At 40.2% G+C, this 224,436-nt stretch overlaps 4 protein-coding genes, 1 long non-coding RNA gene and 1 other non-coding gene across 8 annotated transcripts; 3 read left to right on the forward strand and 3 right to left on the reverse strand.

Annotated features, from left to right (window-relative positions):
* The first annotated feature begins 71,695 nt into the window (after positions 1-71,695).
* Positions 71,696-136,987, forward strand: YES1 (YES proto-oncogene 1, Src family tyrosine kinase). Of its 2 annotated transcripts, none has more exons than XM_077900197.1 (12): positions 71,696-71,921; positions 110,932-111,204; positions 114,456-114,555; positions 117,899-117,997; positions 119,269-119,372; positions 119,458-119,607; positions 121,043-121,198; positions 121,358-121,537; positions 127,410-127,486; positions 128,777-128,930; positions 132,452-132,583; positions 133,471-136,987. In XM_077900197.1, exons 2-12 carry the CDS (start codon positions 110,940-110,942, stop codon positions 133,677-133,679), a joined length of 1,626 nt encoding a protein of 541 aa, XP_077756323.1. In that variant the 5' UTR covers positions 71,696-71,921; positions 110,932-110,939; the 3' UTR covers positions 133,680-136,987. The 2 variants fall into 2 exon arrangements, with proteins under 2 accessions (XP_077756323.1, XP_077756324.1); XM_077900198.1 differs by lacking the exon at positions 71,696-71,921 and adding an exon at positions 72,219-72,326.
* On the reverse strand, positions 83,338-83,441 carry LOC144316596 (U6 spliceosomal RNA). Its single transcript, XR_013382538.1, has one exon. It is a non-coding gene; the product is annotated as a U6 spliceosomal RNA (small nuclear RNA).
* Positions 136,988-142,243: 5,256 nt separating the features above from the next.
* Positions 142,244-172,353, forward strand: ENOSF1 (enolase superfamily member 1). The gene is made up of 16 exons (XM_077900199.1): positions 142,244-142,384; positions 147,305-147,413; positions 152,293-152,408; positions 154,127-154,213; positions 154,566-154,592; positions 156,471-156,543; positions 156,660-156,698; positions 157,073-157,155; positions 158,173-158,207; positions 161,339-161,426; positions 162,910-163,044; positions 166,236-166,277; positions 167,297-167,426; positions 167,663-167,762; positions 170,469-170,550; positions 171,113-172,353. Exons 1-16 carry the CDS (start codon positions 142,301-142,303, stop codon positions 171,212-171,214), a joined length of 1,332 nt encoding a protein of 443 aa, XP_077756325.1. The 5' UTR covers positions 142,244-142,300; the 3' UTR covers positions 171,215-172,353.
* On the reverse strand, positions 172,182-181,853 carry TYMS (thymidylate synthetase). The gene is made up of 7 exons (XM_077900200.1): positions 181,631-181,853; positions 179,672-179,745; positions 177,074-177,248; positions 175,523-175,624; positions 174,558-174,733; positions 173,911-173,982; positions 172,182-172,776 (listed from the first exon to the last, which is right to left on the reverse strand). Exons 1-7 carry the CDS (start codon positions 181,836-181,838, stop codon positions 172,639-172,641), a joined length of 945 nt encoding a protein of 314 aa, XP_077756326.1. The 5' UTR covers positions 181,839-181,853; the 3' UTR covers positions 172,182-172,638.
* A 4,856-nt stretch (positions 181,854-186,709) lies between these two features.
* Positions 186,710-212,590, reverse strand: CLUL1 (clusterin like 1). 2 transcript variants are annotated; one of them, XM_077900201.1, is made up of 8 exons: positions 211,522-212,589; positions 209,983-210,131; positions 204,641-204,808; positions 202,193-202,625; positions 197,294-197,431; positions 191,490-191,704; positions 188,250-188,434; positions 186,710-187,071 (listed from the first exon to the last, which is right to left on the reverse strand). In XM_077900201.1, exons 1-8 carry the CDS (start codon positions 211,625-211,627, stop codon positions 187,068-187,070), a joined length of 1,398 nt encoding a protein of 465 aa, XP_077756327.1. In that variant the 5' UTR covers positions 211,628-212,589; the 3' UTR covers positions 186,710-187,067. The 2 variants fall into 2 exon arrangements, with proteins under 2 accessions (XP_077756327.1, XP_077756329.1); XM_077900203.1 differs by lacking the exon at positions 186,710-187,071 and having other exon boundaries at positions 188,246-188,434; positions 211,522-212,590.
* On the forward strand, positions 194,194-205,199 carry LOC144315531 (uncharacterized). Its single transcript, XR_013381246.1, has 3 exons — positions 194,194-194,300; positions 197,304-197,437; positions 204,941-205,199. It is a non-coding gene; the product is annotated as an uncharacterized LOC144315531 (long non-coding RNA).
* Positions 212,591-224,436: the final 11,846 nt, after the last annotated feature.

Below are 224,436 nucleotides of genomic sequence, written 5' to 3' on the forward strand. Positions count from 1 at the left end.
TGATCCTGGAGACCTGGGATTGAGTCCCATGTCCGGCTCCCTGCATGAAGCCTACTTCTCCCCCGCCTGTGTCTCTGCCTCTGTGTGTGTGTGTGTGTGTGTGTGTGTGTGTGTGTGTCTCATGAATAAATAAATAAAATATTAAAAAGAAGAAGAAGAAGAAAATAGGGTGTTTGCAGATGTTGTCAAGTTAAGATGAGGTCATTAGGGTGGTCTGTAACTTAACAGAACTGATGTCTTTACAATATGGAGAGATTTGGATACAGACACACATATGCACAAAGAGAAGATTATGCAAAGAGACATAAGGAGAATGCCATGTGATGATTGGAGTGATCATCAAGCCAAGCAATGTCTGGGATTACCAGAAGCTGAAAGAGGCAAGGAAGGCTTCTTCTCCTAAAGGTTTCAGCAGGAAGATGGCCCTGCCAACACCCTAACTTAGACTTCTAATTTCTGGAACTGTGAGGCAATAAATTTCTGTTGTTCCAAGCCACTCAGTTTATGAGTACTTTGTGACCACAGCCCTAGGAACCTGATAACAGGAGATATGAATCCCCTTTCCAAAAAAAAAGCAGTAATTCCCAGAGGATGCTGGAAAATACTGAAAAGCCTTCTAATGAACTGCTGTAAAGAATGGAGGACCTGGTCCTGCCTCCATAAGCAGGTAAAACCTCTGCCTGTTTCATGCATGCATTCTCCATCTTTAAATTGGGATAGAATTCTGGTCTCCCCCACAGGATTACTGCACAGAATTAATATATTAAAGCATATTGGGAAGCACTTTGGGAAGAAAAGGAGTACATAAATATAACAGAACCAGGTTAAGTGACACCATAATAAATATGCTGAATGGAAATGGCTACAGGACCTAATAGATGAAGGCAATTGTTAATTCCATCTAATGCTTTATAAATGGTTTGCAATCTTATGATACTTCTTAGTGTGTTAAAACAAGTTACTATGCCACCTTAATCCACAGTGTACAGATAGGGTTATCTGTGTAGAACTGACTGTATGGTTTATATACAGTAGGGCAACAGAGTGTGATGGTCACTCCCTAAAGGTCCACACAAACCCCTCAGAAATAAGACTGTGCCAGAAAGGCAAATGTTTTGCTAAATAAATAAAATCCCTTTAGGAAAACTGCATGACTCAGAGTAATAGGCAGAGGGCAAAAAAATAAGGAGGCCATAGGACCTTTCAAACTGAGCACTAGAGGACTCTGAGACACATAGGTTCTCAATTTAGTGAAAGGCACTCCTCTATAAAGTCAGCTTCACTCTGAAGGCAGAATCATTCCTCTTTCTTCTCCAAATGCCTCTACTACAGGGATAAACATATTTTAGAGTAGGAAAGACTTTTGCCTGTTCTCTTCTACTGTAGCCTAATGTTGAATGAACTTTTACATTTTTTTAAAGGTTTTATTTATTTATTCATGAGAGACACACAAAGAGAGAGACAGGCAGAGACACAGGCAGAGGGAAAGGCAGGCTCCATGCAGGTAGCCTGATGTGGGACTCGATCCCAGGTCTCCAGGATCAGGCCCTGGGCTGAAGGCAGCACTAAACCGCTGAGCCACCCAGGCTGCCCAACTTTTACATTTAGAAGCAAGCCCATGGGACGCCTGGGTGCCTCAGCGGTTGAGCGTCTGCCTTTGACTCAGGGTGTGATCCCAGGTTCCTGAGATCGAGTCCCACCTCGGGCCCCTTGCATGAAGCCTGCTTCTCCTCCCTCTGCCTGTGTCTCCCTGCCTCTCTTTCTGTGTCTCTCATGAATAAATAGGTAAAATTTTTGAAGAAAAAAAAAAAGAAGAAGCAAGACCTCCCAAAATGTAATGCAAATATCCCAACTCTTGAGCTAAAGAAACTCAAAATTATATAAAACTCTAACTATGTAGTACCACATATAGCTGCACATAAAGTAAGAGGAGTTTCGAGGGCCACAGTTTAGCACTGTTATGTGCAGCCATTGTCAGTAGACCTCTACCGTATCTACTGAAGCCAAATCAAAATTTTAAAAATACCAAGCTGGGTACATGGGTGGTTCAGTTTGTTAAGCATCTGAATCTTAATCTCAGCTTAGGTCTTGGTCTCAGTGTCCTGAGTTCAAGCCCCTCATTTACCTCCACACTGAGCATGGAGCCTACTTAATTAAAAAAAAAAATCACCAAGTATTTGTCAACTAATGTCATATATGGAAAGCACTAGAGAAACTTAGACATGTAAACTCTCTACCATCAAGAAGTTTACAATCAAAGTAACTGGAATCAAAATGCATTTTTGTAAGTTGTCGAGTTCTTGGTATGGACCTAATGTATGTTGAAGGCTAAATTCCCAGTGTAACAGTGTTTGGGGGTGAAACCTTTAGAAGGTAATTAGGTCACGAAAGTGGAGCCCTCATGAATGGAATTAGTGCCCTTATAAGAAGAGACACAAGAGAGATCATCTCCCACTCTGCCATGTGAAGATACAGCAAGAAGGGAGCCATCTGCAAACCTGCCAAGAAGAAAACCTTCACCAGACACTGAATCTGCCAGTGCCTTGATCTTCAACTCCCCAGTTTTCTGAATTGTGAGAAATAAATGTCTGTTGTTTAAGCTACACAGTTTACAGTGTTCTGTCATAGAGCAGCCTGAACTAAGACAGCTCCTGAAATCAGATCCTCTCTACTTCTCCGCTACTGCTATCAGAATATATCTACAGATGTGCACAACTGCCACAAATATGATTTGTTTGAAATCTCCAATAAATATCTCAGTTGAAGAAGATGGGCTTAGCAGTAAGGCATTCCCACTCACGAGAATAACTGCTGGGCAGGCACGAAGTTTGCAAACCATTTTTAAAAATCATTATGCTTACCTGTTCTAACAAAAAATTAATTAAAAATTAAAAAGGAGGAAGAAAATTTTGAGAACTTTTGGTCTAATGCATTGGTTTATATCAGTTAGACATGAAAAGTGAGAGAGGAGTCTCTAAGGAGAGTTTAAACTCCATTTATTTTAAGTCATAATATGTGTAACCTCCACTCCAAACTCATTTGAATAAAAAGTTGTTTTTAGCCAATGGTTTTGAAGTTCTAGAAAATGAGCATGTCTGAATGGATGTGAAATGGTTACAGGAGTTTAGTCTATAGCACTCTGAGCCTGAAATTTTTAACCCATGGGATTCTAATTCAGGTCATATTCACCACAGCCAACCAAAGGGAGTGTCCCCATGTGGCCTGAACCAAAGCAGTTTTAGAGTGTTAGATTGTTCTCTTAAAATGTTAAAGTTGTCTGTTACTGTTCAAGAATGAGTTTTGCACTTTCAAGCTTCTGTTATTCTAATTAAATGGCATTGTGTAAAAAAAATTCGTATGTTTATAAAAAAAACTTAACCTACAAAACTTACACTCCCCTAAGACAGATTTTACCTAGACCATGTTCTCTTCCCATCCCACAATAAAGAGAACAAAACAGATGTATCTGTTACAAATATACAATACACATACATACATGCATACACACACTCCTTATTTACATTGCTCTCATAGCACATAGCAGATTCTGCACAATAGATGAACAACTAAATTAGAATAAATAGAAGAGACAGAAATTAAATGTCATCATTCTTACAACTTCATTTCTTTTAGATTTGCCCCCACGGTCTTGTAGGGCATGAGCACATATATTAAACAAAAATTTTATGACTTATGACTTGTACCTCTTTGTTTTCCATGGTTTTTTATGAAAGCCACATCATATTGATGTAAAAACATGCAAATGGTCAGATACAGAGAAATCTATATACCTTAAGGGTCACAAAAATTGTGCGTGTTGGCAACCCATCACGACAGAGATTCCAGCCTTCTGGAAATGTGCTGTCCCTTAATCTGGGTGATGGTTACATAGATCTATACTTCGGTAAAAATTATCAAGTTGTGAATTTAAGATTTGTGCACTTTAAAAGTGACATCCCAATAATCTGTTTATTTCTACCAGTTAGGTGTGCTCATATCCTGTTCAAAATTAGATAAAGCAACAATGTGTTGAGTTATAAAGTAATAATTTATAGATAAATAAATTAATGAGAACTAATACAATTATTGCATTTTAAAGTCATGAAAATCCTTGAAGCATGTATATAATTGTTAAATATACACTTCATGGCCAAGAATATGGATTATCCATAAAATCAAGGATAATTATTAGTTGGCAGTAGTTGAATCTGAAGGACTAACAGGATAAAAAAAATTGCCTCCTAAAACTTAACTCTTCAGTTACATAAACACAATGAACACAGGTAGACCAAGGCCATCCCTGTTGAATGCCAGACTCTTTCATCTTTAAGGTTACCTGGAACTGGCCCTAGGAACCTAAGACCCACAGAGAGTCATGCTGCAGCTGCTGAAAACTCATTACAGTTTCTCAGTCCTGTTCAAGGCCTTGATGGGGCTGCCCCAAGATATGCCACTTTGGCGTATTGATTATTTTGGATTAAGCTTATTAAAAAAAAAAACAGCTGGTGCAAGAAGGACACACTAACCTTTGTCCCCTTGAAAATGGGGGTACAGGGAATCTACCACACAGAAGGTACTCTGCCTGTACCAGGAGAAAGGGAAACATCACCTATCTCTGGTGTTAGGGACTTTAGTGTTGAGAAGGAAACGCACCTTGTAACTTCTTCACTAATTTACTACCAAGCCCAAATTTCTTTGCCTTGTCAATTCTTCAAAAATTTATTATTTCTTTGCCTAAAAAGTATAAAAACTATTTGCTTTGGTCACTTCTTTGAGTCTCATATGTCTATGAACTCCTGTTCATATGAAATTAAATGTGTTCTTCTATTCTGTTTTGTCTGCTGAATTATTAGATGAGCCAAAGAACCTAGAAAGGAGGAGGAAGAAAATTTCCTCCCCTACAACCTGAATACAGAATTCAGCAGCAGTTTGTTTTATATTTTTTGAATTTATTTATTTAGAATCAATTAACATATAGTGCATTATTAGTTTCAAAGGTAGAGTTGAGCAATTCATCAGTTGCATATAACACCCAGTGCTCATTACATCAAGTGTTCTCCTTAATGCCAATCACCCAATTACCCCATCCCTACACCCCTCACCCCTCCAGGTATCCACAGTTTGTTTCCTACAGTTAAGAGTCTCTGATGGTTTGTCTCCCTCTCTGATTTCATCTTATTTTATTTTCCCTTCCCTTTGTCTTACTTTATTTAACTGTTTTGTTTCTTAAATTCCATATATGTGAAATCATATATTTGTCTTTCTTTGACTGAATTATTTTGCTTAGCATAATACCTTCCAGTTCCATCCATGTGATTGCAAATGGCAAGATTTCATTCTTTTTGATGGCTGAATAATATATATATATACCACATTTTCTTTATCCATTCATCTGTCGATGGACATCTGGGCTCTTTTCATATTTTGGATAATGTTGACATTGAGCAGCTTCTTTTATGATTCAACCACTCGCATGATACTCCAAGCTTGGTTTTTGGAAATCTCAGCTCTGAAGCTACAGTAGATAGGATGGCTTTCAGGGCAGACACAAATTTTCAGGTCATTTATGCAGAGTTTGAGCTGGGAACTTGAAACCGCTAACTCATCTTTTTCTCTCTCTGCTTTCTCCAGTGCAATTAGGAGTAACCAGCCAATCTCATTATACTTGTTAGTTTGACAATGTTCTAAGGTTTCACATATTTGGTCACCCAGAATCTTACTTCTTATAACAATTTGATTAGAACTATCTGGTGGGAATAGTTCACATATCTTTATGGCTGCATCATGCCATGGACTATCAGTAGCCTCTTTGCCACTGGAAATAGAGTCATTCATGCCTTTTTTTTAAAGATTTTTTATTTATTCATGAGACACAGAGAGAGAGAGAGAGGCAGAGACACAGACAGAGAGAGAAGCAGGCCCCTGCAAGAGCCCGATGTGGGTCTCAATCCCAGACACTGGGATCACACCCTGAGCTGAAGGGAGACACTGAACCATTGAGCCACCCAGGCGTTCCTCATTCATGCCTTTAAATCCAATCATATCATGGAACTAATTTCATAAAACCCAAAACCAGGGAACCCTGGGTGGCGCAGCGGTTTAGCGCCTGCCTTTGGCCCAGGACGCGATCCTGGAGACCCGGGATCGAATCCCACGTCGGGCTCCCGGTGCATGGAGCCTGCTTCTCCCTCTGCCTATGTCTCTCTGCCTCTCTCTCTCTGTGTGACTATCATAAATAAATAAAAAATTAAAAAAAGAAACCCAAAACCAATTCAGAAAACTCATCCTTAAGATCCTATTCCTCTAAAACTACTCTGGGTACCAAATCTGTATCAGTCAAGAAAAACAAACAATTTTATACATGTATAAACTACACACACACACACACATAATAGAGACAGAGATTTCAAGGAATGGGGTTGGCAAGCCTACCATAGGGTAGGCTGAAAACCCTCAGGCAAGAGCTGATGCTGCAATCTTTTTTTAAGATTTATTTAGTTGTTTATTTTGAGAGAGAGTGCACACAAGTAGGGGAGGGGCAGAGGGCAATAGAAAGAGAAATTCAAGCAGATTTACTGCTGAGCACAGAGCCTGACTCAGGGATCGAACTCACAAACCTGAGACAGTGACCTGAGCCAAAATCAAGAGTCAGGAGCTAATGGAATGAACCACCCAGGGACCCCTGATGCTGCAGTCTTAAGGCAGAATTTCTTTTTCTTAAGAGAAACCTCAGTTTTGTTCTTAAAGCCTTTAACTGATTCAATGAGGCCTACCCACACTACTAAAGATAATCTCCTTTACTTAAAGTGAACTAATTGTAGATGTTAACGACATTTACAACATACCTTCACACCACTAAATGTTTTATTGAATAACTGGGTACCATAGCCTAGCCAAGTTGATACAAGTCAACCCAAATTGACTATCATAATCTGTAATAGTGAATTCTATTTTCATTATAATTAGCAAATTACACAATCCCTTTGGTCATCCGATCACAAGACAACATTGCAAATTTTGTCTAAACTATATTTTTTGCTTCCAATTCTCCCAAAATCATGAAGAAATTATCACTTTAATTTAATTTACATTATAATATTTATTTATGGTTAAACACTACTTAGAGTCAACAATTTCATATGTAACAGCTCTACCACCAGGAAAAAATCTCTTAGTGGTTTGCAGATAATGTTCTGAAGATATTTATTTATAGCCAAGAATTGCCAGAATAACAGCCAAATTAATAATTAAATACAAAGCTTTTATTGCAAAAGGAACAAAGCTAAAATAAATAGAAACTATCTGAAATTTTTCAACACACAAATTCATGGAGCTCTTATTTAACTGAACAGTTATTACAATAATAACTAACAACCTGACATCTTCCAAGTTCCCTGGAGCTCCTGGCCCCTAAATTGGAGAGAACTGACAGGGATACCCTAGCAATTCAAACTATGTGGGAGGATAAAAGTGAAATCAACGAAAAATTATGGGAAAACATAGAGGCAGGTGGAAAATACTCTGATTCCATAGAAGGGAATGCAAAACTGTATTTTATTTCCCTATAACTTAACTAAATTTCTGCCCTGAGCTTCCATACTGCCTAATAGCAGAAAATTAAATGAATAATTTCTAGGTAAACTCAGTCAAATGAATGGTTACTCGATGGTTTCAGGTTTTTAGTCAGTTAATTCAGGATTTTTTTCCCAGTATAATAGAGAAATACCCTGTTCCACTTTACCCAAGGGCTTAAGTGCCAGAGAACTTATGGAAGTACCTGTGCTTTAGCAGGTCAGGTATCTGATTTTTAATGGTTCTCTGTCTTCCATGGGTATCTGCAGAGATATAACTTATCTTGCTGGGTCTTCAGTGGTGAGCATCTATTCCAGCTGTGGTTTCTCATTCAAATGGTCCATGCAGCATCTGCCAACTACTTTCTTTCATCATGACTTGCCTTCATTCATGTCTAGAGATCACTTCTGATCCATCAGCCTTTTCTCAGCCAATCATGACCCTGTCTGGAGAGCATGGGAAACTTTCTAATGCTCTTCTGCATTCCTCTGGGTCCTCAGGTGACTCTGGAGGCAGCTTCAGGCACTCTCTGCACAGACTTTCCCTGCAGGTATTCGTCACTACCAAATCATACTTTGGGAGGTACTTCTCTATAAAGCTTAGATTTCTCCTCAGGCCTTATAAGGGAAGGGATGCACCCACACACTCTTAGCCTACCCAGAGTATAAGGTCATTATTTTTTTAATCTATTTTTTTAGATTTTACTTATTTATTCATGAAAGACATACAGAGAGGCAGAGGGAGAGGCAGGCTCCCAGTGGGGACCCTGATGCAAGACTTGATCCTGGTACCCCAGGATCATGCCCTGAGCTGAAGGCAGATGCTCAACTACTGAGCCACCCAGGCATCCCTAGTATAAGGTCATTATAAGTACATACTTACACATACACACACGTAGCCCAGGGAGAAGAGACAGGACACTGGGATTCTTTTCAACAGTAATTAATTCTATTCTTAGCTATTACTAGAAAATTTATTTTTCCCATTAGCTCATCCACTTGGATGTGGGAATGGTATATGCACAGACACATGCCTCAGTATTCAGAAACTTTCCTTGCTAACTACTCTTTCTCTAAGAGCAACTCTAAGGTATTTTTCATAAAGATTATTTTTATTTTGGCTGTATCACTCTTTGCCAAAAGTAACAAAGTTTTACCAATCTCATGAATTGAGAATTTTGGCAAAAAATGTGAAGGTGGAAAGAAACTTGGTTCTGGCTTTCATGCCACTGTAGTTAGAATATTCTAACTATTGTTCCATGTCGACTATGGTACATGCAGTAGTGAGGCTTCATTGGGTTTTATATCTAACAAGCTTATATTTGAATTCCAGGGCCATTATGTTCTCTATAATTGGTCTTAAACAAGTTAGTTAACCTATTTGAAACTCATTTTCCTCATTCCCCATAACTATTTCATGAGATTATTTTGAGAGTTAATGAGATGACAACTGATAATGTTAGTTTCGTAATCAAATTAGGCAAAATTTAAGTCTCAGTTGATACAATCTAACTGTAAACAGTTATATAAAAGCTAAGTTTCTTTGAAGATTAAATAGCGTAAGACATTCATGATAAAATAATCACCAATCCAAGATGATTATGATCATATTTTAATATCTAAGTATTCAGCACTGGTTGACCTTGTAAACCAATCACTCACCACTCGCTGTCCCTCCACACACAAACACATGTCCATTATATCTGCTCTGTAATTCTACTTCAAGTCCAGTGGAGCAAAATCTACCCAGAGTGATGAGTTTCTACCTAATAGCAGCCTTTAAACATTGTCTTGGCCATCCCCTGGAAAGGGAAAACTCTGGGTTCTATTGCATTAGGGATTATGCAAGAAGTTTTCTGTGGTTTAGAAGTTCCTTGATGTATAGATATTGTTTCTGTTTCTGCTCTTCTGACTTGATGCTTGCTCCTGAGTTTGTACTTGCTCTTCACTTCTAAGGCACGATTATCACTTGATCTATTCTCAAGCTAAATCCAGGACTCACCTCTACTATTTCAGTCTTGCTTCTAACCTTGCTGCCAGGATCCATTGTTGCCCACAATCTCTCTATCAGCAGAGATGACCTAAAACCAAGTCCCATGGAAGCTGTACTACTGAATTGAAAACCAAAATAACAAGTGGAATTTGAAAGGTTTAAAAAAAATCATCACCGAACTAGAAGAGAAAGATGATATGCACTAAATATGGTGGCCCTTGAGGAGCATGATAACTAATAACAGAAGACAGAGATAGGAGTTTTTTAAGAAATGAAGGATTTCACTAGAGTAGAAGCTCAAAACCTATTGTGTTGTACTGTTCTTTCTTCTTATAAAGAAGATGTGAATCACATCCAATATATTCAAAATTATCAATATGTGGGTTTCTAGATGAGAATGTGAGCCGGGACATGCCTTAGAAATCAGTCATCTAGGGCAGCCCCAGTGGCGCAGCAGTTTAGCGCCGCCTGCAGCCCAGGGTGTGATCCTGGGGACCCAGGATCCAGTGCTGCATCAGGCTTCCTGCATGGAGCCTGTTTCTCCCTCTGCCTGTGTCTCTGCCTCTCTGTCTCTCTCTCTGTCTCTCTAAATAAATAAATAAATAAATAAATAAATCTTAAAAAAAAAAAAAGAAATCAGTCATCTAGTCTGACCCCCTTCTGTCACCCTGAAAGATACTGACCTGAGAAGGTTAATGACTGGACCAAGTTCATACAGTTGCCTCATGGCAAAGGTGAGACTAAAACCAGTCTCCCTTTGTGTGTCTCATTGCCTCCTGAATCACACGCTGACTTGATCTGTTTGATCTGTTTGCCATTTCTAGGATTCTGACCAAGACTACCTTCCTCAGGGTGGATGAGGCAGTCACATAGTTATGTGTGTATTTTTCTCCAGCTCTCCTTTCACATAGCTATGTCTAAACCCTAAAATTAAAGCTTTATAAGTTAATTCCACCCTATAAAGCAGCATTCTGCCTTCTTTCAGAGCTACAACTAAACAGACCTACAGCTAAACAGAAACCCACTTTCTTAAAATTCTCCCAATCCCCAACCTCCAGCCTTTACCTCTCAATCCATCTCCACATCTTCAACTAGCTGACCTTGGCTGGTAGTGTTGTAAAGTATAAAGTATATTTTAATAGAGATATACTAAAGATCAAAAAAACCTCAAGACTCTAATAACTGGGTTAATGGTGGCATTGTGGAAATATAGCAGGAAAATTTTCCTGCCACAGCTCAACTCACACCATATGAGACTGAGGGAACACTCTTAGGGAGGAATAATGTTTGTTTGTTTTTGTTTGTTTGTTTTTAAAAATATTTTATTTATTTATTCATGAGAGGCACAGAGCCATAGGCAGAAGGAGAAGCAGGCTCCATGCAAGGATCCCCATATGGGACTCAATCCTGGGACTCCGGGATCACACCCTGAGCTGAAGACAGATGCTCAACCACTGAGCCACCCAGGCATCCCAGGAGAAATAATGTTTTAAACTTATCAGTAACATCTGAGGCAGAATAAATTTATCAGAGCTTCACAACGTGATAAATGAGTACTCTTGATGAGGAAAGGGACAGAGAGTGTTCTGGAGTTGGGAAGATGGTCTGCTTAGCATAATAGCATTGGAAATCAAAAAGAAGGGGGAAGATGCCTTGAGAAAAGACAGGATGCTTAAATGGCACTGAAGATGAACTTCACTTACATCATATATTTGACTAGACCTGGTTTAGCATTCATGGTAACCTCTAGAGAATCTGTTCTCCATGGTTCCTGACGTTCTTTATGCTTTGTATTTATCCATTACTTGAGCAAACCAAACAAATACTCCATGTTGGAACTTTCATGATGATTTGTAGCCCAATATTAAGGGTTCGGGAGTTGGGAAACATCTGTGATAATTTCCTTAACCCTACCTGTTCTGTGGAGAAAATATTACCTACCAATGAATTTAATACAGTTGCTCTTCAGTTCTTTATTTTCAGTCTCAAATAACTGAAGATTTGTTTTCCTATTTGAATGTCCAAGTACTCAAATCATATTTCTTCAAATTTTTTGTTTAAAGGGCAACATTTTCCGTTATAAGAGCTACCAACAAATATCAGGGAAATTGTAAGTAAATAGTAGCTCTATGGCAACTTTGTCATATTTAAGAACCAGATTTCTACTCTTCAAGTAGTGGATTTTTTTTTAAAGATTTTTATTTATTTATTTGAGAGAGAGTGCAAATGAGAGAGCACAAGCAGGGGGAGTGGCAGGCAGAGGGAGAGGGAGAAACAGATTTCCGACTGAGCTGGGAGCCTGATATGGGGCTCAAAGACAGCCGTATAACTGACTGAACCACCCAGGTGCCCCCACATAGTGTTTTTTAATAAGTGCCTCATCAATCTTTCTGATCCTTTCAAAATTACTGTAGAGACCTCTTTCTACTGTAGAGATCTTCAGATGTTCATTCAACATAATTTCATAGATGTATTACCAATCTTAGATACTGAATCTTTATTAAAATCCATACATAACAACAAAAAATGGCAAATTTTTAATAGTACTAGCCCCCTTCCAAAAAAAAAAAAACCGCTGGCTATAAGATATCAGAACCATGTAAATGGGTGAAAATTCATAAAAAATTATATTTAGCCCATATCTTTTTGATCTAGTCAAGACAACACTTTGAACAAGATAGATGATTGCCTACTCAGTGTGTAGTAAGTTCCAGTGTCTAATTGCCTTATCAGGCAAGGGATGTTTTTCTTACATCCACCTAAACTCCCTCTGCAATGCAATTAGGATGTTAACTACCCAACAACCTGAAGTTAGCAGACTTCACAGGTTGAGATCACAATCCTCCTGGAGAGCCTTTTCACTTCAGACACCAGCTACAAGGTCTAGAGTTCCCAGGCCAGCCAAACTTCTTTTTTTTTTTTTTTTTTTGTATTTGTTAGTTGTTTATTTAACAAGAGAAACTATTCCATAACCCAGTGTTTATGTTTCATAGTTCAGGAAAACAGGTCAATGACAAACTTCAATGGAACTCAATCCAAAGAAATTCCTTATATTCCAAATTCACTTTGCACTCGGAAAACTACCAGCCTTCTTCATCTCCTCCAAATCTTTCATGAAATCATAATTTCTGTAGAAATGTGCATATGCCTTCTTTCTTGGTTTGGCCAAAGCAAACTTCTAGAAAGCTGCAACCCCCACAGATACAGCGAAGGCTCCAACAATATGAAATCACAGACGCTTGGCCAGAGGGCCAAGGGCTTTGACGGAACCTCACATCTGAGGTTTCGTCAAAGCCCTTGAAGTAATGGTAGTTATTCTTCTCAAACCCAATGTCCTTCCTAACAGAAATGGACCAGCCATCCAAACTTCTGTCCATTGGCTAAAATTCAGAGGTTCCCACTACCCCCTCAGGTTTGATAATTTGATAGACTCACAGGACTCAGGAAAGCACTGTATTTATGATTATTGTTTTTTTGTAAAGGATGAAAATCAAGACCAGACAAAGGAAGAAACCTGCAGACTGAGGGTCTGGGAAGGTTCCAAACACAGAAATTCCATGACCTCGCCGTGCAGAATCAGAACACATTACCTCTTGTCACATCAATGCACTCACCATCTAAGTTCATTCAGCCTTGGTGTCTAGAGTCTTTATTGGGGTTTCCTTAATTAGACATGATTTATTGAATCACTGGACATGTGATTAAATTCAATCTCTAGCCCCTCTCCCCTCCCCAGAGGTTATGCTAATATCACTGGCTCAAACCCTTAAAAAAAAAAAAAAAACCTGCAACACTCTAATCACATAGTCTTTCCAGCATGGCCAGCCCCCACCCTGAAACTATCTAAAGGCCTACCATGAGCTATCTCATTAGCATAAACTCAGGTATCATCTGAGAGTCTGAGGGGCCCATCATGAAAAATAGACACTTCTGTCATGGGAGAAATTCCAGGGATCTCCATCCCAGGAACCTGGGCAAAGACCAAATTCTTTATGATGCAACACTTTTTACTGCAACTTAAGATAGATAAGCAGATAAATGAAGGCTCTTGCAATGTCTTATGAAACCCTTATTGACAGCTTTGTTCTATTCCCTGTAGGTTTCATTTTACCAGTGAAATTATTTCTAATTCATGGTCCCAGGGCAGATATTAGCCAGCCATAAGTTATCAAATTACCTCTTATTAAAATTTTAAGAAAAATGTCAAGCAAGTTTTCATTTTTCCATTATGTGATGTTTATTTCTCCTTTGAACTATTCAGAAAACTTTTCAATAACTTGAAGATAAGAATCTCCTTTTTGGTAATCATATTTCCTCACTTCCACTCAGAACAGAAGAGAATCAGATTTTCTACACTCTTAAATAGAAGCAAGTAGAAGCAACTCTCTGGTTATAGAGAAAAATCATAAGTTTTAATAATAAATACTAGGAAACTGCCTTTTGGTATTTATGATGAAAGCATTACCTCTACCATTCTAAGTTGACCTGATTTTACACTATATTATAGGTAAGAACCCAAACAATACAGTTGATTAAACAAAAAATAGTTCTCTCACTGAATATGTAGTAATATCAAAGACGCATAATTGGACCAGGTATGCTATGGCCAACTCAAAGAGAACACATAGCATTCATTTCTTTTACTATGACTTCTATCTTTAATATTAGGAGATGTTTCACTCAATGTTCATGGACCAGTATCTACAGATAGGCTCTAGGGACTCCTGAAGTGATATGTAAAATGATGTAGATATTTTATGCATAATTTTTATCAGATTCCCAAAATCTTAGGTCCAATGACCTAAGAATCAATTTTGTATGTGTTAGGGAGGAAAATTTTTCCTCTACCCTTCAAATTTCCTTTGGCTTATTTAAGAACCAGATTGATGTGAAACAAATTAAAAAGAGAAAATCAAATTTAATTACATATATATGGGGGCTCCATAAGAATATGAGGTCCATAGGCAATCAGGAAATTGAGATTTATATGCCATTCTGAGCTAAGGAAAGGGGGTAAGATTTTGAGACTTCAGTGGGAAGGAAGATGATAAAGAGTAGATGTTTGGTAAACAAATGTGTGCTGGGGGACACCTGCGTGGCTCAGTGGTTCAGTGAGCATCTGTCTTCAGCTCAGGATGTGATCCCAGGTCCTGGATGGAATCCCACATAGGGCTCCCTGCAGGGAGCCAACTTCTCGCTCTGCCTGTATCTCTGCCTTTCTCTCTCTCTCTCTCTCCTCTCTGTATCTCATGAATAAATAAATAAAATCTTTAAAAAAACAATGTGTGCCGGGCCATACAAAAACAATGGGATACAGAGAGGAATTTTGATAAATAGATTTCACTAAGTTCCTCTCTGTCTGCCACACCTAGTTCATATTATAAGGTACTCCTCTACGGTGACAACTCACATCCTGGAGCAAATCTTCTCTCTACATTCTTTTGTGCAGTTAAGCAAAAGGTCAAAGGTTCTTCCTAAGCCTTCTGTTTCTTAAAAATGATCAGCCTAAAATAATTCATGTGTCAATGAAACACATTTTAGTTGGCAAATTTTGCCTGCCTACATAAGAGAATCATTTTCTGGAAACAAACCAGCCCTCAAGCCATGCCCTAAGCCTCTACAACATAAAATTTTTATTATCATAACCCAAGGGCTTGCCATTGGTGTTTTCAACTCCTCCAGGCTCATTGAACATTCATTTTCTAAAAATTGACTTAAGCCTCCATCCCACATGATGTCTGCAACTCCTCAGTGTTTCTGAGAATTCTTGGTGGGAGTGCTCATGTTTCTCCTGGTCACCTCTCTGATTTTCTACTCTACTCACTTCTTATAGCAACATCTGTAACATGGAAAATAGCTCTATTTCCTTAATTCCCCAAAGTACCATTATAAGACAGAACTTTACTGAAGGTTTTGAAAACCTGAGAAGGATCATGAATAATTATGTTTCTAGTTTCTGTGTACTTGATGCTTTAATATCTGCCCTCCGTACATATGTTGGACATGTCTTTTTCTGGACAATCCAGTAATATGTTTGAGTCGCCTTCATTTAGCCTCCTGACTGTTTTATCAACCCTGCGTCCTAAAGAGGAGTCCTTCTCTTGGGGTCTCCTTTTCAAATACAAACCAACCAATCCAGAGTCCACATATCTGACCACCTCCTTAGTCTGGGCCACAATCCAATTCCCCTAATCACCCCAAACAACTCAGACAGCTCTTAGGCCCTGGAGTCTGCTGAAATTATTCGAACTAGCCAATCCCAAGCCTGCTTACTCTGCCTCTGCTGTACCTTTCTGAAAAAAAACACAATAAACTCTGGCCCACTTTCTCCCTCCTCCCTCTGCCTCATGGCAACCCTGGTGCTCCCTCATGTGGCCCCTCATGGCATGGCATGCCCTCTACTCTGGGTGATCTTTTGGCTTTACTATAAATTTTCTATTAATACACTAAATTCTGGAACAAATCACAACAGGGCACAAAACAGGAGTCAACTTACAATTAATTACTAGATATCACTTCCTCAGTCATCTCTACAGAGAATTTCTTAGCAGTGATATTGTCATGGGATTCCTCTCCCCACTGAGGCTATTATTCCCTGTGGTTTCTTCTCTTTTCATCCTTCAGTTCCTCACTCCCTCCTATTGAGATCGCAAAAGAATTCATGAATGTTCCTGTTATTTTCCTAGGCAGAACACTTTTTTTCATTCTTCACTCATCTAGGATTTCCATGACGAAAAAGATCTACTAAAGAAAAGATATAATTAATCCAAAAATAAAAATGTCTGCCTTTAAGATAAAGGCTGCTAGTCCCTATAATATGGATATGCAGTAAGAATTTAATCTTTGAAAGCAAAATTTTTTCCTGTTAAATGTGTATCTGATAAATTCTAAAGCAATCTATGTTTTAGTACCCAGAGAGGATCCTAAACACACTATCAATTTGAAATATTAATTAACAGTTTAAGATTTATTATATACACATTATTCGAGAATGCACCTTGTAACCAAAATTAATATACAAGAATTTTTGTGTACCATACATAAGAAGTAGAAAATAAAATGCAAACTATTTCATTAAAAATAACCCCAAACTGGCACAAAAACAGACACATAGGTCAATGGAACAGAATAGAGAATCCAGAAGTAGACCCTCAACTTTATGGTCAACTAATATTCGACAAAGCAGGAAAGACTATCCACTGGAAAAAAAGATAGTCTCTTCAATAAATGGTGCTGGGATAATTGGACATCCACATGCAGAAGAATGAAACTAGACCATTTTCTTACACCATACACAAAGATAAACTCAAAATGGATGAAAGATCTAAATGTGAGACAAGATTCCATCAAAATCCTAGAGGAGAACACAGGCAACACCCTTTTTGAACTTGGCCACAGCAACTTCTTGCAAGATACATCCATGAAGGCAAGAGAAACAAAAGCAAAAATGAAGTATTGGGACTTCATCAAGATAAAAAGCTTCTGCACAGCAAAAGAAACAGTCCACAAAACTAAAAGACAACCTACAGAATGGGAGAAGATATTTGCAAATGACGTATCAGATAAAGGGCTAGTTTCCAAGATCTATAAAGAACTTATTAAACTCAACACCAAAGAAACAAACAATCCAATCATGAAATGGGCAAAAGACATGAACAGAAATCTCACAGAGGAAGACATAGACATGGCCAACAAGCACATGAGAAAATGCTCCGCATCACTTGCCATCAGGGAAATACAAATCAAACGCACAATGAGATACCACCTCACACCAGTGAGAATGGGGAAAATAACAAGACAGGAAACAACAAATGTTGGAGAGGATGCGGAGAAAGGGGAACCGTTTTGCACTGTTGGTGGGAATGTGAACTGGTACAGTCACTCTGGAAAACTGTGTGGAGGTTCCTCAAAGAGTTAAAAATAGATCTGCTCTATGACCCAGCAATTGCACTGCTGGAGATTTACCCCAAAGATACAGATGAAGTGAAACACCGGGACACCTGCACCCCAATGTTTATAGCAGCAACGTCCACAATAGCCAAACTGTGGAAGGAGCCTTGGTGTCCATCGAAAGATGAATGGATAAAGAAGATGTGGTTTATGTATACAATGGAATATTACTCAGCCATTAGAAATGACAAATACCCACCATTTGCTTCGACGTGGATGGAACTGGAGGGTATTATGCTGAGTGAAATAAGTCAATCGAGAAGGACAAACATTATATGTTCTCATTCATTTGGGGAATATATAAATTAATGAAAGGGAATAAAGGGAAAGGAGATAAAATGAGTGAAAATATCAGTGAGGGTGACAAAACATGAGAGACACCTAACTCTGGGAAATGAACAAGGGGTAGTGAGAGGGGAGGTGGGCAGAGGTTGAGGTGGCTGGGTGATGGGCACTGAGGGGGGACACTTGGCTGGGTGAGCACTGGGTGTTACGCTATATGTTGGAAAATTGAACTCCAATAAAATTAATAATAATAATAATAAATTTTTAAAAATAAAAAATAAAAATAACCACAAAAATTGTAAAATACCTAAGAATAGTCTTAACAAAAAGTGCAGAGGAGCTATCCTAGTAAGCTCAAGACTCTACTGAGGGCATAATTATTTAAACTAAAATAATAGGAGAGGCAAGCTATAATATTTTAATGGAAAGTCTAAATATTACAATAGTATAAATTTTCCCAAAATTAGTGTATAAATTCAATATGATACAAAATAAAATTCCAAAAGCATTTGTGATTAGAGGTTTAAAAATATACCAAATTATTTTCAGATTTAACAGAAAAACAAACATCCAGGAACATCTAGAGAAAAAAATTTAGGATGAATAATAATGAAGAAAAATATACCTTGTGATATATTTAAGGGTATTATAAAACTACATTTCAAACAGATACTTATATACAAGTGTTCATAGAAGGATTATTCACAATAGCCTAAAGGAGAAAACAACCCAAATACACATTAGCAGATGATGGATTAAAAATATATATACACATAACAGAATATGATTCACTTGTAAAAGGAATGAAATTTTGAAACATGCTACAATATAGATGAACTGTGAAAACATTCTGCTAAGTGAAACAAGCCAGACACAGGAGGACAAATATTGTGATTCCACTTATATTAGGTACCTAGAATGGGCAAATTCATAGAGATGGAAAGTAGAATAAAGGTTCCCAGGGGTTGGAGAAGGGAACAAGGAATTATTGTTTACGGAATACAGAGCTTCTACTTGAAATGTTGGAAAAGTTTGGGAAATGGATAATGATATAGTTGCTCAACATTGTTAATGTAGTTAACACCACTGAATTGTACACTTAAAACGGTAAATTTTATGTTATGTACATTTTGCATAGCATAAAATAACAATGCAAGCTATACCTTCTTGAGCACAATTTCACAAAGCAAATCTTTTCTACAATTAAGAAAAATAGTTGACACAGCTATTATTAAAACTATGACAGAAAAATCACTAGGGGGCGGCTGGGTGGCTCAGTTAGTTAAGCATCTGCCTTTGGCTCAGGTCATGATCTCAGGGTCCTGGGATTTAGTCCCACCTGGAGTTCTCTGCTCAGCAGGGAGTCTGCTTCTCCCTCTCCCTCTGCCTGTTGCTCCCCCTGCTTGTGCACATGACATGCTCTCTCTCTGTCAAATAAATAAGTAAAATCTTTTTATTAAAAAGAAAAGAAAAATCACTAGAGGAAGCTGTGGAAAAGCAAGACCATGAGGCCCAGAGAAGTTACTCAGAGGGTGGCACCTTATCCGCCTGTTGTTATCCTAATAACTGGTCCAGCTTCTTCCCCAAACTAGCTCTCCAAGAGTTTTTTTTTTTTTCTCCAAGAGGTTATTATAAAAACTTCTAGGGGCAGCTGGGTCAGTCAATTAAGCATCTACCTTCAGCTCAGGTTATGATCTCAGGGTCATGGGTTTGAGCCCTGTGTGGGGTTCTGTGCTCAGCAGGGAGTGTGCTCGAGGATTCTCTCGCTCTCTCTCTCCTTCTACCCCTTCCCTTGCTCATGTGTGCTCTCTCTCTCTCTAATAAATAAGTAAAATATTTTTAAAAATAAAAACAAATTTAAAAAATTAAATTAAATAAGGTGAGTTCCATGGCTATCCCAGTAAATTCTTCATAACAACAAATTCTCTTACACTTTCTCTTCTTGGAGTTATAGTTGGAGTTCCATAACCTATCGGATATGTAACTAAACTCGATTGAATCTTCCATCTATAAAATAAGGGATTAGGTGATCTTTAAAGCCATGTCCACCCCTAAAATTCTCTAATTCAATATAAATACCTCAAAAATTGTCCCTGGGAGATGGACTCACAATACATTTTGGTTGCTACAATTGGATGTGGCACTTAGAAGGAGCCCAAGGTGTGGAAATAATACAAAAAAAAAAAGCATTAATAAAGGATAACTTCAAACATTCTATTTGTGGATGGAAAGGGGAATTAGTTGTCAGAATCTATCTATCTCAAACAAAGGGCCATCATTAAAATCAGATTACTCATCCACAATGAGTCGGGTTTTAGAAATGTAATATTTCACTTGCATCAAAACTGGCCTTGTAGGAAAAAAACATCTTTTTCCTCCTCCATTCAGATACAAGTATGACTTGTGTCATCCCATGCACCGTGGCATTTATTCATTGAACCATTGTCCTTCTCAAGAGATGGTTTTTCACCCCTACAAAAATAACTATGAGTCACCAGTTCTGGGAATATTTTCTCCCTGGTTTTGTTCACAGTATGAATGACAGATTTCAGTGTATTTATTTCTTGCATAAGCAAAAGTTGCCATTAACCTGAAACAGTCTATATTACAAATGCAAACTGTTGCTTCTTATTTTGGGGAACTGAAATTCTAATTAGGAGCTCATCATTTTCCTCAAGGAAGGATATGAATAACAGGGGCAGGGGGAAGTTTCACAGCAAATGGAAAGCCTACTTTTTGTCCAGATACAACTGCTTATGTGGCTTGACAACTAAAAGAAAAATATTCCCTTAGTATTTATTTCTGTAGCTTTTCTATACCATCTATAATCAGAATGATGAAAAAAATTTACATATGTTTCCAGGTTTCGTTAAAGGAAAAAAGCATTTAACACAGACACACAATGTTTTTTTCTGTTTCCCTTGTAAAGAACTGTTTTTTTTCTGTTAAACATCCCTGTAAAATTGAATCTGACTTGTAGTTTCTCCTTGTGAAGTTGCTACAGTAAGAGTAATTTTCATCTCTATTGCTATGTTCTCTCAGAGAAACTTGTATTTCTCCACTTAGATCACATACCCACACATTCTTGTAATTGCTTGTCCAATTATCTGAAGAGAAAAATGTAATCTCTTAAAGGCAGAGCACATTACTGGTTCTCTGAATATATGAATACATAACTGAAAAGAATAAGTTAATTCAAAAAGAGTATATACACAACTCTGTAAAATACATCATGTCCTTACAAGAAGATTATATAATTCTTTATTGTCACATTTATAATCCAAAAATTCAATATGAATTTAATTTTTTCAGCTTTATTGGGATTTTATTGACCTATAGCACACAGTGCACCCGGGTAGCTCAGTCAGTTAAGCATCTGCCTTCAGTTCAGGTCATGATCCCGGGCTCCTGGGATGGGTTGGATTCCCTGCTCAGAAGGGAGCCTGCTTCTCCCTCTCCCTCTGCCTTTCCCCCTGCTTGTGCTCTCTCTCTCTCTCTCTCTCAAATAAATAATAAAATATTTTTAAAAAATCATATACAGTACATGTAAGTTTAAGAGGAACACTGTAGTGATTTGATACATGTATACATTGCAAAATGTTACCACAATGAAGTTAGTTAATACCTCCATCACCTCACGATTACCTTTGCGTGTGTGGTGATAGTCCCTTAACAATTTTCAAGTATATAATACAATATTTTAAATTAGAGTCACCTTGCTACACATTAGATCCTCAGAACTTATTCATCTTCTAACGGAAATCTATACCCTTTAAGCACCATCTCGCCATTTTGTCCACCCCTTCAGCCCTAGCAACTACCATTCTACTCTATTTCTTTTAGTTTAGCTTTTCAAGATTCCATGTATGGATGAGAATATATGTACAGTATTTGTCTTTCTCTGATTTTCTGACGTGATTTTAAATGTAGCAAATAGAAGCCCAGTGGTTTCTAAAACATTTACAGTAAAGATGAAGCCTAAGATAATATTGTGATAAAGTTTCATCATTTCTTTAAGACTTCAAAGTTTTCATTCCGTGTCTTGGAATTCCAGGAATGAACATGACTTTTGAGAGTATTATACCATACTCTCAAACATTTATATGCCTTTCCAGTAAATTGGAATGAAACTAAATGGCCTTCAAGAGATTCTATACTTGGCAACTGCTTAAAATCAGATAATCACAGACTATTACAATTAGAAGGGACCTCGGTGGTGTCCAGTCCAAATGTCTCGTATTGCAGACAAGAACAGGCCCAGCTAGATCCCTGGGTGGCCAGCGGTTTGGCGCCTGCCTTTGGCCCAGGGCGCGGTCCTGGAGACCCGGGATCGAGTCCCACGTCGGGCTTCCGGTACATGGAGCCTGCTTCTCCCTCTGCCTATGTCTCTGCCTCTCTCTCTCTCTCTGTGTGACTATCATAAATAAAAATTTTAAAAAAAAATTAAAAAGAACAGGCCCAGCTAGTAGGTGCCTCATCCACCAACCTTCCAGCTCCTTTTTCAGGACTCAGGGCAGAGTTCCTGCTCCCTCATGAGGCCAACTCTGGCCAGCAGTTCTTTAGTTTTTCCATTCACCCATCAAAGTCCTCAGGCTCAGAGAAATTGTAATCATCCAATAGAAAGCATAAATTAATGTAAAAATTTGTTTTACATAATAATATCAACAAATGTTGAATGGTGCCTTTCTAATAAAAAAAAAAAAAAAAAAAAACAGGGACACCTAGGTGGTTCAGTGGTTGAGCATCTGCCTTCGGCTCAGGGTGTGATCCTGGAGTCCTGAGATCAAGTCCTGCATCAGGCTTCCCAGAGGGAGCCTGCTTCTCCCTCTATGTCTCTCTCTCTCTCTATGTCTCTCATGAATAAATAAATTAAATCTTTAAAGCAAATAATCGTGGTCTTTAAACAGACAAACGATAGTTTCTTGATTCAATAAAAGCTTACCAGAATATCCAGTTACTAAATATAAAACATATAAAGACCACCTATGCTTGAGCCAACCTCATTGGTCCTGGGCACAGATGTGAGAGATCAGAGTCATCTCCACACAAATATCCCCAGCCCTGAAATGCAGAGGGCAGCCGGCTTCAGCTCCTATGATGCAGCACCACCACCTAGTGGCCTATTTGAAGGACTCTTTCTCACTGCCCAAACTGTAACACTTGGCCTTTAGAGGTTAGCGATCTTTTTGGAAGACCATCTGGACCGAGATATAGTCCTGAAACTACTTCCACATTATTACAGGAAACCCTCTGATTCACAGAGTACAATTCACCTGGCAAAGAGGACCCATCCATTGTAAAGTCAGTTGAGAACAGAAACAACTTATACTGGTGAGCAAGAATCTCAGTCTTCATATCTTTCACTTTAAATATCTCAGTTATTTAACTGCAGTATTTTTCCCCATCTGCTGCCTAACCAAAAGGAGGCAAAACTGGAACTGACAGAAGCAATTTGAAGTGCACCATTTCACAGAATCCCTCAATACAATAGAAAAGAGAACACAAAAATGAAATAGAAACATGCTACATCTATATATTTATCAAAGTTAGTATCTTGAGCCAAGGAAGCTCTTGATTATCTCTGGGCATAGTCAGGAAGAAGAAAAAAATCAGATTTTTTTTTCTGGGTTTACTTGGCTGTTAATAGCACGCTGACCTCGAACTTGAGAGCACTTGTTCTTACTCTGTGTATTTACTTGGGCTCGTAGTCTTTTGATGTCAGGCAAAATAACATTTTAAAAAAGCAAATACCCTCTCCCTCAAGGACCACCAGATTGATGGTCCTTGAGGAATCAAGCTTGAAAGAGGCTTTGTTGGATGGTAGATCCTGCGTCCATAGCCAAACTTCTTTACTTTCCACTGGGTAGTACACACATTTCATTCCACATAAAAGAAGATTGCCATTCTCTTAAGGGGTGATTCCCTCCGAGAAAGACCACAAGCTAACTTGTAACAACCTCTTACTTAATTAATGTAAGAATGAATTTGGTCATTTCGGACCAAAAAATAATAGAACTACTTGAGTTAGTACCTGAAGGGGAGCTCATTAATAAGAAAGAAACCTGGGGAGTCTTGTCTGGGTTTGAAAAACAGAAACCGTGGGTACAAGCCACACTGCAGCAACGGGAGGGTCTCCCACTTTCCCTGTGTGTGTGACTCCTTCACACAACTACCCACAATTATGTGATTATGCCCAGATGTCTCATGTCCAAAGTCACCTTGGATTTTCAGAAACTGGAAGACTATAAAACCAGATCTGAATTCTACAAGAAGAGAAGGTCTGAGAAGGTCCCTTGCACCTCCTGAGCTAATTCTTTATTCCTACATCTCATGAGGGAACACAGTGTTCCCTGTGAGCTAGGTAGCCTTGTTCAGAGTGAGATTCCCCAAGCTGCTTGTCCTTATTCCACAAAAAAGTGGCAGTTCAGAAATACAAAGCGTTGGCTGAATTGTAAATGTCACTTAATAGTCAGCCACAGAAAGGTGAAAAGAAATCTGTAAATTGTCAGTGCAGAGGTTTCTAAGTGTGAACAACCAATTCTAGGACACATTTCTGCAGTTAAACGGAAGCAAAGAAAACTAAGTTAGAGGCAAGAAATGACTACCCAAAATATAAGAGCTAAAAAAAAAAAAGGAAGGGTTTGGTTTTTATCATTGCTGTCCCGCTCCTACATTAGCAGATAGCACCGACCAGTTGGAAATTAACTTGTATGAAAGCTACCTGTACTCAGGAAGCCAGTGCTTCTTTCATGGTCTCGAGTTGAGATATTTGCTGCAATTTCCTGCAAAAGAAAAGGAAGAGTGTTTAGTATCCCCAAACAAAAGGCAAAATGAAAGCTTCTCTCTGAATATTTCCCCAAACTAGTTAATGAAAAAAAGAACCACTTTAGAAGCAGAGGGACTCCTTTTGATTAAAGAAATCACCAGTTTCAGGATAAAAATGGGAAAACAGCATCCATGTTATTATTTCTTAAGTATGCCTTAATATGACCATCTTTGGGGCTAATCATTCTATTCTCAGTATCATTCTTTTTTTCAATAAGGATCATTTGTAAGAATATACATTTCACTTCCCGGTGGAACTTCTTATAGCTCTCTTTCATTCTGCCTTTTTAAAATGCTCTAGGAGGATTTTTATTTTCCCTTAGTTTTTCCCTAGTGCCATAATTAAAGGCCAGCTTTCTTTTTGTGGGGCAGCCTTTCTAGAAGAGTCTTGATGAAAGGTAAAAAGACAGTGCAGAGAAGGAAAACAACCATGTGCATGGCCTAAAGCACAATCTACTTTTTATTCAAGTGCTGTGGACCCCATGCTTTGCTGTCCTGTCTCGCCATCTGTGTGCTTGTTATCATGGGGATGGAAAAGCAAACCAGTGTCAAGCAGTGGAATCTTTAGATGTTAGAAGAATGGTCTGGGGTCTCTTTCATATAAAAAGCCAATGATCTTGGTTGCTAAGGATACCTTTTCACCACAAATATGTAGAGACCTTGACAAATGGTTAGGGATGCTGAATAGAATTTTACAATGAGGCTGCCTGTTTCTTATTGTTTTTCTTACACTTGAGTGTTGTTTTTAAAAATGGTATGACACTTTCAGATGGCAGAACAAGCCCAGATTGTTAAAAAAAATAATAATTCCAGGAACCTAAGATGCCAATCTTAATTTAAAAAAAATAAGAACAAAAAAACAAATTCTGCAGCCTAACCTGCAAAACTGGAATTACTACATCTAAGTGCTAGAATTTTCAGAATTTCTACACCATTAAAAGTGAGGTAAAAACTGGAACTGGATTAACCGGACTGATGGCCTGAAAAGCTGAAATTCACTAAATATCCGCTAACACTAGTTTCATTTCTGCTACCCATCATGGCCCAAGAGATAATTTCATACAAAAGGAAAAAGAAGGAAGGAGAGAGAAATTAATTGTGATGCTAATTCTCTTTGTCTAGAGAAGATGGACTTTATGTCTTGGACTACAAATTAAGAAATCAATCCCTGAAAAGCCTACAATGTCAAAACAAAAGAATAATAAGTTACAACTGGTCTAGAGTATGCTACTGCTCTGAGAACATCTATGTGAAACATAATTAGCATGTGAAAAACAAATGAGAAATCAAGTAATGCATGAATTTCATGTGTTAAATAGAAGATTCTTCAAGAAACACAGCATACAGCTGGTACAAAATAGAAAAAGCAAGTCAAGAGTTTCACAGGAGGGAGCTTTAGAAAACATATCATCTGATTCCCACCAGTTTTATTGAGATATAATTGGCATATACGCCACTATCTAAGTTTAAGTTGTACAGCATAATGTCTTGCGTATCTGATGAAATGATTGCTAGGGCACCTGGGTGGCTCAATCGGTTAAGCATACAACTCTCAGTTTCAGCTCAAGTCATGATCTCAGCGTCATGAGATAGAGCCCGCAGTCTCAGGCTCCACCTTTAGCAAGGAGTCTGCTTGAGGTTCTGTCCCTCTCCCTCGCCCCTCCCCCCACTCACACACGTGTGTGCTCTTTCTCTCTCTCTCAAATAAATAAATGAATGTTAAAAAAAATTATTGTCATAATAAATTCAGTTAACATTCATCATGTCATATAGATACAAAAAAAGAAAAAGAAAAAATATCTTGTAATGAAATCTTTGGATCTGCTCTCTTAACAACTTTCAAATATGCCATACAGTAATGTTAACTACACTCATCATACTGTATATTATATCCCTAGTACTTACTTATCTTACAACTGAAAGTTTGTACCTTTTTAAAAATTTTTTAAAAGATTTTATTTATTTATTCATGAGAAAGAGAGAGAGGCAGAGACACAGGCAGAGGGAGAAGCAGGCTCCATACAGGGAGCCTGATGTGGGACTTGATCCTGGGTCTCCAGGATCAGGCCCTGGGCTGACGGTGGTGCTAAACCGCTGAGCCACTGGGGCTGCCCAAGTTTGTACCTTTTGACCACATTGACCCTCCCCCTGCCATGCACCCATCCCAAAACCAAGAATGTGCCAATCCCCTCTTAAATAAATGGAAGCTAAGGTTCAGAAGATGGAGAGATTTCCTTACGCGGCCAGGTAAGGGAGAAGCATAGTGGTCCTGAACCTATCCTCTTTCTATTTCACATCAATATCAATCTCTCACATAGATCTCTCTCCCCAGTGGGCCACACACAGGTTTCCTTTGGGCCAAAAGGCATCCTCAAGAAAGTTGAGCCAACATTTAAAAATTAGAATGTCAAACAAAACAGAGCTCAGATTCTTGCTTCTTTTAAAAATGAGATGATCTAGGATGCTTGGGTGGCTCAGTGGTTGAGCATCTGCCTTCAGCTCAAGATGTGATCCTGATCCTGGGAGCAAGTCCCATATCACACTCCCAACATGGAGCCTGCTTCTCCCTCTGCCTGTGTCTCTGCCTCTTTCTATGTTTCTCTCACGAATAAATAAATAAAATAAAATATTTAAAAAATAAAAAATAAAAATGAGATGATCTGGGGTATCTGAGTGGCTCAGTAAGTTAAGTGTCTGATTTTGGTTTCTGCTCAGATCATCGTGATCTCAGGGTGGTGAGATTGAGCCCTGCATTGGTCTCTATGCTGTGTGGAGCCTGCTTAAGATTCTTTCTCTCCCTCTCCTTCTGCCCCTCCCTGGTCACTCTCTTCCAGAAAAAAAAAAAAAAAAGTTAAAAATAAAAAGATCTGAGAAGACATCCAACAAGTACATGAAAAGGTGCTCAACATCACTAATCATCACAGAAATGCGAATTAAAACCACGGTGAGATATCATCTCACATCTGTTGAATGGCTATTATCAAAAACACAAGGAACAAGTGTTGGCAAGGATATGAAGAAAAGGGAACACTCGTGCACTGTTGGTGGGAATGTAAGTAGGTATAGCCACTGTGGAAAACAATATGGAGGTTCCTCAAAAAATTAAAAATAGAATTACCATATGATCCAGTAATTCCACTTCTGGATATATATCCAAAGGAACAAAATCATTATCTCAAACAGATATCTGCACCTTCATTTTCATTGTAGTATTTTTTACAATAGTCAAGACATGGAAGAAACCTAAGTGTCCATCAACAGATGAAAGAACAAAGAAAATGAAATATTATTCAGCTGTAAACACAAGGAAATCCTGCTATTTGCAACAACATGGATGGATCTTGAAAGACTCCACTAAGTGAAATGAGTCAGAGAAAGACAAATACCATATAATCTCACTTATATGTGGAATCTTTAAAAAAAAAAAAAAAAAAGAACAGAGAGATATAGAGAACGGATTGGTGATTGTCAAAGGCAGGGGGTGAGGGATGGGCAAAATCGATGAAGGTAGTCAAAACGTACAAACTTCTATATATCTTATAAATAAGTTCTGAGAAAGTCACATACAGGGCAGCCCTGGTGGTGCAGTGGTTTAGCGCCGCCTACAGCCCAGGGCGTGATCCTGGTGACCCGGGATCAGGTCCCACGTCAGGCTCTCTGCATGGAGCCTGCTTCTCCCTCTGCCTGTATTTCTGCCTCTCTCTCTCTCTCTCTCTCTCTCTGCATCTCTATGAACAAATAAATAAAATATTAAAAAAAAAAAGAAAGTCACATACAGCATGGTGAGTATAGTTAATAATACTGCATTGCATATTTGAAAGTTGCTGAGAGAGTAAATATTAGAAGTTTTCATTACCAGAAAAAGACATTTTTAGTATGTGAAGTGATTGATACTAACTAAAGCTATCATGGTAATCATTTCTCAATATATACACATCAAATAATTTTTTAAAAACAAGATCTGTAACAGTGATCAGCAATCTGATAGAGCTATGACTACCAAGAACTAGAACAAGCCAACTAACTTTCCAAAATTTTCAACAGAGTCATTCCACCTAGAAGCATCCATATATGATTGATACGCTGATGGGAAACCTACTCAAATTATGTTTCATCCCCCCAGAAACGAATTCTGTATAATTTAGTTTTTAGATGGAAGTTTAGTAAACGACTTCATTTCCAACACATGCATACAGTAATATTATTATATGACAGTATCCATTGCTGATCATGTTTTCTTTCTTTTAAAGTTTATAGATGAATGTTATTTTGCATCACAAACTTCGCTGTGTGCAAGGTATGTTCCATACTTACAGATACTTAGTTGGCTTTAGACTCATAGATATATTTTTTAAATATTTTATTTATTTATTCATGAGAGACACACAGAAAAAGAAAGAAAGAGAGAGAGAGAGAGGGAGAGACAGAAACAGAGGGAGAAGCAGGCTCCATGCAGGGAGCCCGATGTGGGACCCGATCCCGGATCTCCAGGATCACGCTCTGGGCTGAAGGCAGGCGCTAAACCGCTGAGCCACCCAGGGATCCCCTAGGTTCATAGATATTAAAATGAAAGAACACAGTATTATTATTTCATACATACCATACATGTCATCAAAACTGGTTTCTACGTTCTTGATTGCACCAGTTCATATTCTTTCATGTTGAGAAATAATCTTTACAACCATTTTTTTCATTGTCACAGTTCACTTATAAGTTCTTGGAACCACTGAAAATAATTTAGTCCCGGGACGCCTGGGTGGCTCAGTGGTTGAGCGTCTGTCTTCGGCTCAGGGTATGATCCTGGGGTCCTGAGATCGAGTCCCATGTCAGGCTCCTTGCATGGAGCCTGCTTCTCTGTCTATGTCTCTGCTTCTCTGTGTGTGTGTGTGTGTCTCTCATGACTAAATAAATAAAATCTTTAAAAAAAAAAAAAAGAATTCAGTCCCTAAAATTTTCCTGAGATTTTTGTCTAAATTGCTACTTAAAGTCAAACACAAAATTTTAACAAGCCATTCTAATACAGGCAAACACGGGAAGCATGGCATTTGGTTCAATCTCTCTATATGAGGGATAATGCTGTAAGTTATGAAAATGAAGGTGTTCTCACTTAACCCAGGAAGATGGGTCTGTCTCATCCTTACTACCACCATATTACTCACAATATTAAACCTCACTTTGAAAAATTGCATTCATTAAATTAATAAGTGAGGAAATGAATCACCAAAAATGTTAATCTTTTACCTAATTTATAGTATTACAAATAAATTGAACACTCCCTTGTGCATCAGGTACATGAATCTCAAACTCAGAAATCAGCAAATCTTTCTTCTTTTTACTCAGTTTCATATTTGAAATAATAATCTTGGGGACTATATGGGTAAGTTTTGCCCAAAAATGCTAAGATTACTTTTCCCATTAAAAATTCTGTGAATAATGATTTCTCTTTTTCTTCAAAAGTCATCGTTAAAAATAACTGAATTAAATTTTTATAAAACAAATCAGAAATCTAATTTGCTAAAGACCCTAAAAAGAATGAAGGCATATTCAACTTTGAATGAGGAAACTTAATGAAAAGTTATTCATCTGTGTAATTAATAGAGCAACTAAATGTCAGACATAAGCATGTCATTGGCTCCAGCTATCGGCCCTCACCTGGAAAGAAGACATAGAGCTTGTTGGCTTTGTCTTGATCCTCCGTGACTTCTGGCAGGGGTACTGGGGGTGGCTTCCCAAACACTTTTACTCCAGCCCTTCATTCTGTTCAAGACTACCCTTTCCCAAAGGGCTCAGAGGGTGACAGATAAGAAATACCAACAAGAAATACCAACATGAGGGACGCTTGGTTGGCTCAGTTCATAGAGCATGCAAGTCTTGATCTTAGGGTTGCAAATTCGAGCCCCACACTGAGTGTAGAGCTTACTTAAAAAAAAAAAAGAAGTCCAATGTAAAATTCCTCAAGTTCTAAATACAAATGTGTTTATGGAATTGACCAAAACCTGTTGCCAGTTAACCAGTAAGTAGAAATGTTATGATAGGTAGAATTTTAAGATGACCCCAAGATTTCTGCCCCCGTTGTACACACTCTACAAACTCTTCCCTACTGAGTGTGTGACTTGTAACTGTGGTAGAATAGGGACTCTCATGATTATATTACATCACATGGCAGAAGAGATTTTGCAGATATAATAAAGATTTATTATAAGATTAATATCACTTTACTTTGAGTTAATCAAAAGGGAAATCATCCTGGGTGGGCCTGACCTAATCATATGAGCGCTTAAAATTTACTGGGCCCTTCCTGAAGGAAGAAATTTGGAGGATGAGAGAGATTCTCCTGCTGATCTCACAGGGGCAAACTGTCATGCTGGGGAGAGGACCACATGGCAGAGAAGGCAGGGAGTCTCTAGAATATGAGAAGGGTGCCCAGTTGGCAACAGCGAGGAAGTGCCCTAATCATAAGGAACGGAATTCTGCAACAACCAACGGGCTTAGAAGAAGACCCCAAACTTCAGGGAGATTGAAACCTTGGCCAAAGCCCTGATTTCATCTTTGTAAGAACACAGGATCTAGTAAAAACATGCTTGGAATCCCATGAGATAATAGAAAATATATATATTGATATCTGTCCCCAGTTCCTGGCACAGAGCTCCTAAAACTTTTGTGACTTTCTAAGTGATAACAGCACTAGAAACATCTTTTGTTCTGATATTTGGTCTTTGACTCCAGGAACAGAGCTCCTAAATCCCTTGGAATTTCTAGATGATAGAAGTGTCGCCTTTCTAATGAGGTGACTGTTTGGGGGTTCCTGGAAGAGAGCTGGTCACTAGAAGGACCAAACTAAGAGAAATAGCTTGGAATTTTCAGCTCCATGCCCATTCTCTAGAGAGGTGAGACGGGCTAGAAATGGAGTTAATGATTTATGTCTATGGAATGAAGCCGCCATAAAAATCCCAAAGTACAGGTTTCTGAGAGCTTACATGTTGGTAAACATGTGAAGGATGGGGGAGAGTGGTGTCCTCAGAAAGATGGAAACTTTGTACCCTTCCCACATATCTTGCTCTATGCATCTATGCTACCTGGGTTTTCATCTGTATCTTTTATCATATCCTTTTCTAATAAATTGGTAAGCATTAAGAAAACCATTTTCCTGAGTTTTGTGCACTGCTCTAGTAAGTGAATCAAACCCAAAAAGGGAGTCATGGGAACCTCAGATTTATAGCCTATAGGTCAAAAGCATGGGAGACCACTTAGACTTGTAATTAGCATCTGAAGTGAGGGTGCAGGGCAGTCTTGTAGGACTGAGCCCTTACCTGTGGGATCTCATGTCATCTTCAAGTAAATGGTATCAGATTTGAGTTAAATTGTAGGATAGCCAGATAATGTCACAGAGAATTACTTGATGGGAGAAAAGCCCCATGTATTTGGGAGGAGAGGTGCTGTGAGTGTGGTGTCGTGGGAGAGGAAAACAAACTCAACTCCCGACACACAGAAACTGTAAGAATAAGTTTGTGTTGTTTAAAGCTACTAAATTTGTGGTAATTTGTTGTGTAGCAATAGAAAAAAATACACTCATTCAATCCTTACAACAACCCTATGAGACATGTACTATTAATATCCCCACTTTCCAATAAGAAAAATGAGTCACAGAAAGATTAATAACTTGCCCAAAGGATTTAAATGCCAATAGTCTGGCATAAGAACTTATCCACACTCATGCACATCATTCATCATCCTGCTAAAAATCCCCAGATCTTTACTACTCAGACACCTGCAGTGGATGCCACAGGGCTCAAACACTACAAAACAAACTTCCAAAAAGGTATCATAAATAAAATCAAATGACACACTACAGACTGGCAGGAGAAGTCTGTTATCTATGTAAACTACCAATTATTCATATCTAGAATGTATTGAGAAACTTACTAATCAAAAACAACAACAAAAGACAAATAACCCAAGAGAAAAGTGAACAGAAGGTATAAACAGGCAATTGTCAGACAGGGAAAGTCAAATAGCCAGAACATATGAAAGGGTGCTCAATCTCACGAGCATTCATGTAAATTTCGAGAACCATAAAGCTCTAAATATTGGCAAGAATGTGAAGCAACAAGAACTTTCATGTCCTATTGGTAGGAGAATAATTTGTACAACTGCTTTGGAGAATGATTTAGGAACATCTCGTTAAATTGAAATCAAGGGAAGCCTGAGTGGTTTAGTGGGGCCCCAGAAGTGTAATCACACAATCATATATTTTTGCAGAATTTGCCACAAAAGATCCATTTATTTTTATTTTTGTTATGAATGTTCCAAATGTGTATAACCTCACAAAACCTGGATTCCCTCCTGATTATCTGATATTCCATATATACTATTCACTTGTTTGTTTATTATTATTTGTCTTTCCTTCACTAGAATGTAAGCTCTGATTAGGCAGGAATTTTAGCTGATTTATTCACTACTGAATGAATCCCCAGTACCTTATTCAATACCAAGTACATAGTAGATTCTAATAATTTTTGTTAAATAAATGAGTAAGCCCCAAATGAACCATGCCCTGTCCTGTTTCTATTTCTCTGCATCTGTTCTTTCCTCTGACTAGAATCCCTTCTGCTCTCTCTCAGTGGCTCCTCACTCAGGATCTAGCTTAAATTCCAAAAACTGCATGGGTACAAGTGCAGACATGAACTGAGGGAGAGACCTAAAACCATCCCAAATGCCTATTTTCTTTTCTAGATATACTTTATCCTATATGCCTATTTTAAGCTTTCAAACACACAGAAAATAAAAATACTGCAATAAATCATCATATAGCCACCATTTAAATACAGTTAACGTTTTGCCATATTGCTTCACCCATATATTTTTATTTAATTGTATCTTTACGTATTATTAGCATAAAACAATTTATTATGTCTCATGATGCATGGATGAGCTGGGTGTTTGTTCTGCTGGTTCCCCTTGCGCTCGCTCCTGTGGCTACAGTCACCTAGAAGTCGACTCCCTGGGAGATTCAAGATGGCCCCATTCCCAGGTGCAGTGGTTGGTGCTGGCCCTTGGCTGGACACCTCAGCTCTCTTCCATGACAGTCTTACAAAGTTTTCAGTAGGGAAAAGTGAAATCTGTAAGGTCTCTGGGGGTCTAGGATCATACAACATCACTTCTGCTACATTTTTTTTTCAGATTTATCTTTTTTATTTGTTTATTTTTTTATTGGAGTTCAATTTGCCAACATTTAGCATAACATCCAGGGCTCATTCCGCCAAGTGCCCCCATCAGTGCCCATCACCCAGTCACCCCACCTCCCACCCACCTCCCCTTCCATTACCCCTTGTTCATTTCCCAGAGTTAGGTGTCTCTCATGTTTTGTCACCCTCACTGATTTATCTCTTTATGAACGAGAGAGAGTGAGCATGCACGAGGGGGACTTGGGGGACAGAGGGAGAGTAAGAGAGAGAGGGGCAGAGTCCCCACTGAGTGCGGAGCCCAACACAGGGCTCAGTCTCACAACTTCAAGAGCACAACCTGAGCCAAAACCAAGAGTCAGATGCCCAACCGACTGAGTTACCCAGGTGCCCCTGCCATATATATATAGACACATATAGATATTGAGGTATAATTTCTGTACTATAAAATTCACTCATTTTAAGTATATGATTCAATGACTTTTTTAAATTTTTATTTATTATTTATGATAGTCACACACAGAGAGAGAGAGAGAGGCAGAGACACAGGCAGAGGGAGAAGCAGGCTCCATACACCGGGAGCCCGACGTGGGATTCAATCCCGGGTCTCCAGGATCACGCCCTGAGCCAAAGGCAGGTGCCAAACCGCTGCGCCACCCAGGGATCCCTCAATGACTTTTAGTACATGTCTGGAGTTGTGCAAACATCACTACAATGTAGGTTTCTTTTTTTTAAGATTGATTGATTGATTGATTGATTTTAGATTTATTTATTTTAGAGGTGGAGGGCAGGAGCAGAGGGAGAGGAAGAGAGAATCTCAAGCAGACTCAGCACAGAGCCAGACATGTGGCTCTAATCCATGACCCTGAGATCACAACCTGAGAGGAAAACCAAGAGTGAGAAGCTTAACCGACTTCACCACCGAGGCACCCCTGCCACAATCTAATTTTAGAACATTTTTTTTTACTCCCAAAAGATCCCTCATGACCATTGTAGTAAATCTCTGTTTCTACCCCCAGCCCTTGACAACCACTAATCTACTTACTGTCTCTATAGATTTGCCTTTTCTAGATATTCCATATCAATGAAATCATACAATATGCAGTCTTTTGCATCTGGCTTCTTTTATTCAGCATAATGGGGGGTTTTTTTGTATATTTTTTATTGGAGTTTGATTTGCCAACATATAGCATAACACCCACTGCTCATCCCGTCAGGTGCCCCCCTCAGTGCCCGTCACCCAGTCACCCACAGCATGTTTTTGATATTCATCTGTGTTATAACATGTGGCAATAGTTTGCTCCTTTTTATGGCTGAGTACTATTCCATTATACGCACAGATCACATTTTGTTTATTCATTTGCCAGTTGATGGACATCTGGATTGTTTCCAGTTTGGGGCCTTAACAAATAATGCTGTAATGAGCATTCATAAACAAGTCCTTGTGTGAATATATATTTTCTCTTGGATGGATACCTAGGTGAGGAATTGCTGGATCACATAGTAAATGTATACTTAACTTGTTAACTGTTTTCCAAAGTGGCTGTACTATTTTTACAAGCCCATCAATAATGAGTGTTTGTTTAGTTTCTGTACCTGCTCCCATCTCTTTTAATTTAGAACACACTCTATCTACCTCCTACCTATTTTCATGAAATTTAGTTTTTTAAGAGACCTGGGCAATTGTATTGTACAATCTCCCACACCACATTTGACTTTGTTTCTTTATGTATTGTTTAGCTTATTTTATTTAAGATTTTATTTATAGAGAGGCAGAGACATAGGCAGAGGGAGAGACAGGCTTCCTGTGGGAAGCCTGATGTGGGACTCGATCCTAGGACCCCGAGATCATGCCCTGAGCCAAAGGCAGACGCTCAGCCGCTGAACCACCCGGGGGTCCCAGCAACTGAAAAGAGTTAAGAAGTGTAGTTGAGTCTGCATTTGGCCATGAGTTTTCTGGCAATCAAAACAATAAAGCAAAGACATTTAGTACGAGGTCTCACATCCAATTAGAATAAGGCACATAAATTCTTCCATAAAGGTGAATTGGACTCCAGCAAGAATTTTTCACAGGGATTCTTATACAAACACATTGAATAATGTAGTGAATAATTATTTTAATAAGTATGAGAGCCTGGACATTTGTATACATTAACTGAAGAGCCAGGCTTCTGTATCTGAAAAGAAAGTCTTCCTCCATCAAACAGCAATTTTGTAGACAGACTCTAAACAGTGAAAAAAGGGTCACCTATCATTCCTGCCAGATTAATTAAAGTGCCCTTAGAAATTAGTAAAATGACAGACTCGACTAACAGTATTGTTTGATTACATTTTTTTATAAATAAATCCAACTATATTTATTTATTTTCTTTTTTTTTAATTTATTTTTTATTGGTGTTCAATTTACCAACATACAGAATAACCCCCAGTGCCCGTCACCCATTCACCCCCACCCCCCGCCCTCCTCCCCTTCTACCACCCCTAGTTCGTTTCCCAGAGTTAGCAGTCTTTACGTTCTGTCTCCCTTTCTGATATTTCCCACACATTTCTTCTCCCTTCCCGTATATTCCCTTTCACTATTATTTATATTCCCCAAATGAATGAGAACATATAATGTTTGTCCTTCTCTGATTGACTTACTTCACTCAGCTGTTTGATTATTCTTATAAAGATATTTCCAAGGGAACTATAATTACACACACACACACACAGCTAAGAACATTATTTTCTGATCATTTCCTATATTTTAGTCAAGAAATCTTAGAGACCTTGGAAAAGCAGATAAATATAATTTCCACAAATCTTTTTTCACATTCTTCCTTTCTCTCTTTCTCTATCCTTCTCTTTCTCTCACATCACAAGCAAACTTCTGGCAAGTGCTAAATTGTAATAAATTCATAGTGACAAATGACTAGAATGCCAGTCTTCTGTGTTGTTGAGTGGAGGAAAATACATATGTTTTAGATCCTAGACATGCAGATGGCATGGTTGAAAGTGTTGGGGAAATTTAGGAACCTGATTTATATTCCTTCCAGAGACAGAGCATCCTACTTTCCCAGAGAAGCTACTAGATCCACAATATTTTTTCTAAAAAAAAAAAACCAGCTTCAGATCTACTTACAAACTCAAAAAGAAATGCTTTGTGGATACATCTATATCATAAGATATGGAAGAAATTACTTTGTCTTTTAAAATGCTTTATATGTGGTCTTTAGAGTCCAGAGAATGTTTTAATTACAGCTCTAGTACCTGCACATTAAGTAGCCCTGAGCAAGTTACCAAGGTCTCCAAGCTTCTGCTTCCATGCCAGGGATAATGCCTATTTCTCAGAGTCGTTTTTGTTTGTCTGTTTTTAAAGATTTTATTTATTTATTGACACACACACACACACACACAGAGAGGTCACAAGCAGGGTGAGGGGCAGGCAGAGGGAGAGGGAGAAGCAGGCTTCTCGCTGAGCAGGGATCTTGACCTGAGCCTAAGGTAGATAGATGCTTACTGACTGAGCCACCTGGGCGCCCCTCAGAGCTGTTCTGAGAAAAGAAAATACTGCAAATAAAGTGCTCAGCACTGTGTAAATGCTTCATAGATGGCAGCTACTACTGCTGCTTAATGTGCTCTGGGTTCAATTCCCTCCCTCCAGCCTCCTCCACCAGCCCCCTCTCCCTCCAGACGCCCCGCCTCCAGATCCCTTCCCCCCTTTAGACCTCCCCACCCACCCACCCTCGCCCCGAAGCCTCCCTCCCGCTGTCCTGCCGACTGATTGAGCCTGCACCGTGCAAGGAACGCAGAAGGTAAAGACAGGACTGTCAATAGTTGAGCAAGCCCTCACAGGCATTCTGCCCAGGACTGGAGAAGAGCTCGGGCCTGAGGGTGGAGGGGAGCTTCCGACTGCTTCCCTTCCTTAATCCAGCTTGTTGCACCTGCGAATCCAAGGGCAGGTGGAAATACTGCTACACAGAGAATGGCCAGACCAAAGTGTATTCCCAGGGCCAGAGCAAATGACAAAACAGTGAGCAAGAGTCTGTGGCTTGCAGCTGGGTGGGCCCCCTTCCTTGGCGGACTCTGGACCTTTTGCCTGTGGCTTGGGCAGGAACCTCTTCAGCAGGAAGTGAAGAAGGAGGAGTGAGTTTACGGGCAGTAACACCCCCACCCCGCCCAGGACTGGTAAAATCTGCCTCACAATCAAACTAGCCACTCCTCTTCCCAAGGAACACTGGCCTCCCAGGAGCTTCCCTACCCAGGAGCTGGGTGGAATTCTAGGTATGGGAGAAGGGCCTTGTCCCTTTGACCTTGAAGGATCTCTCACTGTCTCAAAGCCCCAGGGTTTTCAGTACGGCTATATCCTAGTGGGTATGTCACAATGAGTTAGTAGCTGAATGTGTTAACTCTTGGAGGGGGGAGTAACTAGTATTGTTCTCCTCAAAGTCGAAGTCTGTTTTATAAGTACAAAAATTGTGACAAAGTTCTTCATTCCTCAAGGAGAATGCCAGTGGCCTTTGAGAACAGACAATATTTGGTTGTGCTGGGGTCCCATACTCTGCAGAACATTTAGCATCCTCAGTTGTACCTCCCATTCACTGTGACAACCAAAAGGGCACCTACGTGGCTCCAAACGTCCCTTGGAAGGTGCCCCACACCTGACTGAGAATCGCTAATCATCAGATGGTCTTGCTGACAATAGTTGATCAACAGTTTTCATTCCTTCTTTTAAGCCATTGGTTCCTGTGAAACAAGCCAAGTGCTTTCATGATATTTGTCTTTCTGCTTGTTATGGTCAGAAAGAATAAATTCCACTTACATAATAATTTTACGCATTTAAAGTAAAGCACTTCATACAGTGCTTAGTAAATTGTGAGCACTCAATGAATGGCTACAATTTTGTCAGCTTTACTTGATTATTAAATATTTGTAAAAAAGGAAAGTCAAAGCAGCAATATTTTATACCATTTTGAACTTAAATTTCACCGGAGAGGACTTATTTTTGTTTTCCAGTTCCTACATTAGCACTCTGGTCTCCCCAAATCCCAGTTTCCTTATCTCTAAAGTGAGGGTGATGGAATTGATAGTATGGGGTTTTTATGAGGCTTAAATGAGACTGTGTCTGTGAAGTATTGGTGAGTGATAGCAACTAAACAGAAGTTTTTCTTGGGTTATTTTAACAGACCAGGGGCAGGAAACAGGGAAGAGGCAATAAAAGAAACCTCAGCTTCTGAAATCTCTGTTATCTAATTCCAAACATCAATGTGCATGTTAATCACCTGGGAACCTTGTTAAAATGCAGAGTCTGGGCACCTGGGTGGCTCAGTGATTGAGCATCTGCCTTCAGCTCAGGGCATGATCCCAGGGTCCTAGGATGGAGTCCTGTGTCAGGCTCCTGCAGGAAGCCTGCTTCTCCCTCTGCCTATGTCTCTGCCTCTGTGTGTGTGTCTCTCATGAATAAATAAATAAAATCTTTTTTTAAAAAAATGCAGATTCTAACTTAGTAGGTAAGGGTGAGAAGAGGGGCCCTAAGATTCTGCATCTAATAAGCTCCCAGGAAGAAGTTTTATAGACAGACGTGGATTTGCATCTGACTCAACTAATAATTCTGTGTTATCTTTGAGATTCAGTTTCCGTATCTGTAAAATGGATATAGACACCTTATAATAATAACATAATCATATAATAATTTAATAAAATAATTATATGCACATTATAGAATCAGTATGCTATTTATATATAATACAGCTTATATAATGCAATAACCATATTGTAGGCATTTAGTATAAATTCTGCTTTCCTACTCAGAAGAAAACTTGTAGAGAGTTTTGAAAAGATTTATCAAACTAACAAAACATTTCAGTGATACAACTTTACCTTTCTATAAAGGAGGTTGTGGTACACTTACATGTTGTCTGTTCAAAATATTTGCTGTCCCTCACTGGGGGAAGATTGTATCTTCTCATCACAGTGATGTCTGACCCAGTCACCTGACTTAAGCCAAGGTGACAGGAATAGAAGTAAATTGCTCCATCTGCAAGCGGAAGCTTCAAGAGCCAACCTTAGAAGGTAAGGGTGAGAAGATGTCATTCTTTCCTTCTCTCACTGTCCCAGAAAGGAGCTGCTCCTTCAGCCTCGATCCTAGAGTGAAAATGTGGGATAATAAGAATTTGTGTGTGTGTGTGTGTGTGTGTGTGTGCGTGTGTGTTTTCCCCTAGGTTCCTGGCACAGAGCTTCTAAAACACTTGGAATTTCCTGAGTGACAGGAGTGTCTTTGTTACCTCACGACGTGGTGGGCACCCAGATTGCTTTCAGGATACAGAAAGATCCACCATGGGACCACTACAGGGTTGGAACTCTGGGTTAGCCTGACATCTGGGAAGCAGAGGGATCTCGAGACTGAGTTGAATCATATGAGACTCTGGACACTGAAGCCTAGTGGAGCTTCCTAGTGAAAGGGTGAACTCCTGGGAGTATGATTCACTCTGGCTCCCCAAGAAGAGGGTTTGGAGCTCTGCATCCCCTTCCAGACCTCACCCTATGGAGCACCATTTATAATATAACTGTAATGACAAGTATTGTACTTTCAGGGCACCTGGCTGGTTCAGTTGGAAGAGCATATGACTCTTGATCTCAGAGTTGTGAACTTGAGCCGCATGGTGGGTGTAGAGATTACTAAAAGAAATATAAAATAAAATAAGCATAGCATTTTCTTGAGTTCTGTGAGTCATTCCAACAAATTACCAAACTGGAGAGAGTTGTAGAAACCCCTAATCTATACCCAGTCAGTCAGAAGTGAGGGTGGCCTTAGGAACCCTGAAAGTGTCAAATAAGGAGAGTCTTATAGAGAACTGAGCCTTAATTTGTAGAGAACTAAGGGACGGCCCTATCTCCAGGTGGTACACATCAGACACATATGGCAGTGCACCCAGTTGAGGGCAAACTAGAAGTTGCTGAATCTCACCAACATATACCATAAGGGAGGAATAAAACTTCAATTTTGTGAGCCACTGAGATCTTGGAGTTGTTTATTTTGGAACACTATGTAATCTAATCTGACTGGTACAAATGTAGACAGTACTTGGATGCCATTCTGAAGGAATTACATCTCATTAACTAAATTGGTTAGTCTGGTGAGGGATGTAGCATACTACATAGAGAGTACAATGTGCTGTGGTGCCTCTTGGTTTTGGGGGCCCAGCACATTTTCCCCATTCCCCTTTGTCAGTTAACTGTGCCTGGCCCCATCCCTAGACCCAGGCATGGGCAAGTTCCACCAGCCTGGCTAATCTTCATGCCCGCACAGAGTGATGGGAAGGCATCACAGGGCGCAGATCAGGATCTTTCCCTGGGGTACCTAAGATGGGAGTGTCACTGAAGCTTATGGTGAGCCCCTTTCTCACTCTGTGGAGAGAGCCTGTCTGCAGACGGAAGCTGAGCAGGGGCAACAGAGATGGAAGACAGACTTCCACTAGGAGAGATCTTGTGGTACAGTGCCCCAGTTCCAGGCTCTAAGCCCTGGTTCCTGCAGCTCTGCCTTCCATTCCAGGAGCCAGCACAGAATCCTTCTCAGCTGCATAAGCCTTAAAATCATCCCCTGAAGGTGATTTGAGTTGGGTATCTGTCATCATAACTGAAAGAATCCAGATGAATAGAAACTCTAACTGAAACAATTCTGGCTATAAAAGAACTCTGATGGTGGACTTTTAAATTTTATTTTAACTGACTGGTATTTTTAACTTGATGAATTCTGAATTCTAGTTGAAAGGAACCCTGGAATCTACAAAAGACAGAGAGATAGCCAAAGAAATAGAAGGATTGCAAAGTGAACAGAAAGATTTGTATTTCTACAATTCCTCCTGGGTTGGCCTGGCATGACTTATAGTCATCTCAATATGCAGATAGTGTTAGCCCTGACAAGTAAGCCCTAATTGTCTACACTATGAGCTAAATTTTCCAGAATAATAAGTTGTTTTTAAAAGGACTAGAACTTGGGGATCCCTGGGTGGCTCAGCGGTTTAGTGCCTGCCTTTGGCCCAGGGCGCAATCCTGGAGTCCTGGGATCGAGTCGGAGCCTGCTTCTTCCTCTGCCTGTGTCTCTGCCGTTCTGTGTGTGTGTGTGTGTGTGTGTGTGTGTATCATGAATGAATAAATCTTTAAAAAAATAAAAAATAAAAAAATAAAAGGACTAGAACTTAACAAAATTGGTTTTAACCTTAAGTTCCACTTGAGTAATGATTTCATAAATTTAGGATTTATTTTAACACCATGACAGTTTTAAGTCAAGAGAAAATGAGCAGTTACCTATACTTCCACACATAGCATGAACGTGTATTTGGCTTCAGACAGACCTTAGTTGAGATCCCACTTTGTTGTGTACACTTGTCATGCCTGGGGCAAGTTTCTTGTTCCTCTGAGCTTTACTTTCTTTATAAAATAAAATGGGGAAATAAATAAATAAATAAAATAAAATGGGTAACTACACTGTACATATAAAATACTTAGTACGTATATTTAGTATGGCCTATATTTTATGCTTTATAACTGTTAGTTATTATTATTATTACATCAAGTCATCTAGGATGTTTCCAGACTATCTAAAATGTGTTACAGTATACAATGGAATCCTCTGTCAAAAACCCACTTGATGGAGTTTCTCATGGGATTGGAAAGAAGCCTACTGTTTCTTAACATTTTGTCATAGTTATCTTACCATGTGAGTTAAGGATGGTCAGATGCACTTTTGAAAAGCAACCATAGATAGGGGCAGAATATATTTTAAAAGGAACATAATCACTTTTAATTTATTTTTACTTTTTAATTGATCGCTAATTAATTTTTTAAAAGATTTTATTTTTAAGTAATCTCTACATTCAACATGAGGCTTGAACCCACAACCCACAGATCAAGAGTCCCACAGTCTACTGGCTGAGCCAGACAGGTACCCCGATCACTGATTAAATTTAATGTTTAATTTTCAGGTGCCTGAGTGGTTCAGTCAGGTAAGTGTTGGCTCAGGCCATGATCTCAGGGTCCTGGGATCCAGCCTGCGTTCAGCAAGGAGTCTGCTTCTCCTTCTCCCTCTGCCCCTAACCTCTGCTCGTGCTTGATCTCTCTCTCTCTCTCTCTCTCTCTCTCTCTCTCTCTCTATATATATATATATATATATATATATATATTTAAAATAAATAAATAAAATCTTTTTTAAAAATTAAATTTTCAGGGACACCTGGATGGCTCAGCAGCTGGGTGTCTGCCTTTGGCTCAGGGCATGATCCTGGAGTCCCAGGATCAAGTCCCACATCGGGCTTCCTGCATGGAGCCTGCTTCTCCCTCTGCCTATGTCTCTGCCTCTCTCTCTCTCTCTCTCTGTGTGTGTGTGTCTCTCATGAATAAATAAATAAAATAAAATCTTTTAAAAAGAATTAAATTTTCAAATATTTACCTCAACTAGGAATGGCTAGGAATAGGAATGGCTGACTATTAAAGTGCCAATTTTTTCCCAAAAAAACCTAGCCCTTTAAATCGAAATGAAAATATACAGTATTATTAGTTCATGATAATAAATTCACTTGTCCAGATGGTTTCCATTTGGTTCAGGCAAACATTCCCAGAAAAACGACCCCTGGAAAAGCAGTTTCTCCACACCAAGCTTCTTGTGGTTAGAGCATGAAGCACTCCAGTGCCACAATTTCCTAAAATTATTAAGCTTCTAATGAGGGCTTAGGAGGCTGTCACATTTGTTCTAGAGACACAAAAGTTCTAAATGCATAGCATATTAAAGCAAGCCTAAGCAGAAATACGGACTAAGAGAAATCATATGTTTTTGATGTTAACTAAGGACATCCTGGCCATCTCCACCACCACCACTACCACCACTTACTTTCCCACATAGTGAGTAAGGAAAAATCTAAAACGTTGGCCCTGGGATTTTGTTTGGCTTGATTTGGTGTTCTAAAATTGTTCCTTTGTAAATACATTTCCCTAAAGCCCAAGAGGGAGTTTAGAGGTTGGGGTCTTTGCCTTGCTTTCCTTCCTATCATGTTACAAAAAAAGGAAGTTAGTCATTAGGAAATGAATTTCCAGTCACCTTCAGGACTAGGAAAAACGAACAAGCGACAAACAAACTCATCACAGTTGCTTCGTCACTATTACTGCCAGGATCGGAGGTCTCCCCTGGACAGGTGCACAACACTTGTGAAAATGGAGAAGAAAAAGGACACAATAAGAAATCAGCCAGGAGCAGATGATGGATGGAATGGAATTCAGTAAAGACAAGAATTTAGTGGAATAGAAGAAGTCAAGGCAAGAGTTACTTTAAGGAACCAAGTGGTTACAAAGAGAGTGTCAGGGGTGCCTGGGTGGCTTAGCGGTTGAGCCTCTGCCTTTGGCTCAGGGTGTGATCCTGGAGTCCTGGGATCCGTCCCGGTCCCGCGTTGGGCTCCCTGCATGGAGCCTGCTTCTCCCTCTGCCTGTGTCTCTGCCTCTCTCTCTGTGTCTTTCATGAATAAATAAATAAATAAATAAATCTTTAAAATAAAATAAAAAAAATAAAGAGAGTGTCAAAGAACTTCCAGAATTGGTACAGAATTTGTGCTTGTGAGGGTATTCAAGTAAAAGTTAACAAGGAAGCATTCATGGGTAAATTTGTTTGCACTCCCATCACCTGAGGTGATGTTACCAGGCAGTTTTTTGATGAGGGATCTCATCAAAAGCGTTCCTAAGATAGGGCAAAAATGCAAGCGTTCATGACATCTCCAGCTGAGTACTGGAATACAGTCTATGCCTTCATACACGTTGAAATGTAGCAAGAAACAGCACTCCCTATGTTTTGTGGGCTCTGGACTTGTAATCAGATTTTGATTAGCAAAAGCTTTCTGGGGGTTTGTTGGTTGTGAGGTAGGTCAGAATGATAGCCATCTATCATACCAATTCACAAGGAAGGTGCATGCAATGAAGCTGTAGACATAGGCTGGAGGCAGAGCATGCCCAACCCAATGGGATACCGTAAAGAATTTTTAAACTTAATCTATGTGTCATGGAACCCCCTCGGAAGATTTTTAAATATTAAAGATTAGGTTATTTTCTAGTATAAACCTGTTCTGCAGCTATATTACTCCTTTCCATTCATTCAATGAATATTTTATGAAAGTCCAATATGTACAGGTCACTGTTCTAGGCACTAGAAATAAACTTGAACAAGACCAACAAAACAAAACAAAACAAAAGACCAACAAAACCATGTCTACTGCCAGCCTGGATGGTATCTTTGGACAATTTTTTTAAAGGTAGCTCTTCTGGAACATAAGTAGAGACAGACTAGATTTTAGCACACTCACTCACCTCAGCTAGGCACCCTCATAGAGTGCACAACCTGTGTAAATGTTCACGGTGGTCCTGGACAAGTCACTTGACTTCAGAGGGCTTCTGTCATAGTGAGAGCAAACAGACAATGACCGAGTAAACACAGATAGTTATAGAGGATGATATGATCAAGAAAAACTGAAGAAAGACTTCTATAGATAGGACAATCAGGAGGGTTTCTCGAAGGAGATAGTAATTAAGCTGAGACATCAAGTATAAGAAGGAGCCAACTGTGAATTAAGCCATGGTAAGAACATTGCAGTAAAAGAGAACAGCATAGACAACGGCCTTGAGGCAGAACTGGGTTAGCCATACCAGAAGAATAGTAAGTAGGTTGGTGTGGCTGGAGTACCACAGGCGAGTAGCAGAGCAGGAAGTAATGAGGTTGCAAGGGGTAAGGTCCCTGCCTATGGGACTCTGGGCTTTGACTGCGGCCAATAACATACTGTACATTCAAACTTTTGTTAAGAGGCTAAATCTCATACTAAGGGTTCTTTCCACGATTAAAAAACAAAGACTGAAAAATTAAAATTGAGGGGCCTGTGGGACACAGATTTTTTATTTACAGGGAGAGACAGTGCACATAGTGACTTCACATATATCAGTATAGAAACAGTCATTGAACCCCAGTGTGGGAATGATACTCCCTGAGGAAGGCAAGGGAACTGTGAACAGAGCCTTCAAGTAGGTCAAACTTTAAGAGGCCAGATGAAAAAGAAGGCTCTAACATCAGGGGGGAAGAGCTTAGCCCCGGAAGGCAGAGGACACTGGCTTTCTGTCTGTTACTCAGGGAGTTATTTAACTTTCTATGAGTCTTTTTTTTTTTTTAAGATTTTATTTATTTATTCATGAGAGACACAGAAAGAGAGGCAGAGATACAGGCAGAAGGAGAAGCAGGCTTCTGGCAGGGAGCCTGATGTGGGACTGGATCCCAGGACCCTGGGATCGTGACCTGAGCCAAAGGCAGATGCTCAACCACTGAGCCATCCAGACACCCTCTTTATGAGTCTTGTGATCTTCACATAAAATGGGGATTAAAAACCCTTGCCTTATAAGATTGTTTTGAATATTCAATGAGATAATGTATGCAAATTATTATAGGGCTCAATAAATGACAAGCATCTCTGTCTCTGTCTCTGTCTCTGTCTCTCTCTCTCTCTCTCACCCACACACACAGAGACACACACACACACAGAGCATAAGCCTGAAAAGGAAACTGAGGAGTTTCTAAAGAGGAGGAGCATCTGGGAGAGTGGTGTCACTTAAGGAGGTTGAGCTAAAAAATGAAGGTGTCAGAGGAGTTAAATGCCACAGAGAGGTCAAGAGGGAAAGTGTCCATGAAATGTGGATGTGGTAACTCTGGCAGGGTAGTTTCAATAGCTTGGTTGAGGAATTATCATGAGATGTGCAACTGGAGAGAGAGAACATGCTCTGCTCAGACCAGAAGAGGAGACTCAAGGCAGTCACCAAAGCGCAGAATAAGATCAAGTTTGATTCTTTGTCTAAAGGTGCAAATCACTTACATACACATGATGATATGCTCAGGAGAAGAAACTGGATCTACAGAAGACAATGATAGTTGATGTAGAGGGAGGAGGCAAGAGGTCCTAGGATCCAGAACACGAGTGGAGGGCACTCACTTTTGTTGTGAAATGAGAAGCAGATATGAATGAGTATGATGTTCTAGACTGTTGGAGATCGGAGTCGAGAGTTTAGATCTCTCACGGTGTGCTGGAAGTTATATCTGAGACTGAGAGGCAAGGATTTGAAGGGTAGGATTATAGGATTGACCGGTAGAATTATAGAATTAGGTGACTGGTTCGATATCAGCCTAAAATAAATTTTGGATACTATAATTTTTAATCCACAAATTTCTTCATAGAGGAAATAAAATAACCCTAAATATAAAAGAACACAAACCCTTCCAATATATTTTGGAGGGGAGAATTTTAGCTTTGCTGTTTTAAAAAAAAGTGAGTTTAAACCTAGCATACATGCAATCCAAAACTAGAGGCACGGATCTCATTCCTTGAGGGTTCAAGGATGAGCACAATGACAGAAAAATTTCCTCCAACTTCTGCTCTATTACCATTTTATTGTATTTGTTTCCTGACAACCTTCATGGCAGATACCCTTTCTGCCCATGGGTAGGAAATTCATAATCCAAGTCCATTCCCAGAAGCTTTTGTCCCAACAACCCTTCTGAATCAATACCTGGCTTTCCGATATTACTCATCAGTCATTTTAAAAATCCTTCAGAGACAAAAGAGGCTATTGTGGCTCATTGCAGAGTGACCCTGATTTGATCTCAGCTCAACAAGTGTGGTGACATAAACAGCAAACACACAGGGCAGTTTTGCAACTCTATGGGGAAACTTGTGAGACAGGCCTGAATTTGATGATGGAGTTATTTTCAAGGTCACTGTTTCGCTAAAGAAAAATTTAATCGAAGTAAGCAGATTCTGAGCAAGTTTTGGCTAACGTTATTGGCGTTCCCTCTCCAACAGACTGAGCATGCCATAAATTATTCACATGTGTTGATGAGTTATTCTGGTCGCTGTGATGAGATTCTGACCACTGTGCCGTGTCCAGCTCATCCTCAATTTATCCCAACAAGGGAGTACTCCCACCCTGGATAGGGCCCCCTGTTCCTGGAGAGATTTTTCTGTGTATAATAAAAGCCCACGGAGTAGGTAGCATGGTCCCTGGGTCTGGAGTCTGACCAAAGCCAGTGGACAGCACGATCCCTTTCTACCACCAGGTGGTGCCCACAACCTCCGCAGGCGCCGTGCGGCTGAATCCCAGCCCTTTCCAGCCGGAATCAGAGGTTGGAACAAGAAGGATCACCTAGTGCTGCCCTCTCATTTTGCAAATGACAAAACTGAGACCCAAAGAAGGTAAATGACCCAGGCCAAACCACACGACTACTTTAGCGAGGACATGATCAAGGTCCATGTCTCTGCGCTGTCAATCCCAAATTCATTCCACCAAAGGGCCCATGATTTTCAAATCAAAACAAACAAGCAAGCAAACAACAAAAACACTTTTTTTCCTAAGGAAATTTTACGAAGAAAAATTCTTTTTTAAAGATATTTTATTTGTTTCTTTGGCAGAGAGAAAGCAAGCACAGCAGAGGTAGAGGGAGAAGCAGGCTCCCTACTGAGCGGGGAACCCTGCCTGAGCTTGATCCCACGACCTTGGGATGATGACCTGAGCCCAAGGCAGACACTTAACAGACTAAGCCACTCAGGCACCCCAAAGAGCCCTTCACACCCTTCCGGCTTACTTGTCAAAACAAATGAAAATGGAGTTTCTCTGACTGAAAGAAGTGTTCCCTGAGATATCTTTGAAGAATTACCAGCCTCATTAGCCTGATGTAGACTAGTGGGGTTCTGACGACCCCCAGGGGTCCCTCAGGACCAGCCAAATGGTCCTTGGCTTTGTGCAGGATGGAAATCAAACACAAGCAGAGAGGAAGTGAGAGCAGTTTATTGAGGATGGAGAGAGAGCAGATACCCACAGAGAATCTGGGAGACTCCGACAGGAAAAGGACAGAGTCTCATCTTTGCTTGTGGCCCGGTGTGTGCATCCTCTCATGCATCCAGGAACTGGTGGAAACAAGGTCAAGGGCTCAGGTGTCCTCCATTACTCACTTATGCCCTAGAGCCAGGGGCTTGGCGCCAAGGTGCCTGGAGTCAGGGGTCTTGGAAAACGTACATAACAACCCCGCCAGTGGCTTCTAGATGTTATCTATCATGCTAGAACACTCCAAAGAAATCCTTAACTCCTTATCTCTTACAAGGAGGACATACATTATTTGTGTCTGAGGCATGCGAACCGCACGGGTGCAGGTCCTAGCAAGAACAGAAGCAGGAAAAGGAGCCGAAAAAAGTAGTCGTCTATGCGGTCCCTTGAGTTTCCTTATCTCCAGAGGAGTTTGAAGACGATTGATGGGGTGGAATGAACCTAGAAGTCCTAAAACGAGCTTCCCATGTAGAATTTCTCCCTCAAACCCTGACTTTGTCCCATGCCGCATCTCCACCTGCTTCCCAGGCACGAAGCCTCCTTGGGACCTCCGTAGGGTGCTGGCGCGGGAAGTCGTCCCTGAGGGGGGCACGGGGTGGAGCCCCTCCTGGCAGGGGGCGAACCCCACCTCCCTCGCCAATGCCCGCCTTCCTGCTTCCAGCGGCTGGATGGGGCCGAGGAAGTCCAACCAGAGCTGAGCAGCTCTTGCTGCAAATCAGTGGCCTCCAGCTCGGCCTGGGCCAGCCGCACTGCCCCGGTCGGTTTCCTTCCCATTCGCCCGACCTTCACTGCCCTGTCTGTTAATGAACCTTTGTCCTCACTGTGTGCCAGGCTCCCTCCTAAGAACATTCTCAACAGTTCTACCGGGCAGAAAATCGTTTTGAAAATGCGCCTTCTGCAGATGAGAAATCTGAGGCACAGAGATCACAGACCCAGGAAATGGCAGGGCCAGAACTTGAGTGTGTTCTTATCAGTGGTGTAGCCTCCACTTAGAAAACATACACTATGGGGGATCCCTGGGTGGCTCAGCGGTTTGGCGCCTGCCTTTGGCTCAGGGTGTGATCCTGGAGGCCCGGGATCGAGTCCTGCGTCGGGCTCCCGGGATGAAGCCTGCTTCTCCCTCCTCCTGTGTCTCTGCCCCTCTCTCTCTCTCTGTCTCTCTCTCTCTATCACAAATAAAAATAAATAAATCTTTTTTTTTTTTTAAAGAAAACATACACTATGGACACAAGTCCCTCCATGCCACCCCCCAACCTCCCATCTCTTCACTTACCTGAATCTCCACCTGTCCTTGAATCCATCCCTTTTTTTTTTTTAATTTTTATTTATTTATGATAGTCACAGAGAGAGAGAGAGAGAGAGACAGAGACAGAGACAGAGACATAGGCAGAGAGAGAAGCAGGCTCCATGCACCGGGAGCCCGACGTGGGATTCGATCCAGGGTCTCCAGGATCGCGCCCTGGGCCAAAGGCAGGCACTAAACCCCTGTGCCACCCAGGGTTCCCGATCCCTTTTTTTTTTTTTTTTTAAGATTTTATTTATTTGTTTATTTATTCATGAGAGACACAGAGAGGCAGAGACACAGGCAGAGGGAGAAGCAGGCTCCATGCAGGGAGCCTGACGTGGGACTCCATTCCGGGTCTCCAGGGTCACGCCCTGGGCTGAAGGCAGGTGCTAAACCACTGAGCCACCGAGGTGCCCCTAAATCCTTCTATTTCTACCCACAAGGTTGATCCCAATTTCTCTCGATGTCCCAGAAGACTTGCTCTTCCAATTGCTTTTCCCTTATCCCTCTACTTAAAATACTCCACATAAGCTTCTGATAAAACCTTGTTTGACAAACCCAGTGGCTGCTCCAGAGTCCTCTCTCCCTGCTAAACCTCCTGGGGAGGCACTTTTTCACTGTCACCATTCACCTCACCTGCAGCCTTGCCTTTTCGTTTACATGACACTGTCCTTTGGTCTTCAACGTCTACATGATATGTTCTCATTTTTTTTTTAAATGTAGATATTGAACTCCTACCTCAGACCACACAACTCAGAATCCCTGGCTCAGAGGTTCAGGTATTTGCAGTTTTTCAAAGCATCTCAGGTGACTTGGCTGAATAACCAGGTTAAGAAACACTGCTCCCAATAAGCCATTTCTCCACCTGAAACGTCCTTTCCTGCCTGACTAATTCCTACTCATGCCTCAGGCTCAGCTGGAGGGCTGGTGTTGGGCTAAGTGGAAACTGCATTCTTTCTCTCCCTTAGAAATGTCATTTGTTTTACAGCTGCAGCTCTTACCTACATATTATTCATTCCCAAATCCACCTCCAGCCTTGGCAGTGCTCCTGAGTTTTGATGCAAATTCACATTTGCAAATTCACATTCACACTTCTCATGGGCTATCTTCCGCAAGATACTGCTTTCCTCAGGCACCTCTAATCCTACATGTCCAAAACTCAAGTTGTCATTTTCCTCCTTTCTACCTTGCTTTTCCTCCTGTGTTTTCTATTTCAAAAACTAGCGTCAGTACGTACTGTGCATATCAAATACTTAAAACTGTACTCAGTAGCTAGTATTATTAATTGAGGGTTAATATTATTAGCAATAGAATTATGACAAAGACTTTAGAAACATGGTGAATTTTTAAAAAAATCAGTTTCTTAATTATCAAGAGAGAAAAGGAAAAGTTTAATGATGTAATGTGCTTATACTGGAGGCCAAGTATTATGTTTGATGATCCCCAGAGCACCATTAGTCACAGTGTGTAAAACTTCCTTTGAAAAGTGGAGATTTGGGGTGCCTGGCTGGCTCAGCTGGAAGACCATGTGACTCCTAATCTTGGGGTCGTGAGTTCGAGCTCCACATGGGGTGTAGAGATTACATAAATAAATAAAACTTAGAAAAATAAAAGTGGAGATTTATCAGAAGAACTAATGAAAGGCAGAAATTGCAGGATATGGGGCACCTGGGTGGCTCAGTTGGTTAAGTGTCTGCCTTCCACTTAGGTCATGATCCCAAGGTCTTGGGACTAAACCCCACGTTGAGCTCTCCGCTCAGCAGGGAGCCTGCTTCTCCCTTCCCCCCTCCTCATGCTTTCTCTCTCAAATAAATAAAATAAAATCTTTAAAAAAGAAATAGCAAGATATATCAAATATATAGAGTAAGAGGATGAACTAAGGGTTGAGCAATTTTATGTCTCTCTAATTGAGATGTGCTATAGATTATAGAAGACTCTCAAAATACGTATTGAGGATTTACTAACTAAACAAAATTAACGTGACATTGTCAAAATGAGTCGTTATGAATGGATAAACAAAATGTGGTATAAACATCCAATGGAGTATTATTCAGCCTTAAAAAGGAATGAAATTCTGACACATGCTATCAATGTGGATGAAGCTTGAAAACATACTAAGGGGATCTCTGGGTGGCGCAGCGGTTTGGCGCCTGCCTTTGGCCCAGGGCACTATCCTGGAAACCCGGGATCGAGTCCCACGTCGGGCTCCCGGTGCATGGAGCCTGCTTCTCCCTCTGCCTATGTCTCTGCCTCTCTCTCTCTCTCTCTGTGTGTGTGACTATCATAAATAAATAAAAATTTAAAAAAAGAAAACATACTAAGGTACTTAAAGTATGCAAAGTAGTCAAATTCATAGAAACAGAGTAGAATGGTGGTTTCCAGGGATAAAAGGGAGCAGGAAATGAGGGTTAGTGTTTAAAGGATACAGTTTTAGTTCAGGAAGATGAAAAATTTCCAGAGATAGATAGTGTGATGGTTGCACAACAATGTGACTGTACTTTGTGCTTCAGAACAGTACATTTTTAAATAGAGAGGTAAATTTTATACTATGGATATTTTACCATAAAAAAACAGCCATTAAGTTCTATACTTAATAATTATAAAATTTCCTTAAATACATTTTCCCTAGTAATAGGTAAAACTTGCAAATTTTCATTAATAAATGTAATTTACTCCAAGATGGAATATCAGTAGGGAGGGATAGCTGTGAGGGAACAGCTTTTAAATACATCCGAGTTAAAGTTGGAAAGAAATAATTAAAAACAAAATTATAACTTACATGGAAGGAATAGATGCAAGAGGAAGATGATCGTTCTTTCAAAGAATAAGGAAATAAGGGACATTTTATTTTATACAAAAGTCAATTAGAACAGAAATTGTAATATAAAAATCTATCCTTATACTTCTACCATTATATAAATGAAATATTTAATTTTGAGTGTCATATTGAAGGATGAAGAATTTTGAATGTTAAAATTGCTATCATTATTCTCTCTTTTTTAAAAGAATTTATTTACTTATTTGAGAGAGAAAGAGAGAGCCCAAGCTCGGTTGAGGGGTAGAGGGACAGGGAGAAACAGACTCCCTGCTGAGCAGGGAGCCTGATGTGGGGCTCAATCCCAGGACCCTGAGATCATGACCTGAGTCAAAGGCAGACACTTAACCCACTGAGCCACTCAGGGGCCCCTATTATTCTCTTTTTGATTGAATTCTCTCCACTGGAAAACTTCAAATCAAAAATATTTCCCTAAATCGGGGCGTGCCTAGGTGGCTCAGTGGTTGAGCGTCTGCCTTCTGCTCAAGGTGTGATCCTGGAACTCCGGGAGCTCTAATCCCATGTCGGGCTTCCTGCATGGAGCCTGCTTCTCCCTCTGCCTGTGTCTCTGCCTCTCTCTCTGTGTCTCTCATGAATAAATAAATAAAATCTTTAAAAAATATATTTCCCAAAATAATAAAGCTTAGACTATCCAGTGTGATCATTCCCAGCTGTTCTTCTAGAGACTGGCCCTAGAACATTAAGGTGCTTCTCCATGTCCTCCAAGCGCCCTTGCCCGTTGGGCTGGAGCAGGTTAGTTCTGGCCAGTGGAAAGTAGCAGCATAACAGTGTCACTTCCAGGTTGGGCAGTTAAAAGCCAGTGGGCCTCACCTTCTTCTGTCCTGGTGACATTAGCAGGTAAGAAAGTGACAGAAAGGATGAAGGATTCTGCATCCCCAAAGTACTGCATGCAGACAGGCCAGGCCAGCCTGCACAAGACCTTCTGTGAGAAAAGCCCCTGGGATTTGGGGGTTTGTTACCATAGCATAGCTACCTTGTATTTGAACGGCTAATACAGCAGGATGACTACACCCGATAAAGCCAGAATCATTATTAGCTTCCCTTCTCTTTGCAAGAGTTGGTTTTACCTGGGACCACTTTTAAAAATTCCAAAGCAGCCTGCATTAAATACTATGAAACACTAGAGGGCACAATTGAGTCGTGGAAATTTTGGGCCACTCTTGTAAATGAAGCAAGGTATAGGATCTTCTAAAAATTAAACAATCCAACAGAAAAATGAGTGGTGAAAATCATTAGCTTTTGAAACCGTTGTTTTCTTTGTAAATCCGTTATCTACATGTCACCATCTAAGATCATTTAATTAAAAGTGAATTTGCAACACTTTAATTTTAATACAAAACCAATAAATTCCCCCAACACGCAAAGCATATACATTTACAAACATGAATACTTGCCTCGGAAGACTACTGGGAGCATTCTCAGGGTAAGAGAAGAGTTTGTTTCCCATCTGTATTTATTTTTTCTTCAGATTGGCCTGTCCACCAGTGATGACCATTAGGCCACGGAATCCATACATTTCTAAGAGAAAGCCGAAGGTTCTAAGGCTCAGTTAGTTATTATAAGAGGCGACCAGATGTTCCAAACATCAAGTTGTGACAGGAAGCTCCCCACCCACTCTAAATGTCATGCTGAGTTCTGAGCACACTTCCCTTTCCCGTTTCCTTTTTCCCCTCTCTCTAATTTTTTTTCTTCAAAGTCTATTCAAAAGCTGCTGCCAAAACTGTCTTCCTCTATTGTTGTTCTGATGACATCACTCCCTTTCCAAACACCCCCTTGTCTTTAGTCTCATGGTCAAAGCTCGCCTTCACTTCCTCGACTGCCTCCATGCCTGCCTCTACTGCATTTCCCCCTTATTTTCAGCTTCTCTTCATCAGTGACCACACAGGATTGTCATTTCTGATGTCCCAGTGTTGAGGTATCTACTCTACTTCTTCTTCTTTTTTTTAATAAAGATTTTAGGTATTTATTCTTGAGAGACACACACAGAGAGGCAGAGACAGAGACAGAGGGAGAAGCAGGCTCCTCACAGGGAGCTCGATGTGGGACTTGATCCCAAGACCCCAGGATCACACCCTGAGCCAAAGGCAGACGCCTACCACTGAGAAACCCAGCCATCACTACTCAACTTTACTTCTAACAGGGACAGTCTTCCCGTTCCTCTATCCCAGACTTCCCCATTTCTCTTCCAAGCCAATTCCATTTATATGTATACATATAACAGATTACTCACCTTTGCCTGCCAGCCAGTGTTCTGGGCACCATAAGAAGGAGTATAAACATAGTAAAAGACATGAACATTACCCTCAAAACTACCAGGAAGCCATTCAAGTTGGGGCTTTGTGAATCCAACTGGAATTCACTCTCCTTTAGAGACAGAATTGCAGAAGAAAATTATGTAAGGTTGCCAAATAACTATACCATCAGAGTGGCAGATTTGGGGGTAATTCTAATTACTTTATCATCTTGTCAGGACTATAACTTCAGGGGTTGTGGCTGGCTCAGTCAATAGAGCCTGTGATTCCTGATATGGGGGTTGTGAGTTCAAGCCCCACGTTGGACATAGAGATTACTTTAAAACACACACACACACACACACACACACACAAAATGACCATAACTTCACTTTAAAAAATTTGAGTCTTAAATTGGTGTTAAGCATATTACACCAGATTACAAAAACTGTTCTTATTTCCACTGCATACCAAGCTCCTATTTTTAAAAAAGTTTTCTTTTAAAAAAAAAAAAAAAAAAAAAAAAAAAAAAAAGTTTTCTTTTTAAGATTTTATTTATTTATTCATAAGAGACACACACACACACACACAGAGGCAGAGACACAGGCAGAGGGAAAAGCAGTCTCCTCACAGGGAGCCCGATGTGGGACTGGATCCCAAATCCTGGGATCATGCCCTGAGCATGAAGGCAGACAGACGTTCCATCACTGAGCCACCCAGCCATCCCTGTGCTGATATTTTATACTTAGGAATTTGGAATTTAGTCTAATGAAGTTTGGTTATTAGAAAGCATACCAAGCTGAGGATCCCTGGGTGGCTCAGCGGTTTGGCGCCTGCCTTTGGCCCAGGGCACGATCCTGGAGTCTCAGGATCGAGTCCCACGTCGGGCTATGGCATGGACCCTGCTTCTCCCTCCTTCTGTGTCTCTGCTCCCCCCTTTCTGTGTCTATCATAAATAATAAATAAATAAATATATATAAATAAATCTTTAAAAAAAAGAAAAGAAAAGAAAAGAAAGCATGCCAAGTTAAATTTTCAAGCTCAGTCATTAATTTGGTGTGATAGTTTGCATCTTAATTTTTGGATCTCTCATTTCTCAGTTTCCTCACCTGTAAAACAGGGATGGTGACATCCACCTACCCACTCTTCGAGATTGTTATAAGAAACAAATGTGATCATATAGTCAAATAATTTGAAAACTGTAAAGTGTTATTCAGTGTAAAGTATTATTACATTTATGCCACTGAAATTTAAAGGTGTCATCATACAAATCATATATTTTATTGATTAAGTCAACTAAAAGTTCATGTTGTTTATGGAAACTGTTTTAGACATACAGGTTTCTAAGGCAACAGAATTAACAGATACAAAGTAAATGAAAATACCTGCCTTCTGCTCATACAACTTCTTCAAATGTTTCATTTCTAATCAAATTAGCATTTGTTAATAAGAAAATACTAGTTATTCTCAAAATGTGTACTTTTAGAGTTACAGAATCCAAGTACCCTAAATCATGTTTTTTTAGAGTTACAGAATCCAAGTACCCTAAATCATGTTTTTCAACATATTAACTATCCCTAAAATTTGTATCATGGACTTACTATGTGTTAGGCATGATACTAGAAATTAAAAACAGAAATATGTATATGGTACCTGCCAAGGAGAGTATTATTATTTTACTTGAGTGTTTAAAATTAAAAACAGGGATCCCTGGGTGGCTCAGCGGTTTAGTGCCTGCCTTTGGCCCAGGGCACGATCCTGGAGACCCTGGATCGAGTCCCACATCAGGCTCCTGATGAAGCCTGCTTCTCCCTCCTCCTGTGTCTCTGTGCCTCTCTCTCTCTCTCTCTCTCTCATAAATAAATAAATCTTTAAAAATAAAAAAATAAAAAATAATAAAATTAAATTAAAAACAATTTGGCATTTTAAAAGAATATTTATGTGATAGAATCAAAGGTGTAGTAGTGGTATGCCCCATTCATTAAGTTTTTATTAATATTTTTTTAAAAATTAGTAACCATCACTTATTCAGTGCCTACTATGAGCCATGCCCTGTACTAAGTGCTTTATGCACTTATTTTATTTCATCCTCAAAACAACAACTGTATGATGAAGGGAAAATTATTATTCCCAATGTAGATAAAGAAAGTGACAAAACAGAAGTAGCTTATCAAGGTCACACATCTATAGTAACTGGAATTTGACCCCAAGCAGAGGTGAGGTGTCCTTCACCACCATATTGTACTACTTCAGTAAAAGGAACTTTTTTTTTTTTTTTTTTTTTTTTTTTTTAGCAAAAGGAACTTAAATTTATAGAGACACCTGGGTGGTTCAGCAGTTAAGCATCTGCCTTTGGCTCAGGTCATGATCCTGGGGTCCTGGGATTGAGTCCCACATGGAGCTCCCCAGAAGGAGCCTGCTTCTCCCTCTGCCTATGTCTCTGCCTCTCTCTATGGGTCCTTCATGAATAAATAAATAAAATCTTTAAAAAAAATAATAAAGATAGAATTAAATTTCTAGAACATGGCATTTAATGGAATAGATTTGGGATATTCAACTGATAATGTTACTAGTGAATAGTGAAGCATTGTGATGGTTAATTTTACATGTCAACTTGCTGGACCATGTGATCCCAAGATATTTGGTTAAATATTATCCTGGGTGTGTCCGTGTGAGTGCTTCTAAATGAGATTAACATTTAAATTGGTAGAGTGAGTAAAGCAGATTGTCCTGCCTAGTGTGAGTGGGCCTCACCCAATCAGTTGAAGGCTTATCTAGAACAAAAGGACTGACCATCCCTCAAGTAAGAGAGAATTGCTCCTGCATGATTGACTTCGAACTGAGACTTTTCCCTGTCTTCAAACTGGAACTGAAACATCAGCTTGTCATGGTTCTCAGGCCTTGAGAATCATATTGAAACTATAGCATTGGCTCTTCCAGGTCTCCAGCTTACTGACTTATCCTGCAGATTTTGGAACTTGTCAACCTCCATAATTCCATGAGCCAATTCCTCATAATTTCTGTCTCTCTCTCTCTCTCTGTCTCAATACATATACATATATGCATGTGCACACACACATACACACATACATATCCTGTTAGTTCTATGTCTCAGTTTCTCTGGAGAACCTTGACTAATAAAAACTTAAGGCCCACCCAAGAAAATGTCCAAAAAGTCAAGAATGGAAAAATAATGATTCTGTAACATTTTACAGTTCATGTTTGAATAGGATAAAAACAAATGGTCTATTCCAGTACTAACTCTATAACTTTCTAGTTGTTTGACCTTGAATAATTCACTTAATCTACCTGAGACTCATTCATTCATTCATTCATTCATTCACCAAATACTTTCAGAAAGCCTTTTTTGTGCCAGGCACTGAGTACACTGTGTTAGGCACTAAAGATATCAGAGTAGATAAGATAAAGCCCCACCTTTAAAAAATTCAGTATGGGATCCCTGGGTGGCTCAGTGGTTTAACGCCTGCCTTTGGCCCAGGGCATGATCTTGGAGTCCCAGGATCAAGTCCCACATCAGGCTCCCTGCATGAGGCCTGCTTCTCCCTCTGCCTGTGTCTCTGCCTCTCTCTGACTCTCATGAATAAATAAATAAAATCTTTTAAAAAATAAAAAATGTTAAAAAAAATTAAAAATTCAGTAAACCGAGAGCTGGAGGCATTTGATAGAAAAATTCATGTCCAAAGTCAACAGTTGTAATGTTGAATCACCAGACTCCTTTATCTCATACTCTATCCCTCATGTAAACTCCCTACTTCTGTCATTGTTTGCACTCTATTTCCACACACATTTTGGGCTCTGAAACTCTGCCTACGTCGTCTTCTTCCATTTGAGGAATGTCTTTGTGAAACAGATCTCTCCATTATGTCCCACTGCCTTTTCAAAGTTCTTTCGACTACCTAACCAGATCTCCCTCTACTCTAATTTCCCAACGTTTTTATTTTTTATGCTCTTCATTAGCATGTATCAGATATGAGCTATTATTCATTGTCATGTATAATATTCCAGGTGTTAAACTTCTAAAAGCAGAATATTTTTATTTCTTTGTTTCATTCAGTACAGTGAACATTTCTTGAGAAACAATAATGATTTCTATTGATTAGCAAAGAGAAACTGGGGAATCACCTTCTTTCAATGTCCTGACTTTTCATAATCTATATAGTGAAGAAAATACTGATAATGGGAATTCTATGTAAAGTATTTTTTGTTACCAAGAGGGAAAAATTTAAGTAGGTTATATATATAATAATTGTTCATAATGTCATTATGACAATAAGGAAATTAATCAACTTCTGTTACTGAGATTAGATACTTTCTGTCCATGACAAATATCCAAAAGTATCCACTTATGTAAAGATTCTAATTTATATTCAGTAGTTAAATTCTAATGTTTGAAAAATGCCTAAGCCAGATACAATTTGCAGTTCAATTTATCGATATGTGATTAAGGAACTGAGCTAAGAAAACAGGCAGGACTTGGAGCACCTTTTAATTTGTGGAAGCAGTGGAGAAAAGTGATTATGAATCAGATTCAGATTATAATAATGACACTACCTGATATAACTGCACAAAGTTAGAAAAATTAGCCTTACTAAGTTTCATAATGAAAATTCATAAATTCAAATTTTATTCTATTTTTTTTTTTATTCTATTTTTATTTGGTATAAATTGAAAAGGATATGCATCACAGGAGAATATTTCTAACTCTCAGGACAGTTGAATAATATCCAAATTTGTTAGAAATGTTATGAGGGATTAAATGAGCTATGATGATGTGAAGTACTAGTAATTCACCTGGTACTTAGTGATTGTGAAATAAATGGTACCTGTTATTAAGAAGAGACAACATACCAAAATAGAGTCCCTTGTGCTAAGCCTACCTCAGCACACCAAGACTTGATACCCAACCTATTTGCAATTTCAACCACTCTTAAAAATGTCATTTTAAACTACTCAATATGGAATTTCCCGGTTAGCAGTAGTGAGGTAATCCATCCCACAGATCCTTTCCATCCTCCAAAGAAAGAAGAAGTAATCCACCCTTTCCTTGTCTCTGTCCCATCTGTTTATAAAATTCTCCCCATGGGGCACCTGACTGTATCATTTGGTAGAGCATGTGACTCTTGATCTCAGGGTTGTGAGTTCAAGCCACACATTGGAGGTAAAGATTACTTAAAAATAAACCTTTTTTAAAAATCTTAAAAAATAAAAATAAATAAAATTCCCCCATTTTGTTCAGCTCTTCAGAACTCCTCTTTGCTCAAAGGGCTACTGCTTGATTCAGGAATCATTGAATAAAACCTGTTTGATCTTTAAGTTTACCCTGTTGAATTTTTTTTAACATTGGTTTAGAAAGTAAATGGCCAGAAAGCTTATATGTGGCTGGCTGAAGAACTAAGTTCTTCATACCAGTTCTGCATTTTCCCTACAATGCTGAAATTTCTGTTAAATGTGTTCTTCCTCTACCTTGAAGAAGTTCATAATCTGATATTTCCAAAATAGGTTTTATAGGTTAGAAGTTTATCTCTGTTATGCTTTATACATATGCTTTTACTTTACATTATTTAGTGTTCTTTGTGGGGATCATTATCTCAAGCATTGCTCCAAGGGTGTGATTATAGAGGTTTTTATTAAAAGAAACTTAACCAGGGGTCTCCCTTCCTCTTTAGGTTCCATGATGAATTTGCAAAATTCTAACTAAATAGCTACATTATTCCTGGCCTATTAGGCATTAGCAGCAGGTTTTAAATTTAATAATTCACAGTGAAGCATTAAAAAGGAAATGTGAAAAATGTACATGTAATTGTAAATATAAAGGAAATATTCATGATTTGAGCTGAACCAAAGGTAAAAAAAGAATAATAGTCCCTGCACTTAGAGTAAATATTCTAAATAGCTGATTATAGTAAAATACAGATCCCAAGCAGATGGAAACCAAAGAATGAGAGTATTAATATTTATTTCAAATAATTGCAACAACAGAAAACATACTAAATGCATGTATACTATATACAGGGGGGAAGAGCAATACTTCAAAGGTGCATAGTGGGACAAACTATCAGGTGTGGCTCAGAGAATCTGGGGCTTAACTGAGAGGAATCTTTTAATACCAAATTATTATTTTTTTAATACCAAATTATCTTAATTAAGTTTCAGTTTAAAAGGAGGGGAGTGGGCAGCCCCTGTGGCGCAGCGGTTTAGCGCTGCCTGCAGCCCAGGGCGTGATCCTGGAGACCCTGGATCGAGTCCCACATCAGGCTCTCTGTATGATGCCTGTTTCTCCCTCTGCCTGTGTCTCTGCCTCTCTCTCTGTTTCTCTCCTGAATAAATAAATAAAATCTTTAAAAAAAAAAAAAAAGGAGTGAGTAACTTCACAGATGGTGGAGAAGACGAATTTAATGAGTTAGCATATAAATCAGGGCAAATACCTGGTAAATAAGGAACAAACACTCAACAAATGATAGTTTCCAATTTTTATTGCCAAGAGATAGGAAGCTCCTTGAGAAGTAGGGACCATGTTAAAATAATTTTTGTGTTTGCTGAATTAGTAGAAGAGTAAGTATGTATGTGGGCGACAGAACATAGCTATCATCAAAAAGGGAAAAAAAGAAGACAGAGAATCTAGCATTTGTTGTAATAGAATGACATAGTGGTTAAACATGTTGGCTCTAGAATTAAACTATTTGAGTTTAATTTCCAGCTCTATGTTTTTGTCTTAGTTAGGACCTTCTTTTCCCTTCATTTTCTTTGCATCTAAGATAGGAAGGGTTATAATAATTGCACTGCTTTATAGTTCACAGTGAGGATTTGTTAATACATAAAAGAGTTCAGAACAGCTACTCCTATACCATAAGTGTTCAAAGAATGTTGCCTGTACATTTTACAAGATCACATAGAAATTTTGCTACTGTCAAATCAAATAGTGTAAGTTGAAAGAATTTTATAGAAGGAGAGACATTACAAATCAGTTAACACAGAGATGCTTGGGTGGCTCAGTCGTTGAACATTTGCCTTTGGCTCAAAGCATGATCCAAGTCCAGGGATCGAGTCCCGCAAAGGGCTCCTTGTGAGGAGCCTACTTCTCCCTCTGCCTATGTCTTTCTGTATCTCCCATGAATAAATAAATAAAATCTTTAAAAAAAATCAGCTAACACTGATTTGGATCGCCAACTTTTAAATTGTAACACATAGTGAAAAAAAATCTTACATCATGACTCAGTATCTCAGTATGTACACATTTGTAAGGAAATGAGTTAGGCAAAATAATATTTATGTAGTTCACTTTCATATTTCTTTGTTTCATTTTCTAAAAGATGATGGTTGCCATCTACTAAATTAGTTTGCTACTTACTGAGGAATTACAACCCACAGTGTGAAAAAGTTGATCCAATAAGATGCCTTCACTTTACAATGGAGAAAACTGGAGTCTTAAGAAATTGGGAAACTTATTTAAGATTACATAGCTAGAAATCACAATTCACCACATTAATGGAATAAAGGATAAAAATTATATAATCCTCTCCATAGATATAGAAAAAAGCATTTAACAAAATTCAACCATTTCATGATAAAAGCTCTGAACAAATCAAGTATAGAAGGAACATACTTCAACATAATAAAGGCTCTATGTGACAAACCCACAGCTAACATCATACTCAAAGGTGAAAAGCTGAAAGCTTTTCCTCTCAAATCCGGAATAAGACAAAAGTGCCCACTCTCACAGCTCCTTTTCAACATAATACTGGAAGTCCTAGTCAGAACAATTAGTCAAGAAAAATAAACAAATGTAATTTCCAGTGGAAAGAATAGAATATGGGGACAACTGGCCATCCATTTGGAAAAAGAGAAAAGTTAGAGCACTATTTCCTATTCTACAACAATATCAAACATATTCAAATGCACTGAATATTTTAATGTAAAAGGAAATCACAAAAATAGTAGAAAATGTATAAATAATTTTAGGATAGAAATGAAATTTTGAGACTGCCAATTTAAAAGAAACCAAAATGAAGGATATTGATAAAAAATTATTTTTCAATTTCTCTGTATTAAAAGAAAATCCACAAATAAAGTTAAATGGCACATGAAAATGTGGGGGAAATATTGCCATTGTTTATGAAAATTATGAAATTATTTTAATTATGAAAATTAAAGAATTCAAAACATTAAAATATAAAGAACAGGGACACCTAGATGGCTCAGTGGTTGAGAGTCTGCCTTAGGCTCAGGGTGTGATCCCGGTGAATTCTCCATTGGGCTCCCAGTAGCGAGCCAGCTTCTCCTCCTGCCTATGTCTCTGCCTCTCTCTCTGTGTCTCTCATGAATTAAAAAAAAAACAAAATCTTAAAAAAAAATAAAGAACACTTACAGATTCATAAAGAAAGAACAATCACACCCAATTGCAAAGTTGATAAAGGACAATTCACAAAATTAGAAATATTAAAGGCCAATAAATGTGCACAAATTTTGTAGGCAAATTTTTCCTCAGATAGTCAGATGTCCCAGTGTCCTATTCCTTCCATTGGAAATTACATTATATTTATGTACTTTGTACCTTTGATCAAGTCTATATAGTATAATAGTATTATAGTATTAATGGTGATTGATATGCTAACTGACCTTGTTGTGATAATCTTTCCACAATAGACACATGTATCAAATCATCATGTTCTCTACTTTAAACTTATATAAAGTTATATGTCAATTATATCTCAATAAAGCTGAGGATGAAGATTACATAGCTACATAAGGGCATAAAATTCTGGGGCCAGAATTAGAGATATAATTTATATACCATAAAATTCAGCCTTAAGTGTACAATTCAGTGATTTTTAGTATATTCACATAGTTGTGCAATCGTTACCACTATCCAATTCCAGAATATTTTCATAACAACAAAAGAAACCCCACATCCAGTAGCAGTGGAACCAGAATTAATATTTACTCGCAGACCAAAGATCTTTCCACTGTCAAAGCTTTATATGAATTCCCAAACTGATTATCCTAAGGTAAATAAAGTTTAATAAGTGTTGACATGTCTAAATGACCAAATTTATCAAATACTTGCTAGGACTTTGCATAATTCTGTGGTATTAACCATTTCAAGATTTTATATAAATTTCTGTATACATACATAAATATATATTTTAGTATCTACCATATTCTTAAGGATATATGACAAACACTATGTATTCTAAACAGACTCAGGAAATGTTTTGGTTTTTGGAGGTATAGCTCATCATCTCAAAGGAAATGAGACTAGTGACTTTTAGAGAGAGTATGTGAGACTTGCAGCCTTTCACAAAAGGAGGAATTTTTTTTTCTCTTTCAAGGTTTTCAAATAAAATTCACTAGACAATAGGTCCTTAAGAGGTCTAAGGAGAATCAAAATATTTTCTTGAATAGGAATTCAAATAAATTTTAAAAGTGCCTCATTAATATAAACCAAAATTTTCACTTTGGTTTTTTAAAATATCCCATATCCCTTGGTCTCTAGCTTTGCTTCTAACATGTTGGAATTAATTTCACATAAAATGAACATGAGTGCCAATTTTTAATTTTATGCCAAAATCACCAGGCCTCTAAAAGAAAATTCTCTGTCACATTTGGATTATTTAAATAGTATTCTCTAAAGTGTGAGTCATTGTATATTTTTTTGGTTCTTCAGTGCAGGATTGTTGATTCTTTAGTAAACACAGTTTCAAGTATCATAAGGACATAGGCCCATGCAAATTAATGATTCAGAACTCAGGGCTAAAAAAAAAAAGAAAAAGATCTCAGGCCTTAAAAAATTTGAAATGGTTGTAGATTAGTCCACTATAAAGAAATTAAAATGATAATAATGACAATCAAGCAAAAAAATGATTTAAAAAATATGGTAGCTAGTTCTCATAAGCAAAATGAAAATAATTAATCAATTAGGTATAAACTGTAAAAACTGATTTTTCATCTCTAATGAAAATTTCCAAAAGAAAACCATGTATTTTTTGAAAACCATGTATTTTTCATTTTTTTATTAATTTTTTATTGGAGTTCAATTTGCCAACATGTAGCATGACACCCAGTGCTCATCCCGTCAAGTGCCCCCCTCAGTGCCCATCACCCGGTCAAAACCATGTATTTTAAATTAAATTTGGCAGGATATTAATTCCTTTTTCTCTGGAAAAAAAAATCCCAGTAAAAGCTCTGAACGTCTGTTAATATTTATATTCCTTGGCTTATATTCCTTGGATTTTAACACAAAGAAAATATCCTACCATTAATTTCTAGTTCTCCAAGTTAAGTCCTAAGACCCTTTAAATACAATATATACTAAAATATACAGAATTTATCAGGAGATATTGTTAGGGTGCTTTATGAATGGATGAAAAAGTTGATTTAAAAAGTATTAAGCAACCTCTCCTAGTGTTGGGTTATTAACTGTTTACTGACTTTAACCACTGAATTATGGTTACTAGGGAAGAACTTAATTACAGTTACCTAGCCTTGGGCAGATTAAATGTAAATCTTAATATTGACTTAACCCTAGATATTTTGTATTTGGCAAGGTAATTATGTTGTACATGTAGTCATTTCTTAGAGACATTTGGTTCTCTGTCTGAAGACCATAACTATGGGGGAGATGTCATTGGAAGATTGACAATAGATGCCAAATGCTAATCTCCAGAAAGTTATACTTAATACATGTTTTTTTTTTTTTTTTGAATTATTCTTTTTAGGCTTAGTCTCGTATATCTTTTTCAGTTTGCCCCTAAGCCTTTCTTAGGGATATAAGATGATAAAGAATTTCCTACAAATCTATAGAATTCCACATTTCTTATTTATAGATTCCCATTTATACAAGCAATTTACCAGCAATTTAACTATTCCAGAACTTGGAGAAATAAAGGCTGTTTTCAGGGCCGTTGAACTAACATTAAAAACTAATTTCCTTTTTGCAATCACAAAGACCTTCAGTAGAATAGGTTTTGGAAACTTTCCTCTTATTGTGTGCTGCTTAACCTCTCTGGCTCGGAGGAATCCAAACTGTAATCAGGGATAATACTATCAACCTCAGAGTGATTATGAGGATTCAGTGAATGATGTAGGTAAAGCACTTGGCATTGGTTAAGTACAGTGAGGGCTTAATAAAAGATGGCCATTGTTACTCTTGTTACCAGTCCAAGGATCTGTGTTGCCAATCTCATCAATTCATTCACATAACCTAAAACATTTCACCAAAGCAAATATCTTATTTGTTGCCTATGTATTCCCTTAGAAAGAAGAAAAACTAAGTAGCTATTTTAAGTGCCCAAAAGCCCTATTTATATACAAATCAAAAGGAGTGTAAATACACTTTACTAAAGGATTAAATGCATTATGGCTTACATCACATAGTAAGATCTGGTCAGATTTTAATTTGCTCAGATTTAATTTAATTTTCACAAATGTGAAAAATAATTCTACCACTGAAAATACAAAAAGATTTAGCTAAAAAAAAGATATGAAAGGTTTTCAAAAGCATAGATTTTCAACACATTAAAAAAAAAGCCAACCACAATGTTAGCTTGTAAAATATCTAACAATTAACAAATTTCCTAATACCAACACTTTGTGTTTCATAATCTGATGTCAGTTAACTTAAGAGATAAGAGCATGCCTGATTTATAGTTTCTTTTCCAAAACTTTGGTGTAGGTAAACATTCTAACTTCTTGCCTTCAAGCAAAGTTATGTTCTACTTTTCATAACCCACTTGTAAAGATTTCCAGGAAATAGCAATCTGGTAGCAATTTTACTCATTCTTAAACTCAATGTCAGAGACACTGACATAATTATGACCACACACCGGCTTAATGTAGGAGAAAAGTAAAGGCCAAATGCTTGGTAATGGCTACAGGAATTGCAAATATAGATCTTGGGAGGAAGTTACAAGCCTTACAGGGCAGAGATATCAAATGAGTTTCAACATCTAAAACCAATTTGCTTAAATTGTTGCATTGAGGATTTTGAGGATGGGAGTTAGAGTGCTCTGGGAGAAGGGTGTGTAGTATACTGTGATCTAAGAGCAATGCCTGCCCTGTGCAGGCAGGATATGCCAGCTCTATTCTAGGTTTGGGGTCTTACATGTGGCTCAAGGCAATTAGATCCAGCATTGGGGTCCTACAATATCTTATGCCTGCTTTTTTGCTATGCATCTACTTCATCCTCTCTCTAAAAAACCAGTTCCCCCATCCCATACCCACCTGTCTATGTGCATGAGACAGGAGATGCTTCCCTTACACCGTTTGAGTTTCCTGTGAGTGGTACAGATGAGTAACAGAGACTGAGTAGTGGTTTTCATTTGCAAAGAACAGAGGTCTATACTTAATCAGAGAAATAATTTTCTTTGGAAGTTGAGAAGGCACAAGAAGATTGGTGGAGCACGCTCAGGCAGGAGCCAAGGAGGGCGGGGCAGAGTCCAGGTCTTGCCATAGTGATGGTCTGCTTAGGATGCAGGCACCATCATCAGGGCTGGACACTTGCCTACAGCTACTAGACTCCCCTACCCCTAGACATCAGTCTTCTGCCACTGGATTCTCAATACCAGAGCCACCATGAATAATCAGAGTCACCTTTGTGTCACTCCCTCAAAATTCAAAATTCCAACCTGAAGCCTGGGAATAGTGGTATTCAGATCATAGGGCTACATTCCTGCTATCAGTAGAGGATTCATTCTCAGAGAAAAGGATCTTGAGTTCAACAGTACCCTCAAAAAGGTATCTACCTCATGCTATATTCTGCTAGGTGGAAGGCGTATGAGAAGATGCCATGCATCCTCCAGCTTAGAAACTGCTGACACAGGGATCCCTGGGTAGCTCAGCGGTTTAGCGCCTGCCTTCAGTCCAGGGTGTGATCCTGGAGTCCTGGGATCGAGTCCTGCATCGGGCTCCTTGTGTGGGGCCTGCTTCTCCCTCTGCCTGTGTCTTTGCCTCTCTCTCTCTATCCCCCTCTATCTCTCATGAATAAATAAATAAAATCTAAGAAAGAAAGAAAGAAAGAAAGAAAGAAAGAAAGAAAGAAAGAAAGAAAGAAAGAAAGAAAGAAAGAAACTGCTGACACAGACCTAAGTTGAGAGTGTGAAAGTTTAAAGTTATAGGTAAGGCTATCTAGGAACAGGCAGAGTGGGTATCAGGAGGAGCTGAAGCAGAAACTAGGGATTTTCCTAGGTATAACAGGTCTGGGACCAAACTGCGGGAGAACTAGAAAGAGCATAAGTTAGAGAAACCAACCAAGAGATGACCCCAAAGTAGATTCTAACCCAAAGATTACACTTCCAAAAAATAATCCTGGAGCTCGAGAGGCACATAGGGTGCAGGGTGGAATTCTATTTTAGACCAGGTAGCCACGTTTAGAAGCTGGAGAGAACAAAACAGAGCAGAAAGATGGGCTGGATTTGCTGAAGCTTATATATATAAGGTTGGCATTTGTAACATCTATTGATTGCAGGATGTATCCGTACACATCCAACGAATTGGTTCTCTTAGGCCTTGCCCAGTTGAGGGGAAGTAAAAAGTAGAATACACCAGCAGCAGTCCTGGAGGCAACAAAGAAAGGCATCAGGAGTGTTCAGAAATTGATGGGTTATATAGCACCTCTCCTTAAGCTTGGCACAACGAGCCTAATATTCAACGCTGAATACTTTCCATTTGCCTGATTTTCCAGATCTTTGTTAAGAGTGGTCCTTATATTCTTCCTGTTTGGGCCTACGAGCAGTTTTGACCAGGTGGAGGAGGCAGAGCTAACGTGCTGTAGGTAACTTCAGGCACTGAGTGGACATGAGAAGGTCCACAAGTCCAGTGGAAGGCATTTTGAGGGGGGTTGTAGTGGGATGGTAATTAGAGAGCAGAGACCAGTGCATGCGCCCATGTAGGACTGCAGGCTTTCTAGTTATCTGGAAAAGAAAATCAGCATCACAGCCTCAGTAATGGAAGCAGCAGCAGCAGGTAGATTTATCCTACAAACATTTCCTGGCAAAAATCACATGTTCTAGAGTGAGACTGAATATGCCCCAGCTAAGCTTTGAATCTTTTAAACTTTCAGTTACTCAAAGCTTTCAGGAAGCATTAACAAACTTGAATAAATGATGCCGTCACTTCTGTAGGGACTTAACATATTTCATTACTTTTGTTTCAAGCGTTCCCCTAGCTTCTTCACCCAGCAGACTCTCCCGGGGATTCCAAGACTTAGATCCCTTATCACTCCTTAACACATACATACCAGACCTCCATACTGTGTGGGAGGGACACGGGTACCCTTCATTTGTCTTCCTGGATGAACAGATTTTCACTTAAAAGCAATTTCTATCGTAACAAACTCAGCAAGACTTTAGGGATTCTCTTCCTCTCTTTTGTTGCTGTTGGTGGTGTTAGTGTGGGTTTTTGGTTGTTTTGTTGTTGGTGGTTTGCTTTGTCGTTTTAAATACCCTTGGAAATAAGTGAGCCATTGAGTCTAAAAATTGGAGTCTCCAGGTTATTTACAGAGTAAAACTTGATATTGTGAGATGAATATTCCAAAATATAAAACAAGGAGTGAGATAACAAACAAAAAGAATATGAGGGTGGGCGGCCGCGCGATGGCCCAGCGGTTTGGCGCCGCCTTCAGCCCAGGGCACGATACTGGGGACCTGGGATCGAGTCCCACATCCGGCTCCCTGCATGGAGCCTGCTTCTTAAATAAAAATAAAAACAAAATCTTTTTTTTTTAAATTTTTTTATTTATGATAGGCACACAGTGAGAGAGAGAGAGGCAGAGACACAGACAGAGGGAGAAGCAGGCTCCATGCACCGGGAGCCCGACGTGGGATTCGATCCCGGGTCTCCAGGATCGCGCCCTGGGCCAAAGGCAGGCGCTAAACCGCTGCGCCACCCAGGGATCCTTAAAAACAAAATCTTAAAAAAAAAAAGACAACCTCTATACAGAACATCTTCAAAGCCAACTCATCCCTTAAACTGGGGTAAATCAGTATGTTAGAGTTCACTGTTTTGAGGGTGTGAGTTTAGGACAACAAATGTTATCTGTATTTCATCTAGAAGACTAGAAAAGTAACAGCTCAAAAGCTTTTCTTTTCTTTTTTTTAATATTTATTTATTTATTTATTTATTTATTTATTTATTTATGATACAGAGAGAGAGAGAGAGAGAGAGAGAGAGAGGCAGAGACACAGGCAGAGGGAGAAGCAGGCTCCACACAGGGAGTCCGACGCGGGACTCGATCCCGGGTCCCTGGGATCACACCCCGGGCTGAAGGTGGCGCTAAACTGCTGGGCCACCCGGGCTGCCCATCTTATTTTCTATTAAAAACAAACAAACAAACAAAAAAAGCGGACTATAAACCTGCATGAAAATGTTTAATCCCCAATACAGTTAAGGGGAAATGAAATTCTAGTAGCTAAATCAAATTAAAGCACCATGCCACACTATGGGTACCTTTTTGGCAACGGGAACGCCTAGGCTCCCCTTTGCTTCATTTTAGTGAACTGAAGAAGAAGAAAAAAATCCAAACCTTTATATTCATTTCCTAAGTTCCTAGAATGCCAGAATTCTGACACATACGATTGTATTATTTATTTGTCAAAGAGGACTCCGAATCTCACTGAAAACCGCAAAGGAAACCAACAGACCCACACGAATGGTCCCGACAGCCCCACCAAGGAGGAAGTGCAGGGGTGGGGGGGGGAGTCAGGCTTCGGGTCGCACAGCGCGGCAGTGGCTTCGGCAGGAGAGCCTGCGGGCTCGGTCTGCTCCTTCCGGACCCTCTCCCTGTCCTCCAGCCTCCGGCCGCCGAGCACACGGGAAAGGTGCCCGGATTCCCCGAGCCGAGTTCTCGCCGGGGCTGCCGCACTTTCGGGGGCGCAGCCGTCCGGCAGGGTATGCACACCTGTCCCCCCGGGGGAGGCTGCCGGGGCATCAGCCGAGGCCACCGCTCCCCGGAGCTCGCCAGGAGAACCCGGCTCCGGTTCCCCTCCCGGCAAGGCTGGCTCGACCAACAGTCAACAGGAAGCTCCCGCGCTGGGACAGGATCCCCGGCTCGGAAGGAGGCCAGACGCGAGCGTCTCTGGACGGCGACCAGGCCGGCGAAGAGCGCCTAGTGACGCGCCCCCGGGCTCACGCGGCGGGGCTGAGGTCTCCCCACCAGCGACAAGGGCTGCGGAAGCCTCGTCCCAGAAGACACGCACTCAAGCCCGTCCTCCCCACGCACACAAAGCCCGAAGCCCTCGGCACGACGGCGCGGGGCAATGGGAACCCAGAAAGAGGGGGCGGGAGCCTCGCCCTCACTCCACCTCCCGGGGCCGGTAGTCCGCGGCCGCAGCGGCCGCGCTCCGCCTCCTCACGCCCCCTCAGCCCGCGCCGCCTCGGGAATCCGCCCCGGACCCCGCCGCCATGTTGGGTCCGGATAAGTGACCCGGACTCGCGGCCGACCGGGACGGCGTGCGGGGGGGGGAGGGGGACGGCCCGCGGCCCGCAGCCGCCGAGCGCGCCGGCGCCGGAAGGCGGGGGGCGCGGCGCGAGTTCCGGTGAGCGGGCCGGCCGCGCGCGCAGGTAGCCGCCCCCCCGCCCCCGCCCGCGCCCCCGCCCCCGCCCCGCCCCCGCCGCGGAGGGGCGGAGCCGGGAGTGAGGGCGGGCGCCGCGCGGAGTGGAGGTGGAGAGTGAGGCCGGAGGGTGGGGGAGCCCGGGAATTCCCTCCTCCTGAAGCGGCGAGCGCGGGGCGGCTGTGCCGTCGTCGCTGCGGCCGGGCGCTCGGGACGAGGAGGTGGAGGAGGGAGAGGGCCCCGCGGGCCTCGCCTCCGCCCACCGCCCCCTCCTCGCCGCCCCGGGCCGCGGTAGCGGCGACTCATGAGAGCGCGGCTGGAGGGCAGGTAAGGACCCGGCTGGGCCCCCCCGGGCGGAGGCGGCCGACCCCGGCCCGGGCAGCGCTAGGCCCCGGCGCCCGCCCGCGCGCCCCCGCGCCCGCGCCCCGAGGCGCCGGCGCTCCCCGCCCCGGCAGGCTCGGAGTCGGGAAGTTGGGGAGAAAGTTCTCCCCTCCCCCGTCCCGGCCGGCCCGGCGGGCGTGTCTCCTTCCCGGCGCTACCTGCTCGCCCCCCTGACTCGGTCTCCGCCCCGTCCCGTCGTTCCCGGGCCCGCCCAGGTCCGACCGCAGGTCCTGGGAGCGGTGCGCTACCTCCCGGCGGTGCCCGGGGGCGAGGTCGCTGGTGGCTCCCGCGGCCGCCGGCGGGGCCGGGAGCCGCAGCCCGGTTCTGTCCCGGAGCCGGAGGGTCCCCGTGGTAAGACGCCGGGTGGCAACTGTGCTGGGAGAGCGGACGTGGGCGTGTGTGGGGGCGAGGGGGGGAGCCTCTCGCTTTGCTTGGTTTGATTGAAAACCGCAACATGTTTAAAGTTTTCCTTTGTTTTGGGTTGGGGGTTGGGAAGGATGCCATTCAGCGTCCGCTCTTGCAGTGTTCTGCCGCTCCACCTCCCATTGGGTTCGCTTCTCTGTCCACATGGTGCAGGAAATTTTGGTTTAAAGTGTGTTTTCCTTCTTGGTAATCGCTTCCAGCTTTTGCTTCATTGGGCATGGGGTTAGCGTCGTTTTCGGAAGCCCTTTGGAAACCAAGTCCGGTGTAGGGATGGATGGCTTTGATTTTTGCCTTCTGATGAGTGGCAAATAAGTCCAGGGCAGGGACTGCTTTAATTTTTGTTTTGTGGTGGGTGGGACACAGCATAGTTCGGATTTGGTTGAATTACTTTCTGCGTGATTAGTTGAAACAGGCGTGGAATAACCTACGGTCTAGCAATCTATAAATCGTTAAGGAAACGAGACGTCTCTAGTGGAATCGCAACTTGATGTTCATGCCATTAGGTACGTGTGTTTCATGGTGTGCTTTCACATACATGATTTGACATGTACATGCATAAGATTGTGGTATACGTGTGTCCTCATAACTCTAGGATTGCGGTGCCAACGGTATCTCGATAATTCTGAGTATTTGTGAAACATCCTGGTAAATGTCTAAAGTTACGGACTAAGGAAGATACTACTAAATGGGTACATGTGACTGTGTACTTAAAGCATAGTACCTGGTGAATCTAATAACTAGGGCAGTGGCTCACGGTGGACAGAAAACATTTTGAATGGGCAGGTAACGAAGGAGTGTCATGTAGGAGAACGAGGATTTTGTGTGCGTCACACATATATATATATATATATTTCGTACATTCTGTAAGAAAGTTTTATTTCACTTCAGTCATACATCTGCTTTGTTTTACTGATATGTGAGACCACTGTCATCGTTGACATTTAAGAAAAGGAAGTCTAATTATTGTAAATTTTGGACATTACCCAAACCTCAGTGGCGATTTTGAATGCTGGTTGACCAATTCATAGGGTCTTAAGATTGAAAAATAAAACGAAACACTTGCCTTTGATTCGAATCTAAATACAAGACCATTCGTATCCATGTTTCCAGAATAAAAGAAAAAAAAGCTTTTAAAATATGTACTCTCGTATAACCACCATAACGTTATAATAGCTTTTAATTTTGCAGTATGTTTTTGCTGACTTCATAAACCACAAAATTGACTCCTTTCTAGTCTACTGAAAGCGAAATTATGACTTTGACCCGTCTTCCTGCGATAGGTGGAATTTGTCTTATGACTGAAGTATAATATTAATATATGGGTGGAGTTTTCTTTTTTTTTAATTCAGGAAAATCTCAAGCTAAAAAAAATCAATGTCCATGCAAATAGATCTCCTTCATGATATGTAATGTTGAAAGAATAAATGTTACAGGCTAATAGCAACAATGCAGTATTAAGTGAAATATTACCAACCTGTGGTATAAGGTTTATTTATACAAAGTCCAAATTTGCATCTTTTTAGGCAGTAAATTTGTTAACGTGAGTAATTTTTCTTTATAAACGTGTTTAACTCGATGTAGTGTTCAGTGTAGTTGTCATTTATCCTTTTAGCATTATATTAAAAAGAGGTACAAACTTAGTTACAAAATAGGTCAGAAGAATGTAAGGTACAGCATAGGGAATATAGTCAATATTATTGTAATAACTTTGTATGGTGACAGGTGGTAATTAGACTTAGGAGGGAATTGTTTCATAATATAGAAAATATCAAATCACTATGATGTACAGTTGAAGCTCGTAGGATGTTGTATGTCATTTGTACTTCAATTTTAAAAAGCACCTAATATCAAAAAGCACTACTAAGCTCTGGTATCTGGGAATACAAACTTGGGAAATAAAAGTATAATAAAAAAAAAAAAAAACCTGCAAGGAAGTGATTTCTGTACAAGTAAAGATACGGGAGGTGGGAGGAAGTTGTGATTGGGACCCAGATTCTGTAGTGGTTACAAAGTTTTAACCTGCTGGTGGTTCCAATGGTTTTTTTTTTTTTTTTTTTTTTTTTTTTTTTAAGAAGACTGTGTAATGTACTATATAAGGTGCTTGGGTAAAGAACTTAACATTTAGTGACTGCCTTTAGAACACTGGGCTGTCCTTTGCAAACAGGATTAGCCTTATTAAATCATAATCGTCATATTTTAGCTAGTGTTTATCGCTACTTTGACATATAAATAATACATTATGTTAATGTTTTGAGGGAAGACAAACCAGATATTACTAACTTTAAATCCTCTTTAGTTTAATTGTGAATGATAAATATTAAGTAGTCAAAATGTGTATTAAACTAATGGATACTATTTTGTCAGTAAAATACAGCTTATTTTTCATAAAATTATATAAGTGACAAAATTATGTAAATGCGACAAAATCGCATCAAGGTAATAAGTCTTTTAACCATTTTTGTTTTCTTTTTTTAAAAGATTTTATATATTTGAGAGAGAGCATGGGCACACTGGAGCACAAGCTGCGGGGAGGGGCAAAGGGAGAGGGAGAAGCAGACTCCCCACTGAGCAGGGAGTCAGGAGTGGGAGTCGGAGTGGAGGAGTGGAGTCGGAATCCAGTTGAGTTCCAGCTCCATCCCAGAACCTGATCATGACCTGAACCGAAGGCAGACACTTAACCAACTGAGCCACCCAAGCACTCCCCATTTTCTGTTTTCTCTAACAGTAATTCTTTGGATGAGTAATTTTGGCCTGAGTTTTGATATTCTTAAGGATGTCATGAAATTCTCAGCATAATAAGTTTTCGTTTACTTAAGCTTTGTGAAGATGTGCCATATGGCACCTAACAGAAGAGTATGTTTTGTTTCAAGAAAGCGAATTGACAGTATGGTGTTGGAGTTTCAAAAATTCTGGGAATCATTGTATTATGCTACTTGCTTTATGTAATGGATTGCTTGCTGTTTTAGATGTTGATTTTATTGCTTTGCGTTGTTGCAATGTAGAGTTAAAGAAGAGATCACATCTCTGCCAGATTCTTATAGGAACTTTCAGTCATGTTATAAAGGTGATGTTTGTGGCACTGGCTTTGTTATATGAATATTTACAGGAAGTTTTAGTTAAGATCTTCCATTGTTCAGACCTCTACATGGTTTAGGTCACCTTCAGTTCAGATTTAAACCGGTCTATTATACAAATCCAGAGTTCTTCCAGAGAAGTATAACTGCTTTTCTTTAAAGGTAATAATCTGTGCCTATTAAATTATCTTGGTAATCTTATTGAATGTAGTGTGTATGGCAGTTTGTGTGCGGCAGTTTGTAGGGTATGTATTATCGCTTTTCTTCCTCTCAGCTGCTCCAGTGCCACAATTAGGCTGAGTATTGCTCAGCTGCAGCTGCTGGGTGATTATGAACCATCCAGCTCCTGTCTAAACTCAGAGGCAGATTTAGCAAAAGGAGCTATAGTAACAGCACAGGGTGAAAGAGAAGAGCCGGTGCTGCTGCCAATATCATTTTAGCATGTTTCTGTGCCAAGGAATTGTTGGCTGCAGCAGCACTACTGTTGTCTTGGAACTAGCAGACTTGATGGCAACATATCCTGGTCTGGATTGAGTTTACCTGATGTTTCTCTTTAAAATCTTGAAGCTCACTACAGGAAAGAGAGAGAATCCTATAATTTCAAAGTACAGGATGTTACTGATGGCCTGAATTACCAGCCTCAGTGCCCAGGATAGGAGCACCCTTCAGTTTCCCTGGTTTGAGGGCATATATGGGGCTCCCTGAAGTTTATACCGTATACTCCATGCTGCTTTAAGCTGTATCACATAGAAGTGCTGCTGCAATTACTTTTTGTGGGGTGGCAGGAGAGCTTATATGCAGGTTCTTTGGACATCCTACTTTCTCCCAGGAAGTGGAAGACCCTCAAAGGGGAACTATTTCTAGAACTAGTGGCACACAGTATATCCCCCGTGTCTGCCTGAATTTTGCAAATAGGAGCCCTAGATTCTTTTTTGTTGTTGTTGTTGTTGTTCTGTATTCCTGAAGTATGAGAAGATGGACATCAACAAACGCAGATACATTATCAGCTGTATATGGCAAGCCCCAGACTGGAAGGTGCCATAGTCAAATTGTGCTGCTCCTGAAATGTTACTCATTTTATAAACATGCTAAACAAAGAGCAGCAGCATCTTGTCCTCTCTTTTACCATGACTGTCAGAAAATCTACAGAGACAATCCTTTTGCTGATTCCAGGCTTTGGAACTTCTTTTGGGGTTGGCTAATTTGGGATGGGTAATCGGGAGCATTGGGAGAATCCGTGCTTGAACCTGTATAGCCAGAAGGAAGGAAGAGGTACGGAAGACTGAACTTCTGAATATTAACAAGCACACATTGTCATTGTGTTGCATACTTAGTAAAACACTGGCATATTGGCTCTTATCTTTGTGCTCCTACAAAACTCCTCCAGTATGAAAGCACATTCTCCTTACATTATGATGATTTCTTTTTATGACTGTGATATACGTGGCAAGGAACTGTTTTATATGAATAGTTGAGAACAGTCTCTAGTAGAATAAATGCTTAATAAATTTTGAGTTCTATACAGAGATGTAGTTCTGTGTGTATTTATGACTTTATAAATACACATATTTTGAAGATCTATCTCGGGGCACCTGGGTGGCTCAGCGGTTGAGCATCTGCCTTGGGCTCAGGGCGTGATCCCTAGTCCAGGGATCAAGTCCTGCATCGGGCTCCCTGTGAGGAGCCTGCTTCTCCCTCTGTCTGTCTCTACCTCTCTCTCTGTGTCTCTCAAGAATAAAAAAACAAAAACAAACAAAAAAAAAACCCTCTCTACTAAACTTTTATAAAACTTAGTGCTTTTTCATAAGCTATTATTAAATTCTTTAGATTTTTACACTCAAAGTTTTGTTTTAGAAAATGATTTTATAAAACTGTACACACTTGCAAATGTGAATTTAAAGGTCATTTTGCTATTCCTAATAAACTGGAAACTGTAGTTGAAGTTAAACTAGTCTTTAAAGATTTATTTCAAAGAAATGTTTTTTACTGTTTTAATGAATATAGAAAGCCCAAGCTATCCACCACAAAAAAAAAAAAAAAAAAGGAAAGAAAGGAAAAGAAAACCTAGTTTTTTTTCTAAAATACATTTGTTATCCTATCGTGTTACTAATAGCAATCAATATTATAATCAAGGACAAAAAGAAAAAAGTCCTTATTTTCTTGATGTAATGCGTGTAAAAGAATGCAGAGTTTATAGGATATGTCTGCTGTTACTGTGGATGTGGGTAAAATCAGGAAGTACTGGAAGGAAAGGACTGACCACTGAAACTTAAAGATTGTCTGGTTGCAGCTTATGTTCTTAGTAGTGTGTAAACTCTAGATTTTCTTTTCTTTTTTTTTTTTTTAAAGATTTTATTTATTCATTCATGAGAGAGAGAGAGAGAGAGGCAGAGACACAGGGAGAGGGAGAAGCAGGCTCCATGCAGGGAGCCCGACGTGGACTCGATTCCAGGTCTCCAGGATCAGGCCCTGGACTGAAAGTGGCACTAAACCGCTGAGCCTCCTGGGTTGCCCATAAACTAGATTTTCTTAAACTAATTATGAAGGCTAGTAATGTCTCTAATTTTATTTATTTATTTATTTATTTATTTATTTATTTATTTATTTATTTATTAAGAGTTTATTTACTTATTCATGAGAGACACAGAGAGAGAGAGAAAGGCAGAGATACAGGCAGAGGGAGAAGCAGGCTCCAGGCAGGAAGCCCGATGTGGGACCCGATCCCAGGTCTCCAGGATCACGCCCTGGGCTGAAGGCAGGCGCTAAACCACTGAGCCACCCAGGGATCCCCTAATTTTTTTTTATAATGTAGCAGTTTGTTAGCATTAAGTAGAAATGGGAGTGAAGTGAAGTGGAGAAAGTTGGTAGCTTTTGCTGCATAATTTAATACTTATAATTGTTCTTTGGCAAGTTTATTTCTTACATTTGTTCTTATGCAATTAGTATTTTACAGATAAGGGCATTTTTGAAAGGAGCAGAGAAGGCAACAGGATATAAGGAAAGGACTACAAGGTAGAAGGCCATCTGGATTTTAATGCCACTAGGAACAATAAAAAGCTGTGTGGCCTTGGTTAGTTCAGTAAATTCCCTGCACCTCAGTTTCACCATTTGAAACAGGAGGTAGTTGGGCCAGATGGTTTTTAATATCCTTTCAGCCTTATATAAATATAAATGTGTGATTCTATTACAGTTTAATTTTTTTAAAGCAAATTCTTTTTTTTTTTAAGATTTATTTATTTATTTATTTATTTATTTATTTATTTATTTATTTATGATAGACATAGAGAGAGAGAGAGGCAGAGACACAGGAGGAGGGAGAAGCAGGCTCCATGCCGGGAGCCCGATGTGGGACTTGATCCCGGGATCCAGGATCGTGTCCTGGGCCAAAGGCAGGTGCTAAACTGCTGAGCCACCCAGGGATCCCCACAGTTGAAGTTTTTATATTGATAACATTTTAAGGAAACATTTCAGAATCTAGAATTTGGAATAAAATTAAATAATAGGTAAATAAGGGTTGTCGTAAAAGAACTGATCCATAGACTTGGCAGGGGACTTTTCTCTAGCAAAGGTAGTGTTATTTCATTAAGTGGATATTTATTATTATTATTATTATTATTTTAAAGATTTTATTTATTTATTCATGATAGAGAGAGAGAGGGAGGGAGGCAGAAACACAGGCAGAGGGAGAAGCAGGCTCCCTGACATGGGACTCAATCCAGGGACTCCAAGATCACGCCCTGGGCGCTTAAACCGTTGAGCCACCCAGGCTGCCCTAAGTGGATATTTATTAAACCAGTGGTGTAAAAAATACTGTGCTAGTTTTGATGTTACAAAAATGTTTGCAGCATGACTACATTGGGTGGGACTGGCTGAGATTATGAAACTGTTATAAATTTCATAGATTGGTAGATCTTTTTAGTGTGGTAATCCAGTACAACACTTCTCTGGTTTTTGATGGTATTAGTGTGTGATACCTCTGAAACTTTAATGAATCCTTTTGCACTAGATACGTGTAGCCTCAAGTAAACAGACTCAATTCTCTAGACAGGAAGACTTGATTTAATTTTCTAGACATTTCATTACAGATAGGTATGACATAAATGCAGGTTCACAATTCTTATATAGAAGTTTTACTGTAAGGTGCATTGGAAAATAAGGCCTTTAAAAAACATTTCAGATTTATTTTGCAGCAAAATTATAAAGATAAGGGCTTTATATTCATTGAGGTAGATGCGATGTCAGTTAACAAATAATTATTATTTGGATGATAGCTTTGCTGCATTATATCAGGAAAATAGCCACTATCATTAAAATATTAAAAATTTTTAATTGATAAAAAAGAGTAATTGTTCTGTAATTTTTTCTTTAACACATTTAGTTACTAGTTAGAACAAAATAAGCATAGACATTAGAAAATGGTTAGCTGTTTTAAGGTTTGCAAAAAAGATTTTTAAAAAAAGGAAAAGGAAAAAGCCACTAAAATTCTAAGTAGATGTGTTCTCAAAGTTTGTCAGTTGGGTCTTTGAAAATCAAAATCTTTTCCCAGAAGGTCTTTTCGGGGAGGTTAGCCTTTTTGGTTAGATTTCCAGGCAGACCATTCGAGTTTATAAGAATTTGACATTTAATAGTGTTTCATTGGTAAATGTGTTCTGATTGATTTTCAGGTTTTTGTTTTTTTTTTAAACCAGAGCTCTTAACATCTGAAATGTTTGGTCTACTAAATGTTCTGATTAACGGGAGGTGATCCCATTGCCTTGCCAGTTACCTTCTCACCTTCCCTGCTCTTCACCATTTAAAAATCATTGTTATGAGTTTCTTATTAGGATGCCAGGACCCTCCCAGTGAGGCCTTGCTGTTAAGCTGAATTTAAGAAGGGGGGGGGGGCGGGGAGATCTGCCTTAGTTCTCTCACCTGCTTGCTCTAGGCACTTTAAGCCTATCTCCTACTCTATACCTGTAGGACATGTGAAAAATGGGAAAGCTTCAAAAGATTGGAAATGAGAAATAGAAATGAAGAAAGTAGAAAAAGACTTGGGAAAATGAGGAATGAATCTAATGTGGAAGTTTGTCCCTTTTTCTTTTTTCTGTTTCCCACCCGTTTACTTGTCATAGGCATTAAGAAGGAAGAAAACCTGTTTTATAGCAGATGGTATGCTCCACTTGTAGTTCATATGTATTATCACGGTTAGGTATTTGAAATACCTTTTCAAAAAAAAAATTGTGAATGAGATAGTTATTTATTACATGTGAAGAAACTAAGGATCAGAAAATATATGTAGGGCAGCCCCGGTGGCTTAGAGGTTTAGTGCCGCCTTCAGCCCAGGACATGATCCTGGAGACCCGGGATTGAATCCCATGTCAGGCTCCCCACACGGAGCCTGCTTCTCCCCCTGCCTGTATCTCTGCACCCCCACCCCCTGTGTCTCTAATAAATAAATAAAATCTTAAAAAAAAAAAAAAAGAAAGTATATGTAGTTTGCTAAGGTCACATGACTAGTGATGACTAGTGGAACTGAATTTATCTGACAATAAGCCTGTTCCCTATAAGACAACTTCCTTAGGGATAAAGAGAATGATGGAAAGGAGGATTTCTTTTTCCTTCTTCCTTAAACTGTACATTTTTGTTGGGGCTGAGAATTTTCAACCACTTACAGTTTTCTTTTTAGTTGAAGTAGCTTTGTGATACATATTTCATAATGGCATCAAGGTCAGATATTATATGAACTGAAAAAGATGTATTATTACACTAAACTGTAGTAAATGCTTTCTTTTTGTAGATTTGGCTTTGTCATGAAAAATTGTTATACTAATTCCAAAGCATTCTTTATCTTTTAATAATAAGATGTTCAGGCCAGATTAACAAAGAGACAATGTTTGGATTATGTTGAGGTGAGTGAGTTACATGCATATATCTGGTTGCAGGTAGAGCTAAGAAAAATAGTCTTTTGGCAGGGCTACCTTCCAGTGACAACCTTCGAAGGGAAAAATGAATTCTCCGTGGAAGAGTAGTTGTTTTTGCCACAGAAGGGGAGAGAAAGTAACCTATCAGTTAAAAAAGTTAGACATCTATATGGAAATATGCTATTTGGTTGTAGAAACGGGTAGAATATTTGAAAGTTGTGGATGAAGATGATACCTTTTTTTGTTTTTAAAGTAAGCGCTGTGGTGAACACCCTCATGACTCCAAGATCAAGAGTTGCATGATTTACTGACTGAGCCAGCCAGCTAGGTGCTCCCTGAGATGGTATCTTCTTATTTAACATGTTAGTACAGAAGCAAACTAATTATGATGGAAAATGTCAAATATCCCAGCACCTTCTGGAAGTTTGCTTTTTTGCAAGCAGATCATGTAAAAATAAAATTTCATGTTTTAGGTGGTAAAAGAAGCTATAAAAGTATTTGCTGTTTTGAACTTAATTATGGCCAGTAGAAAAAAGTTATATGAAAATTATAGAAAGAACTCTTGGAGTAGAGACCATTTTGTCCTGGGTTTATATTAAAAGTAACAGGAAAAGTAGTTCTGGACTTCAAGAAGATGTATGCCCTGGGCTTTAGGAAATGTATGAAAACCAGTAAGAGTCTGTGATTTCAGATTCTGACACACGGTATACCACCTAAAAGGATGAAAAGTCTAAAAATGCCCCAAACTTTTTATATGAAGAGCTTGAGAAGCACTCTATGTGGGAGCGGGTCAGAAAAGAATTGTGGATTGTATCTGCATTTATGTAGTCAGTCCTTTTAGTGATTGAGAAATGATAGTAATTAGCAATATCGAAGAATTTGGTAGGAATAGTGGCAGGTTATGATGGAGCTAAAGCCCTACCCCCATCTCACCTCATTACTCCTCACTCCCTTAGCTTCTCCTGCTGGGATTTTTTCCTGCTGGGATTTTTTTTTTTTTTTTTTTTTTAAATAACCAGAACTTAAGTCAGAAGGAGGAACTCATGATAAAGGTCAAATAGAGAAGAAGGTCAAGAACCTCTTAGGATATTGTCAGAAGATGAATAGGATTTTTAGAATGATTGATACGTAGAAGAAAAAAAATGACAATGTAGATGATTCTTAGAGATAAATTCAAAGCTAGAAGGAAGCCACAGATGCACAACTTAGGGAAGGTGACATAATAGATAACAGGAAATGCCTAGCATGTCTTCTTTTTATCTCCTGACTTCTGTAACAAGAGGATGCCCTTTAAAGTAGAAAAGCTAGGAACACCTGGGTAGCTCAGTGGTTGAGCATCTGCCTTTGGCTCAGGGCGTGATCTTGGAGTCTCAGGATCAAGTCCCACATCAAGCTTCCTGCATGAAGCCTACTTCTGCCTCTGCCTGTGTTTCTGCCCCTCTCTCTGTGTCTCTCATGAATAAGTAAATAAAATCTTTAAAAAAAATTAGAAAAGAGAATAAGAAAGTAGATAATGGCTAAGGGGCATCTAGCTTCTAGGTCCAGAAGAATTCTGTGTGAGTGTCCTGAAAGACATTTCTGATATTCTGAGGCCTCCATAATAGAGAAATCACGGAGACAGGTAGATGTTTCAAAAAAAAAAAAAAACAAAAACAAAAAACACATTAAACAATACCTTAAATGAGGTTTGTTTACTTTCAGGTCTGTTTCTGGGCTTTCATTCTTTCCCAAATATTGTTTATTCTTGTGCCAATACCACATACATGAATGATGAGGACCATGAAAACAGCATCAAGAAGAGCAGTTAATGTTCATTGAGTATTGCCTGCATGCCAGTCACAGTGATAAATACTGGATATTTTAAGTAATTCACTTCTGACAAAACTCTGAGTTAAGTATTTTTCTTTTGAAAATCTGACTTAAGTATTCTGACATTTAGTAATTTTATTTAATGAAAGGATTTTAAAAAATACATAATCCTGCACAAATTTGTGTTTCATCATTGTCCACAGGCTGTGCTATTCTTTGCATCTTTCCAGTTTTAGTATATATGCTCCCAAAGTGAGCACTGAGTTTCTTTTTTTTAGAGACATTTATTTATTTGAGAGAAAGAGAGCATGCACACATGTGCAGAGGGAGAGAGAAAAAAATTTTTTAAAGATTTTATCTATTCATGAGAGACAGAGAGAGAGGCAGGCAGAGACATAGGCAGAGGGAGAAGCAGGCTTCATGCAGGGAGCCCGACGTGGGAGTTCATCCTGGGACTGTGGGATCAGGCCCTGAGCCAAAGGCAGATGCTCAACCGCTGAGCCATCCAGGCGTCCCAGAGAGAGAAAATCTTGAGCAGACTCCCTGCTGAGTATGGAACCAGTCATGAGACTCAAACTCAGGATCCTGAGATCACGACCTGAGTCAAAATCAAGTCAGGTGCATACTGACTGAGCCATCCAGGTGCCCTGAGTTAGTGTTCTTAATATCTGTATTTTTACAGATGAAGATATAAAGCTGTGAGAAGTTACTTTTTTTTTTTTTTTAAGTAAGCTCCTCATTCAGCATGGAGTTCAATGTGGTGCTTGAACTCACAAGCCTGAGATCAAGAGTTGAGGTGAAGGGCAGCCCCCGTGGCGCAGTAGTTTAGTGCCACCTGCAGCCTGGGGTGTGATCCTGGAGACCCGGGTCGAGTCCCACGTTGGGCTCTCTGCATGGGGCCTGCTTCTCCCTCTGCGTCTCCGCCTCCCTGCCCCCTCCCCCCCCCCCCCCCCCGTGTGTCTCTATGAATAAATAAATGAAATCTTTAAAAAAAAAGAGTTGAGGTGAAGAGTCCATAGCTTAACTAAGCAACCCCAGGCACCCAAGAAGTTACATTTACTCCTGTACAAGCTAGGCATTCCCACCCCCTCCACTTGAAAAACAGTTGTGAATATCACGTTTTATTATTACCCTTAAGTAATACCCTTTAGCCTTTATTTCCTAAATGCAGGGATGTTTTCTTAACTGCAATACAATGATTAAATTTAGAGATTTTAACAAAGCTATTTTATAATTATCCAATATACAGTTGTAGGTTGAATTGTGTTCTCCCAAAAATAGTTTTGTTTTGGGGATCCCTGGGTGGCTCAGCAGTTTAGTGCCTACCTTCGGCCCAGGGTGTGATTCTGAAGTCCCAGGATCGAGTCCCACATCAGGCTTCCTGCCTGGAGCCTGCTTCTCCCTCTGCCAGTGTCTCTGCCTCTCTCTCTCTCTTTGTGTCCCTCATGAATAAATAAATAAAATCTTAAAAAAGAAAACAAAACTTTTTTTTTTAAGATTAAGCTTATTCATGAGGGACACAAAGAAGCAGAGATACAGGCAGAGGGAGAAGTAGGCTCCAGGCAGGGAGCCTGATGTGGGACTCGATCTCGGACCTCGGGATCACACCTGCAGATGCTCAGCTACTGAGCCACCGAGGCGTCCCTGTCCTTATTCATTTTTTTAAAGAGATTTTATTTGAAAAAGAGAGACCACATGTGAGAGAGGGGAGGGGCAGAGGGAGAGAGAGAAGCAGACTCCCCACTGAGTGGGGGAGCCCATGGGACTCAATCCCAGGACCCCGAGATGATGACCTAAGCCGAAATCAACCTTAACCAACTTAAGGTTGATTATCCAACTGAGCCACCCAGGCACCCCTGTGCTTATTCATTTTGATGCTCAAATTTATTGTTTTTGGTCAGCAAGATCTTCAAGATGGCTGCATGTACTTTTGATATATTCCCATCATTTTCTGAGTACTACTTTATTTTTTTGGTGTGAGATGTCTCAGGCTCATCTTGTACTTACCTTGCTCTGACTGTTTACTCAAGAAGCATTGATTCCTTTTAGCAGGTATCTGTGGTTTTGAATGGTTTGTTTTTAAAGTGTATTTTTATAATTGGCTGTTTTTAGTATATAAAAGCTATTTATATATATATATTTTGTAATTGTATATAGAATTTTGTATAGAAATTTTGTAATTGCTGTAAGTATTTTGTAATTGGTTTATATAAATCTCTTGTTTATGGGGCACCTGGATAGCTTAGTTGGTTAAGCATCTGCCTTCGGCTTAGATCATGATCCTGGGATCAAGCTCCACATCCGGCTCCCTGCCCTGCAAGGGGCCTGCTTCTCCCTTTTCTCTGCTTACTACTCCCCTTGCTTGTGCTCTCTCTGTCAAATAAAATCTTAAAAAAAAAAAAATATGTTTTTGATGGTACTTCATTTAATTTTTCTAGTTTTTTTTCCATATAAATAATCATTATGCATAAATAATTATTCTGACCCAACTCATTTCTAATATCCATCTTATTTGGTATGTTATCTAATTGCATTGTTTAGTACTTTCAGAACAGGTCAAAGTATTATTATAAATTTAGTAAGACTGTTTCTAGGGTTTGCCATTAAGCCATGATGCCAGAGTTTTTTGAGCTTTAGCTCTAGATATATAATAGAAGGATTCTTATATATATATATTTTAAAGATTTTATTTATTCATTGAGAAGAGAGAGAGAGAGAGAGAGAGAGAGAGAGAGAAAGAAGGAGCAGGGGGAGGGGCAGAAGCAAGGAGCTTCAGGGATCGTGACCCGAGCTGAAGGCAGATGCTTAACTGACTGAGCTACCCATTCTAGGATTTTTCTATTTCAGTGTTATGTTATGTTTTATCTTACTAAGTAGGAGTGGATACTGACTTAATTTTTTAATTTATTTTGAAATAGATAACTTTTCTTATTTTTTAATACTATGAATTATGAATAGACATCCTAATACAAAACTGTCCTTATGGGGATCCTTGGGTGGCTCAGTGGTTTGGTGCCTGCCTTCAGCCTAGGGCGTGATCTTGGGGTCCCACGATCGAGTCCCACTTCAGGCTCTGTGCGTGGAGCCTGCTTCTCTCTCTGCCTGTGTCTCTGCCTCTCTCTCTCTCTCTGTGTCTCTCATGAATAAATAAATAAAATCTTAAAAAAAAAACCTATTCTTAGATTCTGAGAATAAACTACATATTTTTTTAGTAGAGAAGCATACAACAGTGGTTATGAGCACTGTCCAGTATAGTAGTGAAAGGGGGAAAAAAAACAAGCTGAAGGAGAACTCTGTTTCCCCTGTACAGTACCCACAGAATACTCTGGTTAACAGACATATGGGTTTTTTCCCATACCAGCTAATTTAACCAACACCAGCTGGGTGTTCTTTAGTTCAATTCTGACACTATTTACCTGGAGTTAGCATTAGATCCCACAGATTAAAAGCTCAGTTTTTCAAGACTGCTCCCTTACCCTCAATCTCAAGTGCCAGTTGCAAATAATGGATTCTCAGATTGCCCACAGCTTCTATCCAACAAGGTTATGAATTGGGAGTTCCGGCAACTCCCTCCTCAGGTTTGATAATTTGCTAGAATAGCTAACAGATCTCTGGAAAACAGTTGATTTACGAGATTAATGGTTTATTACAAAAGAATACAACTCAGGAACCACCAGGTGGAGGAGATGCATAAGGCAAAGCATGTGGGAAAGGGCATGAATTTCCAGGAAAGCCACCCTTCTAGCACCTCCCCATGTTCACCAACCTGGAAGGTCTTTGAGCCCTTTCAGTTAGGATTTTTATGGACTCTTCTTTACATAGAAATAGCTGGTTAAATTACTGACTGTTGGTTATTAGCTTAACCTCCAGCTTCTTTTCCCTTCCATGAAATGAGAGTGTACGGTGGGCTGAAAGTCCTAACCACCTAATCATGCATGGTTGGTCCTCTGGTGACCAGCCCCCTACCCTTAGGGGCTTTCCAGAAATCACCATATTAACATAAACTCAGATGTGGTTGAAAGAGACTTATTATGAGGATCAAAAGGTGTTCCTTTTACCACTTAGGAAATGCCAAGGGTTTTTAGGAGTTCTATGTCAGCTCCTTGGCTCTAGCATTCTTCTGGCACCTATTTTTCTGGGTTATGAGTGGTTGGGAAGCAGGTATTTTGATAACCCAGAATATCTGTTGAAACAGTACTACAACCAAGAAAATTGCATTCACTAAAAGACAAATGGCCTCTACTTATCTGTTAGGTTAAACCTTTATATCAAAAGGTTAGAAAAATTGAAGGACCAGTTAGATATGTTTTAAGATGAGAGAGTAGAAAAGCTACATTATTTTATTATTTGCGCTGCATTTTCAGGGCTGTCCTAGACTCTAAATCTGAAAAACAAAACATTGTTGACCAAAAACATCAGTGATCAAATATGGTGGGAGAGGAGAGAATGCTGCTGCTGGTCCTTGGTGGTTATAGAATACAAGGGATTTTCAGTGCAGTTACTTCTCGGGAAGACTAATTAGCTAGTGACTAAGTAGTACTTATATTTGCTAGCTATGCAAGAAAGGATTCCTGAGCATAGGAAGAGAGAGATCTACCTCACTGAGAACCTCTTCACTAGATCTTGCCCTTGTTCCCCCAATTTTTTGGCTCTATCAGTATTTGGCTATCAGCAAAAAGATACGGAAGCTTTTTCTTGAATGCTTTGGAAGAGATTAAAGAGCATAGGATTAATTTATTCATGTGTCAGAAAATTTAATTTACCCATGAAATACTGTTTTAATGTTTTTTGGAAAAGGTTTGAAGTATTTTCATACTTGTTGATTTCTTTAGGTTCTCTGTCTTTGAGCTAATTTTATTAATTTCTATATGTCTAGATAGTCATCCTTTTCATCTAGTTAAAATTTTATTAGCAGGGTGTTATACAAAGTTCCCTTTTGTAGTCTTCAAATCCTCAAAGGCTTTAGCACTCTTCTTAGACCTAATACTATGTTTTTTGTTTTGTTTTTTGATAAGATTAAATCTAGCAATGTATTTCACTGATTTTTATTTGTAAACCATATGTATTTGAATTTTTTATTATAATAGTGAAAGAACAGAAAAAAGAAAAGTTAATGAATTAGAAACAACAGGAAATTTCATTATGATTTACAAATACTCCTTTTTGGGTTTTTTTTTTCTGGCTTTTGTTTTTTAATTCCTTTTTGGTAGCAAATGTGTAAGGCTATGAATTTTGCTCTGAATATAGCCTTTACTGCAGCTCACTTATGAGGTAGAAAGTTGTTATTCTTTTTATTTTATAACTTAGTCTGTTTCTTCTTCTTCTTCTTCTTCTTCTTCTTCTTTTTTTATAATAGAGAGAGAGAGAGAGAGGCAGAGACATAGGCAGAGGGAGAAGCAGGCTCCATGCACCAGGACCCCAACGTGGGATTCGATCCTGGGTCTCCAGGATCACGCCCTGGGCCAAAGGCAGGCGCCAAACCGCTGCGCCACCCAGGGATCCCCTGTTTCTTCTTTGACACAAGTGTTGGATCATGAAAAAACTTTTATACTCATTTAGGAAAACTTGGGGACTTTTTTTTTTTTTAATGTTTACACCTAATGTGGAGCTGGAACTCATGACCCTAAGACCAAGAATTGCATGCTCTATCAACTGAACTAGTCAGGTGCCCCAAACAGAACATTCTTGTGTTATCATTTCCTTAAGTTTTATAGCATGTATTCTGTTGTCAATACGCAATAAATGATAAAAACATCAAAAAATTGTTCCAGTCAGAAGTAATGTATTCATGTATATATGGATGATTTAAATAGATTTAAGTATCTATTCTCCAAACCAGAAATACTATAAAATGTGGGCCATAATTATATGACAAATGTTGATATAATTATTAAGTTAAGCAAACTTTTTTACATACTTGCTCTGAGCAAGCAAATACTGCTAATATGTTAAGATTCTGGTAATAGCATAAAGTAGTTATTGGAGAGTAAAAAAAATTCTTAGTTGGAAACTTCCACTCTTCTGAGAAACTTTGAAAATCAAACATGTTTTATTTTTTATTTTTATTTATTTTTGTTAAGATTTTGTTTATTCATGAGAGACACACAAGAGAGAGGCAGAGACACAGACATAGACAGAGGGAGAAGCAGGCACTTTGCAGAGAGCCGGATGCAGGACTGGATCCCCAGACCCCGGGATCACAACCTGAGCCAAAGGCAGATGCTCAACTGCTGAGCCACCCAGGCGTCCCAAACATGTTTTTTTAATAAGACTTTAGAAAATGTTTTATATTCACATAGTTTTACATGTCTTTAAAAAATGCTATCAGGATCCAATAGTACAGAGGTAAGGAATAGTTCAGAAATATTGTACCAAGATTTTGGCTTTAATTCTTAAAGTTATGCTAAGGAACTCAAAATTGAGAATAAGTGATCATTCTTAGCTCAGGGTAAAAGGCTTATCATACAATATGAAGGTAGAAGGAATGAAAACATCAGGTTTTCTTTAATTGAGAACTTGATCTTTTAATGCAACAGCTTTATCAGACTAGAACATTCACACAATTTCCACAGTAATTTTTTACTTCACACTATTTCCACAGTAATTTTTTACTTCAGAAAGTAAAAGTAGGCAACTTCATATTCTTTGGAGATTCAAATTATAGATGGAATGAAGTTCTTCAGAACATATGTCAAGCAGATATATTTGTTTTTATGATACAGATACAGTCCATGGAGCTCAATTATTTAAAAATTTGATATGTATCAAATTATTTTTTTCCCCATAAAATTTAATTCATTCAAGTATCTATAATATTTCTTTTTTTAATCTATAATATTTCTACATGGAAATAATAGCTGTTGCTAAGTAATAAGCAGTGCAAAAACTAATATTATCAATTGCTTTTGCCACCTTGAATTGATAAGATGATGTCAGAGGTATCTGGAAATGGTCACTGTGCATTTTGCCTTTCTAATGTAGCTGCTGTTTTCTTGTCACCCATTTTATACTGACATTTGAGGTTAGAGCAGTTTTTGAAGTCATAGCATTGTCAAGTCTTAGAGCTTAAAGGGGATGCAGGTAATTATTAAATTAATCTGATATGTTAATTTACTGTGGGTTGAATTAATTTTTTAAATCCTAAGTACAGTATTTTTATCTATACTCCCTTCAGTTAAAGGAGCCAGATTCAAACATTAATCTTTTGGCTAATATTTATCTTTTGGGTTAAGTTGTAAACATTGATTAGGAAAAGATTTGTAATTCATTTCAACGAACTTCAAAAGAAAAAAATTACATCTGCTTCCGGCAAGGCACCGTGTTAATTAATTGAACTTTTTAGGAGATAAAAAAGAAACTCTACTCTTTTTATTAGCTAAATATGCTACTACAGACCTGTAAGGAATTTTGTATTGGAGGCTTAAAGTTCAATGGCATTTCAAGAAAAGAGAAACATTCAGGGAAAGCATGGCAGAGGTGGGATTTGAGTATGTTTTGAAGGATAAATAAAATGTACATTGCAGAGGAACTAGTAATATGAACAAAGACACAAAGAAGATGGCAAAGGCAAGATTCTTTTTTTATTTTTTTTTGGCAAGATTCTTTTTGGTTATGGTGTGCTTCTAGCACAGGAATATATGTGCGTCTAGCATAGGACTAAGGGGATCAGTCACAGACTTAAAAGTGGTGGCTTTCAAATTTCACTGTTGCTACTCATCACCTGGGATGTCTGTTGAAATGTAGACTCCTATATTCTACCTCTAGAAATTCAAATTCAGTAAACCAAGACTGAGAGCCAGGAATCCGTTTGTTAAATAAGTACCTGAGATTATTGTAGGGACACATTTGTACAACTTGAAGCTTTTAACGTGTTCTTTTTGACACTAGTAAAAAACTACTGGAGTTCTGGAGTCTTTCTGCCTCATTTGCTATGTGACCTTGGACAAGTAACTCCGTGTATCAGGTTCTGCATCTGTAAATATGAAGAGTAACAGTAATTATTTTTAGGATATTTTGAGACTTAAATGGGATAAGCCATTTTAAGTATTAAGTACAGTGGCTATAGTGTAGAAATTGCTCAGTAAAAGTCATCTGTTTTGTAGCTATTGTCATCTAAGAAAAATATTTTTTTTTTTTACTAGATTATAAGTCAGTTCATTAGTTTATTCTACCCTACATGCTTAATTAGACTACTTGGTATACTACCTTCTGTTTACTTCCGTCCTTTACCTGTTTATTCATCAAAACGCTTTGAAATGTAGTGAATACGTACATTATTAAATATACATATAAAATATGAATGTCGTACTTGTTCTTTTTTTTTTTAATTTTTATTTATTTATGATAGAGAGAGAGAGAGAGAGGCAGAGACACAGGCAGAGGGAGAAGCAGGCTCCATGCACCAGGAGCCCGATGTGGGACTCGATCCCAGGTCTCCAGGATTGCGCCCTGGGCCAAAGGCAGGCGCCAAACCGCTGCGCCACCCAGGGATCCCCTCGTACTTGTTCTCAATTTGCTCACATTGCTTTTTATTTTAGTATTTGGTAATGAAATACATGGTTAGCAAATTCAGTACTTTTCCTACTTGAGGCAAAGCAATAGAACAATTCATTTGAATGAATTTTAATTCACTTAAAAATGCAAAAGTGGTATGAATATTGTTGGGGGTTTCAAGTCATTTAAAGATATAATTTAACAATAGAATAGGTACCCTGGGTAAACCCCACAATGGGCTTCCTTTTCAGTGGGGAGTCTGCTTCTCCCTCTGCCCCTCACTTTGCCTGTGCTCTCGCTTGCTCTCTAATAAATAAAATCTTTAAAAAACTAAAAATAGAACAAATAAGATATACTTTTAAAAGTACAGCATCTTAGATTTTTCTTTTAAATATTTGTTATTGGAGTGAAATTTTTTTTAGAGGGAAATTTGACCGTACATATCACAACTTTATTTTTTTTTTTTTTTAAGATTTTATTTATTTGGGATCCCTGGGTGCCTCAGTGGTTTAGCACCTGCCTTCAGCCCAGGGCGTGATCCTGGAGTCCTGGGATCCCTGCATGGAGCCTGCTTCTCCCTCTGCCTGTGTCTATGCCTCTCTCTCTCTCTATGTGTGTGTCTCATGAATAAATAAATAAAAACTTAAAAAAAAAAAGATTTTATTTATTCATGAGAGACACACAGAGAGAGGCAGAGACACAGGCAGAGGGAGAAGCGGGACCAGACCCTGGGATCACGCCCTGAGCCAAAGGCAGATACTCAACCACTGAGCTACCCAGGTGCCTCTGTATCACAACTTTAGAAAAGCATCAACTTTTGACGCCTAGAAATCTTCCCTATTGAAGTGTTTATATACAGTCATGTCATTTTTTGCAATAGTTATGTTTTAGAAAGTCACTGTGAACACTGAATTAGTGAATACTGACTCCTTGCTCGTAGAGGAGTTTCAAGGTTAGGTTCCAGTGAGCCTCTGGTTACAACATTTTTGTCAACTGATCAATTTATCTTGTCCCATTTGTGCTTCTGTTCCATATGTGATATTTAATGTATACTGTTGATTCATTAATATTGAACTCACAGCACTATAACTGATGTCCAAGTGAAGCTTATATAATGTATTTTCTGTGAGGCACACCATAGCCTTCTTGGTTTACGGTACCCTAGACAGCACTTGGGAATTGACACCTGGGAGCCATTTTAAACAGTAACATCACCAATAAAACACAAAGTGACACTAGATAGACTGCTGAAAGGACACCTGTTTATGGTATGAGAGCCTCATTTGACATGAGCTGGGGACATGTGGATCTGTCAACTTAAATTTTCACAGCTCTGCGCATATGTGCAAATGACCACAAAAAACGACATGAGCGTTGATTTGGGGGTTTACTGATAAATCTTAATAGAGTAGGCTAACTCACAAATTATTCACTCAAATTAAGTATTCGTAGCAATTCAGCACCTTTCTCCAGGGAAGGAAAAAAAGAAAATCCCTCCATGTTTGGTGGTGTAACAAAGAAGGAAGTCACCCATGTACTCACCCAAAGTCTCCCATCTTTAAATCCCTGATAATTTTGGTAACTGCTCCTGAGACCAGTTTCCTGTCAAATTCTCATTAGGGTGTGTTTGAAGAACAGTTGGGTCCAGTGCCTTCCAAACAGGTTTATGCCAACCACAGACCTATTACCAGAATTCAGGCCTTTTACAATGCTTTGTCTCCTTCCAGACACTTAGAACAAGGCCAGCTTTACTCTTTTCTTTCTGCCCCCCCAAGGCTAGTGCTTCAGAGGCTTGATAAGGGAAGAGGAAGATGGTATCTCTTATTGGCTTATTTCCCTCTAAGACCTAGTTAGATGAGTGAGTTCATTCAGTTGACTCAACCACTTTGTTTTAATTTGAGAGCTAAATAAATTAAACCATTCTCCTAATTTAGAAAAATTATGTTCCTTAGTACCTAATTAACTAACATATGATACATTTTGAGCCAAAACATGCTCACTGTCTAAACCATATCATTATAATTTTGGTCGCCTATTTATTACAAATATAGGCACTGTGATAGGCAGAATTATGGCTTCCCAAAAAAATCCACATCTAATTCACAGGACCTGTGAATGTATTAGGTTACATAGCTAAGGGAAATTACAGTTGCTGATGGAATTAAGGTGGCTAAGTAACTGATTTTAAAGTACGGAGAATTAGCCTGTATAATCTAGGTGGGTCCAGTTTAGTAACAAGGGTTTTTAAGAGTGGAAGAGGAAAGCAGAAGAGTCAAAGAAACAGACAGAAGCTTAGCCATGCAGCATTGCTGGCTTTGAAGATGAAAAGACTATTCCATGAGCCAAGGAATGCAGGCAGCTCTCAGAAGTTGGAAAAGGCAAGAAAACTAATTCTTACAGATTCTCTAGGAAAGAATGCCACCCTGCTGACACCTTGATTTTAGCCTAGTGATACCAAGGTCAGGCTTCAGGCTTCTGAATGGTAAGATAATAAATTTGTGTTGTTTAAATCTACTAAGGTTTTTTTTTTTTTTTTTAAGATTTTATTTATTCATGAGAGACAGAGAGACAGAGAGACAGAGAGAGGCAGATCACAGGCAGAGGGAGAAGCAGGCTCCATGCAGGGAGCCCGACCTAGGACTCGATTCTAAGTCTCCAAGATCATGCCCTGGGCTGAAGGTGGCACTAAACCACTGAGCCACCCGGGCTCCCCAAGTGTTTTTCTTTTTTTTTTTTTTTAAGATTTTATTTATTCATGAGAAATAGAGGCAGAGACACAGGCAGAGGGAGAAGCAGGCTCTCTACAGGGAGACTGATGTGGAACTTGAACCCAGGACCCCGGGATTATGACCTGAGCCCAAGGCAGACAACCACTGAGCTACCCAGGCATCCCTAAATCTACCAAGTTTGTGACAGTTTGTTATGGTAGCAATAGAAATAGGTAATTTGTTTTGGCTGAAGTTGAAGCAGAAAACAGACCAAAAAAAAAAACAAAAACCAGACAAAATCTGAGTTCATTCTACCTCTGGCTCTGTCTCTATTACTAGCTTTGTGACATAGAACCAAGTTACTTAATCTCAGGTTTTAATTTCCTCATTTATAAAACAGGAGTAATGCACGTATGTTCAGTAGTTGCTGTCTGAATTAGTGCATCCAACATCCAACACCTTTTTTTTTTCGTGAGAGACAGAGACATAGAGGGAGAAGCAGGCTCCATGTAGGAAGCCCAATGTGGGACTTGATCCGGGACTCCAGGATCACGTCCTGAGCCAAAGGCAGACGCTCAACTGCTGAGCCACCCAGGCGTCCCAATCCAACACCTTTTTACTTTGTATCTGTTATCTAAATTTTGTCTTATTTATTTATTTATTTATTTATTTATTTATTTATTTATTTATTTATAAGAAGCTTACAGACTTGGAGGCAGAAATTTTATTTACCCCATCCTACTGAGGTCTCTTCCTTTTAAATTTTTTTTAAATTTTATTTATTTATGATAGAGAGAGAGAGAGGCAGAGGCAGAGACATAGGCAGAGGGAGAAGCAGGCTCCATGCACCGGGAGCCCGATGTGGGACTCGATCCCAGGTCTCCAGGATCGTGCCCTGGGCCAAAGGCAGGCGCCAAACCGCTGCACCACCCAGGGATCCCCTGCTTTCTTTAATGAAATTTGTTTATTATTAAAGGAAACAGCTAAAAAACCTTTTTTTTAAAGGTTTTATTTGTTCATGACAGACACAGAGAGCAAGTGAGAGAGAGCGAGAGAGAGAGAGAGAGAGAGAGAGGCAGAGACACAGGCAGAGGGAGAAGCAGACTCCATGTAGGGAGCCCAGTGTGGGACTTGACCCCGGGACTGCAGGATCACGGGCCGGAGGCAGGCGCTAAACCGCTGAACCTCCCAGGGATGCCACTAAAAAACTTTTTAATTGTATATTACAAATATTAATATCAGGTGAAAAATTAACCAGTAAGTGGTATGTGTAGAAACTTAGATAAATTTGTATAGAGGCAGAGAAGTAGATAAATTAACTCACTTCTTACGGTTTTATGCTGTTTTTTCCAATTCAACTAAGTTGAGCTCTCAGATTTAGTTTTATTATAACATTGGATTTATACTTATTATATAGAGAGATCTGTAAAAGGTTATATGATGATTTTTTCCCAGATGTTTTTTCTACTTTATTTTATTTTTTAAAAATATTTTATTTATTTACTCATGAGACACACACAGAGAGAGAGAGAGAGAGAGAGAGAGGCAGAGAGGCAGAGACACAGGCAGAGGGAGAAGCAGGCTCCATGCAGGGAGCCTGACGTGGGACTTGATCCCCAGTCCCCAGGATCAAACCCTGGGCTGAAGGCGGTGCTAAACTGCTGAGCCACCAGGGCTGCCCTGGTTTTTCTGCTTTATATAAAGTTTTCTGTTCAATTTGGAACAAGATATGAGGAAGGCATTTAGAGTGTGCTAATTCAAATTTTAAAAGATGTTTTTGAGATATTTTCCCATCTCTCTTTGGGTTTCTAGCTAAAGGTGTGCTGTATAATTTGAAACTTTCTTAGAATGTCCTTAAGTCTTTTTTTAATACATGTATATAAAAAAGTATATATTTGTAGTCTGTCTTGCATCATTAGCTGTTCAGATCACAAGTTCAGGGAGTTAAAGAGGATAATCCTTTTTACATGTGTGTTGATGTCACATTTTCCATTCATATAAAAATCAGAGAAGTTTAACTTAAAACTTGACGAATTACTAATATAGTCTTACCATGGCTAATTCACTTAAGTAAAATAATTCTTGTGAAACATTAGTAGCATTTACTTAATGGGTGAAGTAGTAAGACCCTAGTGTTTTAATTGCCTAGACTCCCTTATTTTCTAAGATCTTCCCCATCTGCCATGTTTCGATGGTGATGCCACTGGCTGGAGGGGTCCGGGCTAGAAGTCCTGTAGGAATTTATGGAGTTCATACTTAGAATCACTCTAAAATGAAGATCTGTAGCTCTGGAACTATTGGCAGCCATGTAAAGAGTCGAAAAAGCCATTTTGCCATTGGAGAGAAAAAGGACGCAGATGAACAGGGTAGCAGAGGTGAAAGGTGGAGAGAGACTGAGACAAACAGACAAAGGGGAAGGAGGAGAGAGATCAGTAAGTAGAAAGGGGAGGAGGAGATGGGGAAGACAGGTCTGGAAGTGGGACAGACAGAAGGACCAGGAAATACAAATAAATATGCTTTCTGTTATTTAAGTTCTTGGTTCTAGTCTTTCCCTATGACTGAATTCAGTGAGAAATTCCTGTATGCTTTGTAAAAATTTTCCTTTTTGCTGCAGCTACCATTAGTCAAATTCTGTCCTTGTGGGGCACCTGGGTGGCTCAGCGGTTGAGGGCTGCCTTTGGCTCAGGTTGTGATCCTGGAGTCCTGGAATTGAGTCCCACATCAGGCTCCCTGCAGGGAGCTGGCTTCTCCCTCTGCCTATGTCTCTGCCTCTTTGTGTGTCTCTCATGAATAAATAAAATCCTAAAAAAAAAAAAAAAAATTCTGTCCTTGTAGCTAGAAGAGTCTTAACCAATGCAGATACGTGGCTTTGTTCGAGTATGTGTTAGCTACTCTCCATATAATGTCAGTTAATTGTCACAACCTTGCAAGATACATATTATTAATCCTGAAAAAAAAAAGGAGCTTTGGGTTTCAGAGCAATTTAAGTAATTTGATAAAGGAGCACAGTAGCTAATAAATGACAGAACCAGGATTGAAATTTAGGTCTTACTCCAAAGCTAGTTCTTAACTCATTCACTCTAAAAATACTGGATGTTAGCTGTGGGGTAGATAGTAGGCCAAGCTACAATAGAGACCAAAAATTTGCTGTCCCAGAGTTTACAGTTCAGAGGAAGATAGAGACAAACAAGCAATGACAATTCAGGGTAGTAAATGGTTGGGGGAGGGAATAAAATATGCTGTAAGAGTACTTGAGAATTCAGGAAAGATTCCTTGAATCTTTAAGCTAACACCTGAAGGTTGGGTAGTCTTAAGTCAAGCATAAGAAAAGGTAGGTTTTTTGTTTTTGTTTTTTGTTTTTTGTTTTTTTTTGAAAAAGTAGGTTTTGCCAAGTATGTATGAAAAGAACATGGTGTGTTTAATGAGAAACATAGAATGCAGGAGATGAATGGAAAGAGATATTAGAAGAGGTTAAAAAAAATCATGCAGAGCCTTCTATTTCATGTTAAGGTGTTTTAGGAGCAAGAGGGAATTAGGGCCATTGAAGGCTCCTGTTAACCTTTATAACTGTCAGTTATTTTGACCAGGAAAATGGATTTATTCGGGTATAGCAGAGCATTGCAATTTGAGACACCATGGGCAAGTCGAGATCAAAAGAGAAGAGTATTACTTTGTAGAGAAAAGGAGAAAGTTGGAAGTTGAACAAAAGTCCTTTAGGGAAAATTGAGACTTCAGAATGGTGAGATTTCTCATTGGCTGAGTTGTGGTATTTTCTTATTGGCTGAGCTTGTTGCTGGCCAAGGAGAAATTCTTCTTTCCTCCTGTTGGAGAAGTAGGCTTCCTGTTGGAAGTGAGAGGTATGTCTTTTCCTATTGGGGCCCACAATGGGGGAAAAGCTGTAGGGCATGAGAACTCCCCCTTCTGGCCTCCCAACTCCATTTGAAATGAGGTTTCCTTTATTCATTTTCACATTCCTAATCAGATTTTCTTTATAGAAGACACATCTTCACACTACAACCAGAAAAGACGGAAAGAGGGCATCCTGGGTGGCTCAGCAGTTTAGCATTGCCTTCAGCCCAGGGTGTGATCCTGGAGACCCTGGATCGAGTCCCACTTCGGGCTCCCTGCATAAAGCCTGCTTCTCCCTCTGCCTGTGTCTCTGCCTCTCTCTTTGCATCTGTCTTGTCTCTCATGGATAAATAAAAAAATAAAATAAAATAAAATAAAGATGGAAAGACTGTAACACAAGAGGTATGGAGGTCAGTTAAGGAAGCTTTTGCATTAATACAAATGATTAGTAGCGAAGTGAAGTAGTAATTTAATTGGAGAAGTAGAAGAATTTTGGAGATTACAGGGTAGTGTGGTCAGCTCCTGGTGACTGATTAGATATATGGAGTATGAGTTAAGAATGACTCTCAGGAGTCTAAGGTAGTGTCTACTTACCATTCATTGAAACATGGGTAATAGAGAAAGAAGAGTGGGTGTTGATGGGAAAGATGACAGATCCCATTTTGGAGACAGTAAATTTGAGATTCTTGGAAGGTGTTAACAGTGGCTGCCCAGCTAAAAGCCAGTTAAAAGATACTCATAGTGAGTGGGTATTTTGGCAAAACTAGAACTAATTTTTCATCTTCACTATGTTTCTGGGAGAGAATGCCTGTAGGTATATATATAATAAGTTTTGATATTTTAGAAGATCTGAAACTACTTCTGTTAATTTAAAAAAGTAAAACCATGTTCTCTTGCAACAAATTGCTAGAAAGTCATTGCTTGCCTTTGCCCTTCTACTTTACAATTACTACTATTCTGTAGACTGTAGAGGAAAAAAGAGGCCTATTTTTTTTAATTTATTTTTTAAAGATACTGTTTATTTGGGATGGAGAGTGAGAGAAAGAGCAACAGCAGAGGGGAGGGGCAAAGGGAGAGGTGAAGCAGGCTTCTCACTGAGCAGGGAGCCCAATGTGGGACTCGATCTCAAGACCCTGGGATCATGACCTGAGCCAAAGGCAGACACTTAACCAGGTGCCCAGAAAGAAGCCTATTTAAAGGAAAAATTGGTATTTAACATAGCCATTTACCTAGTAGATATCCAGACAGTTATATTGGCATTGATTTTGACTGAAACAGGCTAAAATTGAACAACAAACATTTAAATACCTAGTGTACACCAAAACCATACTTTTTTATTTATTGATGACAGGATAGAATTTTCTTAGAGTTAAAAAAATTAAAAAACCTTTTAACATTTGGCAATTAAAATTTTGAAGCAGATATTTAATTTGTATCAAATTCTAGCAAAATAAACTACATATAATAATATATCATCTTGGGATGCCTGGGTGGCTCAGCAGGTTGAGCATCTGCCTTTGGCTTGGGGCATGATCCTGGCATTCCGGATCGAGTTCCACATCGGGCTCCCTGCATGGAGCCTGCTTCTCCCTCTGCCTGTGTGTGTGTGTCTCATGAATAAATAATTACAATCTTAAAATATATATATATCATTTTGCTTGTGAAAAGGGTATTAGGTAGGAAAATAAGCTAAAAAGTACAATATTTTAAAGGAACATGGGACGCCTGGGTGGCTCAGCGGTTAAGCGTCTGCCTTTGGCTCAGTGCATGATCCTGGGGTTCCAGGATCGAGTCCCACATCGGGCTCCCTGCATGGACCCTGCTTCTCCCTCTGCCTGTGTCTCTGCCTCTCTCTCTCTCTCCTGAATGAATGAATGAATGAATGAATAAAATCTTTAAAAAAAAGAAACATTTGTTGTGCTTGCTTTGGCAGCACATATACTCAAAATGTGTTTATAACTTCTGTACATCTAAAATTTCAAAATAAAGTTTTTTATAACTGGAAAAAAAGTGGTTTTAGATAATATAATATGAACAAATTACATTCTTGGATATCAGTTAAAACTTAAAAAAAAAAAAACTTTTTTGCTCCTATTACTAGAAATAGTAGCTTGAGTATGAGAGGCAAGGTCATACCTTCTGCTAATTCCTGAGAAAAGGCTAGTGGTTGAACAGAATACAAGACCAAAAAGGTATCAAAGATCAGAAAGATTCCTAGTCTCTGAGAACTATAACAGATTAAACTGATTACTTCTTGCCTTATTTCCCAGCTCATGTCCAGCTATGCTCCCCTTCACTTGATTGATGTAACTTACTTTGGTTTTTGAAGCACATCTGACTACTCCTTGCTTTTTACTTCTATTGCTGAAAGCTCCTTCTCCCCAAATTTTCTGTGTTAATTTCATGTGTACAGTTGTATATTCCATTTATATACCAATTAAACTTTTAAGTTTTAAGTCTATTAGCCAAAGCATACATTGAAACTCAAGGTATTATTACAGCAAAAGCATGATGGGAATAAAGTAAATATGCAATTTTGAGGAAAATTAAAGACTTTCAGGTCAATTTTATAACCTTTCTAAAAATGAGTGTGTATCCAGTTTCTCTTGCTCTTTAGTCTTAAGGAGATAAAACGGGAGGGGTATATACATTATTAAATAGTTGCATGATATGTTAAGTTTTAAAATTCTCAACTAAAGAATAATCCAAACAGTGCCTGAGGAGCATTTAATTGACTTAACGACTTGAAAATAGTATCTAATTATTTACTCTAATAGCAGGTATAAAGTCTTGGTAAAGACGTAGTAGATAAAGTGTGAAAATCAGAGGATAAAATTTTTAAGATAGGTATAAAATCGGCTTTTTTCAAAAGTTGACTGAATTTGTAGAGGGAATGATGCCTGATAAGTATTTACAAGTGTTCTACGAACAAACTGTTTTTAATGATTGCCTAAAGTGGCCAGAAGTAGCTAACTTTTACCTGGAGGCTTCATAACTCAGGTCTATTCCATGTTTAATATAATAGGTTTTTAAAAATCTTGGGACTTTACATTAATTCGTAAGTGATTTTTTTATTACAATTCCTAATATACATTTTAGATATTCTTTACATGTATCTTACATTAGGTCTTATGGCTGATCTGATGCCAGATTTCATTAAAGAAACCATAAGGAATCACAAGGAATTTAGAACGATTGGACTTACTTTTTCTTTGAGGTGAATTGTTGGTATATCTAAAATGAAAAAAAAAAAAAAAAAAGTAGAAAATTGCTATCAGTGTGCCCTGCAAGCTCAGTTTTCCATTGCTCACATTTTCTGTTCTGTTCTCCTTTGACTCTTGGAAAATTAAGTTCTTTGTTTGCTTTTATAAGACAAAGTGCACGCCCTTTAGTAGTCTGCTGTTTCCTCCTTTCCATCTATGTTTTCTATTCTTTCCTAGTCCTGCTTGCCCTTTGTGCTTTATGCTAAAGGGAAGAGATTTAAAAATGAAAGTCGAAGAAAAATCCTCCTTTATGTTTATGGTCTATAGAGCATTATGACCTGTGAAGAACTGATCATTTCAAATCTTATGATTAATTCTATAAATTTATTTCTTTGGGATTTCTTACAGATTTAAAACTTAGTTGTAAACTGGAGCTATTTGGGCAAAATGACAAACTAGGGCTCCCTCTTCCCCTGGATACAGCATATAATAATTGCTTAGCTTGCTAGAGGTAGTTTACAGATACAATGTAGATGTGTTTTTTTTTTTAACAGTTCAAAGGTATGTTAAGTTATCTGAGAAATATTAATCACTGTTAATAAGGCAACATGGTCATGGTGCAGAGGGGTGGGGTACTGTTTTCAGTTAGACTTGTATTGTAGGTGGGGCAGTGAAGCTGACTGCCAATAGTGTATCATGTTTGTAACATTTTCTAAAGGCTAATGTTTAGTAATTTAATCAAAGAACACACAAAGCTTTCCTAGAGGCTCTATATGGGTAGTGGAGAGAAGGTAACTCAGAAGACTTAGCCTCAACTCCTAGAGTAAGTCAATTTCCCCAGGCCTCAGGTTCCTTATATGATGTAGAGATTATCCTTATTCTTTTGCTGGTAACATACTAGGATTATTGTGGGATCAAATTAAGTAATAAAGTACTTTGGAAACAAAGCATCGTCAAAGTATAAAATTTTTTAAAAAGATTTTATTTATTTATTTATTCTTGAGAGACCTAGAGAGGCAGAGACATAGGCAGAGGGAGGAGAAGCAGGCTCCCTGCAAGGAGCCCAATGTGGGACTTGATCCGGGGACTCTGGGATCACACTCCGAGTCAAAGGCAGACACTCAACCGCTGAGCACCCAGGTGTCCCATATATAAAATATTTTTAAAATGAAATACCTCAACACACTGCACAGTGTGTTACCTGCTAATGATTGAGCCAGATGCATTAAAAAATATATCAAATTTGCTCCAGCTCTACCAGTCACACTGTAACAAAGCAGGTTCAATATAGGCAGTTCTGCTATATGACCACGTGCATATGTATAAAGTTGAAAAACATTTTTTTCTGACCTTTGGAATTGATGTTAGGAAATGGTTGGAAAACCTGCAAGTATTTATAGAATTTTTGCTATGGTTGGCCCTTTGGAGGGAAACAACTTGTTGGGTTGTTGGATAGAATTATTCAGGGCCACATTTCAATTCAGTAATTTATTCTTTCAACAAAAATGAAATTAATGTTCATATATCTAAAGTAGTTTGAGTTAATTAGAAGGAAATATAAGATACTTGCGAGACTCCTTGGTAGCTCAGTTGGTTAAGCGCTTAACTCTTGATTTTGGCTCTGGTTATTCTTGGAGTCGTGAGAGAAAGCTCCTTGTCAAGCTACACAGTCAGTATGGAGTCTATTTGAGGTTCTCTTCCTCTCTCTCCCTCTACCCCTCCTGCATTCACGGGCACTTTCAATAAATAAAGTCTTTTTTAAAGATTTTATTTTATTTATTCATGAGAGATAGAGAGAGGCAGAGACACAAGCAGAGAGAGAAGCAGGCTCCGTGCAGGTAGCCTGATGTGGGATTCGATCCCAGGATTCCAGGATCATGCTCTGGGCCAAAGGCAGGCGCTAAACCACTGTGCCACCCAGGGATCCCAATAAAGTCTTTTTAAAAAAAGAAAAAACCCTTGTGACATATGCTCTGTTCCCTGTTGCTATTTATTCTGGCCTCTTCTTTCTTCTTCTTCTTCTTCTTTTACATTGTACTTCAGCACTGAACTCTATGGTTTCAAAATCCACTTTGTTCTCTCTTGTCTGTGGGCTTTTGAACATCCTGCTATTTCCGCCTAAAACACAGTCTTTGATTTTTGTAGTTAACTTCTAATTGGCTTTTTTGTCTTCCCTAGCCCTAAGTCTGTATTTTGGAATTTGAACAGTGTTGGGGAAAGCAGGTTAGGAAAGTAAATTGGGGAAATTAATCTGGAATACCTCTATAAATATTTATAAAAGTCTTTATAAATCTTTACTTTTAAGATTATTAGGTAGTCAATATGTTAGAAACGCTTTTGGTAGAATTAGAGGCTGAGAATCACCATAAATTGCCAAAATGTGAAGCAGAATTGTAGAAATGGAGGTGATCTGAAGACAGACAAAATAAGCATTTATTGAAAAAATATTTATTGATGCTTATTATGTTCTTAGCTTTATTCTAAGGGAATAGAGGAGTGAAGGTGATAAAAATTCCACTCCTCTAATATTTAGAAAATACAAAGAATGCCTATAGATTATAAGAAAAAGGAAACCCTATAGAAAAGTGAACAAGTCTTGAACAGACCTCTCACAAAGGAGAATGGCCAAGTAAACATGCAAAGGCACTCATATCATTAGTAATTGTGAATGTAAAGTTAAAATCACAAGAGACCACCATACATCCACCAGACAGATTGAAAATGCTAAGTACTTGTGAAGATGTGAAAATGGTAACTCTCACACTCTGCTGTTGGGAGTATAAGCTGGTACAGCCACCCTGGAAAACTGTCCAGCAGTATATACCCTGTGACCCAGTAATCTATCTACTGCAAGGTATATGTCCAGTACAATGGTTGCTGTCAGTATGTTTCCTGATCTGAGTGATGAGTTACATTGGTATTCCGTTTCTGCTAATTCATTGGGGTGTACATTTGTATGTGTTATACTTAATACTTTCTTTCAATTTTCCCATTCTTATATTCTGGAGAGGGGAGCCGTCATTATCAAAATCATCACCATGATAGCAAACATTAATGAGTTATATATGCCAGGTACTGTTTTAGGTGCATTACAGATAACTCCTCAACAATTCCAGGAGGCTTACTTTTATTATCCTCATTTTATAGTTGAGGAAACTGAGACACAGAAAGGTTGAGTAGCTTGCCAAAGCTCACACAGCTAAGTGGTGGACAGTCATATGAGAAATAGTAAGGGGCCATTTTACTTCTCTGCTCCTGAAAACTTGCCTCTCCAGCAAAACTGTTGATATTTTTAGTTCCACACTTTTTCTTGCCCATTATCCAGGGAAAATTAGAAAGTAGTTCAGGTGTGTTGAGGAATCAAGGTAAAACTTTGCATATACATTTGACTCTTGAACAATTTAGGGGTTTGGAGTGCTGAGCCCCCACACAAATTCATGTATAACTTTTGAATCCCCTAAAACTTAACGACTGATAGTCTACAGTTAACCAGGAGCCTTAACAATAACATAAATAGTTAACACATGTTTTGTATGCTACATGTATTAAACACTGTATTTTTACAATAAAGAAAAAATGTTAATATCATAAGGAAGAGAAAATATTTATAGTACTGTAAAAAACCTGTGTATAAGTAGACCTGTGCAATCAAACCTGTGTGGTTGGAGTCAATTTGTATTAACCTGATTTTAGCACAAAAATTTATTTCAGTTTGAAAGGTTTTCACTCTACATTTTGCTAAAATGTGCATCTGGTATAGCTAAAAGCAAGAATTTATGCTAAACAGAATAGTCATGATGGTACCTTCTAGACTCACAGTCATTAAAGGAGAACCATGGAGTAAGCACCTGATGGCTAAACCATAATTGGTCAGCAAGTTAGGGCTTTTGCTTTTATTCGCCTTCATATCGTTGCAAACTTGGACAAATCAAGCAGTGGCTGTGGGAAATTGCGGGAACCTGGATAGACCACAAATGAATCAAAATTATAAGTAAGTAGAAGTTATGAGGTAGGGAACAGCTATCCCAGTAGAGCAAAAGAGCTGGTTAAAGCATCAGGAGCACTGAAATAGAGATGCTGAATCCAGGAAGTAATAAGCTCCTAGCAATAAAGCAATGATAACGTACTGCCAAGATACGCATTCAAACTGAAACACCAGCCTTTGGGGATTAATCTGTATGATCACATTGTTCTGTAGTTTCTGACTTATGAGATTTTTACCTTCTGCCCATTACCATTTTTATTTTTAGATTAAAACCCCTTCTTGAGTTCAGAACAGCTTTCCGAGCATTAAGTATAAATTTTATTTTATTTTTATTTTTTAAAGATTTTATTTATTCATAGAGACAGAGAGAGAGAGAGGCAGAGACACAGGCAGAGGAATAAGCAGGCATCAGAGAGCCTGTCGTGGCACTTGATCCAGGGTCTCCAGGATCACACCCTGGGCTGCAGGTGGCGCTAAACCGCTGTGCCACCGGGGCTGCCCCCTAAGTATAAATTTTAGACTTACTGTGTGGGCACATATGGAAATGATACTTTAAAAATTATTTTCTTTTCTTGAAATTAAAAGGAAAATCCCACAGAGTACTTTAAGCAATTATAGTAAAACACTTAAAATGTTCATTTGTTTGAAAGTGATCATTATTAAAGAATCTGTTATATAAACTGAAGTACAAATTTATTTGGAAATTAATACCCTTTGCACTTTAATGACATTAAAACCAGAGAATGAAATGTTTTTTCTAGGGATTAATTTTTAAGAACATTTTAAGTGGCCATGATGGATTTACCGTCCCAGCTCCCCCCCCCAAAAAAAAACCTAAAAACTGAAAATCTGGATGAAATATATAAAACCACTGTTTTCAGATGTTAAGACAACAGCAGTGCAGGACTGTGATCCCTGAAATGAGGGAAACAAACAAGTGAGTTGTATGATCACCTAATCACTCCAACTTCCTGCCTACAGGCATAGTCTGAATTACAGAGCAGCGAGAGGACTCTTGAGCAAAGGACAGTGGTCTCAACAAGTTGAGAAGACAGAGATCAGAATTCATGGAGGCCGAGGCAGCTGAAAGTTGCAGTGCAAAATTCCAAAAGGACACTGTGTAGAAAAATAATTCTAAAAGCTTCTATAGGAGTCTAATATTTTATTTTTCTCTGAATTCTGGAATGTATGTATGTAGAGTGAAACTAGTAAAGTTGACCAGGTTGATATGAGCTAATAGCCCTTTGAGGTCATGGGGCGGAGCGGGGGGGCGGGGGGCATTTGAATTTTTTCTAGCTAGAGGAAAAAATCTTTGTTGATCATTCAGAACTCATAATAGAAACCCCCAAAGATTGTGTAATTAATAAAGAAACATTACAAACAACTTTATGCTAATATAAATTTAATAATTTGGATAATTAGACAAATCTCAAATGCTTTAACTTACTGAAGTGTAACAAGAAAAATCGAGAATCGGTCATTTATGTCACCTAGCATAATACCTACTAGGTCCATCCATGTTGTTGCAGATGTCAAAATCTCATTCTTTTTTGTTGCTGAGTTATATTCCTGTGTGTGTGTGTGTGCGCGTGTGTGTGTGTGTATGTACATATCCTATCTTTATCCATTTATCTATTTAATTTTATTTTTTTGAAGATGTTATTTATTTGAGAGAGAGAACATGAGCAGTGGGGAGGGGTAGAGAGGGGGAGAGCAGACTCCCTGCGGAGCAGGACCCTGTCCCAGAACCCTGGGATCGTGACCTGAGCCAAAGGTAGATACTTAACTGATTGAACCACCCAGATGCCCCATTTATCTATTTAAAAAATTCTTTAAGTAGGCCTCACATCCAGCGTGGAGCCCAACATGGGGCTGAAGTTCATGACCTTGAGATCAAGACATGAGCTGAGATCAGGAGTTGGGTGCTTAACTGACTGAGCCATGTAGGCACCCCTATCCATTTATCTATTAATGGACACTTAGGTTGCTTCTGGATCTTGGCTATTGTAAATAATGGCATATAGCTTTCTAAATTAGTGTTTTTGTTTTCTTTGGGTAAATACCCATTAGTGTACATAGTAGATCACATAGTACTATTTTTAAGTTTTAGAGAAACTTCCATACTGTTTTCCACAGTGGCTACACCAATTTACGTTACACTAATGGCACAGGAGGGTTCCTTTCCTCTATATCTTCATCAACACTTCTTATTTCTTTTTTATATTAATCATTCTGACTGCGAGGAGGTGATTTCTCATTTTGGTTTTGATTTGCCTTTCCCTGATGACTGGTGATGTTGAGCATCTTTTCATGCGTCTTATGTCTTTTCACATGTGTGTCTTCTTTGGAAAAATGTTTGGTTCTTCTGCCCATTTGTCAACGACATTATTTGTTATTTTGCTGTTAGGTTGTATGAGTTCTTTATATATTTTGCATACTAACCCCTTATCAGGAATATAACTTGCACATATCTTTCATTCACTGAGTTACCTTTTTGTTTTGTTGATGGTTTCCTTTGCTGTGCAAAAGCTTTTTATTTTGATATAGTTTATGTTTGCTTTTGTTTCCCTTACCTGAGGGGATATATCCAAAAATATGTTGCTAAGGCTGATGTCAAAGAGATTACTGCTTATGTTTTTTATTTTTTTAAGATTTCATTTATTCATAGAGACACAGAGAGAAAGAGAGAGAGAGGCAGAGACACAGGCAGAGGGAGAAGCAGGTTCCATGCAGAGAGCCTGATGTGGGACTCGATCCAGGGTCTCCAGGATCATGCCCTGGGCTGCAGGCGGCGCTAAACCGCTGTGCCACCGGGGTTGCCCTTATGTTGTTTTTATATTAGGAATTTTATGGCTTCAGGTCTCACATTTAGGTTTTTTAATCCATTTTGAATTTATTGTTGTGTATAGTATAAGTGGCCCAGTTCCATTTTTTTGCATGTAGCTGTCCAGTTTTCCTAGCACCATTTATTGAAAAGACTGTCTTTTCTCCATTGTATATTCTTTCCTCCTTTGTCATAGATGAATTGACCATATAAGCATGGGATTTTATTTGGGCTCCCTGTTCTATTCATTCCATTGACCTATGGGTCTGGTTTTGTGCCAGTACCATACTGTTTTGATTACTATAACTCTGTAGTATACCTTGAAGTCTGTGAGTATGATATCCTCAGCATTGTTGTTCTTTCTCAAGTTTGCTTTGGCTATTCAGGTCTTTCGTAGTTCCATCCAACAAATATTAGAATTATTCTAATTCTGTGGAAAATGCTATTGGTATTTTGATTGGGATTTCATTGAATCCATAGATTGCTTTGGGTGTTATAGACATTTTACCAATATTAATTCTTACAATCCATGAACATGGTATACCTTGACATTTGTTTGCATTGTCTTCAGTTTTTTTCATTAATGTCTTATAACTTCCAGTATATCAGTCTTTCACCTCTGGTTAAATTTATTCTGAGGTGTTTTATTCTTTTTGGTACAATTACAAATGGGATTGTTTTCTTCATTCTCTTTCTGCTATTTAATTATTACTGTGTAGAAATGCAACAGATTTCTGTAACTTAGTTTTGTATCCTGCAGCTTAACCAAATTCATTTATTAGTTCTAATAGTTTTTTGTTGGAGCCCTTAGAGTTTCTATATATTGTATCATGTCATCTGCAAGTAGTGACATTTTCGCTTCTTCCTTACCAATTTGGATGCCCTTAATTCTTGTCCGATTACTGCAGTATAGCTACCTCTTAAATGTTTTATAGCCAGGGTTATAAATGTTCACTCCTTCTTTGAGAATTTAAGAGTCAGTCATCTTATCACTGACCTATTTCTTTTTGAATGCCACATAAGAAAGGAAAAGCTGTAAAACAAGAATGACCTTTAAAAGTAAGTAAATTAATGAAAGTTCCATTCAGTGCTCCCACAGGAAGTGAATATAATAATTCAGATTTTGCAATATTGGTAACCTTGGTAAGCCAGACAGTTTGTAAGAGATGAGTAACTCTTGATTTTTAAGAAATGTATTGCCAGTAATTTGAGGAAAAGGTGGGAATTAGGCCAGGAAGCAAAAAACAAGATACCAAATGGAATAAGAGGAGAGAGTCCCATTAAAAAAAAAAACCTCCCCAAAAGTACATTGGAGGTTTTAAGGATAATGAGGGGGAAGACTTGAATGGAAAATAGCATTTGTGATGATCTTCAGTGATTGGATAGAACATTAGCAGGTAGAGAAGTTTTTTTGTTTTTTTGTTTTTTTATTTTTTTGGTAGAGAAGTTTTAGATGTAAAATCCCTACACACTTGGGAAAGCATAGGGCATATGTATTGGGAAAACAGGAAAGTGTGTGTATATAGATAAGCATGAGGAAATAATAGGAGATAAAGTTGGAAAGATAGATTGGGATCAAATTTGGTAAGCATTGGGAGTATGACTGTAGATAAGGAAAAGTTACAGAGCTACCTGGTCCTATAAATGGTAACTGCTAGCTACAAATACATATTGAACACTTGAAGTATACTTAGTCCAAAATTGAGATATACTGTAAGTTTAAAATACATAATGGATTTCTGAGACTTAGTACAAAAAACTCATTAAATTTTTTTTATATTGATGACATGTTGAAATTATATTTTAGATGTACTAGATTAAATAAAATATATTGTTAAAATCCATTTTACCTATTCCTTTTTTTAAAAAATGTGGCTGCTAGAAGATTGAGAATTACATATGTGGCTCAGATTATATTTCTATCACAGAGGGCTGGTACAGATAGAAGGAGTACAACCAGTATTTGCTAGTGCTTACTTCATGCTACATATTGCCTAGAACTTGTAATAAGTTTAAGTTAATCCTCATAGAAAGTCTTATGAAGTAGGTGTTATTATTATTATTATTATTCTTTTTCAAGTAACTGGGGTACAGAGAGGTCGAGCAACATACCTGAAATCACTCCACTACTGAGTAGGAAGCCAGGATTCCCACTGGGCCTCTTGGCTTCAGATCCAGGGGCTTTCCCAGCACATTATTTAATGTTGTCATTGAACCATTTAAGATGCTTGAGCTGGAGAATGACATGGTTGGAATGATGCTTCAGCAGAATGGTAATAAAGATAAGTGAGGAGGGATCCCTGGGTGGCGCAGCGGTTTGGCGCCTGCCTTTGGCCCAGGGCGCGATCCTGGAGACCCGGGATCGAATCCCACGTCGGGCTCCCGGTGCATGGAGCCTGCTTCTCCCTCTGCCTGTGTCTCTGCCTCTCTCTCTCTCTCTCTCTCTCTCTCTCTCTCTCTGTGACTATCATAAATAAATAAATAAATAAAAAATATTAAAAAAAAAAAGATAAGTGAGGAGAAGGAACTTCATTTTTAGCTGTTTAGTCTTTTGTTTGCTTTATTTTATTAATGTTACTTTTGTTGCAGGAGAAAAATTCCTTGTTTAAAGTGAAGTTTTGAATTGTATTTTTTTGAAGTATACTTTATATTAACCACTTCTCAAAATATTTGCCTGTCACCTTATAGATTTGATAATGGGCTGCATTAAAAGTAAAGAAAACAAAAGTCCAACCATTAAATATAGAACTGAAAATACTGCAGAACCTGTAAGTACAAGTGTCAGCCATTATGGAACAGAACACACTGCAGTGGCACCATCATCTTCGACAAAGGGAGCATCTGTTAATTTTAGCAGTCTTTCCATGACGCCATTTGGAGGATCCTCAGGAGTGACACCTTTTGGAGGAGCATCTTCTTCATTCTCAGTGGTGCCAAGTTCATATCCTGCTGGTTTAACAGGTGAGATTTAAATGTACAATTCTGTTGTCAGTTTGAGAATGTGACCTTAGGCAGGCAGTACACAAAGTTTTGGCCTGATGTAAGAAAAATAACTTACTGGGGATTTATAGAAGTTTATATGAATTAAAGCTTCTAACCTAAAAATTAAAGCTATATGTTATACATGGATATTGTTCTGGAAAATTTGGGAATAATTTGGTTATTATCTACCGGTTATACCATTATTTCATTAATTCATTTTTCAAGTAATTATTAAGTGCCTACTATGTGGCAGGCACTGGGGATATAAAGATTAAAAACATACACCCCTCCCTCAAGAATGTTACGATTTTTCAGGTTTATAAAGTACTATCCAATATTAAAGTATTCTAGTAGTTACATAATATTAATTAAATGGCAATACTACGACGATAATACAGTTTTACTATCCGATATTGATTTAAAAAATGAAAGTCCTTGGGCAGCCCCGGTGGCTCAGCGGTTTAGCGCCACCTTCAGCTCGGGGTGTGATCCTGGAGACCTGGGATCGAGTCCCACATCAGGCTCCCTGCATGGAGCCTACTTCTCCCTCTGCCTGTGTCTCTGCCTCTCTCTCTCTCTGTGTGTCTCATGAATAAATAAATAAGCATCTTTAAAAAAAAAAAAAAAAAGTCCTAAGGCTTAGAGTTAAATGGTGGGGTTTTTTTTTTTTTTCAGAGTCACAGATAATAAGCAGGAGAGCCCAGATTTAATGTCCTGTGCCAGAAATCCCTTTCTTACATTATGATATCCTTTCTGAGAACAAGTGAGAAGTGACAATGGACAACCTTTCATGGAGTCAGAAAAGCATTTTAAAAAGTAGTCAAACTTTGAAAAGAAGAGGTCTTTTGTGGGGTTTCCAAATCAGGGTACTTTGTCCCTTGAGTAACAAAATATAATTGCCTTAAAAAAGGTAGGATGAGGGCAGCCCCGGTGGCACAGCGGTTTAGCACCGCCTGCAGCCAAGGGTGTGATCCTGGAGACCCGGGATCGAATCCCACATCAGGCTCCCTACATGGAGCCTGCTTCTCCCTCTGCCTGTGTCTCTGCCTCTCTCTCTCTGAATGAATAAATAAATAAATCTTTAAAAAAAAAAAAAAAAAGGTAAGGTGAGCTCTAGGATTCCTTGATACAGTAGAAGTTTCTTGATGTCATCAAGGACCCAAGTCCTTGATCTCTTTCCGGTAGCCCCTAGAGTAAATCAGCTTTAACCTTAGGCTTGGCAAAACAGCTACCAGCATCAAATTGAGCAACATGTATCCTTACTAACAACCAGAAGGGTCAAAAAAGGAATCTATTCTACAGGCTTGGACTATAAATTTGTCCTTTCAGTTGGCTTAACCTCCTGAACAATAAAAGTGCTAAAGAAATGCCATAAGTAAATTCTATGAGACTGTTCATTTGAGAAGTTATGGACATCAAAGGGTCAATTATAGTCTGAATTCTAACTGCCTAACTCTAAATACCTCAGTAAAAATAGCCATGATAGTGTTCTCAGTCATCGGCCAAGTTTTCAGGATTATATGTTTGGGAAAGACAGTAATCCAAAACAATTCAAGTAAATGTTGGTACTTAAAGATATACTTACTTACCTAAACAGTTTACTTATGTGAAAAGTCTATCCGTGGATATACATCTGTTAGCTCATATGGAGTGTCTGTGTGCCACCAATAGAGAATTGAAAGCAAGAGAAACAAGGTTTCTGTCTTTTGTTTATATTATAATGAAGGTTGGGCAATAATTAGTGAATAAACAACTAAACAGGATTATTAATGGTATAAGATGCTATGAAGAACTGACCAGAGTGATTGGTAAAAGCCCTTTAGATGATCAGGGAAAGTCATCTTGAGGAACAATCATTTGAGCTGAGGTTTGATTGATGAGAATGATATTTATATGTGCAGAACTGGGAAGAGAGCTTTTCTGGGAAGAGAGAACAACAAATGCAGAATTTAGGAGATACAGACAAACCTGGTGGTTATGAGGACACCAGAGGTAGAATTGTATATGAGACTGAAGAGTAAGGATTACTCAGGACCTTGTAAACTCTGGTAAGAAGTTTGGATTTTATTCAAGACCAAGAAGAAGCAATTGAAGAGTTTTAAATAAAGGATTTGCATAATTGAATTTCCTTTTTTAAAACTTCACTCTGGCAACTAGCCTTGTGGAGAATTGTAGGAAAGCAGGTAAACAAGTGGGTTAGGAGACTAGTCCTCCTCTCAACAGTCTCAGCAGACTCAGTGAGAGATAACAAGGATTTAGATTAGGGTGGCAGCAATGGAAGTGGAAAAGAAAGTAGATACAAAGTATTTTAGAGGTAGAACTACCTGTGCTAATAAAGGGACTTAACTCGAGTACCTGATTAGATAGTAGTACCATTTGCTTAGACATTCAAGTAGAAATGTCAAATAGGCGGTTAATACATGACTGGAACTCAGTGGAGAATGGTAAATAAATAATCCATTCTATTCTTCAGCTTGCAGGTAATAGTTTAGTGTTGTAATCTCTTAAGCAGCTCTGTACAATTCTGTGTATGACAGTTATTCTTGGAATTTATAATTCGTATCAGCCATATTATTAAATTTTTAAGAAAAACAAGCCATTTTAAGAGTTCATTGTAATAACTAATCTTACTAAATCCTAGTTATTGCTACTGAGGATCAGTCTTAAGGGTGGAAATGTTTACTCCTTGTTCATAAGAAATTGGGATGATCAGTGCCAGTAGTTTATAGTACTTGTTAATACTTTTTCTGCCAAAGAATTGATTTGAATCTCTACTGTATTTCCAAGTCACAGATATTGTTACTATGAATCAAAATTAAATTTGTTTCTGTAGGTATATAGAATCTTAGAATTTGTAGCATCCAGTAGTTTCATGGAAGGCCTTCTGTAGAGCATCTCATTAGCTTAAACTCTAGCTGCCCAAGTCTTCATTTAAAAATAGATTCTGGGGATCCCTGGGTGGCGCAGCGGTTTGGCGCCTGCCTTTAGCCCAGGGCGCGATCCTGGAGACCCGGGATCGAATCCCACGTCGGGCTCCCGGTGCATGGAGCCTGCTTCTCCCTCTGCCTGTGTCTCTGCCTCTCTCTCTCTCTTACTGTGTGCCTATCATAAAAAAAAAAAAAAAAAATAGATTCTGGAGACTAGGAAGAAAATTATGCTTAAGCTTTTTTGCTGACATTTTTCTTTTATTAATTAGGTAATTTACATTGGTCTTTTTTTTGCTCCAATAGGTGGTGTTACTATATTTGTGGCCTTATATGATTATGAAGCTAGAACTACAGAAGACCTTTCATTCAAGAAGGGTGAACGGTTTCAAATTATTAACAACACGTAAGTTGGGAATGTTTTGTGAGGGAAAAATACTGACAGAAACCTACTCTTCATGCTGAAGCCACTTAGCTGGTTGATTCATTGCTGAGAGTGGTGAGGCATAGGTCTCTGCCCACTGGTTTGGATGATGTATTTGGTTTCTTTAGACACATAGCATAATAACTACTTCTGTAGCCAGAAATTATGACTTCTACAAATTGTGCTGCAGTGTGTGGTTCTGCCATAAACAGTAGACATATAAGAGTGAATTTAGAGGGAATATATGCAAGTAAGTACATTACTTAAAAAAAAAAATCTTTATAAAGAGAATTCTTTGTTCCTATTCAAGCATAAGATGATTTAAGGATCTTATTTCTTTCTCTTAAAAAAAAAAAAAAAAAAAAAAAGGAAAAAGGCCAGGTAGGGAACCCCTGCAGTCCCAACCTGACCACATTAAGTTGCTTTTTCCTTAGGTGACTCAGACTTTTTGTGTAAGACTTTTAGTCTGGGATGACTTCTAGACTTTTAGTGGGCCACTAAATGGCTTTCGTTATTTAGTGGCCCACTAAAAAAATCAATGTTTGAATTGAAAACTCAGTGCTTGTTATGAAAAATAGATCTCATAATTTCATTAGGAGGCATAGCAACCACTTTGTAACTTCTCAAAATATATATTATGGTCTCTTTACTTCCTGTCATATTTCCTAACATTCTTGTTCCATTTGCTATCCATTATTCCAGAACATAAAATATGGTCATGTCTCTCTGCTTTAAAGTCGTTTTTCAGTAGCTACCATTTGCCTTGCTATCGAGATAAAAGAAAAGCAATAACAATGGCGGACATCAGTCACCAGTTGCTTTCCGTTCCTCATTAAACTGCCTAGCTGTACTAAATTGCTTGTAATTTCATGAATACATTGGGGTTTCTCACCTTCCCATGCCTTCACACATACAGTTTCTTTTTTCTGGAATGTGACTTCCTGTCTCTCCATTTTTTTTTTTCTTTTATCTGGCCAACCCCATTTATCCTTCAAAATGTATATTCCTATGTGATTTCTCAAGGAACCCTTTCTTGACATTCTTTCTCTCCCACCTGGCCCACACCTCATCTCCGACTGGATTAGGTATCTATCTTGCATGTTCTTGTAACACCCTGTGCAAATGTCAGTTGTAGCTACCATCACTACTTTGAATTATAGTTGATCATGTGCTTTTCATTCTTTCAGACCAGTGGCTCTCAATCCAGGGAAAAATTGCCCAGAAGACATTTGGCAATGTCTGGAGACATTTTTGGTTGTTACAGTTAGGGTGTCTCCACTGTTTTCTAGTCAATAAAGGTAGGGATATTGCTGAACATCCTTCAGTGCACAGGACAGCCCCCAATAACAAAGAATCATCCAGCTCCAAGAGTCAGTAGTGCTAAGGTTGAGAAATTCTGCTCTAGGCTGAGTTTCTTGAAGGTACAGACTTTTTACCTCTGTTCTAGCATACCCTCTCTTTATCACTTAAATGGTATTCAATAAATGCTTGAATGAGTCACGAATGGGTAGCACAAATGCAGAGTTTTCAGTTTGTATATCTGAAAGTGCTTAATACATACCAGGAACCTACAAACCAAGTGTGTGTTTGTCAATATTTAAATTGCCAAAGGATTTTTCATCGTTTTTCTGGAGAACAGATTCCCCTCAATCATTTATAAAATTTCAATTTAGATAAAATATTTTCAGTACTTTTCTCTGGCAAAGCATAATGTGCATTTTTTTATGGTGAAAAAATTTGTATTTAGTTTTATAGCCTGCTGGACTCAGTTTAGATGATCCCAATTTTGTTGGCAACATCATAGTCAGGAGCCAGTCGAACATATGCTTTCTTCTCTCCATCAGGCCTGATCAAGGTGTTGACCTTGGCCACATCAATGTCATAGAGCTTCTTCACAGCCTGTTTGATCTGGTGCTTATTGGCCTTGACATCCACAATGACACAAGTGTGTTGTTGTCTTCTATTTTCTTCATGGCTGACTCAGTAGTTAGGGGGAACTTGATGGCATAGTGATCAAGCTTGTTTCTCCTGGGGGCGCTCTTTCGAGGATATTTGGACTGCCTTCGGGGAGACGCAGGGTCTTGGGTCGTCAGAATGTAGGTGACATACGGATCTTCTTTTTTTTGTGACTGTGCACACCTTTCAGCACCGCTTTCTTAGCTTTCAAAGCCTTTGCTTTGGCTTCAGCTTTGGGAGGGGCAGGGGCTTCCTTTTTCACCTTCGGTGCCATCTTTGTGAAAGGGCCATAATGTGCATTTAATTTTTAGTGGCAGAACCCACATTTTGTATGTCTTCCTCATTAGAGACTGATAATTTTTGCTTTTTTTCACATTAATTTTGGAAAAGTCAAGGCTTAGATATTGCAAACTATATATAGTACTCCTGTTCTGAATTGATTTTAGTCTTATTTAAATATTTATGATAACATTTTTATAAACTTTATTGTAGGAATTAAATTTTTTATTATCTTTGCCTGTTGCAAATATTTTGTCTACAGGAGTTTTAGGACATCCTGATACTAAAATTACTAAAAAAGAACATTATGATTTTATGTATGATTAAAAGCATTTGACAATAAAGAATGAACTACTAATAACATGCTACAACATAGGTGAACTGTGAAAAAATTATGCTAAGTGAAAGAAACCAGTCCAAAAGACCATACCACATATTATATGATTCTATTTATATGAAATACCCACAATAGTCATATCCATAGGAACAGAAAGCAGATTTAGTGTTTGGCAATATGGGGGGAAGTGAATAGAGGAGTAGAGAGTGACTTTTAATGGGTACAGGGTTTCTTTGCCCAGGGGTGGGGGAGTGATGAAATGTTCTAAAATTGATTGTGGTAATGGTTGTTGCACAACTGTGTGAATAAAATCCATTAAATTATATATCTTAAAGGGGGAAACTTATGGTATGCAAATTATTTATCAGTAAAGCTTTTAAAAAAGAAAACATTCAGTTGAAACTGAGTAATTTAAAAGGTTTATCTCTGAAATTGTTTTGTTCAATATAGTTTATTGTTTTAGGTTGAAGGAGTTACGTAAAAAAGGATCTTATAACTAAAATTAAACTAACTTTTTACTTTTTTGTTTGGAGCTGAAATATGTATGCATTTATGCTTTTGCTTAGCCTTATTCCTTTAATTCATGTAACACATATTTAAACATTATTCTTTTGAGTTTAATTTTTTATCAAATAAGTGCATAAAAAATTGGAAGTTAAACCTCTTCTCTACATAGATACCAGGCAACACTGCAATAAATTGTGTTTTGAGCAGTCATCTACCTTGTGGTAATTGTTGTTTTATGTGTTACAGGGAAGGAGACTGGTGGGAAGCAAGATCAATTGCTACAGGAAAGAATGGCTATATCCCTAGCAATTATGTAGCCCCTGCAGATTCCATTCAGGCAGAAGAGTATGATACTACTTCATATTTTATTAATTATTTGATTTTTAAAAATGTTTTAATGCACATTCTACTTAGCCACAATTTTACACACACACAATTACATACCAGTCTTAATACAGCTAATACATCACATTAATAAGAGATGTTACTTGAAAATTAATAATTAATGCCATACTATTTGCTTACAGTAGGATCATAAATGAATCTGCATTAATAATACTATTATGCCTAGTCTGTATCCTTTATATTTTCACTTAAAAAATTATATTAACCCTTTTTATATTCTACAGATCTTTCACTTCAAAAATTTACCCCCAGTTGATAGTATTTTATAAGTTAATTTCTTGACTTAGGTGCTTGGTCTGTGGTTATGTAGGAGAGTATCCTTGTCTTCAGGAAGCACACTGAAGTATTTAGGGGTCATGATTCAGAATATTTGCAACTTACTCTCAATCAGCTCAGAAAAAAAATGCACACAGAAAGAAAGAATATGACAAAGTAAAATTATAACAGTTGAGAAATCTGGGTGGAGGGTATATGAAAGTTCTATGTGCTATTCTCACAACTTTTTAAAAATTTCATCTTCAGTGACATTTTTTTAGGTCAAATCAAGAATATCTGGGATTCACAAATACTTGTTTTCATATCACAATAGTTAACACAGTGCCTTGCACATAGTAGGTGCTCTATCAATATTTATTTGCTTTTACCATATGTAATTTGTCTCCATAACTCTGTTCTGCTTCACACTTGTTACTTCCTGTTTTATTCTGTGATTTTCTCCAAAGGAGATACTCCCTTTTATTCACAAAAGCTATATTAAATCAAAGCTGTGCTAATTTAGAGTTGCTAATAATTTGAATATAGTTCACTTGCACCTTATGAAAATAGATGATCACACTCTTACCAGAGGACCATGTCTGTTCTTCCTGCTACAGTCTTAATGTTTCCATCTATCAGTGATTGAGGGATTCTCTGTTATTGCCTTTCCTTCTCCATTTACCAGTCCTGTGACTTGCAGATGGAGTTGAATTAATACATGGAGTTTCTGTGTATTAACTACTGGTTGAGTAGCTAATACGTGGAAATACTAGGACAGTATATTCTGACAGTAGTATCTGTAATAATTCTATTTAATAAAGATACTTTGTTGTGTTTGCTGTGTTTTTAAGCTGTGTAGTTCTTTATTGTCATCCTCCTGCTCCCTTCTTACTAATCCTTATTTTTAATCTTTCTGATCCTTCCATATTTCTAACTCAGAGCACTATTTTTTCCAGATGGTATTTTGGCAAAATGGGGAGAAAAGATGCTGAAAGATTACTTCTGAATCCTGGGAATCAACGAGGTATTTTCTTAGTAAGAGAGAGTGAAACTACTAAAGGTAATTATAATGTAATGCAACTATAAAATTTTCTTGAACAGTATCTTGAGAAAGATACAGAAAAAGTATTTGTTTCCCCAACTAGGTGCTTATTCTCTCTCTATTCGTGATTGGGATGAGGTAAGAGGTGACAATGTGAAACACTACAAAATTAGGAAACTGGACAATGGTGGATACTATATCACAACCAGAGCACAATTTGATACACTGCAAAAGTTGGTAAAACACTACACAGGTATGTGAATATTTCACAGGTGAAAATTATTTCTTGATGTTCTGTTTTATGAGGATAGAATCTCTGTCTTCATGTCTCTTATGGTTTAGTTTGGTACTTTATACCAAGAGTGTGCTTGATAGATGTCTATTGTATTCTAGTTTTAAAATGAGGAACAGGTAGTATTATTACCTGAATTAGGCTCTTAAATGGGCTAAAATCTTACTACCATTATTTGAGTCCCTATATCTTACTGGCATAGTGTTTACATTGGAGTTTCATTTCATGGTAATTAAATGCCAAGATAGATTATGACAATAAATAAAAAACATAAAAGCAAATATTTTTTAAGGACGTTTGTTAAGTAGGTAAAACTGAATACTTAATGTAAAAAGCTCTATCAGACGTCCTTTTGGGTTACCTTCCTCTGCATGAGCTGGACCACATAAAACTTCTTAAAGTATAAATCTAATGAAATTTAATCTGAAGATGCATTTTTTTTTCCTGGAAAATTAACTTATAGCAACTGTAGACATTCTTCTAGTCTTTCAAGGACCTTTGAAAGGTACTCAGTATTATATTCTTTTGTCTCAAAATTTTGCATTGCCAGTTTGATATGTGAATGCATCTGAAAGTTTTAAAATTATTGATACAAGGGGAGGGGAAGTTTGCATGGCAGTCTCTTCTTCAGTGAAGCTAGCTACAGTCTGCCAAGGCAACCATCAGTCTTGACATTGATCACACATATTGCCAAGCAGTGATATCAGTTATAATTGCACTTTCTAGAATGTGGATTTGTGTGGTTACTTGGACACGTGACGGGATGTGTCTTATTTATAACAAGAAAGATTGTATAAGCAGGATTCACAAGTCAAGCCATTGTGAATTTGGGAGTCCCTGTTTTTGTGTCTCCCTTATTTGAAAATCAGTTTCTTAGATGAGATTTTTTCCTTAATTTTTGGTGTGCTGCTTATATTAGTGGTTAGTTATTAGAAATAGCAATTAATGGTAGCATTCTCTTTGGGAAGAAATAAAACACAGTGGTCAAAAATAGAACTTTGGGGGCAACCAGAACTATGGTTTGAATTCCTTTTCCATCCCTTACTTACTGGGTGACATTAAGAAAGTCACTTAAGTTTTTTGAGATTTATTTATATGAGATATTTTTAAGGTACTGAATTAGCACAATAGCTGAGACATAGTAAGTATTCAATAAATTATAACTTCAGAAATGTATTTAACAAAAAATGTTTCACCTCTATTTTTTTAATGTTTCACCTCTTGTATGTTTTGCTTCTTATACACATACAGTTACCTTTTTTCTTTTTTAGAGTAAAGCTGAGAAAACATTATGTTTTTTTCTTCAATTTAAACTTTCAAAAACAGTAATGTACTATAGAGTACCTAAATTTTTATAAGTAATTCATTTTACAGTATAGTTTATTCATTTATCTAGAACATGCTGATGGTTTATGCCATAAGTTAACAACCGTGTGTCCAACTGTGAAACCCCAGACTCAAGGTCTAGCAAAAGATGCTTGGGAAATCCCTCGAGAATCTTTGCGACTAGAGGTTAAATTAGGACAAGGATGTTTTGGTGAAGTATGGATGGGTAAGAAGCCTGAACTTTTGTTTCTTTGTCATTTCTTTACTATAGATTAAAACAGCATAACTTACGATAAGGTCTATTGAAGTATTTAAGGTGGTCATTAAGGTTCGACTTAAAATCTCTTAATATTTAGATTAAAATAGTAGTCTGTTGTTTCTCTAGGAACATGGAATGGAACCACAAAAGTAGCAATCAAAACACTAAAGCCAGGTACAATGATGCCAGAAGCTTTTCTTCAAGAGGCTCAGATAATGAAAAAATTAAGACACGATAAACTTGTTCCACTATATGCTGTTGTTTCTGAAGAGCCAATCTACATTGTCACTGAATTTATGTCAAAAGGTATGTGTATATTTCTTTTAGTGTATTCATGTTGACAAATTTTTTTTTTTTTTTAAGATTTTATTTATTCATGAGAGACACAGAGAGAGAGAGGCAGAGACACAGGCAGAGGGAGAAGCAGGCTCCATGCAGGGAGCCTGACGTGAGACTTGATCCCAGGTCTCCAGGATCAGGCCCTGGGCCAAAGATGGTGCTAAATTTAAACCAAATTAAAAAAAAAATAAGTCTGCATTTCTGTTTTTATGCCTACAAATTTTTATTGTGTAGTGTTCTCTAATTTAAGATTTTTATGTAGACATTGAAAAGAGAAAATCTGACATTTCATGTAATGGAATAGCAATTAGTTCCAGTTATTCCAGAGGATGGTACAAAGTTTAAAAGGAAAATTAGGGCAGCTCAATTTATGTTGAAAGTAAGTAGTTTTGGGCAGCCTGGGTGGCTCAGCGGTTTAGCGCCGCATTCAGCCCAGGGTGTGATCCTGGAGACCTGGGATCGAGTCCCACGTCGGGCTCTCTGCATGGAGCCTGCTTCTCCCTCTGTCTGTGTCTCTGCCTCTCTGTGTCTCTCATGAATAAATAAATAAAATCTTTAAATAAAAAAAAAGAAAGTAAGTAGTTTTTTATTCCATTTGACTAAAGAAAATGGAATAGCTAAGAAAATGGGAAAAGTATTTCTATAAATTAAAATAATGCAATTAGAAAGATATTTATATCTTTATTCCTAAAGCAAAGACATCAAGTAAAGGAAATTAATATTTATCTTATTTTAGTGTAATCATAGTCTCCATAGTTAGAGTTCGAGAAACTTTTTTGCACTATCATTGGTTAAAATTTCTCCATTATTCCAAACTCTAGACCCTAAGGTGGCATCTTTAGTAACAGAATTGGTTGTTAGAACCAAAATAAAGAGAAGGGACAGATGATGCTCTAGAAGAGGAACCTAAGCTCTAAGTATGTTGACAGTCCTGTTTTTGCCCTCTTGAATTTTATCTCTCCCCCCCCCCATCTTAATCACTCATAATTAAAGTTTCTGATTGTGTCATCCCCCTCCAGTAGTCCATTTTAGCCAACAATGTAGTTCCATCTAGTGGTGACAGGACCAACTGCAAGCTACATATTTACTGTAGGAAATCTACCCCCTTCCTCCCAAAGGAGTAGAAAAACCAAAAGTGAAGAATTGAGGTGGCCTGCCTAGTTGATAGCCAAAACATACATAAAGCCCCAAGGCACATGGCACTTTCAGGAAGGAATCTCTTCTGCAGACAACTGCCAAATAACCCCTTTCAGAGTGCATTGGATGAACTCTGTAGGGAGGGGAGAAAAGGGACAAGGAGGAAGTTTAAATCAAGGTATTGATAGCACAAGAATATATTGGAGGTAAAGCTAATGGTGCATTTAGTTTTGTATATTGATTTCAAGAATTATTTAAATGGGGGAACATGATAGACATCTCTGTTGTCAGATTGCTGGGTTAGGATTATTTCTAGATGGGAGATTTAGAATGCAAGATCACAAATGACCCTTCTGGTTTTAAAACTCCACAATTTCCCATCTTATTTCAGGTACACAATAGTTTACCCTCAACAATCCATTCAAACTCATTGCCTCATGTGCTCCCAAATAAACCCAATTTCCCGGCTAGACAAGTCTTCTTACTACTTCTGGTTTCCATGATTCTTTTCAAAACCTTCATCTGGAATTTGGTTTCCCTATCACTTAACCAGTCCATCAACCATACTTCCTTCAGATTGTACTTAAGTCAAGTGTTTGAAGCCCTACTATTAATATCCATATTGGTCGTGATCATTATATTCTTTGAAGTGTTTTTAATCAGACTATCCTATAAATTAACAACCAAAATGTATTGAATACCTCTAATTTATAGGAGACTCTGCTAGTCATTATGAGGTATCAAAGAAAGCCACCCAAATAATCTACGTTGAATTTGCGGAGAAAAGACTCAACCTTCTAATGAGTTAATTTTCAGTATAAGAGTAAATAATAGCTCACTCTGACTAAACAAATAAGCTACAGATCAAAGCATAATGAATTTCCAGGTGTTCACCACATTCAATAAGAATAGAAATGAGGAAGAGGTCACGTAGGCTGGAATAAGTTGAGAAAAATTAGTAGAAAAGTCAAGTCTTAAACTGACCTTTAAAGTTACAAATGCTATGAATGGGTAAAGAGAAAGGTATGGGTATTTCTGCAGAGCTAAGAGGATATGAGGAAATGAGAAACAGAACCATGGGAAGTGGAAAGTACAGAAGGCAACTAGTTGGAAATAGGCTAGAAAGGTATGTGGGGGGGGCAACCTGGGTGGCTCAGCGGTTCGGTGCCACCTTCAGCCCAGGGTGTGATCCTGGAGACCCAGGATGGAGTCCCCACATCGGGCTCCCTGTGTGGAGCCTGCTTCTCCCTCTGCCTGTGTCTCTCTCTCTCTCTGTCTCTCATGAATAAATAAATAAATTCTTAAAAAAAAAAAAAAAAGGTATGTGAGACAAATTTAAGGCTTTTGGGAATTCATTTCACTATTACTTATTGAGTACCTACCCTCTGCCAGGGTTATGAATGAGCTTCAAAGGGTCCATGAACTTCCCCTGAAGTTCTGTGTCAAGCTTTTACATACTTACATGTTTTCCTGCAAAGAGATTCTATAGTTTTTGTCAGAGTTTCAAAGTAACTCATGAACAAAAAAGGGTTAAAGACCACTGTTTAATGTTCGATGATAAATGGATATAAGCCACATTTGAGTGGGAATAGGATTTGTTGTCTTTGATTAAAGATCAGACAGAGATGATTCCAATTCCAATATTAGATTTCTGTATGTTGCAGTTTTGCACTATTTTAGCAATTATCTGTTGTTACACTGAATAATGTTCTACTTAATGTATAGATCATAGTACCTTATTTAGTTTCGTTATCCTGAAACAAAGAACTGTATCTTCTGTTTATTTCTATATACTCTGCGTTGTCATGTAGAAGTATTTATGTGGTGTCTGTTTATCTTACAGAAAAGGAAGTGAAGAAAAGAAATATCCCTTCCCCTGTTTAAGAACAATTTCTTTACCTGTGTTTTTGATCCTTCCTTAGGTCTAAAAAGAAAACCCTTCCTTGGTATCAACATCTGCTTTTCACCTACTGCTCTGTGTTGTTTCCCTTCATACCCAAGATTTTTTTAAGAAATACTCTTGTCTTCACTTCCTAACCAGCCATTTACTCTTTTTAAAAACTATTTAAATTTATTTAGTGTCAACACTTTTCATAGATTTTTTTTTTGTGGAATATTTCAGACATAGAATACCATAACAACCATGTCCCTGCCATCCAAATTTAACTAATGTTTACACTTTGCCGTATTTGCTTCTGATCTCTCTACTAAGTAAACAAAACATTACAGATCTAATTGCATCTTTGTTTTTACCCCTCCTTGAGCCCATTCTCATTTGAGCCCTCCCTTCAGGCTCTTTCAGGCCCATTTCCCTTCCAGAGGTAACCTTAATTTTGAAGCTGGTGCTTACTTTTCCATCTGTCTTCCTATTAACATACTTCTATTGATATATATTTACCTATTAACAGTATGTGTATGTTTTTAATTTAGGTAAATCTAGCTTTATTTTCATGCAACGTTATGTTCTTGAGATTTTTTCATATGGACAAGGAAGATATAATTTGTATATTTGTTAATTGTTGAATGAGATTCTGTATGAGTATACTATTGTTTATTCATTCCTTTCCCAGTGAGCATTTAGATTGCTTCTAGTTTGTCACTGTAACAGATAGTGCTGCAGTGAATGTCCTTGTGCTCCCCTCTTCTGGCCTATATACCAGAATCTGTAGTGCACTGGATAGCAACAACATTAGCATCACCTTGAAACTTCAAGATGCAAACTCTGGTGATAGGGCCCAGCAGTCTTCACTTACCCACCACCTTGTATTAATGGTCCATTCAGTGCCGTTGATTCCATTTATCACATCTCTCTGGAAAATATCTCCTCTCCATTCCCACTGTCATTGCTAGATTTTAGCATAATAGTCTCTCTTTCTTAGACTATTGCAGGAACTTTTAATTTTTTTTTTAAAGATTTTATTTATTCATGAGAGACAGAGTGGCAGACACACACAGGCAGAGGAGAAGCAGGCTCCCCATGGGGAGCCCGATGCGGGACTCGATCCTGGGATCATGCCCTGAGCCGAAGGCAGACGCTCAACCACTAAGCCACCCAGGTGTCCCTTGCAGGAACATTTAAACTTAATCCTTTTATGCAGTTTTGCCCCCATTTCATTTTCCATATTACTATTGGAATGATTGCTTTTTAAATATAAATCTGATCGTATTGCTTCTCAGCATAAAACTTCATATAAAAAGACTAAAGTTGGGACACCTGGTGGCTCAGCAGTTGAGCATCTGCCTTCGGCTCAAGGCGTAATCCTGGGATCTGGGGATCAAGTCCTGCATCAGGCTCCCTGTGAGGAGCCTGCTTCTCCCTTTGCCTGTTTCTCTCTCTCTCTCTCTCTCTCTCTGTGTGTGTCTCTCATGAATAAATAAATAAAATATTTTTTTTTAAGTTACAAAAATAAGACACAGAAATCCTCATACATACCTCAGCCAGATTTGCCAACAACTATGTATGTATCTCTTAATACATAAAAGGATTTTTACCTGAACTGAGGAGCACATTGTAAATAGTATGTTCCTTTTATCTCTAAATACTTCAGTGTTGGTCTTCTAATGACAAAATCATTGTCTTACCTAACCACCCTACAGTGATCAAATTGGGGGACTGTAACATGGATACAATTCCATTATCTGATATCAGTTCATATTTCACATTTATTAGTTGTCCTGGTGATGTCCTTAATTAACAGCACCCTTCCCCCTCCCCAATCCAGAATCCAGTCCATGGTCCTGGATTTCTTTTAGTTACCATTTTTCTTTGATGTCCTTTAATCTGGAGCAGTCCCTCTCTTAGCTTCTTTTTTTGGCTTTCATGACATTGTTATTTTTGACAAGATCTGTATAGTTTTAAAAATGTACCTTAGGGATGCCTGAGTGGCTCAGTGGTTGAGCATCTGCCATTGGCTCACGTCATTATCCTAGAGTCTTGGGAGTGAGTTCCACATCAGGCTCTCTGCAGGGAGTATGCCTCTTCTCCCTCTGCCTATGTCTCTGCCTCTCTGTGTATCTCTCATGAATAAATAAATAAAATCTTTTTAAAAATGTATCTTAATTTCGTTTATCTATTTTTTCTTGATAAACTTCATCCGCATGGTAAGCTTTTAACCAACAATACAAGAATAGCAGCTAGACTTTTCTAACCTTTCTGTTATCTGTTATGCATAGTACTTTGCAACTGTTATTCATAGTACTTTGCTGTTTCCTGGTATTTTCTGCTAAAATTGAGAGAAATTCATTTAGACTAACACTTCAATGTCAACTCAGCCACCTAGCTCAATTTTTAAGAACCCTAAAATATTCCCAGTTGTCTACATTCTTGATTCAGATTGATTTAAAAATATACAGAAATATATTTAAAATATATATATATATATACAGAAATATACAGGTATCTGCTTTTGGATCAAAATTGGGATTACTGATCTTGATCAACAAGGAAAGAATGTCTATAATCTAGTGAGATTATTGAGTTTTCCATTTGTTATCAGAAAAGTTCTTAAAATTTCAGTTCATGGACCTCTTCTAGAATATTAAAGATAATTATTCAGAAATTCCAAAGCTGCAATAAATATTGAAGAATGACAGTTTTAAGTTTTATATTGTAATGTGGTGACTTGTATGGAGTTGGCATGTTTATTTCAATCCTAATTTAAGATTTGCTTATGTTCCATGAACATTTTTCTCTCTCTCACAGGGAGTTTATTGGATTTCCTGAAGGAAGGAGATGGAAAGTATTTGAAGCTCCCACAACTGGTTGATATGGCTGCTCAGGTATTTGTGTATCTGTACATACATCAATTTGCTTTGAAAGTATACATAAAAATGTAAAATAATCTTAGTGGAAGACTGTTGTTTATATAGTGAAATCATGGAATTTTAGAGTTGGAAGGAACATTAGAGATAATCGAGTCTGATTTCCTTATGTTACAGATAATGTAGTATCTGAAGACCTGTGGTATCTAATTCATATAACTTACTAATATTAGAACGAAGTATGTAATTCCCAGTATAGTGCTGTCCTGTATAATATGGCCTTTCAGAAACCTATGAACTAACAAATATGAAATCTATATGTATTTATATATCAGCAGATAAATTTAAGATAATGAGGGATTGCTAAAGAAAATATTGGAAATCTAAAGTGTATGCTGAACTTTTTTATTTAATGTAGTCCAAAACAAGAATGAAGATGGCAATTATACTTAAAAATGGGATATTTTTAATCTCCTGAATTTTTTTAATTTATTTTTAAATTGTTATTATCATATACTAGCAATTTTATATATTAAAATTTTTTTTTTATTTAAGTATAGTCACCACAATGTTACATTAGTTTTAGGTATATGGCATAGTGATTAAATAAGTCTATATTGTGTTTATAAGTATAGCTACCATCTGTTTCCATATGATGCTATTACAATATCACTGACTACATTCCCTTTGCTGTGCCTTTTATTCCTCTAAATCTTTGTTTTTAAATATGAGTGAAAACTATTAAAAGTTTCTATTAAAAAATATGGTAGATGTTCAAGGGACCTTTGATTGGCTTTAGTCAACATATTGGTCCTAAGACCTCTTTCTTGGTGAGCATCCAGATGTCCATGGAATCTGACAGTTTAGAGAAACTTTACACCAAGAAACTGTCCATGTGAGGCTCTAGCATATGCCAGACCTAGTCCATGGTCCTGTGTTCAAGGGTTGTTGTTTTTTTTTCTTAAGGATTTTATTCATGGGAGACATAGAGTGAGAGGCAGAGACATAGGCAGAAGGAGAAGCAGGCTCCCTGCAGGAATCCTGATGCAGGACTCGATCCCAGGGTCCCAGGATCATGACCTGAGCCGGAGGCAGACGCTCAACCACTGAGTCATCCAGGTGTCCCTGTGTTCAGAGCTTTTAAACACAGTAGGGTTCAGCAAAGCCTTTTTGTAAAGGGCCATATGAATGTTTTAGGCTTTGTGGGCCATAGGTATTTCTTGTTTCTTCTGCTCTCCCTTTTCTGACACCCCCTCTTCCTCCTTCCCTTTGTATCATACATCTTTTTTTCTTTTTTTCCTTTTCAAGATTGCTGATGGTATGGCATATATTGAAAGAATGAATTATATTCACCGAGATCTTCGGGCTGCTAACATTCTTGTAGGAGAAAATCTTGTCTGCAAAATAGCAGATTTTGGTTTAGCAAGGTTAATTGAAGACAATGAATATACAGCAAGACAAGGTAAAATTACTTTTTAATAAATGCTTATAACTTGATGTTCAATGAATTTTCTTACCATCCTTTTGAATATTTAAGTTTTACACAATAAGAATATCTCTAGGTCTATTTAGAAGAGTCATAGAAACATTGATTTAATTCATAAAATTATATATAATATATGTTACCATGACTTTCTGATAGTTATTTCCCTCAAGGAGGAACTTGACTTGCTGTTTTTTGCATTATAAATTTAACGTGTAGTACATTCCTCTTTTTACTACTTTTGTCATGCCAACAAATAAACGTTTTTAAATTCCTTTTGTGACAAACTTCAGAACCATCTAGATTTTACTACACAAAGTATCAGAAAAGGTATTTTTAAAGTTAATAAATTGAGAAATAGCATACAATTTTATAAAGGCCTTGGAAACCATCTTTACATCAAATTTACAGTTATTCTTTATATTATATATAAAATTGTAATAAAGACGTTTGGAAGATTGACTCTGTACAGAGGGAAGGGAATTGTGAAAATTAATATAAGGTCATTCTTTTCTTTGTTGTCTGTTTCTCCAAACTTTCATTCAGTACATATTTCCTGAACATACATACAATATATGCCCTTGGAAAGAGTATGGGTTTTTGAATACCAGTTCCATTTCTTATTACCCCAGAAATTTCAACCAACTGAATTGGTTGAAACCAACTCATTTTTTTGACTGTTCTCTGTCTCCATACTTACAAAGACTAGATGGTAATATCTACTCTTCAAGATTGTTGTGGGGGAGACAGAACATAAAGACTCCTAACTCTGGGAAACGAACTGGGGGTGGTGGAAGGGGAGGAGGGTGGGGGGTGAGGGTGAATGGGTGATGGGCACTGGAGGGGGTGCTTGACGGGATGAGCACTGGGTGTTATTCTTCTGTATGTTGGCAAATTGAACACCAATAAAAAATAAATTTATTATTAAAAAAAAGATTGTTGTGGAACTTTAGTGAAATAAAGTATTGTGCCTGACATTACCTAACACAGTAGATGCTCAGTAAATATTAGAGCTTATATTTCAATAGGCAAGGTGTGTGTGTGTGTATTTATTTGTTTATTTAATAGGTGATGTGTGTGTGTGTGTGTGTGTGTATAACTATAAAGTTACTGTGTAATCGATGTTAAAAGAGTATATGAAAATTACTGTGGGAAAGAGGAAAGAACAGGAAGGACTTCAGAGATGTGAGTGATGGCTCGAGAGCAGGGCTTTGACAAAATAAACTTTTTTTTAAAGATTTATCTGAGAGAGAGCATGAGGCGAGGGACAAGGGAAGAGGGGGAGAGAGAATCCCAAGCAGACCCTCTGCTGAGTGCAGAGCCTGATACAGATCTTAATCTCAGGGCCCTGAGATCATGACTCAAGCCAAAATCAAGAGTCAGGTCTTAACTGACAGTCACCCGGGTAACCCTAAAAGAGAGTAACTTTGACAGGAAGAGATGGAGTAAGGTCCAAAAACAAATCACTACATAGGTTGTCGATCTTGCTTGAAAACCTTCAGTCACCCTCCACACCTACAAAGAAAGAGAACTTACCAAAACAAAAAAAGAGAGAGATGCCTTGGCATGCCACGTCTCCATGCTGGCTTACCTTTTTTTTTTTTTTTTTTTTTAAGATTTTCTTTATTTATTCATGAGAGACACAGAAAGAGAGGCAGAGACACAGGCAGAGGGAGAAGCAGGCTTCCTGCAGTGAGCCCGATGCGGGACTCCATCCCAGGACCCCAGGATCATGACCTGAGCCAAGGGCAGATGCTCAACCACTGAGCCACGCAGGTGCCCCAGTGCTGGCTTACCTTTAACATGTTTGTGCTAGGCATGAGGGCGTGGCCAATAGGAGAGTATGGTTTCTGCTATTGACGAACTCACTGACTAATGTCTAAGACTGAATTATAAACAAACTATTTCAATAGGATCCTAGTAAGCCCAACATAAAGATTAGTAAAGATTTATTTAGTAGACACACCAAAAATTTTTTTCTCAGCTATCAACTGTTACCACCTTTTCATAAAAGAAAGAGCATTTTAATACTATCCAAGTAGAAAGAACATAATCAGGATAAAGGACCTACCTATAAATTAAAAATTTTAGCTATGTGAATTGATATGTGACTGTGACTTTTTTTTTCAGTGACCACATTAGTTCACAGGCCACTGGGAACTATTGCCTTAAGCTGTGTTCTCAACCAGGGGTGACATTGTTCCCCCAGGGGACATTTGGCAGGGTCTTGAGACAGTTTTGGTTGTTATAGCTGAGAGACCGCTGCTGAAATCTAGTGGGTAGAAGCCAGGTATACTGCTAAACATCATATGGTGTACAAACCAGCCCCCACCAAACAAAGAATTATCCATCCCCAAATGCCAGTCGTGCCAGGTTAAGAAGCCCTGCCTTCCACACAAGGCTTTCTTTTCAGCCTCTGTACCTGTGTGCAATTCCTTCCAGTTAAAATATCTTCCTATTCTTCTGTGATCCTTAACTAAAAATTTTAACCATTCTTTAAAGTTTAAGTTAACTGCTACTTTTGATTTTATTTGTTTATTTTTGAGGGAGAGAGACAGGAGGAGGGACAGAGGGAGAGGCAGAGTGAGAATCTTAAGTAGGCCTCCTACTAGGAGTGGAGCCTGACTTGAGGCTCAATCTCACAACCCTGAGAATTGATCTGAGCTGAAATCAAGAGTCAGATGCTTAACTGACTGAACAGACTGAAGCTACCAGGTGCCCCTAGCTGCTGCTTTTTAAATGAAACTGTTTGTAACTGTAAGTGAAAATTGATCTGTTTTTCTGAACATCTAAAGAACGATTTCACAACATATATATAATAAGAATGTAAGGCATCTATAATGTTATTTTCACTCTAAATGTCTGAGCTTCACAAAGGCTGTGTTTTTATGTCTCTCATAATGATTGGCAAATGTCTGCTGTATAAAAAGCATACACTACGTATTTGAGTAAATATAGGCTTTTAAAGTTAGAATCCAACAGACTGCCCTCATCAACCAATAGTTTGCTATAGTTTGCTATAGCTACTAGGTGCTAGACTTCATTAAAAGTTATAGATCCTATAATCATGTTTTTAGTTGCTTATTAGAGTTTATACGTCTGTTTTTTCCTTTTTCTTAAAGAGGCTTCATGCCCAGCGTGGAGCCCAGTACAGGGCCTGAAATCATGATCCCGAGATCAAAATCTGAGCAGAGCAAGAGTTGGATGCTCAATCACCTGAGTCACCCAGGCACCCCTCTGTTCCTCTATTTTTTGAACATTTTCCTGTCCTCACAATATTTATTTGTTTTTTTTTTTATGTCTTTGATTTATCAGGGAGAAATAATTTATTTTAATACACATTTTAAAGAATTTTTCCCACGTATCTGGTACCTTTGAAGAATTTGTTGTTGATGACACATACAATTAAGATATTAATAGAAGATTAGCCCGTTTATGCCATATTTACAAAAATAGATTCCTAAAAGCAATTTACTTAAGCAAGATGGTCATTGTTTTAGGTGCAAAGTTTCCAATCAAATGGACAGCTCCTGAGGCTGCACTATATGGTCGATTTACGATCAAGTCTGATGTATGGTCATTTGGAATTCTACAGACAGAACTGGTAACAAAGGGCAGAGTACCATACCCAGGTAAGCTTGCATTTCATTTTAGCTCTTGGTTATCCAAAGAGCCTTAACTGGAGTTTATTAAGAGCAAAAAATGTAAGGGGGAGAAAGGCCTATATTTCTTCTCTCTTTCCTCCCTCTCTCTCATTATTTTGGCATTGGATGGACAGCAGCCTTTGAGAATCACAATCCTTGAATAGGGCAAACACAGGAGGTATGCCCCACATTAACCTCAGCTTTCTCAGTACCATTTCCAAAAGGACTTTTATCTCTACTATTCTCTCAGATAATAAGTATGTCTTAAATAATATTTTGAGTCATCTCCCCAGCACCTCCCACCCCCCAATAATTGGGGGGTATACTTAGCCTATCATAACACAGGGTGAGCTACTGATGGGGGCAGGATTATAAAGGAATACAAGAAAGGAATTGTGTATAATAACTTCAAGAAAGGCAAACAGGTGATAGTAGATAAGGAAACTGTTTCAGGGAAGTGCATCCATATAGTTACATAATTCATACATTAAGCAAAACAGGACCAGAACTTTCTTCTGAATTTGTTTGGAATTCTTTCAGACATTGTCTTGCCACTGTCCCTCACCCAAATTTGGTCCTTGTAAATGGTTAATATCAAAGTATCAGTACTTTAAAGTAGTACTCTAAATTCTCATTAACCAAATTGGGTTGGCTTTTTTGTAGGTGGAATGAAAAAAATAAACATGTTGAAAAACAGATTAGCATTTTCTAAGCTCTTGATATACTTGACATTTAAAATTTATTTTTTTGTTGAAAGAATCCTTTCTTTAAATAAACTTACTATACTTTGAATCAGTTAGTGGCTAGGGGATTTGTTCTGTTTTGCTAGTGGTGTTTGGGATCACTCTTCTTAATGTTTGAATCTTGTGTGTTAGGTATGGTAAACCGTGAAGTACTAGAACAGGTGGAACGAGGATACAGGATGCCTTGCCCTCAGGGCTGTCCAGAATCCCTACATGAATTGATGAATCTTTGTTGGAAGAAGGACCCTGATGAAAGACCAACATTTGAATATATTCAGTCCTTCTTGGAAGACTACTTCACTGCTACAGAGCCACAGTACCAGCCAGGAGAAAATTTATAATACAAGTAGCCTTTTATATGCACAAATCTGCCAAAATGCAAAGAACTTGTGTAGACTTCCTTACTTTACATACGGGAATCAAAAGAAGAAAGTCTTCTTCACTCTGCATGTTTTTAATGGTAAACTGGAATTCCAGACATGGTTGCACAAACCACTTTTTTTTTCCAAGTGTTAAACTCTAAAATACCAATGATGAATTTTCCAACTTTTTCAGGGTCCAAAGAAAGTATAGTTATGATATTGATGACAGTGTGAGTGATAGCATGACAGTGAAGAGCACCAAGGCTACTTCTTTATGAATCACTTCCTTTCTTTTATTCCCCAAACTCAGAGTTTATAAGAGAAAATTGTCTATCATTATTGACAAAACTTGGGAGATAAAAATACTTATACGATAATAAAACCTAAAGTTAACTTCATGGGACCAAACAAGTCCATTCCAGTTTTGAAAGATTCTTCCATTCATTGTTCTCACAAGTTTTTTCTAAGTTGAACAGTTAATATGCAATCTTATTAATATTTGCCTTCTTTTGCATGGAAATGCACCAGGTTTTTAGAAGCAAAAAGGAATATAAACAGCATCTAAAACTTGATTAAATGTTAGACTCCAGTAGTGACATTTGAAAGTATAATGCACTATGTTAATACACTCATGGAACTGGAAAGTAGAAGAAATTTTTCACTTTAATCATTTTCTGATTAGCTCAGTTTAGAATAATGAAGGTAACTAGGAAGTGAGTTAATCTTTTATAAGATTGCATTGATTTTTTTTTAAGGCAGTATATAATTGAAGTTGTGTACTGTCCAATCCAAGGGGAAATCATCTTATCTATAGATAGCATGAAAAAATAAGACCTGGCATTTAAACAGTCCTTTTTAAAAAATAGACTGGTACTGTGAGATATTTCTAGTATGTACTTATGGTGATGGGTGCCACAAATATAAAGTATCACTAGATCAGGGACTTGAATGCACTTTTGCTCTTCCTGAATATAGACTGACAAAGAGGAAAATATTTAAAAGAAATATGAGGAAAGAAAATGTGAAAATTCTACAGGTAGAGGAATGGAATGCTATGCTTAGTGTTAAGGAGTGACAAAATGGCTTTGCTGGCACTCAAAGCTCCTGTTTTGTGAGATTTTAAGAGTTACAGGTATGACTAAAACTAATCTTACTTAACATAAACACTAAATGAGTGTTACTGCCTCAAATAGCTAAGTTAGGGCTTCCCACTAATTCCAGTGATACAGCTTTTATGCAAAAGTTTTAGAACTCCAGTTTTCAAATCTGTGTTTAAATCTGCATTAACTTTTTAAATGTACTTAATGCTGATCATTTTTTCCCTTTTCAGAATTTAGTTGATTTGAGGAGGAATACTTTATTGAGAATAACAATAGTGGTGGGAAGGAGGGACAGGCTTTGCCCATTCAGAGCATAGAAGTAAAACTCCAAAAATTTTATGACTGACTCAAAAAGAAATTCCAAAATATGAATGTGAATGGCATCATTACTAGTTTAAGTGTAGCAAAGGTGAATCTGACAAAAGTTTGGTATTTATGTCTTAAAATATTTTTTATAGTCACACTTTTAAAGCAATGCGTCAGGTTCCCATATTTTAGAATTATGATTCCTTTTTTCCCCCATCAACATTTATTCAAGAAAAATGGTTGAATCTTATCAGTGAGCTTTATCATGTACTTGCCCTGTTCACAACCCCTAACCCTACTGTAGTTCCACTGTGATCTTGAAAACCAACAACCCCTAGAATTATAATTTTTTAACTACCATCACTTATCCATTTTCCTCATTAAGTTTAAAATTCTGTGGCATGGTAACTGTGTTGAAATTCAGGCAATTTTAAAATGTGACAAATGAGCTTCATGCAAGTTGGTAATTGTTCTGGTACTAAAAGTTGTGGAGATTTCTAATGTTTACGTAACCTGTTTAGTATTGAATCTCTCTTCCAAGAGGGTCTTCCAAAGAAGACTGCTGTCATCATTTTTAAATGTAAAAAAATGACATGCTGACATCTACAACCTGGGCCATCTGATTTTTAAAGGGCTTTATGTGAACTATGATACTATAATTTTTTAAGCATTTGAAAAGGATAGCAAAATTATGTACTAATTATGTTCAGAAAAATAAGTCAGGAAAAGTTGATGGTATTCATTAGGTTTTAACTAAATGGAGCAGTTCCTTATATCAATTGTATAGTAAGGAAATAAAACACTAACTTAATGTGTATTCAGTTAAAATGGTTATGTATTTTTAAATTGCCAAGAAAAATAAACAACTTTCTACATTTGAAGATTTTTTTTCCCCAGCAGCTTTTCGTCTTCAGTGTCTTAATGTGGAACTTAACCGTCACCAGAAAAGAAAGTTGGCAAAAACAACCTTTTAGCACAAACTCTTTTTTTAATGGATAATGGTAGCCTAAAACTTAATATTTTTATAAGGTATTATAATATTGTTTTGTGGATAATTGAAATAAAGATTCTCATTGAATGTACCCATTTATCTTTTCAGCCACTATTCATATTTTCTCATCAGTTTTTGTTTTTTAAATTGGTATTTATAGCATATTCTGAATTTGTTCTTCCATTAGGAAAAAAGTGTTCAGTTATAACTCTTGAGCAGAGTTAAATCAGTTCTTTTTTTTTTTTCAATTCTTTATTAGAATGAGTTCAGTAATGATCTGATTTTATGTGTTTAATAATCCATGTCAGGTGAGTGACATTTTTACAAGTTCTTTTTTTTTTTTTAATTATACCAGCAACTACAGTTAATGTATCAATCATACAGCAAAACCTAGGTTATTTGAGTGAAGCTATTCACAGTGAAGGATATAATATAAAAGACCACTTTTGGCCACAAGGGACTTAATTTTCTAAAAATGAAAAATATGTGAGCCTTACTTCTGTGTGTGTTTTACTCTTCTATTATAGGTATAATGAAAATAAAGTTATACTAAATTATGAATGGCCAATCTAAAGCATTTATTTTCAATAAGGTAATATTATTGTCTTTTACAATTATCTAAAATAATTAGCTTTGTTTTTCCCTAATGATTTCAGAATAGTACATTTAATGAACAAACACATCATTTAGTAGACGTATATTAAATGTTTTTATATGGTGTAGTATAGTTCCTCGGTTTAAGAATGTTTTTCTAGTTTGCTGTTTGCCTTTTAAGTTTGCATGTAATTTTTTCACATTTAAGTTGTACATTTGTATGTTGTAAAATCTCCTTTATTATTACTTAAAAAGTCTTTTGCATCCCAAGATTAAATATTCATCTTATCTATTAATATTTTATGCTTTTCTTTTTTATATGTCTCTTAAATTATCTGGGTATAAATGTGACTTTTAAGGGTCTAGCATGATTTTGTCCTGTATAGTTAATTTTTCCTGCACCATTTATTGGTTAATTCATTCCCATCCCATTACTTTGAGATCTTACTATGCACATATTTACACACATCTGTTTTCAATTAACTTGCCATTCTTCCCTCAACACTTGTAATTGTTAATCACTTGATAATGCATTTTAATAATTGAACAAGTTCTCTATGCTATTCCTTTTCTTCTTTTTTTAAATTGGTATTCTGGCAAATTCTTGATGAAGTTTAGAGTCTATTTTTCATATTCCCAAAAAATTCAAGTGACATTTTGGTTAGGATTAGGTTGTGCTTATAATTTGCTAAGAATTAACATCTTTCAAATCAGTCTTCCTAGCCTGTTTATGACATATTTTTGTATTGAAAAGACTCGATCCCGGACCCTGGGATCACACCATGAGCCAAAAGCAGATACTCAACTGCTGAGCCACCTAGGGGTTCCTGGAGCATTGTCTTTTTTTTTTGTAGTGTCTATTCTGCTTTCAATCCCATACAGTATTACAGTATTTTTTTTTTAAATCTCAGAAATACTAGCTTTCATTTTTTTTCTTTATATCTTTCATTCCTTTTTTCACTATGGTTACAATGTTCTCTACCATCCTGAAGGTTTTTAACTTGATATTGGGACTATTGGGTCTGTTTCTGTTGTACTTTCACCTGGATTGTCTGTTCCTACTTTTATATATTCCCAGTAATTTGACTGGGTACTAATCACTATAAATTACAGTTTTAGGTTGCTGAAATTTTTAAAATATTCTTTTAAATAATATTGAATTTTGATTTCATGCCATTTTCTACTCTGGCTGGTGGGGACAGGAATTATTTGAAGCCCTGTGCAACCTTAGGGATTGTTTTGTCTATTATTTACTTGGAATCATTGAATCCTTTCAAGCTAAGTCCTTTCATTAAAGCTCAGTCCAAAGCAGTCTTTAATCTTGGAAGATTTTTCCTCTGCCCTATTGAGGAATGTACCTAATGCTCCATGTATTACTACCAGATCTTTTTTTTTTTTATCAGGAACAGGTGCTATTCCTAATCCTGTGTAACCGCCAATAATTTTCTTCCCTGTTTTTCCTTGTGTCTCTTTCTCAAATTTTTCTCATTCATGTGCCTGTTAGTGTTCAGCCAAAGATTAGAAGGGGTTCTTCTGTTCTCTACCTCCACATTGGCCCTGGGCTAATAAAAATAAACACTAATTTTCGTCTTCAGCTCAGTAACACTGCAGCGCTCTTTTGGGGGCCTGCCTCCTCCCCTTTCCCCTTCACTGCCTTTGCACTATAGCCTGTAGACCGTGATTTGGTACAATTGTAGGGTGCATTGTTTCCCTAGTCTTGGAGATGATGAGTATGGTCTCCCTATGGTCCATTGCCTGAAGTCCTTTCTTCCAAATATTTGAGCTGGTTTTCTAGCCATCTAAGATGGTAGTATAAATCCTGTCCTTGTTATCTTATTTTCACTAGAAAGAGCATGGCTATTATAGTGGGTTTGTTGGTTTTTGTTTTTAGGGTCATTAAATTAGAGGGCAACATTTGGAATAGCAGGGTAGGCCTGTCCTGGTATAGTAAGCTGATAACAGTACTAACAGTTTTCCAAACAAAGTTCACAGTTTGCCCTGGGTGAGTCCTGGATGGAATCCAGGGGCTAGTGAAGAAAGCAAGCAAATCCTAAAGTAAACCCAGATTACCACAAGGAAAACAGAAAATGGATTAGTTTATTCTGATATTTACCTCTGGGATCCAGCCCTGAACATGACTCTGAAAGCTCAGAAGGAACACGAGCCACCTCACCTAGAAGAAAAACTACTTCTATACCTGTGCTGCCACATGCCCCCCTCTTCCACAATCACCAGAGACAGGTCTTCAAGTACTAGCTTCACAGAAAGGCAAAATGTGATTCTCAATAATAAATACTAACAGGCAGGGGATCCCTGGGTGGCTCAGCGGTTTGGCGCCTGCCTTTGGCCCAGGGCACGATCCTGGAGACCTGGGATCTAGTCCCACATCAGGCTCCCTGCATGGAGCCTGTTCCTCCCTCTGCCTGTGTCTGTGCCTCTCTGTCTCTCATAAATAAAATATTTTTTTAAAAAAATAAGTATTAACAGGCATATAAAAAATAGTGGGCATATGAACACTAATGTGAAGAATATTAGCACCATAAAAGAAATTAACCAAGAACTAACACTTGAGGAATCAAACTTAATGGAGGAAACAAATGAAAACTTTGTTTTGAGAAGCTATGGCATCCCATTTTTTTCAAAAAGGGTGAAGGTACACTGATCTCCTCATTTGTGGTTTTGGTTTTGCTTTCCCTGATTTCAGTCACCTGTGGTCAGCCTGCTGACCAGAAGCATTCTTCCCGGTGAATCCTCAGAAGGTCAATAGCCTAACATACTGCGAAAATGCCTAGTCATCCAAATCATTTCACACCATCATGTAGACATTTTCTCTCACAGCATCACAAGAAGGGTGAGTACAGTAAAGATACTTTGAGAGACCATGTTCACATAACTTTAATGTATTGATATAATTCTAGTATTAGTTATTAATCTCTTACTGTGCCTAATTTGTAAGTTAAACTTTATCATAGGTATGTATGTATAGAAAAAAACATAGTATATATAAGGTTTGGTGTGGTTTCAGTCATCCATTTGCAGGGGGGATCTTGGAATGTGTTCCCTGATGGTAAGAGGGGACAACTGTACTATGAGAAAGAAAATTTGGAACTTTAAAAGGGAAGAAAAATAATCCAACACCAAAGGACAAAAGTTGGGGTGAGTAAAAGAACACAGTTGGAGATCAAATCTGAGATGGAATATTAAGCTAAGGAATATATCCAGAATTCAGTACAAAAGAATAGAGTCCAAAAGTTGTTGTTGTTGTTTTTTTTAAGTATGGATAATAGATTCAGAAGTTCAGTATCAGGCCAATTAAATTCCAGATGAAGAAAAAAAGATTGGGGACACCTGGTTGGCTCAGTGGTTGAGTGTCTGCCTTTGGCTCAGGTCGTGATCCCCAGGTCCTGGAATCAAGATTGGGCTCCCTATAGGGAGCCTGCTTCTCCCTCTGCCTATGTCTCTGCCTCTTTCTGTCTGTGTGTGTCTCATGAATGAATAAATAAAATCTTTTTTAGAAAAGAGGAAGAACTATTAAAATAGAGAAAATTCTTCCAGAGAACTATATTGCTTCTGGTTGAAAGGGTCCCTCAGTTGCAGAACATAATTTTCAAATTAATCCTCAACATAAGTAGTGGTGTGTGTGTATGTGTAAGTATATATATATATGAAGATTTTATTATTTATTTATTCATGAGAGACAGAGAGAGTGGCAAATACACAGGCAGAGAGAAAAGCAGGCTCCTCGCAGGGAGCCGGTTGCTGGACTTGATCCCAGATCCCAGGATCACGTCCTTAGCTGAAGACAGATGCTCAACTGCTGAGCCACACAGGAGTCCCAAATAGTGATATTTTAAAGCCACAAAGAGAAAACCCAAACATTTCCTAGAGAGGGGAAAACCTTATTTTTTAAAGAATGGGACTCAGGGGCCCCTAGGAGGCTGTTGGTTAAGCATTGGACTCTGGATTTCAGCTCAGGTCATAATCTCAGGATTGTGAGATGGAGCTTCATGTCAGACTCCACACTGGGCATGGAGTGTGCTTAAGATTCTCTCCCTCTGTGTCCCTCCCACACCCCTGTCTTCTGGAGAAAAAAAAAATGGTACTTTAACACTAAAGTATTAGTTTGAACTAAGACTTTTTATATAGTAAAACCAACATTCAAATAGAAAAGAAAAAAGACATCTTTAGAATACAAAGTACTTAGAATTTATTAACCAAGCTATAGACCCATTTTGAAAAAAATTGAGCATATATTCCAGCCACACACACACAGGTGGGTAGAGCAGGACAGGGAAAAAGACTTAACATTTGGATTTCAGACTTCTGTGGGAAAATAAAAACTGGAGCTGACTGGCTACTTCTTTCAGACAGCAAAGGCCCTTAGCTGCAGTCATAGTGCCCTGTTGCTTCACTCCCTCCTATTTGCCGTGGGGGCCCACCCAGCCTCAGTAGGCATTTAAGTTGACCCAGATCTGCAGCCTTAAGCCAAAGGAATTCATCCAGCAGGGTTATATGCATCCTTGGGGAGCAGAGGTGATGTGAGCATCCCTGAAGATATGCCTGCCCTACCCACAGAGACACAAATTGATAGAATAACAGCTACAGCAGTGCTTCCCAAACATTTCATTTATTCTTCAAAGCATTCCCCACAAGATATAAAAGGGGGTGTGCTGCACCTGAAAGCAAAGGATCAGTGTGCCTCCTTAGCTTTTACCATGTTCCCTCTTAGAGTCCCAGTCCAGAGGACAGAGCCCAGGATTTGCAGCCAGAACACTCTACCATTTAACCTAACTAGCTGTGTGGCCTCACTTAAACCACCTAATTTCTGAGTCCCATTTCTTAACGAGTAAAATGGAAATGACCTTGCAGAGCTGGACGGTAGGAGGTAACGTATTTAAACGTACTAAATTGCAGGTAACTGCATCAGAAGGGGTGTAATACATGATGACTTGTTTCTTAATTTATCAGGTAGCAACCTGGGGCTGAGGTCACTTAAAGAAAGACATCTAAGATTTAAAAAAAAAAAAAAATTTATTCATGAGAGAGAGGCAGAGACACAGGCAGAGGGAGAAGTAGGCTCCCTGCAGGGAGCCCGAGGGGGTCTGGATCCCAGGGCCCCGGGATCACACCCTGAGCCAAAGGCAGACGCTCAACCACTGAGCCACCCGGGCGTCCCACACCTAAGATTTTATAGCGTCTCCCCGGGCTGCACCCCTATGACCGCTGCCTCAGCTCAAGCCTGGAGCTCGGGGCCCAACTGTGGCTCCAGGCGATCAAACTGTAGTCAGACCCCGCTCCTTCCTCTCGGGCGCCGCTCCCGGACGGTTACTTCCAGGAGTTTCCAGGCAGGGCGGAGCGGGGGCCCGCCGGGGCGCCGAGGCCGCGCGGAACGTCCCCCAGGTCTCCGTGCACCGCGGCCCCGAGCGAGTCCGCGCGGGGGCGGGGCGGGGCGGGGCGGGGCGGGGCGGGCCCGGGGCCCGGGGGGCGGGGCGGGAAGCCGACCGCCCCGCCCCTCGGTGCGCCCGCGCAGCCAATCAGCGCCCGCGGAGGCGGGCTCCGCCCTCCCGCCGCTCGCGGGGCCCCGCGGGCAGCCCCGGGCGCGCAGAGACATGGTGCGGGGCAGGATCTGCAGCTTGTCGGTGCGCGACGTGCGCTTCCCCACGTCGCTGGGCGGCCACGGCTCCGACGCCATGGTAAGCGCTGAGCCGCCCCGGGCGCCCTGGTCGGCGCGGGGAGCCCGGCGGGTCGCGCAGGTTCCCGGCTTTGGACTGCTGCTCTTGCAGCGGGGGAGGCCGAGAAGGGGGATCCAAGGAACCAGAAACTCTCCACCCTCCTGGGCTTGCGTTCTTTCTGTTCTTAGCTTTCTCCTTGTTGACGTTAACATTTCCTGTTGTTAAATTTACGAAATGCATTTTGCTGTAATTGGCAGGATGCGTAATACGCAGCAACAGCGAAATGCTCTTGTTGGACCCCCAGCCACGCGACCCCAGGGCACATCCCGACTGCTTCTGCACTGACTCCTTGGTGGGGTTCGTGGCGGTGGGCTGCCCCCTCCGCAACTCGCTGAGTGACCGACCTAGAGAAGACGCCAACCTCCCTGGGCATTTGGGCCCATCTGTGAAATGGAGTCACCCTGCCGTTGCGCACGGGAGGGGAGCTCTCATGAAATTGCCTGAAAACGTTGCTAGAAAGGATTTGTCACTGTAGAGAGGCACATGCCGGCCAGCCGTTGGAGATGCGGTCAAGGCACAGAGCCTTCTAAATACTGAAGGGTGTGCTTGCTTATCGACCGTGGAGGGACACCCCCCATCCCTACCACGGTCTAGTGCAGTGGCTCTCAAATCTAGGAAGGAGTTCTGTACTGGGTCTCCCCGAGGGCCGTCACCCACTGGATCCTCACTGCCCCTCTCAGTCCACCGGGGAGACAGAATTACATGGGTCTGTAATGAATGTATGAACAAATGCTGGGAAGTGAAAAGCATCCACGTTAGGATATGGTTACGGGTACCTGTGTGGAGAGAGGGGAATGAATACCAGAGGACTCTAATTCGCCTTCTCTTGGTTGGCTAAGTGGGTGGAGGACACAGATATCATTACATTACCTATACTCTTTGTGTACTTGAAATATATGTTTTTAAGATTTTATTTATTTATTTGAGAGAGAGGGATAGAGAGCACAAGCAGGGTGAATGGCAGAGGGAGAGGGAGGAGCAGGTTCCCCGCTGAGCAGGGAGCCTGATGCAGGGCTCCCTCCCAGGACCTTGGGATCAGGACCTGAGCAGAAGGCAGCCGCTCAAGGGACTGAGCCACCCAGGCGCCCCTTGAAATATTAAAAAAAAAAAAAAAAAAAAAAAAAAGTATCGTAAAAAATGCTGACTAAACAAAGCTATTACATTTGAAAGTATGTCCTTTATCCTAAGATTAAATTATTCGCGATTTTTAAAATCTTCGTGTTCCTTCTTGTATTATGTTAAATGACTTAGAAAAAACTCCCAGTTGGCAATCCTTTGTGGATCTCCAAATAAATGTTTGGGATTTCACCGGCTTGTAAAATTCAAACACCTGACCTAATGCAACCACTTTGCTCTTCTGACGTGTAGCAGCTATAGGTAAGCCACTTAATCTCTCTTCAGCTTTGGTTTTATCAGTAACATGGGCATAATCATATCTGCTTCAAGGATTAAATGGGATGCCTGTAAAGTGCCTGACACAGAGGAAGCCATCAAAAAATATTGGCCAAAAAAAAAAAATATATATATATATATTGGCCATAATTACTTATTACATATGAGGAAACGGAAGTCGAAGAGGCTCTGGTCTACATTTTTCTCTGCTTTGAATTTGTGAAGTGTTAAAGTAGCCTGGCTTTTAAGTAGGATAATTTAAGAAATGGAACTTGTTTCTGGTCCTTGAGTCATTTATGACCTCAGGATCAGGAGAGGTCATCTGATAACCTGTATCGCACTCTCATAAATACTTATATTTATATCTTCCAGAGATACGGGGGTTGTTGTGTGCCGATTCTCATGTGCTTTCTAAATAGAAGGTGCGACTTTGCAGTTCTTGGTCGTATTGCTTCCCAAGCCCTCCTGGCGTGCTGAACTCAGCAGTTCAGCTCTGTTCAGCACTTAGCAGCAGCGTGAGCCTTCCTGATCAGAAGCAGGATATTTTCATGAAAGAGTCCTGAAACTGTCCCTAAATCTGTAAAAGGATTCCAGCTGTGATTTTTTTTTTATCGGCCTTTTAGGAAATGGGAGTTCTCAGACCCTCATTGTACTTACACTTTGCTTGCTTGTCGAGGCACTCATCAAAGTTCCAGACAACTCCAGGGCTGTGGGCTCACAGCCCAGCTTACCTCCCCCCCAACCTCCCCCACCTCCCCCACCACTTGCCAGCTGTACTTTTCCTCTCCTTTCCTCATTGTCTGCGGAGCTCCTGGGAGTGGCTGTGCTCCGGGACCACTCTCCCTCCTCCGGCTCCCATTCCTGCACCCCCAGAAGTTAGAGGGGGTGCCCACTGCATCACCGAGAAGACTGGAGACAAAGGCACCATGGGCCCCATCTCCACTCATCGGTCTCCAAAACAGCCCTCTTTTCTTCCCCTTTATTCTGTGAGTCCTGTCAAATCTCTTCTGCTGTGTCCCACCCTCCTGACTGCCGAGCCCACCCTCACCCTGTCCCCATCCCTTCCATCTCCAGTGTTTTCTTCCTCCATCTCTTTTCCTGGTGATTCTGTGTCTATCCCATCTAGACAAGGATTCCCACTTTGGAATCACCTTTCCTTGACCCTAACCTCTCTTCTTCCTTCTGTGTCTGCTCCTTCCCCACCAAACTCTAAATTACTGGTTCATCCCTGTTGCCTCTGACCTTTACACTTACTTCCTCCTTCATCTGAAATCACCTTCTGTCTCCTTCTTTGTCTTGGGATTGACTTTGTTATTTCTACTCCCAGGGTCCTTTCTCCTAGTTTGGGTGTCACATTGTCGGCTGCCTCCTCTTTCTGCTCTCACTCTGCATCCTGGCTGATGCCGCTGCTTCCTATACTGGCCCCCTTCTTTCCTCGGTGAAGGCCTCAAGGGCCCTCCTGTCTCATTGTCCACTCCCTGTAAGACCCCCTCTGTGTGCACAGCGTCAGTGCCCACTTGTATGCCAGTGATTCCCAGATCTCATTTCTGGATCTTCCCTCTCAAGAACCCAGTGGCCAAACCAGGGTGTCACCAACCCTTAATACACTTCAGTCTTTCCCATTTCTGTCTCTTCACTGCCACGGTCACCTAAGTTATCCTTCCGTCCCAGGTCCTTCATGCCCTCTCCCACTGCTGGAAAGTTCCCCATCCTCAACCAACCGACCAGCTCACATTCTATTTTCATCATAAAGCCTCCTGCAACTTCAAGTGCATCCAGCACTCTGCCGGCCTCCCACAGTTTGTATCTCTCCGAGAGACTTACTGTGTTCTCATGTTATTAGAGTTTCTGTAACCATGGCTTCTACACTATAACTTTCTGAAGGGCAGATGTGTCTGTGTCACCTCAGCAAACTGTACAGTCTCTGATACACAGCTGGTGCTCAGCAACCCTTCACACGGAATGCCCTCCACAAGGCTTTGATGCCAGACAGAGGCCTCCTGTCTACCATGTGTGCCTCCCCTTCCCTGAACAGAGGGGTTTAAGTTCTGCCTCTTTAAACTCAGTTTCCTTATCTGTCAGATAGGGATAATAGTACCTACATTATAATATTGTTGTGAGGATTAAATTCAATGGAGTCACTTTTCAAATAGTGTGCCAGAACAACAAATATTGTGTAGTAATCAGAATAATAACAATAAAACCAGTAATTGGTTATCATCACCCTATGCAAAATTCATCAAAGTTGCATCCTCCATTCCTTACTGACGCATTCAGACCTTGTGCCTGGCCTTTGGCGCTCTCCATCACCTGCCCCACACTACCTACCTATCCAGTCTTGTCTTCATTCTCTTGCCACCTGGTTCCCCCCGGGGGCCTTTTCACTTCTGTCTCACAAGGCGCGGGAGTTTGATCCTGTTCTCCCTTGCCCCGTGCCTTCCCTTGTCCCTTTGCCCATCCAAGTGGCTTAGTCCCCTGCTTCCTCTTTGCTTCCTCTTTGCTCTTCTATGGTACTTGACTGACCACATAGCCACGCATGACCTTGCACTGTCATAGCAATTGTCCTCACTTGGTTCTTGCATGTTAGATTCTTCTCCCCACTCTGAGAAGTCTCTAGAGACAGATTGGTTTTCCACTTCTGCATCCCTCATATCAACAGGTAGTGTTGAGTTTCATAGTAGTCGCTCAATAAACACTTTGCAAAATACCATATGATAGTAGAAAGTGAAGGGGCACCTGGGTGGCTCAGTCAGTTAAGCGTCTGCCTTTTGGCTCAGGTGGTGAACCCAGAGCCAGAGTCCTGGGATGGAGCCCCACGTCCTACCCCACATCCTGCCTCTCAGCAGTGGGCTCCCTACTCAGCAGGGAGTCTGCTTCTCCCTCTGCCTCTGCCCCTCACCCTGCTCCTTTTCGCTCACTCTCTCAAATAAATAAAATCTGTTTTTTTAAAGGAAAGTTAAAAAAGAGAACAAAACCAAAAGTGTGCTACTTTGTCTTGAGGTTTTAATACTTTGTTTTCCCCCACTGACTTCCTCTGAACCAGTGCTATTATCCTTTCAGCCCTGCTACAGGCTGCAGCGGAGATAAGTCTAATTTTCAGTGAGGCTTTCTGAAGCCTTGGCTGCTTCCACTGGAGGCTGCTTGTGAATACAGCTCTGTGCAGAGACCTGGCAGAAGTAGCTTGGGCAAAAACTCCTGGATTAAAATCTTAGCTGATCATCAGAGGAGGCATAATTGCAAACTGAGAAGTCACTAAAAATGTACACATTGCCCTTGTTAAAAAAAAAAAAAAATGAATCCCTTAGGAAGACTTTCCCCTTTGTCCATTCAGAACTCCTCCATTTCCTTTGGGGTTACACCAAGGCTTCCTTCTGACTGGAGCTCTTCTTGTAGATCCCCTGTTGTGTTTTCTAATCGGATGTGATGTCCTGAGGTGCACCTTTGGATTTCTCACGTTTGCATGGTGGGGTGGGCACATTTTTCCTGCAGCACACAGACCCTGACTACTCGGCTGCCTACGTCGTCTTAGAGACCGATGCTGAAGATGGGCTCAAGGGGTATGGAATTACCTTCACTCTGGGAAAAGGCACAGAAGTTGGTGAGTTGAGCATCCTTGTAAGGTTCCAGAATGCTTAATTTTCACTTAGATTCCGTTGTGACCATACTTTTCTCTGTATTTACACTGCTCAGGGTGAGTAAGAACAATGTTTTGTGGTTATTTGTCTCACTGGAAGAAATGAAAAGGTGGCTGAACTCTGCCCGCATCCTTGCAGTGGTTAGACTGCAAGAGTATCTGGGAATCTGGGCCTGTTTCTCTGCCTGAGAGAGGCAGGCAGATGAGGGACATGACAGGAATAGATGGGCACATGTGTGGCAAGACTTATTGTGATGTGCACAGTGAGCTCTTCAAAGTACTTCACACCCAGCAGTTTCAGGTTCACTGCTCTTCTTGGCATAAGGGCCTCTGGCTGCCCAGTTTCAGAGCTGTCATCTGGGCAAAGCATGTTGTGCAGAAGGCACATTGAGCTGTGAGTGAAGCCCTCTTAGAGTTGGTGAGAGCTCAGTGGTGGTCTTGAAGCTCCTCATTTCTTAAAGATAAGGAACATGAGGCCCAGATAGCTGCTCAGCTAGCCACTGCCTGAAGTGCTTTCTTCCCATAATATTTAAACACAGATTATTTGTTTGATTTTTGTTTTGAAGTACATAGTCCATTCACAAGGTACAAAATCCAAGAAATACAAAAAGGTGACCTTTGCCAGATCAGTTTCAATGGATCATTAGGGTCTGAAGCCAAATGATGATAGTTGGAAGAAGGAAGGAAACAGATTACCTTTGGTAGTGATGCAGTACCTCTCCCATGGATATCTGCATTGTTGGCTCTCCCTTAGATGTAAAATATGAATCTTGCCCCACTGAAAGATTTTAATATTATCAAGGAGAGGAAAGGTGTGTGTATATATGTGTGTATAAGAACAAGGGAATGTTTCTTGAATTTTAAGTGGAGACCACCAGGATGGCCACGGTTCCATTCTTCACAGGGCTGGCTTTCAGTCGTGCTCTCAGCCAGTTCCATAGCAGACTTCTCCCAAGTGCTCCCATGTGTCAGGCACTGGAGAAATAATTTTAATAACAGAGACAGAAAGGAGACAGAGTCCCTCATATACAGAGAAGAAATGAATAAACTTCTCAGGGACACAGACATAAAAGAAACGATCATGCAGTGTGAGAAGGACAGTTTTTAAAAAGCTGGTACAAGTTACCCAGAGAGAGGGTTAGTTCCTTGTCCGGGAGGGTGTTGGGCAGCTTCAGAACGGAGGTGAGCCTTTGAGATTAGTCTTGAAGGGTAGCTAGGAATTTGCCCGGCAGCAGGCCGAGACTCAACAATGATTCCCTGTCCCCCTCTCCATTAAGTCAACCGTTTGCTGTTAATGTTTTCCCTAAGGCAGTGACCGCTGACCAGGATAGGTTTGTGTGTTAGCTTCTGCTGCAACTTTAATGGTCTCTGGTGTCAGCTGAGTGCCTTACGAAGCTGCCCTCTCCATATCGCAGACCATATTGGGCGGCCCCCAAAGGTCACGTAAACTCAGCAAGCTTACGAAATATGTTATGGGACTGGCCATCAGAACCACTCTGTTCATAGCCGAGACTTTGGACTTTGCTGACTCGGGCACACAGTGGAGGGACCCTGCATACCGGTCACTGAGACGGGAGACTGGGCTCCTCTCCCTGCTGGCTGAGCTCTGCGCTTTGGGGTCTTCGCTGACCTCTCCCTCCTCCGACCCCGTCCCCTCCCAGCTGTCCTGATGGACATCGTGGCCAGGAATTAGTGCATATCCAGCTCTCTGGGCCTTTAACACACGGCTCTTTTGCGGTGATGTCGTTGGCCTCCCCCTTTTGCAGACCACAAACTGATAGAACCCATTTTGACCTTGACCTTGCTACATATTTCAGGTGATTTACCACAGTCTCTCACCATCTGCATGTGTTACACGGCATTTGCACTCAAGTTGAAAAAAAATTCCCTTAGCTCATCACAGTTCTGTGCCTCCATCAAGCTTACTTACCTGTTTATTCTTTTATGATCGAAAAAAAGAAAAGTAAAAAAGACTGGTTTCCTCATTACTGTGAAGGCAGTTCTAGTATGTGTGAGTGAGAGGGAGGGAGGGTTACAGTTATTTTTTTAATGTATAGAATAAAACAATATAGTTTTTTAAGATTTTATTTATTTATTCATGAGAAACAGAGAGAGACAGAGAGAGACAGAGGGAGAAGTAGGCTCCATGCAGGGAGCCCAACGTGAGACTCGATCCTGGGTCTCCAGGATCAGACCCTGGGCTGAAGGCGGCGCTAGACTGCTGAGCCACCCAAGCTGCCCTGTTTTTTTGTTTTTTTTTTGTTTTTTTTGCCCTGTTCTTCTAAAACAGAGGGAAAAAAGATGAAGAAAGAAGAATTTCTAAAGAGATTTAAAAAAAAAAGCAGTTATAAGGGTTCACAGCAGCCCTTGGGCTCAGACCACCATGGTCATCCACAGGCTTTACTGACTCGTTCCTCCTGTGCCAGCGGGTCCCAAGGAGTTGGTCAGCAAGATACTGCCTTCAATGCCTAGTTTTTTCCAGATGAATTTCCCACCCATGGCAGCAAAGCACACCTGAAGTAGACTGTCCCGTCCATTGGATGACCACGACCAACCCAAATTTCTGTCGAATGCACCAAATTCTAGTTAACTTCTTGCAGTACCTTCCTTTTGAGCAAGTACCATCTGCATACTAGAGATGAATATATTAGTGCTGCATCTCTTAGAAGCTGTAAAAGAGGACATCATCCTCAATTTGTGTTAAATTCATTTGCATTTGTGGGGCCAACTGGAGGGGTGTTTCATCAGTGATTTCTAGCAGCCATCTCATCAATGAGATGGAGGTTTTATCTCGATAGTGGTGTAGCTCTCTGTGAGTGGCTGACAGACTCTTCAGAGGTCTTTAATCCAAGAGCACCAGCCATTTAGGCATGAGGAGGATTCTCTCCTCTCACAGTTCTAGGGAATGCATGTCTGAACTGGAATGATTCTATATCCCATTAACAAAAGCCCTAGAGGGGAATCCCTGGGTGGCTCAGTGGTTTGGCACCTGCCTTTGGCCCAGGGCATGATCCTGGAGTCCCGGGATCAAGTCCTCCTCTGGCTCCCAGCATGGAGCCTGCTTCTCCCTCTGCCTGTGTCTCTGCCTCTCTCTCTCTCTCTCTATGTCTATCATGAATAAATAAATAAATAAATCTTAAGAAAAAAGAAAGAAAAAGAAAAAAACAAAAGCCCTAGAGAACACAGAATAGTTGGTCCAGCCCTAATGCTACTTTTGAGATCAAGTGTGCAATCATCTGAGTGCTGTTCCACATAGAGGCAAGACATGTCCTGAGAGCGTGTTTCTAATAGTTCGAAAGTCTTTTCCCTAGGATCTAGCAGATAGTTAAAATTGCACCTCTACATCTGTACTATGAAATGATCTGAGTTATTATTACAGAAATGGCAACACCAAGCAACAAGTTTATTCAAAAAATTTATAACAGATTAAATGCTTTGGGGCTAAGTAGATGACTTGATTCGATTATTTTGGCCATTTATGCATAGACTAAGTGTTTTCTGGAATGACTAAATGGTAGAAGGCTGTTTGCCATTCAATTTGCTACTTATTCTTCATCTAAAATAACACAATAAATCCTTTTTAAGTAAAATACCAAAAAAAAAAAAATCAGATGTCATGCTGAACCAAATTAAATGTAACCTTCAAATTACTTCATAAAAACATTGTATATCATGTCAATAAGAAGAAATGTAATATTTAAGAAAAGTATTTTTATGTACTTACCATTTTACATGTATTATGCTTATTGTAAATTCATCTTTAATAGTGTGTTATAGGGCAGCCCGGGTGGCTCAGCGGTTTAGTGTCGCCTTCGGCCCAGGGCCTGACCCTGGACACCCAGGATGGAGTCCCAAGTCGAGCTTCCTGCATGGAGCCTGTTTCTCCCTCTGCCTGTGTCTGCCTCTCTCTCTCTGTGTCTCTCATGAATAAATAAATAAAATCTTTTAAAAAATAGCGTATTATATTATGAATTCAAGATATTTTCTATACTTGACAATAATTAGAAGGTACTTCCTTTTTTGGTGGTAAGTCAGAATCTTTTTTTTTTTTTTTTTAATTTTTATTTATTTATGATAGTCACAGAGAGAGAGAGGCAGAGACATAGGCAGAGGGAGAAGCAGGCTCCATGCACCAGGAGCCCGACGTGGGATTCGATCCCAGGTCTCCAGGATCGCGCCCTGGGCCAAAGGCAGGCGCTAAACCGCTGCGCCACCCAGGGATCCCCAAGGTAAGTCAGAATCTTTTTATTCCTTAGGAACAATGAACAAGCAAGGTTCGGTTTTGAAACTGACTGTACAGACACTTCACAAAGTGAACAAGAAAATAGATTGGGAATATGATTTAAACCTTAGTATCTATGGCTCTGTTTTTCACCTGGCAAACATACAAAATATGTTAACTCTACTCAGAAATGAAGCTCAGCACATGGATTAATAGCTCTTCTACATGTGATATTACTTATGACAAACACAGAAGATGTATTTGGGGCAGTTTTTATTTTTTTAATTTTTAGTTTTTAAAAGATTTTATTTATTTATTCATGAGAGACACACCCACAGAGAGAGAGAGAGAGAGAGGCAGAGACACAGGCAGAAGGAGAAGCAGGCTCCATACAAGGAGCCCGACGCAGGACTCAATCCCGGGACTCCAGGATCACACCCTGGGCTGAAGGTGGTGCTAAACCGCTAAACCACGGGGGTGCCCTGGGGCAGTTTCTAAAAACACGTACCTTTTGTGTTTAAAGTTTCTTTCATAAAATGCCCACATTAGTTTGTGGTGTTTTCATGTCTTAATTTGACTTCATACCAAAACATACACAAGAATCGAATCTTTATTTAATAGTTGTCTGTGCTGTGAATGCCCTCGCCCACCATGTGCTTAACAAGGACCTCAGCGACATTGTTGGCGACTTCAGAGGCTTCTACAGGCAGCTCACAAGTGATGGGCAGCTCAGATGGGTAAGGGGCCTATTTTATCAAATGCTTCTATAAGTAATGTTACTAAGATCTAAGATGTCCTTTGCACCAAATGTAAAAACAGAAACAGGCTTACAATTTTAAGGTAAAATATGGTATTGAGATAAATTAGGGCTTCATCCATTTAGACAGTGTTTTGAGCTAATTGATTCCTTTCTGTAAGACTTGAATCTGGACATATTTGGATCCTGAGAGCCTTACGGACCTCCTCTCCACTCTACTGCTTGAATGGAAGAAGTGTTCTAGACCCTCTAGAAGATAAAGTACTGATCGGGCATCCTTTCTAGAGGAGAGATAATGTGGATAGTCCTGGAGTTGGGGGAGGAAGTTATTAAATCCAGAAACATTAAGAATAAAGTTAAGAAGATGGAGACCAGGGCACTTTTACATGTATAGGTCTATATTTTGAGCCCTAAGTTTAAGGCATGAAAAAAGTGAGGCTCTAGAGGAAAGGATTGTATCACAGTAAGCTCAGTCCAATACCTGGGACCTTGCCCTTGTCCCCTGACATCAGCTCTGTCTTTTGCTACCTTTGCTCAGTCTCTTGTCCATGCATGGAGAAAGGCACAAGGGAAGACACTTGCCATATTGCCTTGGATTTTATTTTGAACTTTCTGCAAAGCAAGTTGAACTTGCTTATAAAGGCATTCCCTTGAAGAAGCTCCCACAGGCCAAATCTGGGACAATTCAAGAATCAACATAAATACGTTAGTAATGGCTTGTAACTCATTGAATAACATAAGAATCCATGAGTTCATTTAGGTCTTAAGCAACCAGGAAAAGCTTGTCCTTAGAATACAAACTTACTATAAAAGGAAGGATAATGTTAGACAATCACTGTATTGCAAATATTGTAGCCATAATTGATCAAGGCAAGAATCACCAGTGGATGCCCACATTTGGGGACAGTATTAATCTCCTTACATAGAAAGAGAAAATGGTAATCTCCAATAGAGCAGCCCAGTGGACACTGACTTATTTTAGTGCTGAAAGATAACAGCCCTAAAAAACAAAATATTATTGCCTACTGAGAATTTGTGCCAAAAAGTATGACCTGAATCCCAATCATGAAGGAACCCCAGATCAACCCAAATTGAGACACTGTTAAAAGTCAACCAGCCTGTGTGCTTTAAAAATGTCAACAGCATTTTTTAAAAAATAAAAATTGTTCCACATAAAAAGAGACTAAAGAGGACAACCGAACACAATATGTTAATAAAGTACATTATTGAGACATTTGGCAGAATTTGATTATGAACTGTCTTTTAAGCAACAGTATTCTATCATTGTTATCTTCCCCAGATTTGATCATTGTACTATTATGGTTATGTGAGAGGATGTTTTGGTTTTTAGGACCTACACCCAGAAGTATTTAGGGTCCAAAAGGCATGTATATCTGCAAATTAAATGGTTCAGTAAAATAAATTTTATTTTATATTATATATATTCTATTTATATATGTGTGTATGTATATGTATGTATATGTGTATATACATATGCACATATGGGGGGAATACACAAGAGCTTTTTGTGCTGTTCTTGCAACTTTTCTATAGGTTAGAAACTATTAAAAAAAAAAGCTTAACCTCTACATGAGGTTTTATTGATGCCTTCTAATTCTTGAAATGTGTCCCTGGCTGGGAGACCTAAATACCTCTTTAATTTCTAAGAAGTTCTGGTGTGTTTTGCTTCCTAACCAGATCGGTCCTGAGAAAGGTGTTGTGCATCTGGCTACCGCAGCCATTCTCAACGCTGTGTGGGACCTGTGGGCCAAGCAGGAGGGAAAGGTAACTCATCAAAGGAGCACTTGTGGGGCTCTGTGGAATAATCCAACACGTGGCAGAGGGATAAACACTTCCTCTGTGAGCAGCCGTCTGAAGACAAAGGACATACACAGCAGGCCTCCAAAAGAAATATAGAGAAGTGTTTGATTCTTTTTCTCCTTGGCAGTAGTTAGGAAACTATAGGAGTAGGTTATATATAAAGGGCTGAGAAAGAAATGGGTTAGGAGGCAGCATTGGAGACCCTGGCATGCAGGTGGGCCAGGGGCAGGTGTTTGAAATAGGAGGTTGTATTTACTTTCAGGAAAAAAATGAGTACTTTACACACATTTTAAAATTCTTTTTTTTTTTTTCCAAGCCTCTGTGGAAGTTGCTTGTTGACATGGTAAGTAAATTCTTTAACATTATAATGTTAAATAATTATAATAATGTTGTAAAGGAGATGGATTTCATGGATTACTTGCCTTTTGATAATCAGTAAATATATTCAGGATTGTCTTTAGATCACTGTCATGATAATCAAGCAAAAACCCAGTAAATTCTAATATTTGTTTTCTGATATTTGAAGTAACAGCTGACTGTGCTCACCACAGTGGTCCAAGGGAAGCAGAGTTTAGGTCCTGCCTCCTACTCTGTGGAGTTTTCACGCATAGTGCAAATTCCCTGAGCCTCTGTTTCCTGACTATGAAAAGGGGATAGTCATTACTTACTTCTCCGAGAACCTTAAAGAATTTGTTTGAAGACCGACTGATAAAATTGCTTCCTGAAAAGCAAGAGGTTATTATTAACATGTAATAATATAACATAATGTAATTGTTATATTAAGATATCATCTGGTCACTTTGAATTTAAAAGAAAGTGACAGATCAGACTGTTGTAGTCTCCACTGTCTGATTCCGGAAGGGAAGGAGCCAAATGCTAAAGATATGCACCTCAATGTTTCCTTTATTCTTGGCATGTTTCTGGCCTGGTGGAGCACCTGGCATCTGAAGAGGAAAAAAGTCTAGGCAAGTTCAGACCTAGGCAGACCTGGCTTTGAATCTGGGCTCCACCACTTGCTGGCGGGTTGACCTTGGGTATGTCACTTAACTTCTTTGAGCATCAGCTGCCTCAGGGTGATGTCTTGTGTGGTTGCTAAAATTCTGGTAGTCAACAGATGAAGACCCTGTTATTATCTGGCATCCTACTAAGGAAACACAAAAGGCCACCATGGTCTTGCAGACTGTAGGTAGACAAACATCGCTTCTTCTCTCGGAGCAAGTAAAAACAGGAGGATGTCACAACATCTGACGTGGATGCAGGTGGCATGGGGGCCCCATCCAAAGGGGAAGGACGTGAGTTATCTTTAGGCTCAAGGTCAGCCTTTCAGAGGTGTGTAAGAGGCAGCTTCCAAAACTGAATGATTTGCGGGCCTCTAGAGAGATGCCTGTGCCTTCATTCTTTTGGATCCTATTTCCTGTTTCAGTAGGGGCCAGTTGTCTTGAAAGAGTTAGAATCTCAGCACTGAAAAAGCTTTCACAATTTTTAATAGACCAGTGGAGTATTACTGGTGACAGTAAAACCTGAGTGGGAGTGAAGCGACCGGTTGCTTCCCAACCATTAGGTTGGGATGAGGAGAGGTCTCAGCCAGAGGCCAGCTGAGGACGTCAGCCCTGCCAGCCTGGCCAGACCGATGGACGAGGGGCAAGAAGAGGTGGGGTGAGAACAGCCAGCCGTTGATGGGCCGGGGCCAGGCCGTGTGCTGAGCTGCTCATGTTGAATCCATTCTGTTCCTGTCGGTGAATTGTCCCAATGTAACAGAGGAAATGGCCCACAGTCAGGCTGCTAATAAGCGGTGGGCACGGGGTTGACCCTGGAGGGCCTGGCTCTGAGACCAGCCAGCCTTCTTGCCTCTCCTGCTGAGCTGCTCCCGGATCATGGTCAGCCCCGGAGTGTGGAGCAGTGATGCACGGAGGGCCATGGGTGCCTGCCTCCTGCTGGGTCCATCCTCCAGCAGTCAGCTTAGTTAGGGTGACCAGAGCCTAGGTGTCAGGAGAGGGAAGGGACGGGGCAGCGGGGGTGGGGGGGTTACAGCACGAGGGCCTGAGGACGTCTTGGAAAGGTGGCACTGACCTTCTGAAGGGCTCTACACCAAGGAATGACAGAACCAAACAATTTAATGCAAATTGTGAAGGCCCTTTCCTAGAAAAGGTAAACCCATCCTTAAATCATAAGCTACTTGTGAATTGTTCTGGGCCTTTCCCCTCTGCCATCGCGCTGCCAGGACCCCAGGACGCTGTTATCCTGCATCGATTTCAGATACATCACAGATGTCCTGACCGAGGAGGAAGCCTATGGTGAGTCATACTCAAATGATGGAACTGAAAGTTATCTGGTACACGCCAATGTACAAACAACATAGTAGCACACTTTGTTTTCTAAAAAAGTGATGACACTTCTTATTTTTTTCCAGAAATACTACAGAAAGGTCAGGTTGGCAAAAAAGAGAGAGGTGGGTGGTGAGGAAATTTCCTTCATTGTTTCTGCTCTCATTGTCCTTTTGAGCGTCTATGTCCACTTGGGGTTCGTTCACACTGTCTTCCCCAATGCCCCGGGCCCAGCAGCCAGGTCTTCTGACAAAGGGTTGCATCTGGATGAAGAAGCTTCCCAGATGTGACAAAATAGGAAGACCTGGGCTAGTTTGACATCCTTGGTATTTGCATGGTCGTGAATGTGGCCAGAGGCTGGGCTTGGGGCTGGGTACCCTGGAAAGGTGGGATCAGAAGGAGGCTGGATTCTCTGGGGGCAGCAGCTTACCTAAAGGCAGTTGTGATTCTGAAGGTCCCTGGAAAGCACACAATGTTGACAAGCACTGTGTTCCCACAGAAGGGCAAATGCTGATGCACGGCTACCCTGCCTACACCACATCGTGTGCCTGGCTGGGGTACTCGGATGACACGCTGAAGCAGGTGGGCATTCAAACCTGGTTTTGGAGACAAAGATATTCCTGACTTTCTGAAATTTTCTTGTTAGCCTTTGTAAATCATTATGGATCCAAGGCCTTATTCCAAAAGTACTTATACTGGAGCAAAGTAAAGCCATTCACATTGCGGGTATGGGACTCTGTGACCTAGTAGGTCCCACCTCGGGTTCTGGAAGGTGACAGCCTGGGATTTGATTTCCAGGCAGAGGCAGCAGTGTAACATTGGGCAGTGTTCATTGAGCCATGCTGAGCCTCGGTCTCCTCACTGAAATGGGGAAATAATACGTATCTTGTGGGTGGTTTGGGGGATTCAGAATAATGCTGTGAGTTTTGTGATACTCGCAGCCCAGTGGCTGGCACACACACTGCGGTCAGCGTGTGATTGATTTATGACTCTTTCCCATCATGCTGTACTCACAGCTGAGAGAAAGACTGGTTTCTGTTTTTTTCTCTTACATCCAGTAAGTTCTATGGATGCTGCAGAATATCCTAGCTTTAAGGAAGGGGATATAAATGCTCCATTTCTCTTCTATTAAATTAAATTAAAGAAATTAATTTTAATTAAACAATTAAAGAAATTGTTCCCATAGAGATGAGGAAAGAATGTCATCCTACAAGTACAAAGAGTTATGCTCCGTTGGCTAAGCTATTTGGGTTCTTAATTCACCAATGCCTGGTTGCTCATCTGGTTCATGCTGCAGCCATAGTGTTCGTGAAACCAGATCAGAGACAAGTGGGGTACTCATTAGACCCAAGAGAGTTGGGGCACCCAGGTGGCTCAGTGGCTGAGTGTCTGCCTTTGGCTCAGGTCATGATCCCAGGGTCCTGGGATGGAGTCCCACATCGGGCTCCCTGCAGGGAGCCTCCTTCTCCCTCTGCCTATGTCTCTGCCTATCTCTGTGTCGCTCATGAATAAATAAATAAAATCATAAAAAAAAAAAAAAAAACAAGACCAAAGAGAGCTTTCTGGTGTGTGATGGTGGCTCTGCTCCTTTCCCCACAGCTCTGCACAGAGGCACTGAAGGCCGGCTGGACCAGGTAACTTGTTTGTGTGATGATGCATTTCACTCTCCCATCGACCACATGACAGGCTAGCAGTGGAGAGGAGCCAGGAACAAAAGGCAGCAAGGAGGCCAGGGATTCATCCAGGAACAGGCTGACACGTAGGGACACATGGCAGAGGTTTCAGCGTAGGCCAGTCTCTTTCTCCAAAGATGAGATGTGAATCCTATTTAGAATCCTAGAACATCAGATCTGAAACAGACCTTGAAGATTGTCACTTTCAAGCATCAGTCTAGCATAGAAATCCATTCTTTACTGTCAGTAATAAGCATTGGTTCAGCTTCCACTTGAAAATCTGCAGAGGCAGCAAGCCTAACTTGTAAGGTGCTTTTGCATCATCTGAGGGCTCCGTGCATTAGAAAGAGCACAGTGGGGCAGCCCGGGTGGCTCAGCGGTTTAGCGCCGCCTTCAGCCCAGGGCCTGGTCCTAGAGACCCCAGATTGAGTCCCACATCAGGCTACCTGCGTGGAGCCTGCTTCTCCCTCTGCCTGTGTCTCTGCCTCTTCCTCTGTGTCTCTCATGAATAAATAAATTAAAAAAAAATCTTTAAAAAAGAAAGAAAGAAAGAAAGAAAGAAAGAAAGAAAGAAAGAAAGAAAGAAAGAAAGAAAAGAAAAGAAAGAAAAGAAGAAAGAAAGAAAGAAAAAGAAAGAGCACAGTGTGTTAAAACCTTTCCCTTCCATAGAACTTCCAGTCACTGGTTCCAGTTTTCTGTGGAGTCTCCAGGTGCCTCCTCTTCTCCTCGAGTGGCTGTCCTCCCCATGCTGTTCTCTCTAGACCAACTGTTGGCTCTTCTCTCCTGTCTCTCTCCTGTGTGAATATGGACCCCTGGACATCCGAGGGTCTTCCTCTGGATAAATGGTGATTGTCATTGGCCCCCAAACCTACCACAGTGCAGGACACAGAGGGACCATCATCTCGTGATGTGGTGGTCCCCATGAGCCTCTTGGTGTCAAATCATTTTAAGTGCAGTATGAGTTGTATAAGGAGAAGCCTGTGTGGATGAGCCCATGGTGTGGCACCTGTCAGTGTAAAGTGGTAACATCTGCCTTTATTTCCAGAAGTAAACAAAATTAATCATTTTGGAGGGCTTTCAATATTTTCCCCTGAGTTTTTTTTCTTGGAGTCTTGTTTTTGAGTAAAGAGAAAAATCTTAACATAAATGTTGGATGGAATTGCAGCTCTAAATAGACAGTTCAGAGTGCTATAGTTTTATTTCATGGAAGAATAAATCCCTCTCAGTGGCATAAATTAAAAAAACAAAAAAGTCTATGTCCTGCCTGTGGTAGTTCACCGGGCTCTCTGCAGGACCCTCGGCCTGGCCTCCAACCTCCTGCTGCCGCTTCAAGTGTGGCCTGTGAAACAGGAGCATCAGCATTTCCTGGGAGCTGATCAGAAATGCACACCCTGCAGCCTCTTCTCAGACCTGCTGCTCAGGAATTTGCATTTTTAACAAGATCCCATGTTAAAGGGTGTTTTGTGTGGATGTTCAAGTTTGGGAGGCACTGAATTCTTGTTGACTTCTCCACTAAATAAAGAGCTGGGGAGCGAGAATTTGAAGAGGGCAACATGAAGCAGTGGAAAGAGGCTTGGGATGTGATGGATTTGGAATCAGCCTCTTGGCTTTTCCCTTCTTCCCCTGCAAGTAGTTGCTGTATGATCATGGGCAACGTGCTCAACCTCTGCAAACCTCGTTTTCTTTCTCCATAAAATGGGAATAACGCTAACTCATGATTCTCCTCAAAGTTGCGATATCTGGGATTTATAACAGGTGCTCAGTCAGAGTCTGTCCCTTCCTGCTCTCCATGTGCCCAGGAAAGGTGGGAACAGCTGTTGCCGGTGAGTCACAGAAGGCTGAGGAGTGAGGGTGGAGGCCTCCTGGCACAGAAGCCGGGCATCTGGAAACCGAAGCTCCCATGTGGGAGGGACGCGGCGTGTTTAGTGCGTTAGCGCTGAGTGGGGGGAGAGAAGCAGCAGATGCCAGAGTGTGTGCAATGAGCACGGTTTCTGGGGGCATCGAGAAAGCAATCCCTGAGTGAGGGACAGGAGGCTGGCCTCCCCTGCGGTGGAGCCACGCTCTCTCCTGACGACGGACCCGAGGCCTGAGGTCCTAGGGAGCAGAGGCCCGGCTCTGGAGAGTATTTGGGCATCAAAACAGATGAAGGGGGCTCCCTGTAAGTGGCCAGCTCTGATGAGGCACAGGAGGCCTCTGCGGGTCTCATTCTGGGACCAGGTCACGCGAGTGCCCAGCCTCCGGCCCTGGCCGCACCGAGGCCCACCTCTCGCTGGGTGGAGGAAGGAGGGAGCCCCGCCGGGAGCTGCGCGGGTGGAGGGAGGGGGTTCAGCGGACTCTTGACCTTCAGCAGGTGGTGGCGCCCGGGGCTCAGGGTCGGCGGCCGCCTTCAGCCCGGGGCGTGATCCTGGGGCCCGGACTCGGGGCCCACATCCGGCTCCCCGCGTGGGGCCTGCATCTCCCTCTGCCTGTGTCTCTGCCTCTCTCTGTGTCTCTCATGGATAAATAAATAAAATCTTAAAAAAAAGAGAAAAACAGACATTCAGGATGTGACGGGCCGGCTCCTCTGCCCGGCCTCCCTCTTCGCCTTAGCTCTGGACGTGGCTTCTTGTTCCTCACCGCTGGGCCGCCCGCAGCGAAAACTCAGTGTGGGTAGAGATCTGGCTGCTCTCCTGGTCCCTCGACTTCGGGTCAGCGGTGATTTAGCCTTGTTGCCCCCGTGCAGCAACAGGGTCATTTTCCAGTGGCTTGTCTGAGACCAGTGGGAGGAGGGCAAGAGGTTATTAGAAGACATGACCTTGGGCAGCCCGGGTGGCTCAGTGGTTTAGTGCTGCCTTTGGCCCAGGGTGTGATCCTGGGGTCCTGGGATCGAGTCCCATATCCAGCTCCCTGCATGGAGCCTGCTTCTCCCTGTCTGTGCCTCCCTCGCTCGCTCTCTCTGTCTCTCATAAATAAATAATAAAATCTTTAAAAAAAAAAAAAAAAAAGACATGACCTGTGAGTTACCAGCAGAGGCAGCCGCTTCTGCAGAGAACCCGCATGTCTTTGCCACATCAGGGGACAGACCCTACTACCAAACCACATTTATTTTCTAGGTTTAAGGTAAAAGTGGGTGCTGATCTCCAGGATGACGTCCGTAGGTGCCGCCTCATCCGGAACATGATTGGACCTGAAAAGACGTTGGTAAATGTCCTCCCCTCCCATGGAGAAAGAGCAGCTTCGTATGAAGCCTGTGTCCTGGGCCAGAATAGAGCTTATTTCAAGCAAGGAGTAAAGCACATTGGGAATTTTAAGCTGAATGTGAGAGGAAGCATATCTTTGTGGTCTTGCAGTGGGCCAGCTCTTTAAACAACAACAACAAAAAGCAACTGAGGGAGCTGATAGTTTTAAATTTTTCCGTTCTGCAGAACTCCTTAAGTAAGATCTGGGTTAGGGACTGTTCCTTCTTGCTAGCACGGATACACCTGAGCAAACAGGACCCCCCTTGGTGTCCTGGTATGTCATTATTTAATTTCCCTTAACAAATATGTCCTGCCTGGTTCATCACGTAGGCTGCTCTCGGGGAGCCAAGGTTGAAGAAATGCCAAACTTTTGCTGAGATAAATGTAAGGATCACACATTCCTGAGTACATATTTTTATAAGATGTTTCTTATTCCATGCAAAATATTTTTATGAAGTTACAATGAAATGTTTTTGTGAAGTTTTTGGAGGTGTATTTCATAAGTTAACAAAAATAAAAGTTAAGTCATTGAGTTAGGATCAGAACTGCTACTATTTATACACAAGTTACTGCAACTTTTGTCTTATGGGGCCATCGTTATCCAAATAATTTGTGATACAGATTGATTCTAGATATATTGTCCTCTGGTCCTCATAATGTCCCCAGAGGGACCTCACACCACCATGTCCATCTCCATATCTGTCTTCTGTAAGCATGATAATGTCAGGGATGAAGAGGCCCTTTCTTAGCGTCTACACACCCAGCACCTGGCTTCCAGGGAGCCGGGACCTAGGAGTTCAAAGGTCATTTACGTGACTTACTGTTCTTGACCAATTCCTTAACTGCTCTCCATGTCAATTTTCTTTTCTGTAAACTGAGTTAATATGAACTGCTTCATAGAGTTGTTGTAAACACTAAAGGGGGCAAAATCCATAAAATGGCCAGTTAAGTAGGTGCTTCATTAATAGTAGAGTTTGGGTTATTTATTATTGTGCCAAACTCATAGTTAGCAGTAGTCGATAAATGACCAGTGATCAAATTCAGAATTGGTGATGCATAATTCAGAATGTGATAAAATAGTTTCCAGAATAATGAATACTGCAAGACAAATGTAATTGGGCGCCACCTAAGTGAAGATTGGGCCAGAGCTCCAGGGCCATTGAGCACTTCTGGGTCTAGCCCAGGGCTCTTTAGGACATCACAGTAGCTCTGTGAGTGACTTGCACCTACTCCAAGAGCCACAGTTCCAGTCTTGGTGGCTGTTCTTTGGCCACCTTTGTGCTCGCTGCATGCTGGTCCTCCATGGAGGAAATGTCAGGCTCCCTCCAGAAGTCTTATCAGTAGTCAGTGGCACCAAGTGACGGCATTTCCTCGCTTAGAGCCATAGTCACAAGTCAGCACCAGGCAGACCGCACAGTGAAGGGTCTCTCTCGGTCTTCTTGCAGATGATGGATGCCAACCAGCGCTGGGATGTGCCCGAGGCAGTAAAGTGGATGTCAAAGCTGGCTGAGTTCAAGCCACTGTGGATTGAGGAGCCCACCTCCCCGGATGACATTCTGGGACATGCCACCATTTCCAAGGTAGAAAAACTGCTCTTGCCCCTGACACTACTGAGATAGATAGGTAGATAATTTTTGTTGTTGGTGGTTGGTTTTCTGAAGTGGCCATGACAGATCCTAAAATTCTTTTGCTTATTTCTTTTAACATTTCTATTTATTTTAGAGATAGTATATTGCTAAGAGTTGAAAGGCTGCCAGCAATCCAAAGATTAATAGACATGGCTCCATACTTTGTAACTATAGAAATCTGACTGATATTAAAATATTTTATTCACCCAGAATGAAAAGTGTAGCTTCCTCTGGTTGACCCAAAAGACGAGATTTGCTTAGCTAAGGCCAAGGTCAGGCTGCCCCAAGAGAAGGCTGCCTAGAGCCCTCACACCGGGGCACTTCCTGCACAGATCACAGATCCACCCAGGTTCCCTACCTGTCGGGTTTAGGGAGCCCCGGATACATCAGAATATCTGAGGAACATCCTTTCTCAGGAAGCGTCTCCCTTTAGCCAGGTATCTGGCGCTGATGTATATAAAGCCAGAATGCCAGGTAATAAATTTATAAAGAGAACTCCCAACTTCTGGGAGCACTAGATTTTTGTATCCTCTGACCAGAGCAAGATCCCTGAGGAGCCACATTAAACCAAAGGCTTTTGGATAAGCAAGAAATCAGGGCAGGTTGTTGATGTGAATATGCGACCGTGTTGTCCAAGGAGGCCCCAAGCATCCATCCACAGAGCGCGGATGTGCCTGCCCCTGGCACTGGGCGTGCTGAGTCTTAAGCCTCACCCCTCCCCGGGGAAGCACATACTCCTACGTAGCTTTGCTGGCCTTATAGTCCACTCCTGCCTGCCTGGGAGCAGACGATCCCCCTGAGCTGACTCTGCATTGCTATATTCTCCCCTACTCTGAAAATGATCACTCTGAGGACAGTCAGTTCCAAGTTCTGGGAGGGACACCTTGGTGTGCCCTGTGTGAAGCTGTGGGTCCTACTGGGGCCATCCTGCTCCATTCCTCTCAGTCCATGAACATAGGAGCTCCTGATGTCGGGCCCTGCGCAGAAGCCTGTGTTCGAGGGATGCCCTCCGTTCCTCCCACTTACAGCCTCCCTGCAAAGAAAGGAAGACACGTGAATCCTAGATAGGTGGCATTGCTGGCTGGGGCCCTGAGTCCTGAGAGAGTAGAAGGAAGGTTACTGAAGGGAGACACAGGTGTGGGCCAGGACGGTGGAGCGCCCTGGGGAGGTAAGGCAACAGCTGGTCCTGAGCAGAGTTGCACCAAGGTCGGGGTGACTGTTGGCTTAAACAGACCTGAAAGCTTCTGAGGAGTCATTCTGAAATGAGAATCTGGTGAGAGGCCATAGTTTGACGAAGACTTTCACCTTGGGGTTCTTCTGGGTCGCCATGCCCTAGTGCTGCCGCTTGCCCACACAGCAAGGACCTGCACCTGCCCTCCACCCCCACCTGACGAGTCTCCTTGGAAGCTTGTCCAGGCTTCAGCCCTCTGAGGTTTTGTGCCCGTGGAGACGGCCATCCACTCATTGCATGAAGTGGGCGGGGGAGGGGGAAGCTGCAGAGACAGCAGGCACAGGCGGGGCCGTGGGGATACCCAGCACAGCTGAGGTACACGTGGGGGGTTGTGGGAAGCACAGGTCCCTGGGTTTGACGATGAGTCCATCTGTGCAGAAGACGCAGCCCAACACTGTGAGCCACTGTACTGTTCTGAAGGAGAGGATGTGATTAAAGATTTGACTGGAAAAAACATGCTGGATGGATTCGATGGAGAACAGGGGAGTGTGGTACGGGCAGAAAGCAGAGCTAGGCTTTCCCAGTGATCTCGGAGAGTGGGCAGTGAGGGAGAGGGCAGCCCGACGATAGAAGGTTCAGGAAATATTTATTTTTTATTTCTTTTAAATATTTTATTCATTTATTCATGAGAGACACACACAGAGAGAGAGGCAGAGACACAGGCAGAGGGAGAAGCAGGCTCCATGCAGGGAGTCTGATGTGGGACTCGATCCCGGGTCTCCAGGATCACACTCTGGGCTGAAGGCGGCGCTAAACCGCTGGGCCACCCAGGGCTGCCCTCAGGAAATATTTAAAAGGAAGAAATAAAAGTTGATATCTATTTAGTGTCAGAAACATATGCTCTAAAATGGTAGAGTGAGTAAGGCAAATGGCTGGTATTCCCCACTCTGGTTTTTTGAGATAGAGAACTCACTTAAATTAGAGGTTTCTAAGAAGCATATACCAGGAAGCTAAAAGGTGCCCCAGGGACCATCCACTTTAACTCCTGACCTGGGGACAAGGAGGCCAAAGCTCTGGGTGATCCATGACTCACCTCCGTCCACACATAGAGGCAGGACAGGTAGCAGGGGCGGGGACACCTGGCTCCCAAATGAAAGGTTTTTCTAGAGGGAAGTTTTCCTATCTAGTGGTTCCGATGCTTCCCCTGGCGATGGTGTTGGCCTGGGTTCTATCCCCAGTTCTACACCTTTGTAGCTTTGTACCCTTTGTAGCTCTGCTTACTTGCCCTGCGTCTGTTTCTCACAGAAACAGAAATGGGGACGATGGTGACCCCTATCCCCATGGGCTGTGACCGGGAGTCATTCAGTCAGGGTTTCAAACCCCAGCAGACAGGCAGTAAGAGCTCAGATGGTGTTAGCTGTTGGTGCCATTGTTATTACTCCCTAAACATGGGGAGATAAGCTGGGCAGAAACCGAGGGTGCTTGAGGAAGGGGCCTGTGGCATCCCCAGTGGGGCCGGGAAGGGAAGAGCCCCAGCCTGGGTGGAGAGGGTGAGGTGGGAAAACAGAGAGAACTGTGCTGTGTCAGGTAGACTCCAGCATTCTCCAGGTGAGGATTTCACCTGTAGGAGTGAACTCAGCCGGACCTGTAAAGTGAATCTAAGGCCACTCACTGAGCTTGAAGGGAGATTGTTCTAGAAGGACCACCGAAGGGGGGCGGTGGGGAGAATCTGCAGAAGGACGACCAGGAAGGAGCTAATGGCAGCGCCTGGACAGGCCCTGGCCTTCTCACCGGCAGACACACCCAGCCCCTTGCCGACCTTCTGTCATTCCTTACACGCCCCACAGCCCCGCAGCAGGGACGTTTCCTTCTTCAGCTCTCAGTAGTTAAGCAACTGTAAATATTTTTAAACATTGAGAGCTTCAGTTCAAAGACTTAGGAAAATAACACCAGGTTGCCTTATATTTTATAGGCATTGGCCCCGTTAGGAATTGGTGTTGCCACAGGAGAACAGGTAAGTGCCATCTCCTTGGGGTCCGTGCACGTGGCCACCCACTGAGGACACCAGTGTACATTAAGCCCTGTCACCGGGGCTACTTTGGGTTGGGAAGTTTTCATCTCCAAACTTGGGATGTTTTACCGCACATCATTAGAGCCTGGAGTCAGATACAGTCAAAAGTTTATATTTTTTTGCTACGATTTATATGATGTAAGGCCATTAATCTTTGTCAAGGTATCTAATTAAAATTTACAAGGCAGCAATTTAAAGCTGCTTCTGCAGGGCGCCTGGGTGGTTGGGCTGGTTGAGTGTCTGACTTCGGCTCAGGTCATGATCTCAGGGTCCCTGGATCGAGCCCCACATTGGGCTTTGCGCTCAGCAGGGAGTCTGCTTGAAGATTCTCTCCCTCTGCCTCTCCCCCTGCATTCTCTCTCTCTCTCTCTCAAATAAATAATCTTTAATAAATAAAGTTGCTCCTGCAAGGGCATAAGATGCACTGAATGGTTTTAGGAAAGCCAGCTTCCAAATTGAATAAACATTACTGCGTTCACTCTTGGTGCTTATAAACGAAGCCCCAACGCCTGCCAAAACCTGCGGCAGTCCACCCACGAGCAGAGCAGTGTGAAGGAACAGATTCTCGGTTCTCCCAGCAAAAGGAGCAATGCTGTTTAGCCGTGGCTTTCTGGCATCCGAGCCACCTGCTCATCGCCGTCGCCGTATTTCTTCCTGATGCTCCGCTTCGCCTCCCACTTGCCAGCCGCTCTGACGGTTATTCCTTAATAGATGTCAGGCCAGCGTGACTTTGGTGTGACTCACACTCTGCCACTAGCAGATTGATGAAGCAGGGAGCAGTAAGGTCTGTACTGTCAGGGCTTGCTTCGTGCCAGGTGAGAACAAAGAATAGATAGACGCCCGGCTTCCTGAAGGCCCGTGCTGAGCACCTTGGTGCACTGCAGGTTGGTGCACTGCCAGGTTGCAGGCCCTGAAAGCCAAAGCTGACTCTTCTGTTGGTTTTATTTTACTTCTGTTTCCAGTGCCACAATAGAGTGATATTTAAGCAACTCCTACAAGCAAAAGCCCTGCAGTTTCTCCAGATTGACAGCTGCAGGCTGGGAAGTGTCAATGAAAACCTCTCAGTGTTGCTGATGGCCAAAAAATTTGAAAGTAAGGGCTGCTCACCAAACCAAAGCTCCACGTCCCTCCCGCCCCACGCCTGCTGGGGGGGGACCCTCTTTTCAGCCTAATCAGGGAAACTTTGATGATCTTGGTCCTGGAATTTCATCCCTGAATAATAAAGAATGATCTAATCACCTGCAGGCAATGAGAAAACCCTCAGGTTTCTTTTCATCCGCCCACCCCCACCCTGCTTGGCGTTAAGTACAAATCTGTCTTTCTTGTAGTTCCTGTTTGCCCCCATGCTGGTGGCGTTGGCCTGTGTGAGCTGGTTCAGCACCTGATTATATTTGACTTCATATCAGTTTCTGCAAGCCTTCAGAACAGGTAATGTGGAGTTAACTTCAGGAGTGTCCTGCAGTCCACCCAGACCTTCTGCATCTCTGCTCTCAAGACCCGAGGAGAGCTCTGTCCTTTGCCACGTCCTAGAACTCAGAGGCCGAGCTGGTTTTGCTTCCCCTTTCTCATATGGGGCAGTTACACTGGTGCCCCAGCAGTGAATAGAACTTTGAGGGGCGGGTTTTTGGGAGCCACCTTTGTCTTCTAAGTACATGGTGGGTGGGTGGGATGGAGGAACCCTTGGAAACTAGAACTCCTTTTTTTAAGTAGACTCCACACCCAGCATGGAGCCCAGTGCAGGGTTTGAACTCACGATCCTGAGATCAAGACCTGAGCTGACATCAAGAGTCAGCCTCTTAACCGACTGAGCCCCCAGAACTCTTTCCTTTTTAAAGCCTTGCTTTCATCATACATATATTCTCTGCTTCTGTTCAATGTCCTGGTGCCAGCGCTGGAGTCTTCTATAATCTGCCCACATCTAGTTCCACCTTGTTTCTCAGCGTGTCTCAGGTGAACTCTAAGACAGTCTTCCAGTTATCTGCACACATACGGCTTTATTTTTATCTTGTTATTTTAAGGATTGACTTATTTCAGAGACAGTGAGCGAGCAGGGGGAGGGGCAGAGGGGGAGAGATTGAGAGAGAGTGAGCTAGAGCCAGCTGGACGTGGGGCTTGGCCCCAGGACCCTGAGATCATGAGGTGAGCTGAAATCAAGAGCTGGCTGCTTAACCAACTCAGCCACCCGGACACCCCCACATGCAGCTTAATTATACATTTCTTTCCTCCTAGAATTAAATGTGGTATCACAGAAAGATCACTGGCCGTGATCTTTATATGGTGCAGGCACTAATACATGCATGGGAATAGTAAATACCAAGTATGGGACCATGGGAGAGAAGTGGGACCTGTGAGGGTTGGTAGGGGGCCTCGGTGATAAGGTAATGGTTTCTCTCTGAAGTTGGAGGCTGAGTACGTAGATGCTGCCTTTTATTTCGGAAATATTATGTATGATAAAAAGTGAACATTCCAGGGTTATTCTGCTGTTGCCCCTTCTCACTTCAGTCCTGAAGGTGGGACCAAGGGGAGGTTCAGTCCAACCTTGCAAGGTCCTGTAAGTCTTGAGGGCTGAGAAAGGGGCAAACCCAGAGCATGGTGTGCTGTGACCACCCTCAAGTGGGCGAGGGTGCCTCATGCCACTGCTCTGCTCGGGAATGCTACCGTGTGAGCGGAGCACCTCTGCTCTGTGCCTGGAGCACCCAGTCCCTGCACATTCTTTAGGGCCAGAATGTCCTCTCCCATGGGGTTGGCTCTTCTGTAGCCTGTCCTTTATAGATTATACATAACGCATATCCTAGTCAGTAACTTAGTATCTGTGTCCACTGAAACCACATGGCCCAGTCTTGCCAGTTCCTTTGTGAGTTACCAGCACCGGGCACGTTGGTGGCCTGTCCTCGCTGTTCATGAACCAATGACAAAGTGAGGTATCGGAGTTAGGTCACTTGCCCCAATTCACAAAACTAGAAGGTAGCTGACACCAAATTTGAACAGATTGGACTGATAGTAAAACCTGTGCTTTTTCTAAATCATGTGTGTAGCTGGATGGGATCTCACTTAGTGATTTTAATCTGTTCACCTAAGTTTTGGCTAAAGGCACCCAAAGAATCCCAGATATTGAGAGTCTAAATTGATGCCTTTGGGGTCACAAAACCTTTACAGATCTCCCTTGGCTTAAGATAGCTTAACATCCCAATAAACCCACCATAATATATTAAAATAGTAACATATTGATACCAACATCGATAAATACTAATCTATTGAGAAAATATTTTAAAATGTGTTTATTTTGGCTCAATCCCTGAGCCACCCAGGCATCCCTTAAAATGTGTTTAATGCACCTAACCTATTAAACATCATAGCTTGTCCTAGCCCACCTTAAACATACTCAGAACACCTGTTACTAGGGGATCCTTGGGTGGCTTGACGGTTTAGCGCCTGCCTTCAGCCCAGGGCGTCCTGGAGTCCTGGGATCGAGTCCCACATCGGGCTCCCTGCATGGAGCCTGTTTCTCCCTCTGCCTGTTTCTGCCTCTCTCTCATGAATAAATAAAATATTTAAAAAGAGGAAAAAGAACACCTGTATTAGCCTGTGTCTGGGAAGAATCATCTGACGTAAATAAAATGTTGAACAGCTCATGTAATTTGCTGGATACTGAGAGTGTGAGAACTGTGCTGCGGCTCAGACAGTCGCTCGAGTGCATCGGCTGCCGACCCTCACGCTGGTGGGTTGATGGGACTGCTGCCACAGCCCAGTATCAGAGGGAGGATCGGCTTGCCTATCACGACGAGCTGGGAAAAGATCCAAATTCCAAATTTGAAGTACGGTTCTACTGAATGCATATGGCTTTTGCTTCATCGTGAAGTCGAAACATCTTAAGTCAAAACATGGTAAGTCCGGCACGATCTGTAGGTTATAAGAGAACTTTTTGGTCCCCTACCCCCATGAGACTTCGTTGGACCCCTCACAGTGCTTTATTTTACAGAGGGGAAGAACCTGCAGAGGTTGAAAGATTTGCATAGAAACACATGCCTGATGAAGTCTGCCCTTTCTTTAGTGTTGCTCGTCCCTTTGCTTTAACAGTGCCACACGAATGATCTAAGAGGACATTATTGCCCTAACCCAAGTCCTTCCTCCTAGGATGTGTGAGTATGTCGATCACCTGCATGAACATTTCAGGTATCCTGTGATAATCAAGAAGGCATCCTACATGCCTCCTAAGGTGAGTTTGGCCAGGGGCCAGCCCCTGTATACTTGTTCTTGTAGGTTGGACACTAGAGTGCAAAGCTATCTCCCTAATTTTCAGTATCTAGAAATTACAGAATATCAGCAATATCAGAAATTACAGCAATATCAAATAACCAAGGCCTGAAGGTCAGGGTCGAGGGTGAAATTGCCTTGAAAAGGCTTCTCTAATGCCAGCCTTTCTCCCCAACACCAGCTGAGGCATTAAAATGTATACTTCTTGTGCAAGCCCCCCGCCCCCAAAAAAACCCAAACAACAAAAACAAAACTTGACACTATCTAGCATGTTACTCAACTGAAACACTTAACTGCAGATGTTATCTGGACCATTTATCTTCATCATGTCCAAGACATGATGTCATTTTCACTGACAGAGGTTGAATTGTCAAAGGAAGTATGATTAATTTAATACTGAGATGTAGCCAGTAAAGTGTATCCTTCTCCATTTCAAACAATCTGAAAACTTTCTACGAGCAGCAGAGATACATATAGTTTTGTTCCAGGTGGTTATTGACACGACTCAACTTTTTGTTTGATAGGATGCTGGTTATTCAACAGAAATGAAGGAGGAGTCTGTGAAGAAACACCAATATCCAGATGGTGAAGTCTGGAAGAAACTCCTTGCTGCTCAAGAGAATTAAATGTTCAGCCTAACACTCTTTTCTAAGTGAAAACTTAAAAAACTTTTTGGGTATGCTTTTGTAAAAACAAGGGAAAGGATCATCCTAGCAATCAAAACAAGTTCAGCTAAAAGTCCTTGTAACCTCAAAAATCAGCTCAGTTGTCATTCCTTGATTCTTTTAGCAAATAAACACATATTCTCCTAATTAATCCTTGAACAAATTTAGATTGAATTCAAAGTCTAGAAAGATGTTAACAAAATTTATATCAAGTGCTGGTACCTAGACATTAAACTGTACTTTGAAAATAAGCAGCAGCTTGCACAATTATTGGAACAATGCCTTATTCTAACACTTGTCAAAAATTAGCATAGTAAAAATAGTTCTGCAGCACCATGGGGTAGCTGGTGTGTAACAAAGGTAAAAGGATTTCACAGGATTAGACTGAGCAAGAGAAAGGCTAAACTACTCCAGGGCTAAGTGTGTTAGTAGAGGATTCATACCATACTGAAACCATGGCAGCGGGAATAGGCAGGAAAATGGCATTTCATCCATTATTTTCCCATTATCTTTAAATAAACCTTTATCCTAAATAATCATCATGTGCTAATGATAAATGCAGCCCGAATTAGATGAACCACAGAAAAAATATAGGGCAAAATACTTAGTTACCATTTAAAAAACATACTAAACCTTGGGACACCTGGGTGGCTCAGCAGTTGAGCGGCTACCGTCTCAGTGTCTCAGGATCGAGACCCACTTCGGGGCTCCCTGCTTCTCCCTCTGCCTTGGTCTCTGCATCTCTCATGAATAAATAAAAAAATACCTTTAAAAATTAAAAAAAAAATACTAAACTTCTGAGCAGTATCCAAATGAGAGTAGAGCATAGGTTTATTTAGGAGGGTTCAGTTAAATCTATTTAGGGCAGGAAGTGAGCAGAATAGCAATATAGAATAAAAAATTTAAAAAGATGAATGCAGAACACAAATGCAATACACACCTTTATTATAACAATATATAAAGCAAATAACTTTAAATGTTCATAGCCACAATTGTACATTAAGAATGCTGGTGTTCCTCAGCTTGCTCAAATTTGGGGTGAACAGCTGATGTGTAATTCTTGAAATTCGCAGACCTTCATAAAAACGGATTGAAATGCATGTACATATTTTAAGTGTATTTCAGTGTTCACTTTCCTGACTTTATTCCCAAACTCGGCACTTTCACACCTTGGTGAGTCAACCAAACTCAAAGCTTTTGGTTACTAAGAGAAGCCACAAGATTATGTTTGCCAGTGGCAACATCTTATAAGTTAATGAATAATAGCTGCTGGTCACGAGAGATTTTTGACCTAGTTCCTCCTCCTCCCTCTAGGGCAAACGGAGTGAAAGCCTGGGCATTCAGTCAACCCCTACAGACTGAATATCACCTCTTTTAAAAGCACTTTACACAGCCATTTCCATTTTAATAGTTGGGTGAGGATTGTACCCCTCGATCTGAAAGTCTTCAGCCTTGAAGTCATCAATTTTCTCAACTCTTCGAAGGATTCTGAGCTTCGGGAAAGGCCTTGGTTCTCGCTGCAGCTAAAAACAATAGGAGACCATTATTTTGCCATTATCCATACAACCTGCTTTAACTCTGTTCCTTGTGAAACAGGTACATAGTATTTTATCAACAAAATATTATTCCACTGGAGTGTAATAGTGCAGACACCTGCCCCTGCTTATGGAACACTTCTGGAATGTAACCAACTGATTTCTTTCCCACATGTAGAGAATGAAGGAGGTCTGGGTGGTAGCACACCAGCTGAGGAGCCTAGTGGCTCATCTTATAATTGACTGCTCTTGGTAAACGTATTAAGGATGGGACAACAGTCTTTACTTTCATATCTGTGACTCCTATTAGGCACTCAAGTATGGTTATTTGAGTCCCATAATCCCTATCTCAACTGTCCCTGGCAAAGAGGGTGAGGGAAGATGACATCTGTTGACAACAGAGAGGGATGCAAGCCAGGGTTCCTGGCGTGAACAGATGGCAGCAATGAGGATGTGGACATGGGTTCCAACCTCACATTACTCCGTCCAGCATCTCTGGAGCAGACAGCCAGAGAAGCAACTGGGTAAACCCTGAAGTAACCCTCTACACAAAAGCAGCCAAGCTCCACACAAAGGAGGAACTTTCAAAACCTGGATCTCATCTGGAAGGGGCTCAAAGGGTTCGGTTCAGTTTATTTTTTCTGGGGACTCATTAAGCATTAGACACATTTTAATTGCCACTTCAAATCATTTGTTGGCTGCTGTTAACTTGGGATTTGGACAAACTTTTGAAAGTTAATACCTGTGTATGGCATTTAACGTAATAAAGGGAAAACATCACCATTTAAATTCTCCAAGTAAAAATAAGTCGAGATGCTACCTTGGGAAGGTCCCACACCCATTGGTCTAAATACGGGCTCTTTCTCTCTCTCTCTCTCACAGTAGTCTCTTGTATCTCAGGGCACGGTCACATTAAGTGCCTGTGGTTGCTGAGATGTGTCTGCCTTGTCCCTGCCCACCTGCCCACCACAAACCCCTAAGCTGAAGCCCTGCAGCCAGAGCAGGGCATCTTATTTCTTCCCCAGCACAGAGCAGACAGTCTGTTACACAAGGGATGTTCTATAAGGGAGCCTTTTATCAAGAGAAGGTACCAAACTCCATAGTGACAAATAACAGTCTTACCTGTATTTTCAGCGGCTCAATGTGATTCAGGTAAATATGAGCATCTCCCAAAGTATGTATGAAGTCACCTGGCTAGATCCCACCAGAAAAAGCAAAATGGTAAATGTTTTAGTTTCAATTTAAGACAGATCATTTAAAAGCACATTATGGGGGCGCCTGGGTGGCTCAGCGGTTGAGCGTCTGCCTTTGGCTCAGGTCATGATCCTGGGGTCCTAGGATGGAATCCCGCATCAGGCTCCCTGCATGGAGCCTGCTTCTCCCTCTGCCTATGTCTCTGCCTCTTTCTGTGTCTCTCATGAATAAAGAAATAAAATCTTTTAATGTAAAAGAAAAAGCACATTATATAGACTTTGCAGACATTCCAAGGCTTTTCAGAAAATAATTTCACCAGTGTAGCTTTTGAGAAAAGCTGATATTCACAAAGTTGTCTTGTGTTATAAATAACCTATCTAAACCTGTTTGTTATACAAACGACAAAGACAGGATAGCTTCCTGGAAGCTTGCCAGGTGACCAACTAGATTTCTAACGTCACATTTTAAAACTAATCAGACACTGACTTCTCTGCAATCAGTCTTTCCACATTAAATAATCTAAGCGCTCAGTGCTTTCGGCTGGCAGCAGCCGTTCTTTCCTGAGAGCAGCCCACCTTCAGGCCTGTGATGTGTGCGATCATGTAGGTGAGCAGGGCGTAGCTGGCGATGTTGAAGGGCACGCCCAGCCCCATGTCTCCTGACCTCTGGTATAGCTGGCAGGACAGCTCACCGTTCACCACATAGAACTGGCAGAGGGCATGGCACGGAGGTAGGGCCATCAGAGGAAGATCTGAGGAACCAGCACAAAGGAAAATGAGGCATGCGTGGTTTTAAGGAATGCAGCTACCCACAAATTAAAACAGGAGAGAAACAGAAGGGAAGTCATACGGGGGAGATCATGAGAAATAGCCCCTGGGCCACTGCCCCATGACCCACACCTCCCTCTCTGTGTCAAGAGCACCCATTCCAATCCTGAGGATGGCATAATGCCTACAGTGACCCATCCATCAACAGAAGACTCCTGCAGATAATGTTTACAATTGAAGCAACAATCATCCAAGCTCAAATTATTTGTGCCACCTTCATGGCACCAAACTACAGTATGGGAGAAATGAATTCATTTCCAGGGGCCACAGGAAACTGGCACACCCTCCTCTATTCAAACCTAAAGCAAACCTTCCACTCTGGCCAATACTTATTACACCTTGGTAGAGTTTAATTTTACAATATAACTGTTAAAAGGATAAGAGCCAGATGGAGGAGATATGAAACTTCACCTGCCCCAGTTTAAACTGTATTTAAAATCCTAGGTATATTTTTATAGGTAATTTAAAGCCCCCCCCCCCCCCGAAGTAAAACAAGTATAAATACACACATTAAGATCATCTTCACCCAGCTCCATCATCTGAAGTTGAAAATGGGCCCAAGTGGGACTTGCCCAGGGTCACACCAGCCATGTGGCTGGGAGTGGATCCCAGGGTCCAGCCTCTCAGCAGTGGCCTCCATGCAAGGCAACATGGCTTCCCTTTGTGCTAATGGTACAGTTAGGACACAAGAGAATAACTGGAATGGTTTCAACCTTTTGGATTCCAACCACACAGAATAATTCTTCTGTCGTCAGGGTTGGTTTTGATTGTGTCAATCACTTTTTGCAGCTGGTCGACTCCTTGACCTGAATAATCTGTAGAATTGTCAAAAAAGAGAAGACACACCTATATGTCAATCACAGCATCTTGTGAGATGGCTTTAGAGGCCATCTATCACTGTCCTACCACAGCCCTTTGTAGCCATGCTACAGGATATTTAATGTACTCTACAAATTCCTCAGATCTTGTAGGGTAAGGCTGTTATCCTCTAGAGCCATAACAAAGTCTATTTTCTTTTCTGTGAAAGAGTCCCTTAAATATTTAATCTGTCATCGTGCCACCCCTCCCCCATTGCTAACTTTCTCTAATCCCAGCAATCAGTTTCTTCCAGGGGTTCCCACTGGACGATCTCTATGCCCAGCAACCATTCTTGTCACACTCTGCTGCCGCAGAAAGTACTGGATCTTACTGTGAACTCCTTTCTATGCTCCAGATCCTCTTCTCCCAACACTTCTACCTAAAATTACAATCTAGCAGCAAAACACCTGATTTATAAACATCAAGAAACCTCTATAACTCTCACACCACCTTGTACTTTTCTCCCATTTCTGGTCTCTGGACTTTAATTCCTCGCCTTCCTTCTGAAATGGAACTGGAAAGCTGCAACACCTGCGAAGTGCAGAGCTTCATGTGAAGCTTTATGTGAAGGTTAAACCTCCCCTTACTGGTGTCAGACTATGTTCTGTCCAGTAGTTCTTAACTTTGGGGGGTAGAAAGTCCTGTCACGATCACAGCTTCAGAAAAAGTAATAAAGATTAAGAAAAAGATGCACTGTGATAGTACAGTTCTGGCTTTTGGTTGTGGTGCTTACATAAATCTACAGATGCTAAAATTAGCAATGGTTACTATCCAACCAGCAAGCTAGTACTTCCTATGCATGTGTGTACACACACATAGACACACCCCCCCTGAGGAAGCTAAGCATTAGCTTTTGCAACCCCTGACCTATGGATAGGCAGGACAGAAAAGAACCAGAGCAAAGTGACTGAGGAAGGTAGACGTCCAGGAATAAGATGTTTCATCTTCTTCCAACCCAGGAGGGCAGGGAGCAGAGGGTGATCCAAAAACCGTTATCACACAGACACCAGCTAAAATGTGCTGGGTGGTACAGTCTTTTTTTTTTTTTGGGTGGCACAGTCTTAAAAAGGGAGATCAAGCCACCATAAGGCAATCCCGAGGCTTTATGTTCCCTAGATGAACTTCCCCTACCTTATCCTCCAGCATGGCATCCAACCATCCAACTATGTTGCTATCTGCTAATAAAACACAGTACAGAAAGTACCAAGCACCCCATAAATGCTAACAACCAAGAGTGTGATCTGACTTCTACCTGAATCCGAAACGGCCTCTCACGAGGTCAAAGTTATACATCAACTCCCCAGACACAGGCTTCTTACCACCCGCAACTTCACTCAAAATGACGGGGCAAACTCACGCTGTGATGGGTACTCAGGAAATCTGAGGCTTCGTTTTTGTTTTCTCACCTGAATCCTTATCTTTGTATTCTGCCCCAAAATGCCTCCACTGAAAGCCATAAATTGGACCTAAATCCCCTTCTTCTCGGTTGGCGAATCCCAGGCTGTCCAAAAAGTCTCGAGACCCATTGGCATCCCAGATTTTCACTCCCCTGGAAGACAGTTCCTTAGCGTTTGTGGATCCCTGGAAGACAGGAGAGCAGAGGAGATATCCAAGTGAACTGAGCCATAAGGAGTTGACACCTTAAGAGCCTCCACCAATTTACCCTCAGGCTTGTGCTAACATACCAGAGACAGGCAATGTGTCCTGAACAGCGTGTCCTATCTTTAAGGGCCAGTCAAGGCCCCAACTTTTTGAGGGCTGCTAGGACAGTCTCCCAGAATCACTTCCAGGACAGGTGATTCTTGGAAATACCCTTTCAATTCGTCTTTCTACTCCTCTCAACCAAACATTCTAGATCAAACACCTCCAAGTCCTTTCATTATTCCCACCTCACCTAACAGCTGTTTTTCAACCAAATGTGTTTTGTGTCTAAGCGTGATTCCCCCAAAATGCATTTAATGCCTCACCTACAATCTGCTCAATGTATCTTAGATCTGGTACATAGGATGTTTAATTGGCCTAATCAGCATCGGCTTTTCTTACAAATCTATCAGTCATATTATCTCACGTGTACCACTGTGAAGTTATGTTTACTCCAACCTGTATTTGCAGTTAAGGTGGGCTTTTGTTTTTCCCCAAGTATAAGCCTGTGTTTATTTCTTATATGTCATCTCCTTAGATTCGGTTGATATCATCCTAACCTGTGTCCTGATCATGCATCCAGGTCAAAGACAGAACTCACAGCAGCCTCTGGGTATGATGTGCTGTAATGGTGATAAGCAAGCAAGCAAGCACACACACTGTGCCTGCCCTCCATCATCCCTCTCCCCTGACCGCTCCCTGACCCCCTAGCCTCGCTACCCCACCCGTGGAAGAGCACAGCCTTATCCCCACACATCTTACTGTGAGGGTTAGAGAACACAAGCAAAGTGCTCAGTGCTCCACAGATCCGAACTTCGGCACAGGCCCCACGTTGCCATCTTGCCCACAGACGCCAGATGCAGTGTGGGGTCATCTTGACCCCAGTGTTTCATCCAGTTACCCAGGTAGCAACTCTACCAGAGGTGAGTCTGAGTAAAGAGTACTTAGAATCCTGAATTCAAGCTAAATTAAGATAAAATCAGTGAATGCATTTTATTTCTGAGCATCTCATTTCCACCCTTCTGAGTTTGTACTATTTTTTTCACCTCCAATAAGTAATTTTTCAATCTCTCTCATATTGCTCCTTCTTCCTTTTTATTTATTTATTTTTAAAGTAGGCTCCATGGCCAGTGTGGAGCCCAATGTAAGACTTGAATTCACAACCCTGAGATCAAGACCTGAGCTGAAATCATGAGTCGGATGCTTAACTGACTGAGCCATCTAAGTGCTCCCCTCCCATGTTGCTTCTAATGCCTCCCCTTTCATCCATTTAGACTGAGCTCTAGCTGGTTTACAAATGGCCTCTTCTGAGGTTTCTGATGACACACCTGAACTAGATGCTCACTGCCAGCTGAGGTAAGATAACACAGAAGAAAATACCTCAAGGACATGGAAGTAAGGAACACTAGATCCAAACCTAAATAAACCCTTTCTAAAATGCAGTAAGAAGTCTTGGGTCTGGTTTGGCCAAAGGCCATACAAGCCACAATGATGCTCTGCAGGAGGGATCCCAGCTTCTACACGGCCCACAACTGAGCCCATTTCCTCAGGCACCCTCTGACCAGCACTGGCCAGAACATCACTGATCTGGACCAGGAGACCGAGCGAGAGGAAGCTGTCCATCGTCACAGCACTCCAGCCTTTGCTTGAGGTACCTACGTGGCCCTTTGGAAGAAGAGTTTGTAACTCTAGATCCTTCTAGCTTATACAAATATGAGAACATAGCTGGGATCTATAATCAGTGATCAATCTATGTTGAATACCTACTATATGGTAGGCTGTGTTCTAGGCTCAGGGGATATAAACATGAAGAAGAAAAAACAAAATTTTCTGCCTTTATGAAGCTTCTAATACATTTTACTTGTTTATTTGTTGTCTACCTTCTCCCTTGTATGGGGAAAGGGAGAGGGTAGACATTATAGATCAGCTGATGATGTTTCTCCATGGAGAAAACAAAGAGTAGGGTGTGTGTGTGTGTGTGTGGGGGGGTAATCACAGTCTTAGATTGGGAGGTGAGGGAAGGCTCATTCAGTGGGGACTTGAAGGTAGGGGAGTGAGTCATGCTACATCTAGGGGAAGAAGGTTCTAGGGAGCAAGACTGGCAAGCATCAGAACCTAGGTGGGAATGTCCTGACATACTCAAAGATTAGCAAGGAGGCCAGATGGGTGGAGGACAGTGAGCGCCACTTTGCTGAAGCCAGAGCTAGGCCAAAGGCCCCAGGTGAGGGCCCCAGCTCTTAGTGAGTGAAATGGGAACCACTAAGGGCGACAGGTGAGGAGTGACATAGTTGGGCTTGTAGAAGGATTTCACTGGAGCTGGGTTGAGAACAGACTGCTGATTCCAATAGCAGCAGCTTCCTTACCTTGATAAACCACAGCAACTCCTCCAAAACACCCTTCCAAAATACACGTTTGGTTGTCAGCAGAGGAAATTCATCTGAAAAACAGTTTGCAAGATAATTTCAAGACAGGAAAAGAGAACATATCATCCAACTTTCTCTGTGGAGGAAGACTGTCCTGGGACCTAAGGCTGTTGAGCTGCCACAGGACCAACTAGAAAAGTGTGATTGCAATCACATGGGTGCCCCAGAATGGGGTAGGGCTCCCAGGCTACAGCGCAAGTCAGTGACACAATTCAGACTGAGACTGCCCTCCTCAATCCTTGACCACCACAGAATTCCACACGGTGAGATGGGGCGCTGGCCAGGCAGGCATGCCCATGTGGACAGGAAAACAGCTACCGTCCACTTCCCAGTTCCTGTGATTCCTTCGTGGAGGTGTTTAGACAACACACAAAATGTGCCCTAGGACAAAGGCTGAAGGCTCCCAGGGCTATTCCATGATTATCCTGCCAAGGAAAACTGGCTCAAGTCCAGGGAAGAGTAGATATCACACCAACCAAAGCCAAAGAGAACAGTTTTCATTATTTGCAAGGCAAATTAACCTCTACTATTTAAGTGTAAAATAGTAACTGCTTAAATACTTGGTATGCATGACCCTACTGAATCCTGAAAACCAGCTTCCTTGAGACATCCTTAAGATCTCCTCCATCTTCCAGACACCAGGGGGGAAGATACACATTTGCATCACGCAACAGAGATCAAAATGTAAAAGCTTTTCTCTAAATTCGGTACCTATTCAGTTCACCTCATCAGTTTTATGGCTGATATCTGTGTAACAGGTGCTTTTCAAGCACCTACTTTTATCAGTATTGCCTACTGAGCTGGATTTCCTCTATTTTAAGCACAAGAGGAAGCTGAAGACCGGAGAGGTAACCTGCCCACGGTCTAGGCGGATGGGCTGGAGGAAAAACGAGCTCTGTGGCTCCTCCCAGGCGGCTGTGTGGAGCTGCAGGAAGGTGGATCCCTGTCTAAGGCCGACCAGCCACTGCAGCCTGGGCAGCTTCTGGTCTGCAGGATGGGCCTGGGGTGGAGGGAATCAGCTTTACTAATAGTAAAGTCTGGGCAGCCCGGGTGGCTCGGCGGTTTAGCGCCGCCTTAGTCCCAGGGCCTTCGTCCCACTCCGGCGGCCGAGTCCCGGGATCAAGTCCCGCGTCGGGCCTCCTGCGTGGAGCCTGTGTCTCTGGTGCTCTATTTCTCTGTGCCTCTCATGAACAAATAAACAAATAAAATCTTTAAAAGATAATATTAGTAAAGTTTCCCCCCTCAACACCACCCCCGCACCTGTGTCAAGGGTACCTGTCCTGTGCCCCACCCCCACTCTGTGTCAACCCTCGAGAAGCTTCCAGGAGCCATCTGTATGCATGGAAAGGGCGAAGAAGAACTTCTCGGACTCTGGCGTTCCTGTTTCAGGGTTTAAGAGGAGAGCTGGTTCGCGAGGCCCAGACGGAAAAACTGACGGAACCGCAAGTTCCGGCCCAGCCCCTCTGGGTTCGCGCCCTCTTCCCGCGCGCCGCTGACCCGACCGTATTCGTTCGCTCCAGTTTTTAAATACTTTGCAAAACCGAGGGGCCAGGTCGGGGAGACAGGAGGAGGAGCAATAAAAAAAAGAAGGGGGCTCTGCAGCGAAGCCCGTGGCCCAGCCCAGGCAGGTCCCGTCCCGGTGTCTACTGGGAGGCAGACAACCCCAGACCGTGTCCGCTCGTGCGCCAGAGCGGTCCGCTGTGTCCACGCATGATCTGGGGCGCAGGCCTCGGAGCCAAAGGACCCGGTTTCACCTCCCACTGCTCGGCTCCCTGGCGCGAGCCTCGGGTTTGGCGTCCGCAAAGCGGGGCTACGGAGGTCCCGGGGTCCAGCCCGGCCCGGCCCGGCCCGGCCCGCCCCCGCCCCCGCCCCGAGGCCCGCCGCCGCGCGCGCGGTCACCTCTCAGGCTGTAGCGCGCCTGCATGCCGAACACCGACAGCGTGCCCGTGCCCGTGCGGTCGTGCTTCCGGGCCCCGCAGCTCAGGATGTGCTCCACCTGCCCCAGGTACTGCAGCTCCCCGTGGGGAGGCGGCTGCGGCCGGGCGCGCGGCTTCTGCGCGGCGGGCGGCGACGGCGGGCGCTGCAGCTCGGAGCCGGGGGCGGGCATGGCGCGGGCGGCGGCGGCAGAGCGGGCGGCAGAGCGGGCGGCGGGCGGGCGGCGGGCGGCGGGCTGCCGCGGGGCCGTGCCTTCCTGCGCGCCTCTTTTCCCGCCGCCGTGGCGGCGACTCCGCCCCTTCCGGCCTGGTGACGTCGGCCCCGCGCCGCCCCCCGCGACCCGGGCGGAGGCGGAGCCCCAGGTGGGCCGGGCGCGCGCTCCTGCTCCGAGCTCCCGCGCGGCGGCCGTTCGCGGGACTTGAAAGCTGCCGCCCGGAGCCTGGGTCTCGGTGCCTTGGCCGAAAAAGGCTGCGCTGGTTAGGGAGCGTCCGGGTCCGCCGCGCCTTTCAGCACTAAGCGGAAGCTGCGACGCCCCCACGTGCTCGGAGAATCTAAAAACAGGGGCACCTGGGTGGCTGGATGGTTGAGGGTCAGCCTCGCACTCAGGTGGTGATGCCGGGGTCCTGGGATCGAGTCCCGCACCGGGCTCCCTCTGCCTGTGTCTGCCTCTCTCTGTGTCTGAGTAAATAATTATTAATTAATTAACCTAAAAACAAAACTCTGTTCTTTGAGGTACGTTCCCTGCAACTAAGGGGGTCATGCTGCCAAGCAATGTGCATTTGTTTTCGCCATCTTCACCGAAGGCCAGTAGCTGGAGCAAGTGAAATGGGCAGCTTTTTTTTTTTTTTTTTTAAGATTTTTATTCATGAGAGACACAGAGAGAGGCAGAGACAGGCAGAGGGAGAAGCAGGCTCCATGCAGGGAGCCCGACGTGGGACTCGATCCCGGGTCTCCAGGATCAGGCCCTGGGCTGCAGGCGGCGCTAAGCCGACCCACCCGGGCTGCCCAATAGGCAGCTTTTTTATTGGATTGATGACACCCAGCCAGTTTCAAGTTTTTAATACTAAGATATGCACTTACTGTGAGATGTTTATAGCGGAAACACTGATCAGAGCTATTTGATAATGAGTTTAAAATGTGCTAGGGGTTCTTGGCTCCCTCAGTCAGTAGACCATGGGACTCTTGATGTAGGAGTTGCAGGTTCCAGCCCTATGTTGGGTGTAGAGATGACTTAAAGACAAAGTTAAGGGTAGGGGGTGGGGGGTGGCTGGGTGGCTCGGTTGGCTAAGCCTCTAACTCTTGGTCTCAGCTCAGGTCATGATCTCCCTGCCTGCATAGGCTCAGAGCTGAGTGTGGTGCCTGCTTGAGATTCTCTGTCTGCTCTCCCTCTGTCCAGTCCTCCCACACCCCCTTTTAAAATGTATATATAGGGCAGCCCAGGTGGCTCAGTGGTTTAGCACCCTCTCTGGCCCAGGGGTGTTCCTGGAGACCCAGGATGGAGTCAATCCTGCATCAGGCTCCCTGTGAGGAGCCTGCTTCTCCCTCTGCCTGTATCTCTGCCTCCCTCTCTCTCTGTGTCTCTCATGAATAAATAAATAAAATCTTTTTTTTAAGTATATATATATATATATATATATATAAATAAAATCTTTAAAAAAAAATAGGGGTGCATGAGTAGCTCAGTTGGTTAAGCATCAGCCTTTGGCTCAGTCCCAGGGTCCCAGGATGGAACCCCGTGTAAGGCTCCCTGCTCAGCAGGGAGTCTGCTTCTCTTTCTGCCCCTCCACCCACTTGTGCTTGCTCACTCTCTCTCTCTCATATAAATAAATAAAAATCTTTAAAAAATGTACTAATACATGTACATACAACAAGCAGTCTTTTGAATCAACAACTGTTTTTTTTTTAATTTTTTTTAAAATTTTTTATGATAGTCCCAGAGAGAGAGCGAGAGAGAGGCAGAGACATAGGCAGAGGGAGAAGCAGGCTCCATGCACCGGGAGCCTGACGTGGGATTCGATCCCGGATCTCCAGGATCGCGCCCTGGGCCAAAGGCAGGCGCCGAACCGCTGCGCCACCCAGGGATCCCTGAATCAACAACTGTTTATTAAACACACAGTAGATGTTCAATGTATTTCTTGTTACTGGGCCTAGGATTGTGAAAAATACGATGTTGGCTCTGAATGAAACATATCGAACACTATTTCTTGCTGTTCAATAAATTCAACATGTGTTTGTGTTTTCTGGTTATCTCAAGTGAATTTGTGCAAGATTCTTTCTGCTAAGATGCACCTTTCAACATCAAGGTTAAAATTTTTGTAACTGTAACACAAATTCTAGGAAGAAGTAAATATCTTTCATCTGCAGCTCTACTTAATCTCAGCGAGAACAATCTTGCACGCCTTTATGTGGCATATAGCCTATAAAAAATAAATCAATTCTCAAAGAAAATTTATAAAATACCTGGCCTTTTGGGTTAATTGAGGGAGAAAATACTATGAATAGACTCAGGGAGTGCTTCAGGGAACATTTCACAAGCCTCATAGTTGGAAAGTGCGTTCTTGCCGTCCTCACAAAGGCCACAGTAAAAATTGCATTGGGTTGCAGAATAGCAGATATTTTAAATCTATTTAATCCATCACAGTACTAGGCTGGTCTTTCATAGGCCAGCATTAAGTTCATTTCCCTCTCTTGCAGCATGGTTCCCATCCTAGCCCACCCCAGTGTATTAATAGTTTTAAAGAGTCCCCTGCCTCTGTTAGGAATGATGGCTCTCCTGTGTTGTGTTGTTCTGTTTGGACAGGGTGGGTAGCACCAGATGCAGTGGGCATTCTTTTGGGGGGCGGCATTCTTTTTGATGGGCATTTGGGAAGAGATGTGCTTGGTCAGAAAACCTGAACTCAGAAAACAGACTTTAGACAGGAACAGGGACTCATGTTGTCTGCTCCATCTTGAGGGTGCCCCTGGGTATAAGAAGCTAAAATGCTATGTGGAAGCACGGTTCTGGGTGGGCCAGAAAATGCAGAGTTCTTTGCTGGGCAGGACTGTCCTGCATATTGCAGGGCTTTGGCATGCCTGTGGAAAGCCAGCTACCTGCAGGTATTCCTTCAACCCAACCTCTACTGAGAAGTGTCTCCACACATCTCCAGCCATGGGGAGGATCCCAGGGCTGAAAATATCCCAGATTTTCCCGTTGTATGTTACCCTCGGTATTTAGTCTTCTTTTGTTATTTTGAGCTGAGTTTCATTGTTCCAGCCAAATACCAGTTGTACCACAAGGAGAATCCCAAGACATAAGAGTAGGTTCACCTGCCCATGTGGAGATGCCTCTTCTACTGTAGTACTTGGAGGGTATTGGTTTGATGATAATAGAGAGAGAATGGTTCCTTTCCCAGGGGCTGCTCCATAAGTGAATGATCCTCTCAGATGAGCATATCATTTATTCATTCATCCAAGAAGAATTTATATCCCAGTGCCTACCGCATGTCAACACAGAGCAAAATAGACAAGGTCTTCTCACAGAAACTGATGTTCTAGCAGAGACAAACAATGCATATGTGCCCAAACAAGACACCTGCAGATAGTGACAAGTGTTATGATGATTGCATAACTCGGTAAAGGGTTACTGAAGGTACAGAGGAACTACTTTAATTTTTTTTTGTTTTAATTTTGATTCCAGTATAGTTAACATACCGTGTTATATTAGTTTCAGGTTTACAATACAGTGCTTCAACAGTTCTATACATTATTCAGGGCTTAGCATGATAACTGTACAGAGGAACTATTTTAGGTCCACGAGGGAAAAAACATTCCAATCCCCAGTGCATTCATGCTAGCCTGTTTCCTAGCACTTGCATTTTTGAAAATAAAAAATAGGGATCCCTGGGTGGCCCAGCGGTTTAGTGCCTGCCTTCGGCCCAGGGTGTAATCCTGGAGACCTGGGATTGAGTCCAACATTGGGCTCCCTGCATGGAGCCTGCTTCTCCCTCTGTCTGTGTCTCTGCTTCTCTCTCTCTCTATGTGTCTCTCATGAATAAATAAATAAAATCTTTGGAAAAATTAAAAAAATAAAAAATAAGGCTAGTATGGATGCTAAATCCTATGTTATTCTAGGAAAGAATTGTATCAATGGATACATTAACTTATTAGGGGGAAAAGCTCTTCTTTCTCATTAACGGATGTATTTCTGTTAAAAATTGTATTTTATATGTTTAATGGTCATAGAAATGTATGATATATTTGTGATTTTGATCAATATGTATTCCTTTCCATAACTTGAAAGACTGACTATAAATATATTTCCAATGTAACCTTAAGTGACATAAACTGGCAAATGACTCTCCAATTATTATATTGCACTAAGGTTCAAATTATGAGGTTAAGTGTCACCCAAAGACATCTTGTATTTTCCATAAAATATGTATGGCCTTGCTCTAAGGAAACCCTGTTGTGCCAATTTTATTTTATTTGTATTTATTTATTTTTTTAAAGATTTTATTTATTTATTCATGAAAGACATGAGAGAGAGAGAGAGAGAGAGAGAGGCACAGACACAGGCAGAGGGAGAAGCAGGCTCCATGCAGGGAGCCCGACGCGGGACTCGATTCTGGGACCCGATCCGGGGTCTCCAGGATCACGCCCTGGGCTGAAGGCAGCGCTAAACTGCTGAGCCACCCAGGCTGCCCTGTTGTGCCAATTTTAAAAAACAATGCCTAGAGGAGGCAAATTCATAGGCACAGAAAGGATAATAGTGCTCAAAGGGACAGGGAGAAGAGATAAATGGGAAGTAGTGTTTAATGGGTATAGAGTTTAGTTTGGGGAAGATGTAATCAGCTCTAGAGATGGATGGGAGTGATAGCTGCACAATAATGTGAATTTACTTAATGCTACTGAAGTGTACACTTAAAAATGGTTAAAATAATACAGTTTGTTCTATATATTTTACCACAATAAAAAAAATAGATGCAGAAGTTACAGGTTTTTACTAAACAAAGGAGCGAATTATAGATTTTTTTTTTCAAAATGTCAATTATTGTAAATTCAAAAGCAAATTGAAAGAAGTGTCCTTTGTTAATTAGAAGGTGGCATATTTGTAGTAGAAATGATAGAAAACAGTCACGTTGGTAATTTTATATTTATTTAATATACAAAGAACTACTAACCTACCATAGAATTTAGTAATGTGTACATGTGATTTTCTTAAAAAGGAATTTTACTTTAACTCAATTCCAATAGCTATGAAACTGCCATTCAACATAAGAAAATTAACAGTAGTTCATAATATGTAACTGACATACTTTCCTGCTATTTCATTTATTACATTATCTTATACATTTGGGATTTTCAGATCTCAGAGGTACCCGAAGAGGTAATTCTACTTGGCAGGTATAGGATGCTTCAGGTCTTACCTTTAAAAAAAAAAAGCAGCAAAAACCAAAATATTAATAAATTCTTTATAGACAGTATTTTTTTCTTGTAAAAGTTCAGAATGGGTAATAGAGTAAATGTTCTTGGCTTTTGAAAAAAAAACTACCAAAATGATGGAAACCCATTTTTTTTTAGAAGAAAAAAATGATTTATTCCTTAGGACTAATTCCAGAAATAGAGTTGTTGAGTTGTTGTAACAAAAAGAAGTTTTATGGCTCTTGACATGCATAATCAAATAGTTTTTCAAAAAGCTATTTTCAGGGGCAGCCGGGGTGGCTCAGCGGTTTAGCGCCACCTTCGGCCCAGGGCGTGATCCTGGAGCCCCAGGATCAAGTCCCATGTCAGGCTCCCTGCATGGAGGCTGCTTCTCCCTCTGCCTGTGTCTCTCGTGAATAAATAAATAAAATCTTAAAAAAAAAAAAAAGCTATTTTCAGGGGCACCTGAGTAGCTCAGTGGTTGAGCATCTGCCTTTGGCTGAGGTCGTGATTCCGGGGTCCTGGGATGGAGTTCTGCATTAGACTCCCTAGGAGGAACCTGCTTCTCCCTCTGCCCATGTCTCTGCCTTCTCTGTCTCTCATGAATAAATAAATTATATTTTTAAAAAGCTATTTTCAAAAACGGCAAAAACAGTTTGTGTTCCTGCCAATAACATATAAGAATTCCCCTTTCATCACATTCCTATCATAATTTTTTATATTATTTTTAGATTTTATTGTTTATTCATGATAGACACTGAGAGAGGCAGAGGGAGAAGCAGGCTTCCTGAGGAGAGCCCAATGTGGGACTTGATCCCAGGACCCGGGGATCATGACTTGAGCCAAAGGTGGACTCTCAACCACTGAGCCACCCAGGCGTCCCTGTATTTTTTAAAATTTACATATTTGAGAGGCACACACTGCTATCTTGTCTTCATTTTTATGTCTTTGATTATTAATGAGGTTGAACATATTTTCAGGTATTTTATTTTTTTTAAGTTGGCTCCATCCCCAACAAGGGGCCTAAACTCATGACCCTGAAATCAAGAGTCAGATGCTCTTCCCATTGAGCCAGCCAGGCATCCCTATTTGCTAGGTATTTAAAACTGGTTTTGCTGTCTTTTCCTTTTATGAATCGACTATTCCTATCTACAAGGCATGTCTAACCAGTGACTCTGCTTACCAAGTTTTAAAATGTTTCTTAAAATGCTGCACAGCTTTCTCCAGCATGTAGCTAATGAAGTTAGAAGTCTCAGCACTTTCTTCAAGAGGGATCTTGAGTGTGAAGTTCGGGGAAGACAGAATGCTTAAGTCTATCATCGTTTCGTCTTGTTTGGAAAAATTCCCTTCATGTATGTTTGGAACCATCTAAGAAAAAGGATTACACAGTAAATGGTTACTAAACCCCAGTGCACATTCAGGATTAATTTAATAGCACATTAGTCAGGCTAGGCTAGGCTGTGCTGAGGTAACACAGTAGCCCCAACAACCCAATGGCTTCACACGGCAAACATTTCTTTCTCCCATATATTTCATGTCCATTTCAGGGACTCTGTCCAGCCTCCACCCCTCAGGACCCTGGTTGACAATGGCATGTCATCTCATGCCTGTAGCATGAGGAACACCTGGCTTTCTTTGTGCCCATGGCAGAGACAGAGAGTAGATAAGCACACACAGGCCCTTCATCTAAGTCTAGAAATAACCTTTGTCAGTTTGGTTCACGCGGCCAGAACTTGCCACATGGCATCACTTAACAGCAAGAGGAGCTAGAAAATATGAACGAACAGATGGAATGTTTGGTGAGCACAACTGACACTGTCACAAATATTAATGTGACACACCAAGTTTTATACTGAGTGTTCCTAGGAAATTTACAATTTATGGTTGCATGTGTGGTTTCTGTGAGAACCAACTGTCTGAAAGTCACGGCGGTTACTCTTCATGAATTCTCAAGTACATATACTTCGATTTCAATAACTTAAATGAAACTGTACTGACATGCAAGTTGATGTAACCTTAAGAGAACTATTTTGAAAATGTTTTCGAATAACCCCCTAATCCTAAAAAAAACTAAAACAAAACATTAAGAAGCCAAATAAAAACCGAGAACTTCTTAATTCCAGTTTGTAAAGGAATAGCTAACCTGATTTCCCCCCTTTTCCTTCCGGTGACTATAACCCACATGGAAACTGCATAAATCATTTTTGTCTAGTTTAATAAATAATGATAAAACTAACACCATGTAACTACAACCTGAGGGGCATCACTTTTTTCACCTGCTGGGATTTGTGCATTCCTCTTCGGAACTTGCTGTTCTATGGCTTTGCACTTTCTGTTACATGATAAAGTAAGAGCTGTTTTGAGAAAAATAACATTTACAGGTAGTTTGGCAAAGTGGTTAAGTCCAGCAATTCTGGAGAAGTTCTACTTGGTTTTGAATTACGGTTCTACTGCTTCCTAGCTGTGTGACCTCAGACAAGTTATTTAACTTCTGTGTGCCTCATCTGAAATATGTTCAAAAACAATACCGGTAGGATCATTGAGAGCATTAAAGGATCTGATGTATGGAAAAAAGTCTTAAAACATTGCCTGACACATAGTAAGTGCTCTTTAGTGACAATGATTATTAGAACCATGTATCCTTGAAAACCATAATCTTATTTTATATGGAGATTCTTAGGTAGAGCTGCCTTTGTTATCAATATAAAGGGTTTCAGGTAAGTCTGTTAGCATTACCCAGAGATACTGGAATAGAAGCCAACTGAAGCATAGAATGGAAGATGCTGCTGCTGCTGAAAGCAATGAACTCTTGGCTGTAACTTTTTAAAGATTGAAAGCACTGCTCAAACTTTTCTTCAAATTTTATTCTTCAGGACAAGACCTTTTCCTCATTGGCTGAAAGTCTGTATTTGTGAGAATGATCAATTATACTGAATTATTTTACTCTCCTTGGGTATGATCTATCTAATGAAGTAAATGAATCAGAATCAGCTGAGATGGGAGAGTGGTTGTCAGAACCCTTTGTGATGTTTTGCATCACTACTCAAAAACACACATCTTACATATATGTATTCACACGTATTTACACACACACACACACACAATGGAAATGGAAGTTCCATGATATATGCATACGATTTGTTAAACACAATGCAGTCTAATATTTTCTCTTCTAGTCTGCCCTATTCTGTTTTTGTTTGTTCAATGTGCTGGTTGTGACCCTCTAACCTGTCTTGAGCCACACAACCACAACTTTGCAGTCTGAAAGAGACAGAAATAGTAGGACACAGAATGTTTTAGGTCAGATTCCCTGGAAGCAGAGCCTGAGACTGATGCAAGTGATAGATTAAGGGTGGTTTCAGGTGAAATTTTTTGGGGGAATGAGGCAAGCAACAGACAAGAGGAAAAAGCTAATCTAGAATATGGCTTCAGGTGATCTCTGGCTTGCAGCTGCAGGAAGCTCTTAAGTGGCCCCTTGGGCAATCCTTTGAAGAAGGTTTAGGGGCCGGATGAGCAGTTAGCAGCAGCACCAGTGAAAGCTGGCGAAAGGATCCCTGGGTTAAGGCTCTGACTTTACATGCTGCATAAAATATTGCTTCTTCAGTTTTCTGCCCAGTGATTTTTGTATCCAGCTCTTTTTAGGAACCGGTCAGTAACTAACCTCATCAGGAGTCACTAGCCTGGTGTATTTGTATATTAATGGTATGCGTGTTGTGGGAGTGGGGGTTGGAGCAGTTGGTCAGAAGAGAAATTCAGTCACTGTTTTATTCTATGCCACAGGAGTTAATTGCCTGAATGTAGGAGACACGGTACAAGTGCAATTTAAGATGGCAATATGTTTTGATGTGAATATTAGTATACAAATATGTTTAATTCTCAATGTTGAAAAGCTATTGAGAGCTGTAATTTACAAAGTTCTTGCTCTGGATAAAGAATCTATACTAATTGCTTTACAGTCCTCTGTGTTAAGGTATCTTATTCTTATCTCCATTTTGCAAGTAGAAAAACTGAGACCTAGAAAGGTTCCAGAACATTCCCAAACTTGCTGCGCTGCTAAGTACCAGTGTCAGCATTTGAACTGTTGCTTCACCTGGAAGTCTTCTCACTTAAAAAGTACATTGTCAGATTTCTTCAAGATTACTGGAATCAGTTAAGTGCATCCCTGTAGCTCTAAGCAGAATTGGCCATGTCTGGATTAGAAAATATTTTGCATTTTAAATTGGTTTTCTGTATAGAGTTTCTTGTTTCTAAGGACATGCACTACATTATATCAAGTCAGCCTCAATACAATCATGATGGAAATATGAATATCCTCCCACAGCTTGTTTTCAAATGCAGAGTGCTTAAGAAGTGAATTAACAGAAAAAAAAAATCATAGTATGCACATGTAATCTCCATATCGGTTCTTGGGTCTCTCCCTTACCTTTGTGGAATCAAAGATGTTCTCAGCTCCTGGGGCCTGGTTTGCCAGGTCAGCCACCCAGCCAAATTCCTCTCTCATCTTCTCCATCAGATATGTGGTGTCCTCCAGGTGGTGCTGGGTCATCTGGAGAACCTGGGCATATTGCTGATGGGATATGTTGACCAATTCGAGGGCCTCATCTACTTTTGTGTGTAGTTCAGGTACATCGGGACAGTCTAGCAAAGAAGAAGACAACATGGTAAAGGAAAATGCCCCTGAAATTTGGGGTTGGGTGGTGTGGGTGTAAATCCCAGCCCTTAAACTTTCCATTTCCAGCTTTTGGACCTTGAGTGAATTTTCAATTAGGTAAAACAGGGGTAAATGAAATTACACGGTGAAGTGCCTGCTTCAGGTCAGGCACACCCTGGAGATTTAGCAAATGTTCCTTTTTCTTTTCCTCCTTTCTGTAGTGTTTCTGAAGGGTCATTAGGGCTACTCACTGACATTCTGACCGGGACACATGGGAGATTGTGCTTCTCCGCCACCTTGAAGTTGACTGTGGCAATCTTCAAGGTGATGTGTCTCACTTCTGGAGGAAGCCTATGGAACAGTTCAGGATTTATCCTGTGTCCTTTCCCCTGACGGCAGAACTGGGTTTGCTCCATAGCGTGGAGGCTGCATCACCCTGAGAGGTGCAGGAGGGCCACCAGGCAAGCTGCAGTTGACACAGCACAGAGAAATAGACCCCTGTGCTTACCAGGCACTATGATTCTGCAGCTCTGTGCTATGTTGCACAACAGCCATCTGAACTGAACCAGGATTATAGGAATTTACATAGCTGTGCTGATGAGCAGCGTGATCCTGTGGAAAGATTATCTGAAAGCTATGGAAGTGTCTGTGTGGTAGGGCATTTAGGATCGTAAGGATCACCACAGACTTTAAACCGTGTCTTTTACCGTTTATCAAAAAGCCTTGCCTTTAGGAAAATAGGGGCAGGAGAGGATCCACTAGCCAGAGCTGGGTGACTGCCTCATCTGAGGTCTTACCTTCAGTTTATTGGTTTCTTTTTGATGCTTAAGATTATAACACAGGATTCCCTGGAACCGCATACATTTTCAGAAATCGTTTTGGGATCTTCAGGAGAGGGAGACCCTGGTACTTAGAAGTAGACAAATTTGGGACGCCTGGGTGGCTCAGTCGCTTGAACATTCAACTCTTGGTTTTAGCTCAGGTCAGGATCTCATGGTTTGTGGGATCGAGCCCCACGTCAGGCTTCTTGATTGGTGAGGAGTCTGCTTCAAAGGTTCTCTACCGCTGTCCCTCCCCCTACTCACTTGCTGGCACCTGCTCTCTCTCTTAAAATGAATACATCTTTTAAAAAAGTAAACAAATCTGCAGTAACATACGTTGGAAAGTGATTCAAGATAACATTTTGAGGGGCGCTTTGGTGGCTCAGTCAGTTAAACGTCTCCTTCCGCTCAGATCATGATCCCAAGATCCTAGGATCGGGTCCCACATTGGGTTCCATGCTCAGCAGGGAACCTGCTTCTCTCTCTCCCTCTCTCTCTCTGCCTGCTGTTTTCCTGCTTGTGCTCTCAACCTCTCTCTGCCTGCCTCTTTCTCAAATAAATAAAATCTTTAGGATCTTAGGATTTAGTAGATCTTTAGGATTTTATTTATTTGAGAGAGAGAAAGATTGAATCGTGGGGCGGGGGGGGAGGGGCAGAAGCAGACTCCCCACTGAGCAGGGAGCCCACCACGGGGCTCAATCCCAGAACCCTGGGATCACGACCTGAACCAAAGGCGGATGCTTAAGGGACTGAGCCACCCAGGTGCCCCCAAACAAGCTTTAATTTACAAGCACATGTCAAGCCTGCAGTTTGGTCACATTTGCCACTATCTCATTTACTAAGGACAGACCCATGGCCAAGCCCAAATTCATGACTAGAAAAATAAAAAAAAATATATAAAATATACAATAAAATATCTCTTGATGGAAGAAACCGTAAATTATTGTGGTTATTTTGTTCTAATCTACTATATATATGTCCCCTTCTGCCTATGAGATTTCCCAGTTTATGCCTATTGTTTTTAAGTAATTATTCATATACCCATATCACTTTCAAAAGAGATCTAGTTTGGGCCGCCTGGGTGGCTCAGCGGTTTGGAGCCTGCCTTCAGCCCAGGGCGTGATCCTGGGGACCTGGGATTTGGTCCCACGTCGGGTTCCCTGCGACGAGCCTGCTTCTCCCTCTGCCTGTGTCTCTGCCTCTCTCTGTGTGTCTCTCATGAATAAATAAATAAATAAATAATCTTAAAAAAAGAGATCTAGTTTAATTAATAATTATATGGTCTCATATAACAAAATGGACAGGAGACAGAAGTTCCTTGGTAAAATCCCATATGCCTTCCCCTTATATTAAGAAATGAAATATGACCTAAACAGATGAAGCCCCCAGTGTGGCCCCTCCACATCAAAACCTCTCTCTGTCCTCTCATAAGGAAAACTACTATTTTAAATTTGGGAGTATATATCCATTGCCAGTAATTGATATGGGAAAAGAGGAAAAGAGTCACAGTAGATCTGTTTAAAATCAGGGCCAAAAATGTATGGTAACTAGTGGAAAAACAAAAAGATTTATGACGTCTTGGAAAATAGTTATCAAACGTAAAATTAAGATATAGAAGATCTTATATCTATAATTGTAACAATGTGCTTCATTTTAGAACGAAGAATGAATCAAATGTTGATTGAAGAGGCAAAGCAAAATGTAGAAGAATTAAGTATAAGAGCAAAACATGGAAGCAACTTAAATACACTTAAGGAGAATGGTAAGTTGTGATATGCCTACACAAATAGCAGTGAATTAATGAATTAGAACATGTAGTCAAATGGCTAAATCTCACAAGCTCGACTGTGACAAGCCAAGTTGCCAAAGAATACATAAGCAATAATATTTCTATTGTTAAGAAAAATTATCCAGAATTTGGAAATAAGGCAGAAGAATGACTACATTCTTTTCAAGGTTACAAGACTAAAGACTCTTTGATTCTCTAGGGAGATCATCTTTTGTTGGATTTACTGTTTACTGTTGCTCAGGGCCAGATTCTATGTACTTCTATGTACTTAAATGAACATCTTAAATTGAAAAGCTACAATTGTTTTTTGTCCAGTAGAGATATAAATTATTTTGGTCTAATAGAAAACATCACTGTAAAACTTAGTTTTATTGCTCATTAGAACAGTAACTAGTTTTATATTTAATTTTGCAATCTGACTTCAATGTTCTGACTATAAATACCTCAGTCTCTCCTGTATTCCTTTGTGTGTGTGTTTTTTTTTAAGATTTTATTTATTTATTCATGAGAGACACAGAGAGAGAGAGAGGCAGAGACACAGGCAGAGGTAGAAGCAGGCTCCATGCAGGGAGCCTGACACGGGACTCAATCCCGGGACTCCGGGATCATGCCCTGGGCCAAAGGCAGGTGCTCAACTGCTGAGCCATCCAGGTGTCCCTCCTGTACTCCTTTGAAACAGCTTTAACACTTTGCTGATTCCCTCATTAATAGGATAAATTAATCTTGACATGTGCTCATTTTATATTTGTATGAGTCATAGTTTTAAACTTAAAAATTATACTTTGACAATATAAAATTAAAAACATGTAAAACGTTGCTATGTATGCTGTGTGTGTGTGTTATATACATACATGTGACAATAGGATAAAGAAAAGCAAAAAAATAATAAACACTAATATCAGAATAGCAGTTTCCTTTTTGAGGGCATCAAGAGGATGTGCTCTGGAAGGGACACAAAGGGCTTCTTAATCCAGGTTGTAGGCATGTGGGGTTTTTTTCTTTTATCCTTTATACCATTATACAAAACACATTTTATAATCAGTTTTTAAGGTGTATGGGAGTGCAATAGAGCATTCTTTACTTGATGTTTTATCTATGCAGCAGCCAATTCACATTGCATGTATTCTGTGTTATCCGCTCTGCGTATCTGATGCATTGTCTGAGGTATATTGATTATCTGAGGCAATTGTACTATATTATCTGATTTCTTCCATATTTTTTCCAGTTTTATTGAGCAATAATTGCATATATCACTGTATAAGATTAAAGTATACAGTATGATTTGATTTACATATATTATAAAATAACTATTGGAATAGATTTAGTTAACGTCCATCATGTCATATACATAAAACAAAAAGGAAACAAAATTTCTCCTTGTGATGAGACCTCTCAAGATCTTCTTATCAACTTTCCTATAAATCACACAGCAGTATTAACTACAATCATGTTGTATATTGTTACCTGCCTTTCACCTATTTATCTTATAACTGAAAGCTTGTACCTCTTGACCACTTTCTTCCAATTCCCTCTCCACATCTTCTGTATGATTTTATGACAGGGAGAGATTATTCATCAAAGCTTTCAAATGGATGAAAGGAAGTAAATGATACACAGATGGGATGTTTGAGTGGGACTATTTTTGGAAGTGATTAGTGTATTTGTGCATATTTTTCTGTTATAAAAACTTCTAGGGACATGTGGGTGGCTCAGTCAGTCAAGTGTCTGCCTTCGGCTCAGGTTGTGATCTCAGGGTCCTGGGATCAAGTCTTGCTTCCCACTCCATGAGGAGCCTGCTTCTTCCTCTGTCTCTGCTTCCCTTTCTCCTTCTGTGTCTCATGAATAAATAAAATCTTAAAAAAAAAAAAAAACAACCCAAACAACTTCTGTTTCTGTGTGTAACCTTGTAACTATGACTTAAAAAGCAAAAACTTGAATAATGAAAATCATTAGTATGATAGATTTATTTATTTTTTAAAGATTTTATTTATTTTTTCCTGAGAGACACAGAGAGAAAGAGGTAGAGACACAGGCAGAGGCTCTCTGCAGGAGCCCTATGTGGGACTTGATCCCAGACCTGGATCACGCCCTGAGTCAAAGGCAGATGCTCAATAGCTGAGCCATCCAGGTGTCCCCATAGATACTTTAATCTGCAAAACACCTGTATACATAGATATATTATTCCCATTCTCCATGTGATGAAACAGAGGTGCAGAGTCACTTAATTAGCAATGCAAGAGAAATAAGGTCCAGTTTATATTCAACCTTCTTGGTTTTTAGCTTCTCCTTCCTTCAGGGCTTTACTGAGTTAAGAAGCAGAAGCATAGGAATCAAAATTATCGTTTGGCTTTTTAAGAAAATATGTGAGGGGGCAGCCCTGGCAGGTGGGAGGAGTGACTTTAGTTAGGGGTAGGGAGAAGAGATGAGGAGAGGGAGGGAGGACAGAGAAGGGCCAGAGGAGAGAAGGATTTCTCACCACTCTTGGTCAGGTCTGGTGGGGAAAGGCTATGTGGTTTCTGAGGAGGAGCCACTTTACATATTTAATTACTAATTAACTCACCAACTGGAAAGAGTTAATGCCACTTAAAGGAAAAAAAGCTCACTTGGCTAACAATTTGCTTATACAATAGGAAGACTGCTTCCATGGTGGGCTTTCTTTCTCCTTGCAGTGAGAAGGAAGGAGTACCCTAATTTGCTCCTACTTCTTTTTTGCACACGTGAGTGTTTCTTGGTCTTTAACCATAAAAAACTTCACAGGAACAATGAGGGAATTTTAAATTAGAGAAAAGGCAAGTTGACCTTTGGAATAATAAAAGTTTACATACCTACACTGAGCACCCCAGATGGGAATAAGCTGGCAAAAAAGTGCTCTAAGGAAAGTAAATGAACCCATGATGCTTGTAAAAGTGCAATTTTGACCTCTGACCAGAATGCTATTGAGACACTGGAAAATAATAATTATTTACCTTCCCACAGGTAATCCTGACATTTTTGGCATCTGGCATGAAACTGGAAACATTCTGACAAATTCTGGCCAAATTCTCCATACGGTCCTCTGTGCTGCACAGGCAATGTCTTTGAACTCAGGCTTCCATGGTTAGAATCTGCAGGTAACATAGTGTTTACACATTAATCTCATTAGAGTTCTGCATTTTAAAGGTGCGGACGTGATGTCATTTATTTTTCTTTTGAAAGTTCTTTCAAAATCTTTCTGTATTCAGCCATAGGCGGGCATATTGTTGCAGCCATTTGCTAGGACAATTTGATAACTATTAAACATTGCATATATTCTTTGATCCAACAATCACATTTTGGATCACATATATATATTATATATTAAATTATATATTATATTTAAATATATTTAAATATATATAAAGATTTTATTTATTTATTCATGAGAGACACAGAAAGAGAGAGAGGCAGAGACACAGGCAGAGGGAGAAGCAGGCCCCATGCAGGGAGCCCCATGTGGGACTCGGATGCCGGAACCCGCTATTGTTATTTCTGATGTCAGTGGATTAACCTGTAGATAATAGGGAACTTTTCTCTTTCAATTTCTATTTAAAACATTTTCTTATAATTGTTTTAATTTTTTAAAGCTATAATTGGGAAGTATATTGGAGTTTCAAAGTACTGGGAACGTCTGTTTCTAAGCTGTTCCTTTTGCATTACATATATATGATGTTATGAATGATGGGTCAAAGATTTAGGAAAATATCTAAAGTTGATCAACTTTTGAGAAAACTTTTTCCTTTTTCTGGAGGAATTAATAATTTATATGAAAATGATGATGTGAAAAAAAATCTAACATAAAATTGACCGTTCTCAACTGTTTCACATTAGGAAACATTTACTATTAATTTACAACCTGATGATTTTCTCTTATATTAAATCATCAACATTTTAAAATGAAACGTGTCATTTTGAGATGAATTGTGAAGTCTGTTAGTTAAAAACCTGAAGCATTGGCTAGATCATGTGGTGTGTAAGGCAACCATCTCTTTTTGTTGAATAGAAAGTCTTTTCCTCCCACCTGGCTTTCTGAACTGTCCCCTGTAGAATTGGTAGCGTCCCTTGTCACCCCCACAGAACCCCTGTGAGGAGTTCTGCTGTAGAGCTTGCCTCTGCTTTATGTACTGTTTGCTTTCTTGTCTTCTCTGTTAGATTCCCCTCACTGAGGGAAGGGATTTGCTCTTGTCACTTGAATCATGCCATTCTTTCGTAACTTCTTTTGTCATTTCACTTATAATATGGTGATATAATTGTCCAATAATCTGTTTTCCTTTTTCTGGACTGAGCTCCTAAAAGTCAGGGGCTGTGTGATATTCATTATCTTATTCCCAGCATCTACATTAATATCTGGTATATAGATAAGGGATGGCAAATTACAGATCAATATGACACCAATTCTTTCTCCTGTGCCATGGCATCATGGTAGTAACCCATCACAGAGCCTCCAGCCCTTCTAGGCAGCTCCTTCTGGTGCCATCCCTCCTATCAATCATCTACTCTCCTCCGTCTCCCCACTCCACTTAAAGGGGAAATTAAAGTCAGCAAATGTTCTCTAAAGTAGGATTAGAACTCATATCTCCCAGCATCTGGCACTGCATTAAGCTACTACACCACACAGTTTTATTGAACACAATCTTATCTATCCTATCCAGTCGTTTATAAGGCACGTGAGGCAGCTGCAAGAGCTATTTTATTGTTTTTCAACAGATTCAGGAACTGAGGTTTAGGAAGATCAAAGTAGGAAAGAAATTCTCCCATATGAAGTCTAAAATGAAACCACACTCAAATAAAAATATTAAAAAACAAAATATTTCAGACTTTTTTTTTTCTAAGTAGGCTCCACACCCTTTGTGGGGCTCAACATGGGACTTGAACTCACACCTCTGAGATCAAGACCTGAGCTGAGATCAAGAGTTGGGCACTTAAGCAATGAACTACCCAGACACCCTAATGTTTCAGATTTTTTAATGGTGCCTCTTTTCTTTTAATGATACTCATTATTCAATTTTAGGTGTTTTTCTAATTTTAGTTCTTAGCACAATCATGACAACTAAAGCCCATCCACGAATGTTGTCAGATACACAGCGCTCGCTTGGTCAGTGTTGGCCATTGTAGCTGACAAGAAGCTTGTATTAGTTTCTTGTTGCCATTGCAACAGATTACCACAAATTTTAATGGCTTGAAACAATGCAAATGATCTGGTTCTGGAAGTCAGAAGTCTGAAATGGGTCTCACTGGCCTAAAATCAAGGTCAGCAGGGATTTTTTTTTTCTTTTTCTTTTTCTGGGGGGCTCTAAGGGAGAATCCATTTCCTTGCCTTTCCAATTTCAACTATAGTCCTTGGCTCCTGACCCCCTTCCTCTACCCAGAAAGGGCGAGTACTTTTCATGTTACCATCTCCATAGATTCTGTTCTGCCTCCCTCTTCTACTTTTGAGATCCCTTGTGGCCACATGGATAATTCAGAATAATCTCCCCATATTAAGGTCAACTGACAAGCAACCTCAACGCCATCTACAATCTTACTTTCCCCTCCCTGTGTAACACAACAGAGTCACAGGTCCTGAGGATTAGGGTGTAGATGCTTTTGGGCAGCTATTATTCTGTCTACCCAGGGGCAAAGCTCAAAATATCTTCTCATTAGGCAGATTTTCCAGGAGGATTAGGTTTATTGCTCACCTACCACCTGTCCAGAAAAGTGATGGAACTCACTTGCAAATGCCCTGTAACCCCTGCCTGACTATTCTTGATAAATAAGCCACATGTGCTCATCTGAGAAGAAAATGTCTCACCTGTTGAGCTAGCTGTGCACTGTCTGCTTAGGGGAGGGACAGCAGAGGAAGGAGGGTATAAGAGTGTAACACACAAGGTGGAAGTTGTGCAGAGGGCCAGCTGGGGCTGGTGCTGGGGTGTGAGAATGGGGAGGGAGCTTGGGCAGAGGTTGTGGAAACCTACATTCTTAGTCGGTGGGGTGGGAGGGAGTTGCAGTGATTAGGAAGTTATTTAGATTTCAAAGTCAATGAATCACTATATACTCCTGTGCACATTTGAATGTAAAAACCCACGTGTGAGGTTGTATACAGTGTGAAAGACGGGGGGAGGGCACTATTTTGTTCCAATGAACACATTCTGAATATTATCCCCAAACACTTGACATCTATTTAAAAATTCAGGCAAAAATTATTTAATATCACCCCAGCATTGATATATTTCGTCTACTGCATTGATGCTTTTCCTGAAGATTGATGAATTTGGAACCTCAGAATAGAATACCAGAAAAAACACTTGACTTACAAGAAAAGTCCTCCAGACCCTGAAATAGAACCCAAAAATGATTCCAGGAATGATGGCCGTTCCCTGCTCATGGAACAATGGGACGGGAAGGATGTCAGCCGTTGTGTTTTGGCTTCAGCTTCTGGTACCGTGAGGTAGGCCCCTTCTACATAGAGACCAGTGATGCAATGTCATGGTAATTTTGAGAATTTGATTCAGATGTTGCCAATTATACTGCTGATATAATTGGAAAATATCTAGAAGGAGCCCATTTCTTTCTACATACAAAAAGCTGTGCATAAATAATATATACAACTTAGAGAATGTGGAGAGAAGGATAAGCCTATGAAACCATCACCACAATCTATGCCATAAACCTATCCATCACTTCCAAAAATGTTCTCCTGCCTTCTTATTTATCATTATTATCATTGTCATTATTAAGAATGTTTAACATAAGATCTACCCTCTTGGGAAATTTTTAAGTATACAGTATAGTATTTTTAACAATAGGCACTAGTCCAGCAAAGTCCAGCAAAGTTGGACTTCAAAGTTTTGGACTTATTCATCTTGAATAACAGAAGCGTATGTATCTCTGACCAACCTCTCCCCATTTACCCCTCTACTCAGCTCCCAGCAACCCCATTCTGCACTCTGCTTCCATGACTTGGACTAGTTTAGATTCCTCATATAAGTAGTACCATAGAGTCTTTGTCCTTCTGTGTGTGGATTTCTTTAGTAGAATGCCCTCCAGGCTCATCCATGTTGTTACAAACCGCAGGATTTCTAGGAGCCCACATCATTTTTCATGTCAGAGAGGAGTGTTCTTTCACATGGGCTTGTGGTCTGTAAGATTAAGTCTCAGGAAATGTAGATCCTACCTTAGCCCACGCAGCAACTCTCATTTCTGAGATGCTGTGTTCCAGCCACTCTACAGAAGGCCAAGGAAGGTATCTCCATTGTTTGCAACATGGAATATCTTGGGGCATGTTTGGTATTGGTAGAAGGGAATTCTTATCCTTTACAAACATTCTGATTTCTGTAGTTGAGTTTGTCTGTGAACATCTTCTGTGGTTTTGTGCATAAATGTTACAATTTTAGGGATTATGGCAGTGATGCGGTGGGGGGTGGGTGGGTGGGTTGGCTGTGGAGGACACTAAACGTGACCTGGTTAATACATGATACTCGGCTCCTACCCACACTGGGAGTTGAGGAGTCAAGACTGATTTTAAGGAAATCCTGTGGTGTTCAAGCAGAATAGAGCTGAGCATACCTACAAGAGTTTTAATAAAGGAGGCAACCAGTTTTTTCAACTTCTCACGCATTTTGTTTCTCAGCTTTGAAAATTTGCTTTAAACAGAGAGAACTGCCCCACAGGGCTCTTGACAGTGATGGAGGAGGGATGGTGTTTGGGTGACTTCAAAGTTTTCTCTAAGAGGCTCTGCAACTTTGATTATCCATAAGTTGTCACTCTTAGAAACATTGTACAATGACTTAGAAATGTCTACTATTTCTAAAGGTAAACAAAGCTTGACCTTAGTATTCACATCTAAGTAAAGATCATCTTTTAATACTTGCCATTGTCTTGTTTTGGTAAATCCTCTATTGCATTCAGCGTCTTGGTGATTGTTGTGCTGATACTGTGATAAATAGAGAGACTGAAGTTATAAAACAGCTGGAAGAAGCTGGGAATATCCCAACTTTGCACAGGATCTGCTTTTTTCCTTGGCTGTTTAGATAAAGCTGGAAGAAAGTTAGGCTGCATTAAGTCTGTATCTGACATGAAATATGATTGAAAAGTCTGGTCAAATTCTTGCTGCATCTGTTTGAAGACATTAAGACTTCTGTTAAAGAGAAATCTCACATCCACAGTCAGCTGGTTGAACACATTCTCTATTTGAGCTACTTGTGCATCCTCCTCAATGAACTTTTCACCGACAGGGAGATCTTTTTCATTATCCTCATCAAAAGGAAACAGGTATTGATATATATTCCTGAAAAACTGTTCGACCTGTAGGGTAGAGGATAAAAATGGAATAAGAAATTCATTTTCTTTCTGGACCATTTCTTTTTTTTAAAAAAAAAATCAATTTTATTATATTATTTTTAAATGGAAGGGTAATTGACATGGATAATTTCTTATTGTAAATTTTAAAGTCAACTTAACAGTGGTCGTTGTAAATCAAAAACAATTCTGGGCAAGCTAGGAAAAGGTGACTCATTTTAAGATAATTTATTAACATTTTTGTACCTTTAACTTTGATCTGAAATTCTTCCTTGTTTTTACATGCCTACCAAATACCTAAAAAGGCCATATTTTTAATATTGTTGACAAGCCACAGCCTGATGTACAGGCAGTAGTTGACATGCCATGGTCTAAAGGTATGGTACTGTGTAGGTTGCCCCAAAACTGTGAAGAAAGCTCTTGTCTTTCACCTCTGTCTTAGGGCTTAGGTTCTTTGTGTTGTGTTTTGTTTTGTTTTGTTTTGTTTGTTTGTTTGTTTTTGGTTTGTTTCATTCAGTGGAACATCGTTAGTGCCTTTATGGTCTCCTCTTTCTTGTCTCATAAATTAGTCCATGGAAAGGAAAAGGTAAACACATTCACATTGAATTATAGATGCCTGATAGAGTTAAATAGGTTACTTAGGGATGATTACATATTAGTAGTGATCAACACCGTCCTTGGCTATAGTCAAAGAAATGAAGCTGTGACTGCAGAATTTTACACTCCATGGGAGAGTATTTTTCAGCAATCATACCGTGCTGTACATCTATATGGTACCTAAGTTTGTGCAAGAACACAGCTGCCCTTCTATGGTAATGATGTGGCCACGTTGAATGTTATGGAGCATACCAACTATCAAACATCACAGATGTAGCATCCCAGTGCTATTCAAAGAATTCTCCAAGAATTCTTAGATTACTCGTGCCTTCCTCAAAAAGTAATCTGGGTAGTTTGTCTGCCCTTCTCTCTGCCAGCTTTTATTTACCAGAATCGATGCATAAAAACAAACTTTAAAGTCCCAAGAAATTTTTATAAAGTCACACAACTGGCAGAGACAGGAATGGTTTCCAAATCTCCTGACTTCTAGTCAGTGCTCATTCACTGGATTCTGGTATTTTGGAGAGTGACAGTGGCTATAAAAATAGAACAGATGCAATTAACAGTGGAGGCAAATTAACTTGGCAAGTGAATTGTCCTAGGGGTTGCTCCCTCTTTAATTGGGTATGGCACTGCCAAGCCAGGAACATACTCTAATTAGATCATGCTCTGATATGGAGAGGGAAATTTCACTGGATTTCATATTCAGCTCATGTCTTGAAGGGACGAGAAATTCAGGCCAATACAATAGGAGCCTTTTATGGGGCAGAGCTCATCCTATTCAGGTCACCACCCTCTGCGATTCCCTCTGCCCAGATGGTAGCCAAAGGGAACAAAAAAGAAAACATGCCAGTCCTATTAGACATGCACAGATATGGCTAAAGAGGACATGAATGTGTACACATGTGTGTGTTGCCGTAAGAGGGCAAACCTATCAAAGGAGAGATTCAGGAATCATAGAATTTCTCCAAATCTTTGGCCTCCAGGGAAAAAATTAAAGCAGGTTAAAATCAGAGACTATAATACTATTATTCAGAATGCAACTCAGCATTTATTAGATACCTACAATGCTTCATTGAAGACAGATAACTTATGGTTCCTGCCCTCAAAGAGCTTACAATCTAGTGGGAACATATTCATAAGTAACAAATAAGAGGCAGAAAGATTCAGAGTCTTTCTAAGAGAGATACATATAGTATCATTAAAGGGAGAGACAAACACCAAATGGCTGTTTTATCTTATAAATTGAATGCACAGAGGTGGTTCATACATAAGCAAGCATGAATGTAAGATTCTAGATTCCAAAAGGCCAATATCCGGTCAGGCATCTCTATTCTAAATAATGAAATAAATTAATTTTTAAAAATTAAGTTGGCCTAAGTACCTTAAGAATTCTGAAACCTTGAGCTCTGTTTTTCCCTTACCGTATTTTTCATAGAGGACCAACTAGGTTGGCAGGTTGTGTGAAATCTCATGCAGTTACTCTCCAGGCAGGACTTGCATTCATCCCAGGAATCTGTCAAAGACACCTGGCATAGACTTTCTTCTTCTTCCAGATGTTCCTGAACTTCATTCATGAGTTTCAGGGCTTCCTAATTAAAAAATAGACACAAACACTCTATTCTGTTGCTTAATTCTGTGTATAGAATCACCGTAGCTGATTTCACCCTTTAGAAAATATGCATATTCTGATGTACTCCTTCATTCTTTCTTCTGGCCCCTAGCTGCTGACAGATCTACTTGAATCAACCTTTCTGTTTAAGAAAACGGCACTGATCGATCCCTACTCAAAACTGCAGGGGATCCCTGGGTGGCTCAGTGGTTTGGCGCCTGCCTTCGGCCCAGGCTGTGATCCTGGAGTCCCAGGATTGAGTCCCACGTCGGGCTCCCTGAATGGAGCCTGCTTCTCCCTCTGCCTGTGTCTCTGCTTTTCTCTATATGTATCTCTCATGAATAAATAAATAAAATCTTAAAAAAAAAACCCTGCAAATCTTACCCATCTATTCATTTGTCCATTCAACAAATTTATTTATTTATTGGGTACTTGTTATGGGATGGACATTACACTAGATGTGGGTGAACCATGACATGGTCCCCACTCTGGAGGACAACAATAATTTACTTGTTTACTTGCCTTTCACATCTAGTTCTTGGAAGATGTGGAGAGTAGGCTTTAAGGCTTATAAAGCTTAGAAATTTATTTCCTTTATTTATGCTGCCTTTAATTTTTGTATGTGCTTAAACATTGCAAGGAAGTGCAATTCTTGTTTCGAATCATATCTGCCTAGCAAATTACACTCTAATTGCAGAAATGCTGTGTTGGCAGTGAGGTTGAAGATGGGGGCGGGGGTGGAGGGTGGGGGGGGAGGTTCTTCTCATCTGTATTCCAAGTACTCCCTCTCCTGGTGATTTGCTGTAATGTCCAGGTTCCACTCCGGGGTGATGATGAGACAGCTGGCCCTGAGAACCTCAACTCTACTCCAGGACCTTCCCTCAAGACCAGCACCCCTGCCTAAACCCCTGGCCTCCTTGCAAGTGTGGACTTTTAAAGACTGGCTCCCTCTAAGCTGGAGACCTAGTGCAGGGGAATGATGGTGTATAACAGATTCCTCCATAAAATAGTCTCAAGCTAACAGTGACTCCCTTAGGTGAAAAATCACATGAGGGAGCAAAATTTCTGTACTTAAAACTGATTTAGTGTGCATTTTTACCTAATGGAAGAGAAAAAGAAATCACCCTTCCCTGGCATATTAAGCCCAAAGAACCACTTGGCCACTGAGAATCTTTTGAGGATTTTCTTACCTCCTTGGTCATTGCAGAACGATTTTGGGTTCCTACATCTTCTCAAGAAAGTTACCCTACCACAGCAGGAAACAATACTTCCCACACTTCCTCAGTCAGTCCTCATTTTAAATATCCTGTTCATTGTGACCATAAACTGAAACCCCAATATTTCCAATTCCAAACTACACTAGCTGTGTACCTTTGGGCAAATTACTTAACATTTCTGAGCCTCAGTATCTTCCTTAGCAAATAGGAATAGCAATAGGCTTTACTACTTAAGGATTTGTATTGAGATAAGCAAGCAAGGCACCTAGTGTTTGATTATCTGATTTCTTTCCAATCACCTCCAAGAGCACAGCAAAAACCAATTACTAAATCACATGTTAGAAGCTTCGGTAATGAAATGTCATGGAGGAAGATCTCTGGTTTAGGAAAGCCCTGCCCATTCCTTCCGTTTCTCCTAAATGTCCCGCCCACTGATTATTCCTGTAGTTTACAGTTTATCAAAGTCCCATATAAACTTGGTGTGAGGGTCAAATCACTTTAAGCCACCCTGGAGTTTCCTACTTCTGATTCGTTTCAGAGACTCTCACTAAATATTACTAGGGAGGGGCTGCAGAGGAGTCCCTAATGACACTGGCTCACCTGAGGCCATAGGTGGTGCTCTGTAGTCGGGAGACAGGGGCACCAGTCTCATATTTGCTAAGTCATAATTTGTCCTCAGTTTAATTTTAGGGAGGCTCAGAGTTAAACAAGTTTTTCCTTTTTTTTTTTAAGTTTTTCCATTTTTAAATGGACTTTTTGAGTGTCCAGACCTTAAGAGTATGTCAGTGAATTTTTATATATTAAGAAGGTTTTTTTAAAAAGATTTTATTTATTTATTCATGAGACACACAGAGAGAGGCAGAGACATTGGCAGAGGGAGAAGCAGGCTCCCTCTGGAGAGCCCGATGTGGGACCCGCTCCCAGGACCCTGGGACCTGAGCTGAAGGCAGATGGATGCTCTACCACTGAGCCACCTGGGAGTCCCAATAAGAAAGTTTTTAAGAAAAAAAATTCTAACTAGTTCTTGGGATTCCTGGGGCCAGAACTGAAATCGGCATTTGCTTGCTTGACCCACCCCTAACTAGAGCATTCTTTTCATAGTTTTACACCCTTGGCTTGTAGGGGGGCTGGGGAAGGAGAGAAAAACAGTCATTAGGTCCCAGAGACACAGCACTGCCAGCCGACTTAGTCCCCAGTCATTCATTACAGTGCCGGGTTAGCTCGGTCACCAACATCATGAGCCTCAGTTTCCTTAGCTGTAAAGTGACATTAATGGTTTACACAGATGTTGGAAGGATTTTGTGTAATATTGGGTTTTATAAAGGGCCCGTAAATGATATCTAGCATCATTATTCCCAGGGGCCAGCTCACAAGCCTACCAGGGAGGAATCCAGCTGGGGGGAGGGCTTCCACATTTTCCTCAGAAGGAGCTATTTTTGGTTTCCTTAAATCTTTTGCTTGTCCTGCCCAAAGGGAGGAGGGCTTGCAGCTGTTAGGTGGTCTTTCCTTGCTAGGAACCCCATGTGACAAGGCTGGTAGGTGTGGACACAATATTAACCAGTTTGGTGACAGGCTCATGGATAGCTTTGGGGGGGTCAGCCTGTCACAGCCCTGCTCCAGAGCCTTGAGGGATGGCCAGAGGCCACTGTGCTCAGAAATAAAGAATTCCAGCAGCTGTCTGTGCTGTGGGGGCCCTCAATGTATACATATCTATAGGTATAGGTGTAGGAGGAAATATTAAAACTTCTATTTTTATGTTTTAATTTAAAAATTGGGGACGCCTGGGTGGCTCAGCGGTTGGGCATCTGCCTTTGGTTCCGGGTGTGATCCTGGGGTTCTGGGGTCGGGTCCCGCATCAGGCTTCCTGCATGGAGCCTGCTTCTCCCTCTGCCTGTGTCCCTGCCTCTCTGTCTCTCTGTGTCTTCATGAATAAATAAAATCTTAAAAAAAAAATTGATGGTGGGGGAGGAAAAGCGGGGAGTTGTTCAATGGGTATAGAGTTTCAGTTTTGCCAGATGGAAGGAATTCTGGAGTGGTTGCACAGCGTTGTGTGTGTGTCTTAGCAACTATTGAATTATAATACATAAAAATGGTTACGATTATATGTTATGTGTGATTTAGCACATTTACACCTTCCTAAAAATAGAATTTAAAAGTAATTTTCTCTCAATGTTAAAATCTAAAGTGTTTTCCAAATTATTTTTGCTCAGTTTTGATTTCTTCTTTGATTTAAGGGTAAAGCTGGAAAATAATTTTTAAAAAATAATTGAATTGTTTTGAATGTTATGTTCATTGTTAATGGTATTAAACTAGGAGCCATGTAATGTTCATAATTTAGAAACATATTAAACTTCATACTGTAACATATGAACACTTTTTTTTTTTTTTTTAAGATTTTATTTATTTATTCATGATAGTCACAGAGAGAGAGAGAGAGGCAGAGACACAGGCAGAGGGAGAAGCAGGCTCCATGCACCGGGAGCCCGATGTGGGACTCGATCCCGGGTCTCCAGGATCGCGCCCTGGGCCAAAGGCAGGCGCCAAACCGCTGCGCCACCCAGGGATCCCACATATGAACACTTTTTAACATCCTCTTATGGACATTTGGATGTGTAATCGACCCTTGAAAACATGGGTTTGAATGCATGAGTCCATTTACATGTGGATTTTTAAAATAAATACAGGGCAGTACTGTAAGTGTATTTTCTCTTCTTTATGATATTCTTAATATTTTTTCTTTATTGTGGGAATATAGTATATATTACATATAACATACAAAATATGTATTATTTGACTATATTATTGATAAGGCTTCTGTCAATAAGACTCATAGTAATTCCGTCTTGGGTGAGTCAAAAGTTATATGCAGATTTTTGACTGGAGGTCAGCATGCCTTACCCCTGCATTGTCGAGAGTCAACCTGTATTATACTTCCCATTGGTATGGTAGACAGTTTGAACTGCAGCTATCAAAGGCATTTGAATAAAGAAATTGATTAGGCTGATGTACTATTTTCTACACACTGGTGCTGTCTTGTGGTACTTATGTCAGACCACTGCATGTTGCCAACTGGTCAGGAGGACACTGGGAAAGTGGGGTACTCCACGATCCAGGAGCATGGTTCCCTCTCTCTTTATTCCCTTGGAGCTGATTGCTAGTTAAGAGGAAGCAGGTAAATGATCATTTTATTATCTAGTTTTTAACTAACACTCAGATTTAAAAATATGAATAATTTAGGGTCACGTGAACAAGAAGCAAAAGGCAGAGCTTATACTTCTTCATGATAAGCTCTTTCTTTATTGGTCACATGACAAAGTCCAACCATGATCTAATCAGATCTGGTAATTGGCTAAAAAATTTCAAAATACTATCCAGAAGATTATTTGAAATATGGACTTAATATCCACCCTGGCTAGTGCTGAATCTCACCCCAAATGTATTTTATGCCTTGAGATATTAATGGTAGCAATTCATGTGTCTAATTTATAAATAAATTAATGTGCCTAGATTTAGGAGAGAACGCTAATAATAATTTTAATAATAGGGATGGGAGATCAAAAACCTTAGAGACTACAGATCTAGCCAAAAACTGCTGGAACAGTTTTGAGTTAATATCTGAAGTCAGAAGGGACTAAGGATAAAGTCTTTTTAAGAAAGTAGCACTTTCCCAATAGAGACAAATCCTCCAAATTCCTGGATTTGGAGTTCTTTGCAAAGGTCTACTCTGCTAGGACTGTGTTCTTGGAAGAAATTTGAAATTTCCTTCAAACTTTTCTTCCACTAAGAGTTGCTATCCCCCCCCCCCACCAAAAAAAAAGAGTTGCTGTCCAGAAAATCCATTATTAGGGGAAAGAAGTAATTTATCAATTGCACTAAGAAATACAGTATTTATGACCTAGCTGTATTTAAGAACAGGTGTTATTCTCAATTACTGTACCTGCTTTTCTTCTTTGCATTTCTTCAGGGTTTTCATCAGATTGGTATGTTCCTCCTCTCTTCTTTCCATCATGATTTTCATCTGCTTCATACCAATCAAAGCTTTCTTCACCTCTTCATCTACATCTATGTCTCCAGCCTCAGAAAAACCTGAAAGATATGTTGCAGTTTTTTCCTTTGAGATTTGATCAGATTATAATGTATCAGAATTACAGTGAGTTCACCAATTTTTCATGTCTCCTAAATACTTTACTGTTCTTTTTCAGCATCAAACCCTGAAACCAGATCACAATGAATTGGCTGTTGGCTGCCACATGGACACAGCTGCCACATAGATAATACCTTCTATTCCTCGCTTCTGAGCTCCTAGACAAGTCAGAGTTCATTTAACCTCATTCTTGTCCCTTTCCTCAGGGCCTGTTTCCATTTATCCATTTTTTCTCTCTCACTTAAAACTCAAGTGTTTATATTAGAAAAAATTCAAATTTTCTTCACAGACAATTTATATTAAATGCCCAACTGGGAACCTCAAACACAGTGAACAATTTCCCTTTCTTTCAGCTTCAATTGCCTTCCCAGGAGGCATCAAACCTAGAAAGTAAAAAAAAAAAAAAAAAAAACCTAGAAAGTATCTCACATAATGCAAGATTCTTTAATAACCTACCAGAAATCTCTTATGCACCTTTTTTTTAAAATAAATTTTTTAAAAATATTTTATTTATTTATTTGACAGAGAGAGCGAGCGAGAGCGAGCTCAAGCAGCAGAAGCAGCAAGCAGAGGGAGAGGAAGAAGCAGGGGCTCCCTGTAGAGCAGAGAGCATGATGCAGGGCTAGATCTCAGGACCATGGGATCTTGACCTGAGCCAAAGGCAGGTCTGAGCTGCCCAGGCGCCCCTTTTATATACCTCTAATAAACTGGTAGTGGATGTGAAATTCATTGTCATTCTCTCTTTGCAATAGTCAATGTGGCTTCCAAAGGACCTTATTCTTGCTACCGAATTTAATTATAGACAACCATAAAGCAACATTTTAACAAATTTATTTTTCTAAGCCTTCAGTCCCAAAAGCATTTATTATCAAGCAGAGGTCACAAGTTAATGAGCATAGACTGACCAGATTTGATGTCATTATAACCCGTTCTTTCACTATCGCAAGAATAACTGCACAGATTACTTTAATTGTTTAAATTTTTCAAATGCTAGAAAAGAATGTCACTGTTAATTAAAACTGTGCTGAGAGGACACCAAACATCTGGATGATACCAAGAAATGCAGTGCAAAAGTTGGCAAGTTTTATCTATGCGATAGCAAACATCTGGATATGTGAACGTTCTCAGATACTCGACTGGAATTTTCTGTTTTTATTCCAGATGTTTGGCGTCATGTCTATTTGGTTTAAGTGCCTAGAGAACATCTTACCGTGAAACTAGAAGGCCGTAATGAATATGGTTATCTCTCTGCTGTAAATCACTGTAAATGCCAGCAGGACATGCAAACATACAAGCAGGACACCGTGCAGAAGATAAAGAAACCAAACGTACCCTTCAGGTTTCCATGCATATCAGTTTTGTCCTTCCAAGTAGGTGCACAGTGACAATCTTTCAGCCATAGCAGATACACAGTAAACACCAAGAGTGATGGCTTCATGTTCCTGCTGTTACTGCAAAAGAAAAATAAACCTGTACCAAATGCCTTCCATTAGGTTAGTTTTTGCCAGCATCAATTGAAAACACATGGTGATCCAAAGCATTTTTCTGTCAATTTTTCTTTATGACTTTAGACAAGTTATGCTAATATGCCTGAGACATAAGGAGATTTGGAATATAAATTTTAAAAAAGAGAATCCAAGTCCCTATTTTGTTTACATTCTTTATGACAGTTAAATGAGGTCATCATCTGAAGTATTTGAACTTTAAGACAACGAATAGTATAGATCACAGCCCCAAAGAATCCGTACTTCATTTTATGTTCTGGTCAGCAGTAAACATCCTGAAGCACGAATTAGTTAAAATATGTCAGAGGGATTCTTTTTCTCCAAAATTCTGAATGTTCAAGTAAGTTTTTACCTAGGTAGTTCATTACTTATTTTTTTATGAAAGCAAAAACACCCTCACAGATTTTTCCCATGTCTTTATAAAACCCGTCAAGATATATGAATAGTGAACAATTGAATTTTTTCTTCTCAGAAAATGAATTTACTTTTAAATTTGATTTGATATACTTTTGTTATAAACATTCCAAATATAAATATGTGCTTTAATAAAGTTAAATACATAAAATAAGTTAGATTATCTTAACTCCTCCCAAAGGGATCTGCTTTATGTATGTTTGTTATTTTGGAAAAAAAATTCATTATTTAATCAAAATTTGGGTCTTTTTAATATAATAAAATAACACCAGTACTAGTAGTTACATAATCTACATCTATCATTTGAACTAACTCTTCTCTGTTAAGATCTTATCTATAAAATGAAACTTTTTAACGAAATATATTTACCACTAATTTTGCAGTATCTCCCCAGTGATGTTACCACCAGCTTCTGAAAGGACCTTCACTTTTCTCTGATTTAATTTTCATCTGTGTCAGGGATTTAGCCTTCTTTTAATTTGATGACACAGTTCTTAATCCTATTAACCTAACATTTTGAGATTAAGAATATGGTTTAAAATTTGGTAGTGTTTAGAAAGAAACACTAGAGGGCGGGTTGTGCACATGATCAGGAATTAAGACCTCGAGTTCCTTTATTTTACACAAATATTTTTTGATTGAAGTATAATTGACATACAATATTACATTAGTTTTCAGGTATGCAACATAGTGATTTGACATTTACATAATTTATGAAATGATCACCATGATAAGTCTAGTTACCATGTGTTACCATAGAAAGTAATTGTAATATTGACTGTTACTTAGGCTGTAACAAATGTAAATGTAAATAATGCTGCAATAAACATAGGGATGCATATATCTTTTTGAATTAATGTTTTAATTTTCTTCAGGTAAATTCCCAGAAGTGGAATTGCTGGGTCATATGGCAGTTCTATTTTTAATTTTTTGAGGAACTTCCATACTGTTTTCCAGTGGCTGCACCAATTTACATTCCTACCAACAGTGCATGAGGCTTCCTTTTTCTTCACATCCTTGCCAACACTTTTGATTTCTTGTCTTTTTGATAATAGTCTTTCTGATGGGTGTGAGGTAATAGCTCATTGTGGTTTTGATTTGCATTTCCCTGATGATTAGAGGATGTTGAGCATCTTTTCATGTGTCTGTTGACCATCTGCATGTCTTTTTTGGAAAAATGTTTATTTAGGTCTTCTGCCCATTTTAAAAATCGGATGGGGGGTGTTGATGTTGAGTTGTAGGAGTTTTTTGCATATTTTGGATATTAGCCCTAACTGGATATATCATTTGCAAATATCTTCTCCTTCAGTAGGTTTCCTTTAAGTTTTGTTGGTAGTTCCTTCACTGTGTAAAAACTTTTTAGTTTGATGTAGTCATATTTGTTTGTTTTTGCTTGTTGCCCTTTGTGTGAGGGGATAGATCCAAAAAAATATTGTTATGACCAATGTCTAAGAGTTTACTGCCTATATTTTCTTTTAGGAGTTTTATGGTTTCAGGTCCTACACTTAGGTCTTTAATCCATTTTAAGTTTGTTTTTGTGTATGGTATAAGAAAGTGGTCCACTTTCATTCTTTTGCATATAGCTGTCTAGTTTTTATAACACCATTGTTGAAGAGACTGTTGTTTCCCCATTGCATTTTCTTACCTCTTTTGTTGTAGATTAATTGATCACATATATGTAAATTTATTTCTGGACTTTGTATTCATTTCCATTAACCTATGTGTCTATTTTTAGGCCAAAACCATACTGTTTTGATTACTTTAGCTTTGTAGTGTAGTTTGAAATCAGGGAGTGTGATACCTCCAACTTTGTTCTTCTTTCTCAAGATTGCTTTGGCTATTCAGGGTCTTTGTGGTTCCAATCAGGAACATTTGTGGGACTATTTGTTCTAGTTCTGTAAAAAATGCTTTTTTTTTTTTTTTTTTTGGTAGGAATTGCGTTGAAACTGTAGATTGCTTTGGATAATTTGGACATTTTAACAATATTAATTTTTCCAATCCATTAGTAGGGTATATATTTCCATTTGTGTCATCTTCAATTTCTTTCATCAACATCTTATAGTTTTCATAATATAGGTCTTTCATTTCCTTGGTTAAATTCCTATGTATTTGACTTTTTGAAGCAGTTGTAAATGAGATTTTCTTAATTTCTTTTTTTGCTAATTCATTATTAATGTATAGGAATGCAACAGATTGTTGTATATTGGTTTTATATCCTATAACTACTGAATTCATTCATTTATTAGTTCTGGTAGTTTTTGGTGGAGTCTTTAGGGTTTTCTACATATAGTATCATGTCATCTTTAAATAGTGATAGTTTTATGTCTTCCTTACTAATTTGAGTGACTTTAATTTCTTTTTCCTGTCTGATTTCTGTGGCCAGGGCTTCCAATGCAGTGTTGAATAAAAGTGGCAAAAATGAGCATCTTTGTCTTGTTCTTGATCTTAGAGGGGAAGCTTTCAGTCTTTCACCGTTGAGAATGATGTTAGCAATGGATTTGTCATCTATGGCCTTCATTATGTTAAGATATGTAAAGAAATTCCCTTTATACCACTTTGTTGAGAGTTTTTGTCATAAATGGATGTTAAATTTTGTTCAGTGCTTTTTCTGCATCTATTGAGATGATTATATGATTTTTATCCTTAATTTTATTAATGTGGTATAATATGTTGATTGATTTGCAGATATTGAGCCATTCTTGTATCACTGGAATAAATTCCACTTGATTGTGATGTGTAATTCTTTTAATTTTTAAAAAAATTTATTAATGAAGCTTAGTTGACATATAATGTTATATTAGTTTCATGTGTACAACATAGTGATTTGACAAATTTATACAATACTCACTGCTCACCATGATAAGTGTAGCAGTGTCACCATACATTATTATAATAGTATGGACTATAATTCCCTATGCTGGACTTCTCATCTCCATGACTTACTTATTTTTTAACTGGAAGTTTGTACCTCTTAGTCTTGTTCATCTATTTCTCCCATCTCCCCAGCCACCTCCCCCCTGTCAACCACCAATTTGTTCTTTGTATTTAAGAGTTTGGTTTTTGTTTGTTCATTTGTTGTTGTTTTTTGTTTTTAGATTCCACATATATGTGAAATCATACGCATTTGTCTTACTTTGTCTGACATTTCATTTAGCATAATGCCTTCTAGGTCCATTCATGTTGTCACAAATTGCAGGATTTAATTCCTTTTTTATGGCTGAGTAATACCTTTAATGTGTTGTCAAATTTGGTTTGCTAATATTGTGTTGATAAATTTTATACTTATGTCCATGAGGGATATTGGCCTGTAATTTTCTTTTCTTCTCTTTCTTTTTTCTTTTCTTTCTTTATTTTTTTGTAGTGTCTTTTTTTTAAGTTTTTAAAAATGTATTTATCACAAGAGACAGACACAGAGAGAGAGGCAGAGACACAGGCAGAGAGAGAAGCAGGCTCCACGCAGGGAGCCCGACGTGGGACTCGATCCCAGGACTCCAGGATCATGCCCTGGGCCGAAGGCAAGTGCTCAACCACTGAGCCACCCAGGGATCCGTTTTGTAGTGTCTTTATCTGGTTTTGGTATCAGAGTAATGCTGGCTTCCTAGAATGAATTTGGTAGCATTCCTTCTTAAGATTGTTTGGAATAGTTTCAGAAGGATAGGTATTAACTCTTCTTTAAATGTTTAATTGAATTCCCCTGTGCAACCATCTGGTCCTGGACTTGTTTTTGTTAGGGTTTTTTTGATGACCAATATAATTTCATAACTAGTAGTCATTCTGTTTAAGTTTTCTATTTTCTTCCTGATTCAGTCTTGGAAAATTGTATATTTCTAGGAATTTAATCATTTCTTCTAGTTTGTCCAATTTGTTGGCATGTAATTGTACTAGTTTTTTTTATAATCCTTTTTGTTTTGTTTTTTAAAGATTTATTTATTTATTTGTGATAGACATAGAGAGAGAGAGAGAGAGAGAGAGAGAGAGAGAGGGGCAGAGACACAGGCAGAGGGAGAAGCAGGCTCCACTCCTGGAGCCTGACGCGGGACTCGATCCCGGGACTCCAGGATCGCGCCCTGGGCCAAAGGCAGGTGCTAAACCGCTGAGCCACCCAGGGATCCCTTATAATCCTTTGTATTTCCAGGGTGTTGATTGTAACTTCTCCTCTTTCATTTCTGATTTTATTTATTTGGGCCCTCTCTTTTTCTGGATGAGTCTAGTTGAACTTTTATCAGTTTTGTCTTTTCAAAGAACTAGCTCTTAGTTTCATTGTTATTTTCTATTTTTTCTGTTCTCTGTTTCATTTATTGATGCTGAGAGGGCACTGATGGGTGGGGCTGGTCCTTGGTGTGGCTAGCTGCAAAGCCCAGCTCAGACTATTGTAGGTGCACTGGTGGGCGTGGCTACCCCTGTCCAGGAGTGAGTTGCTTTGGTAGGGTAGATGTCCACCGGGTGTGACAAGGTGGAAATGTCTTGGGAGGGGAGCACTGGTCCTGGCTGAGGCTATCCATTAGGTGTGGTAGGGTGGGAGTCACTTTGGAGTTGGTGAATTGGGCAGGACACGTCCACAGGGGGACACTTGGGGAGTGTGAATGGTGGTAGCAAAGGTAGATGGGGAATATGAAAAATGTCACCCATCAGTACCAGGCCAGTTAGGTAGAAGAAGAATAAGGATTGGTGCCTGGGAGCACTTCCATCCCAAGAGGAAGTTCTTACAACTTTCTGCTCTGTTGGCGAATGCTGTAAAACTAGTCAGTAAATCTTCACACATGGCCCAGGAGCTTTTCAAACTCCTGCCTCTGTGCTGGGTCTCAGAGTGAGTGCGTTTGTGCATGGTCCCTTTGAGAGTGGAGTCTCAGCTCTCTTGGAGTTAAGCGCTGCTGATTTTCAAAGCCATATGTTATGGAGGCTCATCTCTGTGCAGGGGCCCAGAGCTGGGGTGCTTAATGTGAGGCTTGAACTCCTTGCTCCTCAGGGAGGACCTCCACATTTGTGACATTTCTCCCATCTGTGGCTCATTGCATCAGGGGTGTATGTCCTGGCTAGACGATGCCTTTATCCCTCCTACCTGTCTCAATGTGTCCTTTTCTTTTTCTTTATATCTTTAGGTGTGGAAGAGCTGTTATGCTAGTCTGTAGGTTGTTCTCAGAGAGAGTTGTCCTATATGTAGTTGAAGTTTTGGTGGGAGGTGCTAAGTTCAGAATCTTCCTGCTCTGCCATCTTGATCTCTCCTCTACACAGATATGTTTTTATAGGACTCATTCAAACTTTGAACATTTTTTTAAACTTGAAGTTTTTGATATGTATATTCCTATATAGGCCAAACAAATTTCTTTGGAAATATAAGCCATAATATGAAACAGAGTAAGTAAACTCTTAGATAAAACATTTTGAAGATTATTTATATAGTTGTCTAGCATTTTTTGACTATCTGCAAACACATTTTAAGTAGATAAATGATAAAATCTAGCATATAAATAATGCAATAGATAGTATTTCAAGCCCACTACAATTTGCTAATTGATGAGCTGAACTGAAAATTCAGCTAATGATTTGTTTAAAAACAATTTAGAGAACTCTTAATCACCATAGCCAGTTGTAGTCTGGGTCTCTCTGGGTACTGAAATCTCAAGATCATCATGGGTCCCTTTAAAGTTTTGAGGGATTAGCATATTATGTGCTTAGTGCTTTCTGAGTGGGTCACACTGACTGTCCTGAACTGGCCCACCTACCTTTCAAAGGCCCTTCGATGTTGGTCCTGGTGTTTGAACAAACTGCTGTTTGGAGTTTATCTATGCTCCACTTAGGCACCAAGACAGGCAATTACAGGACATATTCAAAGTCCAGCCCACACCCAATTTCAGCTGTCTTAATTATCCACTAATTCTCTGTTTTAGTTGGAAACTTCTTAGCTCTGTTGGAAAACAGATTAACTCAAAGCAAAACTTGAACTATTATTACGTTAAGTAGCCTAATGTCACTTTTGAGCAACTACAGTCCACACCTGTAAACAGATGTGTCCTATCCTGAGAGGTGACTAGTTGGCTAATGGAAGAAAGGGCTTTGGGTATTTTTCTCAGGAAGAGAAGAGCACAGTTCTGGAAGAGTTAGTCATAGGAAATTATCCAGTGCTACTCTGACCCTGAGAACCCTTGCTCATTAGTTGCTGTTGTCCAAGTTTGGGACTGTTTGAAATCATGGCTGACATCTGCAAACCCAAATTTTTTGAAAAAGGAAACTGTTACTTAGGAAGTCCAGCGGTTCATCCCATAGTGGCAGATTTTTTTCTGTAATCCATGTTCCCCCTTTAAGTGTAATTTCTGAGAACGCAAGTTTATTGCTAACTAGTACTAATTACTTTAAAAAAATCCTGAAGGTTCCAAAAAGTTTCTTCCTCTAATTATTTCATCTGTTTTCACAGCTGCCATTTTACTCTTAAGATTAAGCAATATTTCATACAAACCCCACTTACTTTTATACTTATGATGTCATTATGTTTAAGATTTAAGTGGATTATAAAATACCACAAATAGCTACTTGGTAACTAAGGAGCAAGGTCATCTTAGTTAAGAAAGATGGCAAGAAGATGTATGCAGTGTAGTATCAACCAAGAAATAGGCTGAGGAGTCAGACAGATGGATTTCAAAGTATCAGCTACACTGCTAAGGTCAGGCTTGGACAGAGTGTCTTAGACATGTGGTCCTAATGGACTTGTTGCTAAGTCACTCCGGATTAGATTTGTCCATACTGCCACTGGCATAGCCAGACAACCTCTGGACTTCTACTGGGACACTTACTTCGCAGAGAGCAGATGAGGAAGCCTGTGCCATTTGTGCTGTTTCCTATGTGCAGCCCAGCTCCAATATACAATGTCAGTGGTCCCCTGCACTTGTGCAACCTGGGAGCCCTCCTGTAATAAGCTGGGATTTGCTGATTTGCACCAGTAAATTCAGAAAGAGAAGGAAAGAGAGTGAACCCCTAATGCATTCTCACAACTAATGAGATCCATGGACTAGTGGATTTTTTTTTTTTTAATATTTTTATTTATTTATTCATGATCGACAGAGAGGGAGAGAGAGAGAGAGGCAGAGACACAGGCAGAGGGAGAAGCAGGCTCCATGCACCGGAGCCCGACGTGGGATTCGATCCCGGGTCTCCAGGATCGCGCCCTGGGCCAAAGGCAGGCGCTAAACCGCTGCGCCACCCAGGGATCCCAGGACTAGTGGATTCTTCAAGAGTCAAGTAACCTACTCTTGCTTGGGATGGTGGGAGGCCCTGGAGTGTTACCCTGGTAGAAGTCCCTCCAAAGTAACATGAAGATGTTCTCCTACACACATACACATACACACACACATCAGGGAGGCAATGTATGAAAGAAAGAAAATAAAAGACAAAAGATAAAAAATTCAGGATCCAAATTATTTAGGTAGATTATATGGATTATAATAATAATACATTTTGCTAGATTTATTTTTCGTCCTTCCTTTCTTCTTCCTTCTATCTTTATCTTCATTTATTTAGCCATTTATTTAACAAACTTGAAGGACATAATTCCTATTACAAAGCTAAATTTTAGAAGTAGAGTATAAGTTCTCTTAAAAATTGCTCCCTTTGTAGGCAAAGGTTGGCTAACTCACTGACAGAAAGGACCAGTGGTATAGTATAAAGATCACTGATTTAAAAGGTCAGTTCTCATCAAAATCTCTGCCACTCTGTGCACTCCAGTCCTCCGTGTCTTCATCTAAAAATGAGAAATAATCGGGGCACCTGCATGGCTTAGTCGTTTAAGTGTCTGTCTTTGGCTCAGGTCATGATCCTAGGGTCCCTGGGATTGAGACCCGTGTTGGGCTGCTCAGTAGGGAGCCTGCTTCTCCCTCTCCTCTTTGCTCATGCTCTCTTGTTATCTGTCTCTGTCTCTCTCAAATAAATAAATAAAATCTTAAAATTTTTTAAAATAAAATTGAGAAATAATTGGAAGAAAGAATCTCAATTGTTACCCCAGTTCTATAATTCTGTGATTATTATTCACTTATTCTCACCAAGCTTCATCATAGTTTAAGTAAAATAAATGAATTGAATCAATCTGTATAATAAAACCTTACAGCTACCTTATCTCTCTTACAGAGTTGCGGAATGTGTCCCTTAATTAATACAGATAAAAATGTTGTGTTGAGCCATAGCTCCAGTACATGTAACTGGAAGGTAGACCAACAACTTCTTAAAAAAATTTGGACAAAACAAAAATTATTTTGGCCATATATCATAGGCAGCAGAAGTAGGCACAGAAACCAGACTTCAAAATCTTTCATGAAAAAGATCATGGTTGAAAACAGTATGAAGAAATAATATCCCACTTAACCTTATTATAAAGTCAGAATTTAGGGCAGCCTGCGTGGCTCAGCAGTTTAACACTGCCTTCAGCCCAGGGCGTGATCCTGGAGACCGGGGATCGAGTCCCACGTCAGGCTCCCTGCATGGAGCCTGCTTCTCCCTCTGCCTGTGTCTCTGTCTCTGTCTCTCTCTCTGTCTGTCTCTCTCATGAATGAATAAATAAAAAATCTTAAAAAAAAATAAAGTCAGAATTTATCTGTACCAATAAGTACTACATAAATTTATTAATCAGGATGCATACAAATACCAAATACATTCTAAAATTTCCATTACACCCAGCATAGTACTTCCCTTGTTTGCAGTGAGCTCAGCTTTTGGGATAGCATATTCAGCAAATGTGTATTGGGCACCTATGATGTCCCACACATGGAGGAGATGACAGGAAGAGAACAGAGACTTTCTGCTGTCTGGGAGTTCATGCTGCATTCCAGTGGGATTGAAGAGAACAACACTCAAATAAGTATATAAGCAAGGGCATATCAGAGAATGAAAGCAGTTACAAAGAAAATAAAATGGGGTTATGTGATTTTAAGTAATTTGAAAGGGGAGGGGCTACTTTAGGTAGATAGTCAAGGAAATTTTTAAACCAGTGCTTCTTAAACTCTACCATGCAAATGAACCACACGGGATCTTGTTAAAACGCAGATTCTGATGCAGTATGTGTAGGCGGGGCATGGGATTCTGCATTTCCAACAAGACCCCATGTGACACCCGTGGGTCTTGGACCACACTTTGAAAGGCAGGGATCTTACGTATTTTTCCCCCATGGCATTCCCGTACTTAAATCCTTTCAGGAAATTCTCATTGTGTACAGAGTAAAGTTCAGTCAGAGCATGTAAGTCCTTGCTCAAAAGTCTCCAGGGGCTCCCCATCTTCCTCAGAGCAAATTCCAAAGGATGTAAGTGGTTTACAAGCCTCCTCAAGACCTTCTCCACTCTGAAACTATCTGATCTCATCTCCCATTACTTCCCTTTCCCACTGCAGCTCTAGCTGCCCTGGTTTTACTGATGTTCCTGGAGTATGCCAAGCATGATCTTGCCTTTGCAAGGCTAATCCCTGTGCTTTGAACACTCTTCCTCCAGAGAGCCACTCTTTAACTCAACTCTGTGCACAAATTACCTTCTCAAGGTGGCCTATCCGATGATGTGAGGCCTATTCTCCTCTTTAAAGTTGCAACCTACTCCCTATACCTCATTCCTGGTCTTCCTTATGCCCTCTTCTTTTGCTTTTGCCATAACACTTAGCACCTTCTAACAGATGACAAAATTAATGTGTATATTATATGTATTGCTTATTTGTATTCTCCTGAGAGAGCTTTATTTTATAGTCAAATGAATCTCAAGTGCCTAACACATTGTGTGCCTGTGTGTGTGTGTGTGTGTGTGTGTGTAAAACGAACAGAATTGCGTGCTTACATGGCTTGACTCTGGCCTTTCTCTCCAGACTATCTTTAACTGCTTCCTTCCCCATACTTAGTGGTCCAGCAGCCCTAAACTTCTAACAGTTGCATGAATACATCTTGGTTTGTTTTCTCTTCATGCTACACATTGCCCCTTCCAGGTCTCTCTTTTACTTGTCATTTAACCCTTCAATGTTCAGATCAAGATGCATTTACTTGTTTCCATTCTCAGGGCATTCTTGATAGTGTCTTGCTTTGTTACACCATTCTACTTGTATATATCTCTATTGTTGCACATTCCCTCCTTCATTTCAAGAGTTTATATATTGAACCAGTCAAGGTCTGCACAGGAAACAGAAGGTATACTCAGAAGAAATCATAAAAATAATTTTATGAAGGGGCCATTTGAAGAAGTGGGCAGAGGTAAGGAAATGGATCATTGGGTATAGGAGCTCAGTGAGTGTCAGGACCTGAGAGGAGGGAGTTGGAATAGTAGAGGAACAGCCAGAGTGGCCATGTCAAAACAATGCCTCCCATTTGCTGAACTCAACCAGAAGCCACAGAGCTCCAGGGTGCCTGAAAGATGTAGTTCATAGAGATTGAATTCTAAGGGGCACAGAGAAACATAGAGAATGGATTTGGGGGAGAGGGTGGCAAGCAAAGGCCAACCAGCACACGTGTTCATCTCCCCATTAGGTGAATGATTTCTGAGGCAGGACCATTTCTCGTTCATTGTTGTATGACAATGAACCTAGCACAGGGCCTGCTTCAGAGTGATCATTCAATAAGTTTTTGTGGAAGGAAGCTATAACATTAGGGCATATACTACATTTAGTTGAATATTTGTAGGAAGGTAGGCAGGAAGATGGTCAAATCTTCTTGACCATCTAGATTCAGGCAAGCCAAGTAAATTTTTGAGACAAGGAGTAATCCAGATACTCTGATGATACACAGGAGGTCATTGGGTAGGGTGACCAACTGTCCTGGTTTGCTTGGGATTGTCCTGGTTTGAGCACTGAAAGCCTTCAGCTTGAGGAACCCTCAATACCATGTCAACTGGGATACTTGGTCACCCTACAATTAGGGTCAGTTGAAAAATACAGATTCTGATTCCTCATGATAGGGCTTCATTAAGAAGTATTATTCAAAGGTGACTCAAGCTATTATGGCTTTTTGACAGTTATTTTGAGTTTTGTAAAACTTAGAATCTTCTCTGGCATGTGATAACTTCACTAATGAACCAGTCAAGAGGTCCTAAGAAAAACCCTACACTGCCTGTATTCTCCTAACCTCAAACCTTGCAAAACTGATCTAATCAGTATCTCAGGTGTAAAATTATGTACTCTAGCATATTTGTAGAAATAACAAGACTTTATTTCCACAGGTTTCTGGGTGTATTTCCAAACACTTTGCCAGCCTTCTCCTCTGTAAACTGCAAGCGCCTTGTTCTAGCAGTCAACAGAAAGAATATGCACACACAACTATTGTACCAGTGGCCATTTCTGATCTTTGTATCTGCTAAATGAGGAAATGGTTGAGAACAGTTTAAGACTTTTTGCAGCAAGTCTAACTTGCTCAACTTTTGGCCGAACTATAGAAACTCGATATGCTGTAAAACTGCCTGGTTCTTGAACCAGATAAACTCCTTTTATTAGTGAGAAACATCATATAGGTACTGATTTATGTATCCTTTATGTAAGTACAGGAAATATTTAGCCAAAATATAGTATTTTTAATTTATGAGAGATTTTAGAAATAAACTGGCAAGTGGATTGCTTTGAATTTTGGTGGGAAAGGCGAATGCTTCTGAAGCAAATTAAAAAAAAAAAAAGACCCAAGTGCTGAGTACAGTAACAGCATGCAGGTGATAATAATAAGCCAAACAACAGTATGCTAAGAGGAATAAATAAACCAGTCACCAAAATTAAGATTTGCTTATGTGGTGTGATATTAAGGGAAATAGTTTGACTAATACTTAGATTTCAATCGTTATTAATTTTTATGATTATGGCAGTCACTGACATTTTTGGTGATAAAAATAAATAATTTAAATAATTGAAAAGCCAACTTTTTTCAAAGTTTTAAAAAATTTACTTAAGCATCTTAATGTCACCATCACCTGAGAAAACAAATGAGAGTTACCTTTACTGGGTACACTGTGCCAGGCACCCTGTTAGACATTTTACATAAAATCTCATCTAATCCTTTCAACCCTATGATATGAGTATTACCAACCCCATTTTATAAATAACACAAGGATCACAGAAGGTAAGTGATTTTTGCCCAGTGTCACAAAAATCTCTTTGTTCTTTCCACTGCATCATGTAATTACCTTAGAAACAAAACCAAAATCACTTAAAGACATGTAAAAATACCGTTCTGGTAACGACATTATTTTGCTTCTCTCTGTGTAATTTCACTGCATTTTGCTAATTAAAAGTGAAGTTAAATAAGAAACATGATATAGCACTATAAGATCTATAATGATGCTTTTTGTGTACTGTAGAGGTATTTGGACCTTTAGTGCTTGTTGAATGGTAGGTACTT

This window comes from Canis aureus, chromosome 6 (assembly GCF_053574225.1).
Source record: "Canis aureus isolate CA01 chromosome 6, VMU_Caureus_v.1.0, whole genome shotgun sequence".
Taxonomy (NCBI): Eukaryota; Metazoa; Chordata; class Mammalia; order Carnivora; family Canidae; genus Canis; species Canis aureus.

Coding starts and splice junctions, on each gene's coding strand:
- YES1 (XM_077900197.1), top strand. CDS start 110,940: ATGGGCTGCATTAAAAGTAAAGAAAACAAAAGTCCAACCATTAAATAT. Junction 121,538..127,409: donor CACTGAATTTATGTCAAAAG/GTATGTGTATAT, acceptor TCTCTCTCACAG/GGAGTTTATTGGATTTCCTG. Junction 128,931..132,451: donor TGAATATACAGCAAGACAAG/GTAAAATTACTT, acceptor TCATTGTTTTAG/GTGCAAAGTTTCCAATCAAA.
- ENOSF1 (XM_077900199.1), top strand. CDS start 142,301: ATGGTGCGGGGCAGGATCTGCAGCTTGTCGGTGCGCGACGTGCGCTTC. Junction 156,699..157,072: donor GGTTGGCAAAAAAGAGAGAG/GTGGGTGGTGAG, acceptor GTGTTCCCACAG/AAGGGCAAATGCTGATGCAC. Junction 157,156..158,172: donor CGGATGACACGCTGAAGCAG/GTGGGCATTCAA, acceptor CTTTCCCCACAG/CTCTGCACAGAGGCACTGAA.
- TYMS (XM_077900200.1), bottom strand. CDS start 181,838: ATGCCCGCCCCCGGCTCCGAGCTGCAGCGCCCGCCGTCGCCGCCCGCC. Junction 177,249..179,671: donor AGTTGCTGTGGTTTATCAAG/GTAAGGAAGCTG, acceptor CCTGTCTTCCAG/GGATCCACAAACGCTAAGGA. Junction 172,777..173,910: donor TTGAGCCGCTGAAAATACAG/GTAAGACTGTTA, acceptor TATTGTTTTTAG/CTGCAGCGAGAACCAAGGCC.
- CLUL1 (XM_077900201.1), bottom strand. CDS start 211,627: ATGAAGCCATCACTCTTGGTGTTTACTGTGTATCTGCTATGGCTGAAA. Junction 210,132..211,521: donor TATGCATGGAAACCTGAAGG/GTACGTTTGGTT, acceptor CATATCTTTCAG/GTTTTTCTGAGGCTGGAGAC. Junction 202,626..204,640: donor GGTCCTCTATGAAAAATACG/GTAAGGGAAAAA, acceptor TCTACCCTACAG/GTCGAACAGTTTTTCAGGAA.